The 244113-nt window shown below is 46.9% G+C and overlaps 5 protein-coding genes and 2 long non-coding RNA genes across 7 annotated transcripts; 1 reads left to right on the top strand and 6 right to left on the bottom strand.

The window, feature by feature from the left end:
- Positions 1 to 9761: 9761 nt before the first annotated feature.
- On the bottom strand, positions 9762 to 45667 carry ATG16L2 (autophagy related 16 like 2). Its single transcript, XM_063306028.1, has 18 exons — positions 45527 to 45667; positions 39488 to 39581; positions 37994 to 38108; positions 36094 to 36167; positions 34415 to 34657; positions 33035 to 33100; positions 32117 to 32215; positions 30092 to 30154; positions 27329 to 27437; positions 24654 to 24759; positions 22134 to 22204; positions 19218 to 19289; positions 17360 to 17480; positions 17147 to 17252; positions 14179 to 14328; positions 12554 to 12601; positions 11972 to 12073; positions 9762 to 11421 (listed from the first exon to the last, which is right to left on the bottom strand). The coding sequence occupies exons 1-18, from the start codon at positions 45642 to 45644 to the stop codon at positions 11334 to 11336; spliced, it is 1845 nt and encodes a 614-aa protein (XP_063162098.1). The 5' UTR covers positions 45645 to 45667; the 3' UTR covers positions 9762 to 11333.
- A 9756-nt stretch (positions 45668 to 55423) lies between these two features.
- Positions 55424 to 77021, bottom strand: LOC134498602 (disintegrin and metalloproteinase domain-containing protein 30-like). The gene is made up of 10 exons (XM_063304759.1): positions 76916 to 77021; positions 75714 to 75874; positions 73085 to 73247; positions 64369 to 64458; positions 61964 to 62156; positions 59520 to 59625; positions 58428 to 58611; positions 57559 to 57636; positions 55655 to 55766; positions 55424 to 55584 (listed from the first exon to the last, which is right to left on the bottom strand). The coding sequence occupies exons 1-10, from the start codon at positions 76919 to 76921 to the stop codon at positions 55424 to 55426; spliced, it is 1254 nt and encodes a 417-aa protein (XP_063160829.1). The 5' UTR covers positions 76922 to 77021.
- Positions 77022 to 99025: 22004 nt separating this feature from the next.
- Positions 99026 to 101713, bottom strand: LOC134499333 (uncharacterized). The gene is made up of 3 exons (XR_010068115.1): positions 101536 to 101713; positions 99814 to 99891; positions 99026 to 99137 (listed from the first exon to the last, which is right to left on the bottom strand). It is a non-coding gene; the product is annotated as an uncharacterized LOC134499333 (long non-coding RNA).
- A 15651-nt stretch (positions 101714 to 117364) lies between these two features.
- Positions 117365 to 120674, bottom strand: LOC134499334 (uncharacterized). Its single transcript, XR_010068116.1, has 3 exons — positions 120502 to 120674; positions 118865 to 118930; positions 117365 to 117428 (listed from the first exon to the last, which is right to left on the bottom strand). It is a non-coding gene; the product is annotated as an uncharacterized LOC134499334 (long non-coding RNA).
- A 1437-nt stretch (positions 120675 to 122111) lies between these two features.
- On the bottom strand, positions 122112 to 143797 carry LOC134498601 (disintegrin and metalloproteinase domain-containing protein 9-like). Its single transcript, XM_063304758.1, has 10 exons — positions 143370 to 143797; positions 142160 to 142221; positions 138422 to 138500; positions 136249 to 136325; positions 132529 to 132724; positions 130356 to 130421; positions 129189 to 129260; positions 125663 to 125835; positions 124591 to 124669; positions 122112 to 122273 (listed from the first exon to the last, which is right to left on the bottom strand). The coding sequence occupies exons 1-10, from the start codon at positions 143652 to 143654 to the stop codon at positions 122112 to 122114; spliced, it is 1251 nt and encodes a 416-aa protein (XP_063160828.1). The 5' UTR covers positions 143655 to 143797.
- Positions 143798 to 152145: 8348 nt separating this feature from the next.
- Positions 152146 to 153138, bottom strand: LOC134498599 (olfactory receptor 2AT4). Its single transcript, XM_063304757.1, has one exon. The coding sequence runs from the start codon at positions 153136 to 153138 to the stop codon at positions 152146 to 152148; it is 993 nt and encodes a 330-aa protein (XP_063160827.1).
- A 16024-nt stretch (positions 153139 to 169162) lies between these two features.
- On the top strand, positions 169163 to 236913 carry SLCO2B1 (solute carrier organic anion transporter family member 2B1). The gene is made up of 14 exons (XM_063304756.1): positions 169163 to 169263; positions 184831 to 184978; positions 188163 to 188325; positions 190894 to 191106; positions 193645 to 193743; positions 196832 to 196980; positions 203313 to 203400; positions 217888 to 218052; positions 219052 to 219244; positions 220737 to 220896; positions 221951 to 222120; positions 233591 to 233655; positions 235632 to 235752; positions 236769 to 236913. Exons 1-14 carry the CDS (start codon positions 169163 to 169165, stop codon positions 236911 to 236913), a joined length of 1980 nt encoding a protein of 659 aa, XP_063160826.1.
- Positions 236914 to 244113: the final 7200 nt, after the last annotated feature.

The following is a 244113-nucleotide window of genomic DNA, read 5'->3' as shown; positions in this document are numbered from 1 at the left end:
AGTCACTCTGTGAACTGATATCTTTAATCCCTCTGGAACACACCTGAAATTTGGCCCCAGAGTTATATTTCTCACCACCACTACCCCTTTGCACCAGGCCACACATCGCACCCAGCTAGCTGGTACTTGGTCTATTCACACAACCTACTGGACCAGAGATCAATGTGGGGCGCTTCAGCCTAGTGTGTTGGGCAGACTCAGCCTGTCTGCTCACATCATAGTTCCATGTTTGGGGGTGAACCCTTGTAGACAAAGCCATGGCTTCAATCCTGCCTCTCTTATTCACATCTCCTCCCTAATGATTTACTTATTGACACCTCAAATAAAAGGGGGTGGTGGTTTATTCACACCGACTTTAAGCATTTTACAGGTAAACCATTTGGGCATCAAAATTCAAAACATAACCTGGATCTGAATGCAGAATAAAGGGAGCGCTCAGTCTCTAAAAGAAGTTTGGAAATCTCAGACATGATAGTTGCTTAACCAGCGTTTCTTAACCTTGGCAACTTTAAGAGGTGTGGACTTCAACTCCCAGAATTCCCCAGCCAGGAATTCTGGGAGTTGAAGTCCACACCTCTTAAAGTTGTCAAGGTTGAGAAACACTGCAGTAAAGTGAGGTGGCCGGATCCAAGCAGTGGGAAACTTGAATGGTCCTTCATAGGGGGGCTAAACGTGACTCGGATCAGCCCCAACCAGTACTTGGGATTCTGGGAGTTGTAGTTTAGTGGGGCTTGGAGATCCCTACAAATTCTCTCGTCTGGCGGGGAGACGCACAGACAGGATGCTTATTCACAGCAGTGGGAGGTGTAGAGTTTTTCCCTGATTTACCTTAAGATTTGGGAGACACCAGAGCTGAGCTTGCTGAAGATATCGCAGCAAAGATCAGGAAGGCCTCCGCATCGGAATTAGCCCTAGCGGCATAACGCCCACCTTCGCACAACCTGTTTAACCTGCTGGCTGAAGGTCAGTGTTCCTGGTTTGCCTGCAGGAAGCAGCAACAGCGCTGGGCTGACCTTGCCTGGTCTCACAAAACAGAGTGCTGGGATGGGGCACCACCAGGAAATCCCACAGCTGTAGGTTAGGGAAATATTTCTTCTTTACATTGTTTTCTGGACATTCACAAAACCTTGGTCTGTATGCTCACCCAACAGCCTTGGTTTGCACAATATGATATGCCACTAAAAGGCTAATCAAAAATATTTAAAAAACAAACCAAGCATACTTGGTTGCTGAAATACAATTGCTGGGTCTTTATTTCACTTGATTAAGAGCATTGTATGAACACTGCCAAGTAATACTCTTATATAGTAACAGCACAGTAATAAAACCAAGTAATTACTAAGGATACACTAATTGGCAGCTCCCAGACAAATTTAAGCAGTTTGAATTGATGAGGGCCAGGTCTGACTAAGACTTGGATGGGAGACCACCAGGAGATCCCGAGATTGTAGGCTACATTGGGGAGAAAAACATCCCAGAAGGAGGCAAGGGCTAACCACATCCACGCTGTAGCAAAGAAAGATTCATGGATGATATCAGGAAGTCACCAGGAACTTGCCTCAAGTGAGTCTTTATCATAGAATTATCAACTAATACTTCTCAACAGATTCCAAATGAAAAATGTAAAAGCAAAACGGGGAAGTCTCTCCAGCAGCTTTGCTTTTTTTAAGTCACAGAATGTCCATCTTCCTCAACAATGACATCTCTGGGATTTGCCATCTTGTCATGCCGATTAACTTCCAACAGCATTGAGATGCCTTTCAATGGGAAGCAATATAGCACTGTTTAAAATCAATCAATCAATCAATCAATCAATCAAAATAAATGGTCCCACTTCTTTGGAAACTCATGCCATAGACCAAAGTGTCCATGAAGAGGAATGTTTAAAATTGTCACCTAAATCTTGGCCCAGAAATGCACGTTGCTGAGAACTACATCAAATCTCAGCAGAGGTAAGCAGCATTGTGTTCCGTTGTTCTGTGACCAGAATCTGAGTTTACAGGCAAAGCCACCCTGGCAGATTTCCACCTCCCCTCCAAACTGGTTTCTTCATAACATTTTCTTTCGGAATCTGTTGGGGAAAAAACACTTCGAAATTCCGTCTGTGGGCATCGACACTTTGTTGAACAAAGTTCAATGCCCATGCCAGCTTGGGCGACTGGAAGCAAACAAAACTGCTGAATCTGAAGACAGGATCTTTTACTCCCAATACGCCATTCAAGAATTGCACGCAAGACGCAATTTTAGGTGCTCCGTTCTTTTTAATTGAAACTCTAGTTTGCTCAGAGGAGAAATTATGCAGACATCTAAATCCTGAATAAAAGCAGCGTGCAAAAGATATGAATAGTAGCAAGAGAAATATGGAGTTCACTCCCAGGGGTTGTCTGCATATACATAGGACCGTTCCAGGAAACTACCATGCAGAGCAATGATGTTTTAAGGGTAGGAATTCAGGCAAAGGACAACAGTATCAATTTTCTTGGGCCATGAGGGTTCAGGGCCCGGCGCTTGAGGTGGTCTGCTAGAAGCCTTCAGACATCCAAGTCATCTGGATAATGGACAATGGCTTCGAGCTCATTCAGGTCTTCCAGAATCTCCTGCAGGTTGATCAAGCAGTCACTGTAACAATCCATCCCCATCCCCAAGACCTTCCTGGCTATTATTAACGTGTCAAAGAAGTTGGGGTTGCCCACCTTCTCTTCAACTTCTGGATGACATCCCAACCATGCCAGAAATCGATACTGGAAAGTGAGGAAGTCGTGAAGCTGCACCAGGTAATTCAGAGTCTTCTTCGGCTCCATCTCCTCTAAGCCTTGCTGGATTCTGGTCAGGCACCCCACACAGTTCTCTCCATCCCAGTTATCTCCACCCACCTCCTCCAGGAAATCTCTGAGACACCAAAGGCTACTGGAGACCTTCCTTGGAGCAAGATGAACCAACAGCCTCAAGACTGGAACCAGATTCTCCACGTCGCCATTGCTCCCTTCTGAAGCCTTCCGCTCACCAGAGAGCAGCTCGGTGGTTTTTAGCCCTCTTGCAAGGGTGGACAATTTATCAAAGAGGAAGAAGAAGCCATTGTCCTCCAAGACCTCCAGCATGGAGGGGACATTGGTGACCATGTCCACAGCAAAGGACCGATCCCATGTCTCTGTGTTGTTCTTGGCCAAGGACACTCTGAGAAGCTGAGTTGAGGGTCCCATCTCATCCATAGCCTCCCACAGTGGGGTCAAACTCTCAAAGTACTCAGCCTGCCACATCACCTTGATCGGGTCCACACAACGCAGCAACCGGAAGTTCCCTGCAGTTTCTGCTAAGCAGCGACGCAAGGGACAGTCAACGCTGTTGGGAAATCCAGCAGCTTCTTCCTATAAGGTGAGAGAGAGACATCGGTTACTCCGACTCAGAGCCCTTTCTCTTAAGCACAGGAGGGCTACCTTGGTAGGAATTCAGGGGGGCCCCTGGCTATGCCCCCTTGCCAAGCTTTCTCAGGTTCCCTGCTATCATGGCTTGTGGAACGCATTGCCACAAGACGTGGCGATGGCCACTCACTTGGAAGGCTTCAGAAAAGGTTGGGACAAATTCATGGAGGACAAGTCTGTTTAGGGCTCCACGTTGAGGCCAACATACTTCTAAACAGCAGGGGTCAACCATGGGTTAGCGTCCCACCTCCTCCCTGCGAACAAGCGTACAGAGACATCTGGCTGGTCACTGTGAGAAGCAAAACATTGGACCTTGGACACTGGCCGAATCTAACGGGACTGGTCGTACTTTCTTATGTTCTTAAACATGCCATTTGGTCAGTGATGGTCATTCCAGCATCCCAGTTCTAAAGAGATGCCTTGCAATGTGCCAGAATGCCCACCACGCACAGCTGGTGAATGTGCATAAGCCACTATAAGCACACGGGCCATCCCAGCTGGGTTACAAATACCCCAGTCTTAGGACTTCGTCTGCAGGGGGAAGCTGTTTCTTGGGCTCAACCTCCGCATGTCGGGGGAGCATGCCACAAGACACACAAAAATGGGTGGAGCTTCAAGTGCACCCTTGCGGCCATCATTTTGCCTTTTTTTGACCGTACCTGCAGACTCCCTTGCTCTGAGCTTTGCAGTTGTGTGGCTGGGGGCAGTCAGATCCCCACGCCGAAACAGCTCAGCAACCTGGCGGAGGCCACTGTGAGCCCCTTGTTTTTATTTCTGGTCCTAAAAGTGAAATGCTGCCACTTATTCACAGTGGAAATTGACCAGGCCAGACAGGGCTGTGTTCATACAGTGGACTTAACCAGGTCCACAAAAACCTGCATTCACACAGCTTGCAAGATGGTTTGACTCTGGCCTGCCGCAATATCTATCAGCCTCATTAACGTTTGCTCTCCAGGAGGTTCACAAGGAAGGTGTGGTGGGAGAGGCAACATTGCTGTGGGTGTTTGTGCACCCTCAGGAAATGGCAATCAGATAGACTGCTTCTGAAGATCGAGTGGTGGGGTGCAATTATTAAAAAGTTACTCCTGTCATCTCTATCTATCATCTATCTGTCCATCCATCCCCACCCAATTATCTATCTATCCATCCATCCATCCATACCCAATTTCTATCTATCGATCCATTCATCCATCCCCACCCAATATCTATCCATCCATCCATCCATACCCAATTTCTATCATCTTATCTATCTGTCCATTCCCACTCAATATCCATCCATCCATCCAATTTCTCTCTCTCTCTCTCCATCCCCACCCAATATGTATCTCTTCATCTCTACTCTGACCAGTCATCCAGCCATCTTTTCTTAGGTTCTCCATGGGAGTAAAGTGGGATCATTCACACAAAGAGCACTCTGATACTAGCGCGTGGCTGAATTCATGCAAGCTACTAACTCACGGGTTGACAGTCCAATGGCTGAGTCAGAACCGAACAGGCCACAATATGGTCGCTTGGTACATGCCTTGTAGGTGAGCTACGCCGTTATGTTCAGCCGTAAAACGGGTTTTCTGGGCATAAGGCATTGCAGGCACAGAACACCGGCACTTGTCAGCTGCAGCCGATGACGTCCCCTGTGGTGTACGCACACCGCATTTGGGAGCGCTTTTCCCAAACTTAGCCAGGGCAATTTGGGATCATGGACGGCGACGTCAAAAACTTCCTACGGCGCAGGATTAGAGGTGGAGGATTTCAGCTTTTTAGCCCTGCCACACTCTAAGCCAGTAATTATCACAAACACAGGAGGAAGAGAACTATGTTAGTCTATGATGGTAAAAACAAAACAACAACAAAAAAAGGACACTGGAAGCCCTTTTTCCAATTAACACATTTTATTAAAAGCCATATGTTTTTGTGAGCTGCAGCTTTAATAAAATTTTTAATAGAATTTACTTTAAATGCAGTAAACTAAAATTTAATAAAAATAGTTGGAAAAGGGGCTACTGGGGTCCTTCTGATTATTATTTTTTAAATCACAAATGTGGTTTCAGTACCAATTCAACACAGCCTTTCGGGTGACCCTTAAATAGATTAGCTCGCCTCCTTCACTCACCTGCTCCAAAGCGAGACTGAGCAGCTTTAAAAACTCCAAGAAAACAGCAAGTGGAGGCTTCCCTTGGCAGCCTTATAAAGGACCTTCTACTGCTGGGGGTGGGGGGAGGCAAGGGGGAGACCACGCCTTTCCTGGGCCTTCTCAAGCAGGACCGCGACCACTGGGGCCTGGTCCTGCAAGGACATCCGCAGAGCATCTTGGTTTCAGCCACGGCAGCCATTGCATCTCCAGCAGGGAGCAACAGCAGGCCAGATGTGGATGGAAGGGATCTTCAGGGGCTGATCCCAGTGCAGGTGACTCACCAGAGAATAAATGGGTGTTTCTGGCTTCTGTCTTGGAAGCTGAACCATTCACAACTCAGATGTGCTTTGGATGGGCAATGGCTTGGTGGCTGGGCACGCCCTTAAAGTTTGGAGGGATGGATTGGTGGTGTCAAGTGGGTAAATTCAGATGTCCCTGATTTATGTCAAGTTTTTATAGCCTGCTGCCAAAGACTTTGGATGGGTTCCAGTGCTGTAAAACTACAAACACACCCACACCATGTATGAACTCTGAACGCCTCTATCGAGAGAAGCAGAGACAGGATGGTGTCTGTCTGTCTAGCCCAGCCTTTCTCAACCTTTGACCCTGGAGGAACCCTTGAAATATTTTACAGGCCTCGGGGAACCCCTGCCCATTCAGGCTCAAAGATAGGCCAGAAGTTGCAAAATTATTTTATTCGTTTCATGGGTGGGCCTGTCTAGATGCATCAACCATGCTCTTTAACTAAAAATAAAGAATGAAACTTACCTCTTTAATAGGAAGTTGCCTGAATTTGAAATAAGTTTTTAAATAAGTCGTGCTCTCCCAGGGGACCTCTGGTGGAACCCAAGGGTGCCACACAACCCTGGTTGAGAAACCCTGGCCTAGCAAATGTATTTCTGCAATAGACTGTAGTGGCAATGCGGAAGACCATTGTTATTTCAGGACTTTAAGTGACATATTTTGATTTTCTCCTTCACTCAAAGAAACTTAAGAGTTTGTTTTGAGTTACACTAATGTTTAGCTGGCTTGTTTTTTATTTCTGTTTGAAATGTGGGGGAGAAGAGAACACCCCAAGATTGTTTTTGTTAAGCGCTAGCTTATCTGTATAGTTTCCCAGGCTCTTGGATCAAACAGGTGCTCCAGGCCCTGGGAACTATCCAGCCAAGGTCAGATCCTGCAGCCTCTGTACCGTGGAAACAGGGTCACCAGGTTTTAGGGCCAGACTTTGATAAAAACCTTAGGGTTGCCTTTTGAGCTTGGGAGCTTCTGCACAGACCTGAGCGATGGATGCTCTAGAAATTGAGCCCCCCTGGGGTGTCTCCACTGTCCTTATTAAGGGGCTCCTGACAGCCTGTGGGAGATAGGCTTCAACTTGTTCAGTATGTTATGATTTTTCTTTCTTGATATGCTGTTTATGCTTCTGTTTAATCTGTCTAAACGATGCTTCTGGCTAAACTATGTTTGCTTAACTCTGCTTAAGTTAACAATAAAGCTTAAAATCTCTTTATCCACTGGTGTGCTTGTCGTCTCTGGATCTAAAAGAACCAATTGTCTGAGCACCTGATCACTGCCTGGACACTTGGCAGAACATGGATTCAGATGGGTTCATGTTTAACCCGGATTGTTTATAGCTTAGCATGTTGCACAAACCAACCCTGCTGGCTTATGTTTCATTACGTTGTAATCTAACCCTGTAGTTCAGGAGCATCTACAGGGGGTCAAAAGGATCAAGACGACAGCCCCAGCCACAGATCCAAGCCTTGTCTCCTTCTTCATGTGCACTGTGCAGGCAAAACACTTCAACCCAGGGCTTCCAACCCGTAAATTTCCAGTCCTTTGAGTCCATACACATGTGCCATTGCAAAGCCACATCTTGTCTCCTGCTGTTCTTCTGCTGTTGCCTTGGAAGCCCCTCAAGGCTCTGATGCTGGGAAAGGTGGAAGGAAGGGGAAGAGGACAACCAGCAGCAAGGGAGGAAGGGGCTCAGTTACAGGGCCAATGGGGCCAGTCAGATCTGAAGGACCTGGTTAGGGACAGATCATCATGGAGACAATCTATGCGGTCCCTAACCATTGACAAGAACCTGATGGCACATGATCAATAAATCAGTCCAATCCATCAACCTGGTAGGGTTGTTGTTGTTGTTGTAAGGAACTTTTGAGCAATGAGTGTACATAGATCTCCTTCAGCCACAGAAGCTCTTGGGATTCCTTTGGGCCGGTCACTCCACTTCTCCCTCTGCCCAGCCTACCTTACTGGGTGGTTGTGATGGGAATAAAATGGAGAGCCCCATGGAAGACACTCTGAGGAAGGGAGGAGGGGGGGAGGGAGGAGAAAGGACGGACAGACAGATGGAAGGAAAGGTTGGTTTTCACATTCAGAGAAATCTGAGTTAATTGCCTCCAGAAGTCTGTTTCTTCTGGGACTCCACCCTTGTGCAGTTGCAGAGAACATTAAAAATCCTTCTGTACTGGCTAGCATTGCCCACTGCCACCTCTTGAAAGGTGCAGTTCTACCACAGCACCCCCTCCCAACAGTCCTACACATGCGTTCTTCTTGAGAGAAAAGACAGGAAGCCAAGGAGACTGCCCAGAAACACTTCAGGACAAGGGGCCAAACTGCTGCTTGACCCTTTTAGCGTGACGCCATTTGCTCATAGCTGTGACCCCGTGCCAGTCCCGGAGCTTTTCATCTGCACAAAGTACTTGGACACACAGCAAGCTTCTGATGCTTTTGCAAGCCTGGCTTGGCCCTCCTAAGCTTCCAAGAGCAACATCTCCTGAGCTTGGGAGCTCTCCAAGGTGCTGCAAAGCTTATTTTCCCCCCCCTTTGGTGCTCAGCCTTAACACTGGATACTTCCCAGGTAACCACAAATTCCAGCTAAGCCCCGTCCAAGGACTTCCTGCCTTGGCATGGATTCTCAGCCTAACTGGTACAGGTCAGGGCATTCTACTAGTGCTGGCATAATAAATGTGTGTGTGCATATACTGTATATTCTAGAATCAAAAGGTTGGAAGGGACCTTTATATGTAGGCACGCTGCCTACGAAGTCTGGAAGCATAAAACTGGCCTTCTTTGCAGGGTGTGGCCTGCTCTTTTGCTTGGTCACCCCGTTTATTGATTTGTTTGCAAATGCCTGTTTTCTGCCTCCACGGAAGCCTGGAGGGAAAGACACACCTTTTGGTAGCATGGCATCCAAGGTCCAGATCAAAGCTTAGCCTGTTCATGACACTCCGCCAAGTGCTAAAGTGGAGCAGCCCCCCTAGGAAAACGCACTGGAAAGGATTGTTTGCAAGTGCTCTTTGAGTTAAGAAGTGTGAAGTAATGCCTGGGCCTAGAAAAAACAATGCTGTAGTGCCAAGGGTTTGACTCATAATCAACACATATGGTGTGATGCACTCACAGACAAGAAACGTCTACCTTCACCGCCTCAGTTTATTGCTGTGATTAAATTTTCCTTCCAGGCAGATTTGCAGAAAGCTTTTTAATGCTCTCCCCCCAGATCTTACACATTTAGTGGCCTGATGAAATGGAGAAGCCTGTTAAGCACCTGCCACAATCTCTGAGCTCCGTTGTGAAGTTCACTTCCTTTTTCTAGAATTGGTTGCCTTTTTTTCCAGACCGCAGGATTGCCATGCAGTTTTGGATTCTGGTAGAGGCTCAAAATGGCATTATTTGCAAGAGGACTGAGGAGAGCAACGGGTGACTTTTGCCCCTGACTTTTTCTGTACCATCAGAGAGTTAAGCCAAGTGATAACTGCAGCTGAAATCCAGATAGAAGTTCCTTGCTTTTTCCAGAATATGCACAGAAAGGATCAACTGGTTAAAATGCAAGGATCACTGAGATTAGTTTTTTTTTATGGCAGAAAATCTTTTCTTGAGGGGGAGATGGAACAGCAACAGAACGTCTACAGGGCTTTGCAGTGCAAGAATCCCAAAGTTTGCATCTCACCATTTCTTGACTGATTGAGAGAGAGCCAGTTTGGTGCGGTAGTTAAGGCACCAGGCTAGAAACCAGGTGACCAAGAGTTCTAATCCTGCCTTAGGCATGAAGCCAGCTGGGTGACCTTGGGCCAGTCACTCTCTCTCAGCACCAGGAAGGAGGCAACGGCAAACCACTTTGGAAAAACCTTGCCAAGGAAGGTGCAGGGACTTGTCCAGGCAGTTTATGAGAATCAGACACAAACTAACAACAACAATAAAAAAGCTTGACTGCATGCAAAAGACACATCTCTCTGTAGAGGAACCCAACCTTTTATTTTCCAAGCCACAGTGTGTGTGTTTGCAATATCCTCCAAGCGATTAGAAAAGCCACCCATCAAAACTGCGGCCTGTTTCCTTACAAATGCCTGCTAGGTGCAATGCAGAAAAATGTGCTCTGGCAAATCTACTGCTGGATTCCTCGCAAGGCTGCCAGGCAGAGGTTGCCATCCCAGAATCCTTTGCAGGGCTGCCGGAAGATGACTGGACTTACTTCCATGATCTCACTTGAGGTGCGACACTCAGCTTCAAATGGAATCTTGACAGAAAGGCCTGTTGTGTGTTTTTTTTGTTCTCCTGCCTGCTGCAGCTTGGCTGATTCCCTCTGGACCAGGGTTTCTCAACCTTGGGAACTTTAAGATGGGTGGACTTCAACTCCCAGAATTCCCCACCCAGCAAGAAATGTGCAATGTGTGACAGGTCTCCCTCCTAGGTCCCACCAGGAGAGGTGGGGAGGGCATGGAGACAGCCTCCTTTGGTCTGCCCCATTTCTTATTTTGTTCTCCTCCCCAGATCACCTGGAAGGACCCAGTGAGAATGGAACAGGGGAGGGGGTGGCTGGGGCTGCAAAGGGAGGCAGGAAGAGGAGGAAGAGGAGGAGGAGTGAAGGAGAAGGAAAAGAGGAGGCGGCGGCATCCAGATGGAGTGAAAGGGGCAGTGGGCGTTCTCCATCCTCCAGTTGATTTGTGTGGAGAGCGACCAGATGGCAGCGGCCGAAAAGGGCCAATGCCAAACAAGAAAAAGACAGGGCAGTGGGGCTGAAGAGAAGCAGCCCACTCCGAAGGTGGATCTGAAGCTCTGCCTGTTCTTCTGCAAAAAAGAGGCCAGAGCTGCAACTGAACGGTCATGGTGCTCACCTCCCTGCCTCAGCTTCTTCCAGCAGCCATGATCATTCAGGACACTGCCATTATATATGGAGGTTCTACTTAGCCAGCTTTCCCCAACCTGGAATGTACCAAAGCCAGAACTGATGAAGGAATGTGAGAGCTGCTAGCAGATAAGAGACAGCAAACGACATCTCAGCCCTGGGAATGGAGGTAGTGCAAGAAAGAGACTCAAAATAACCCCGGTTGATTCTGCATGGTCTAAGAGGGGGCACAGGGAAACTCTGGCAGGCTTTCAGATTTCTGATATTATACCCTCCAACAATAAAGCAGAGTTCCAGGAGTCCTTGCAGGGTCTGATTCCTGAGCTGGCCTACCTTGCAGGGTTGCTACTAATGGATCTGACCCTTTGGAATTTACTGAACTCCCTTGGCAATACCTCTTGGCCCTCCCTTGATCCCTGCGAGATCTGCTCTGCAGACCTATTGAGAGTTGGGGGCCTAGCCCCCAAGACCTGGCTCCCCATCTTGCATCCTTCACACGCAGCGAGGAAGAAAGAACAGAGAAAGCCGGGGCTGCTTGTGCGCAAGGAAGACCAGCTTCTCAGCCCCACCAGCCTCAAATTCAGGGAGCCACGTCAAAAGGCACAAACAGGCAGGTCTCGGAAAGAGACGCGGGCACGGAGGTCATCCTTTGCTATCTCCACAGGACAAGTTTCCGGCACTGGTCCACGCTCCCGATGTGGACCCCAGAGGGACCCCAAGCCACGGCATTCACGGAAGACCTGGTGAGAGACAGAGCGGGGTCTCCGTTCACATGACGCCAGCTAGAAGCAGCCCAGCAGCCTGGCCTGTCCCCTGGGCTGCTCCCGGCTGTCCTAAACAGGGCCCGGGCAACCTCCAGCAAAGGGTGATCTCCCCATCAGGAGCAACATCCGCAAAACCAGGTGCCCCATCCGGCCAAAGACACTTCGCATCTCTCCTGCAAAGGGCAGTCCCAAATCCCCAGAAATGGCCTAAAAGTGCATTTCGGTCCGATGAGGCCCATAAAGGGCGCTGCAGGGCTAAATATCTCCATTTAAATGCTTTTGCTGACTTTAAAACCCTGGAGGAGCAGCTGACAGCCCACCAAAGTGTCTTTGACCAGACGGGGGCCTGATGCAACATCTGGTTGTGCAGATGTTGCATCAGGCCTGCAGGAGAGGACGAGGAACGAAGGACTTGCTTTTGCATGTTTTTCGACCCACCAGGAGCGAGGTCTGAGCTCCATGCCTCGGCACTGTCGTTTTACGCCGAACCCCCCCCCCCACTCCACCGGAGTGAAAAACTCCTCACCGGTGCACTCCCGCCAAGCTGATTTCCAAGTTTCCGGTTGCCATGTTCCAGAGGAAAAGGGTGCCATCCACAGATCCAACCAAGGCATAGCTCCTATCAGGGCTGGGGTAAAGAAATCACAAACAAAAATGCCATAAAGAAATGACAAAAGAGGGAAGCGCTGCTTGGAGAAACAGGGGCCTACAAAACCTGTCCTCCTGTGGTGGTTTTTTAGGTTGAAAAGCACGACAGAAATACTTTGAGACTGAACCTGTGCAACTGGCAGAAAAGAATAGGCAACCAAGACATTTCAAGGGCTGCCACGTAGCTCCCCTAACTGAACTTTTGCCTGCTCATATGTCTCTGCCAGCTTCCCCTACTCATGTGTAATTCCATTCTTTATATCGTTCCCCAATTGCAGAGCATACGCTTAGCAAAGAGACGGACGTACAAAAAGCTGCACGTAAGAGTGAAAACGGGGCCAGAAGTGATGAAAAAATGTGGCGGGAGTTAAAACAGGCACTAAAGAAACAGAACCCTTGGCCAAAAACCACAGGGAGCACTTGAGCATCACGCACCACCACTGAATTAGCAGAGACTCACCTGAACACGGCCTTGGTCCCATCGGACCCACACTTGAATCCGTCCGCCCTCCAAAAAATAAAGAAGACGATTGTGAGCCTGCCGTTCTTTGAATTCAGAAAAGGAAGGGCAAGTATGTAGTTTTCGCAAAATACTCCCCGGTCTGAGGATTTTAAAAGCTAGTTAGACCTAGAAAGGACTAAGTGCTCAAAATCCATATTGGTGCGGGTACAAGGATAAACCAAACAACCTCTTCCAAACTTGAAGGTAATCAGGATTTCTTCTCCGGCTTGGATTTTAATAATATTTTTAATAGGTAGAGAAGCACCATGAAAATGCTTTTGAGGACCTTGTGATACAGGTAGTCCTCACTTAACGACCACAATTGGGACTGGAATTTTGGTTGCTAAGAGAGGCAGTCATTAAGCGAATCCAACCTCATTTTACCTTTTTTCTGGTGGTCATTAAATGAATCACCATGGGTGTTAAGTGAGCCATGTGGTTGTTAAGCAAATCACGTGGCTCCCCATTGATTTTGCTTGCCAGAAGCCAGCTGGGAAGGTTGAAAATGGTGATCCCATGACCATGGGATTCTGTGAAGGTTGTAAATGTGAACTGGCTGCCAAGCACCCAAATTGTGATCACGTGACTGTGGGGACGCTGTGATGGTCGTAAGTGTAAGGACTGGTCGTAAGTCAGTTTTTCCAGCACCGTCATAAGTCTGAACCATCACTAAATGAATGTTTGTTAAGTGAGGACTATCTGTATTGGGAGGAAGGGAATAGAAAACTCAAAATTTCAAGGGCTGGGAACCAACTTTCCTGACTGAAGTGACCCCATCTTAGTTCCAGCCAGAGAGGAATTCTGCATTTCTGATGCCCTTCTCGTCTTCAAAGTGGACCACTGCAACTCCTGGACTTAATCCACTTCACCACTTCTCTCCTTCTAAATCAGATGCCGAGCTGCGGTGAGCTCCAGAAAAGCCACCCCAGAGAAGGACTGGGAGAGGGGAGAGAGAGAGGGTGGGGCTGGGGATCAAGAGGGGGGTCAAGCTCTCCAAAAGGGTGGGCAGGGCTTCCGTTAGCTGGGGACCTCCTGCCACCCACTGATGAAGATGGTCCCTTCCAGACCCCGCTTCTGATCCGCCCAATGAGTGTGGCTTTATGCAATGGCCTTTTCGAGATCACGGTGGGGCTTCCACAAAACACGGAGAGCCCTTCCGAGCCCCGTTCAGCAAACCCCACGCCAGAACCAGACGGAAGCCCACCCCTGCAAGGACGCAGATCCCTACAGAACTCAGATGTGCAGAAGCCAACGGGTCTCTCTGGTTACACAGACCAAGATGGTGGCCGGGCTGGTGCAACTGAAGTGCCGACTGTTCTTTATGGGCACCGCAGGCAGAGCTTCGGTGGCACTGTCGCGACCGCCATCTTAACACCCTCTGTGGACGCTCCTGCTGGAGGCACTTGGGAAAGTTACACCCAGCCTACTCACCCCTGCCAAGTACTTGGTTTAACTCCAGAGGCTGCAATTTTCCCCAACCTGGGTGGACTACAAGTCCCACAGTCCCCCACCGAGACCACCCAGTCCAGGAGCTGCGGCCAGCTTGGCACGGGCAGTCCCACCCCCCGTTCCCGGCCCCTTACCTCAACACCTGCTGGACGGCATGCATCCGCAGGTCGATGACCTTCAGGGCGTTGTCCCGAGAGCAACTGAGCAGCCGCAGCTGGTCGGGGCTGAGGCTGAGCGAGGTCACCTTGCCTTCCATGGGGATCACCTGCGTGCAGCGCCGGTCCCTGGGGACGGAGCACAGGGGCGCGTTAGCCCCGGTCCGGTGCAGCAGCTGCTTGAGCACCAAAGCTGACTGGGGCAATAAGGCTGTTTTTAAATTTGATTAAGGGGCTCATTTACATTGTGATCTAAATGTATTTTAACATTTAATTGGAACTTGTGAATTCAAATTTAAAATTCTTTTAAATCAGATGGCTCATATTTTAAGGCTAAGGCTAATGTGTATATGTTTATAGAACTGTATCTTATACTGGTCAGTGACCATAATAAAATTGAACTGAACTGAACTGGTTGGCCAGTCCAACTTTTCTGTATCTCTTCTGGACCTCAAAAGTTTTTGAGAGCCAGCACTGCAAGCAGGAGGGCTCAGTATACAGGTAGTCCTCAACTTACGACCATTCGTTTAACAACCGTTCAGAGTTATGACGGTGCTGGGAAAAATGACTTGCGGCCAGTCCTCACACTTATGACCATTACAGCGTCCCCACAGTCACATGATCAAAATTGGGGCGCTTGGCAACTGGCATGAATTTACAACTGTTGCAGCATCCTGGGGTCACATGATCGCCATTTGCAACCTTCCTAGGGGGCTTCCGGCAAACAAAGTCAATGGGGGAAGCCAGATTTGCTTAATGATTGTGGCAAAAAAGGTCATAAAATCCGGCATGACTCACTTAACGACTGCTTCACTTAGCGATGGAAGTTCCAGTCCCAATTGTTTCGTAAGTCGAGGACTACCTGTATTAGGCAGGGGGCACTGGGAAGAGAATTATTTTGAGACCTCGGAAAAGGATTATTATTATTATTATTCCCGGAATTAAGGATTGGATTCTGTCCTGCAAACACCACTATCGGTTTTGTCAGCCGTCAAAGGATAAGCAGCACTTATATGAGCACTTATACAAACGGCAGTTCTTGCCCAAGCAGTCAATCATTCCACAGTCCCTGCAGGTCTCAAATAGCCTTTTAGTGCTTTCAGCTCTGCAAAACGTCGCTGGGTGGATGATAATGAAACAGGCGCGCACGGGGACGCTCCGAGTGCAGAGGTCAAAGCTGGAAATGATGGATTGGAGCTTTTTACTCCCAATATTCTTCCAACCACGATGCAAAGCTGCCCCTGTTCCAGTTACGCAAAAGAAAGCCCATCACCCTGGGAATCCACCTACGTGGAGAACGAGATCTCGGTGAGGGTCCCTCTATTCCTGGTTTTTGCGTCTTGTCCTTCCATCCGGAGAGGACCCGCCACCCTCTTACCCCACGCGTATCACGCTTCCTCAATTTTTAACCTGCTTAACTCCTCTTTTACATGAACTGGCACGATGCATTTACAGCAGGGTTCCTCAATCTTGGCAACTCTGAGCTGTGCGGGCTTCAACTCCCAGAATTCCCCAGCCCAAGAGCCAATCAGGCATGGTAGGAGAGTTCTAGTCCCGCCTTGAGCCTGAAAGCCGGCTGGGTGCCCTTGGGCCAGTCCCTCTCTCAGCCCAAGAGCCAATCAGGCGTGGTAGGAGAGTTCTAGTCCCGCCTTAGGCACGAAAGCCGGCTGGGTGCCCTTGGGCCAGTCCCTCCCTCTCAGCCCAAGAGCCAATCAGGCGTGGTAGGAGAGTTCTAGTCCCGCCTTAGGCATGAAAGCCGGCTGGGTGCCCTTGGGCCAGTCCCTCCCTCTCAGCCCAAGAGCCAATCAGGCGTGGTAGGAGAGTTCTAGTCCCGCCTTAGGCATGAAAGCCGGCTGGGTGCCCTTGGGCCAGTCCCTCTCTCTCAGCCCAGCCCACCTTACAGGGTTGTTGTTGTGGGGAAAATAGGAGGAGGAAGGAGTATTAGGTATGTTTGCCGCTTTGAGTTATTTATAAAAATAATAAAAGGCGGGATAGAAAATAAATAAATAAAATTAATTAATTCTGCCCCATAGAAGCATCACTGGGGGTTAGAGGACCAGAGCAGCAGAAGCCCAACCTTCGCTGCCGCCCAACACCATCCAAAACCCAAGAAGGGGCTTAAAAGGTAGGTAAGAAGTTGCTCCTTCTCTTTAGAAGCTGCAGGTGGAGGACACAGTAAGTATGAAGCCTTACGAGGGAGGAGGAGGAGACCATGTGCTTTGGAGGAGGTATTTCCTTGCAAGGACAAAGTAACCTGGAAATAAAACCACACCCCACCTTTCCCCCTTTTTAGTACCTTACAGGAGTGTAGAGAGACTGAGGTACAGCATGGTCAGAAATGAGGTTTTGTGGCCTGAAGGAAGTACTAATAGTCTGCAAGGAGAGACTCAGCTAAGACGGTTCTCCTAGTCTTGTCTTCTTGTCCGGAGGGGATGGTAGGATGGATGGATGGATGGATGGTGGTGTTGCCTAGGTGCTCTGGATCAACTCCCACGATCCTCATAGAATCACCGAATCATCACCGAATCATCACAGAATTGTAAGGTTGGGAGGGACCCTGGAGGTCTTCTAGTCCAACCCCTGCCCAAGCCCAAGGCAGGAGTCCCCAAACCATCTCCGACAAACGGCTGTCCAATCTTTTCCTGAAAACCTCCAGTGATGGAGCACCCTCAGCCAATCCTTTCTAGGCAATCCTCAGAGCTAACAGAAGGCACTAAGCGGGGGAACGTTAGCTGCGAAAGTGAGGCTGGATGGAAAAAAACTGTGACCTCATTCTGGCCTATTTGTAATATCGCAGCCATCAGGAACAGAGGATCAGCTGGAGACAGCTGTTTTCTGGAGAGCTGAGATTTGATGGGGCCGGGGCCAGGCAGGCTTCTCCAGGGAGGCATCCGCAACAGCAGCGCTGTCAGCTGAACGGGCGTATGCCCGCTTCTGGAGCACTCACCTGCTGTCCCAGAAACGGATCATCTGGTCATGGTGCCCGCTGACAATGACATTGTTGCAACACACCACGTCGTTGCAGTAAGAGAGGACCTGGATGGTCCTAGAACCTGCCAGGAGGGAGAGCGGCCAGTCAGTTGGGGGCCGGGGTGCCAAAGCGCTCGGCCATGGGTGGGGGTCCATCCCGCTCCTCCCCAGAAGCATCGCCACCACTTACATGCCCCTTTGACCAAGTCCCACTCTTTCACCGTCCTGTCTTTGCTGCCCGTCACAGCCTGGTGCCACGTGGACCTGAACTTGGCAGCTGTCACTTTGTCAGTGTGCCCAGTGAGAATCGCCTAGAGGAGCAGGGAAGTTGGAGAAGTAAGAAATGGGTTGTTTCATGTCTAATTAAGAGACAAAAATACCCAGAAAGGTCCACAAACCCAGCACTCCGGGGACTTTCCAAAGCGGTCAGTCAGTCAGTCGTGCAAGAACTTCAGAACCTCAGCTCAGCAGGACAGTTGCACCCCATCTCGTGCAACTTCCCACTCCTGGAGATCCACACGGTGCTCTGCTTAACAGCCAAGACAGTGCTCTTCCGAAGAAGCGCTGATTCCCGACCTACTGTATGGAGAGGTTGCTCATGAGACTATAGTTTGCTCTGCTTTGGAGTGGTCTGGTTTTACAATTCTATGGATTTTATGTGGTTGTCAACTGTCAGGAGTCTCCATGAAGTTGACAGTACAGGGAGGGAGGGAGGAGAGAAAAGGGAGGGAGGGAGGGAGGAAGGAAGGAAGGAAGGAGGGAGGGAGGGAGGGAGGAAGGAAGGAAGGAAGGAGGGAGGGAGGGAGGGAGGAGAGAAAAGGGAGGGAGGGAGGGAGGGGAGAGAAAAGAGAGGGAGGGAGGGAGGGTGGAGAGAAGAGGGAGGGAGGGAGGGGAGAGAAAGAAGGAAGGAAGGAAGGAAGGAAGGAGGGAGGGAGGAGAGAAAAGGAAGGGAGGGAGGGAGGGTGGAGAGAGAAAGAAGGAAGGAAGGAAGGAGGGAGGAAGGAAGGAGGGAGGGAGGGAGGGAGGGAGGAGAGAAAAGGGAGGAGAGAAGAAGGAGGGATGGAGGGAGGGAGGGAGGGAGGAGAGAAGAGGGAGGGAGGGAGGGTTGAGAGCAGAGGGAGGGGAGAGAAGGAAGGAGGGAGGGAGGGAGGGAGGGAGGGAGGGGAGAGAAAAGGGTGGGAGGGAGGGAGGATCACCAGTCCCTTGATATGTCTGAAAAGCTTATCAGCCAGAGAATCATTTCAGTGGCACACTACATCAGTGAAAAATGAAAGTCTGATTTGCGTGTATACAATGCACTGAAGTGGGAGCACCCTGAATTTTTAGGAGTGCTGAACTGGAGGAAGACCGAAGGGATGGAGAAGAACCATGCTGGGCGCACCGTCCTCGGAAGATTGAACCATCTTCTCTCACGGCATGGCATGAACCAGGAGTTAACCTCCATGCCACTCAGCGGCCCAGCTTCAGAAACCAGCCCTCTGGGGCCCAGGAGGGCTGGTGCATGCCCTGCAGCGGGGAGGGGGACGGAGAGGGCCTTGAGGGAAGTATCCCACAGCCATTCCGGAAGTAGGAAGGGCATCTTTGAGCCCTGGGAAGGGAGGCGGTATTAGGAAGAGACTCAGGCTGGATCCTCCATTTTTTAAGTCTAGACTACCCAGATCACGTTTGTGGAGGGAGGGAGGAGGAGGAGATGCAGCACAATCAGACTGCCAGGATTCTGCTATTATGGCCAATAAAATCAGTAATCAGTAAAAGTGATTACACTTCCTGAGGAGTTGATTCCCTGGTTGGTCTACCTGGTGCGGCTGGCAATAGGTTAGGAGGAGGATGCGAGGGAAACCATAACCAGGCTTGCAAGATTCTGGTCATACAACCTATTTCAATCAAGCGCCGTTCTCGTCTTCTTGTGAAATCCCTTTCCTGCTTTGGACACCCTCGAAGGGCTGGCACGCAACCTCCTCCGGAACGCCCCGCCAGCCTTGAGCAAGCGGGTGCTCGTGGCTCTCCCCCAGGCCACCACCCAGAAAACCCACCCCCACTTGACTCACCTTCACTTGGCCGGCCCCAACCTTCCACAGCTGAGCAGCGTTGTTATACGTAGCGGCTAAGATGTGGCTCCCCTGGCAAGGAGAAGGTTAGGACAGAAGCATCCAAATCAGGGACGTAAGAGATGGCCCCCAGCTGCGGGGTGGGAAGCAAGTGGAGCGCTCCTTTTCCTCTTCCTTCCTCTGTCCAGTTCAAACCACTCCTCCCAAGGGCCCGGCCCTCGGACAGCCCCGGCTGTAGCGATCTCAAAACTCCAAAGGGGCACCACATTCCTCGAAGTTGCCAGATCTAGCAGGTCAACCCGATCAAATGATGCAGCCTTTCCTGTACCTCATGCCAGCCTCCACCTAACCTCACACAGGAAATGTCTGACCTAGGAAATGCCCCACTGCAAGACAACGTGGAGAAACTGGAAGCTGTAAGGTAGAGCTCCTCCGATAATGTTTGGGTCTGCAAACACCCTTGGTTTGTTCTGTTAAAAACAGCTCTTTTCCCAAAGCCTTCTCGTGAAGTCAAGGGGGAGAAGAGAAGGATGTACAGAGCTTGGTAAAAGTCTGGTCTGATTTGTTCTGGCTGGTTTTTTAATTCAACCATTTATTTATATTAGGGCCAAGTTAAGGCCAAGAGATGCACTAAGCCCAGCCCAGCCATGGTGCCCCTCGGCCCTTCATTGCTCAACTGGCAAGGCATTCAGGCTCTGTAAGTGCTGAAGGTGAAATAAGAGATTAAAAATTCAGTTTTTTCCAGGCCATCCCCAGGACAGACCCAACAACTATTTTAATATAAACCTTTAAAAAAAAATTAGTTAACACTAAATAGCAATAAGCAATACAAGCAAATTGTTTACTCGGGTAGAAAAAAATGCAAATTTTCAACACGGTTTAATGCATTTTTAAATACAATTATTAAAGAATGCAAATACAAAAATTCATTGAAAGCTATTTTTAATTACCCTCCCAAAGATTGTAAGGCAAAATAAGGGCATGACAGCACGGGGGAAAAAACTCCGGGGTGCCCCCTTCCCTTGGTGCCCGAAGCACTTGTTTTGCTTAATGGTTCATCCAGGGCTGGTTTACATTCGCAATGTCTCTCTCCTAATGTTGGGAGCCTCTGTATGTTCCTTCCCTTAGTTACCTTACCTTACCTTATTGATTAAACATATTCCTACACTGCTCCAATAAAAATGGCTCTTGGCAGCTCACACAGATGAAGATGAGCTTGGTTTTGAAAGCTGGCTATGCTGACGACACAGCTCTGATAGCCCCAAATGCAGAGGATCTGCAAGCTCTAGTAATAAAAGGCAAAGTGCGCAGTGACAAAAGGGGGCTAAAATTAAATATAAAGGAGACCAAAGTGAAACAGGTAGAACCACCAGCCTTAGAACTGGCAATGAAGATATCGAAAAACAGTTCTGTGTTTGCAAAATGTTGACTTGATGGAATTTGTGCATTTGGGTGAAGCTTTTGTAGGAATTTTGTCTGCCCTCTGCTGTGCATAAATGGGAAACCTCTTTCAAACGGTTGCTGTCCAAGTCTCCCAATCAGGATACACTGATCAAATGTTGTGCGTCTAAGTCCACTTTCGGTTATTTTAACTGCTGTAAGAGTTCATTTATCATTATTTTTTTATTTATTAGTGTGGCAGAATGCTGGAAAGCATTTGGCCTGACAGATCAGAAAAATCACACACCAGGCATTTCTATAAAAATAAATGTATTTATAGAAAGCACAAAAACGTATTTTACAAGCTGTGCATTCACACACGCACTCAGAGAGGATGGGAGGAGGCTGTGTAGAAAGAAGGAAACTGAAACTAAAACAAGTCCAGGCAAGGTTCCTCCCCCAGGCAATGCAGCTTTTAACACCCAAACTGAGGACAATTAAGTTCGACCTCTTCACCCTGCCGATACTTAAGGAAGTACCCAATTACCATGGTAACCTAGTGGCTTGGTCCAAGCAAAAACAAAGAAATGCCAACAATTAGAGCCAGTGTGGTGCCGTGGTGAAGGCACCAGGCTAGAAGCCGGGAGACAGTGAGTTCTAGTCCCGCCTTAGGCACGAAGCCACCCGGGTGACCTTGGGCCAGTCACTCTCTCAGCCCCAGGAAGGAGGCAATGGCAAACCACTCCTGAAAACCTTGCCAAGAAAACTGCAGGAACTTGTCCTGGTAGTCTCCCAGAATCAGACACGACCGAACAGATAAAAAAAAAAAAGAGTTCATTTATTATTTTTTTATTTATTACTTTTATACCCTGCTGCAATCCCACAGAACATGTAGAAGTTTAAACTACTTTAAGAAGTAGTTTAAAGGAATATATAAACTACTAAAACACCCACACTCAGTTTAAAATGATAATCCTCCTAAAAGTACACAAACAGCAACCCTCCAAAAACAAAAAAATCAGACATCAAGTTAGTTTTCACACGGTCAAGGGAAAACAACCTGGTATCAGATCTGTCTGTTACCAAAATAAAAGATAGATGGAAGTTGGACTTCCCAGCCCAAATTCAGAGGGTCATCCAGCCTGTTATATAGTTTGGATAGGAGAAAAAAAGATACAAAAAAAAGAGTCTTTTGGATTTGGGAAGGGGTGGCCGTAATAAAGTTGAATAAATAAATTGCACATGGATTCAACTTTGAATAGAACTTGCTTCTGACACTGCAGCATTTGCTGAAATTCTTTTTAAATGGCTTGTGAGTGCTTCTACAAGAAATTTGACTGATCAGAAATCCCTGGCTTCTCGTGTTTCTGTTTAGCCGGGTCTGCCAAGGAGAACCCTGTCACTGCCCTCCCCTGTCTATTTGCAGGCTATGACTGCTGTAGAATAAATACACTTCCTGAACACGCTCAGCTCCCTTCTGCGAACGTCACCTGCCAAGGCCCAGCCCAGGTCCCTACAGCCGGCCTCTGCACTCACCGTGGGGTCAAACTCAATGCCGGTGATGCTGCCACTGGCTCCGTCCAGGCTCTGCATCTTCTCTAGACGTCCTGAGAAAGCCACACAGAATGCAGGGTGAGCACGTGAGCAAAGCAAAAGCCAGGGGTGTCCACAGAGGGGGAGCCAAAATCTGCAAGAAGGCAGGCACGGCACCTCCATTGAAGCCCCGCCCTTTCGTACCTTTGGGTAAGGCTGGGCATGGAAAAGGGGCAACGAACCAAGGGCAGTGCCGAGCCTAGGGTCTTGCAGGTTTTGATCCCACCGCCCAGGGCAACCTGGCTGCAGCCCTCACAGATCTTGAAACAGAGGGAGGACGACCCCTAAACGTCTAAAGGAAGGATGCAGAGAAGTGACTGTGGGAAATTAGATCCAGCTTTGAAAGGAAAACTTCAGTGAAATGTAAATAGTGAAAAACAGGCCCTGCTCATGGCTTGCCCCAATTCACCTGTGTGACGGCTCAGGCAGCTAGAGTGTTGCTCTCAGCCTGACCTGCACGCATTCACCAATTCACGTTCTTTCAACTTATGAGCCATGAGACAGCCTAGAACAGGGATTTGCTGACTTGCTGCCTTCCAGATGAACTACAGTTCCCTGAACACTCCCACCATGCTGCTTAAGTGATGGAAGCTGTAGTCCAATGCCTCTGGAGGGCACCAGGGAGCAGTTTGATCTAGCAAAATGCAATGAGAGGGGCTTTATTTCGATAAATGGCCAGCAATGATCTTCTAACTAAACACGTCTGATTCTGATACCCTTCTAGCTAATCTGGTGTATTCTATAAATTTATATTTTCTCCTTCAGTATATAAAAAAATGATGTCTAGGTCAACTGACAAACTAAAAACTGAACAGAGAGACACACAAGAAACATGCCCAAAGTGCCTTGACGGTCTGGGATTACCTTCCTAACTTCTTTATGACCCACTGTTTTTAAACGACAGAGAGTTTTGCAAAAGCTACATAACTTCATGAGGACTAGCAGACATTCTGTTTGTTTTAATAAGAAGATTCCATATAGATTTCTAGACCAATTTGTACACAGATTGAAATTGGGGCAGAAAAAAATAACTTTAAGCCTGCTGGAACCTGGTGGCAGAAAAATAAAATTAAGGACAGGAAAATACAGACTGTGATGCTTAGCGGACTTTCCATCACCTATTTCTGCCTAGATCCTTGCACTGCAATTTCCTGAATGTTTGCAAATGTCATGCCAGTTATTATTATTATGTTAATGCTAATTGCATATCCTACCTTTCTGTTTGTATACACACGTCAGAAAGCTTACAACAATTTAAAAATGCAATGTATAAAACAGAAGAGTAAAATCATTACAACAAAAATCAAACATTAAACATGGCATTAGAAAGCTTTTTCAAAGCGATGTGTCATTGGTAATTAACACCAACATCTAATGGGGTATCAAATGCTTGCTGGAAATGTTCTCATGGTGAAGGAACTTTTTATCGTCTCTGGTGGACTTGTGGGAAAGCTAAGAAATTCTGGGATCAAATATGCGTTGTGACTCAAAAGGTTCTTAAAGTGGATATGCAGCTGAAACTAGAACTGTTTCTCTGAAGCAGCATGGGGCTTCATTTCTATACATGACGACAGCAGCAAGACTTTATATGCTCTAAGATGGAAAGGTCCAGAAATTCCCTCAATGGAAAAATGGATGGTTAAGTTAATGGAACTGGCACAAATGGCTAAACTGACAGCATTTATAAGAGAAAATACTGTAATTGTATTTATTTCTATTTGAAAACCGCTTTCGGATTATTTGCTGGTATCTGAAAAAAATGAAGCTCTGATTTTGGGTTTTGATGATTAAATGGCTTGATTTTATAGAAATAATGTTACTAAAAGTTTAATTAATGGTTAGACATTAATTTTGTACAATATGCATCTCTGTCGGTGTTGGAGAAGGTCAGAAGTCACCTTCTTTCTATGTTTTCTATCTATTTCTGCACTTTTATAGTTTTCTTGTTTCTTTAGTTCTGTATTCTATCTTTTGTATGTTAATTATACTGTGAAAAAACCAATACAGTTCTAATAAAAAAAATGAAAAGGCTGGAATCAAGGGCAAGGCATATTTCTTCAACTTACCACCATAAACTTTGGAGTTTATAAATATGACTCTCACAGACAGTTATGACTCTCTGTGACATCCTGCAAATTTGTAAATTAGTATCCCCAACTAAGAGAGCTTAATATTGCCAAAAAAAGAAAAGAAAAGAAAAAAAAAGTTTTTTCAAAATTAAGAGTGAACAGGTTTAGGGATCCAAATTTCTACCAGCATTTCTGCATCTGCCAAATCACAATTTGGCAAAGCTTAAGGAAAAGACAGTGGAGAAGAGCCAGGACTGGGGCAGAAGCCGACTGGCAGCAGCACGCCCTGCAGACGGTGGGCAGGAGCTCTCGACGTTTGGCTCGTTCAAACCGGTTCCTGTATCAGCTGAGGCTGCTCCGAAGAGGCAGGCAAGGGCTTTGGCCATCTACTTACCTCCAACCACATTCCAGAGCTTGACCAGCCTGTCCATGCCACCCGTGGCCAGCACGCCTGAATTCGGACTGAAGGCGATGGCGTTGATCTCAGAAATGTGGGCTTCCTGGAGAAGGGAGCAGGTAAGGAGGGGTTAAGGGAGGGAGGCCAGGATGAGATGGTGGACCCGACTCTGTGCTTGGATCATAGATTACTGAGCATCTTCAAAGGGAGGTGAGATGTGGGGAGGCAGGTTGCAGCGTGGAGACGTGCAAAGGCAGGCACATAAGAAGTGTTTCTGCCTCTGGCCACCCAAGCAAGGGGCTCAGTGTTGTCCTGTGTCATGACCCCATTGCAAGGCACAAAGAGCCTCACAACGTGGATCATGATCATTAAGGAAAAGGGGAAGGAGATAATTAAAACAGTGCTTAAACCAAGCACCCAAAGCACCCACACCCATGGACTCATATACAGCTGAAAAGAAGGGCTTCAGATAAGCAGCGATAAGCCGCACCTGGTGCCCTGGAGGACACACCGGAACCAAGAGGACAAGGAAAGACACCGGGAAAACGCCCACAAAGCCATCAAGGAGCCCATCAAGAGGGATTGGGGACAATGAAGGGTGGAGGAGCACGGGACCCCGCAAGAGGGTATAAACAGGGCGCCTCACCACCGCACCCCCGTTCCCATTTTTCTTTCTGTCAGCCACCATTCCAATAAAGCGGAAATCCTTAATACCTATTAAGTGAGTCCGTGCCTTATTGCGAAGCGAGACTGACCCTGACATCCTGTCACCTCTTAGCAAGCGTTGCTGCTTTTCAGTTCCAGGCCAGGAATGGCGTATCTAACATCCATGTTTTAACTCTGGATGAAGGCAATTTCCTAGCAAGTACAACCAAGACTGGGCAGACAAACAGGGAGGAATGGATCTACCCAGGCTTTGCCTGGGTATGTGGCACCGATGAAGACCACCGTAGTTGCCCCCAGCCTCCCATGTCGGGAATCACAGCTCCAAAATATCCGGATGAGGGAACGGGGCCCAGAGGCAGGGGATGTTGTTGTGAAATCTCTTCCACTTGATTTCCAAGGCCAGATATAAAATGGGGTAACTAGTGTGGGGATCCCTGCCAGGATTGTTATCCTGAGGGTAGCGGGTTTCCACAGGGACACAGAGGCCCCTTCAGCTGGGCTAAACTGGACCTTCATTATTGCCATGATGTCCATGAGGCTGACTCAACCATGTTCTCAAGATGTTCGGCAAGATATGCTTTTGGCCTGCAACTTTCGGAGAAGGGGACTGGTGATCTGGAACTGATACCAACCGGGGGGGTTGGCATTGAGGTGGTTTTGTGTCCTTCTGTTGTGATAGACTAAAATTCCATACCCTCAAAGCACAACAGATTGGAAGTCTTAGGGATGGTCTCTCAATCCTGCTTTACCCACATGGTGCCACCCAAATGACATAATTACAACTCCCAGGGTCCCCAGCCAGCATTCCAGAAGTTGCATCACAATGCATCCAGGAAAATGTGGCTTTTCTACATTTAGCAGGGAGCTGGATGTAATGATCTACAGGTAGTCCTCACTTAACGACCGTTCATTTAACAATGGTCCGAAGTTACAGCAGCCTCCGAAAAAGTGCTTTACAACCTGTACTCACACTTATGACTGTCGCAAAATGTTGCACCACCCCTGCAGTCACATGATTGCAGTTCGGGCACTTGGCAGCCGGCTTGCATTTGCAACCAGCTGCAGGGTCCTGCAGTCACATGATCGCGAGTTACAACCTTTTTTGCCGGTTTCTGGCAAAAAACGTCCATTGGGGAAGCTGGATTTGCTTAATGACCCATGATTCACTTAACAACCATTGTAAAATCAGGTCTGGTTGCGTGGGAACTCACTTAATGACCACACCACTTAACAACCAGTTTTCTGGTCCCTGTTGTGGTTGTTAAGTGAGGACTACTGTATAAGGCTTCTCCCAATTATTAGTCTGAGTTTACTCATTACCCTTATTCATGATTTGTTGAATAATCATGCTAGTCTATTGTACACCATCGTTCCTAGTTTACAAACTAAAGGATGGGGTTGACACGCTACATTAGGCCAAACCCAAGGAAATGACAAGGGCTGCTTTCACACAGTATGTTTAACCCATACCCTGCATTCACCCATTTGGGGCTGTTCACACAATACACTGAACCAGAAATGAGCCAAACCAGTTGCTTTCCGATAATGTGCTGAGCCACAAAGAAACTCACCGAGGTTAACTCTGGCCAACCCTACAATGCTAAACTGGCAAGGTCAAGGCGGTTGTCTGAACAAAGCCATGGGGCATAATAGGCAAACCTGGCCGGCACGCTGCTCCAGCATTTAGTTCGCACATTCCCAGAGATAATGATTTTTTTTTTTTATAACATACTGCAGTTAGCTCTGCAGCAGGGCCACAGTGGCCTGGCACACCATGCCTCAGTGGCCACATGAGCACATAGGGGGAAAACTGGATGATAGAATCCGATAGTAATGACATGCAAGTAATTTCTATTAACTCAGAACGGGGATTTTGCAAGTGATTCGAGCCCAGCTGCGAAGGTCTGGAATACTCTGCCATGAGCTTTGCGAGAGCAGGACATCCAAAACTGAACAAGGACAGCAGGAAGATTAACCGGCAGCCAACCGATAGATCTCGAGCTTACCTGTTCATCGGTCACCTGGGACGGGAGGGAGGCGGCCACACAGGACGGGAGGCAGCAGTACCGATCCACTGACCCACTGCTGACCGAGTTCCCACGCTTCAGCCTGAAACTTGTAGAGCAGGAGAATGATTTGGGGCACGGCTTCCCGAAATCTTAGATAAAGGGACACGGGCTGGGAACAGGATCTGCGTCTGCTTCCCACGTGCTCCAACCCCACGGCTTCCTGATTCATTGCAGTTCGGAGTTTGCCAGGACCTCTGAATCCTACTAACCATGGTTCCCGCAAACTTAGAAGTATAAACTCCCAATCCACCCAAACTGAAAATCGAGTTGAAACCCTGACTCACAGTTCAGGTTAGGAGACAACGATGGCTTTTAATGATCAGACGTCCTACTGGCAAACTGTAAGATTGTGCATTAGGAAATATCTGTAGGAGCCAGTCACAAGCAAGCAATCTAAAACCAGGCTGATCTGCTACAAAATCAAAAGACAGCCCAAAACTGTCCCTCCTGCCCAAAAGAGGTTAGATTCCACCCTGCCATACCATGCTGGTAGGAGGAAAGATGTAAGAATTCAATGCTGTTTTTGCTCTAAACAGGGCTTGCAGTTAATACATAGCAGTTGCTGAAATTCTTTCATACAGGTAGTCCTTGACTTACGACCACAATTGGGACTGGAACTTCTGTTGCTAAATGAGGCGGTTGTTAAGTGAGTCACACCAGATTTTTACGATCTTTTTGCCATGGTCGTTAAGCAAATCACCACGGTTGTTAAGTGAATCCGGCTCCCCCGTGGACTTGGCTTGTCGGAAGCCAGCCGGGAAGGTTGCAAATGGCGATCATGTGACCCTGGAACGCTGCAACTGTTGTGAGAGCCAGTTGCCAAGCACCTGAATTTTGATCATGTGACTGCAGGGAGGCTGTGACGGTCATAAGTGCGAGGACTGGTTGTAAGTCACTTTTTTCAGCGCCATTGTAACTTCGAATGGTTGCTAAATGAATGGTTGTAAATCAAGGACTACCTGTAATGGTTTAATCACTTTTCTCCAATAAATCTACTTATCAGACCTTGTGTCTTAGAAAGTCTGTTGGCGTAAGTTTCTCGTCCAGCTTGTCAAGAGAAGTTTGACTAGGTCCCTTCCCTCTGATCTTGTCACTGAGCAGGACCTTGGAAGTGCGTCCTTTTTGTAGCTGCCCCCACCCTGGGGAACACCCTCCGCCCAGAGATCTGGCAGGCCCCCTCCCTCCTCGCCTTCCAGAAGGCCTTGGAGAGTGGCTGTTCCCGCAAGCATCGGGGTAGGGGGAGGCTGGAGCTGAGCAGGGGGAGGCGCTGATGCGCGGAAGGGCCTTGCCTCGGAGCATCAGGCATTTTTACTGTGGTTGTTTTTTTACTGTTGTTACTGTTTTGCGAGCTGCCCAGGGTTGTGGTCCGTAATACGGGTGGCTATATAAGTCTCATAAACAAACAAACCAACAAACAAACCAACAAATGCAAAAACGCAGAAGACGTAGATCTCCACTGCTGGAACACCTTACTGTACACGTCCCCTCTCTACGTATTCGGTCGGGATATTAATCTGTTTCCTAACTCTCTTGATTTTTCTTGCTGCTGTCCTTCTTGCGCTCGTTTCCTCCCCTTCTTTCATCTTCTTCCATGTCCATTTTCCCCACAATCCACTTCTGACCCTCCTAAAAAATGATCTGTTCCCATCCAGAACTTCTCATCACCCTCAGATCCTTCACTGACTATCTCAGTCCTTCATCATCAACAACCCAATCAATCATGCTTTCAGATTTATAAATTCCTTTGACATCTGAACATATCAACAGACATACGTTTATACCACACACTCAAAACAAACAGCATTTTTCTAAGGAAATACCGACCAGACAGCCACCATCCTCATCCCTTCCAGGGTCTTTGAACGGCCCAATCACTTTTTCTGGATTCTCTCGTCCTGTCTGCACCCATTCACGCCACCAGACTGAATCATCTCCCCGCCGTGGATCACATTCATGCAGAACGGTGCACCGTTTCCCCCCAAACTCACCTCCGGCTCTTCCATTATAACCATTCACCGGTGTGTAAGATACAACCGTGTCGCCAACTTATGGACTCTCCTCTTTCACACCCACACGCAACCATCTAGGTAGCACCAATTCACACTTTCTAACACGCTTTTTAGTCTTTTCATTCATAATTAAACTCACTCCTTCACTTCCCTACGTGGATTCACCCCGTCCACCCTGCAAGATCAGACCGCTTCATTCACCTCTATTACACATCTTTCTCTTAGTTTCCCAGACACACAACATCTATTTTCTTTCATTTATTATTTCATGCCCTTTATCATTCACTCTGCTCATATCCCCAGATCAGGAAATCAGCCTTAATCATATCTGCACCAACATTCCCTGTAAGGACAATGGAGGTCAGGCCTGGCACATTTTGGACAGGATGCTACAAGCCCAGGTGAAGCCCACTTTTACCCCAAGCTGTTCACACCCTTCTGTGCATGCTAGAATCTCTAATGCAGAGATTACTTTGCAAACCAGCATGCTATGGTCTTCACCCCACCACCGAGGAGTCCAAGCAATGCACTGACACAAGCTCAGGATATGAAACAAAACAAAACCAGCCCCCCACCCTCTAATTTTAAAATTGCAGATTTTGAGAGCGAATTTATTTGGGAGATGTACACATGGCTCTTTTTTATTTTTCCAGCCAAGAGAAAGGACATAAAAGCTGGGCAAACAACTTACTCAAACCAGCCCTTGACAACATCCTTGCATCTGGTCGTGCTGATGGAAGTAGCAGACGCTGATCTAAAGCAGAAAGCAAACAGTATGAACGGGAATGCCCAAGATGTGCTCAAATTATCAAGGGAAGTAGAGAAGTGAGGTGTATAAACTTCATTTTCAGCAAACTAGAAGGCTACCTAGGCAAATTAGAAGAGCAACCCAGGTCAATCCAAAATAGTTCTATCTAGTCCACCCTTCTTCTCAGAATTCTGCAGACAGGCCTGCTGCTCAGCCATCCTCCTCTCCCTGTCCAGCTTCATTTGCAAACATCTCAGCCCTTGGTCATGACCACATCACGGAGCAGCCCGTCCCATACCATTAATTCTTGGTGGGGCAAAGGCCTCCACCTGCATTCATTTCACCATCTGTCCACTCGGCCCAGAGTTACGATAGAGGGGCATGGAAGTGTTCTTCCACGAGCCAGACATCTTGGAAAGCTTGGAAGGACCCAGTGCCGAGGATGTCCAACTACCTGGATCTGGAGTGGAGCAGGTGCTCTGGAGGGGCATGCTTACTCTGCCGAAGCACCTTTTCTCCTTCAAATCCAAACGGCTGTGCCTCTCCGAGGCAAATTCCAAACGGGAGGCCTGTCTACACACACTTTTGACGGTGAGGAGAAGCAAGGGGCAAGTCAATTTCCTTGAGGCCATTTGGGGTCCACAGGATGGCAAGGGAAGAAAAGGAGAACTACGGAAGGGTTAGGAGATCACAGACGTGCAGAATACTTTCTCCATGAAGTAGACCTTCATGGCGAAAGATTTAAGCAGGTATCAGCTCTTTAATTTCAGAGTAAGAATGTGAGAAATTGAGATTAACTACGGGGATAAAGGATGAAGAGCTAGACTTATCAAAACACTGGAAACAACGTCATTATTGGACCCAGGTGGTATCTACCTGCCTATCTCCTCACAAAAATGCATAATACATTCCTCTAGACCCACCTTCCTTCCTTCCTTCCTTCCTTCTGAAAGAAATCTAGGAAGTTACAGACAAATTTAGTTAGCTAAATGTCCCTCCCCCCAGGTAAATTGGTGGAAATATCACTTCTCAAAAAAATGCATCTTGCAGAAGGCCTCTATAAGACGAGGCCTTCTCATAAAGTTTAAGAACTCTTTAGGTGGGTTCTCAAGAGTGAAGTCAAATGGTGGGAGAAAGAAGAGAAGACCTCTTTTGCTTTACTCAATGCATAGCCAAATAATAGAATATGCTACCATGGGAAGTAATCCTTTTTCAAAAGACGAGATGGAGTCATGTTGGAAAAGGCTATGAGCAGCTATCAGTCGTGATGGTTTTATATTACCCATAGCAACAGGGGAATGTACCTCTTAGTACCTACTGCTGAGAAACCTGAGCAGGGCAAGGTATATAAGGTAGAAGAAAAGGAATTTTCCCAAGTAACCATAGCAAGTGCAGGATCTTGAGCCCCGCTCATGATATCGTTTGTGAGAAAGTTAACTAATATACTTTTTAAAAGTTAAGTGATTGAGGACAAGGAACTTGTTGGAACTGGAAGTCTGTAGAGAAAAGACTATCTACTGTACATTTATTGGTGACTGGGAACCTCTTATGGACTTTTTGCGTAAAAATGAAAAAAACGAACTTGTGATTTATGGTTTTGATGATTAGACAGGATAGATTATAGAGAGAAGAGTATCACGATGCAAGTTTAGAGAGAGAGGTTAAAATATAATTGCACACATAACTGCTGTGAAAAATATCGGAAGCTGCTGCTTTGTATCTTTTTTCTTTCCTTTCTATTTTTCTTTAGCTTTTTTTTCCCTTTTCTTGCACTTTTTGCTTTCTCTTTCCTTCTTTCCTTGATATCAGTTTGTATTAGTTTTTATCCTCTTTTTAAAAAGCTTTAATACACACACACTCACGCACACAGGACCTGGAAGTCTGTGTGCTCAGAAGCAGAAAATGCAACAGGCAAGGAAGGCTCCTCTCTGATTCAGGAGGCTTCACCTTCTAAAGGTAACCCCTTACCGGAAGGGCCTCTTCCACAGTTTTTCACCTCCTTTCTTCTCTTCAGGGTCATTTCTGCTGGCCAGCTTCCACTCTTCTACTTTCACTTTTTCTGATTCTCTAACAGGGGAAAACATTCGGAAAGCAGCAACAGAGGACATTTTAAAAATCATCTCACCCAAAAGATTTCTACTTAAAGCTTTGCTCAATTCTCTCCTGATCTTTGCATCGTTTTCTCATTTACAGCGAGGCAGTAACCGCCTGATGCAAAACATTATTCAGGAAGGCCTCCCAGAATGATCTCTCGTTGCCCTTCTAAGATGAAAATCAAATCCCCTTAATTTTGCATAAGCTTTCACAGATCACAGCCAATTTCATCAGAGGCCAATGCCCAACGGTCGTATCGCTTGGCTTGTTTTGCTGATAATCTGGCTACTGCCCTAAAACTCTTTTATGGGAGGTGTGGAAAATAAATATTAGAGCAATCTGTAGGGCTTGATTACAGACAGCAGATCTCATAGGAGATCAAATTCCTCAAGCACCCATAATTACAGAGAAAGGCCTCTTCGCCTTTCATCCAGGGGATCAGGAGGTCTACGGGGGGGAAAGTAAGAAGTAAAAAAGTCAAGAAGGTGGCCAGGACTGCACCACAGAAGACCTGCCCCTTTTTACAAGTGTTGACAGCGTAGCTTTTCTGACCATCTGCCCCTAAGGGTGGCTCGCAGGGGTCCCGTGTATTCCATCTCCCATCCACACCCATCCTCACAAAGTCATGGCCGAAAGCTGCCCACTATCCCTAGACCAAGGCATTCTATAGCAAGAGCCGTTGCCTGCTAATGACAGGATCCTAACCATGATGGACACCCGCAAGGTTCCTGAAGGAATGGGGTGATACAAAAGCAAGACATTTGGACCCGCTAAAAAATATGCCAAACTCACACTTTCACTCTGAGTATGGACTTGGTTGCCTCCTGCAGATCCCTGGCCAGCTGGGTTTGCTTCACCCTGCAAGGAGAGGAAGGGATCTGTCCCGTTCTCCTCACTAAGCCCTTCGGGGGCAAGCTGTAGGACAGCACAGCCCCTCGGTCAGCAGATGGTCCCAGACCCAGATCGGAGCATCTCCAGGAAACAGTCCCACCAGAAGCCAAAGGCAAGGCCACCTCAGGGTCTATGGGCAACCAGCGACCTGGTTGGGTGGGAGGCAGCTGGCCAGGCTGCCAGGAAGGGGCACAAAGATGCTTTGCTCTGCTCAAAGGGTGGCATCCATGGTGGACTCCCTGTGCCACTGAAGTGGGCACCGGGTGCCAAAAGCCGGAGCTGCCAGAGGTCCCTTCTTCCTCCACCCCATGGATGGACCCGATAGATCCCATGGCTACTCAGCCTGGCCGGAAAGCTTTCGGAGGGGGCAGGGAGCTGTCTTATAGGGCTGAATCCAAACCAGGAGCTTGTTTATTAACATCATCAAAAGAAAGACCTGCATTTATTTATTTTATTTAGCTATTATTCACATTTCTATCACCGCCCATCTCCCCCTAAAATTAATTAAACTGGTTTTTGCCTTGGCCCCACCTATATTCTGGACTTGGCCCGGCCCCTTTTTGGAACGTGCTTTTGAGTACGACACTCAAAGGTCTGTGGTCCTCCCTCCCCCCCACCACTTCCATTGTTCAGCCCCCTCCCCCACTTGCCAATGATGCCTACTGGCACTTCCCAGGTCAGGCTTCCCAACTGGCATCTCCGAACCTGCTGGGGGTTCACCCCGCACCCCCAAATCCCCAGCAAACGAAACCACGGGCTTCGTACGGAAGAGCAGACCGCTCCTGAAGAAGCTGGAAAGAGCCCGTTGGGTGCGACTCGAGGAGGGGCTTCTGCCAAGCCAGGGAGACCAAGCCAGGCACAAAGCGCTCGCTCGCCGGCTTTTGTTCTTCGGAGGCACGCTGCTCCGGCAACTGGAAGTTCCATCTGGCCCTGATGGCCGATCGATCGGGGCCTTTCCACGACCTGGCCTTGGGGCAGGAAACTTGTGGGTCAGGTAGGACTTCCCCCTGGGGAGGAGCAAGCCATTGGTCCTCCAAGGCCGTTTTCAGGGATGGCCAGCGGGAGATAGCAACTGCTAGGGTTGGAAATCTCCACAGAGGTCATCTAGTCCCACCCCTTGCCCAGAGCAGGTACCCTCCTGCCATCCCAGCTTTTTTTTTTTTTTGGAAAACCTCCAGTGATGGAGCCCCCACAATTCAGCTCCTCCTCGCAGGTCCAGCAAGGTCTCAAAATGCCCCACACGCGTCTGGCTCCAGGCGGAGTCCAGTTCGGCCCCCTCACCTCTCAATCTGGTCGTTTTGGCGCTGGGCCCAGTCCACCTTCCTCTGCAGGATGCCCTGGAGCAGCCGCTGCCCCTCCTCCAGCGCCCAGCGAAATGCCCCATCCTGCTCCCGGAAGCGCCTCTGCAGCGAGTTGTAGGCGTCCTTCTGGCTGCTGTTCCTGCAGCTCAGCTCCTCTGCCTGGTACTGCAGCTGGCAGCGCCGGCTCTCCAGGCCCAGCAGCTGGCAGCTCAGGGTGGCCAGCCTGAAGCAGAGGAAGCCAAGAATTGGGGCCCCCGACGCACTCTCCCTGCCACCAGTCGCCCCCATCGGGCAATAAAACACAACCCCAGACCACATGCCTCTGGCTTTCCCGATAAAGCGATGAGGACAATGGACAGCAGGGTTAACCCGATAGATGAAAATGGATCACAACCTGCAGGCTTAGAAAATTGGAAAAAGCTGCTCTGGAGGGACGCTCAGCCCTTACACTTCCGACACTGGGGAGATGCCAAGCTCTCCCTTCTCAAGGCTCCAGCAAGGATTCTGCATGCCCGTGTGCTTGGTTTAATGCAGTGTTTCTCAAACGTGGCAACCTTAAGAGGGGTGGACTTCAACTCCCAGAATTCCCCAGCCAGCATGGCTGGCTGGGGAATTCTGGGAGTTGAAGTCCACCCCTCTTAAAGTCGCCACGTTTGAGAAACACTGGTTTAATGGCTCCCTGATGGCTTGGCCCACCACTCAGTTTGAAAATTGGGAGGTAATTATCATATAAGGTATAAATAAATAATAACGGAGCTTGGGCATCTGGAAATGGGATGGGGGGGGTTGCACTAGGAGAGGCCCGATAGATCTAGAGCCAGAAGCATCAGAAGTCAAAAAAGTCAAGATGGCAGCCACAACCCTGTGACTGAAGCTTTCTTCCAGGAACGCACACAACATATTAAAATGGGGTGGGGCTTCAATCCCACGCCCCCCCCCACTGACTTTTCTGGCCTCCTCCTGGGGATCTCCCCCCACCGAGAGCACAGCTGAGAGTAAGGTCTCTGTGCTGGCTCTGAGATTTGACTTTTTTTGCTCCCCAAATCTAAACCCCAAGATTTGATGCCAAGCTCAGGTGGAGCACCACTCTTTGCTCTCCCACGCAACGCGCCCCCTCCAGCGGTCTCCAGAGATATTGTGCTACTGTCCCCAACTGTTTCCAGCCAGGCCAGACTGGCTTTGGCTGGGGATTATGGTGGTTGGCGTCCAGCCCTCTTGGAAAGCGCCAGGAAGTAAGTCCGCTTTGACAACAAGCCGAAAGGAGAATAAATACAGCTGCCCATTAGACAGCGTGGCAGGCAGCTCGGTTCCGATCTGGGGGCTCCCCCAGGCCCCTGCAGCAGCCCAATTCAGCCTGAGCGCCTCACTTGAAAAGCCCATTCCCACAACACACTGACCCAGGTCAGCCCAAGACTTAGCAGCTGCATTTGAGCAACGCGCCAAGCTTGGTTAGCATTAACCTTGGCCAGTTTCATTTTTCTGACTTAGTAAATAGTGCCAATTTAGTCTCCAGATGAAGCGTGCCAAGGGCCATCACATCACCCGGCCTCCAGAGCCCAGCTCTCAAACGGCCGTGCCCCGCTCCGATCTGGGGCAAGATGGCCAGGCTGCCAGCTCTGCACCGAGGAAGAGATCAGAAGTCCCACGGAGACCCTTCACCTGCTCTTTTGCTCCTCCAGGTTGGCGTCCTTAGCTCTGAGCAGCTGGTTCCACTCATATACCTTGTATGCCAACTGCAAAGCAGAGATACGAGGTCAGGTTATTTCCTGCACCAGGATAGCTGCAGCCCGACCCCCCCCCCCAAAGTCTTCAGGTTAGAAAAACTAAAAAGATCTGAAGAGCCCGATAGCATCATGGCAAACCAGCCATGGAGAGGCATTCCTCTCTCATCAACCAGTCACTGTGTAGCCAGGACCAAGTCTGAGGGTATCTTCTGAGCTGATTCATAATACCTACGAACGACCGATGGATTATCTGCCATCAAGTCACTGTAGGACAATCTGTCCCACGCCTGGTCCTTCAGGTCTTCCAACCGTGCACTCATCTCCACCATAACTGAGTCCATCCACCTTCTGCTGGCTGTCCTCTTCTCTCCCTCCTTCCACCTTTCCCAGAATTATTGATTTCTTCAGGGAGCTAGGCCTTCACGTTTATTGATTGATTATGCACAATCAAATCAATGTGGATGCTTAGGGATTGCCTACGTAATGACCTGGTCCTTCAGGTCTCCCAACGGTGCCCCCGTTGCCACTGTAACTAAGCCTCCACCCCCCACTCCCCCGCTGCTGGCCGCCCTCTTCTTCTCTTTCCCTCCACCTTTCCCACATCAGAGCCTCCTCCAGAGAGCTGGGTCTTTGCATCATGCATCCAAAGTAGGATAATTTGAGCCTGGTCATCTGTGCCTCGAGGGAGAACTCTGGTTAGACCAAACGTATGACTTGCATAAAATAGCAGGATGACGCCAGGATGTTTCTTTTTCCAGCATCCACAGCCGCAGAAGTGCTAGGTGGGACCAGGATGTGCACTGCCCAGTCATTCGGGCTTCTGTGGGTCACAGAAGCAGGAGAGCAAAGCAACAGACCACTTTCCCTCCGATTCCCCGATTTCTGGTATTGAAAGATTCCATACAGTTGCGGGCAAGTGGGGCAGCACAGACCTGGGCAGCTGGGCAGAACCAAAGAAGCAAAAACTGCAGATTCCAGGGAGGTGCCTTTAATGCTCTTGGAAAAGGCAAGCCTTCATTAACGGGTGGGGGGAGTCTCTTCGAGTGTTTTCAAATGGTTCTTCCCAGGTTTCCCCCCACCTGGGCTAAGTTGCTGTTGCGGAGATCGGCTGCCAATAAACTCACCTTCCCTGTTTTGACTGCTTATGCCTGTTTTCTAAGTCTGTGAAAGATGCACCTCCCCTGTCTATGAATGGGGCCATTTTGTCCTAGAGGAGCTGAGTTCACCCACCATCTAGCCTACTTTGAAATGGGGTTGGATGGTTGGTGGCTCAGCCCCTGTTAGCAGCCTGTGTGAACCTGGTCATCCCATGAAGCCATCAGAGGGCGTATTTGCAGGAAAGACATCCCATGTGCTACGAACACAGCAACGGTGTTAACATAGCACAGCCTTAATGTGTTGTGAGAACCCAGATAAAGATTGGCAGTCTGGAAAAAAATGCTTAATGAGAATACAAAACAGATCTTCCTGTCTCCATGAAGAAAGGCCTTCTCTCCTTCAGAAGCCCTGTGGCCATTGCAAATTCTAGTGGCTATGATGTTTTCATGCTTAATTCAGAATAACTCCTTCTGGATCTAGAGGCAATCCATTTCACTGGACAAGCCTCAAATCTAGACTTGCAGGAAGTGGAAAATTTCCTTCTAGTCTTTTTCCGCAGCAGACATAGTTACAGGATGCCAAGCAAAAGCTGAACCCCTTAGTTGCGGTTTTCCCCTTCTACAAGAAGGTCACCAAATTCCAGAATCACCTTTGCAGCCTTGTTCTAGATCTTCTTCCAGCCTTAGTCTTTGCTCACGCAAGGCTCCCCTGCCTGGAGACCCATCTCCAAAGCTTACCTCCCCAACGAGGGTGTCCAACTGCAAGCGGCTGGCTTCCTGACGACTCTGAAGGCTTGTCAACACTGCTGCTGGATCCCAAGCAGGAACACAGCTGGCAGACACATGGTTGGGGCTGCAGGCAAATTGCATTCTTATCAGAAACCAGAAACTTCCTGGAGGAAGATCTGAGCAATACTGAGACTGTCTGGATGCCAGTGTGAAGCTGCCCAGGGCTCGCGGGCATCCTGTCATGCATGGATCTGACCCAAACAGACATGCTGTTGCTTGTAGCTTATATTAGGACCCCAAGAGTGGAACTGATTGCATACATTCCCACTGAGGAGGACAGTTTCTTCTGAGCTGGTCCAAAGGAGGAGAAAGCTGGGGAGTTAAAGCAGAAAGAACCCTGGAGAGAAGGCAGGAGGAGAGGTTATGGCTGGCAAACCAAGATGGCTCTGGCCCATGTGGGCTTTTGTAGGCATTGTTGGGTTGAGGAGAGGCCAGGGATGATTCTGCAAGAGGGAGCTGGGCAGGATGCAGAGAAGAGGAGGGGGTCTTCATAGGCCAGTCCTACCCTGCACAAATGTCTCCATGGGAAGAAGGAAGGGCAGAGGTCTCACTAGGTGTGAGACAGCAACTGCCAGATCAAGAGAAAAAAAAACTAGCTACACATAAGTACTCCTTGCTTACCTCTAAGTAGGAAGGAGGGATAGAATATAGGATGAACAGTACCACATCAAGTCCGCATTCTGGACTTTACCAGGGATGGGAAGTTCTACTTATCTAGCAAAGAAGGACTTTCAGAAATGTGCGATAAGCATTTATTAGCTGACCACGTGTCACACGTTGGGCGGCCCGTTCTTGAGGAAGGGGATTTGAAAGGATGCTTTGTCTTACCTGGGTCTGAACCAGATCTGGGATACAGTAATGCGCAGAGTTCTCTACCCGCCTAGGCAGAATTTCACCGAAATCGAGGCAATGTGGTTTCATAAATGGCGAAGGAAGGAAGGAAGGAAGGAAGGAAGGAAGGGAGGAAGGAAGGAAGGAAGGAAGGAAGGAAGGAAGGAAGGAAGGAAGGAAGGAAGGAAGGAAGGAAGGAGTAAGGGGAAGGGAGGGAGGAAACAGTTATTGACTCTGCAGTCTCAGCAAAACAAAAAAGTCCACCCAGAGTCACTTAAAATGAGCAGCCATACAAAAGGAAGGAAGGAAGGAAGGAAGGAAGGAAGGAAGGAAGGGAGGAAGGAAGGAAGGAAGGAAGGAAGGAAGGAAGGAAGGAAGGAAGGAAGGAAGGAAGGAAGGAAGTAAGTCAGTCTGGCCCTGGAGAAATTGCACAGTGGACCATGAAAGGTCAGATTGATCAGCATCTGATGCAAAGCCTGGGACATAACAGGACCCACAACAGCATGGATGGCTGGGGAATTCTGGGAGTTGAAGTCCACCATCTTAAAGTGGCCACGGTTGAGAAACCCTGCCTTAAGGGCAAAAGAAAGACATGACCTGAACTTTTGTTACCTGCAAGCAGGACCCCCCATCTGGTGATCTACGGAAGGGGATTGCAGCTGCACCGTGAGCTCATCCAAGCTGGATTTTTCCAGCAGCTTGTTATCTGCAAGAAAAGAACGAACCACAGCTATGAGAATGAAGAGAAAAATAACAGCATGCTTAGAAAATATTATTCCAGGGATGGGCGTATACGGATTTTGCACTATTATATTTTCCATAGAAAACTGTCCGCTTTTACTGATGTATTGTGTAAATTAACTCCAGAAATCAAGGCAAACTGCACAAATGGAGCTGGAAGTTGAGCTGGGTTTCTCGTGCTTCCTACTGCCTTCCTTCCCAGGTCATCTCTACAGCCATTCTTCCACCTTTCAGGGTCTGCATCCCAGAAGAAATCAACATTCCCGACATTCCCAATATTCTGAGAAATCAACAGGGAAGGCGGGGGGATCTTCTGGAGCCTTTTCTGGAGCAAATACTTTTCCAGTTTACTTGAGCGCATGTAAAAAAAAAGGGGGGCGGGTCTTTCATTATGTAGTCGTGGTCGCCATCTTGACTTTTTGGACCTCCCTTTATCCCTTGTCATCGCACAACACAGGATAAAGGAAACTCAGCAGATGCATCCATGCAACACGGCAAGCTTGGTTAGGTCTGCCGGTGAGTCATGCAAACCAGGCCTACGGCTTCATTGATGTCTCATTATAAGGTGGCAGCCTAGAACATGAGTTCCTTCAGTAACCAGGTTAATTGTGTTGTGCGACATTGCTGATGCGTATCTCACCTTTCCAGCAGCCAGTTGACCTTTTATCTATTCTGTAATCATTTCCATTAAGGCGCCAGGCTAGAAACCGGGAGACCGTGTGTTCTAGTCCTGCCTTGGGCACGAAGCCAGCTGGGTGACTTTGGGCCAGTCACTTTCTCTCAGCCCTAGGAGGAAGGCAATGGCAAACCACTTCCGAAAAACCTTGCCAAGAAAACTGCAGGGACTTGTCCAGGCAGGCGCCAGGAGTCAACAATGACTTGAAGGCACCAAAAAAAAAAAGTATTTTAGTTATGGTTGATGAAGTTTAGAAAGCTATCCAAAGCACGTTCGACGTATCCAGGAAGAAAATCAGCCCACGCACATTGCTCCGTTAACAAATCAAGGGCAAGTATAATTTAATTAACAACATTCAAGAACACTGTAAGAGTTCAGCTGCCTAATGGACCGAGGATAATTACCGCTGGAAGTCACCTGCTAAGTCATGACGCTCAAGGAGGATCAGCCGATTATCTTCCACACTGCAGTGTTTTTCTAAGTACAACAAGTCAAGTCATCTTTGGGCCAACCTCAACTTCTGGTAGGCACATCCATGCTACTTTCTTGGCATTATGTGAACTGGATTAACAATGCCTTTTTAAAAAAATTATTTCCTATTTATTTTCTGACCCTGGGATTTCCTAGTTGTCTTCCAAGCAGGTAACAGAAGAGCCAACTCCTATTAGTCAGGGTGATGCTACTCCAAGACCATAACCACACTGAGTCACTGAGAGTCGGGCAGCATTAAATGAAATGAAATTAACCTGCTCGGCTCTTTCGAAAAATCCCCCAACTTCAAAGGAAATCCAAACAGTTATTATTAAATGCCATGACTGCGATCTCTGAAGTCTACCACTATTGCACATTTTAAATACACAGCACGAAAGAGATTTGCACACCCACACACACCCAAGTCCTGTCATATTGCCTGTTTGTGACTGGGATTGTACCTGGGAAAGATGAGTGAACAACACCGGGGTGTAGTAAATATAATCCCAGCATCACTCAAGATGAATCAACATTGAGCAAAATCTGGGGAGGACCATTGCTGGCTTCTGCTGGGTAGGGAGGACGCAGACTAGATTTTTGCTCTTTCAGAGGTTGAAAGAACGTGAAAAAGAAGGTTCACCATAGATTTGCTTACTTTGAGGAAGTGAATATGTTTGGAATTTTTGTATGAATACAAAGCTCAAGTTGGTTGTGAAAAGCGGAGGCAAAGCATAGGTGAGAATAAATGCAATTTCTAGCAAGTGGTTCCACACTACGCAGGAATAAAACAAGAATATGTAACGTCCTTCTGGCTGTTTAATGTATTTAAGGACAAATGTATACAGAATGCTTGTGGCGATATTTGGATGTGTGGTTGTGGTCATGGATAGGTGGATGTGTGCTTTTGAATGCAGATCACGTGTTGGTGGTAGAGAACTTGAATAATTGGTAGTGAACCTTAGATAGATGCAACTAGCAGCATGGATCCGAAAATTATATGCATCAAAGACCAGAGTGGTTCTGTTTGACAGGGAAAACGCAGTGAATGACTGCAAGTTATTCTTAAATGGTGAAAAAGGAGACCAAGAAAATGAGTTTGTCTACCTGGCCAGAATATTTATGGAAGACTGGAAAAATGACTGGATTACACGGTATGTAAATGCTGGGGAAAAATGGTAGTGAGTAATATGCAGTCTGTTTTAAGGAATGAATATATGCTGTGTAAGAATGTGCTGTTGCCCACGTTGTTTTATGGAAGTGAGCACTGGGCTTGTTAGGATCTACAGTAAAAATAAATTGAACGCAGTGGGAATGGGGCAGCTAAGAAGTAGTGTGGTGAAGTAAGAAGAGATTGAGCTGAGAATTCAGGGAGGCTGAATGGAAGTCCATCGATAACCAAAGCGTGTGACCAGCTGGATAGAAGAACACAGAGGTGGGGAAGGAAGGAGGGTAAAATTGCTGGACAAACATTTGAAGGAAGAGCGAACGGGGCCAGAGGAAGGGGAAGACAGAGAAAGTTGTGGTTGGATGGCACTGATGAGATCCTGGAGAAGACAGAAAGAACCCTGATGGCCAAAGAGCAAAGCACGAAGCAGTGTTGGGGGATGTGATGGAAGCAAGGAGGGTTTACCGAGCTAGAAAGGCCTGAAGAGCCACAGTGAAGAGCATTGGTTTAAGTCCCTCGTATTGCCAGAGAAACTGGGGAATCAAAATACAATCACCACCGCTATCTTCTACTCCGAAGTAGATCCCGTTGAATTCTGCTGGGGTCTTACACCTGGAGAAGCTGACACTGCTGACACGTCGACTAAATCAACCAAACCAGTTAAATGTCTAAGTGGGTTTGGAAGAAAAGCCAGCGGTCTCTCTCCGTTTTCAGAAGCGCGTGGAGATGTTCCGCCAGGACATCTCATGCAGAATAGCTCAGTTATTTGAAATGGAAGACCCCAAACTACGATGTGATGCCCATAAGAGAGTAACTGATGTCACGGCTGCCGTCTTCACTTTTTTGACCCCCTTGGCATGAGCCCTTCTGCGTGGAAGAGGAGACAGGAATCATCCAGCACAGCCTTCCCCAACTGGTGTAGAGACTACAGTTCCCAGAATTCCAAGCCAACCCTTCTGGAAGCCATCTTAACCCCAGCCCTTCCTCAACGCAGAATCTTCACCCGCAATTCTCACGGTCCTCCAGATCCACCACAGGACAACTTTGTATTTCCCGAGGGAGATCATTCAATCGGCCCTTAAACACAAGAAGCTTCTCACCCTTAAAACGTTAACTAGAAAACACCGGAGGCTTAAAATGCTCCTGAAAGCATCTCGTTCTTTACACAGCTCCTCGGTGTGCGTGGGCAAGAGGCGACAAACATCAAAACGGATTGCCTTGCACAGAACCTGACGGGCTGCGAGCCATCATTTTGCTCCTGTCTTCCAAGCAGACCTTTTGAACTTGACATTATTCAGCAGAAAAAGGGGATGCCTGAATAAGTTCCTCTTCTGCTTTTCGAGGTATGTGCAGTCACCCAAAAAGGGAACGCACACATCCTCTTTTCTCTTCCAGAGTGATATTGTTAACATGCCAGAGAAGACTCAGCTATTTGTTTTAGGAACGGATATTCCCTTCTTCAGCAGCACCAGAAATTACAGCTGTTAAGTTGCAGCTTCTTAAAGTGCGTAGCTACAGGCCTACCCATGAAACGAACATCATAATTTGGTAACTTCTGGCCTGTATTTGAGCCTGAATGGGCAGGGGTTCCCTGAGGCCTGAAGAATATTTCAAGGCTTCCTCCAGGGTCAAGGCTGGACTAGATGATCCTTAAGGGCTCTTCCACTATTCAATGATTCAATAACATTCCCTGGGCTTCTTACAGGAGATCACCAGAATAGTCCTGATGAAAAATGTGTGTATGGACAATTTCACAGAAGCCCTGATCCCCCAGCATACTTTGTTGGGTCAGTAAGAAGGCTGATGTCCTGCAGGACGATTGGCCCAAATCCATTGTCAAAAGAGTCAACTGGCCCAAATCAATTGTCACCCCAGAGGGATAATTTTGTGACCCGAACACCTAAGCATGCATAGGTGTTAAACCCACCCCATTCAGTCACACGTGAGAACACCTAACCCAGTTAATTGATCCATCTGGCCAACCCAGTCCTCCAAGCAAAAGAGTTGGAACGAGAGACTGGCTGGGAAAGCCGGCCTGTCCGTTTACAGACCTTGTCCTGACCACAGAGAATACAAATCTGAGTTTGTAACTGAGCTGGTTTGGTTTGCATAAAGCCCTTCAGATACAACCAATTTCACTTTAGATACAACCAGGGATAACTGAAGAAATTCAAAAGGAACGTGGAACATCCTGGGAATGGGAATCAGTGACCCTCGGGTCTCACGATTTTATTTCACTTCTTAAATTTGCACGCTAAGAGAAACAACGGTCTGGAATCAGCTCAGAAAGAGGAACCCACTCTAAATAACAGAATTTCCAACAGCAACCATCACTAACAAACACCATCAGAGTCCTCCAGATTCATCATCCCTCTGGTAGATGGTTTAGTTTGTGTCTTGAATGTTAATTCCTGGTTTTTATAAGGCGGCTTTACAGCAGGGTTTCTCAACCTCAACAACTTTAAGATGGGTGGGCTTCAGCTCCCAGAATTCCCCAGCCAGCATGCTCATCCAGACCCTCAATTCAAGACAGGCGGCTTTGCAGGCTAAGGGAAGCCTTTCCCACCATCACCTGGCCGGGCAAATGTTTCACAGCAAAAGTGGGACCATCAGTCCCAAATGCCACCCCGGATTTCAGCGGTTCAACTCCCAAGTTTGCTCCGCTCCACAACAGCCCCACCCACCACCTTTTGCCCACCTCAGTGGGGGTGCAGAGGGCAAAGGGTCCCTGCCCCAGTTCAGGCCCTGCCTCTTGGGATGTGCCGTTCTGGGACCCACCGCAGAGCCCCAAACAGTGGGGCCAAATTATGACCGGAGGGATATTCTAACCAATGCTTCTCAACCTTGGCGGCTTGAAGAGGTGTGGACTCCAACTTGCTGGCTGGGGAATTCTGGGAGTTGGAGCCCACACCTCTTCAAGCCGCTGGCCAAGGTTGAGAAACACCGTTTGCACATAGAGCAGGTGCCTGGGACACCCTGCTGTACATTTCTGCACAGAATTCGTGCCAGCATTTCTGATCCTCTGGGTCCCCCTGGGCACGAAAGACTAAGTGCCAGGAGAGCCAAGCCGTTGGGCTGGCAGTGCCCGACTGGCAGACCGGGGTCCGATGCCTGGACCAGGGCTCCCGGGCGGGGCCGCAGCGGAGGACGCAGCCCGGGGCCGTCAAAACAAGCCGCCGCCGGCAAGGGAGGCTCCCGCGGCCACCACGGCAAGCCGGCCCCGACCGCGGCGGAGGCCAGCGGGCAGCTGCTGCGGCGACGGGAGGGCGGGGGGCCCGCTGGGGCTGCCAGCGATGCCAGGCGGCACGGCGGCCGGCCGGCCGGGGGGGGGGGGTAGCCTCGGATGCCCCAAAGCCCCCCCCCGAATTAGCGGGGAGGAGAAGCAGAACGCAGAACGCGCGGAGGGCTGCAAGGCTTCGCCCAGGAGCCGGGCACCGGGCAGGTGCCGGAGGGAGCGCCGGGCGGCGCTTGCCTGGGCCGAATTGCGCCCCTTTTCACAGACACGGAGGACGGGCGGGGGGTGGGGGGCACACGGTACTGCCTGCGCTGCCCACGCGGAGCCCCCGGCGCTGCGCCCCCGCCCGCCCCCCGCACTCACAGGCCTGCACCAGGTCCAGGAAGCGCGCCTTCTGCGCCCGGTCGCGCTGCTGCAGCTGCCGGACGATGTGGCGCTTCCAGCGGCGCCGGGACAAGTCGCCGCCGCCGCTCTCGGCCATGGCGCGGGCGACGCTGCCCGGAGGTCCGGCCGGGCCCGGGGGGGGGGCGGAGTCGCGGCGGCGTCACCGCGCGGGGCGGGGCGGGGCCGGGGAATCCCAGGTCCCTCCACCTCCCCAACCCGGCGCCCGCCGGCTCCGCCCGCCCGCGGCCCTCCCCGGCCGGGGCGAGGGGGGCCGCGGGGGGCCGCTCGCTGCTCGGCCAGCCTCTGGCGCGAGCCGCGGAGGAAGCGGGGGGCGCCCGCGGCGGCCGAGCCCCGACCCCCGGCGGCCGACCGACCCCGGCCCGCGGGCGCCCCTCCCTCGGGCCCCCGCCGGCGCCCGCGCTCTCCCGAGCGGGGAGGCCTCCCGCTGCTGTGCACGCCGCCGCCAGCCGCAGGGCCCCCAGGAGCGCCGGGCTGGCGGGGCCCCCGGGGGCCTTCTGGTCCGGGCGGGCGGTTTCGACGCCGATCGAGCGGGGGGCCCCGCAGCGCCCGCCCCGTCTCCGCGCTCGGCGGCGCCCCCTTCAGCAGACCGCGCGGGCAGCCCGCGGAGCCGCCCCCGCCCCCTGCTCGGCCTGGCGGACGCCCCCCCCCCGCCCGAATTGTGCAGCTCTTCGCCTTGCAGGGAGGCTAACGCGGGGGCCGGGCGCGAGCAGCCGCGGGGTTTGAGGCCGGGGGTGCCGGGAGGAAGAAGGGGGAAAGGGGGTCCTCGGAAGCCTTTCCCCTGCTCCCTGGCCTCTGCTTTCGGGGGCTGCTTTTGCACGACGCACTTAACTCGGTTTTCCAATTAGCCCGTGCGTGAGTTTCACACGACACACCGAGCCGCAGGGGAACCCAGCGGCCCTCTTCAAGCAGCGAGCTGAGCAGCGAGGAGGAGGAAAGGAAGAAACGTGAACACGGAGCCTAGCAAGTCGTGTGAATGCTGCTGCTGCTGCTGCTGCTGCTGCGTTTTAACCGAACTGGTTCAGGGTGCCCCGTGCCCGCTGCCTGCTGTTCCTCCTAGTGGGGCCTCTGTCCCCACATCCACGTCTTTTCCCCTCCCAGCTGCGTCCACCCAGGAAAGATTTGCTGCCACAATCGTCGGCCGCTGCTTTCCCAACAGCACCTGCATCTTCTGCTAACTCTGATTTGCAAATTTTTTGAAGGATGTGCATCCTCCGAGGAGAACGGGCTGCAATTTACTGCATCTGGAGGGAAAAAAACTTGAGCGCAGTGTTTCTCAACCTCAGCGACTTTAGGTGGGAATTCCCCAGCCAGCATGGCCGGCTGGGGAATTCTGGGAGTTGGAGTCCACACTCCTTAAAGTGGCTGAGATTGAGAAACACTGGGCTAGCAGGGGCAACTTCTGCATCTCACCCCCATCTGGACGCGAGAGTCGGAAGACTTTACGGCCTGGGTTTTCTTTGGCCCGAGTCTGAGGCAGAACCAAGAGGTAAACCAGGACGATCCACGCTGGGCTATGAAAGTGGGAAAGATAAATGAGAGCAGGTTTTTTTCCCAGCCTTGCTCCCTCTGACCAGGAAATGTTTTCACTTGGGGAATAACCAGAGTGGAAGAAAAGGACCTGCAAGACTTGGCCTTGGGGGCAAGAGCTACCAAGGAGCTCAGGTTACAGTAGGGGAATCCCAGGGCAAGGTCTGGGCATATGGGAGTTTTTCCAAATCCTTGTGGAATTTCCCCTCCCGGGTCAAAAGACCCTGTCTTTCTGCCAAGAAGACACAAAGGTTCCTGGTGCCACGCCCCAGCATCTCACGTTCGTGGCCAAGGAGTCTGTTGCAAGAGCACTCACCCTGGAAGCATGCGCCACTGCGGGGGGGGGGGGAGCAATCTCTCTGGCCTGGGGCACCGGTGCACCAAACAGCAGCGTCCTTCCCTCCCTAGTCCCCACCCCGTCTTTCTCATTGCTGTGTCTTCTTTTGAGGGGCACAATCATAGTAGTCCAAAAATTCTTGTTATCGTTTGTTTAAAATCCTTAATAAAAAAAAATATGTAGATAAAGAACCACATCGGTCCAAAAATGTCGCCTGGACAGACAGAATGGCAGCCAAAGCGTCTTCTCTTCCAAGGCCATTGTGGAGAGGAAGGCTGCACCTGCTGAATTTCTGTCTGTCACTGCCTGGGACATCTACAGAGGGAGAACAAGGGCAGCCTTCCGGCCCCAGTCCTGTCTTGCGCATCTTCCTCAAGCTTCTGAGCCTGTGAGGGCAGCATTTCTGTGTTCCGTAGAGCGCCTTGCACAATTGTGCCAGCAAGGCCGGTTTTTGGGAAGGCGAAAAGGACAGCCCAGCTTCCTTGAGAGGACCCTTCCTTCCTTCCACACACCCTTCCAGATGGCTGGCTCTGCCTCGGGTGCCCACTTCCAGGCGTCTCCTACCACCCTCCCCATCCAGGAGCTGGGTGCTCCGAGTGTGAGGACAGCCTGGGTGCTCCCGGCCTCACCCATCCAAGCCTGCCCAAGGAGGGGCTCAGAAACTGTCCCCCCACAGCTGCAGAACTCTCTTGGGGATCTGCCGGATGGGATTCTGGCGCTTGACCCTCCCTGCCGTTGCAGCTCGGAGAGCGCTGGCTGGCTGGCTGGGGGCAGAGGGGCACCTTCCTTGCACCCTGCCTTCTCTGAATGGGCCCTGGTCAACTGGCCACATCAGGGATGCCCAACCATGGTTCTTTGGTTCTGGGTATGGCTCCCAGACCCCTCCAAGATGATAAAAAGAGCGTTTTAATACAAGGAAAGGGCAAGCCATTAAGCATTGGGAGAATGTTTAATTAATTAGAAGGCATCAGTTCTGTCCTTGCAGCTGCGTCTGTAAATCCACAAGCCCCCTGCAAAGCGCAGGGAGTTGAGGTCGGACAGGGCTGATCGATCTGCCCCTGCTGTGGGTCCTCACCAGTTACAGGCCGCGTGGATGCGGTGGAATACCTTTTTCTTCTGGGCCAACTGTTCCGGGCCAACTGTCAGGACCGTAGAACGGACATGGCAAATATCTGTGCTTTCTCCGACAACGGGAGAAACCGAGGCAAGAAGGGGAAAAATTCGGCCAAGGAGGAGAAGACCCAGGAGGCAGGACGCAGGCCTTTGCCCAGAATTGCTTTGGGTGGCGGTTCAGGTGGAAAAGTACCCTTTTGTGTCTTCAGGAGGACCCCCTACTGTGGAGGGTGGGCTTTTGGGGGTCCGGTTCTGCTTCCACTGCCGCCGTACGCGGGGGGGGCTCTTCTGGGCGGCCCGGTCTGGCTTCATAGCGCCGTGCCGCTTAGGAGCGGCTGCTGCTTTGCCATCGGGTGGTCTTTCGAGGGTGGAGACTGCCCTGCCGGGGCCCTTTCCAAGCGTTCTTTCCTGACGGACCCCTGGGAAAGGAGGGGGCAAGGAAGAGGCTCAGAACAACCCTGCTTGAAGAATCAAGCCTGGTCTAAGAGGGGGCACACTTGGGCAGGCTTTCAGATTTCCAGAATTATACCCGCCAACAATAAAGCAGAGGAACCCATCTGTTTCCGCATTTGGCCTACCTCAAAGGGCTGACCCTGAACAGCGTTTTGGGAGCAAATTATATCTCTCGGTGAATTTTTTTAACTGTTTACTTCTGCAGCCTCCCCGATATTCAGGAGCTTTGCGCATTATGCTCCTGCAATTGCCATAATCATTAATGTCAATTTCCTGACCGTCCTTATTAATGTGCAGATTTCTCTGATTTCATTCCTTGTTCCATTTACTTTCCCCTTTTAGGCTTTTTCACGTAAAGGTCCCCAAAGTCTTTTTAAACATAAGGATCGCTAGTTTCTTTTTTTCCCCAAACTTTCAGAAGCTTCCTATTTTTAGAGGCAACTGTTGTAAATTTTGCATTCAAGAGAATTAGCGGACTCTATTTAAAACCTATGGTCCTGCTGCTGCAAAGTCCAGTATTAAAAGGTTGCGTAAATTCTGTAGCAGATTTTTCTTAATTTAATCGTGAGTTATAGCAAGGAACTTAAGGATAAAGACTGTTACTCTCTAGGTGACTGTTTCTCAACCTTGGCCCCTTTAAGATGTGTGGACTTCAACTCCCAGAATTCCCCAGCCAGCGTGGCTGGCTGGGGAATTCTGGGAGTTGAAGTCCACACATCTTAAAGGGGCCAAGGTTGAGGAGCCCTGCTCTAGGTTAAAATGAGCTCCCCGTCTCGTTGCTCTGCCGTAACAGAAACATCGTCTGGGCAGAAACATAGAGAAAGCCTAGCCAAACTGTGCTGGATCTGGACCCCCTCAGACTCAGAGTTTCGAGTTTGGCAAGGCCAGGGAAAAATACTAACGTACGATATTTTGGGGGAAAGCATTCAAAGGTTGGAGGGACCATCGACATCTCAATGTTTCCTACCCCTTCTCTCCCAGGCCCTGCCCTCCTAATTGAGTTATATGGCTCATCCTTCCCACCCCCTCTTCGTGCCTGGGGAGCTGTTTCTGTAGGGGATGCCTTGTGACGTGGCCATCCTCTCAGCCGCAGCCCTCAGCAGGGCCAGCGGAAGATGGAAGCCACATTCAGCTGGTCTCGTTTTAAAGTGGTGGTCTCCCTTTTTCTCCGAAGCCAGTTTTTGCCCCGCTGGCTCAACAGGGCGGTGGTTGGAGCGGTCAGGGTTTGGGATTTGCCCATCCGCTACCTGCCCCTCGAGGCCTCTGCAGGCACCACCCGTCCCATCAGCGGGCATTCCCCTCTGTGGCCGCTTGGGCTCGGGCCACAGGACAGACCGGGCTCCTGGCTCCACCAAGGAAACTGACTGGCAGCAGGACAGTGGGGCAGCTGCTTCTCCACCAGCTCAGGGATCAAGGGACCCCGCTTCAGCGCAGCCATCTGGCTGTGCCCCGTGGGTCTTCTAGCCTCCCCAAGCCATGGACGGATTGACTGGTAAAGTGTATAAACTGCCTCACTCCGAAGTTTGTGCATTCTCGGCCACGTACCAATTGAGTCAACGTCTAACACAAAATAGCAATGCTATAGAAACAGTCAAACCATTAAGAATAACATCAACCAATACTTGGTGCGTTCCTTCCTCTGGAAAATGAAGGCCGTGAGGGTTGGGATGGGCAAGATGTTCCAAAGGAGGGAAGCGGTCACCCAAAACACCTCCCTCTGCGCCCCTCCGGTTAGGCCTCCCGATAGGAGGGCACCTTTATCAGGTGCTCTTCGCTCTCCCCGGTCGGGAAGGCAGGATTTACGTGGGATGGGGGGTCTCCAAGTCACCTCGCCCCAAGACCTAAAGCTCCTTGGGAACTTTGCACCACGCAGGTGGATCTTTCAGACACTTACTGTATCTGCAGTTCCTCGTCGGATTTTGTTCTGGAGCCTAGTGAACCTGGGAAGAAAGAAGGGGAGATTTAGGGAACCTTCAGGATGGATCAAGCCAGGGGTGTCTGCAAGGTATGGTTTGGAGACATCAAGATGGCGACTTGAATTGTGTGATATGCGTAACAAATAAGCAGAGCTCTGATTGCACCGTTGCGGCTCCCGTCTTGACTTTTTTGGCCATGACCCGCAGACACCCCTGGATCAAGCAGTGGGCCGAAAGGAAAATGGGTTCCAAGACACATTCCCAGCCTGCTGCCTCCAGCCGTGTTTGCCTACTTTCCAGAATGCCCAGCTGTCTTGGGCAGCTGACTGAGAATTCTGGGAATTGTACAGCGCTAAGTGTTGGTTGATAACCAGTGGGAAGAGAGCACTGCCAGACAAATGTCTCAATGTGCATTCCTGGCAGAAAAGAAAGTTGACGTATATAAACTGTGCGCCCCTCTGACCGATTGATGAATTGATCCTTTTTTTAACCTGCTGCAATCCAACACACTCTCAGCAAGCTACGGGTAGAAGAAACAAAAATGCAGAAATGCGAAAAGGAATAAAAGTCACACAACGCAGCATACCAGACAAAGAGGCATCATGGGCCCAACGCCCTCTGGAAGGACTCGGTCTTCGACATCGACCAGACAGTGGCCAAGGCAGGAGCAGATTGAACCTCCAACGGGCGGGCTTTCCAAGCGCCAGGATGCCACTGGGAATCCCCACTTCCACAGCCAGCTCCACTGACCCGCACACTTGAGGAACAACCAGCTGCTCCTCCCAGCAGGATCGAACACTTGGACCAACTTTGGTGGGGAATTACGGTCCTGTAGGCAACCTGGTGCCGAGCCATAAAGGGTTTGGTAGGCTTTCGAACAGCACCTGGAACCTGAAAGGCCACCTCTGTTTTGGGCTGATTGAGCAGTGAGGCCCGGTGCGGTGGCTGCACAGTTTAAGGTGGGATGGTTTGAAGGCAGCGAGTGGGGGGTGGGGGTCCCTGGCATCCTTCCTCTCTTACCAGCAGAGAGAGCAACTGCCAGGATCTCTCCACCATGTGGTGTGGGGCTGCTGGGGCATTCTGGGGCCTCCCGCCAGCGTCCTCTTGCAACCCGACAGCCAGCCCAACCAACAGATTTTTTTGCTCGCCACAGGACTATGAGCCCACCCACCTCCTCCTCCTGTGGACTGAGATAGCTTTTCTATGGTGGGTTGTCCAGTCTGCAGCTTTTCTCCCTGTCCCCCAGGGTCATTCCCACAGACTATTACACCCACTGACCATCTGCCTCAATTTTCTTTTTTGCTGTAGGACTTCAGGACCATCATGCCAAATGTTTTTCCTCCCTCCCTCCCTCCCTTCCTTCCTTCCCAGCTGGTGGGTCTCAGGTGTCCAGTCTCAAGGGAATCAGAGAGCAATGCCCAACAACGGATGGGCAGAGGACGTGCCCATGGGAGACTTAAGAGGCCAGCAGGAGCTGAGCAGATCCCTGCCCCTGACTGTATCACCGTGGAGGAGCTGAGAGCTGACCTTGGGGAAGGGATGAGAGAGCCATTAAGGAGAGACTTGAGAAGAGAACATGCACAGCCCTGAAACTGAAGGAAGTAGGACAAAGACACTCAAAAGAACCCCGGCTTAATTCTGCTTAGCAGAAGGTTGGACAGAGGGAAACTTTCCAGACCCTCTTCTTCTACCCTACAACAACAAAGAGCATTTCTGGAATCCCTGCTGGGCTGGTTTCTAGACTTGGACCACCTTGAAGGTCTGACAGTGATCCCCAGCCTCACCACCAAGAGCAGCAGAGGAACAACTAAAGGGGACTCTGGACTGCCTTTGCGGTGGGCTGGGGATGAGAGAAAGGTGACGCCACAAAGTCATGGCCCTTAAAAACAGTCAGCAAGGGGTCTTTGTGCCATGATTAGTAGGATGTGAGGATGAGCCCAAAGGCCATCCTAGAATGTGGGCTCTCTTCCAGCCTTGGACCTAATCGTATCTCAGGGTGGCCTGTGTGGCAGAGTGCTGGAAAGCGTTTGGCTCGAGAGATCAGAAAAAACACACACCAGGCATTTCTATAAAAATAAATGTATTTACAGAAAGCATAAAAACATAAACAGCTTCATTGTCATGAGTGCCGTTGAGCTGAAGACATCAGCGCAATGGCACACATGACAATAACAAGGAAACAGGGGAAGGGGCTCAAGATAAGTAGCCATCAACTTACAAAGACTGAAGGACAAGAGACAATGGCTAAACGGATCGCGAGGCACACCCAAGCTGTTAGCGCTAACGCAACGGAGATCGCCCAGCTGACAGCAATCACCGGAGGAATAGGGAAACCGATGATGGGCGATCCCGGAACGCCAGCGGGGCCTCGCAACCCCTCACCTACCGGCAGGACAGCGTGCTGGACAAAGGGGGGTGACGTAACCGCGAGTGAGGGGGCGCTGACCGGCGCGGGGTATTTAAACCCCGCACCGGCGCGCTCCTGTCACTCTCAGCTTTTTTCCTATACTGTATCTACACTGCGAATAAACCAGAGCCTGTTTCACGGAACCAGCGTCTGTGTATTACTCGGAGGTAGGCAGCGCATGACATTCATATATCCTGGATAGGCGCAAAATCTTTATAAGCTCATATTTACAAGCTCAGACGCACACACGCACACGCACATGCCCTCTGAGTAGGACTGGAAGGAGAGGCAGCACAAAGGAAAACTGAAACTGTAACAAGCCCAGGAAAATTCCTTTCACAAGCAAATCAGCAGCTTTTTCTTACATGGTCATTCTTTTCACACCCCAACCTGAGGATACTTAAGTTTGACCTGTTCACCCTGCCAGAGTGATTTGTTACCATAGTAACTTAGTGGCTTGCTCCTTGCAAAAACAAGGAAATACCAACAGCCTGTATGAAGACAACATCAACTTACCAAAGTGCCAGCTGTTTCCTCTTAGAGATGGCGAAAATGAACATTACGAGGAGGATCAGAATAAGCAGCAAGGATCTTGCAAGGAGGAGAACTAAAGTCCCTGGGGGATGAAAAGAAAAACTTTGTCAGACATGTGGCAACCAGGTCTTAAAATCTTGCACAGGATCTCCATGAAGATGAGCAGCAGGTGGGCCATTCTTGCTGGGGCTTTGTGTCAAAATATCCTCAGAACAGTTTTGAAGCTGAATGCCGGCAGGAACCGGCAAGCATCCGGTCAGGATGGGGAAAAGGTTTTAGGCAGTTCGGATGAGGACAGGATAAAAATAAATCCTGGGGACAGTTGTCTGTCAACAAAGCGGAAAGGCCACAGGAAGAGAGCATCTGGGCAGAGATGGAAAAGTTACTCAGATGAAGAAAAAGAAAATTAACGGATGCTTGCCCGAAAGAACTGGAGGAAGATATTAAGGATACAAACATGGATTTTAGGCTTCCATTGCTAATCACACTGAGGACAGTTCTTTGCAGGCACAGAAAAGAAGCTAGCAAAGCAGGCAACAGGAAATGAAAGAAGAACAACAAAAGAAGACCAAGGAGATTGCTGAGTCGCTGAATTAAATCTGTAACCTTTCCTTGTCAGAAAAGGAGACTGACGAGCTGGGGTGAGTATGGGTGAAATCTTTGTAATAAATAATAAATAAATTGGTTACTAGAATCAGATGGAGTCCATCCAAGAATTTTAAATACTCAAATGTGAAATTGTTGATTTTAACATCAGACCCTCCTCCAAAGGACTGGAAAATATCTAAAACACTGCCGTTTTGTAAAACGTGTGAATATTTTACTTTCCTGTGTTTCTGAGCCTCCTTTGAATGGCAGTTTTTCCGAGGGAGGAATAGAGATTGTCAAATTAGGGAGATGAAGCATGGAATATCCCCAGTCCTTAAGGGGCTGCACTGCTTCCTGGGAGGCTTCTGGGTTCAACTCAAAGGCTAGCGATTACAGGCAGTCCTCATTTAGTGACTGCCTCATTTAGCCACTGCCAGATACAACAGTGGTGAAAAAGGAACTTTGCAAGGTCTGTAAAGCAAAGGAAAGCTGAAGATCACAAGCACGGTCCTGGTTTCACTTAGTGGCCACTTTGATTAACGACTGAGTTGCCAGTCCCAATTATAGTCGTTACACAAGGACTATCTGTACTTTTAAAGCCCTATACGCCACAGCACCTGGGTCTATCTGGCATATCTGCCCATCTTGTCTGGACATCTAGAGAGGGCCTATTGAGGCCCCCCACTCCTCATACAGTTCCTGAGGTAAGGGGCAGGCAATAGGTTTTCCCAGTGAGGTCCCCCATTTTCCAGAGACACGGATGGCCTCACCTCTGCTTGCTTTTTGCAAACAGGTGAGAACCCTTCTGTGGAAAGACTTGGGGCCCTTAGCTGTTTTTAGGCCCCCTGCTTATGTGTTTCTTTTCTATTCATCTGGGTTGTGTTGTGCATTTTATCTGGCTACCACCCAGAGTCTGATAGGATTGAGGCAAAATATAAATACTGGGAAATAAATAAATGAAAGGAGCCATAAAGACGGGTTCAGGAACCCGGTGAAAAGGTGTTGTGTGAATGCACCCAAGGCATCCTCATCTTGATGTGAGCCAAAGTGGGAAGACCGACAGGCGAAGCCAGCACAGCCAGCATCTCCTTGGGGAAAAGGCCCCAAGATACCATTTGTGCAAGAGCAGACTCCACGGTGACTGGACGGGCAGGAAAGGGGTAGTGCCGAGAGTCAGATGGTTCCAGTATAATACAGAAATTAAGACCTACATCTAAAATCCGGTGGGGGTCCACTATCAACGCTTCCTCCAAATCCGATGCTCCTGCAGAAGGGAGGGGCCCATCCAGAGCTGCAGTGGCAGTTTCTGTTGCTGTTGCACACCTGAAAGGCATCAAGGACCGGGGCGGGGGTAGGGGTGAGATTAGAACACGGCACCTGGTCATTCAGCCCCTGCGAGGCCGATCTTCTCCTGACCAGCACTTGTCAGTGGTGAAGAAAGACCGTGACAAGCGGAAGGGAGACTGTGGTCTTCCAAAACTTTAATTCCGTTCGCTCTGCTGGAGGCTCCTGGTTTAGCCTTTTTCATCCAAAACTATTTTTATGTCCTTCAGAGTTATTCTACATTCTCCCTGCCTCTTCTAATCTTTTAAACCATTCCTTGCTCTCTTTGGCTACTTAATTTGTAGTGTCTCTCTCTCTCTGTATGTATGTATGTGTATGTATACACACACATACACAAACACACACACACTCACTTCTGCAACAATAATTACTGCTCTTCCACGTTCTCTTGCCCTTCCTCATTCACCGAGCATCCTTTTTCATACCTCCTATCAGATGGAGGGGGAAGAGGGAATGGCCTTGCAGGACAGGAGGAACAGCTGCTACCAAGGCAACGATCCGTCAAGTGGGGGCTTGAGCCCCTTCCAAGAAACTAACTCGAAAAAAGCATCTCGGACGGACCCTTCCCTAGTTCACACAAAGACAAAGGGAGGGAGGGAGGGGGAAGCTCATTCAGACCTGCCAGATTCTGCTCCTGCAGCTGTTACAATTAAAGTAGCCCTGACCTACGTGTCTCAGTCTGGTCCACCCTGCAGGGCTGACATCGGTGTGTCTCCTCACGTGCATTTTATGGGAAGGAAAAGCAGCCCTGCAGCGAGTTGCATTGTTTCAACAGGATCAGGACAAGCACGGGTCCCTGAACCAAAGATGATCTTTCTTGTGAGGACACACACATACACACACACCGTTTGCTGGTTTGAGAACGGAGGGCGCAAACAGGTTTACCAGATTTACGTTAACTGAAGTTTGCACGAACCTTCTGGAAAACAGTGATTCCAACAGAAGACGGCCCAGGAGGGCATCCTCTGGAAGCAGCCAGTCCTAACCGGCAGCATATGTGACACATACGTGACTGTAGTATAGTTTTCTCTTGGGGTTTTGTACTCTTGGGTGTCATCCAAGGCAAGGGGGGAAGAATAGCCATATTTTAAATGCAAAATGCACCTCTGAAGGGCGAGAAAGCACCCTGCACATTTGCATCTGGGCCCTCTTAGAAAATCCAGGGGATTCTGCCATTGCTGCAGGTATCCAGGTTTAATGCTGATGGAGCCACCCTCCCCATCCTCGGTCCTGCCAGTCCTGCATTACTTTCTCAGTGCAGATCACTTTGATCTTCCACTCCTGGTGAGTCTTGTAGACGAGCCCTTGCTTGAGCAGAGTGGCTACTGTGGGTTCGTGTTGTTATGGCAACCTGAAAGCCAACAGGTTTCTGGGGCCTTCTGACAGACAGGTGGGCCAGGGTATCTGGCTCGCCAAGGGCAGAAGGTTTGCCATCTCTGCCCCTTCCACCTGCTCTTAGGTTTCCCAAAGAGAGCTTTAGGGGACCAAAGAGTGAACATCAGCGTAAAAGGTTTGTGAGTTTGGTTCCTCTGAGAATGTCAGAGCAGGGAGGAAGAGATGACGTGTCCCTTGGGGGGCAGGTCCCGGCAGGGACTCTGAGGGTGGGGGACAGGCAGGCACGGGAGGGGCTGGAAAGCTACACGTCAGGAACAAGGATCAGGATCCAAAGAATCTGCTTATCATCGCATGGCAGGCGCCGCTAACCTGGAAGAATCAAAGCCTGTGGGTCTAACCTCAAGGTGGCAATGTCGGAGACGATCCTGCTACTCACCCCTCGGTTGTTACATCTGGCTAAATCACAATCGGAATTCAAAACCGCTCGGTCAACACACGACCTGTTTAAGCAGACCTGGAAAAAAAGGTTCAAAATCTCATTTTGCGTTTTCTTGGCAGCTGTAAAGCTGTCTCTGGCAAATATTTCTAGGAGTACAGTTATGCCTTCAGAGAGGGGCAGAGGTGAGTTTGTCGAGGGCAGGAAGGGTTCTGCCCCCCGCCCCCGGCTCCAACGGGTCTGGGGGTTTGCCAGAAGAACTTCTCCCCTTGTTCTTCCCCAGTAGCTGCTGGACCTGGGCCTGGAGGCAGATGGCACACTGCGGCTGGGAGTCACCGGTAATTTCTTTCCCAGAGCAGATGTAATCTCTTTCTTGTAAGGCATGCCCATTCAGCACCAGGTAGACCGGCAAAGCTGGCGAGAACCCTGCGGTCATAGGCATCCAGTTCAAGGACATACACTGTGCAGACGGTGCCCTCGCCTGCCCTCCATCCCCCTCATGCTCCGTCTCAGCCTCTGCTTAACAGTCAGGTGCTGACCAGAGCGACAGGCTGACCCAGAATCTGGCCCATTCGGAGTTGCAACGAATGCACGTTACGCGCTTGTTTTCACTTGCTCTTATTTTCTTTCCCCACTGCTGCTGGTTTTCAGTTCTGCAGCCCCCTGCTTCAGGCCTCTCGCAAGGGAAGGGAGGGCAAGATCTATTTTTTGGAATACAAATAAAATAAGGTGCCTCCCGCTGCGCAACGTGCGTTTCTGAACAATTCAGCTCTTACAATTGCAAGGAGCCCTGAGATTGGACATAGGCCAGCTGCTTGATGAGGTCGAATTCCGTCCTCTTTCCAAGCCCAGATTATGGGAGGCCATACCTTGCCAGCCCCACAAGATGTCCCGTCTCTCACTGCTCCGCGGTCATAGGTATCGTCGCCAAGGTGGAATTCTGTCCCCCAGCACACGGTGTTTTCTATTGGCGTCTGAATGACGCCTTGTCTGGCTTCAGCTGTGGGGATTTTGTTCACGTGCACACACTGGATCCTTCCGCAAAGGATGTCTCTGAAAGAAGGCAGACGTTTAGAGCTCTGAGGCTGGGGATGGGGAATCCAGTTTGTGGTGTCCAAGCCTTGCCCACAAACCAGCTTGCGATGGGGGTGAACTTCTGGCCCTCCTAAAGGTTCCCTCTTGCATGGTTCTCTAGCAGGGCTTCTCCGCCTCGGCCACTTTGAGATGGGTGGACTGCAACTTCATGCTGGCCGGGGAATTCTGAGAGTTGAAGGCCACCCATCTCAAAGTGGCCGAGGCAGAGAAGCCCTGTGCTATAGCAAAAGCTACCGTTCCTTAGCCGGGTCCTCCACTTAGGATCAGTTGGCTGTTCAAGGACTGGAGAAGAAAAATGGGCATATTCTGGGAAAATACCCAAGCGGGGAAAAACGGCACACACAGTACCAGACAGAGAGATGGGCACTGTTTTGGTAAATAAAGACTGAGGAGCAACACAATCCCACTCAATTCTGGGACAAAAAACTGTTATAGGGACATTCCTCTGTGGAGGAAGAGGGGCAAGAAGTCAAGGTGGCAGCCAAGAAATACGTGAAAAAGGCATGGGGGGTTGATTCTTCCTTCTTCTGTGTTCTGCGTTACACTGTACAGGTTTTTATAAAAAGCAAGTTAGATTGCTCACAAATCCACATATACCCAGTAAAAGCAGAAGAGAGGTCTTAATGGTGCCCAAAAGCAGTGCGACCGGGGGACAGAGGGACAGAGGACCATCCTTTAGGGTTTGTGAGCAATTTGAACAATTCCTTGCTTAGCTTCAGAAGGAGCAATATGAGCCAAAATGGCTGTTCTAAGCCAGCGGGGCAGCTCTCGGAGGGCTTCATTGTCTGGGGGAAGCAGCAGAGCATCAAGTTCATCATGCCGGTCCTGGAAAAAACAGCCAGGCAGCTGCCCACAGGCCCACCTACTTTTCTGGACACTTCTTGAAGCGCCCTCTTTTCATGCCGCAGTTGCCGGACCGGTCGCCCTGCACATTCACTTCCCTGAAGCATTTCAGCGGGGCAACGTCTGCGTCTGGAGAAGGGAAAGGGGCAAGAAGGAAAGTCGGACTTCTCTCTTCCCACCTGGGAGGAGACTGCTCTGCCCACTGGCTTGAGAGGGGGGGCTACGCAAATGGCCTCCTTCCAGATCCCCCCTAGTTTCAGGACATAATGCAACTAGACTGAAGACAGAACTTGGATTCAGAAGACAATTACTGTCCGTGACAGTAGACAAGGGGGGCTTTCAACAAGCAGTTGCTGAGTCCCATTGTCTTCTCCCATGAGATTTCCAGCTAACCAGACAGCCATGCCTTCCCCCAGGACCTCCTCTATCCACTGGGATTTTGTGCTGTCCTTTCCCAAAAGACATTCCCTGTTCTGTACTACCAGAATGCTTTATTCCCACTGATCCGGACAGCTCTGCAAATGTTTCTACTTGGGTAGCAGGTGTTCTTCACTGAGGTCAAACACCAAAATTACACACATCAAAGAACAACTGACACCACCGGTAAAACTAGACAGCCCACTCGGTATGAATTTTATGTAACTTAAGGAACACTTAGAGGGGGTTAGGTCGTTGATCTGCACCTAGCCAGATACTTCTGCAGACCTCCTGGGGTTCACCTCCAAAGACTGATAACCAAAGTTTTCTTCAGACACGGAGAGAGAAAGAGAGAGAACTCAGAACAGGGGACATTTCCCAATCTATCCAGATCTACCCAAGAATTCCATTCCTGCTTATCCATGCACCAAACAGCAGCAGCATTCGGGGAAATTCCTAGGAGTTCCCATGGGGAAGGTGGGTCAAAAAAATCAAGGTGGCAGCCACGACCACACAACTGAAGCCCCCCCCCCACTTTGTGCATGTGTAGCAATGAATGAAAAAAGGATGGGGCTGTGGCTGCTATCTCGATGGTCTTCACCACCCCTGTGGATACCCCTGGGAAGACCATGCTCTTTGCTCTTCAAAGTCCAACCATTTAACCACTTGTCAAAAGCTTTGCACTGATTTATCAAGGTTTCTTGAATTCCGGGAGTCGAAGTCCACACTTCTTAAAGTAGCTGAGGCTGGGAAACACTGGCCTATTTCATTTTCACTCCCCGGCTTATAGTCTTAGTTTTCAACTGATAACTCTTATATAGTGTTTTACTATTATAGCATTACATTGGTAATGCTAGCTTTTAGGGTGTTTTTTTAAAAAAAAAACATGCCCTAGGTTGCAGTGTTACTGAAATTGTTATAATTCTTATTGATGTTATTTGATGCTGGTCTTTGATATTGGGGTGTATAGAATAACCAATCCATATTAAAATCATGGGCTTGAATAGTTCTATTTTTTATCTTTGTCTTAAATCTAATAAAATTCTTATATATATATATATATATATATATATATAAAATATATAATATATTTTATATAATATAGATATAAAAAGGAAGAGTGGGATGAGTTCTTATTTCCCACATCAGCAGTTGCTACTCTCTTTTGCTAACAATCAGTACAGATACCGTCCTGTTAGAAAAGGCTCTTTCCTCCTTCAATATCCATAGTCAAACATACCTTTTTTAAAAAAATCATTTTTTAAATTAATGAAATAAAACAAAGGAAAAGTAAAGGAGAAAGAATACATATACATACATAAAATGAACTTCACACTACAGCAAATGTTGACATGACAATATGATGATTCTAAAAAGACGATGATGGTAATTCGTTAAATTTATATGCCACCCAACTCCCAGAAACTCTGGGCTGTTTATAAACTGTTTACAACATTAAAAACAGGGAAAGAAGGAAAAAACAAACAAAAGAGTAAGGGTAGAAAAAAAAAAAAACAAAGCCAGATGGGAACGAAGGAAAATAACCCACTCAATCTAAACGGGGCTTCAATCACCCTTGCCAAAGGCCTGGGCGAAGAGCCTTTGAAATACCCGTAGGGCGGGGGCTGTTCAAATCTTGGGGGAACCTCATTCCAGAAGGCAGGCGCTGCTACAGAGCAGGTGCACCCCAAAAGATGGGAGCCTTGATGGGAATGCTACCCAGGGCAGGAAAGAGGGTGCCCATCAACCAAAAGGCCAACTCGTTATTACCTCCTGCAGGTTAGTCATGCAGATGTGCCCATGGCAGCCCATGGCAGCCGAGAAGAACCTCTGAGTTTGGCTGGAGCAAGACGGGGGGGACCTCGCTATCCCAGGGGGAAGATGGCAGAAGTCCATGGCCAATCCCGGCTGGGAAACAGAAACCCCCCAGGGAGGGAACATCTACTAAACGGGCATGGAGATCTGCAATTTCTGACCTGAAATACAAACTGGCCCGTGCCTGCGAGTGGCAGAGAGTTGCCCTCTTGGGTAACCAGGAGATCAGTCTTGCCTTGGCCAAAGAGGGCCGCGCAGTGTTGCTGCAGATTGTGGCACTTCCCCCGATAACAAGCGTCGGAGGTGCCGCACAGCATCCCGTCTTGCTTATGGACGTCGGCAGGACAGTCAGCAGAGCTCCCGTTGCAGAACTCGGGAAGGTCACACTCCGTGGCAGGCTGTCGGCACAATGTTCCCCTCTTGGAAAACTGTTGGAAACAACCATTTCAAGCTTGGAGGATTCTCAGAAGGCTTAACGGCTGAACAGGAAGGCACAAGGTACACATTACAGCCTCCACATGGGAGGGTGGGTGGGGAAGCACACGTCCTTGAGGAGGGCGTGGGTGCACCGCCTTCATGAGGGGCCAGCTGGGCTGGATAACTATAGTCTGGCCTTCAAGCTTTCCTTTTGTGGAGGTTTGTTGAAAAGGTGCTGAAGTGGCAGGAAGAAGCTGATTCTCTAGACCCTTCTTGGTCAGGCTCAGGGCTGGGGATAAACAGGTACCACGTTGGTCAGTCTGGTTGATGACCTGTGGCAGGACATAGATAGGGGGAATGGAAGCCCACCGGTCCTGCTGGAATTCTCAGCAGCCTCTGAGACAATAAATCTTGGGTGTCCTAACTACCAGGAAACACACTGAGACAATGAACTGGTCTCTAATATTTATTACTAGTACTTAACAAGAATCCTAACAAACTGAAGAAGCGTGGGAAAAACCCAGACATATAACCCCCAAGGGTTAAGGCGGTCCCGATCTGTGTCTCTTTGAATGGCTGAACAGTTCCTCAGTGCTACGCATGCGCTTGACAGTCTGGGTGGGAGCCCCCTGCTCGCCATCCTTACTCATGACATCGGGATTGTCCTGGACCATCTGTACGTGGGGGCTCTCCTTCCTGAGTGGACAGTTCTGGTTTGCATTTATGGGGGAAGAGAGCACTCTAAGAAGGGGTGTCCAGGTCTCAATCCCTCCCCTCCATTTAACTTCTAGAATTTGTATGCCACATGAGTCACGTAGATGTCCACATGAAATCACCGGGAGAAGTCTCCCAACCGTTTGAGATATGGTAACCTCAAGATGGAATGAAACCCAGTTATGCATCTCTACCCCAGACTGAAGGGACTTGTGGTAGAAGTCTTGGCCAGAGCTGGAGGCTGCAAGCGCTGGACGGAGAGAGACAGGTTGAGACTCAACCCAAGGAAGATGGAGCAGCTGCTGTTTCAGAACCATCTGAGTGCAGGACAGTTCCAACATTAGCTGTGGGTGGACGCAGGCTCCCCTCAAGGTCCACAGCTTGAGGGTTCTTCTAGACCAGGGTTTCTCAACCTTGGCAACATTAAGCTGTATGGACTTTGACTCCCAGAATTCCCCAGCCAGCATGGGAGCTGAAGTTCATACAGCTTAACGTTGCCAAGGTTGAGAAACACAATTCTGGACTCACAGCTCCCACTGGAACTGCAGGTGGACACTTTTGCCAAGAGAGCCCTTGCCCAGCTTAGGCTGGTGCGCCGGTTGTGGCCATTCCTGGAACAGGAGGACCCGCGAACAGCGACTTGTGCCTTTGTCGCCTCCCAGGTGGACTCTTGGGACTCGCTTTACACGAGACCGCCCTTGAGGGCCACCTGGTAACCCCAGCCGGTGCAGAACGCAGCTTCCGTGGGCCAGCAGGAAGACTCGATATTCCTGTATGACCTCTCAGTCAGGAGAGCTGCAAGTGTGTCCAGATGCAATTTAAGGTGCCGCTTATTTATGAAAGAAATTTGTAGGTCGCCCCAACCTGTTGTGACTTGGGGTAGCTTACGAAATACAGTAATCAAAAGACAATAAAACAGAGAATGAATCGTCCAAGAAGAGTTTGGGGGAGAAATCAACAGCTGGTTGAAAGCCGATAAACCGACAGGTCCCACACGCTTGGGGCCTGGGTAATCTGGCCGACGGGTTGCTCCAAGTAGAGCTTGCCAGCCAAAGGCACGTTGGCAGAGCGGGCACGCTGAGAGGTCAGAGACAAGGAACGTGGTTCGCCCGTTCCCTCCCAGGGCGCCCTCCTGTGTAGCTACACTGAGTCAGGACCACAGCTGCGCAACTCCAAAGCGCACACAACCGCAGGCATCCGCAAGGGAGGGCACTGAAGCACAAGCATCATCCTGTGATTTGCAGGGCCGCCACTCGGGTCTGTGTCACCCGCGGCAAACATGGACTCCGCGCCCATTTTGGCGCCCCCCAGTGCAGCGCCCGGGGCATATGCCCCGGTTGCCCCCTCCCGGTTGCGGCCCTGGTGATTTGTGTGATTTGGGGGGCGATGGCTTCAAAGAGACCCCAACGGCCACCAGGTTAAAAGTTCTGTATACAAAAAGACACTTTTAAAGGCACTTACGTTTACATGAAGCCCAGAAGCTCAGTGAAAGCCCAGTGTGCATCCTACCTTACATTTCTCACAGCAAAGGCCATACAGGCAATTGGTGCCCATCTTCAATGTACAGTCCTTTTGGCAACAGCTGTTCCTTCTGCATTCCTGCAAAGAAAGGGACGGTCACGGTTGCCTCTCCTCCCGGGTGCAGCTTCTGACGTTAAAATAATACATTTGAAAGGGATCTAAAAGGCCATCTAGACCAATCACGGCTTAAATCGTGAACCAATAGCATCTTATTTATTTATTTTATTTACTTATTTTTCAAATTTGTCACCGCCCATCTCCTTCCACCAGAGGGACTCTGGGCGGTTTACAACAATAGTCAATAAAACAATCAATATGCAATAAAATTACAACATATAAAAATACAGTATCTAAAAAACAGTTACAAGTCAACAATAATTATGGATAAAAGTAGAATCCAAATGGCAGATAGTAACAAGTCCTTGTATGCGATGAGCACTCTGGGGCACTAGCCATCCCCAACCATGACGACTCCCCTCCCCACCCCAGGCCAGGTGGCAGAGCCAGGTCTTCAACTTCCTCCGAAAGGCCAGGAGCGATGGGGCCAGCCTCAGGAAGAGCTGAATCAGTTGAAGCTTCTCGATACTCCTCAAGGGTAGCCCCATGTAAAGCGCATTGCAATAGTCTATGTGGGAGATGACCAGGGCATGAGTGACTGACCAGAGGGCTTCCCGATCCAGGAAGGGGCGTAACTGGCACACAACACGAAGCTGTGCAGAGGCCCTCCTAGCCACGGCTGCCACCTGCTCTTGGAGCAGGAGTTGTGAGTCCAGGAGGACCCCCAAGTTACGCACCGGGTCTGTCTGGGGCAGTGCAACCCCATCCGGAACCAGAGATGACAAAGTCCCAGATATGGAGGAACCCTTAACCCACAGCCACTCCGACTTACCAGGGTTCAGTCGAAGCCTGTTGTTCCCCATGGAGTGTGGTGGTCTCTCATGAAGGATACACAGGCTGCAAGTTTTCTCAGGATGAGAGCTTGTGGTCTCTCATGAAGAATGTAGGAAGAATGCACAGACACAACTTCCTCGGGATGAGAGCCCCGATTCAAGCCGTAAGCTCTCTTTTATTATTCCCCCAGCTAAGCAAGTGCACTAAAACAGTAATTCCCATAGCAGAAGGCTGATTGGTCTAAATAGCAATGCATACCTCATGTAACCCCGATAGCCTCCTGGCACAGCTCAGGTTACAGCTCCTGTTGCCTTGTGAGGAAAGTTTTTGCTACAACCTTATCCACTATGGAAGTTCAAGGAAGGTTGAATGTAAATAAGCATCTCGCACAGCTGTCGTGGTTTGCCAACCAACAGCATAGCATACAATGCTCTCCACATCTCCTCCTTTTTATTTTCAGTTATAGCAAGCCATTTCCTGTTGTGATAGAGGCTGATACACAGGAGAGTAACGCTGAGGGCACACGGAAGATATGAGAGGGAAACAATAAATGCAACAGCAATTAATGCAAATAATAAAAATATTTGTATAGTGATATTAAACATATGAGTACATGATGAATAAATGCCAAGGTTAATACTGTTAGGGTTAATATACTGCCAACACAATGTGGCAAGTGTCTGAAATCTAGAGGCTAAATGAACCATGGTCACATTATCTGGGCAGCAGTGCGAATACCTGGCACAAAGATTTGGTTGTGCCAGTGGGTTACAAAGAGAGGAACTGCCACCAGAGGAAGTCCAGCGTGGCCATAGGCAGGGGCGTGCAACCAACCCCAACAGTCCATTTTCTGTAGAGTGCAAGCAAGTGATTGTAGATTGTAGTTCCCCATCCAGGCCCCCACAGGCCCCAGACACTCGGAGAGGGCGGTCACGGCGTCACTTACTTCCCCCAGGATGGAGATGTACAATTGAGTATCATCAGCATACTGATGATACCTCACCCCAAGGGGACGGATGATCTCGCCCAGTGGTTTCATGTAGATGTTAAAAAGGAGAGGGGAGAGAAGCGAGCCCTGCGGCACCCCACAAAGGAGGGGTCGAGGGCTGGATCTCTCCTCCCCTATCAACACCGACTGGGACCGGCCCTGGAGGAAGGAGGCGAACCAGTGTGAGACTACGCCGCCCACCCCCAACTCCCTGAGCCGACCCAAAAGGATACCATGATTGATGGTATCGAAAGCCGCTGAGAGGTCAAGGAGAGCCAGGATGGATGCACTGCCTCCATCCCGCTCCCACCAGAGATCATCCATCAGTGCGACTGATGCTGTTTCTGTCCCATATCTTGGCCTGAAACCTGACTGAAAGGGGTCTAGATAATCCGTTTCCTCCAGAATCCTCTGGAGTTGTAATGCCACCACTTTCTCAACCACTTTTCCCAAAAAGGGGAGGTGGGAGACTGGATGAAAATCATCCAGTACAGTAGGGTCCAGCGATGGCTTCTTGAGGAGGGGGCACGCCAGTGCCTCCTTAAAGGCAGCTGGAAACACCCCCTCCCTCAAGGATGTATTAACCATCGCCTGGACCCAACCACATGTCACTTCCCAAGCTGTTTTCACCAGCCAGGAGGGACATGGATCTAATTGGCAAGCTGATCTCCGGCATTTACTGTCCAGAGGATCCTGTCCACTTCCTCGGGTCCAACAGGATCAAACTGTTCCCAGATAACTGGGTAAGTATGATCCCTTGGTATCTCCACAGACCCTGCCTCATGCTTGGAGTCTAACGTGGAGCGGAGCAATTTTGTCTTGCAGATGCTCCGAAAACTTCTCTACACGGCCCCTTTTAGGTAAGTCCACCTTACCTAAAAGAGATTGAGTAATTTTAAACAGGGCCGTCGGGTGGCATTCTGCGGACACAATAAGAGTGGAGAAATACTGCTGTTTCGCTGCTCTTACCGCCACAAGGTAGGCCTTAATAGCGGCCCTAGCTTGTGTTTGTTCGGATTCGGTCTTTGTCTTCCTCCAGCGGTGCTCCAGGCGTCTCTTAAGCCTCTTCAGAACCCTCAACTCCTCTGTAAACCATGGGGAGCGTCGGGTTGGATGAGGCAAGAGAGTCCAAGGCCCCAGCTGCCTCCCTATTCCAGGTGGCGGCCAGTGCCTCCGTTGGACCGTGCAGCAGATCCTTGGATATAACCCCCAGCTCCTTCTGAAACCCAGCCGGGTCCACCAGTCGCCGGGGGCAGACCAATCGAATGTCTGACCATGACAAGGGGGACAGATGTAGCTCTCCCCTCAGATCACTATGCCACTGCTCCGACAAGAAAACCAAGTGTGGGGTGAGGCCACTGTCTCTAGTCGGGTCCCGAATAATCTGGGACAGGCCAGCGGCTGCCATGGTGGCCATGAACTCCCGAGCTGCCTCCGAGGCATGCCCCAGGGAGGGCAGGTTGACGTCCCCCAGAGCCATCAGCCTGGGGAGCTCCACCGCCAGCCCCGAGACGGCCTCCAGCAGCTCGGGCAGGGAGGTTGCCACGCAGCAGGGGGGCTGGTACAGCAGCAACACTCCCACTGCTCTCGGGAGCCCAGCTTGAAGAACAGGGTCTCACAGCCGGCCACCTGCGGAGCAGCGCCCCTGAAGGCCACCAGAGGCTCCTGGGTGACAACCGCCACCCCTCCTCCCCTGCCCCGGTGTTGCGGCTGGTGCATACCGTAAATCTCATATATTACTCAGCAGACTATTGACCAGGGGTGGTCAAAAAATTCAAGATGGCAATTATGACAATGGGGTCAAAGCTCTGCCTGTTTTTTTATGCGTATCATGTGTGCAAAGCACATAAAAATGGGGGGAATTTCAATTGTGCTATTGTGGCCACCATGCTGTCTTTTTGACCATATCAGACACATACCCCTGCCATTGACTTTTAATCTGGGAGTACAAAGGTCTTTGAAGGGCAGATAAATTTTGCACAGGAAACATACATAAAATACAGGTGGAGCTTCAACCTCACTGTTGTGGCCACCATCTTGACTTTTTTGACTTGAGGACATCCCTAATAAAGGACTAAAGACATTCGTAGGCTACAAGATGTGCCTGAATCCTGAACTGATCATTCCAAAAACAGCCCACTCTGCTCTTGACTCATACAAACTCAAAATCTGGATCTCTGTATGGATTGATGGGAACTGCCTCTGTGTGGCTGTGCATTTGAGATGCCCCCCGTTTTAGCATTCGGAAAATGGGTCAAGATGCCACTCTTTTGCATGGTTTTCAATTATTAAACAGCTTCAGACCCTATTTTACTCTTAATTTCAATCAATGCTTTAAACTTATTCTGTTTTTGTTTTTGTAATTTTGTTGGCCGCTCTACCCAGAGTGAAAATCAAATGAAAAAGGACAAAAATCTAATAATAAAGGAACTGGGATTCAAGCATGTGTTTGGGCCTGCCATCCTGAGTTTTTTCCCTCTCTCACAGACATCCTGGTCGCTGTTAAATGAAATTGTTGAGCAAACAGCATGAAGACAAGCACTAGGGTCCCACAGACTTACCATCAAATCTTTGGATTCCAGGTAGTCAGCAAATGAGAATTGGCTCCCTGACCATTGTATCCACTGTTTAAAAAAAAAAGTATGAAATATTTACTTTGCCTTTTTCACTGTTAATCGCTGGGAATAGTGTTTGTCTTAGCTAATTAGCTGTTTGGCTTCTAAATGCTGAAATCAAATCAGGCAACATATTGCAAAACTATAAAGACAGAACTTGAATCCAATCTTAACAGACAAAATGGTTTTAACAAGGTGTTTACATTAAAAAGAAAAGACTTCTGCAAGAGTAGCCATGATCTGGTGCTCACCAGCTGCATGAAGTCCGTTGTGAGAAAGCGTTTTGGCTGAAGTCTCCTGGGCCCTTCGTGTCAGCCGTGACTCCACGCACGGGACTAACCTGGGACCCCTGAGTCTTCTCAAGGACACGTGCAGCGGCTGAATTCATTCGTTCAGGCTAAGCCGTAACATCATGGTTGAGCTGCTTACCCTTGCAAGATGCAGAGGGACAGACACAGGAAAGCTCTCTGTAATGGTCTGTGGGAAAGACCTTGGGAGACAGGCAGAGAGAGGCTGCTGAGCGAATGGTCAGACAAGAGAGGGCCGAGCCCACAGCTGGGTAATGGATGGGGCAAGAGGCTCAGGAGGGACCCTCCCTGGTTTCTCGGGCTGTAAAGAAGAGGGCGGGACAATTGTAAGATTCTGTCAATGGAGCCTTACAATGAAGTAGAATTGGCTCATCCGGTTGTGTTTCCTGCCTGATCCACCTGGGAAGGCTGACACCTTGCAATCTTGCAAGTCTGAAAGTACAAATCTCCTGCCCTCTCCTACAGCCTGAGTGGTGTGTGTGTGTGTGTGTGTGTGGTGCCCCTTCTGAGCCTCTTGCCCCTCCCATGATGCAGCTGCAGACCACGCCCTCTCTTATCTGACCGTCCCCTAAGCAGCATCTCCCCCCCTGTCTCCCAAGGCCATTCCCACATGCCATCACACTCTCCTGTAACCCGACGGTCAGGGTTAGGGCTCACTCAGCTGCTTTAACAAGCACCAAAGTTTGCCATCGGGGTGGCTCTGCCCTGACTTCCAGCTGAGCTGGTGAGTCACGGGGTGAGTTCAACACAAAGCTGGGTGGCTAAACTCCCACCTGCCAGGCAGGAAAAGACGCCCCAATCACAGCTGTGCTGGCAGTTTAACTCTCATCCTGAAAACAAAATCAGTGCCCTGGGCCACCTTTTAAGTAGCCCATGGGACAGGCCACCAGTGCAGAGGGGCTGGGTGGCTGCGTGCTGTTGCTTGGGCTAGTTTTGGTTATGCTTATGTTACAAGTAGTCCTCGCTTAATGACCATAATTGAGACCAGAATTTCAGTTGCTAAACAAAGTGGTCATTAAGCAAGTCTGACCTGATTTTACGACCTTTTTTGCAGCAGTCATTAAGAGAATCACAGCAGGTGTTAAGAGAACCGCGTGGTTGTTAAGCAAATCATGTTGTTCCCCATTGATTTTGCTTGCCAGAAGCCAACCGGGAAGGTCAAAAATGGTGATCACATAACCCCAGGAGGCTGCAATGGTCATAAACGTGAACTGGTTGCCAAGCGCCCAGATTGTGACCATGTGATCGTGGGAACATTGCAATAGTCGTAAGTGTGAGAACCGATCGTAAATTGTTTTATTCAATGCTGTTGTGTCACTAAACGAATGGTTGTTAAGTGAGGACTACCTGTACTCTGAAAGAGCAGTAGATACAGTATATGTTAAAAAAAGAGCATCTTAGGTAGGTAGATCCTTTGGAGGGAGGGGCACAGGATGATGAAGGAGGGAGCCCGCAGAGATCACTAACTGCCCTCCTCCACCCCGTACTGAAGCGTCCTGTTTTGACGGATCACTACGATGGGCACTGGGAGCAGGGGTGGAGATACACCTTTGCCACTCCAACTCCTCCATTCCTGGTTCTTAAAAAGAACGTTTTTCTAAAGAGAGGTGGTGATCACAAGATCACTGAACACATTTTGAAAGCGGTCTAGTCACCACAGGAGTCGTGCCTGCGCTGGGAGAAGGTGGAACACGTTAACATCAGACCAGCTAGGTACGGAGTGAGACCACACGGGGCTGGGGACGGCAGGAAGGCAGCCTCACGGGGGTCTGTCCTTAAAGACTGATCCACATTTAGAGACGCCGGCTGAAGCGGCCTCAGAGTCACAGGAACCGCCAATCAGTGTTTCAAGCGGTTGAGCCTTTCATCAACGAGTGGAGTTACGTAAAGGATGTGTCCACCCAAGTGGGGCCGATACTGGAAATTACGCTCAACGGGACCTTTGGAGATCCAAAGGAATCATCCTCCGGAGAGGACAAAGCAGACTCTCCAAGACTGGCCACATTCCCGTTTTCCCAGTCAGAACGGAGTACCTTCCGGTCTCTCGCCGAGCTCCTTTCCAGGCCAGGCCGGTTTGTGTCTGTGAGCGTGAAGGATCCAAGGGGACAGCCTGGATCGGGCCCTCTCCCTTCTCTGCTCACATGGGCTGATTAACGGTTGGGGTGTCTTACAGGTGGGGCAACTGGAGATGGCAGGGGACACTTAGCTGAAGCAGCGTTTTCCCTCCCTTACCTGCTGGGTTTTATCTCTGGGTTTTTTAGGAAGGAACATGGTGAGGATTCCTTCACCTTCGATTGCCTGAGAAAAGAAGAAAAAGACATTCACTGCAGTCCTTCTTCAGCTTTTTCTTAGTTTCATAACAAAGCGTTACCTTTGGGTGTTTCTAGAATAATATTCTGCAATTGCAATCAACTTGTGGATTTCGAATAACTGTTTACTTCAAGTGCATCCTTTGTGAGCAATTATGTTCAACAGTACATGTCATGCATATATACGCACATGCACATACAGACCCACGTACACAAACAAAATAATTACAAAGGAATGTAGGAACAGGATGGACTGGATTTAGGAATAAACACCTTAAACTGGCATCCATCCACCTGTATGCCCCTTTCAGGCGTATCTGCAGGGGAAAGTGGGGGGCGGAATGTTGAAAAAGGTCAAGATGGCAGCTGCAACACTGAAGGCACTCCCTGTTTTTACCTGCAATGCATGCACAACGAACATTAAAAATGGGCAGGACTTCCTATGGTAGTCAATGCCATCTTGCCTTTTGCCACGGAGGCCCCTGGTCCCTTTCCAACATTCCTCCGGAGCTGGCTAGGCCAATGAACGGTGGTGTCTGTTTGGAAAAGGGCTCCCGTGGAATAATGTGGGCCACAAACGAAAGGAGATGAAGTTTCTTTCTCAGGCTCAGCATTGTCTACCGTTAGTGAAATATGGAAGCCTTTACCTTGGCAATAAGGTTTGTGGAGGCTACTGTCATACAGGTAGTCCTTGCTTAACGTCCACAATTGGAACCAGGATTTTGGTTGCTAAGTGAAGTGGACACTAAGCGAATCTGACCTGACTTTATGACCTTTCTTGCTGCCGTTGTTAAGCAAATCACCATGGTATTAAGCGAACCACATGGTCATTAAGTGAATCACATGGTTCCCCATTGATTTTGCTTACCAGAAGCTGGCCAGGAAGGTCGAAAATGGCGATTGTGTGACCACAGAACGCTGCAACATTCATCAATGCAGACTGGTTGCCAAGTGCCCAAATCATGATCACATGACTGTAGGGACACCCGTAGCGGTCAAAAGTGTGAGAACCAGTCGTAAGTTGTTTTTTTCAACACTGTTGTAAGTCCGAACTGTCACTAAGCAAATGGTTGTTAAGTGAGGACTACCTGTATATGGGTGGAAGAGAGGGAACAGGGCCTCTGTTTCCAAGTTTATGTTGACCGAGTCCAAGGAGCAATCTCCAGCAGAGGAGAATCTCTGGAGCTCAGGGCTGAACTGTGGAGTCCCTGGTGCTCCCTGGGCTTGGTGGTTGGCTCGCAGACGTTTCAGGCTACTAAATACAAACAGGGAGGAAACCCCGCCCTCCCTCGCACTGATGAAGTTCCCCAGTTGGGTCACGAAACGTCTGCAAGCCAGCCGCCAGGCTCGGAGAGCACAAAAACTCCGCAAGGAGTAATCTTTTAATTAACGCCCCCCCTCACCTGTCTGCTCAAAAGCACTCTCACCTACTCCCAGGGAAAAGCGAACCTGTGCAGGGTGCAACCCCTGCTTGCTAACAGTACTGTGCGCAGAACAGAAACTTCCCAGACCAGCAGCCGCTAAGATCTCGGGGCAGCCTGGCACAGAACCAGCACCGCTGACTTCCCGCGAGGGCAGACCGTCGCGACTGACCTCGTCAGAGCCGCAGTCGCATTCTTCGCGCTCATCGACCACCCCGTTTCCACACGTCTTCGGCCTGGCTGTTCTAGAGGGCAAGTTCAGCAAACATCCCTTCCCTTGCCTTACTAAGTTGTAGTAGGTCTCCCTGCTGCAGTTGCTCAGCCGCAGACACCTTCTGTAACGGAATAAACGATCCTCCAGCACAGGGCTGCTGTTTCCTTTTTATCCCACCCCCTATTTTTGCAGCATTGACCTTCTAACTGGTTCTTGTCCCCAGCTGGATTTCTGTTGAAATACTGAGTGGCCTTGGATTTCCTGCAGAGTAAAGTCAAGTCCCTGCCTCCTTTACAGAGGCACTACCTGCAGCTCAACTCAACTCCTAGTATTCATATAGGGAGCCAGTTTGGTGTAGTGGTGAAGGCACCGGACTAGAAACCGGGAGGCCCTGAGTTCTAGTCCTGCCTTGGGCACAAAGCCACTGGGTGACCTTGGGCCAGCCACTCTCTCTCAGCCCTAGGAAGCAGGCAATGGCAAACCACTTCCGAAAAACCTTGCCGAGAAAACTGCAGGGACTTATCAGGCAGTCTCCGAGAATCGGACAAGGTGGAATGGACAAAAAAAAAGAGTATTCATATGGACTGCACTGTCCCCTTGCATTCTCAGCTGGAGAGAAGGAAAAAGAGGAACTGTTTCTGCCCTCCCGTGAACTCTGGGTTCTTTAAACCTGGCACACTTCACCAATTAACATGCGAAGCAGAAACCCCTTTATTCTGTACAGGATAACGGCACTCGGAAACTGGCTTTCAAAGCAAGCGCAGAAAGGGAATTCCAAGGCATCGGATTTTAAGCAGCTACTATCAGAAAATCATTACATCCTAAGCAAATGCGATTTCATTGGCAGGCAATAATTATTACCTTTGGGGGGGCAAAACACTCTCAAAAGGTGGGCACTAATGCCCAAGTTGCTATTGCTAAGGGGAACAGGAGCTAAGCTGGTGCCTCATCTGTTGGGTTACAAGCGCTCCATTCTCCGCTTTCCACTCTAGCTGACATGCAAAGGGAAAGCAGTTCGAATCCAGTTTGCAACTTTATTATCTGCCCTGTTCCCAACCGTCAGCGAAGGTCAGATCTGGGGCCATAAAGTTTCTGCTGTCTTCTTCAAATTAACCCTAAAATCATCATTCCATCACTACCACAGACTTACCTGTTCTCAGCTGCCAGCCCTTCGAGGCTTTACAGGTAATCCTCACTTAATGACCATTCGTTTAGTGATGGTTCAGACTTACAGCAGTGCTGAAAAAGCCAACTTACAACCAGTGCTCACATTTATGACTGTTGCAGCATCCCTGTGGTCACATGATCACAATTTGGGTGCTTGGCAACAGGTTCACACTTACAACCATCATAGCATCCTGTGGTCATGTGATCACCATTTTTGACTTTCCCAGCCAGCTTCTGGCAAGCAAAATCAATGGGAAACTGCCTGATTGGCTTAACAACCACGTGGTTCACTTAATGACCACGGTGATTTGCTTAACGACTGCTGCAAAAAAGGTCATAAAATTGGGTCGGATTTGCTTAATGACCGCTTTGCTTAGCAACTGAAATTCCGGTTTCAATTGTGGTTGTTAAGCAAGGACTACCTGTATCTCAGGGCCTTTTCTCCGATACATCCACTAAACATAAACCTGAGAACTAAACAGTTGGCAAGGGGTAGATGACAGCCTCCTGTCCAACTCTCATGGCGCTTTGCATAACTTCCCAGGTCCACAATACATATCAGCACTGCTAGACAAGCAAGGGGATCTTTGTTTTAAAACAGCCCTGTGTGCTGTGTCTCATTTTATACAGAGTTTCAGTGCTGACCCTGATCAGGGCTAGACCAATTTGGCAAGGCTGCTTCTCTAGACTCTCTATGCCAGTGTTTCTCAACCCTGGTAACTTTAAGAGATCTGGACTTCAACTCCCAGAATTCCCCAGCCAGCCGTACTGGCTGGGGAATCAGACATCTTCAAGTTGCTAAGGTTGAGAAACGCTGCTTTGTGCTTTAAAGCGTGACTGTTCTGAAACTGGATGGGCAAAATTCACCTGGAATTTATTTATTTATTAAATTACATGACCCTGGGTGGCTAACAATTAAAAACAGAATGAAATGGAATGGCCGATTGCTAAACAGGACCAAAACAGGACCATCCGCGAGGGGAGGTCAGATTCTGCAAGATGGCTGCTGCGCTGTTGCGATCAAAGCCCCTCCCTTTTTCTGCATGTGCCTGCCCCCACCCCTACAAAAGAGGAGGGGCTTTGACCACAACGCCACACCCGCTATCTTGCACACCTTGATGCCCCCGTGGGCCCCCAAATATAAAACTGCTTCTTTGTAGCTCTATTTATTTTAAAAGGGTTCTGGCAGATATGCTTGGAAGTAGCTGAATTTCCATCAACACGCACAAAGGAACCAAAATTAGGCCAAATCAGAGAAAGCGAGTTTTTAAAAAACCCTGTACTGTAAAAGCAAAACCTGAATCTAGTTGCTTCTCTTAGGAAAAAAATGCGAAAAGGCAGCTGGGCTTGAAGACGAGATTGTGGTCATTGTTATACTTCTGCAAGACCTGTGGTGTCGTTAAAACAAAGTAATACTCACACTGTGTTTAGCTGTGTTACCATGATACACTTGCCCGTCTCGGTGCAACCGCAGTCGCAATGCTGGATTCTGTTTTCTGGCGCATCGTCGTGCCCGAAGCCAAACGCGTGGCCCAACTGATGAGCCATGTTCAAGGCATCCTTCACGACATTGTCCTCCGACTGCACACGGGGGGCAGCAAAGGAGTTGAGAAGTCATTAAAGCTTCGGAGCGCCTTTTGCAATTCCGTTCGAGGCTTTGTGATCCTCAGAAAAGGGCCAGTGATCAAACAACCCAACGCAAACATACTCTGACTTGAACGAACACCTTGTTTCTCAAAAGTTCAGTTTTAGGGCTGGGCCTGGATGGCAATGTTTGGATCTGAGCTGCTGACAGTCACTTGCTCCCTTCTCACCTTGTGGCTTGATTACTACAACGCGCTCTGCATGGGGCTGTCCTTGAAAAGCACCCGGAAACTTCATCTGGTCCAGAATGCAGGGGTGTGGGCAGTGATGGGCATGTCTTGATACACCCATGTAGCACCCCTGCTTGGAGAGCTCCACTGGTTGCCAGTTTGCTCCTGGGTGTGATTCAAGGTGCTGCTTATGACCTATCATGCCCCGCATGGCACAGGGCCTGGTTACTTGAGGGGCCCCCTATCTCCCATGGGATCAGCCTGGCCGGTTTGATCTGACAGAATTGGCATGCTCCGTGTTCCTTCGATCAAACAGTGCCATCCATCAGGACCCCGGGAGCATGCCTTCCCTGCTGCAGCACCTGCCCTCTGGAATGAGGTTCCCCTGAGAACCATTTGGGAAAGCTCTGAAGACCCGGCTGTTTTCCCAGGCCCTGGGCTAGGGCAGTTGGGGCCCTTTGTGGGGAGCGTGTGCATGATTTCACTGCTGCCCAGTTTTGCCATCTTTTTGCTCCTTTTCATCTTTCTGTCTTTATTGTTATATTGTTTTATTGTTTTTTTTCCCGTGTTTTCATTTTGTGAACCGTCCAGAGTCCCTGGGAGTTGGGCGGCAAACAAATTTAATAATAAATCAATAAATAAAATCATCTAAATCAGACAGAGTAGGGCAGCCAGGAAGAGACCAAATCATGGAATCTATTTTGCACAAACATCTTTTCACAACCATTTCAACAACACTCCCCGTTCCCCCCACCAGAGAATTTAAGGGGTGTATTAACAGCTCAAGAGGAAAGGGATAATCACCTACACGCATAGCAGACACCGATGCGTGATTGTAAACACAAATGTGCTCTCCCCATGCCAGTCCATCAGGAGATCCTTGATTCCTAAGATGCAACGGATGGTAACAGATGTTATAATTACATATTCATGTCAGATCAATGGCTTCAGGTCAAACAGTTGTATGTGTCTGTATAGGGCAGGGGAATCGGAATTAAAGTGGGCAAGAAGGCAGCGTGCACGCCATCACTAGGACTCATGAATAAATGGGCCAATGACAACTGCGAGAAGGGGGTACTAGATTTGAGACAGACATTTATCGGAGTTTATGGGGCAAAGGGGGCAGGTTGCAGACTTTCTCACTCCTCAGAGGGCCTCTGCTGGCTCCCCTGGTCTCACGAGCTGCAGGGCCAACCTTGCTTTTCTGTCCCAAGCCCCGCAGCCTCTCTTCCCGCCTGCATTGCCAAGGGGGTCAAAAAAGTCAAGATGGGGACCACAACCATGGGACCAAGGCCCCCTTCCTTTCTGTGACACACATTGAAAAGAGGTGGGGCTCAATCGTGCAATCGTGGCTGCCATCTTGACTTTGTGGACCCTCTTCACTGATGCCATTGCGTTGGCCAGGCGCCTGCTCAGTTGCTAGTGGCCTGGGTAGCTGAATTAGAGAAGCAAAGCCCTTTTTTCACTTTTGGGCCATCTCCACTGCGGATTAGGACAGGTCTATAGCTCCCTACTCAGGGAAACGCTAGCAAGTTGGAAGAATAGTGCTAGCAATTATAAAAAAAATGAATATAGGTTTTTTTTTTTAACTATTTCCCATCCACTGGCCAATTCAGGAGTTTGCTGAAGCTCAGTGCCGGCGGTAGAAGTGAAATGGAACCTCCATAGTCAGTAGCAGCGAATCCGCTGATATGCTGAGAGGAAAGCCGTCCCCTTTCACAGAATCCTAGAGCTGGATGGGCCACTTCGTCCACCCTCTCTAAAGGGCAGGGATCCGAATGACGACCTCTCCAATGCTTGAACTCATCAACTGAAGGAGGGCCCATCCAGCCTTGAGTTCATGGGTCCCGCTACTAAACTGCTCTCTGGATTTTTTGTTCCCAGCATTCCAATGGAATCCACTTTGGCTTGCAGAGAACAAGGCCTTCTTCCACGCGATACCCCTCAAGCAATGGAAGAGTGCAATCCCATTCCCACTCAGGGTACCTTCTTAAGGCTAAACATTCCCTGTTCCTTCAAGTTCTGCTCACAGGATTGAACTTCCACACCCTGACCACCCTTCTCCACGCCTGCTCACAGGACTGAATCATGTTAAGTTCCAAGCTGCTTTGCCCGGTATTTTTCATTGACTGTTATTTTCAGTCAACTTCTCTAATCAAGAACGTGTTGAATGTTGTTGACAATGTTTTTAGCCTCTTAGCTATCCCACCCAGTTTTTTGTCACTCATGAATTTGGTGAATATCCTCTTCATCTTTGTCCAAATCACTAGTGAAAATGCTGAAGAGTACCAGGCCAGGCCTGAAATCTGTGCCACCCTATCTGATGCTTTATTCCCTTTGATGAGTTGATGAACATTCTTTGAATACAGTTTTCAAGCCACCTAACATACATGTCATTCAGTCCTCATTTAACTGACTTGGTAATCTGAAAATCAACAGGTACCTTGTCAGATGCTTTGCTGAAGTCAAGTTATATTATGGCCACAACATTCCCACAATCTACTAAGGAAGCTGCCTTCTCTAAATGACTTGATCTTGAAAAATCCATGATGACTTCTATAATCACTGCATTGTTTTCAAGGTGCTTACAGATCAGTTGTTCAAACTATAATTTTGCAGGTACTGATCTCAGAGTGAATGGATGATTGTTCCTTAGATTCTCTAGGTTCCTCTTTTTGAAAACAGGGACAACACTTTCCCCCTTCTAATTCTCTGGTACATCACTCCAAGATTTCTTGAAGACCCACAGTTTCAAAAGGAAAAAGGAAATCTTTATGGGAACATGTGCAGACCTGTGTGCGACCTCTCTCCAAAACATTCTCCATTCTGGTGCTAATGAGATACCTTCTTTACTATTGGGTGTCAGTACGAATCACTAGAGTGCCAAAGGGAAGGTGCTACCCCAGCCCCATTATGTATTGTGTTTCTTGTCTAGCGCTGAGTAAATGTAGAAAAGGATGATAGTGCAAGGATCCTTCACAGGATCCCCGTCTCTGAGACCATCAGATCACAAGTACGTAAGGAGAATAAACGAGGCAGGAGTCTTTTTGCCCCAGTGGTTGGATCTCAGAGACAGTAAATCCTTTTGATGCCAATGATACGAACACACGTGAAGGTGATGGAGGGAGCCAGGTGATCTGAGTTATTGCTAAAACACAAGTCTGATCTTAATAACATGAAAACAAGGAAATCGGACACATCTTTTAGACCAGGGGTATATGTTATATTGATAGTCCTGGCTGTTTATTTTCACTAACTACATTGGGCTGTCTTTTGATTTTAATTCTCTGCTTGCCCCCTAGAGTCCCTGTTGTGAGGTGAGCGGCCATGTAAATAAATAAATTTAAATAGATAAATGCGTAAATGGAAAGGGCGGGCTCTTACGTGATCAGGCCAGCATGGTCAAAATGCACCCGATGCTGGAGCTCATAGGTGGCGTAATAGTAAAATTCAGTCAGTGTCTTGTGCAGGTTCTTAGCGTTAATTTTTATATGGTCCCTCTCTGTCCAGAGCTCCAGGCCTACCAAATAAACATGAAGTCCTATTTCAAAGTACATCTGAAAGCAGAAAAAGGGAGGTGGTGTGCTTTTATTTGCACTCACATTTTTTTTCAAGTGTCTTCTTTCGATAACAAAACGCTCTCTTCGGGTTTTTTGGAAGAGCTAGCGAGAGCTAGCGAGCCCCAGAGAACAGCAGTGCCTACGGATATTTCTATCGCCTGTCCAGGAGTCCCTCTGAAGCTTTCATGGATTTGAGGGATGAACCAACCCATCTGGATGAGGCTCCAAAGAAGGCAATTTGCCGTTTTCATTGCTCAAAACCCGGGTCAGGACAGGTTGGTTCATCCCATTCGTGGGAGGATAGTGAGGTGTGTCCAGTCTTACCCTAAATAATCATTGAACTCATGCCAGTGACCTATTCTTCCCATGCCAGGGTTCACTAAGTCCCAGAGCTTGCTTTGGGGATAAGGTAAGGTAAAGGTAAAGGTTCCTGTTCAGTCGTGTCCGACACTAGGGGGCGGTGCTCATCTCCCTTTCATGGCCGAAGAGCCAGCGTTGTCCAAAGACGCTTCCGCGGTCACATGGCCAGCATGACAGTCACGGAACACTGTCACCTTCCCGCCAAAGCGGTACCTATTTATCTACTCGCATTTGCGTGCTTTTGAATTGCTAGGTTGGCAAGAGCTGGGGCGAGTGCGGGAGCTCGCTCCCTCACGCAGAGCTCGGGGGAGCACCAAAAGTGGGGAGATGGGAGCAGCCTGGAAATGAAGAGGGCGGAGGTAAAGGCCAGAGCAAATGATGTCGCCACCCTAAGACTTGCCCCTCTGCACTTCAGAGGGACAGGAGGTGTTCTTGCCTGGGGTCCAGCTCACAGCCGAGACAGCTGATTCTCCTCATCTCGTTTGCCAGAGTCACGAAGAGGAAAAGCATTCGGTTATGGAAAGCCAGCTGCTCTCTGAACTTCAGCACTCCGTGTTTCAGCAGGTGCGTTAAGATGGGGGCCTCTTTGATCCTGCTGAGCCTCTTGCTGACTATCGCCTAATCTGGGGAGATGGGGCTCCCTGTTTGACAGAGGGTGCTGGCTGGGGAGTTCTGGGAGTTGAAGTCCACCCATCTTAAACTTGCCAAGATTGAGAACCCCTGCGTTAGAGAATTACCGGCTACCTTCGCAGACAGACCAGGTCTGAGCCATGGCCCTTCGGAAGAACGTGGAGGGCTGGGTCGAGACTCAGGCAGAATGGATTCTGGGCACAGGGGGCCAATCGTTCTCAAGGGTCCCGTGGAGAGACTGCCTGTCTGTGTAGCTCAGCCCAGGGCTCTTCGGCTGGGTTGGTCTGCAACAGCCTCGTTTCCATCAGTGCAACGGGCTGGGGAGGTCGATGCCAAGGCTGGACGGGGGGCGAGCGCACAGCCAAGAGCTTCAGAAGCGAAGCGGCGGCGCAAGCGGAGAAGAGAGCGAAAGGCCCGCCTGTTCCGACCCCATTTGCTTCCTTGCACTTTAGACATGAGAAAAGACTAGAAAGTCAAGGGAGGAACCCGGTGGGATGCGCAGAGGCCCGTTCTGTGCTCCCTCGTCGCTCGAGGGCACTGTTTTCCAACGTGGTCCCTTTCGGATGGGGGGACTTCAACTCCCAGAATTCCCCAGCCAGCATGGCTGACTGAGGAATTCTGGGAGTTGAAGTCCACCCATCCGAAAGGAGCCAAGGCTGGAAAACACTGCACAAGGTCTTTGGGGAAAAGATGTGGAAAGTGGGCTTTTCTCAGTGCTCTCTGATAGAATGGACCATTTAAAATACATTTGCATGGCTTTGGGACCGAAGGATCGAATGCAATCCCAGAGCCGTCTGGTATCGTTCCTTTTAAATAAGTGTCTCAAAATAAGACGTGTAAAAACATACTCACAGCGTGAACATTGGCCATCAACTGAGTCACCAGTATCACCGATGCGGTTTCATTGCGGTTCAGGGCCACAAACTGAAAGAAGGAAAAGTGAAAGTGGACCTTTCGGTACAAAGTTTAAAAACTTGTTTTGGTATCACTTTTTGTGTTTTACACAAGGTGTTGATATGATTTCTTTTGGAAGCCGATCTTAGCAAATGGTAGCAAATCTCTTCATGACGAACACATTCCTGGCAGAGGTGGGAATGATGTTAAGATTGTCCAACCCTGAAGATTCATGGAGTCCTAGGGATTCTTGAATACTCCGGTGGCAGGATCCAAGAGAGAGGGGTCAAAAAAGTCAAGATGGCTGCCATGACCATGCAATCAAAGCCCTGCCCCTCTCTTGGCATTTAGAAAATGGGCGAAGATGCTTCTCTTCTGCAAGGTTTTTAATTATTAAATGATTTTAGGACCTATCTGTTCATTTTAATAAGTGTTTCAAACTTTTAATTTTTTTAAAAAAATGTTAGTGCCCCCCCCCCCACCATCCAAAGTAGAAAGGTAGAGATGTAAATCAAATAAACCACAAATCAGTTGGAGCCTCTGTGCTTCCACTCCTGCCTGCATGGAAATACCCGGAAAGGAATATTGGGCAACGGCGTTTCTGCACCCGGCAAGCCTGCTGTGAGATACACCGATCCAAGATTGTGTGTTTACAATGCGCCACGGAAGGCTTCTTGGCGGTAGTGGTGGTGGTGGCAGGGTCATCAAGAGACCGATGACCCTCCATGTCCTTTCCTCACAACATCTGAACCGGAAGGGGTTGTGCATGTCCTAAACTGATGTCTGGATGCAGTGGGGGGGTTGGGTGAGAGCCAAAATGCTGAGTTTGAACGAAGGCGTTGTAGAAATGTTGCGGGCGGGCTTTCCTGGGCAAAGAAACTTGCCTGTTCTCATGGGGTTGCCCTCCATCAGGAAGAGCAAATTTCATCTCTCAGACATTCTCCTGGAGCTACCACAGCCACAGGGTCGCCAAGTGATCTCTCCCTGGCAGCAACTATTTAACTGAAATGTCAGTGTGCCGGTATTGTATTTCAGCATGGCAAGCTAGTCACTACAGAATGCTGGGAAAACAGTAGACTTTTATAAACGAATTACTTCATAGAGCTGATGAACGTTGGATTAACAGACGTGACTCATGTCGTTAAGCATGGGAGATATTGGGGTTCCCTCCTCATCAGCATAAAATAATTACTTGCAACACAATCTAAAATCAGATGGTAAAGCTGAGTCCATGGTAAATAACACTGAAACGTGCTATAAAGTTTGTTAAATTTTCAATTACGTTCCGCTAGGCGTAGGTATCAATAGCGAACAATATAATGTAAAATAGAAGATGGGTGACAAAGGACCAATTAAAACAGCAGTTGGAACCCAGCATTGTGGTAAATCACCTCTTTTAGACTGTGAGGATAAAACGAGTCTCCTGAAACAAGGTGCCAGGGCCGAAGGCAGCCTCTCCCGGATCAGGGAGAGGAGCTCATCTTAAAATAATCCATTCCCAAGCTAGAAATTAAGAAATTAAAACCAGGGCCTGGGCTTGGAAGCAGACTAAGAGCTCATGTGGTAAAAGGTGTTCCAGGTGCCCAATGCCAGCTGGTCAGAATAAAGTAGCTTCTTCCAAATTGTGTTTCCCAAGTGGCCTTGAAGGGCAGCTCCAGATACAGCCCGCACGTATGTGTCCTCTAGCAGGATGCCAGCTGCAGCCGGGGCTGGGGGCTCAAGAGGTGACGGGGCCTTTGCTCCACAGGAGCCACTGTCTGGGGTGCCCCTCCATCTACCCTCTGCTTTTCAGAAAGAGCACAGCACCGTTCAGGTTAGGGCAACTATTAGCTCCTGGTTCATGCCTGCGCGTTTTCATAAAAGTTACCTTGCTCTGGTCAACCACTGCATAGTATTCTAGGTACCTGACAGGGGCAGGATATCCAGAGGTAGACTCCTGGAACAGAAAATGAGATTACAATGAACAGTTCGCAGGAAAGAGGAGACTTGCTTTGATCTCTGGGACAAATTTCCAACGGCAGAGCCCTAAACACTGCTGTGCTGGCACTGCTGCTGTTCGGTGGTTTTCCTTTGCCCCTTATTGCAATATTATTTGTACATCCTCTTCACAATCTTATTATGTATCCTGCCCAGAGCCTTCGATGTGAGGCAGTTTATAAATCATATAAATAGACAGACAAACAGGTTTATGGGCTTGCAGAATGTATTGGTTAATCATGCAGTGGGTTATTGTCCTTGGCTGCCTGGAACATTTTTAAAAATTACGTGTTTTTTTTTAAAAAAACAGGAATATTTATGCAAGAAAAGAAAGGATTTTAAAGATGGGTGATGTCATGTTCACTGATTCAATGTAGTTTGTACATCGTAGCGTTTCCCATGCCATGGCGCTGACGCGCGTTTCTGTGTGGGAGGGAGCTGCTGTGAGACCTTTTACCAAGCTCTGTATGTGAAATCAGCACAATGGAATGTGTTTGGGTTGTGTTCTCTGTTCAAGGCCTTTTCCCGCAGACCATCAGAAGCCGTTAGGAGCACCTGGGATTGTGGACTTGAGAAGACTCTACGGGGGACGGGATCTCATTTGCACTGAGGGTTTTTAGTGTGAATTTGGTGCGCTTTCATCATTCTCAGCTTTCTCTGTGATCCTGCATACTGTTCTTTAATAAATCAGGTATCTTTGAATTCACGCTCATGAGTCTGATGGTGTTTTAGAATAGGCAACCATTACAGGTGATGGCTGCTGATTCCGAGTTTCCCTGGAACGAGGGGCATCTGCGGGTGGGGAGTCAAGTGATCCAGATGGTGGCTGTGGCCTTGTGACGGAAGAAGCCCCGCCCCTTTTTACATGTGTTGCGTGTGAGCCACTCCTAAAGAGGGACAGGGCACGGAGAGTGCCTTGACGCGCTTTGACCCCAACAAGCTCCCTGCCTGGACCAACATCCAGCTGTGAGATTTGGATGGCGCTGCGCTGGGGCACCCTGAAGGGGGCTGCCTGCTGGCAAAGGACATGGGGGTGAAGGCTACATTGACGGTCAAAATTTACATTGGAAAGTTGACGGCGGGAGCTTCCGAAACAGAACATGACCGCCCCACCCTGTCCTTTATGGGCTGGACAAGCTCTTCTTTTAAAGCCCCAGAGACACCAGCCACCGTCCTTCTCCTCCACTTCCTCGCTCAAAAAGACAACTTCTCATCTAGATTCTCCATGAAAGAGGCCTCCTACTTCTCTTACCAGGAGGCTCGCTTGCCCAGATGGTCAACCTATACTGTTCCTCTCTCTCTCACTTAAGAGCACTGGTGCCCCTTTTCTGCCACTGGAGGTGTCCCCTCCCTCCCTCACAGCAAGAAGATGGCCTTCCACCTCCCCAACCCCTGTAGGCTTAGGAAGGGGAGTTGCCCTCAGCCCCTGTCAACTGATGGGGTGGATTCAGCAATGGCAGCCACACCAAACCCACTCACCTCCCTGGCAGAAGGACTCAAGCTCTCATTAGCCACCATTCTCACTTGTCCGCTTGCAAAGTCGGCATCGCCCTCAACGACTCCTCGGCAAGCTTCCTTCGGCTCTGCAACTTTTCTATAAATAAGGTGTTGAAAGGTGCGAGAGCTCGCAATTGGTTCAATTTCATACCTTAAAGTCTCCATTTGCAGGTGTCCCCTGGGGGAAAAACCCAAAATGCAGACTTAGGGCCGGCCACAAGGTAAATTAATCAAGGGTGGTCAACTGATGGCCCCATTTGACCCGTTGGAAGGGAGAGCAGCAAACATGGACCACATTCCTTTCATCTAAAACGAACGGGATAGCTATTCCTGTTCCGGTGCTGTGACTTTTTTTGTTTGGGATTCAGCACGTGCTGCCTTTTGATGGACCCAGCCCCCACAGATGACCACCAGGGGCATTTGTGGAGGGGAGGGTTCAAAAAAGTCAAGATGGCAGCCGTGACCGCATGCTTGAAGCCCTGCCCCTATTTTCCTTAGGGGCACAGAATGAATGCAAAAGAGCGGTGGGGATTCAATCCCAGGTTGCGGCTGCCATCTGGACTTTTTTGACCGCCCCCCTGCAGACCCTCCTGATTATCGACCTTAGCTTCGGAGCCTTTCCAAGATTATTGAAGCATACGGTTCATCATAAGCTCCGGTATGTCAAAGGCGTAAGCAAGGCAATGCTCAGTGACTGTTAAAAGCTGCCCCTTTCCCCTGGGCCTTAATGACTCGTTTTCAAAACCATAGGGTTAAAAACTAATGTCAGATGAGGACGTCGCTGCAATGAAGGGAAACGTCGACGTAAAATGTGGCCTGAGTGCAGCTGAAGCACCAGTACTCGTGAAACGCAGGTTACGTCCATATCATTTTGTAACACCGAGGCTTTATTACCAAAGCCCGCTGCAGGTGGAGAGGATGACCTGGGAGTCCGCCACACCGTCCACGTAGCCTCTGAAATAGCAGGTGTCCTACAAGGGCCGAGAAAGACAGATGAAGCGTCTTGGGGGGGTTGCTTGAACACAGTTCATCGCACGCACCTAACGTGAATCATCTCTACCGCTCTGCAAAAACACAGTTCATATTTAGAAGAGGATCAGGTGGAGGACGCCAGGCTTTCCCTTACATTCCGTCTGCCCTTTGTTGGAATTTTCAGTTAAGACAATGTATCGCCGGTCGTCGTAGGATAACAGGGCCACGTGGTCATTATTTTCCATGCACTACACGTATGCTTTATTTCCCAGTGCATGGCTTTCTCTGCCACTGGGTCTGCCTGTAGAGCGGCACGGAGGTGGCCTTGAAGGAAATACGCAGAAGCATCTCTGAGCCCTGGGAAAGGAGATTGTGTAGGGTCCCAGTTTCCCCCAACTCCCTGGGGTGGAAGAGGGAAGGGAGGGAAGTACCAGCTGACTTGCAAGATCCTCTTATTCTTGGCAACTTTAGGAGGTGTGGACTTCAGCTCCCAGAACTCCCCAGCCAGCAATAAAGCTGAGTTCTGGTCTTTCTTGATCGAGACAACCTTGAAGGGCTGGCACTGCCCCTGCCCGCAACCAGGGCCGCAGTTACTGCCTCAGCTGGCATTTGCTGGCAGCCCCTTCTTTTTCTCTCCTCAACCAGGGTTATGGGGACAAGGACAAAAGAAGGAAAATGCCTTCCCCTTTTTTGCTGATTGAGGAACACGAGGCCTTGTGAAGCTCAGCATCTGGTAGCCAAGCTGAAAGGGCCCAGGCTCTCAAGAGCAGGCTACCAGATTACAACCCTCCAGCACAGTGTTGCTCAACCTTGGGAACTTGAAGATGGGTGGACTTCAACTCCCAGAATTCCCTAGCCAGCCGTGCAACAGCTGTGGGGTGGGTGGGTGGGGGTCACAAAAGCCCCGATGGCGGTCACAGCAGTGTGCTTGAAGTCCTGCTCCTTGGGACATGCACGCAATGTCAGCGCAGAGGCAAAAGGATCAGGGCTACGGTTGCACTGCTGGGAGCACCACCTTGACTTTTTTGACCTCCTCTGACGATGTAGACGCACATCAGGAAAGAAAATGTGGGGGCTTGTTAGGCATAAAGAAAAAAGTTAGGGTTCTACAGAGGCAGGATGAACAAAGCGACAGTGGCTAGGTCCATCCAAAATGGGGATTAGGCTTGTGGGGTGGGGGTGGTAGCTTTGAGGGAAACCAGCCCTTTGCCCCCAGCACGTGCAAAATAAAATCAAACCCTCCTGCCCCTTGGCTCCCTCACCTTTGGTTTGGTTTGGTTTGCTTTGGCTACGGTTCTGGACCGACAGATGCCCTTCCGAGGTGTGTTGGACCGCTGCAGACAGAAGGACTGGAGGACCAAGCCTTCAAAGACTAGAGAAGGGAAGGACGCAGGCCGGCCAACTTGCCCCCTGCCCCGCCCCCCAGCTCCAAGCACTTCCAGTCACAAGCGCATTTAATGCCCCACTTAATCGGGAATTGCTTTCATCCACCCTGCACGTTTGTCGTGTTCACCGTTCCAATGTTGCTGGTACATCGTAACGTTTTGCATGTCATTTCACTGATACGTGTTTCATCTGGGAAGGGCAGAGGATTCCATCTTGTGGGATTGTTATCTGTTGGCTGCTGGGTTGGAATGTGTTTGGGTTATCTCGTGTCTTCAAGGTTACTTTCCCAGGATATCAGCAGAAATGGTTACCAGCACCTGGGGGGGGGGGGGGAGTTTGCAACGGCAGGGCGAGGGGAGGGATTACATTCGCACCGAGGGTTTTTAGTTTGTATTTTGGCGCGCTTTTGCTCATTCTCAGCTTTCTCTGTATTTGCATACTATTCTTTTAATAAATCAGATATCATTAAGTACCTGCTTGTGAGTCTGAATCTATTAGGATAGGCAACCATTACAATGTTTCCAGAGGGAAAACATGGGAGGGGAGAAAAGTGGAGAAACATCTTTTTGATATACCCTCTCTACCCTGGTGCTGTTTGGGGTAGAGCAGGAGGGATTTCGCCTGAGCAGCGTTTCTCAACCTTGGCGACTTTAAGACCTGTGGACTTCAACTCCCAGAATTCCCCAGCCGGCCGGCTGGGGAATTCTGGGAGTTGAAGTCCACAGATCTTAAAGTCGCCAAGGTTGAGAAACGCTGCACTTGAGTGTCCACAAGTGATACAGGTGCACACGATAGACAGGTATCATGTAACCTGGTCCAGAGGCCCCTCCTCTTTATGTTTGCTTAAATAATAACGCTTTGAACACCATGTACATTTTAAACTCCAAGCCCAGGCTTCATGGCTAACATACGGCACGCACCTAGGGAGTCAGATGCGGGCGCCAGTGAGGCTCCTGCCATCTTCTTCCAGCAACTTTGAGGAGCGATAAAAACCTGTCCTTGTTCCTGCTATTCCAGGATAACAAGAGTTGGATAAATTGGTGTAAATTTACATGTGGGGATTCTGCCTGAATTTAATGCAGTTTCCTCCCAGGCCGGAATGACAGAAAATGGCTTAAGCATTCGTAGGTTTACCTAGCATTTTTATTTTGACGGACTCCTTTTTTGGCTACAATTTTTAATGAGAGTGTGAACGCTTTTGAGTATTGATAATAAAGATAAAGGGAAAACAGGAGTAGATTTAGATATAAGAACATCCTGGGGATTATCAGTAGGGATTGTCTTTGGAGCCCTCTGAAGGTCAAACTTTACGGAGACCCTTTCACTTTGGGATCTTAGAAAATAATACATATTCAACATTTACCTGAATGTATGGATAATCTGTAATCAGGTCTCCCTTTGCATTGTAAGAATATACAGGCATCGCTGAAGTCATAAAAGTCCTGCAAGTTTTTTTAAAAAAACGTATTGTAAAGATCATTGTGATTTGCAGCCTTTGATGCATTGCAACTATTAACTGTTAAAATATCTGTTCTAGTTAGAACTGAACCAAAGTTTTTTTTATTAGCTGTTGTTCTCTAAATAATGGGAGGGAGCTGAAAGGAAAAATAATTCTAAAGAAATTCTCCTTTTATTTAAATGGCAACTTTCTCGGACAAACTGTGCCAAACATCAGCTTTATTGAATACCTGTGGACACCATTTTCCCCCAAAGGCATGGATGAAGGGGTCAAAAAAGTTAAGCTGGTGGCTGCAGTCACATGATCAAAGCCCCTCCATGTATCATGTGACACATAAAAAGGGGCTGGGCTTAAATTACGCAGTTGCAGCCACCATCTTGCCTTTTCTGACCCCTCCTCCCAGCAGACTTGTACACCAGTACACACTGACGGTATCACATTGATGGCACCCAAAGGGTCACTTTAAACCAGTTTTTTTCAACCTATGCAACTTTAAGCCATGCAGACTTCAGCTCCCAGAATTCCTCAGCCAGCATGGGAATTCTGGGAGTTGAAGTCCACCCATCTTAAGGTGGCGAAGGTTGAAAAACACTGGCATAGATAAACATCTTTCTTCTGCCACACTTCTTGAAGAAAAAGTACCTCCAGAGACGTACAGAGCAGCCAGAGAGGAGGCCTCTTCAAATCTATTTAGCCAGTTGATAAAATACAATAATTCAAAGGGAAGCAGCCACTTACATCTGTTTCAGGTGAACCACTCTGGATCTTCCTTCTACCGCCAGGGCATATGATGCATCTATCTAAAGAGGGGAAAATATGGGAGAGGTCCTTAAAACATGGGCTCCTCCTGCCCAACACAGGGAAGCCACCTTGGAAAACACCTCTGGCATGAATTTTCCTGCAGGGGGCACACCGGGACAGCAAGAAGCAGCTTTATTGACCAGAGGCTCCCTGATTCTCATTCTTCGAGCTGCCTCTGCTGGAGCAAAACTTGGTCACAGCCAGGTTAAAGAGAATAAGGGCTTCCATTTTTGTCTCTCTCTAGCTGTCTTCTGGGCTCTCCCCCCTGTCCTTTGCAAGGGGACTGGCCAGAACCGTGTCTCCCACAAAATGCCAGGGAGCAGACAGCCAGTCTGTCTGGAAGGGCTGAGCGGTTAGCTAAGCTCCCTCTCCAGAGAAAAGAGGAAAGACTCAGTGAATCCAGGCTCTTTGGCCTCAAAGGAAGACCAATCCCTGCTCCCTTTTAATCCAGTTTAAAAAGGGGGTGCTCTGCTTTTTCTGGTCCTTGCCTGCCCTTCCGCGGAGCCTGATGGAAAACAACAGGTTACGGAAACAGGCAAAGAGAATTGGGTTTGCCGAAGCACTTAACCAGATTAAGGTTAATCCAGGTTAGTTTGGGGAGGTTTTGTATGTTAGATTCTAACAGGCTGCTTGGTTAAAACAGAGGTTAATTCAGCATCCAAGAGAAATGTGTTGTGCCAATCCATGGAGGCAAAGGAGATGGAGTACTTAGTTCTCAAAAATCTGGGCTTGAATCCTTACGGATTCATCCAAAATTTGTGGTGTTAATCAATTTACTGATGTTAAAGATGGCAGGGCAATCGACTTCACTTTTTCTTTTTTACACACTCCTCATTTTCAGAATAATGGTACAAACGGAATTGGGTGAGGGTAGGTTGGGTTTTTTTCACCTGTGACACGTACCACCCATTTCCAAGTCCTCCATTTCTGCAGGAAATCCACCTCCCCACCAGCCTTCCCTGGTGCTCCTCCAGTCAGGTAGGTGGAGAAGAAGAAAATGACCTTTTCAGTAGTGGCACTGGATCTGTAGGCAGGGACGACCCAGGAGGGGTCAAAAAAGTCAAGATGGCAAGGCGCTGCTCCTTTTTTACCTATAGCTCAGGTGAGAAATCTAAAAAAGGGTAGTGCTTCAGTCACGGTGATGAAGATGCTTTCTGTTCAATCATATCTGATTCTCAGAGATTCTATGGGCCAGCTCTCTCCACATTTTCTGACCTTGTATGGCTACTTTTAGTTGTTTTATGCTCTGGCTGGTGTCAGTGTTGATGGTGTCTAGCTACTGTGTTTCTGGGCAGTCTTGTTTCCTTTTACTGCTGACCATTCCGAGCATAACCGCCTTTTCCAGTGAGTTTGATCCATGATGTGGTCGAACTAAGGCAGAATCAATCAAAAAGCCATCTTGACTTTTTTGACCCCTCCTGCAGCTGTCCCTGTTTGCAAGCCAGGAGTTTTTACCTTTCTAAATTTCTAATTGATATGCCAGCATGTTTTCATGGCTGCCTGTTTCTATCCATCCTTGTAATATTCCTTTCTTCCTTCAATACCCATTTTCTTTTTCGTGACAAACCACTCTAAAAAAAAAAAGGAATGTTGAAAAGCATCATCGACCTCTTCGGGTCGGGAGGGAGGTTTACCTGATCGTCAGAAATGTCGCTCAAATCCATCTGCTTGGGCACAATGATCTCTGAGTAGGGGTACCTGGGAGATGCTAGGAAGCCTGCAAAGGAACACAGTGGAAAGAGGGGCCAGGTGATGTTACCTGGAATTTTAGGCGTTATTAGCTTTTTAATAAAGGTGATATTAGCAATTTAGGACAACACCCGTGCCTTCTTTTGAAGTTCAGGGAACCATGTTTTCCTGTTACCCAAAACCATTGCAGGTAAATTCCAGGTAACACTGACACATCTTGACCCTGCCCCAAATCTTCCACATGGTTTGTACAAACTGGGTTTGTACAATGCTTTAATTGCTGGTTTTACTGTATGCTGCCCAGAGTCACTTTGTGTGGTGGCTGACTGTATAAATTTGACAAATAAATAAAATAAAATAAAATAAATTCAGCTGCTTCTGCAGGCGAGGTTGCAGGTGCTTTACTTCCTCGTTTGTGTATTAGCCAACGTAACACAGTCCCTCTCTCCCCTTTCTGGTGGCTGACAGCATATGAGAGAAAACAGCCCTAGAATTACAAAATCCGTCCATAAAACAACATGGAATGAGGAAAACGAAGAAAAAAACTGAGGAAAATGAAGCTGGGAGTGGCTGTCAGAAGCGTCCGGCTGCTCTCAGAAAAAGGACCGCTTTCATCCTCCCGCAGGATGCCCTCTGGGCAAGGCCAGGGCCAACTTTAGGGGCCAAAGAGGAGAAAGTCGGTTGGGGTATCCCCAGAGCATCCTCCCCCCATGAGATCACTTGGTGGGGCAGGTTCCACATGGAGAAGATAGCCTTGAGGAAGGGGGTCCATGAGGGGGGCAAAAAAGTCAGGAGACCCCCACAGCCACACGACCAAAGCTCCATCCGGTTTTACACACGTGACACAGGTAAAAAAGGGGCTGGGCTTTGATCGCACGATCAAAGGGTACAGGCTGGCTGGCTGGCATGTCTCGCAGGGCTGGATTTGGCCCAGGGCACTCCAGCCGCTGACCTCTACTCAGCCTGGCCCGAGGACACCTGCAACAGTCACAGGTCTGCCCAGATCAGGGCTGCTAACCTTGGGCAAGGCAGGGGAAAAGACATGCTTTCTGGGGGGGGGGGCTTTGTGCAGCAGTTCAGACCCCTGGAAGCCCCCAGCCTTTACATACAGGCATGGGCCCCCAGGGGGTCCGCCTCCCTCCCTCCCTCTCTCTGTACCCACCCGGGCTGAGGAGGAGGAGGAGCAGCAGGGCCCGCGAGCACAGCACCCCCAGCCTCCACGAGGAAAAGGGGGGCTCCCCCTCCGCCATTTTGCCCAGGCCCTGCCCTCCTCTGGGCCCCAACTGCCGCCTGCCCCGAAGCCCCGCCCCCTGCAGCCCAGTCACCAAGCCCCACCTCCTCAGCTTCCAGGTTCCAATGGCCACCCAGGACCAAGCCCCACCCCCTCGGGGCCTGCCCCGCAGCTCTGCCATTGGCTCTTTAACCCGGCTGCCCCTCAATGGAAGCCCCGCCTCCTTCATGCTTTTGAGAAGTGGCCTCGGCCCCACGTCCTGCCCCTCGGAGGTCCGCCCAGCTGGATCCCTCATGCCACACCCCTTCAACTGCCATTCAAGTCCAAGCCCCACCCCATCCCAGGCTCCCACTGAGAGCTTAATGCGCTGGCATCTTTGTTTGGCAGGATGAAAGGCCCCTGGGCAGGTGCAGAGTGCTTCGCTACCCCTGCCTCCAAAGTTAAAGCTGTTCCTTGAAGTTAACTCAGTGTTTTTCAACCTTGGCAACTTTAAGATGTGTGGACTTCACTCCCAGAATTCCCCAGCCAGCCAGTCTAGATAATCCGTTTCATCCAGAAGCCTCTGGAGCTGCAGCAGCACCACTTTCTCAACCATCTTTCCCAAAAAGGGGAGGTGGGAGACTGGACAAAAATTGTCCAGTACGGTAGGGTCCAGCAATGGCTTCTTGAGGAGGGGGCATGCCAGTGCCTCCTTAAAGGCAGCTGGAAACACCCCCTCCTGCAAGGATGTATTGACCATCGCCTGGACCCAACCACGTCACCACCCGGGCTGCCTTCACCAGCCAGGAGGGTCATGGGTCTAGATGACAAGTGGTGGCATTCACAGTCTGGAGGATCCTGTCCACTTCCTCGGGCCCAACAGGATCAAACTGTTCCCAGATAAGAACACTCCCTTGGTATCTCCATGGACCATGCCTCATGCTTGGAAGCTAACTTGGAGCGGATCTGAGCGATTTTGTCCTGCAGTTGCTCAGCAAATTCCTCGGCACGGCCCTGTAGTGGTCACTGGGCCTGCCTTTCCCAAAAGGGATCGGGTAATCTTAAACAGGGCTGCCAGGCGGCATTCTGTGGATTCATTAAGAGTGGAGAAATAATGATGTTTGGCCGCTCTTACCGCCAGAAGGTAGTCCTTAGCAGCGGCTCTAACCTGTGTTTGTTCGGATTTGGTCTTTGTCTTCCTCCAGCGGCGCTCCAGGCGTCTCTTAACCCTCTTCAGAACCCTCAACTCCTCTGTAAACCATGGGGAGCGTCGGGTTGGATGAGGCAAGAGAGTCCAAGGCCCCAGCTGCCTCCCTATTCCAGGTGGCGGCCAGTGCCTCCGTTGGACCGTGCAGCAGATCCTTGGATATAACCCCCAGCTCCTTCTGAAACCCAGCCGGGTCCACCAGTCGCCAGGGGCAGACCAATCGAATGTCTGACCATGACAAGGGGGACAGATGTAGCTCTCCCCTCAGATCACTATGCCACTGCTCTGACAAGAAAACCAAGTGTGGGGTGAGGCCACTGTCTCTAGTCGGGTCCCGAATAATCTGGGACAGGCCAGCGGCTGCCATGGTGGCCATGAACTCCCGAGCTGCCTCCGAGGCATGCCCCAGGGAAGGCAGGTTGACGTTCCCCAGAGCCATCAGCCTGGGGAGCTCCACAGCCAGCCCCGAGACGGCCTCCAGCAGCTCGGGCAGGGAGGTTGCCACGCAGCGGGGGGGCTGGTACAGCAGCAACACTCCCACTGCTCTCGGGAGCCCAGCTTGAAGAACAGGGTCTCACAGCCGGCCACCTGCAGAGCAGCGCCCCTGAAAGCCACAAGGGATTCCTGGATGACAACCGCCACCCCTCCTCCCCTGCCCTGAGGTCTCGGCCGGTGCCATACTCAAAACCCAGCCGGGCATTATCTCCGAAAGAGCAACGCCTCCTTCCAGGCCCAGCCAGGTTTTGGTGATACACGCCAGGTCTGCCCCCTCCTCAGCGATCAGATCAGATATGAGGGGGGCCTTGTTGTTAACCGACATGCTGTGGAGAAGCCACTGCCGGAGTCCAGGGCCCCCAGGAGTCTGCTGCCCAGGGCCTGGGTCTGAGCGCAGAGGGCCGGAACACGGCACCGGCAACAAACACCGGGGGCGTCTTCCCCGAAGATGGCCCACCCTCCGGCTCCCGCCATAACGCCCCCGACCTGTCGCCACCTCAATCGCATGGCCCGCCCCGCAACCCCCAGAACCGACAGATCCAGTTCCCAACGCTGGGCCCCTAGAATTGCTTGTTAGGGCGTTGCCTGTAAACTCAGGCCCCCCGAGTGGCATGGAGCTGAAGACCTCTTCCCTGAATCTGGAAGGGAAAGCAACTGTAATGATTGCCTACTCCAATATACTCAGTCTCACAAGCCCGAGCTTTAAGATAACTGATTTATTAAAGGAATAGTGTGCAGGTACAGACAAAGCTGAGAATAAACCAAAAGCGCGCGAAATACAAATCAAATACTGTTGCTTCAGTCCAACTCCGCCCCGCGCCCCACCGCAGCAACCACCCCCTCCCAGATGCTACCCAGCGTCATAACTCGGCCTGGGAAAGTAACCTTGAAGAAAGACACCAACCCAAACATGCATTCCAGAGATTACAGCCTCGCAGGGCTGGAAATTTCCAACAGGGAAACACGGAGCAAGAGAGTGACATGTGAAGCGTTACGATGTATGCCGAACATTGAAACGGAGAACATGACAGCAACCTTTGCAAAGGTGGCTTCCTGCCTACCCGAAAACAGGAATCACACAGCAATTCAGGCAAAAGCAAAAGCCTTTATGAAGGGGGATCAAACCCTTTTATAGGGTGCAGAAACAAATGATACACACATTCAGTATATGTGATGCGTCCTAAAGCGAGTAATCAAACATTAAAAGACATTGCTTACATGCGAGAACTGACCAATAGAAAACACTGAATCTAGATAACGTTCCACAAGAGGCAAATTTACGTCACTCCCTTTCTCAGCCGGGTTTGCATCTTTTAAACCTTGCAAGAGTATCCACGGACGTTCAGAACACGCTCTGTTGTTTAGTGGCTGAAAAGGCAAGTTCTCACAGATCAGAAGAAAGGGCCTTGGCCCAGAAGAAAAACCTGTTTTCCTAAGGTTAGAAACGAGGCCTAGACTGCCATGTTGGAAATGCCAGTATCACCTTTCTTTAATGCCTGCTTCCCCACCTCTGCAACTCCAGGTTTACTGTCTAGCACGAAATGAAGCCCCTGCTCGTCTGAAAGCCCGCTGCCCCTGGATTAAAATGGAACCACAAGCTAAATGGTGCGTTTCCACCTGCTGCCTCCCTGGAACCCTGGGCTGCCTGCAGGAAGGATTTGCAACTCGCGAAGCAAGCGTGGCAGGTTGCACACACAGCCCCCAGCTACTTTGGACTACGCTTCCAGAATTCCCTGCCACGGTCCGTGTTAGCTGAGGCTGATGGGAGTTGAGGCCCAAAACATCAGAGCACACAAGCCTGCCTGTCTCTGACTTCCTGTGTTTGGAGCCCCACAGGGGCCTGCAGGAGATTGTGATCCGCCAGAAGGTGCAGCATCCCTCGCGGGACCCAACGTGAGGCAGCTCCCTCCAGGTGGGACCCTCAGCTCCACTTTATACTAATAAGAAGAGACCACCACCACCCTCCAAGGTGTCCACAGGATAGAGAGCATCTACTCAGCCTCAGTCCTCATTCTCTTCTTAATTTTTGCCAATTGTTAATTTATTTGTGAGAGCCAGTTTGGAGTTGTGGTTAAGGCACCAGACTAGAAACCAGAGAATTCTCATCCCGCCTTGGGCACGAAGCCAGCTGGGTGACCTTGGGCCAGCCACTTTCTCTCAGCCCTGGGAAGGAGGCAATGGCAAACCACTTCTGAAAAACCTTGCCAGGAAAACTGTAGGGGCTTGTCCAGGCAGTCTCCGAGAATTGGACACAGTTGAAAGGAAAATATATATTTGTAACCTAGATGCATCTATTATTTCTGAGATGGTGGCAGAAGCTTCAGTCCCCTTCCTCAAAACTGGTGATGTGATCCCATGCCAGGAGGGGATATAATTTTCCCTCAGAAGGAAGCATAGTTTTACAACAAGCAAACGACATGTTGGAACGGCTGAAGGAGATCCCATTTTCTGCTCAGTGTATATGAATATCAGGCAGAAACACATGAATGGGAAATGCAACCAATTGACAAAAAAGAAAAAAAAAACACTTTATTTGAAGAGTGGAGAGTCAAAACGAAGAAACAGGACGATTTACCCAAGGGCAGGAAATTACACAGAAAAACATAGGGGCCTAGCTGTGTCTATGTGGCAAAAGTTACATCTAATTTTGACTTCCCGATTTTTGTTGACATGGCACTTTTTAATTCTTGGCCTTTCACTGGCTGGAGACGGCTGGAGGATTTACCTTTCAGGGAACGGGTACTTTTGGACTGTTGGAGTCTCACAGACGTGCTGCTTCTCAAACCGGTTTTCGACCAGCGGGCCTTGGTTTTGGAGGCTTTGCCTTTCAGGGCTCTCTAGAAGAGACAAAGAAAAAAAATTGGATGACTATTACCTGCTTTCGCTACAGGAAGTGGGGAGTTGCTGGAAGACGTCTGGAAGAGAAGGGGACACCACACAGAACGTGCTTCAGGCAGAAACGATTCAGAACATTCTCCAGCATTTGTCTTCAGAAAAGAGAAGGACCAGAAACGGCAAAGAGGGGTGTGGGTGGGTGGGCGCACCATAAAGCAAGAGATTGGTCTCTTTCCATCACCTTATTAGAATTTTTTTAAATTTCCTTACCGGGTTCGCTTCTGAGCCGGGATCAAAGAAAGAGGAAGTTGCACGAAATTAAGTTCTTTATTCTTCACCCAGGAGCAAAAGCAATGGCAGCAAGCGGTTAGGGGGGCGATCGCGCAGGACCCCCCCCTGGCAGCACGTTATGGACCTCCCGTTCAACTCCTCCTTTAGAATACGGCCCCTCCCTCGGCTACCCGTCCTCCGCCTTAACCGAATTCCACGTAAGGAACTTCCTTCCTTCCCTCTACCATCACTCCATACAAGGGACTTCCTCCCATCCTCGCTAGGGCCCCTTGACCGTTATCAAACAACGCCTTTCCTCTGGCAAAGCTGTCCTTGGAATGTACGCCTCACCTGGTTTCTGTGGGCGCAGCTGCCTGCCAAGGCCGGTTAGAAAGGAAGAGTTAGAAAGCCAACACAGCTCTTCATGGAGATAAAACACGGTTTCAGGGCCATAATAAAAGCGCAAATGTTTCTAACATACGAATACTACATACAAAATATATGAAAATGAAATGTATTTGCATTTAAGTTCTATATATGTCAAATCTATTAACTTACTTTACTGGCTGACTTTCTGGGTCCTCCTTGGCAAATAGCTGCAGCCAATCTATTGCTGGAAAGCAAAAGAAGGGTGTGAACCGTCAGTTCGTGCCAAGCATCGGAGAGGTGGACTGAACTGCCATCTTCTCTTACCTCTTCTCTTTTCATTCAGCTGGACCCCTCCCACCGTGCACCCAGAGGATTACAAAAGGGGCCATTCAGCCACATCCCCCTCATAAAATACTGTACCAGGAGGACACTTTACTTACAAGAATTCCAAGTGGCGGGAGATGAAGACACCCACTGCCAGGAGAACCAGCCCAGCCAGGGTGACCAGCCCAACGATGATGATTGTAGGGACTGAGGCCCGAAGAAAGAAAGGAGGAATGGCACGATGAGCAGGGGTCACAAAAGGAAGGCAGCACTGGGTGTGTTTGCTCAAAGCCGTGTTTGGGGGCAAATGTTAGGCAGGGATGTCTGCAGGGTGTGGTGAAGCAAGTCGAGGTGGCGGCCGCTGCAGAAGCTCTCCCCGTTTGTATCACAGTGCATGTAAACAAGGGGCAGGGCTTTGACTGCGTGGCCGTGGCCTTCATCTTGACTTTTTTGACCCCCAGCCCCCTGCAGACGCCCCTGGAAAGCAAAGGGTGTGATGAGTTCAGACAACTGATACAGGAAGAATGTGACACACACATCCCTACACTATTGCCTAAGGCAGCGTTTTTCAGTGTTGGCAACTTGAAGATATGTGGACTTTGACTTCCAAAATTCCCCAGCCAATATGGGTGGACTTCAACTCCCACCCATCTTGGAAGCTCAGGAAAGGCCGGTCTGAAGCCAAGAGAAGGAGCGTGCCGTTTGACCGGTCTTTTCAGCGGTCGGCTCTAGAGCCAGGCTAAACCGACTGGGGATCCCTGGATGGTGAAGATGTTTCTGAAGACTCTTGGGGGCAATGCGCAAACACAGCAGAGGGCGGTGCGGCAAAACTCAGGCTGTCACACCCTGAAATGAACTGGGGGGGAGTGGGACAAGGACCCACCATGAAGCACAGCCAGGCAGTTCCAAAGCACCACCGGCCAAGGGCTGAACGGGATGGGAAATAACGAAGCAGGACAGAATAGCAAGAGGAGGGGGCTTACTCCGATAGGGAGGAGGGGGGCCGCTGTCAATGCTCCCCCCAAACCCTGGTTGGATGCAGAAGGGAGGGGCCCATCCGTACGAGCAATGGCAGTTCCGGTTGCTGTTGCAGATCTGGAAAACACCAAGGAGGTGTCAAGGATCGGCGAGGTTCACCTGCTGCCGGGACAAACCCAGATGCAAGAACTTCATGATCACGTCCGCATCCTAGCCAGAGACGGCTGCCAATCCAGGCTTAGGCAAGATGCAGTTGCTGCTTAAATTAGAAGGGAAGACATTCGCAGACTTTTGCTTGAGGTTAGGGCATCTAGCCCCCAAAGGCTAAGCAGAGCCCCACCTGGAGAGTCCCAAGAGGCCCCAAGGGTACGCTAAAGCAGAGAAGCCTCTGGGGGGGCGGGTGGAGAAGATCCTGAAAGTTAAGACGGCAGCCGCAATTATATGATCAAAGCTCTGCCCTCTGCATCGTCAAAGGAGAAGGGACAACTGAGTCTCATTCACACGTGACAGTCTGAATCAAATTGTGTTTGTGCTAGAAAGCAAATGGGAATCGCTTCCCCCTTCCCATTTGGGCTCAGGCATCATCATTGGCCACCTAGGTCACTGGGACCCTCAAGGGACGCATCCGATTGCCCCCACAGCAACCGCTAACCCAGAGCCAAGAAGCAGTGAATCCTCCCGTGTTGGACAATGAGAATCGCTGTGATTGCACGTTGCAGCTGCCATCTTCACTTTTTTGGCCATACCCTGCGGACACCCGCAGCCACAGATACTGCCCCAGTTTGCTACTTACTCCTCGTCTGCTACATACTGAGAGATCACAGTCATAATTCAGCACATCCACGTCAACACACGACCTATTTATGCATATCTAGAAAAGGAGAGACACACCTTCAGGAAAACCTGAATCCTAATAACTGATAGGAAACCCTTTCTGGAAAAGACTTCTAGGGTCCTTTCGGGGGCAAAACAGGCATAGGACTTTCTGTTTTCCCCAGCCTTAGCCAAACAGCCCCCTTGCCCAAATATGGCCGAAACCATTGCGCTTGGCGTTGGTTTTCGGATTGGCGCTGTCCAAGCCAAGCTCATCTGCTTGGATGTTGCCTTATTATTCATTCTCTCCATTAAGGTTTTGGTAACTGGTCTGAGATGTTTAAAAAGGGATGGACAGAAGCAACAGGCACCCACAGTGTGCATTGCCCTATTCCCAAAATAATGAAAACGCACGATCAAAATGCAGCCCATAATCTAGCTTTTTTCTCTGATCTTAGTATGGGAGGACAGCAGCTTGGGAAAGCTAGAGGGTCTTCCTTCTTCCCCTTCCCCCCCCAGCATGAGGAAGAAGGGGAGAGCTCAGAGGTGAGAGCCATCTGTCCCAGCATGGGGTTTCTTTACCTGCCCTTGGACCCGAATCCTCTCAGTGACCTTACCTTAAAGTCCTCGTGAGCTTGCATCCATCAAACGCCAGCTGGTTCCTGAGGCCATTTAATACCACCCAGAGATGCTACAGAATGAAAGCGGCGTTTTCCACTTTAATCAGGCAAGAAGCCAGGGCCATTGGATGTGTTTCGGTGAGCTTCCAGTTGATGATGCATCAAGGGGACCTCTGGACATAAGATCAGTCTGGCACCCCTCAGCTTTTCTAGGCTCATGTGGGCATGTCAGGTGGCCTCTGCCTCTGTTTTGGATGGGGAAGGTTCTTTCCAACCAATCTTTCGCCTCTGGACCAATATCCAGTTTGTAGAATTGGCTTGGTGAGGTTGGTCTCTTTCTGCAGCTTCACAGCACAATTCTCTCCATGTCTGTTACCTGCTAGCTGGGCCCTTCTGAATATGGGCTTAGTCTGTTTCTGGAATAGCGCTAAAGGGTGTGTGCAAAAAGAACCTGACCCTCAGCTGTGATTTGGCACAAATCCTTTGCATTGGGTGCCTCTCAAATGGAACCTGACTATTATCTGATATTAGCTGATGGGCTTCTTTTAGACAGGGGTTTAACATCATTCTGGAATAGTGCTATTCCGGAAGAGCAGTAAGCCCACATCTAAATATTAGCTTGTACCAAACCAGAGCAAATTTTGGCATCTGCCCAAACTTGCCTCCTCTCTGTCCCACATTAAGGAGAGTGAATGGTGGATGCTTTTCTCTAGTGGGAGAGGGCAGACAGAAACCCACCAGAATCTATCAGTTCCTGCCCAGACGTTCTAAATTTGCCAATATTATGCTTGTATGCTGTTATCCACCATAGGGATCATCTGTGGAGCAACACATTTTATGCATCTTATACTATGGTGCAGAGCATTTTAATTTGGCAGATTTTTCCCCCACCACTGCAATTATCTAAGCTTTCATGCAGCCCAGGGCTACTGCTACATCCACTTATCAACACATACACCCCAGCCAGAAAATCTCAAACACTCAGTATTTTGAGGGATCTTCTGTCTCTCTAGCAGAGTCCACCCTTCTCAAACAAGAACTCTTTAAAACTCAGAGCGGGCAAGGCGGGTGGTGGGAACTACCTTGCCAAGGCCACAGGTGGTCCCGTCGCGCACAGCTCCGAGGTCATAGATGTCCTCCCCAAGGTCAAATTCTGTCCCCCAGCACGTTGTACCCGCCACTGGAGTCTGTACTACGCCTTGTCCAGTTGTAGTGCTTGAAATTCTTCCCACGTTGACACACTGCACTCTTCCGCAAAGAACATCCCTAGACACAGGAAAAACACTGCTCTTTTGCTCCCCCATAGGTCATAAATCGGTGAGGAAAAAGGTGGCCCTGGCAGCCGCGTTACACTAAATTGTTGCTTCTCAACCGTGGCAGCTTGATGCTGGGCGGACTTCAACTGGCTGGGGAATTCTGGGAGTTGAAGTCCACACAGCTTCAAGCGGCCGAGGTTGAAGAACTGGGGGTTCCATACGTGATGGAAGGAAGTATCTGAACTTGTGGTATTGAATTCGTAGGAAGAGCAACCATTTGGATGAGGAGAGGCCAACAATGCAGAAATCGTTTGTCCCTTAACCCTGTTCGTCAGGAACTGGGAAAGGACCAGGCCGACGGTAAAGCCTCCAGGACTTTCATTTGCTGATGTGGCACGACTCAAAATGAGAAGTAACAGCTACACACATCTACTAATAATTGGGACATGGAATGTACGAAGTATGAATCAAGGAAAATTGGAAGTTGTCAAGAATGAAATGGAACGCCTAAAGATCGACATCTTAGGCATTAGTCAGCTGATGTGGACTGGCATTGGTCACTTTGAATCTGACAGTTAATATGGTATACTATGCTGGGAATGAAAAATCGAAGAGGAACGGCATGGCATTCATCATTAAGAAGAATATTTCAAGATCAATTCTAAAGTACAATGCCGCCAGCGATAGACTAATATCTATACATCCACAAGGAAGACCAGTTAATACTACTATTATTCAAATTTATGCACCAACCACGAATGCTGAAGATGAGGAAAGTGGAAACTTTTATGAAATGCTGCAATCTGAAATTGATTGAACATGCAATCAAGATGCTTTGTTAATTATTTACCTTTTAAAGAATTGATGAATTTGATTCTGTTGGGTTCAGCAATGCCGGCTACATGGAGGGAAGCAAACATTGCACTCATACGAGAAGAAGGACAGGACCCTTTTTCTGATTAGGAACTATGGGCCAATTTCATTGTTAAATGACGATTATAAAATATTTGCATTGGTGTTAGCAGAAAGGATGAAAATAATTTTACAGGAAATTATTCACCATGATCAGTGTGGATTTCTACCTAAAAGACAATTAAAAGACAACATAAGAATTGTGTTAGATATCATAGAATATTTACAATATCGTAAGGAATGTTGGATGGCCCTTATTTTTTTAGATGCAGAGAAAGTCTTTGATCATTTGAACTGGATTTTTATGTTTAAGGAAGGCTTTGGAAAGTAGGCAATTTGGAGAAACTTTTATAAAGGGAATTAAGTCAATTTATACATCCCAAAGGGCTAATATTATTGTGAATGATGAGTTGACGGAAGCATGCTAGATAGAAAAAGGAACAAGGCAAGGATGTCCTTTATCAGCTTTGTTGTTTATTTTAGCATTAGAGGTTTTTAACAGGGACACCAGTGTTAATGTTTTCTACTACAGATTAAGGTTACTATGGTAACTAATCATTTTGGCCGGGTGAAGAGGTTGAATTCAACTGTCCCCTTTTCGAATGTTAATTTTTGCACCTGGGGGAAAGAACTTGCCTGGACTTGTTTTAGTTTCTGTTTCCCTTCTGTATAGGCATGTAGCAGCTCTCACTGAGAGCCTGTAATGAATGCAGAAGCCTTTAAAGATGTTTTGCTTTCTGTAAATAAAATTATTTTTATAGAAATGCCTGGTGTGTGACTTTTCTGATCTCTCCTGGGCTAAAGGCTTTCCTAGCAATCTGCCAACAACCAGAAGGGACAAACAAATAAAAGGCTTAAAGATTAAACAAGAGGTTTTTAAGTTAAGAGCATTTGCTGATGCTCTAGTCTTGATACTGCAAGATCCTTTGGACTTTTGATGAAAAAATTGAAAGAATTTGGGTTGTTAGCAGGTTTCACAGTAAATAAACAAAAAATGAAAATGTTAATTAAAAATATGACACTGAATAATCAAGAATTGTTGATGAGAAAGACAGGTTTTAAGAGTGAAAAAGAGATTAGATATCTGGGAGTGATTTTGTCAACTAAAAATAGTGCGTTTTTTCAAAATAACTATAGTAAAATTTGGAATGAGGTTAAAAAAGACCTGATAAAATAGGAATAATTACACTTGTCGCTTATGGGGAGAATTTCTGTAATCAAGATGAATGTATTGCCTAGGATGTTGTTCCTTTTTCAGACGATACTGATTCTCTCAACAGATACAATATTTAAACAATGGCAAAAAGGTATTTCAAAGTTTATCTGGCAAGGTAAAAAACCAAGAATTAAGTATAAACCGTTACAGGATGCTAAGGAACGAGGAGGTCTGGGGTTGCCGGATTTAAAATTGTATTTTCAGGCATGTTGTTTCCTGTGGATGAGGGATTGGATAACCTTAGAGAATAGAAAATTGTTACCACTTGAAGGTCATGAGTTAAGATTTGGATGGCATGCCTACCTGTGGTATGACAAGGTTAAGGCAAATAAGGAGTTTAAAAATCATTACTTTAGGAAGGCTGTATTATGGATTTGGGATAACTACAAAGCTAGACTGTCACCTAATGTACCTCTGCAGTTATCACCCCAGGAAGCATTTGCTAGAAGAGAAAATGTGGGGGGAAACAAATTGGTTAAAATACAAAGATTTATTAAATTTTGAAGAAGGCAAACCTATGTTTAAGACAAGAGAAAAATTAGAGATAGAAGGTGTTTCACATCAGTGGTTTATTTATATGCAACTATTTGAACGCTTTAAGTTGGATAAAAAGTATTATAGATTTGTAAACGAAATAACTGGCCTTGAGACTCAACTTCATATGAATGATGAACATATTATTACCAAATTGTACAAGATGTTATTACAAATGAATTTGGAGGATGAACTAGTCAAGGAGTGTATGGTTAAATGGGCTAGAAATTTTGGGTAAGACATTATGATGGAACAATGGGAAAAATGTGGACAAAAGGTTTAAAATTTACGTTAAATTATAATTTAAAGGAAAATTTTTATAAAATGGTGTACCGCTGGTACCTAACACCTGACAAGTTATTGAAAATGTTTAAGAATGTAACGGATGTTTGCTGGAAATGTTCACAGGGAGAAGGAACATTTTACCACCTCCGGTGGACGTGTGAAAAAGCAAAGAAATCTTGGAACCAGATATGTACTGTTATTCAAAAACTTCTTAAAGTAAATATTTTTTAAAAACCCCAGAACTGTTCTTATTAGGTTTGATGGAGGAAGAACTGGAGAAACAGCATGGAAATTTGCTTCTGTATATGACTACTGCTGCAAGAATACTTTATGCTCAACGGTGGAAGGAACCACAAATACCAACAACAGAAGAACGGATAATTAAATTAAAGGGCTTGGCACAAATGGCGAAGTTAACTGCTCTAATAAGAGATAAGACTATTTCCAGATTTATAGATTCACCATAAGGAAGGCTGAGAGAAGGAAGATCGATGCTTTTGAACTGTGGTGTTAGAGGAAAATCCTGAGAGTGCCTTGGACTGCAAGAAGATCAAACCAGTCCATCCTCCAGGAAATAAAGCCAGACTGCTCACTTGAGGGAATGATATGAAAGGCAAAACTGAAATACTTTGGCCACATCATGAGAAGACAGGACACCCTGGAGAAGATGCTGATGCTGGGGAGAGTGGAGGGCAAAAGGAAGAGGGGCCGACCAAGGGCAAGGTGGATGGATGATATCCTGGAGGTGACGGACTCGTCCCTGGGGGAGCTGGGGATGTTGACGACCGACAGGAAGCTCTGGCGTGGGCTGGTCCATGAAGCCACGAAGAGTCAGAAGCGACTGAACGAATAAACCACAACAAGATTCACGGAAACATTTTTAGACCATCTGCCTGTGATGGAAAAAAATGAAGTTATGGTTATGGGTTTTACTGACTAGTGGGCTTGTTTGGATAGAAATAATGTTAATACAGATAAATTAATGGTAAGAGAATTCCGCCTGGCGGGGTCCAGGAGGCAGGCCTTCTCTGCAGTGGCGCCCACCCTGTGGAACATCCCACCCTGTGGAAGGGGTGAGATTAGCCCCTTCCCTCCTGGACTTCCGGAGGGAATCGAAGACCTGGCTCTGCCACCGGGCTTGGGGCAGGGAGGAGAATAGTCGTACTTGGGACTGGCTAGTGCCCTGAAGTGCCCCTCCTACGCAAGGACTGAATGAGACCGCAGCCATCGGGATTTTGTTATATTTGATAGTTTTTTAAATTGTTTTAGTCTATATTTTATACTGGAATTTTATTATATAGTTATTGCTTTATGTTGTAAACCGCCCAGAGTCCCTCCGTTTGGAGGAGATGGGTGGTGACAAATTTGATAAACAAATAAATAAAGGGATTAATTTATTTCAGTTATATGTATATCTGTAATTGGGATAGCCGGAAGCCATTTCTTTGTTCTTATCTTCTTTCTACTTTCACATTTATAGTTTGTGTCTTTTTTCTTTTAATCCTATCTTCTATCTTTACTGTATTTACTGTTTTGTCTTTTAACTATATTCTGATGAAAATAAATAAAGCTTTTTAAAAAAAAAATACATTCGATGCACTAAGCACTGATGACCGAAGACCAGAAGAGTTGTGGGAAGACATTAAGAACATAATATGTGAAGAAAGTGAAAGAACATTAAAAAGGCAGGAAAGAAGGAAAAGATCCAAATGCATGTCAGATGAGACTCTGGAACTTGCTCTTAAACGCCAAGTAGCTAAAGCTTATGGAGGAAAGAATGAAGTAAGAGAGCTAAATGGAAAATTTCAAAGGGCAACTCGAAAAGATAAGGAAAAATATTATGATGAAATATGCAGAAACCTAGAGGAAGAAAATCAAAGAGGAAGAACACGGTCAGCATTTCTCAAGCTGAAAGAGCTGAAGAGAAAATTCAAGCCCCGCGTTGCTATCCTTAAAGATTCTATGGGCAATACATTAAATGACGCGGGTAGTATTAAGAGAAGATGGAAGGAATATACAGAATCGCTGTATAAGAAAGAATTAGTCGATGTTCAGCTATTTCAGGAGGTAGAATATGATCAAGAACCATCGGTACTGAAGGAAGAAGTTCAAGCGGCGCTGAAGGCACTGGCGAAAAACAAGGCTCCAGGAACTGATGGATTACCAATCGAGATATTTCAACAATCAGATGCCCCAGTGGAAGCGCTTACTCTTCTGTGTCAAGAAGTTTGGAAGACAACAACCTGGCCAACTGACTGGACAAGATCCATATTCATGCCCGTTCCAAAGATAGGAGATGAAACCGAATGTGGAAATTATCAAACAATTTCATTGATTTCACATGCTAGCAAAATTTTGCTGAAAATAATTCAACGTTTGCAGCCTTACATTGATAGAGAACTACCAGACGTCCAGGCTGGATTTAGAAGAGATACCATTGCTGATGTCAGATGGATCTTGGCTGAATGTAAAGAATACCAGAAAGATGTTTACCTCTGTTTCAGTGATTATGCAAAGGCATTTGACTATGTGGACCATAACAAGTTATGGCTAATATTACGAAGAATAGAGCACTTAATTGTACTCATGTGGAACCTATACATGGATCAAGAGGCAGTCATTAGAACAGAAAACGGTGACACTGAATGGTTCAAAATTGGAAAAGGTGTGTGGCAAGGCTGTATAGGTAAAGGTAAAGGTTTCCCTTGACGTAAAATCCAGTCGTGTCCGACTCTAGGGGGCGGTGCTCATCTCCGTTTCAAAGCCTTGGAGCCGGCGTTGTCCATAGGACACTTCCGGGTCATGTGGCCAGCATGACTCACGGAACGCCGTTACCTTCCCGCCGAAGTGGTACCAATTAATCTACTCACATTTGCATGTTTTCGAACTGCTTGGTGTGCAGGAGCTGGGACGAGCAACGGGAGCTCACCCCGCCGCGCGGTTTCGAACCGCCGACCTTCCGATCGACAGCTCAGCGGTTTAACCCGCAGCGCCACCGCGTACTTTCACCCTAATTATTCAACGTGTACGCTGAACAAATAATTAGAGAAGCAGGAATGTACAAAGAAGAACGGGGTATCGGAATTGGTGGAAGACTCATTAACAACCCGCGATATGCAGATGATACAACTTTGCTTGCTGGAAATGAAGATGCCTTGAAGCATTTGCTGATGAAGATCGAAGATTGTAGAGTCAGCAATACGGACTACACCTGTAAGTGAAGAAGACGAAGATTCTCACAAATGGACCAATAAACAATGTCACAATAAATGGAGAAGAAATTGAAGTCGTCACGATTTCATTCTACTCAGATCAACGATCAATGCCAAGCAAAGTAGTAATCAAGAAATCAAACGACACATCGCTCTGGGAAAATCTGCCATCAAAGACCTATCTAAAGTTTTCAGAAGTAAAGATGTCAGTTTAAAAACAAAGGTGCGTCTGACTCATGCCATGGTCTTCTCAATTGCCACATATGCCTGTGAAAACTGGACATTAAAAAAGGAAGATAGAAGAATTGATGCATTCGAATTGTGGTGTTGGTGAAGATTTTTGAAAATACCACGGACTGCCAGAAGAACAAACAAATCAGTTTTAGAAGAAATACAACCAGAATGTTCCCTAGAGGCGAAGATGACTAGGCTTAGACTCTCATACTCTGGGCACATCGTCGGGAAAGACCGATCGCTTGAAAAGGACATCATGTTTGGTGAAGTTGAGGGCCAGCGGAAAAGAGGAAGACCTTCAATGCGATGGATTGACACAACCACCGAAACAATGGATGCAGACATTGGAACAGCCAGGCGCATGGCGCAAGACCAAACAGCATTTTGTTCAGCTATACACAGGGTCACCATGGGTCATAAATGACTTGATGGAAACTAACAACAACAACAACAAGGGACTCCGGATCCAGAATCCTGTACTCTGCCCCCATTCATCCTGATGGTGGAACCAGCTTGGTGCTTTTTCACTAGGGGATGGGCAAGGAAGGGCAGGGGTGGATTTAATTAATTAATTTCTAGGCTGCCCAGAACTTCTTATTTATTTGATTTAAATAGCTGCCCACCTCACCCATGTGACTCTAGGCAGCTTACAGTAAAATAGATAAAGCATGTAGTATAAAAAACCCAAAATACATGGCTGCCAAGCATCATAAAACCACCATCAACGCAGCCGGGAGATGGGCTCTGTCACACACCTGGAGCCCCAGGCCAGGGCACAGAACCAAGTCTTCAGGGCCTTACCGAAGGCCAGCAGGGACAAATCTTATCTAATCTCAGAGAGGATGGGATTTCAAAGGGCAGAAAGAATAGTAGTGGCTAAGGGCCTGGCCTAGAAACCAGGAGACGGAGAGTTCTAGTCCCGCCTTAGGCATGAAAACCGGCTGGGTGACTTTGAGCCAGTCATTCTCTCTCAGTCCAACCCACCTCACAGGGTTGTTGTTGTGGGGAAAAGAGGAGGAAGGAGTAATATGTATGTTTGCCACCTTCAGTCGGCCAAATTATATATTTAAAAAGGCAGGATAAAAATATAATAATAATAATAATAATAATAATAATAATAATAATATCCCATATAATACCCACAAAAAGGAATACAGGAAAGCAATAAAATACGTTGTGTGAATAGAGGAGATGCTGAGGATGTGTGGGCAAAATGGACCTTCGTGTCCTGGGCTGGCCCGGATTCTACTAACGACCCCAGCCCTTGGTGGCTGGAATAAACAGTTTTGCCGCCTGCCCGGTTTCAGACCACGACTCGATATGGGTAGCCCATCTCGGCACCACTGTGGCTGTTCCCGGCATTCTCAGCCAGCCTGGGCAGCCTCTTGTGGGCAAGGAAGCCAGCCGCCAGGGAGCCCACCTACTTCTCAGAACACTTCCGAAAAGCCGAGCCGTCCTTGCCACAGTTGCCGAAGCGGTCTCCGTGCTTGTTAATCTTCTTGAAGCAGCTCAGCGGGGCCTCTCTCGCGTCTGGAGGGAGAAGCACAAGTCGGTCGGCCTGTGTCAACCTTCCCAGGTGGGCCAGGCAGGGAGCAAGGCCAGATAAGCTAATTCCACTTTATTGTAAAGCGACATTAAATGTAATGGTACGTGGGAAGGACCTGGAGGGACGAGGGGAAGAGATGCTGCCTAGGGAACAGGCAGATAAGAGAGGGAGGAGCCCACAGCGGCTTAACGGTCAGGGAAGGAAACTCAGGAAGGATCCGCCCTAATTGATCAGGCTGTAAAAAGAGACAGCGGGAGATCTGCACTTTTAGACTTGCAAGATTCTGTTAATGGAGCCTTACAATAAAGTAGAATTAGCTCATCTGGTTGTGTTCCCTGTCTGGTTTACCTGGGAGGGCTGACATTAACAGAAGATTGCAAATCTGAAGGTACAGTTCTCCTGCCATCTCCTTTACAGCCCAAGAAAGTAGGGAGGATCCCTCCTGAGCCTTTTTCTCCACCCATGATGCAGCTGCGGGCTATGCCCTCTCTTATCTGACCATTCCCAAGGCAGCATCTCTTTGCCTGGTCTCCCAAGGTCATTCCCACCTATCATTACAGCCAGTGGCCCTTCTGCCCAGAGCCCAACAAGGGCAGCAGAAGGGGCATTGTGAGGAGAGGTGGGCTTACCCTGGCCAAAAAGCGCCTGGCAGTGTGTGCGGAGATCCAGGCAAAGTCCTAGGAAACAGTGGTTGTGGTTGTCACACAGGGTCCCATCTTGCTTGTAGACATCAATCGGACAGTCGTAGGAGGTCCCATTGCAGAATTCCGGGAGGTCGCACTCTGTAGCGGCTTCTCTACACATCGTTCCCGCTTCTGAAAACTAGCAGGGGCAATCATTCAAGTTTCTGATTTAGACCGTCCGCAAAAGGCTGCAGTTCCATCAGAAACGACCATTCTACTGGAAATGGCCTGTTACAGTAGTCATTTCTTTATCTGATGTACAGTATTTCTATCCCATCAGGTTCCCAAACGCTCTCGGCGGCTTACGGAGAATACAACAATACAGTGAAAACATCCATGGCATAGTTGCAAATCCCAACAGTCGTAACGAGAAATAACAGACAATGTTAAACTTTCTCCATTTTCCCCATTCTACTTTTCTCAGCCATGACAAGCATGCTCGTATTCTACTGGTTCGTCAACTATTTGTGTTACAAGCCCAAAATATTCTTGCAACCCAGTGTTATTCCTACAGTAACTACCACCCAGAGTCGTGTTTGAGATGGGCGGTGGAAAAATGTGCTAAATAAAATAAATAAATAACCTGTCTCCAGATCCATAATCCAAAGGTGCTTATCTTTCTCTCATTCCTTCTTAATGTCCAACTTTCACAGGGACACGTTGCCACGGGAAAAGCGACTGCTTTAATTATTCTGCTCTTCGTTATATATTGTTATCCTTCATGATCTTTGCCTCCCTTGGATTAATCTCCTCCAGCACTATCACTTCTCAGAGCCAAGAAAACAAAGTTATCTAACACTTTCATTTCACCATCAATTCCTAAGCATGCTTGCTGACGCTGTTTTCTTAGTATTCAGTATTAATTCAGATTTTTCACTTTCCATGTTTCTTCTTTCCAACCCAACAGAATATTGGAAAGAAATTATGTAAAGGGCATAGAACTGTCTGTCTGTCTGATTTGCTGTCTACCTGTCCATCAGCAGGCTTGACTGGTTGATTATATGCCATCAAGTTGGTGTTGACTCTTAGCAACCACACAGATTTTCTGTCCCCATCCTGGTTCTTCAGATCTTCCAGTTTTGCTGCTCAATCACCTTATCTTTCCTTCTACCTTCTTGAGGGAGAACAAGGTTTTCACATAATATAGGTAGCCCTTGGTTAACAACCATAGGAATGGGAACTCCGTTGCTAAGCAACACAGTTATAAAGCAAAAACTGATTGGGGACATTAAGCAAATTGCATGTGGTCATGAAGCATGACATCACATGACCGCAACATGACCTCCAGCTGGCTTCACATTGACTTTCCTTGTTGGGAGCCAGCAATGGAGGTTGCAAATAGCGATCACATGACCACATGACCCTGCGACCATCCTAATTGCACGCTGGTTGCCAAGTGCCCAAATTGCGATCATGTGACCACGGGGGTGCTGGACAGTCGCAACTTCAAGGACTGGCTGTAAGTCTCCTCCTTCAGCACCATCCTAACTTTGAATGGTCACTGAACAAGTGGTTGCTCACTGAGGACCATCTGCAGGTCCCAGATATGATAATGTGAGCCTGGTCATTTGTGCCTCAAGCGAGAACTCTGAGTTAATATGTTCTATGATGCCCTTGTTTTCTTAGCTGCCCATGGTCTTCTCAGAAGACTTCTCCAATGCCAAAGTTTAAAAATATCAAGTCTCCTTATCTTGCTTCTTCCAAGTCCAACTTTCCCTTCCACAGAATGCCCCAGGGAAAACCGTTGCTTGCACAAGGTATAGGCTCGTCATGGTATCCGAGTGTCTTTTCCAATACTTCCTAGTCCGTGGTGTATTTCTTGGCCGCTGCTTCCTTTACTGTTGATAGTCAATCCTAAAAGGAAGGAACTATCAACCACTTCAGTATCTCCACCATCATCAGTTCTACGGCTGGTTACTGTGCCTGCTGTCGTTCGTTTAGTCTTCTTTATAATTAATCTTAGTCCAATTTCTTCACCGCGCTCCTCCATTTTTATTGGTAGAGCTTCCAGATCCTTCGCATTTTCACCTATCAGACTAGTGTCATCGGCACAGTGCAAGTTAATAATATTTATTCTTCCAGCTTTAAATCCACGTTCCTCTTCTTCCCGTCCAGCCTCTCTTGATTTACAGCACATCGAGCATATAGGTTGAGAAGATAAGGAGAGCGCACACAGCCTTGTCTCACGCTTTTACTGATCTAGAGTCAGTCAGTTTCCCTGTGTTCTGTCTGGACTGTGTATAGGTTTCACACACCACACAGAGGCATAGTTATTTCACTACTCAGAAGAACATGCCTCTGTCTCTTATAGTCAAGTGCTGCTAAAGGGGTGGAAAGAAATCTAGATCAGCAGCCGTCCCTACTTTACTACTTTAGTAATGAGATCTTCCAAGTCAATGTCCCTCAACCGTGGCGACTTCAAGGTGTGTGGACTTCAACCCCCAGCACGTGCTGGCTGGGGAATCCTGGGAGTTGAAGTCCACACACCTTGAAGTCGCCACGGTCGAGAAACCCTGTTCTAAGTCCTCCTTGCTTTTACCGTAGCTTACAAAGTGGGTTTGTCTGCGTATCAGCAATTGTTAATGTTTCGGCCTCCGGCACTGATTCCAGCTGTCATATTTACTGACCCAAAGCTGCAGCTTTAAAAAGTTCGGTGGGTGTCTGCTCCCAGCACATTTTTATCTGACGACTGCTTTACTTGTGCCTCTCTGTTAACAGCGGCACTCATTGGATTCACGGCACCTGCATCCACCAACCGTGATAGACACGATCCTGTCTCTTGCTGGATTATAACTTGTTGGATGTACAGCCGACTCATTTGTCCTTTTTCGGAATCGTTCCCATTCGTTTCCTTTGTATGGCCCCGTGCTCTGCACAGCGTTATCGTCGATCCTCTGGTTTAAAGTGGCCCGTTCTGATCTCCCTTGTTTCTAAAACATACAACTTCGTGTATGCTTTGTTTCCACTTTCACAATTCTAGCTTTCCTTGGCTCAGGCTTCCCGTAATCCACATTCTGATGATGTCGTCTTGTCAGATAGGAAACCGTTCTTTCAACCCTGACATAACCAGTGGCCAGGTTTCCCAGCAGCTTTGGCTTGGCCTGTCATCCCTTTCAGATCTAACCATGGAAGCTAGTTCATTGACTCATTTGTTTTTCAAATTTAGTCACTTCCCATCTCACCCAAAGTTCCAATCTCTCCCCCAGTAACTGGAAAAGAGCCATCCAACCTTCCAACCAGCCATCCATGCACGTTCCTTTTATTTATTTATTTGTTTGTTTTCCAGATTTTTGCCACCGCCCGTCTCCTGGGAAAGAGGGACTCTGGGCGGTTTGCAATAAAATGAGTACATTAAAACAACAACCACAAATAACATCTAAAATACAAATACAATAACCAGATATACATATAAAAGTGAAAGTAAATATAAAATCCAAGTGGCCGTAAGAGATCTAATGCAGCGAGGATTGCTCTCAGGTGCCAGCTGTGTCCAAACAGTTTTCTTGGCAGCAAGGTGGAAGAGGTTTGCCATTGCCTTCTGACAGGTCTGATTCTAGGGTTCTCTCGTCTAGGTGGGCTGGTCCCCTCAGCCCTGCACAGCCCTACCTATCCTCATCCACGTTGCAAATGACCCTCCGTTTCATCCCCTCCCTCTGACTTCACCAGCAAATGCCAGGAGTTCCTGCTGTGATCCCTCTCAGTCATTAAAGCTCCTGAATTCTCTCCCCCGCCCACACACACACATTAAAGTGGGACCCCCCCGGAGGGAATCTGTCCATAGCTCTCTCTCGAACATGAGAAGTAAATGATTAAATATACACACAATAGATTAAGCCATTCCAGGTCTTTCTGGCATGTGGCCTGTTAAGCAATTACTTTACAAGTGTTGACATGGAATCGCGATTTACATTTAAACAGGTGAATGTTGTGGTCTTAATTTTCCAGTGGCATTTTTGCCCATTTTAAACTGTAACAGGACAGCGTTTTGGTCAAAAGAGAGGAAAGACATTTCTCACCCCTGAGAAGGATTCTGAGATGGCTGTTGGGCCGCGTGTCCTCAAGAAGGCTGGATGGTGTATTTCAGACATTTCAGAAGATTTCTCAACATTCAGAAATCATTCCTCTTGTTATGAACAAGTATTGGCATTATTTTTTATGTAGTTTCTTCAGAACCTTTCAACCAGAACCAGTAGCTAGTGGGGCATTTATTCATTTACAGTTCTTGTAGCCCACCCCAACCTGTATGCTTCAGGTGGCATGTAATGGAGACAATATAATAATAATTCAGGAAGGAAGGAAGGAAGGAAGGAAGGAAGGAAGGAAGGAAGGAAGGAAGGAAGGAAGGAAGGAAGGAAGGAAGGAAGGAAGGAAGGAAGGAAGGAAGGAAGGAAGGAAGGAAGGAAGGAAGGAAGGAAGGAAGGAAGGAAGGAAGGAAGGAAGGAAGGAAGGAAGGAAGGAAGGAAGGAAGGAAGGAAGGAAGGAAGGAAGGAAGGAAGGAAGGAAGGAAGGAAGGAAGGAAGGACACTTTTGATAATAACCCCACCAACATTTACGTTAGGAAAATTATGGATGCAAAGCAGGAGCTGCTGAGAGAAGAGATGGATCTGTTTTGCCTTCTCCTCCTTTCTCCACCATGTTGCATCTGCACCACCTGCAACTGGGAGGATGAAGTGGGAGGAAGGGCTTAGCTGGGTCCCCCTCATTATATTTGCTGAAGTCAAGTTGCTGTGATCTTACCTTGCACTTCTCACAGCAGAGCCCATACAGGCAGTCAATGTCTTCTTTGAATTTACAGTCCTTTAGGCAACACCCATTCTCCCTGCATTCCTGCAAAGAAAGGGAGGGCCACGTCATTCACCTGTCCTGCCCAATGTTGTCCTCCAAAATCCCATCTAGCCCAGTCCTCTGCCAATACGGAAAATTCATTGCACAGAACCATCGGTGACAGCGGCCTCAAGGTGACATTCACTACATCAGGGAGGACAGAAACGTATTCGATGAGCCACTGCGTTTGGCTAATGTTTATTATAGTTGCAAAGTTGCTCTGCATGTAAGATAATAATATCTAGCTCAGAATTCAGCTGGACAGTCAATCGGTCAAAGTGTTATACTGTTAAATTGATGGACTGGAATTGGCAACTCCAGCTTTTTAAAAAAAAATTTAAAGGAAGGTAACAACACAACAACATTGCTGCCATCAAACCTGCCAAAGTAAAGTGCTAAGACACAGAATGGGTACATTTTGAAAAAGAGGCTGGCCAGTTTGAATGGTTTTTCTGCACAGTGCAGAGGGCTGGACTAGTCAATCCATGTGGCCCTGCCCAACTCCACAATTCCATGATTTGTAACAGGAAACAGCGAGCTGAAAATAGCAAAACGTAATGTGAGCGTTGCTATCCAAGAGCCCCATAAGTGTTTTTTTACGTGCAGTCAGCATGAAATTGGGGCTTGTGTTCTAAATCACTTTAACGTGTTTTTAAGCAAGACCTGAGAAAAGTTGGCCAATACTCTTAAGTTCAGCAAAGGGGGAAGTTACATCTCAGCAGAGTACCTGACAGAGGCTTTAAAGGAATTCAAAACTTACATTGGGCCCTTTGAGTTTTGGATATTTTTCATTCATGAGTACAATTTTGATTGCGGATGTACCCTCTTCCTATTAGGAAAAAAAAAAAAGACCTATGACATGCTTATATTATCAGCTTTTTAAATATCCCTGCAACAGAGATTGTAATTATGTGTTTCATTATCTAAAAACATAGGAAAAAACTCTGCATGAACTTTCCCTGAAAACTTTTTCTGAAATGTATGTGGGAGGAAGACAAGAAGTGTACAAATTTAGGGAGAATGCAAAAGCAGGAGGACCAAAAGAACCCCAAAAGCAACTTAGGGGCCCAACAGTCCTTTCCCACTCAGGGTCCCCAGAAACTAGGGAGCCCCAACACCCTTTTTCTCCTCCATGAAATTCTCTAATTGCCTTTTAAAACTGTCCAACCTGATGATAAATCTTTACATCTGTAGGCTTAAAACAATCTGCAGCTGTGAAATAATATTTCAGTTTCCCTGTACAGCATCTTCCAACATTAATTCAAATTCTCTACTTCTCCTTATGTTGAGGGGCATCCACTGGGGGGAGGGGGAGTCAAAAAAGTCAAGATGGCAGCCACGACTCTGCAAATGAAGCCCTAACTTTTTAAGGTGTGTTGCATGCATGACACCTGTAAAAAAGGGGCGAGGCTTTGATTCCCCAGCCATGGCTGCCATCTTGACTTTCTCGACCCTCCCACCCCCTAACCCTGAAAGCACGGCTAAAAATCCCCTTGCCCGCTGAAGGCCCATCCACCTCTTTATCAGGGTTCGTGCTTTGGATGTATTTAACGAAGCCTCCAATGTTCAGCCATTCAGCTGTCCAAACTGCAGGTCTGATATTTCATGGCACAGTTCCTTTGTAGCGGTCTGGACTGGAGGCGATTAACCCCAGGTCCCAGCCTTTTAAAGCTCTGACGAGTAAGATTTATGAAGAAGAAAGTTAAAGCAGCAATGGAAGGATTCTCCTGTCAGCCTTACCAGGAAACATGACCAGATAAGCACGGAACCAAGATAAATCACTTTTCTGTTGAGTGCCCTGGCCAAATATCAGGGGATTTCTTCTGACCAGTCATGGCCCTGCCTTCCCTTGATAGGAAACCTCGTTTCTTTTCTCTGGGAATTTTGTCTATCCGTGGCTCCTGCTTCGGGTGTCTGTTCGTCACCCCTGGCTCTGCACCAGAGGACAGCTTTCTGGGTGGAAGAGTCAATGCCTCATGAGGTCCAAGGGCCAGTCCTGGGGGGCCTCTATCCCTTCACCTGCAGCATCCAGATTCATCTGCCTTTCCTGATAGTAGCAACAGCTGTGACATCTTATTAAGGCCTTGTAAATGATAATGTTTACAAACCATGTAAAGGCAGCCCTTTAAGTAGCAGAAAACATCCCAAGCAACATCCTTTGCAGCAAGGAACAATCTCATTTTCACAATATTTATTGACCAATAACTTACAGTTATGGTTTTAGGCTGTAGGTGGTCAGGAAATAAATACTGATTGTGAAATCTTTGCATCCACTGTTGAGAAGAAAAAGAGAGAATTACGAAGGCTTCGTATTCGATGAATAGCTTATCAGCAGCAGCAGCAGCAGCATCACCCCTCTGCCCATGGCTTCATTTGTAACCATACAATATTTGTTAGACTTTTTATAAACGAGTATTAGCATTTTGTACAATTGTACATTGCATGTTATTTTCAAGTTAATTTTCCCCCTCGCAAGTAGTTCATCTGTCGAGGGCAACAGATACTGTTCCGTGCAGCCCACGCCTCCCTAGAACGTCTTCCTTGTCTGAGTTACTATCGGTCGTGGGTGCCTTCGCGTTCGCTCACACACATCTGAATGTGGCCATGCCGGATACTTTATCGCTCAGACCATTCACGATGTCCTTAGCCTGGTGCATGAAATATCCATAGCGTTGGTGGTGGGGACATTTCTCAGCCGCTTCCTGGGAGCCTGCGAGTCGTTCGGATCAGTTCCGCAGTTGCAGCACAGATTAGCTACTGTGTCATGTTCCCCGTTGCAAGGCATAAGTGCATCACAACGGGGAACATGCCCATCAGGAAAAGAGGAAGGGATAACCATTATCCTTTAAACACACACATCATCCCTTAAGCACCCAAACTCCTAAAACAATCACAGGTCAATAGAAGCGCACCTCGGACAGGACATGGAAACCATTAACAGATCGGGGGAACTCCCACACATTACCCCGGGGGACGCACCTGCACCGGACGAAGGCAAAGAGACAAAGGAAACCATCGGAGATCACCCGAATCACCCATCGTCAGACCCATACCAATTCAAATCACCCATCCGGACCCGGCTTGGGGAACAATGGGGGGTGGAGGACAAGGTCCGCCACCAGGGTATAAACGGGGTACCCTGCTACCACGCCCGCATTCCCGTCTTTTTCTCCGTATGCATTCTGCTTCAATAAACCCGGAAATCCTTCGACCCTCTACGTGAGTCCGCGTCTTATTCGAAGTAAGGCTACCCTGACATACTGTCATTGCCAAACGTCTGGCCTATTTCCAAATGTTAGAGGTTGACCAAGGATCCAGCAGACCAGGCCAAACACACCCTATAACAGACAGTCAGAAGAAGTCTGCTGCAAAGTGCTTCCCACTGCTACCAGGCCGCCCCATCCGCATCAGGGTCCAAGGTGAAAAAGTAGACGAGGATTTCCTTGGACCATGAGTTGCTGAGCTGCTGCTGAGCAGAAGTATCAGGAGAGGGTTGCCCTCAGCCTATGAAGCTCACCAGAAGCCTCCTCAGCCATCCCAAGCAAGGAGAACGTTAGGCAGGCAGGAAAGGAGGTTAACTGACACTCAACCCATGATGCTATTTCCGTGCCAACACCACTGCCCAAGTGGAGTTTGCTCCTGGCATGGCAGATCTGGTGGACATAAATTCACTCCTCCCACCTCACCCAGTTTTATTGGATTCGCTTACGTGAAGTTGTCTCTCTTTTCTTCCTTGTTTCAGAAAGATGCTTTGGAGCCACATTCCTTCTATATTCTAATAAAGGAAGAAAGAGAACCAGTCTTTTGGGGGGGGGACTTGTGAAAGGTTGCTGACTTGAAGATTGTACAAAACAGAATGTGGGACATCGGAGTAGTGTCAGAGGCCTCACGTACAGTTACAAATGGCCGCAGGACAGATCAAGAATCACATCTTGCAGATACAGAGCTCACTTTCATGACCAGCCCCTTCCCCTCCCCTTCTAACAGGGAAACTTACAGTCTGAAGTCTGAGGTTCTTACAGATGGATGAGCGCTTGGAGGCTCATGCTCCCTTTTTAATCTTTTCTATCCCACGGTCGTTCTAATACATTTGTTTAAAAAAGAAACTAAAAATGAAGCTTCTCAACCTCACGAAAAAGCTTTAAAAATCCCCTTCCTTGAGCTAGAGAGCGGTTTTCTAGCTGGTCAATGAGAGGGATTAAAACCAGCAGTTCGCCTGCCATTCCCCTACTTCTCATGGAGTCATTTTGGGGCAAGAAAAATAAAAAAATAAAAAAACCAAAAACCAGTCACCGACTAGCCTTTCTATTGGAGGAATGGAAAGCCACCCCAACAGGATGGCCAAGAGGGCTTCTGGGAAAGGCAGGGGAAGATCTCAAGTCCAGGATGAGTTGAGAGCTGCAACTGATGGAAAACATCCCACCTCACAGCCTCCCCAGTATCTGCTCTAGGGCTGGAGGTGAGCCACCCACGAATCTTCTGAGCTTTTCATGCTATGGTGTGACTGAAGTTCCACCAGGTGGAACTTCAATCACACCACCATGGCTGCCACCTTGACTTTCTTGACCACATCCTGCAGACACTCCTGCCCCAGAAAAGCCCAGTTTCTGAGTTTGAAAGCAAAGCTCGTCTCCATTTAATGTACTCAGGAAGCAGGTCTCTGCTTCCCCTATTTTCTAAAGTAGGGGCAAAACTGTGCTTCCATAAATACTTATTTAAGGGGCCAGTTGCCAACCAGCTGTTCTCCTTTTGGCTTTCATTTGGCAGATTTCTGCCTTAGGACCTGAGCATCATAAAGGAAGTGAGTTATTTAGGACAAAAGCAAATGGATCCCCGTTTCTCCCCCACCCCCCAGACTGTCCCTCGGAACAATGCTGTGCTGCTGGGAAGAAAGTGGCCCGGATTACCCAGAAACCCCCCAGGGTGTGACTTACTGTGGCACAGAGGAGACCACAGAACGAAAATGGCTGATGGAAATTACTGCCAACATTCAAACTAGAGCAAAATTAAGAAGACCCTTAGAATTAAGATCTACATAAAAATTATCATATTAACCTAAAATGAATCTATTCAAGCAAGTCTTTATATCTGTCTCTCTGTCTGTCTGTCTGTCTGTCTGTCTTCCTATCTCTACCCCATATCAAGGACATGAAATTTCCTCTGTAAATTCAGCACAGCATAATTTGGACTGGGAAATTTTTGGTGCAAGCAGAAAACATCCAGTTCAAAATAGGTTATGCAAATTTAGCCTAATTTATATAAATAAATTGTCTGGATAATCTTCCAGCTGTTTTTGGAGGGCGGGGGGAGGGAATCATACCCTTGCCACACATCTTAATGTCTAACCTCTTCAATTCCACAGTCACATTCTTCATTGTCACCATCAATAACACCATTTCCACACTCCTTCATGTTAAATATGTGGGCAGGTTTGTTCAGCAAACATGTTTTTTCAGGTTTTCTGATCATATTTAAATATTCCAGCTTGCTGCAATTACTTAGTCTTGAACAGTTCCTGTAACACAATAAATGATTACCCCATGAACGGTCATTATTTATAACTTCCTTGTAGCAGCCATTTATACCTTGCCTTCTGGGTTACGAATTCTTTTTAGATAGCCTGAAACAAATATAAGGAGGTATGAAATAATTTCTTGATTTTTATATCCTTATTACTGACCAGATGAGGCTTAAACTAAGATTTGGGTCTAGGCCCGTGCACATGTGTGTTTGAAAGAGAGATGATTTCCTGTAGCTGCTGCTCAACAACCGACCTGCAGGTTCAAGAAGAGCACAGCCTTAACTTCTGAACCACAGAATACCTGTGATTTAATTATACACAGGAGCTTTGCTTGCAGAAGGCCACGGTTTTAATCTTAGCATCTCCCATCAGAGCTGAAAAGACTGCACTCTGAAACACTGAAAGTTGGCCACCGGTTGGGTAGGCAAACCTTCTCCAACCTGAAACCTCTTTGACTCTCGTAGGATGCAGTGATCTGGGTGCTGGGCTTGGCTGATCCTTCTAGTGTAGTTCCTGTAAATTAATCTCCCTTCTGCTGTAGTTATCAGACCTGCTTTAATCATCCTTGCTCAGGTCAGATTCCTGCTCCCAGGAACGATCACATGCACACCCAAAATGCTTCTACCACCAATGCTAGCTCCCCACAGAAGTGCATAGGGCAGGGTTCCTCAACCTTGGCAACTCTAAGCTGCGCGGACTTCAATTCCCAGAATTCCCCAGCCAGCTGGCTAGGGAATTCTGGGAGTTGAAGTCCGCGCAGCTTAGAGTTGCCAAGGCTGAGGAACCCTGGCATAGGGGAACCCTGTGGCCAGCTTATCTCAGGCAGCAACAGCCCCGCTGACCATGATCTTCCTGGCCGCTGTGGAAAGGCCTGGCCCCAGGGCAATGGGAGGGAGAGCCCAGGTGGGCTGCTCACCTGGAGATGTGCCTTCCCCGGCTGCAGGTGAGAACAGTCGTGGGTACAGCTGGATAAGGCTTTTGCCTGTCAGGCCAGCTCTGAGAATTGCAAATTATCTTCTGAGCCACATGGTCTAATTTGGATAACAGCCCTGGCTGGTACCCAATCCTGGCAGTTGAGGGTGACTGTTATCTGAAGGAGCAGGGATCTTAAGCGCTGGCCCGTGAACCCTGTGGCTCCTGGTATGCCAGGGCTGGAGGTGGGTGAAGAAGGGGCAGGGCCTGGGTTTTATCTACATAACAACCCTTCACCCCAAAGGAGGGGTTCTTTCCTTTAATTAACAATCAACCCCCCCCCATTCCTGTGACCCCCTCATTAAATAAAAACAGGGGGAAATATCCTAAGCCCATGGAGAAAAATAAGCTCAGATTTTAGGAGCACCAACTTGGGTTAGTAGATCTTGCTTTAGGGGAAACATGAACCCACAGAGGTCCAAGAGAGAAAAGTAGAAACTAAGAACAAGATGCCAAGTGCAACTTACGCTTCACCTGAAGTCAGCATCAAACAGCTGCCAAACACAGTGCAATTACAATCACATTTTCTGGCTAAATTCATGGGGCCATCATCGTGCGTAAAGCCAAGAGAATGACCCAGCTCATGTGCAATGGTTTCAGCATCAAATCTCGGCTTTTTATATAACTGTACACAATGAGACAATAGAAAGGGAAGACTGGGGTGAGCAAAACATTAAATAAAGGGAGTATGTCGACAAAGACCTGCTTGGATCTTGATTTGTGGCTCTACTGCAGAATGGGGGGGAGGGCAGGAAACTGACATTTGTTGTTTATTCGTTTAGTCGCTTCCGACTCTTCGTGACTTCATGGACCACCCCACGCCAGAGCTTCCTGTCAGTCGTCAACACCCCCAGCTCCCCCAGGGACGAGTCCGTCACCTCCAGAATGTCATCCATCCACCTTGCCCTTGGTCGGCCCCTCTTCCTTTTGCCTTCCACTCTCCCCAGCATCAGCATCTTCTCCAGGGTGTCCTGTCTTCTCATTATGTGGCCAAAGTATTTCAGTTTTGCCTTTCATATCATTCCCTCAAGTGAGCAGTCTGGCTTTATTTCCTGGAGGATGGACTGGTTTGATCTTCTTGCAGTCCGAGGCACTCTCAGGATTTTCCTCCAACACCACAGTTCCAAAGCATCGATCTTCCTTCTCTCAGCCTTCCTTATGGTCCGGCTCTCGCAGCCATATGTTACTACGGGGAACACCATTGCTTTAACTATGCGGACCTTTGTTGTCAGTGTGACGTCTCTGCTCTTAACTATTTTATCAAGATTTGTCATTGCGCTCTACTGCAGAGTTGGGGGGAGGGCAGGAAACTGATGTCCTCAACCCAATTTTAGAACATGTCGGAGATTTAGAAAAGATTTCCCTGTGGTCGTAAAACCTGCCAAGTGTGCTTCCAGGCATTTATTTCTGGGTAGATGCTCACTGCCCTGTCTCTATTTCTGATAAGATCACTACTAAATCTCAGGAGAAAACCTGGGAAAATACAAATTGCAATCCATACGGCAGGAGTGATACAGTGAATATGGTGCTGGGCACCAAGTGTAGAAATCTGGGCCAAGATCTTGTTAGCTTCGGATATCAATCTCTATTATTTTATATGTTGGGGGCATTTTTGCTGTTAAATGGTTCGATGTGCAAACAAACAAACCTCATTAGATTTTTATAGGCTGGACAGTTAAACCCTTTACATTTTGTTTACCAGTTTGACCAAACTGCTAGAAGTTTTCAGATTGAAACCAGTGGATTCAATTCTCCAAGACTTGTTTTGTTTTTAAGTGAAATGATATCACAGGAAATTTTGCCCCCCAAATTGCACATAATTTCTTCCTGAAGTGTTTCAGGGGAGGGACCTAATGATAACCTGGGGGGCTAATAAAAGCAGGCGGGAGATCCTAATTAGATTCAGAAAACAGCGAAGTACGTAGGAGCTCCTATGTTATTGCATTTCAGCTGAGCCGTTTTGCAGGATCTTCTTCCCTCGTATTTAATCTTTTCGAGCTGCCTTGGAGCTGGGGGTTCAAAGTGTTCCTTTTATTCTCTGACTTATTGCTGGCTGCATTTATAGAGCAAGGTACATTCAAGAAGCCCACAAGCTCAACTTCTGACACCTGTTCCGGAAGGCAAAGGCTCCGGGTGGGTTCAAGGGCCTCTGGCATACTGAAAGACCTCTGGGGCATTCAGCATGATGCCCTGCAATGTCATTTCAAGTTCCACCACGTGCACACATCCAATTTTGGACTGCATCTAGCTGGTCTAGAGGTGCTTAAATAAATCAGCCCTCTAAAAATGGATTCAGGAGGACACAGCAGATTTATGAGAGTAGCCTAGATGCATACAAAAACAGCTCTGGCTTATTATATTATAAAAGGCCTCGGAGGACAATGCTGCTGGCTTTTCCAGGGCTTCCACAATGCTTTAAGTTGTGAATAATAGAAGTGACCAGTTAAAAAGGCTTGAGCTTTTTGTAATTCTCACAGCAACCTTAGGATGCAGCTTATCCGGGCGCTTCTCTCTTTCAGCAGTGGCCAAAGACAGAGTGAGGCCTTTCCCATCGGACTGACAAGGTCTCAGCAGGGCTTGTGAGGCCGGCTTTCGGCCTGTCCCTTGGGCCACTGAATCTGCTCAAAGGGTAAAGTGATTTGAACTCTGCTACAAGGGTACAGCGACTTGAAAAAGCACGCGTTGGCACCTGTTCTTTAGAACCTGGTTGGGATGAGCACAGATGACTTTGCAATTCCTCCTTAATCTCTTGCTTGTTTGCAAATGTCTTTTCTGCCAGATAAGTGGAAGTTGCCTTTAGTTTAACTGCGGTTCAGCATCTTATCTTCTGGAGGTTTTGATGGCAAACTCAGATGCAGCCCGGCCAGCATCCCAGAGAGACCCCCCTCCAAAGTAGCAGCGACCCAAGGGGCAGAAGGGATCAGAAGCAGAGAACCACCTACGTGGATAACCGTCACGGACACGTGAGAGTAATGACAAAGTCGTTCTCCCCAGGAAAGCCCAGGACGGGTCCCTGTTCCCCTAAAACGTCAGAGAAAAACAGGATACAGGTTATATTTCATGAGGAAAACACCAATAAAGAGAGTTTGGCCGTGAGCATAGCAAAAGCAGTCTCTAGTGCAATGGCTGGCTGGGGAATTCTGGGAGTTGAAGTCCACCCATCCGAAAGTGGCCAAGGTTGCAAAGCAGTGCTCTAGTGCTACCTGCTCATGGATGATCAGTTGTTGTTTTTTTCACTCTTGATCTTCTTATACTGATTTTATGGATATTGGTGTATTTTTGCAAGAAATGAGGAATGGGACTCAGAGCACAGGATGAGATTTTTTAAAGTCAGGATTCCGGAGCATCAGTTAGAGATGCTAATCCAGGGCTTCCCAAACTGTGAGGTGTGACTCCTGTGGGGAGGTGCAGACAGAGTCCACGGGAGGCACAAAGAACCTTTTAGTCACACTGTTACAATACTGTAAATCCCCAAGTTGCATTGCATTGTTTTCATTATTTGGATTTTTAGGGCAGGGGGGTCCATTAAGAGTACACGAAAGGGAGGTGTGATGGCCCAACATTTAGAAGCCCCCGTGCTGATCAATCCTTCACTTCTGGGGCGGTGGGTCCATCAGGAGGAGGCCTTTACACTTGGGCTTTGCAGGTGGGCAGCCAAGGGGGGAGTCAGCAAAGTCCAGATGGCAGGCATGACCTTGCCACTGAAGTCTCATGTGTAAAAAAGGGGGCAGGGCCTTGACTGCACGATCGGTGCCACCATCTTGACTTTTTCGACACCCCTGTGGATGCCCCTGCAGCTGGCCGTCCCTGGAAGAAGAAAGCCAGGGCCAACCACCTCACTAACTAGGAGATGCAAGCTTCTGTATGGCTTTTCTAAACGTCATTTGCCCTTGGTGGCCAGAGACCAGATCCCCCTCGCCCGACACACTGTCGCTGCCAACCCGAACAGTCCTCCCGCATAATGCTACTTCAAGGCCGGCTGGCATTTTCACAAGGGTGGCGGGGGAGCCTTACGTCATTAAGCCAGCGTGGTCGAAACGCACGTGATACCGAAGCTGGTACCGGACATACTTATAAAAGGCATTCAAGGTCACAGAGAGGTCGTGAGAATCAATGGTCACGTAGTTTTTTTCCGTCCAGAGCTCCATGCCTACCAGATAAATGTGGAGGCCCAGCGGCAGGAATATCTGAGAACGGAAAATAGAAAATCATCAGTTGGTGGTAGAACTTTCATTTTTAATCCGTTCAATCGTGTCCAATTCTCAGAGACTGCCTAGACAAGTCCTTGCAGTTTTCTTGTAAGATTCTGGTCTAGAGGTTAAGGCCCCAGGTTAGAAACTGGGAGACTGTGAGTTCTAGTCCCGCCTGGGGCACAAAGCCAGCTGGGTGACCCTGGGCCAGTCCCTCCCTCTCAGCCCCAGGAAGGAGGCAATGGCAAACCACTTCTGAAAAACCTGAACAAGAAAACTTCAGGGACTTGTCCAGGCAGTCTCCGAGAATCAGACACAACTGAATGGGTAAAAAAAAAACCTTATTCTGGTAAGCTGTAAGACATTGCAATGGTGGCATTGCTAACCACAGGTTCTGCTGCCTTCGAAGGCGGCCCTTGGACGTTTCCGTAACGTGACCTGCCTCTGTTCCCCATCAGATTGAAAAGAGACCGCGTGACCGTCAGGAGCTTCATCCTCTGTAATCTGGTTTTACAGAACAGCGTCAAGCCGCCGATAACATTAGATTGCTTGGGGATATAAAGATACCCAGTCAGGTCAGCTGGACTGGCTGTGGCTGCTTTGTTCTGTACAGTACAGTTTACACTTCTGTACAGTACAGTTTACACTTATTGGGAACTTTCTTAAACATGGCTTTCCTTTTGATTTTGTTGATTGGATTAAACTATGGTGCTTAATTCATTATTTATTTGTTTGTTTGTTTATCCTGCCTTTGTTGTTTTTATAAATAGCTCAAGGTGGTGAACATACCTAATACTCCTTCCTCCTCCTCCTTTCCCCACAACAACAACCCTGTGTGGTGGGTTGGGCTGAGAGAGAGTTTTTTTTTTAGCCGGCTTTCGTGCCTAAGGCGGGACTAGAACTCACAGTCTCCTGGTTTCTAGCCCGTTGCCTTAACCACTAGACCAAACTGGCTCTCATTCATTAGCTGGAGTTGTAACAAGTGCAATTATTCTTCACCCATCAGGATGTGAAAATGGTCAAGGACACCCCCTTTGGCTTCTTACTTTCAATTTGACTTTGGAACCGTTTGACGATCCAAAGGTATTTCAGGCACTCAGGTGGCCAGAGTAGAACATATTTTTATGTCTTATTGACCCTTAGCAGCATTCCTTATTCAGAATTTATGACTACAACGCTTTGGTCAATTACCAGTCGCTCACTAAGTGGAAGGTCTAATATACTTGCTGTTGGATTTAAGCCAGACTCTCCCAGGGGTTTCTGCAGGGAGGGGGTCAAAAAGATGCTAGCCACAACTGTGTGATTGAAGCCCCACAGCGAGATAAAAGAGGGGGGGCTCCTGCTGACCCTCCTGCTCTCTCCACTCATTTAGAAGTGCGACCGTCCCCCATCATGCCAAGATACTACCATGCCACTGAGGAATTTTATCCTTCCAGTCATTCTTGGAGACTGGCGACGCAGGCAATGTTAACTAAAAACCCAGATGGGGGGCATAGATCGGAGGGTGTTCTTTACATTCTCCTACTGTGCAGCCGGGAGGAAGAACCCAATGGCTCCTAAGGCACCTGCGGCATTTCAAGGTGGAGGCAAGGAAGAGGCTCCTGGGCCAGCTTTTTCCAGTGGCTTTTGAGGGGCCAGGAAGGGAACGGTGGTGGCCCCTGAGTCCTTGGCCACTGTCCCTTCTGAACAATTTGTGCCGGGGTGTTAAGGCAACCAGGGAAAACTAGCAGCTTGTGAAGGCTGAAACCAAAGGCTCAAGAACTGGGACTGCTCAGGCCGCTGACGTAGAGGTATCTCAGAATTTCGGGGTCTGGCAGCGGGCAGATATTTGGCATACATCAGCTTTCTCCCTTGGCTGCAATAAAACAACTGGCCTGGCAGGATTGGGTCCTGGCAGCTTTTGCAGTAATCTAGTTCCTGGATGCAGGAATGAGTTCCTGGAAGAATAGAGATTTATAGCTATGCCTGGCCCGCATCCCCACTGCCCCTCAGTGTCCTGACCTCTTCCATGGCACTGGGCAAAATGTATCTACCCACCAGAAGCAGCAGAATGGCCTAGAACTCACCTCTAGAAGTACAAGCTGGTCAGGTTGAGGAGAGAGCTTTTGCAGAATGAAATGAGAGCCCCGTTTTGTGACTTGGGGCAGCCATGACGCTCCTAGCCAAGCCTACTACAAAAGCCAGTTATGAAATTTTTGGACATTATCAAATCAATGAACTCCCTTGGAATTTACTAGCCTGGCAGTCTGAGGAGAGGCTAAATGAAGCAAGCAATGAAGCCATCTCCATCTAATGCATGTGCAATGTGCAAAGGCTGATGAGGGACTCAGTTTGACCCGCTGAACCCGGCCAGGAACCCGAAGCTGCCCATGAAGTGAAAATCGCACTGCGAGCAGTGAAACCTCGCTAGGTCAACCACAACAGCACCTAACAAGTGTGAAGCTGAAGTGGAGAAGGAAAGAACTGGGGCTGCCCATTATAAAAAGAGTGGGCTGGATAGGAACCTGGCTGGCAGACCCCGTGTGCACATGCAACTAAAGGTAGTCCTCGCTTAACGACCATTCATTTAGCAATGGTTTGGACTTACAGCAGTGCTGGAAAAACCAGCTTACGACCAGTCCTCACGTTTACAACCATCGTAGCATCCCGCGGTCACGTGATCACCATTTTTGTCCTTTCCAGACAGCTTCCAGCAAGTAAAATCAACGGGGGAAACCACATGATTTGCCTAACAATCACATGGTTTGCTTAATGACAGCAGTGATTTGCTTAACAACCGCTGCAAAAAAGGGCGTAAAATTGGGTTGGATTTGCTTAGCAACCAAAATTCCAGTCCCAATTGTGGTCATTAAGCGAGGACTACATGTTTCTGGATTGCGATCTGTCTTCACCGCTCCCTTCTGGTGGGAGAGGATGTGTGGGTGAGAACGAAAAGTTTGTACATGCCTGCTTAAGCAAAGCCTTGCTATGCTGGGATCAGTAAAGCTAGGAGGGAACAAAGAATTACTTTGTAATTCAAGATCCCTCCTAGCCAAGATCAGAGAGATGTTCCCTGCCTAAGCCCTTAGCCACTGACCAAGGCGGCATCTACAGCCATTTCAAGGTGCCATTTCCAGGCCACCGAGCACCCCAAGCGGGAAGAGCTGGTCATGCACAGTACGCCTCAGCGGGGCAAAAGGACGACTTGGTGGGATGTTCAGAGCCAGGGGGAATGAAGAGGGAGAGGGACACGGGTGCTGGAGAAACCATCTGGGAAATTTCCCACACGCCCGCTGGCTGCCACCAGGGAAACACGGCCATTTCGCGATGGTTCCTAGTGTGGTTTTAAGGGACGCGGAAAAACTACTCACCGTGTGGACATTCAGCATCATGTGAAACAGCACCGACACCAGAAGGGTTTCATTGCTGTCATAGAGGAGGAACTAAGAGGAGAAGAAGAGAAAGGCAGCCAGCCGGCTTAACATCAACGGTTTGCACAGCACTGCTGACGCAAGCCGTTCCCCGCAGGCGTCGGGCTCTGTGGGTTACAGCTGCTTTCTGTAAAGTGGGATTACTGTTTTAACCTCGGAGGTGGTGGGCTGTACTGTGATATGGCTGCTGTTTTGATCGTGCGGGCTGCCCGGAGCCACTGCTGTGAGACGGGCGGTCGTATAAGTCGTTTAAATAAATAAATAAAATTCCCTGCACGTCAAAGCCCTTGCGTTTAGGCATGCTGTTCACAATTTAATATGCAGCAACATTTTCTTAATTAATTTTTCAAGGTGTAATTAAGACACATAAGACTGGTAGAGTACAAGTCTAAAAGGGAAACAGGAAAGGCTAAAACGGTGCAGGAATGAACGAAAAAAAAGCATATCAGACCAGCGGAAACACATTTTTTAAAAGAAATGGGAAACTGTTCTTTAATTCCCAGTAACAGCTACTGAGATTAGCTACTGAGTTTCCTTTTTTAGCTCTTTCCAACTAATAATTAAGATCAATTATTTGGGCCCAACAAGGGGCAGCCGTGGGGGAGGGTAACCACAGTTAAAGGTGGCTGCCAGAACCGTGCAATCAATGACTCACCCCTTCTTACATGTGTGATGCGTGCAACACACAGAAAAGGGGCGGGGCTTTGATCACATGGTTGCAGGTGCCATCTTAACCTTTTTGCCCCACCCTGAAGACCAGACCAAGAATCAACTTCACCGGAAGGCCAAGTCTCCTTTGGCTGAGAGTGGCTACAATAGCAAAACCTTGCAAGGGTGACTGTGCTGTGCCTCCTCCCCCTCCTTATACCCATGCGAATTAGGGAGGTGTCTGTCTGAGCCACTCCCAAATGTTATCTGGATGTTCCGGACTGATTTTTCTCCTCGTCCCTTTGGTAATGGATCTTGCCCACCTCCGTCAAGGGCCTCTGCCTTACTCTACAACTGGGCCCCAGTCTAAAAACAAGAGACTTTTGACTGGCCACATCTTGTCATGCTGAAAGCACTTTCTAGGTCTTCTGTAACTACCACGATCAATGGCAAACTTACCGCGCTTTTGTCTGCCACAGCGTAATATTCTAGATATCGGATGCCTGTGGGGTCGAGGGCATCTTGCTGGAATGAAATCAACAGGAAGCAGTTATAGAGGGCTAGCTGTTGTACTGGTGACCCTCAGGGGGGGTCCACAGGGTATGGTTTAAAAAAAAGAAGAAGAAGAAGATGGCAGCCACAATGGTGCAATTGAAGCATCACCCATTTCTTATGCACAATGTGCCACTGTGGCCACCATCTTGACTTTTTTGACCATGGCCTGCAGACTGCCCTGGACACCATGAAAATCACATTCCTCTACAAGAGACCTAAATGCCTTGGGTGCTAAAATCAGAGGAATTACAACATCCAACTATTAGCTCAGATGCATCTGTCCAATGATTTCGATTCACTGTCTCCCTTCTTTAGGAAGTGTTTCTGTATTATTATTATTATTATTAAGGTGTCCAGAGAGAGAGAGCTGACAACGGGGTCCTTCAAACTGTGTTCTGGGGAACGCAGGGGTTCTGGAATAACTTGATGGGGTTCTGTGAGAGACTAAGAGTAAAAAAACAAAAGCTCATTCAAACCCAGCCAAATTTCTATCCCTAGCCCAGCCTTTCTCAGCCTTTTGACCCTGGAGGAACCCTTGAAATATTTTCCAGGCCTCAGGGAACCCCTGCACGTTCGGGCTCAAAGATAGGCCGGAAGTTCCAAAATTATTACTTTCGTTTCATGGGTAGGCCTGTCTAGATGCATTAACTGTATTCTTAAACTAAAAATAAAGAATGAAATGTACCTCTTTCATGTGAAGTTGCCCAAATTTGAAATATTTTTTAAAATACATTGTGATCTCCCAGGGAACCCCCAGTGACCTCTCGCAGAACCCCAGGGTGCCACAGAGCCCTGGTTGAGAAACCCTGCCCTAGAGTTTTGCCTCTGGATCAGGCGTTCCTGGATTTTTTTTTCTTTTAACTAATGAGTTCTGCAGCCTCAAAAAGTTTCAAAGCCCCAGGCTTACAACATAGAAGAGAGCAGAAAAAATCCCAAGGCTCACAATGACGGGCAACAGATAAAACAAATAATAGGTCAAAGGAGCAATCTGTTAAGGACTGAAATTTCCTTCCATCTAAAAATCACCCAGCTCACGTTCTCATCCCGTTCCTCTTATCAGGGGTTTCATTCATGCTTTTGGGAGTTTAGCTGTCACTTGGAATCGCTCGTCTTTTCTCACTGAGGCCATTCACTGACTGCACCTCCGTTCTCTCCCCAAATGTACCCAATTTAGCAATAAAGAACACAGCGGCATGCTATTTATTTCCCACCAAGCAGCAAGGGATTGTTGGATTATTGTGGTCCATGGGCTTTATCGCGTTGCGAGCCGCCTCAAGCCTTGGGCAGAGGCAGCACACAAAGGATGATAATAACCAACGGTTGTAATAAATGAAGGGATACATAATCCTGGAATTTCTTCTTTTCCAAATGCAGTTTGGAACTCTGGAGTTTTCCGACCCTGGAATTTTCTTGGCACCAATAGAAAAGGGACTGCTGCCTTTCCCCTTTTTTCCTTCTCCGTCGGAAATACGTTCCTGGGACGGAGTGGAGATCTGACCTTGGATCGTGGGCGGGGAATGAGTGAGCTGCTAAGAGGGAGTTTGGATAAAAGGCAACTCAGTCCTGAGAAGGAAGAAAGGGAGGAACGCCAGTAAGCCCACCTTGGTTTTGTTTAGTGTGAAACAGAGGAAAACTTGGACAGGCTTTCAAGATTCTTTTATGCCCTTTTATTATTTCATGGCCTGGTGCTGTATTAGATGCGATGGAAGAGAACCCTGCTCCTGGGAATGGGGAAGGGATGAGCGAACCGTTAAGTGGGGAGGAGGTCCCCAAAAGAGTACTCGGTCCTGGGAAAGAAGAAAGCGTGAGAAAGAAATTCAAAACAGCCCCACTGGATGTTGTTGGGTGGAAGATGGGGCAGAGGGAAACTCTGACAGGCTTTCAAGGTTCGTTATTACGCCCTACGATGCTAAAGGACATTCCTGCCACCCCTGCCGTGCCCGTTTCTTCGCCTGGCCTACCTCAAAGGGCTCCAGTCCCTCCATATGACAGGAGTGACAGACTTAGAAACTTGGTGTCACCCTCAACATATATCAATTTTCCGTCTGGACTCAGTCAAGGTATCAGGCCAACCTACCTGCCTGGCGGAAAGATCCGGACCCGCAGCGTCCACCATTCTCACTCCTCTACTTGCCAAACCTGCCCCGTCTTCAACAGTTCCTCTGCAGGGTTCTCGTGGCTCTGGGGCCTTTCGATAAATAAAGTGTTGAAATGTGGGAGAATTTTCAACAGGCTGAATTTCGTATCTTATGTTCCCCATTTGTATATGTCCCCTGGAGGGAGAAAAAAAAAAGCCAGACTTGGGGACAACATCTGCCACTGGCCAGGATTTGGCCCTTGCAGGACTGTGACTGGCCCACCCAACGACCACAGAACCGAGATGTGGAAGAAAGAGTTTGCTCCCAATTCAAGGAGCAGCAGCAGCGTTGCACGGCGTTCCCTTCACCTGCGGCTCTGTCGCTCCTGCCCCGAATGGCCCCTGGCCTGTCGATCCCTCGGCTTCCCCCGGCAACGTTCGGGAAAGGGCAGAACAGCCACGCGGTTTCTCCAGCTACTCTACAACGGTCTGCAAATACCCTTTGGGGGAACCCAAATTCAGCCCTCAGAACTTAGGGTGGGCCAAAGCTGGGATGGCCCAGGGACCCTTTGGAGATGGAGGGTGAAAGAAAGGTTGGCGAATGGCTCATTCCCTCCAGAGAACTCCCTGCCCACAGCTTCATCTGGCCTACGGGGAGCATCTCCTGAGCACGGCCACCCCTTGGAGGTCTGGCCTGCAGCAGGTTTGGCAGGCATTAAATCAAACCTGTGACCTGATTCAGTTTCCCACCCCGTAGCTACTTTGGAGGCCTTTATGCTGTGGACTAAGCATTAGAAAAGAATTGTTTCTTAGAATACAGGTGATGTCATGAGCACTGATGGCGAGCAGGAGGGGGCCTCTATCCAGTGGGGAAAACGCAGGCGTAGTACTGAGGAGTGAAGCAGCCATTCAAAGAGACACAGATCAGGCCCGCCTTGACTTTGGGGTTTATCTGTCTGGGTTTTTCCCACGCTTCTTCAGTTTGTTAGGATTCTGTTTTATGTAGCAGTAATAAACACTAGTGAACTACTCCTCGTCTCAGCGTGATTTCTGACTGTTAGGACAGGTAGTCCTCAACTTACAACTGTTCATTTAGCAATTGTTCAAAGTTATGACAGCGCTAAAAAAAAGGAACTTATAATTATGACCGTTGCAGCATCCCTGTGGTCACGTGATCAGAATTCAGGTGCTTGGCAACCGGCTTGCACTTACGAAGGTCGCAGCGTTCCAGGGTCATGTGATTGCCATTTGTGACCTTCCCAGCCAGCTTCCGACAAGCAAAGTCAATGGGGGAAGCCTGATCTGCTTAACAACCATGTGATTCACTTAACGGCCACAGTGATTTGCTTAATGACCATGGCAAAAAGGTCATAAAAGTAGGTGTGACTCACTTAACGACCGCCTCGCTTAGCAATGGGAGTTCTGGTCCCAATTGGGGACATAAGTCAAGGACTGCCTGTTTTAAGCCGAGAGTCATATCAGCTAAAGGGACTGGAATGAAATATGTGTTTGTTATGGGAAAGAAGACTATGGACATGCTGGCTCTTGGTTCATATTTACTTTATGTCTTGTCATACTAGAATGTCACCTCAGTTGAGAGCTTCCTGTTTCTTTTAGGAAAAGGGGTCAAGCCAAGAAGCTTGTGGAACTGCTAGGAACAAGCACGATTATGACTGATTAAGCAACGTGTTCCTCCATTAACTGAACAAGAGCCAATTTCCCAGAGAGGTTCCAACAGCCGAGATACATCTGTGCTACTGCAGGCCTCGATCCACCCCACGTGTTTGGAAGGAACATTCATAAACCGGCCAACCTGGAATCCTGATGGAAAGCTAATCCGGCTACGCAGGGTTACCCTCCGCTCAGCAGCATCTGCAGAGGATTCAGAAAAGGCAAGGCGGCATCCATGGCATCCACATCCACTGTCTTGCCCAGTAGAGACTACTGCAATGCGCTCTACACGGGGCTACCCTTGAAGAGCATCCGGAAGCTTCAGCTGGTCCAGAATTTGGCTGCGTGGGCAGTTATTGGTGCCCCGAGATTGGCACATATAACACCTCTGTTGTGCGAGCTGCACTGAGTGCCAGTTTGCTTCCGGGTCCAATTCAAGGTGTTGGTTATTGCCTTTAAAGCCCTACGTGGCATGGGGACCATCTCGTCCCCATAACATCAACCCGGTCAGGCAGGGAGGGCGTGCTACGGACCCTGTCTGCAAAGGAATTCCATCTGGCGGGGTCCAGGAGGCAGGCCTTCTCTGCAGCAGCTCCCGCCCTTTGGAATATCTTGCCCCCGGAGCTGAGACCGGTCTCCTCGCTCTCGGACTTCCGGAAGAAACTGAAGACCTGGTTCTGCCGCCTTGCTTGGGAGGGGGAGAGCGATAGCTCCACCTGGGGGTGGCTGGCGCCATAGCACCCCTTAGCGATTGTGTTCCATCTCCACTTGGATTTCACATTTGTTTTTATGTATATTTTAATGGTAATTTTAGGTGGTTATGTTTTTAGTGCTATTTTATTGTAAACCGCCCAGAGTCCCCCATTGGGGGAGATGGGCGGTGATATAAATTTAACAAATAATAATAATAATAATAATAATAATAATAATAATAATAATAATTTAAAGGTGAGCCTGTTGGTGAGAAGGGCCCATTTTACTTCACTGCTGAGACCTAAAGGGGAAGCTTCCGGTTTACCAAAGTTTTCTTTTCTGCAAAAGGAAGGAATTGGCCGATGGTTCTGTGAATGCATAGCTGACCTTTAAAACAACCCACAGAGAAGCAACTTTTCTCTTGCTCTTCACAGACCCTGGACATCATGTGCACGGGTGATTCCCAAGCTACAATCTCAGATACAGGTAGTCCTGTACTACGGCCACAACTGGGACCAGAACTTGAGTCACTAAGTGAGACAGACATTAAGTGAGTCTCACTCAATTTTACGACCTTTTCTGCCACAGTCGTTAAGCAAATCATGTGGTCATTAAGGGAATCCAGCTTCCCGCATTGACTTCGCTTATTGGAAACCGGCCAGGAAGGTTGCAAATGGTGATCATGTGACCCCAGGATGCTGGAACTGTCATAAATACATGCTGGTTGCCAAGCGCCTGAATTTTGATCACATGACCACAGGGATGCTGCAAGTCACTTTTCTCAGTGCTGTTGTAACTTTGAATGGTCACTTATCAAATGGTCATAAGTTGAGGACCACCTGTAGTAGGGGAGGCATATCACTCAAGAAGGGAGGAAATACAGCAGCCCTTGGTCCTAACCCTGAAAATCACCCATGTGATAGCTGCCTCTGACATGTTGCTGCTCAACAGGGATCTGGACTGTGTACTTCTTTGGAAAAAAGCCAAAGTCATGTGCAAAGTTGAGCCAACTGACAGGCAAGGGGATGAGAGAGGGATACCCATCAAGGTCAGATGAGAAGGTGAAGCCTGTGGCAAAGCACAGCTGGAACAGCTGCATAAAACACTATGGCTTAATAGACATCTGGATAGTGCGGAAGATTTCAAAGCCAAGGAGAGTGAACGGAACAAATGATGGGCAAAGCATTGTCCCAATTAATGTGGGATGCAGGCTTCTTGCCTGAAAATTAATTTAACCTTTGCAGCTACAAAGAGGCTTTAAGAGGAAATAAAAATAAGCATGAAATCTGAACTGCCCTCAGGAGAAACGCATTTACATAAGAGATTATTAGTTCTAATAGCCAAGGCCTTTATTACCAAAGCCCACTGCAGGTAGAGAGGATGACCTGGGACCTTGGGACACCGTCCACATGGCCACTGTAATGGCAATTGTCCTGTAAGGCAGAATAACACATTTTCAGAACAAATTCAAATGAAATCAAACAGGAGAATTGGCTCAGCAGATATATTTCCAACATGAGAATCTTTCCCATCTTGCATCATTCCATCTGAAAGAATAAAAATTAATATATGCAGTGGAGAGGAAAAGTACCTTACGACTCTTGTCATATCTGACTTGGATTTCATATAATAAAAAGGCAAGAGCTGCTTTTCTGCTGGAAAAAACATTATGGAACAGCGTGCTAACGCTGGTCAGCCTGGGGGCTTTCATTCAGTATTCAGGGACGGTGAAGGTCGATGAAAAGAAATCCAGCTTTTTCATCTGAGCCCAGAAATGTGCAAGAAGTTACTGCAACTGGCAAAACACAGCATAAGGGGTGGTGTGGTCCCAATTCACTATCCAGTAGCTGTATTGTGGACAAATTGTGTGTTTTCCAGAGTGTTCTCATGTATGAACATATGATACGGCAGCCTAATTTGGAAATGAACAGGGCATGGATGACTGAAATAAGTCTTGGGTGAGTAAATGGACTGGATCTGACAATGTTACCAGAAGAATGCCATGGAGTATCTTCACCCAACTTGCATAAGTTGGTCTGGGGAAGACAAAGGGGATACATTCACCCAAAACACTGAGCTTAGGCTCAAGGTTGTTGGATTTATCAGGGATCAACTCAGCATTGTCTCATAAGCATAAGGGGGGTCGTTCTAGCAAATTGCATCTCTCTTGTGCTTGTGGGATGTCACGTGGGTCACCTGACTTCCTCTTCCTCCTTCTTCTGGGGCTTGGGGATTAACAGTCTCCATTACCTCGTGGGCAGACTTGCAAGCAGGAAGCGCTGCAGAATGCAGCTCTCCCCTTTGTCATCATCCAGCAATGATTAAGTGCTTTCTACTGTGAACCTGCCTGTATTCAGATCTACTGAATAAAAGTAAGCTATCTCTATTTTCTTCATCTAACTACAGTGTGAAGACGGAATTTATTTCTGAACACAATTAAGCTTAACGTGCAAGTTCCTCTTTTGGTTCACACTTCTACTCTGCTCTTAGCTGCTTGGAGTTCTTTTATTAACCTTTAAAAACTCCATCAAAGGTATCATGCAATCCCAGTCTTTGGGGTTAGTCTGTGGCTAACATTTTTATCATTAAGTTAAGGAAATCAAATGTTTTACTCTCATTTCCAGAATCTACGGGTCTCTGAAACTTGGGGATCGTGCCTGGGGGTGTTCCCTTAGGGGGCTCATGAGAGAGAGAGAAGGCAGAGATGACAAAACAGCAGTATGATAAAGAAGGAACAGAGGCCACAAGAAAAAAAGGGAGACGGGAGGTCCCATTTCTGGCAGATGACCCCCCCACTGCCTCATCATTGATCAAATGCATTTGTGATTAGAAGCTCAGTTGTGTAAAATCTCAAATATCCCAGCTGTTTCTGTTTCAGGACTGTTGCTGCCTTGTAAAATGACAAGGAACAAAAAACCCCTCCTGTGCTGTACATGAGTTTGTCCCTTGTTTTAGCTCTCTCCAGAGGGAGAAAGAGATTTTGACATTCTAGACCCCTTGGAAAAAAATGCCCCAGTTCCCACTGCTGTATTAATAAACCATCTCTGGTCACTTCCATCTTGCTTGTTCTCCAAGGCAGTCGGGAAGAGTTGTAAAGAAGGGAAGAGAGGGAATAAATCCTCAGTCACAGCAGGCTAGATCAGTGTTTCTCAACCTCAGCAACTTTAAGATGTGTGGACTTCAACTCCCAGAATTCCCCAGCCAGCATGCTGGCTGGGGAATTCTGGGAGTTGAAGTCCACACATCTTAAAGTTGCTGAGGTTGAGAAATTCTGGTCTAGATCAAGCTCAGGTGAGACTTGGAAAGCTTGGGAGACAAAGCATAGACATTCTTGAAGTGCCAAAAGAAAAAAAAACAAAACGGTTGCTTGGATCTGAATCCTGCCTGCTGTGACCTCCTCATGCAGAAGACATGAAGTCTTCCAAATCAGACCTGGCATTACATCCAGTCGTAAATGCAACCACTGAGTCCAATACTTGACTTATGGACCGTAAAATACACCAACAAAACTATCTACTGAATAATTTACCTGAATATATGGATATTCTGCCACCAGCTCTCCCTTCATGTTGTAAGTGTAAATAGGCATATTTTCTGTTACAAAGAACCTGAAAATGTAAAAAAGAATTAAGCAGGAATGGGTCCCTTATATACAGCATATTACATAGCAAGGCAAGCTAAGACACTGCAGAATATGGTTTTTGAAGAAAAACAGCTTAAAAAAGATCCAAAAAACAGAAATAAGCAGTAATTGCAGCTGTCCAAAGTATAGTATAAAAATATTTAAGTAGCAATTAGCAGCTGGAAAAAGAGCGGGAGCTACTAGAATGCTTTTTCTTATAATTTTTTTAATGTTTCTTTTGATTAAAAAAAAACTTTAAAAACTGTTCTATAAACATCGTATTTTCATTTCAACTTTAGCTGTAAAGTTCATTTTATGAATATATAGGTATTTTTATTTTATTTTTTTTGTTGTTTGCTTTAATTAATTAATTTTAAAAAAAATATTTTAAAAATGTAAAAAAAGTTAACATGCCAGACCCATTATACATACAATCCTTTGTGCCTACTGAATATTGAATGTATACAGGAGTGTCTGCAGGTTGAGGTCCAGATGGTCAAGATGGTGGCCAGGACGGCGTGATCAAAGTTCTGCCTTTTTGTATGCGTCGCACACACAATGCACATAAAAATGGGCAGAGTTTTGATCGTATTGTAATGGCCAACATCTTGACTTTTTGGACCATATCCTGTGGATACCTTTGAACATATATTTATAGGTGTAGGTAAAGGTAAAGGTTTCCCTTGACATTAAGTCCAGTCGTGTCCGACTCTAGGGAGCAGTGCTCATCTCCATTTCAAAGCCGAAGAGCCGGCGTTTGTCTGAAGACACTTCCGTGGTCATGACTGAACGGAACGCCGTTACCTGCCCGCCGATGCGGTACCTATTAATCTACTCACATTTGCATGTTTTCGAACTGCTAGGTTGGCAGGAGCTGGGACTAGCAACGGGAGCTCACCCCATCACGTGGATTCGAACCGCCGACCTTCCGATTGGCAAGCTCAGCAGCTCAGCGGTTTAACCCGCAGCGCCACCGTGTCCCTATATTTATAGGTGTATAATGTCAATTAATCAAAATTTTAGCCACCTTGTATGCACACCCACTCAGAATTAAGTTTCAACATTATTGTATTTGCTTTCATGGTGAGCGCAGTTTCTCAAGGTGGTTGACGAGGGAAGGCGAAAGGGACGCCCTTCCATCCTTTTCCTAATCTCTTCCTCCTTCTTTCTTGCAAGGCAGGCTACTCCTCAGCCAGAAAGACGGCTTCTGGGGTATGCCACCAGATCAAGCAGACAGGGACCGCCCAGAGGAGTTTGGCGTGGGGGAGGAGCCAATGAGGGGTCTCCCAACCACATGGGCAGTGAGGGAAGCAGTGTTGCGATCGGCAAGGTTTGTGCGATGTTGTGTTCTGGCCTGAACAAGTACCCCTGTGGCCAGTGGGAACTTGTCTCCGGACTGGGGGAAAAAGTGAAGAGACTTGAGGAGTGAGCGTTCCATTGGAATCCATCAGGGAAGATGAGTTCCTGAGCGGGACACCCGCTGAAGCTCTCCAGGAGAGGCACAGAAATGAAAAGAACAGGAAAACATCCTTCTGGCTAAGGCAAACACGTGGAGGAATGTGACCTAAAGAAGGTCAGGAGGAGCTCTCAGGGACAAATAGACTTTGTTCCGTTTTGGTGGTGTTCATCCCATAATGTCCAGGTGCAGAGATCTGGATGGCCTCCATCCTCTTAGCTTTCCACAAGGGCGTGAAGACCTGGCCGTTCCCTCAGGCATCTGGGCCAGGAAGTTGGGCAAATTCTGCTGGCTGGTCGGTTGTATCGCTCATTTCCATTGCTGTAAATTGGGGACAATTCTTTTTGACCTCGGATATTTGTTATCAGGATTGTTGGGTTTAATTGTATTGTTGTTCTGTTAACTCTTTGTATGCCACCCAGAGTCAGTGAATGAGATGGGCGGCCATATACATCTTTAAATAAATAACAAAATACAAATGTGGTTAAAGCAGATACTGGCAGTGAAGAATTCTCTTGTAAAAGCTTGGTGTGCTTCCTGCACAACTAGAGAAATGCCTTCAACCTTTGGGTCTCTACTAGGAGGATCCCTCTGGTAACAAATTTTACCATATTTATGCTTTCGACTTTCCTCCGAAGCAGTGTTTCTCAACCTTGGCAACCTTAAGATTCTGGGAGTTGAAGTCCACCCATCTTTAAGTTGCCAAGGTTGAGAAACACTGCTCCCAAGTATACCGACACACAATATTGTATTCAAGCTTCCATTATACAAATCTCTGAATTTTGTAGTGTGCAATTTCAGGTAGTGAATATTCAGCAATTAACATTTGCTGCATTTAAAGATATTTAAAGTATAGCTAAATGTACTTTTCATTAGAGTTTTTTTTTTCAAAGTCCACAGATTGTAGAATACCTTCCCCTTAGAATTAAGACTTACTCCACCCTTTCTAACATTTTGGAAGACAGACTTTTCCAAAGAGCATTTGGTTAAATAGTTTGTTATTGCCATCATTGGTTTACTTTGAACTATGTATATAGATTTAATTGTTGATACTACTATATTTGGTTTTTGTTATGATTTGTTCTAATTATTCTTCATTATAAGTGTCATTACATTTTATCCTGGTTTTGTTGTAACTTTGATAAGTTATTTGTTATTTTCAATTAATTTATATTTACCGTAGACGTTTGAACTGTTACAGTTGTTTTTGTTGACTGTTTTGTAAACCACCAGCTTTGATTTGGTAGAATGAATACCATAAAGTAAAATTAAACTAAATTTAGGATTGAAATAGGACAGCATGGAGACAGGTAAATCAGCACAGACTGGATTGAATCTCTCCATTAGTATCCAGCACAATGTCCCAAACTCTAGGGAGACACAAGTAAGATATGGATTGAATGGAGAAGAGTAGGTTTATGCCAGTTTCTCAGTCAATACTCTCAACATGGTGCTGTCTAGATACCCAGAATTCTCAGCCAGGAAAGCCATCAACTTGACTGCCTGGGATTTCTGTCCATTGCTACCTCAATAAACCTGGCAGGCAGCAAGTTGAGAATGGTCGTCTTATCTCTCCTACAGGCTTCATCTATGTCCTGATGATGCCACAGCTTTGCAGCAGCTCTAGAGAACAGGCTGAAATTGAAACCAAGGAAGAAGATGTTGCTGTTTGTGCAGATGGGACCACTAGCATCTCCAGGGATAACTCTCGAAGGGGGGGCACTCCTGCTAAAAGACCTGGTCCATGATTCGTGGCTGCTTCCTTGATTGGCAGATAGAGACCATGGCTGGGAGGCTTTCACCCGGCTTAGAGGGGGTCCACCTAATTTGTCCAGTGTAGACCTCTTCCTAGCATCTTCCCAACTCATGTAGGTGAAAGGGAAGCTGAGCTTTCAAGCAGTGTTTCTCTGTACCAGCCCCCATGTTACACAACAATCTACCCTTCATTATTGGTCTTCTGGAGGCCGTTATAGACAGAGTTGTTCTCAAGGGCCTCTGGGGAACGAATGGCCATCATTACATTTACCACTTATGGTTATTTATGGTTTTTTAAAAAATGTTTTTACTTTTTTTTTTATGTTTTATGTTGTAAACCACTGGGAGCCACTTTCGTTAAATCTGGAAGGCTATAAATACAATCAGTCTGTCAGTCAATCAGCATGACCCACTTTAAGAAAGCAGCCACTTACTGTTGTTTCAGATGGACAACTCTGTGTTGTCCTTCCACTTTAATCATGTAAGTCAAATGTTCCTAAAATTAGATGGGGAAAATACAGAACAGTTAATTAGTACTTTGATCCTTCAATTATTTCCTTTGCCGCTGGAAACAACCATTTGTGTTAACTCACAAGGTTTATCTATGGACGTTCTGGAGAACTGGCCTGTGGAATCTGAGACTGAAGTAATTTCCACGCTAAGGCTTTGTAGGGTCTTCACAGCACCAGCCAGGCATCGTTGAAGTGATAGAGTGCCAGTGCCCACTGCAGATATCTTAGCACAATTACGGTTGGATGACTACTGAAGATGCTCTAAGTCACTATGGCAGACATGACCTTAATCCAGGGCTCTACTAGTGTTGGCCTTGGACAAAAGTTCCCAGCCCCATCTATTGTGTGATTAATTTAAATTTAAAGCCACAGCAGTTTGAACTGGGGTGCCTGTGAAGAACATCCAAGTTAGCTGTTATGTTTTAATTTTGATTTATCTTTTATGTAGGGGATATAAAAGGAGGCTCTTATGAATGTTTTTATCTTATGGATTATTCGTTGCCTAAAGCCTTTGACTGTGTGGCGTATAAATGAAATAAATGAAATAAAAATGAATACAGAAGCAGGAATTTTGGCTTGGATGTGTTCCAAAGGCAGAGCATCTCCATCACCTCCTTCACCATCCTTTTGGGCTTTTAGAACTGGGAGCATGTTCTCAAGAAATCAGATGCTGTATGTCCATCCTTTGTCAGTACAGAAAGGGGCTCTGTGTGCATCTTAGAACGAATCATAGACCATGTTTTGTAAATCGCAATAGCTAAGATATTCCCAGACCCATTAGGGCAAAGCATGGTTCGTGAGGCTGGCTGTCTTTGAAAATCTCGGGGTGGTTAATGTCTTCCTTGGCTTAGCACAGTACAGGAAGACAACTGTTGTGGCTGGGCAACCGGAGGTAATGGTTAGTGTGCAAATCAGGCTGAGGGGGGCATGATTATGTGCACAGCGATAGTGGTGTTACCTGGAATTTTAGGCCTCGTTATTGGCTTTTTAATAAAGGTGGTATTCGCATTTTAGCATGGCTTCCGTGCCTTCTTCTGAAGTTCAGGGAACCAGGCTTTCCTTTCACCCAAAACCATTTCTTTCTTTTATGTGCAAACTTTTAGGCAACAGGGGCAATCAAAAGGAAAATTACTTTGCTGTCGTAAGGAGATCTCGTTTCCAGCTGCATTGGCTCTACTACTTCTGAGTAAAGGTACGTGGAAGACGTTTCAGTCAAACCTATAATGAAATATAGGGAAACGTGAGTTAATAATTGCATTATGCAAAGCACCGGCTTGCTCATTCTGATCCCCCAGGGCTGATAATGGTTCCTATGCTGAGATACAATGGAATCTGAATTTGAGCATTTACACATATGTAAGAGGCAGGTATGTGATTTACACACATGTGTGCAGTCCCCAAGGGGGTAGCCTGACATGTCAGGGTCCGCCTCCCTCCCGCCCTCTCTCTGTACCCACCCGGGCTGAGGAGGAGGAGGAGCAGCAGGGCCCGTGAGCGCAGCACCCCCAGCCTCCACGAGGAAAAGGGGGGCTCCCCCTCTGCCATTTTGCCCAGGCCCCGCCCTCCTCTGGGCCCCAACTGCCACCTGCCCCGAAGCCCCGCCCCCTGCAGCCCAGGCGCCAAGCCCCACCTCCTCAGCTTCCAGGTTCCAATGGCCACCCAGGACCGAGCCCCACCCCCTCGGGGCCCGCCCCGCAGCTCTGCCATTGGCTCTTTAACCCGGCTGCCCCTCAACGGAAGCCCCGCCTCCTCCATGCTTTTGAGAAGTGGCCTCGGCCCCACGTCCTGCCCCTCGGAGGTCCGCCCAGCTGGATCCCTCGTGCCACACCCCTTCAACTGCCATTCAAATTCAAGCCCCACCCCTTCCCAGGCTTCCCTTGAAAGTTGGATTCATCTCCCAGTGGACAGGAAAGCAGGCAGAGCTGTAGAGCCTTCTGGGTAATTTCAGTCCAGTGGTTCAGCCCCTCCTACCTCACAGGGTTGTTGTGTGGACAAAATTAGAGGAAATAGCCAGTAAGCTGCCTCGAGCTCTCAAAGGGAAGTTCAGATATAAGCGCTAATAATAAAAATAGCATAATCAGGATGATGGACATTTTTCTTTGGAAAATGAGGAGCACATCTTTTCATGGTGCAAGTTCAAATGCATGCTGAGGAACGCTGCATTCTTCAGAGAAATCAGCCAAGGCTTTGACTCTCTGCTCCAGCGACCCAAGAGGCAGCCTCGCCCCTGCCCTTGTTCATGAAAAACGCTGCTGGCTTTGCGTCGCTCCGTGGTTCCCCGACTCGGGGCCTGAAGCAAGGAAGTCGGGGAGTCGGGCTAGAGCTCCCCATGGTGGCTGCGTTGCACCCTCAGCTGCAGCCCAGGTCCTTCGTTTCCTGCCTGAGCAGTGGAGGTGCCAGACCAGGCCCAGGAAGGCCCAGGTTCAAGTCCTGCTGTAGCCAGGGATGCCCAGGGATGCCTGGGGCAGACTTTGAGCCAGCCAGGCCCCCTTACCCTTCACTTAATTCTTTACTTATAATTCTGGTGCTGTGTTTTCTATTCGGTTTGGGTTCATGGCACACCGCCCCCAGAGTCAGTTCAGAGCCAGGCAGTGACTAAACTGAATAAATTACTTTCATTACAATTTGGCCCTAATTCACAGGGTTCGTCTGTGGATAAAACCAGAGGAGGGTTTTATTTACTTACTCACATATTCTATTTGCACATTGCCAAATTTATTTACTTACTTATTCCATTTGTATATTGCCAAATCAATAGATTCATGGGGGAAGAAGCATTAAGCTCTTGGAGAAAGGTGGGACATAAATTTCACAAACATTAAATAAACTCAGGGAGCCACTAACTAGAGTGGCATAGAAATACCTTGTAATAAATAAAAATTAAACAACAACAACAACAACAGGACCAGAACCAGGAGAATAGTTTACAGGATCAGCTGGGAAAAGGCCAAAGGGCACACTGAGTTTTTACTGATTTGGCAGTAAGTACATAGAATAAGTCAGTAAATAAATAAGAAAATAAATAAGCAATCTGGTAAAATTAATTAAAATCTCCATAGCAAGGATCATTAATATCAAAATTGTAAATAGAATAATAATAATAATAATAATAATAATAAAGATAACACAACCAAATAGTACTGTAGTACTAATAGGATTAATAATAATATGGAAAAATAGATAATAACCAAAGTGCAGTAGAATAATAATAATAATAAGGAAAAAATAGATAACACACCCAAATTACAAGGTGACACTGGAACCCAGTAACTAAACGGAAATGTTTTAAAAAACAACAATTCACTACAGTAGTCACCCCATACTCTAGGGCAGCATTTCTCAGCCTTGGCAACTTTAAGATGAGTGGACTGCAACTCCCAGAATTCCCCAGCCAACATGCTGGTTGGGGGATTCTGGGAGTTGAAGTCCACCCATCTTAAAGTTGCCAAGGTTGAAGAACACTGCACTAGGAAAAAGTGGGTCATAAACCTCACCAACAGCAAATAAACAAAGGGAGTCACCGGCTGGAGTGGCACAGAGATATACCGGTGATAAATAAAAATTAGTAACCATGTTTGCCCATGGAGCTCACAAGAGCAGAGGGGCTGATCTGCCGGGAAAAGGACCAAGGGGATCCCTTTCCTGGCTGGAATAAGAGGCTGGGATGTCCCACAGGCACAGTGATTGTGCCAGGGGGGGCCAGGGAGTGCCAGGGGGTGTGGCCAGCCAGGGAGGCAAGGGGCTGTGCTCCAGGGACCAGGGGCCCTCCCCTGCTCCAGCTGGAGGCTCCACCCCCTCAGCTCCAGCCCCACCCACAGCGGTCCTGCCCCAGGCCTTCCTCTCGGCCCAGCCGTTGCCCGGGGCAACCAAGCCGCCGGCAGAGTGATGAGGGTGGGCGCCAGGCTGCTGGCAGAAGCAGGAGGGCCGCTGTAACCCCTCGACGAAGCGGGTTCAGAGTCCTCTGGGACACCAGCCCCCCAAGCTGGGGGGATATCTGGGGCGGACCCCTGACGGTGGCTGCTTCCTCCTCATCCAGGTGACCCTCCAGAAGGGGCCTGGTGAGCCATTCCCTCAGGGGAAGCCCTCAGAGCACGTGCAGAGTTCTAGCCCTTCCGAAGTGAAAGGAGCGGGCCAGGCTGTCAAAGGAAGAGAGGGCAAACCAGGGCAGGGCAGGGGGCAAAAAAGTCAAGATGGCAGCTGGGGCTGCACAAAGCCCCACCCCATCAAGCATGAGATGGGCAGCTGTGTAAATTTAATAAATAAATGAATATTTACTTAGAACGTGTCCAGTCCAGTGACCCCACGTCCCTTATGATCGAGGCCAGTCCTTTATTCCAGGAAGCTGCCCTCCAGATTTATTTAACTGTTTATTTTCTTGGTTTTGCTCCTGAATTTTCCTTGGTAAAGCAAAGTTACCAATTTTTTTAAAATCCTGATGAACCCCTTTCAGATTTGCCCCCTTTTCCGGATTGTCCTTTATTCTTTCCAAGAAAAGAGGGTCACCATAATGTACAGGGCTGCCCATCTAAGATGGCTGCCGCGAAAGCGCACCAAGGGGAATGGCAGAATTGCTCATCCACCGCGCAAAAGGTCGGCCCTCCCCTGTTCTCCAGAGTCTGGGGCTCCAGGGGGGGTCCTTGTCTCCCGGGGCGTCCGCAGGGGGTGCTAAAAAAAGTCAGGATGGCAGCCACGAGTGTGCAATCAACTCCCGTCCCATTTTTACAGGTCACGCATGTGCGGTGCGTATTGAAAAGACTCGGGGTTTCAACCGCACAGTCACGACAAGCATAACCCCCCTGCAGACCGCCCATTTGCCCCTCTTTCTGTCTTTCTAGTACAGGGTGAACCTGCACAGTGTTGAAATGTTAGCATTTGAATGGGAATTTCCCTCTCCAGCTTGGCTTCCTCAAAATAAAGGGGCATTGGTTGACTACCCATCAACGCTTTTTTTAAGTCGACCAAGACCTTATCTTTCATGTACAACTTATTCATTCATAGAGAAGTTTTAAGAATTTCGAGAAAAAGTGATTGTCATTGCGTTTTTTCAACCGCTTCTGGACTATTTGCTTGTAACTGAAAAAAATGACCTTTTGATTTGGGGTTGTGGTGATTAAATTGTTATTTTTGGTAGAAATAATGTTTATGAAGGTTTAGTTAAGAGTAAAAGATCAAAGTATTAATATTTGTATTCATATCTGTGTTGGAGAAGGTCGGAAGTCACTTCCTTTGAATTTCTTTCTGGTTATTTATGCACTTTCTTCGTTTTTCCTTTTTCTTTTAGTTCTTTCTTGAGCTTTTCTATTTTATCTGTATTTCGAAACTCTAATAAAGTCTTTATAAAAAAAATAATTGTGTTTTTTCCTTGCATTTTCTTTTTCAGGGCCAGTCTTGGTCCCTCTCATCTTAGGGAAGCGAACGCACCGAATGGGAAAATTCAAACTCTTCCTGAGATTTATGGTTAGTAGGACTCGTTCTGCCCTGCAGCAAAAGAATTAATTCCCTCAAATCCCTGAGTTGGACTCTTCCATTCATTGGTGGTCTGGAGAAGATGAAAATCCTGAGAAACGACTGAGATGATAGCAATGCTTGGAGTCCGAAAAAAAGCACATGCACACTTGTCCACTGGAAGTGCTTCACTTCGTAAACTCTAGATGTAAGTAGTGACAACTTTAGAAGCAACACAGAGCTACTGATAGGTGAGTAATCTTCATTTGTTCAGTCATTACAAGTGGTGAGTAACCTTTCTGATGCGTTGGACCCTACCTGCTTTCCACCTAAAGTGAATAAAGGAGGACAGAGAAGTCCAACGTTGGTAGATTTTGGAGTCCAGAGCTCTGAAGGTGATGCACAGGGAAGAAGGACTATTTGAGACTGGTGTGAACTTGATGGAGTAGGTGTAGACATCTTTAGGCCCTCTCTCTCAAACTTTGGATACCGATACTGACGTTTAAGTGAGATAGCAATACAGGTAGTCCTCGTTTAGCAACCGCAGTTGGGACCAGCAACTTGGTTGTCAAGCGAAGTGGTCGCTAAGTGAAACCGTTTCTGTGCTTATGATCTTACTTCAGCTTTCCTTTGCTCTGCAGACATGTGAAGGTCGTAAATGCGAGGATTGATCTCAAAATTACTTTTTCATCACCATCATAACTCCAAATGGTTGCTGTACAAGGCAGTCACTAAACGAGGACTACCTATAATGGATAAGAATGCCAACCTGGCACATATTACTAAGACCTGGCTGGGCATGGAAGGGGGAACTACCCTCTCAGAAACATGCTCAAAATCCTTTATAAAAAGTCAAATTTAAAAAAAAATGAATTTAGCAAAAGACATCTTAAAATCTTAATCTCATTTTCAGAACCTGGTTTACCATAGTAAGAATATTCAACCACTAAGGAGCTACCAAGGGACATAACCAAAGCATGTGTGTTAATAGCCAACCAACTTTTTAAAAACACATTATTTGCAAAAAATTATTTTTGATGAATAAATCTTGTTTTAAATCATGATATATATATATATATATTTCTTAAAACATGAGACCATGAATTTAGTAATATAATAAAAACCACCTTTCAAATTTCTTCTATATTATTTATATACTTTTAGTGAAATTTTTAAATAGTCAATAAAATGAACTGTTTATTTAGTCTCTAAAAAACTCTTTCTAATCCATTCAAAAACAAAGATGTTTCAAAGACAGTCAGTGCAAAGAGCATGTCAAATACTTGAATGTATTGCCATGTATAGTAAATTATATTCTTTTTGTAACTTTTCTAATGTTTTTAAAATACCATTAATAATTAGCTGATTAAGAGTAACTTTTCCATTTTCAGCTTTAAAAAAAATTGCTTGCCATTTTATAATAAGGATTATTCCAAAGCGTTAGTTTTGCATGAGAACAGAAATCATATTTTAAAGTATAACCAAATGTCTGACCAACTTCAATGTTAGAGATACAGTAGCGTTCCTACTACTTGCCAAGGCATCAGACTTTTTTTTGCTTTATTTGTTTACTAAAACCAAACAAAGAGGGGGGAAAAATGAAAGGGAAAAAGGGGAAAAAAGAAAAAAAGAAAGAAAATGTTTATACACACACACACACAGAGAGAGTTCTCTACTTACGAAGTCTCAAGTTACGAACTTTCCCCGGTACGAACAAACCCGTCTGCAGCTCCAGCACAGAAGGTCCCAGAAGGTGGGAGAAGGTGGGAAAGGGCTGGTTTACCGCATGCCGCATACTGTATGTACGCTTGGTTGGACTTACAAACAGCCTCTTGGAACATAGCCTGTTCGTAAGTAGAGGACTCTGTGTGTGTGTGTGTGTGTGTGTGTGTATATACACAGTATATGTACAGTATACACATACACACACACAGGAAGTTTTATATAACAATATCATTAAAGAATGACCATATTTCCTTGTACTTATCTATACATAATCTCCTTCAGTAAGCACCGGGTTCACCAGGCTCGAGTAACTTCAGATCTTCAGTCCATTGAGTAACTGGGGCCATACGTTCCTCTTTCCAGTGCTGAAGGACTAGTCCCTTAGCAGGAAGAACGGCACAGGGAATTCATCTCCGTTGTCCAGCTGTCCGTTTCCATGTGTACTGTATCATCAACAACATACGGACATTCAAAAATATCAAAGAGTAAAAGTCAAATTAATATAGATTTGCAATTTACAGCAATTTTATATTAATTTATGTTAATTGCCCTGGCTTCCCCTTTGTTGCCAGGCCCAATTTAAGACGCTGGTTCTTACTGAACGGCTCATTCTGTACGCCATCCCCTCGCATTTTGTGGCTCTATAAGGTTTTCAAACCTCTACGTACAAACAGTTCTGACATACGTATGTATGTATGTGTATGTGTGTGTATGGACTATTATTATTATTATTATTTAAAAACTGCAGCATAAATAACGATGGGGGGGAAATCGGACAAGCCTAGGCAAAACCAATGATTTAAGCAACCCCTAAACTGTAAAAGTATGAAACACAGCCCCCTCCATTTGCTAGTGCTGCACAGTCTGTCTTAGAACAGCAGGTCCACAGATCAGCACCAGTACCTACTACTTGCCAAGGTATCAGACTTTTTTTGCTTTATTTATTTACTGAAACCAAACAAAGAGGGGAAAAATTAAGGAAAGGAAAAAAGGGGAAAAAAGAACAATGTTTAGGTTAGGTTGGTGAGGCCACAGAAAAAGGCTTGCATTTGGAACGCTGTGCTTTGGAAGGTTCGATGGGTCCCTCGTTTTGCTACCATCATACTAAGACATTTCTGACCTGCTGCGGTCTGGTGGTTTTCATGCTTAATAATTTGGTTTTATTCTTTCGAAGATTGTCATTGCACAATTCTTAATATTTGCATTGTTTAAATTTTATTAATATATATTTTGCACACTGATCTGAGGTTCCTCTTCCCAGTCTATTAGTATTTAATACATAAAATAAATAATAATAGAATAAGAAGGGTTGTTGACGCATACAGTGTGGCAAAAACCGTATTTTGGAACTCTGTAAAAAAGAGCAGGGCCAGGACAAAAACTATAGTGTTAACTGAATTAGTGATTGAAATAAATTGCCTGTACCATTTATAAAATTAATTGATCCCTCATCAGGATATGCCAATCATTTCTCTCTTATACGCCACCCACTATCACCCAGAAGCACAACGTACATGTACACCTGTTAGAATAATTTTATTTCCTTACCGGGTTCGCCTCTGAGCCGGGATCAAAGAAACAGGAAGTTGCACGAAATTAAGTTCTTTATTCTTCACCCAGGAGCAAAAGCAATGGCAGCAAGCGGTTAGGGGGGCGATCGCGCAGGACGCCCTCCTTAGAGCAGATTATGGACCTCCCGTTCAACTCCTCCTTTGGAATACGGCCCCTCCCTCGGCTACCCGTACTCCGCCTTAACCGAATTCCACGTAAGGAACTTCCTTCCTTCCCTCTACCATCACTCCATACAAGGGACTTCCTCCCATCCTCGCTAGGGCCCCTTGACCGTTATCAAACAACGCCTTTCCTCTGGCAAAGCTGTCCTTGGAATGTACGCCTCATCTGGTTTCTGTGGGCGCAGCTGCCTGCCAAGGCCGGTTAGAAAGGAAGAGTTAGAAAGCCAACACAGCTCTTCATGGAGATAAAACACGGTTTCAGGGCCATAATAAAAGCGCAAATGTTTCTAACATACGAATACTACATACAAAATATATGAAAATGAAATGTATTTGCATTTAAGTTCTATATATGTCCAATCTTCTATTACACCCATGCACCTGACACTCCCTTCTACCAGCAAAAACAGCAGAACAACAAGATGAAAAGCAAATAGGATAGAATGTGGTGAGGGGCAGCTGAACCAGGAATAAAAGGAAGGAGAAGGTGGCAGGACAAAATTGGATGCAAATATGGCAGGAGGAAAAGGTAACTGGACAGGAAAATATGCCTTGATAAGTGTTACAGAAAGGACTAAATTTCACCAAGCCAGTAGTCCTTCCAAACCAAGAGCGATTCTTCAGCCCAGTCTTCAGAGGCTTTACACATTGCAGCAGCGATCCCTGCAATCGTTAACGCTTCCTTCTGTTTCCTTTGTCTTCAGCTCCTTCCCTTCTTATCAGTAAATGTAAGACAACTCTCCTCAATTCACAGATAATATTTGGGGGAAATTGTGACTTCTTATCAGGCAAATACAGTATATTAGGCCTAAAAATAAATCGTCAAATGTTTTGATGCTTTTTTCAACAAACCAAAAATCAAACCTATACAACAGATTACTGACTCTTTCAGAGAAGACTAATAAGTCATGGAGCCAATCTAATTAGTTACACAAAATCTAATTTAAATTAAAGGGATCCACTAATAGAAAATCAATATTAATTAGAAGACAATTTTTAAGCATCCTAAGTTACTGACTCTACTTTGCCTAAACAGATTCTCTCTTTTCGTTTTGAGAAGACTTTTGAGAATGCAAGCTGTTTCACAGCCCTCTTGATGTCCCTATTTCTTAGAGTATAAATGAGAGGATTCACCAAAGGGGTTAAAATAGCAAAAGTCACATTGTTCAACACATGGATGTCACTGGGCATATTGAATCGGTAGGAGAGATATGCCAGGGCAATGGAACAGTAGTACGTGCTGACCACAATCAGGTGGGAGAAGCAAGTTGAAAAGGTCTTCCTGCGCCCTTCTCTGGAGCTGATCTGCAAGACAGAGATCATGATGCAAATGTAGGAGGTGAGGACAAGGAAGAGTGGGAGAATGGAGACGATCATGGCAATCGTAAAGCCCAGAAAATTCTGGAAGTTGGTGTAGGAATTTTGACAAGCTGCCTGAACCACAGCCAAGTGGTCACAAAAGCAGTGGTGAACCCTGGGCGTTTTGCGAAATGCCAGCTGAGATGATTGGACCACAGCTGGGATTGGGATCAGCAGAGCAAAGACCCAAGCACTTGCAGCCAGCTGTATGTTCTTTTGCTTTGTCATTCGGACAGCATAACGCAAGGGGTTGCAGATGGCCTCGTAGCGGTCGTAAGACATAACAACCAGGAGGAAGGTTTCTGCCACTGCCAGTCCATGGAAGAAGTACATCTGCATGAAACATCCTTGGGCAGAGACAAACTTAGAATTGACTAAGAACATGGCCAGCATTTTGGGAATGGTTATGGTGGTGAGCAGAATGTCTAAAATAGAAAGATTGGTCAGAAAAAAGTACATGGGCCTGTGGAGTTTGGGATCTGTAACAACAGCCATGATGATGGTAAAATTACTAGAAAGGATTAGCAGGTAGAATACGAAGAAGACAAAAAAGAGGGGGAACTGGTGATCCTGAAGACTGGGAAAGCCGACCACCCAGAAGTACTGAACAGAACCACCCGTGAAGTTGCAAGTTTCCATTTTGTGAAATGTGCAAGGTGTCTGGAAAGCAAAAAAAGACAGAGACCACAGGAGAAGAGTGTCAGTTGTGCTACTAAAGAGCTTGGCCATAATCTCTGCAGAGTCCTCCTAAATTCTGGGCTACTTGGGTTTACTCCAATCTATCATATCCCACTTTCTTCTCCAGAATCCTGAGGCAGCTTACAACGGCTGTAGGACACATGTTGCACCTCGAAAAGTACCTGGCTACAACGGATGTTCAGGGCACACGTGTGTTCCTGCATATTAGTAAAACACACAGATTATTGGTGCAGCTGCATAGACACACAAGTTGAGGCTGTGCTTTTTTTTTAATCAGTAAAGCATAGCAGTAAAGCATAGCAGTAAAACTCAGTTCAAGCATTTTTCACTTTCAGTAATGTACATTTATATTATATGTCCACACTATCGTGTTTCCTGTAGCTACCTATGGTTGCGAAAGTTGGATCATGAAAAAACTAGACAGGAGGAAAATTGGCTCATTCATACTGTGGTGTTGGAGAAGGCTCCTGCGCAAAGGTAACACACCAGCAAGTACCGGAGCATATAAAACCAGGCATATTGCTGGTGGGCAAAATCACAAAACTCCGCCTTACTTATTTTAGCCACGTCCCGCGATCAAACTCACTGGAAAAGGCAGATATGCTCGGAATGGTCAGCAGGAAAAGGAAACGAGGCCGTCAAGAGACAGGGTAGCTAGACACCATCAACGCTGACACCGGCCAGAGCATAAAACAACTTTAAAAAGCCGTACAAGGTCAGAAAATGTGGAGAGAGCTGGCCCATAGAATCGCTGAGAATCGGACACGATAGAACGGAGAGCACCATCTTCACCTTGTATGTGGGAGAGAGAGGAATGAACTGAACAGAGTTTGGGCAGAAAGACCAATCTGGGGAAATGTGGTTCTTTTTTTCTTGCTCGTTTATTTATATTTCAATATCTATTGAAATAATGTTTAGACTGCCCTTCATTCTTATGGATCGGAGAATCAAATAGGGAAAGTATAGCAAATAAAGCATAAACAATGAAATACAATAGAATATTATAATAAATCAGTTGAATGCAGGAAACTGAACTAACAAATCAACCAAATGAAAATGCTCTAAACTGGTGCTGAAAAGCTTGTGAGTTTTTTGCTTTATCATGAAGTAATGTTACGTGGAGAAAACTCATGCCTGATGATTTAAGATGGTCACAGTCTGGTTTAGGAGAGACACTCCTTCAGATGTTTAGTTCCCACACCATGTAGAGCTTCAAAGGCAGAACCAACATCTCAAATTGAGATCAGAAGGGAATCAACAACCAGTACAGTCTCTTCAGAGCTGGGAGTAATTTGATTCTATTGGATTGTTCTTGGTAACATTCTAGCTACTGTACTTGCTGAAACTTTTGATATATATATCAAATATTACAATAATCCCACTGGGAGGTTATTAGTGCATGAATTACCTTGGCCAGGCTGTCCAGGAAAAAGCACGGAGAAAATTAGATTCACTGAGGAGGCTTCGAACCTAGGCTTTCACATCTAGCCTGCTATTTTCTCTGTCCCCTTGGATCTCATAGCTGTGCAAACATCCTCATTTCTGGGCACACATAAACATGATTTTTTTTTTTAAAAACTCAACTGGAAAATCCTCTGGCTTTGAATCTGATGACTTTCTTTTCTGTGTGCCTCAAAAAGATGTCATGTATCCTCTATATTTCAGCTTTAGTGGTTCGTGGCAAGATATCCCAGGGATTAGGGTCATGGGAGCACCGAATTTTTGTTTGTTTTAAATTAGTCTTTTATGCATTTGTTTAGCCTTTTCTCCAGCTGCAGAAAAAAAAGTTACGAGCATGCAGATAAAGTATTTACAGTATTTATATAGCTTTGTAGCTGAGAGACCCCCTAAGATGAATGCATGGGAAAAACGGTAAAAATTCCTTATCTCAACCATCTCCCCAAAACTTCTTCCTACAAGTCATTTTGTTCCAGCTTGCACATGAAAAAAGGGATATAGATAGGATGTAATTGTTATGCATGTGACATAAGCTGAAACGAAGATGGGGTATAATACTATTTGTGCAGTTAGCCTGCAACTGAGTAAGCCCTGTGAGACTGCGCCTACGTGCAAGGATATATTTCAAGATACGGATTGATTTTATTTTAACAAGGTTTCTGAGCAAGGAAACAACAAAAAAATAACTGCTCCATCTCATCTAGAGAACTGAGGAAAAAAATCATTTGCCAAGAGTGATGGGCAGAGTATAACCTGAATGTGGTATTTCTACGAAGTGACATCACTGAGAGAACTTCAACTCCCTTCCAACTCTTTATGTAGTTGAAAGGATATTTTAGATACTGCCTTGTCTATTCTGTGACAGTTTAGATTAGGGTAGGATTGGGAAATGAAGAATGTGAAAAGTAAAATAAATGGATAGGCTCAGGGTCACTGGCAAATCCCTCTGGGACCCGCAAAGTATCACCGAGATCAGGGTGAGATGGTAGGAGTTCCTTCATACAGTCACTAGAAGTCAGGTATGGTCTGATCATGCCTAACTGATGGACTGTGATTGGGAGGGCATGGGCATGTGTAAGGGGGGCAGGTTCCTCATCCCTGGTGATAATCCTCAAGTTCCCAGCTTTCATTGAAAGAAAAGCTGAGATCCAAAAGAAAATGTGCAGTCCAAGAATTTGGCGTAACTGTTATTGTGCAGTAGTATGTCTACCCAAAAACAAAAGTAGGAACTAAAACTGGAAAAAGCCTTTTAAAGTTCCTTTAAAAATTGATTGCCAGTTCATGCACAAACGTCCATCATTATTACTGACTATTATTCAAAGATTTATGAAAGGGGTAAGAACTCTCTGTTTATCAACCTTTCCTCAATTAACCTCTGAGAGCCAGCTTGGTCTAGTGGTTAAGGCAATGGGCTAGAAACCAGGAGACTCTGAGTTCTAGTCCCGCCTTAGGCACGAAAGCTGGCTGGGTGCCCTTGGGCCAGTCCCTCCCTCTCAGCCCAACTCGGTGCAATGCAGACCAGCCTCCTTGTGGTGCACCCCGGGCAACGTGACTTGTCACGGCTAAATAGTCTACACATCTGGCTGCTGGACTTCACAAGGATTTCCCAGCAAGAAAAAGCAGCATGAACACCCAACTACTATGCTATAGAATTAAAAAGAAAAAATTAACCTCTGAGTAACTTCCAAGGAAGCTCCAGATCCCAAGAATACATTCTGGAACAACTAATCATTGCTTAGTTTATCCCTTTCTTTAAATATGATAATCCCTTCCCTTAAATGTGAAAACAAACAAATCAATCAATAAAAGCACTTTAAACTAACATGCTTGTTCCATCAATCAATCATCACTTTAATGTATTTGCTAGGCTTTAATTCAGATTTACTTTATTGTATTCAAAAGGTCAAGTGGTGTTTTTCAAGTATTTGAAGAGTTATCACACAGAAGGTGGTCAAGGCTGCTCTTTCTCCATCTAGAAATGGAGATAAATTACCGGAGGGCAGAGTCCAGTTTAATATTAGAGGGGGGAAAAAGCCTTTCCAGATATTAAAAGCAGTTTGATAATAGAGTAAATTAACTTAGATAAGCGGTGAGCTCCCCTTTGCTGGATGTTTTCCTGTGGAAGCTGTACAAAAGTCTGCTGTACTGTAATCTGGATTCCTGCATGAAGCAAGGGCTGGCCTGAAACCCCCGAATGACCCCTTCCAATTCCAGGTTCCTAACTTTTCCTTTTCCTTTTCATCTTCCTTTTTTTTTTAAGAACTTTTAAGAACCCTAAAAGTAGTTAGATCAAATAAAAGGTATCAATTAGACCTGTGGGGGGAGTTATTTTATTGATTCTTTTTGGCAGGTTTTGTATATTGAATGTTCTGTAAGAATATGCACCTTTTGTGCAAGGTGTGCTTTCTAACGTCAGTCTATCTGCAGCTGGATGTTGGAAGCTATAGTTAAGCACATCTATAGAATGCCAGATTAGGGAAACTGGTTGAGCCCCATTCATCTTAAATCTGTCAAATACACTCATAAAAGGCCAGTAATTGTAGATCAATCATGCTTCAACAAATTCTATTACTTAATAGCACATGGCAATTATCTTTTGGAGTCTGGATTGGATGTATTCTTTTGATTTTTACTGTTCCTTTGTTGGCAATTGCTTTTAATTTATCATTATACAGCTAATTGGGAGATATACTACTGAAAGACACATTGTAAGTAATGTATAACATAAAAGAAGGGATGATGCTGACTAGATAAATTAGTCTCTAATTAGTTTTCTTTTGGCTATTTTGGATCTCTGTGAAAACATGCACAGTGAACAAATTATATGATTTGATGTGGTCTTTCCATCCTGTGTTATGGGGAGAAATAGAATCTCAGTTGCATATTTGGCACATTTGCTACAACTGAGGGGTTTCTTCCTGTCTCTCTCTGCTAAAAAAAAGAAGACTTTTTTATTGTATGAATATATACTTACGTGCAGATTGAAGTGGCAATATTTTTTTTCTTTCCTATCAATATCAACTTCAGCAACGTTCACACTACAAAAACGCATCCACTAAATATATTGCAACCTTTTATAAGAAAAAGAGTCTCTCGCAACCTCCCTTCACAAATTCCCAGTTGACGAAGTTCTGTTTCCTCGTCTCCTTTAAGACATCAACACCCCCTCATTTCTCTGATTGACAATCCCTGCTATTTGTCATCCTGGGCCCCACTGAGGAATAGAAGTAGTCGTAAAATATACTGCTATTTTCCCTAATTTAAAAACACAATGCCAAACACAATTTAACATTTTATATGTTAGGGTCAGGGTTATTTTAGCACCAGTGTCCTATTATTCCCAATAGCCCAGTCTCAGGCTAGCCGTAGACTCAAATAGTTAGTTAGTTAGTTAGTTAGTTAGTTAGTTAGTTAGTTAGTTAGTTAGTTATCAGATTTCTATTACCTCCCATCTCTCCCAAAAGGGGGACTCTGGGCAGTTTACAGTAAAATCAAGAATTAAAATCATATAAATTGCAATATAACAAACCAATAAATAAGGATAAAATAGATACAAAATCCAAGAGGCAAAGATCTTATTCGCTGGGGAGAGATCTACAGTGCTAGCCACCCCCAAGTAGAACTGTTGCCCCTCCCACCCCAAGCAAGGCGGCAGAACCAGGTTTTCAAGTTCTTCCGGAAGGCTGGGAGCGAAGAGGCCTGCCTCACCTCCGGGGGCAGAATGTTCCAAAGGGCGGGGGCCACTGCAGAGAAGGCCTGCCTCCTGGATCCCGCCAAGTGGAATTCCTTTACCGGAGGGATTCACAGCATGTGTCCTGATTACCAGGAAACACACTGAGGCGAGGACTTGGTCTCTAATATTTATTAGTAGTACTTAACAAGAATCCTAACAAACTGAGAAAGCGTGGAAAACCCAGCCATATAAACCCCAAAGGTTAAGGCGGTCCCGATCTGTGTCTCTTTGAATGGCTGAACAGTTCCTCAGTGCTACGCATGCGCTTGACAGTCTGGGTGAGAGCCCCCTGCTCGCCATCCTTACTCATGACATCATGCCCTCTCTGCATGACTGGGTGGGACGGATCGATGTTAAGGGGATGAGACGGTCCCTTAGGTAACTCGGTCCCATGCCATGTAGGGCTTTAAAGGTGATAACCAACACCTTGAATTGGACCCGGAAGCAAACTGGCACCCAGTGCAGCTCGCACAGCAGTGATATCACATGTGCTGATCTTGGGGTACCAATAACTGCCCGCGTGGCCGCATTCTGGACCAGTTGAAGCTTCTGGATACTCTTCAAGGGTAGCCCCATGTAAAGCGCATTGCAATAGTCTATGTGGGAGATGACCAGGGCATGAGTGACTGTCCGGAGGGCATCTTGATCCAGGAAAGGGCGTAACTGGCGCACAACATGGAGTTGTGCAAAGGCCCTCCTGGCCACGCATGCCATCTGTTCTTTGAGCAGGAGTCATGAGTCCAGAAGGACCCCCAGATTACAGACCAGGTCTGTCTGGGGCAGTGCAACCCCATCCAGAACTAAAGATGACAACTTCTCGGATACTGAGGAGCCATCAACCCACAGCCACTCCATCTTACCAGGGTTCAGCTGAAGCCTGTTGTTCCCCATCCAGGCCCCCACAGCCCCCAGGCACCAAGAGAAGGCAGCCACTGCATCACTTACCTCAGTATACAGGAATTGTAGTAGGGACAGATATCAGGAATCAGTGAGCAGACCCAGAGGTTATCCAGAACAACTGCAGGAAAGTTGCACAGCTCATCATAAAGCTGCAGGCATTTAATCCAGGCTAGAAAGAGGAAGAAGGGCAAAGAAGAGGAAGGAGCCAAGAAAGAGAGTTGGAGACAAGCGAAGTTGATTAGCTGGGAGGAACAGCCCTGCTCCTATCAGTTAATTGGGACGAATCCTGGCTCATGGCGCTCTCTGCATGTTCTGATGGCGGTGTGGAAATGGCCTAAGGAAGAAGAGTGGAGAGGTGGAAGGAACCTGGGCAATTTAGGCAAAGAGGGAAGGAAAAATAAGGGATAAAGTAGAATAGATGTCCAGAGGCCAGGAAGACACACAGGTAACAGCCCCTATTTCAAAACCTTGAAAACGTGGAAAGGTCTTAGGGCACCTACTGAGCTGAAGCAGCAGCAGCAGAGGGACCTCTAGATGAATAAAACATAATTATGAAGCCCCTGAAAAAGTACTGCCCATCAGACAAATGCAACAATCTTCTACATTTAATCTGGGATACTGGAGAAGGATGTCTCTTCTTTAAGAGAATGAAACCATCATATTAAGCTGCAATAGGATGATTGGCTCAGGCACAGCATATTGCGTGAGCCCAGCATCCATGTCTTATTCCCCCAGATATATGTTTTAAGATATTGTGCAAACCCAGCCGAAAGGTTGGCAGCTGCAGGTTGTCCGTCCCTGGCTTCCGGCATCAGCGCTCCAGCTGATTTCTGTACCATGTCTGATTCCAAGTCTGAGATCACAGACTGCTTTGAAAGTGCAATTGGGTTCATTCCTCTTGCCTTTTATTTTGAGGATTAATGGAATAAAATAACTAGGGGTAGGTCAGGATCAATAAAATTATACTTACACTCAATGCATAGTTATACTCTGGATTTCACTGTTACCAGAAGGCCATCAATTTTCACAACTTTAAAGGCATCTGGAGAAGTTTATGAAGATTAGAGCTACTAGTCCTAATAGCTGTATGATACTCACAGAATCCAAGGCAATACGAAATAGTTTATCATAGACAGCATTATTTTTAAAATAAAATCCACTATCTAGATTCACATTTCATGACAATATGGTTTGGTTGATTCTGGCTTAACATATTTTAGAAACCCAGCCAATTGTGATTAATTGGTTGTGGGTTCGTGCAGTCATCTCCTTCACCAAATTTTCCTCCAAAGCTATTAAAGCAGAGAACAACTGTACAATAAGATTTGTTAGCTGGAAAAGATGATACCAGACTCTTTATGACTTTTTAATTCCAGAAGCAAGGTCTGGTTTTTCTAACTGTGTCTCAAAATTGCCTAATGCAGTTTGTGTTAGGGATCAATGAACAGCCATTTGCTTATCCCCAAAATGCCTTGCTCGGTTTGGCCAATAAAAGCAGATGCTCAGACGCCTCTGAAAGGGGTTTCCAGTCCTCCAGATTAAAGCTCAAAGGGGGTGGTGCTACGATCTTTTCCATCTGGCCAGAAGGCCTGGTCATTGGAGGGACTGGAGAGCCAGTTTGGTCTAAGTGGTTAAGGCACTGGGCTAGAACCAGGAGTGGGAACAGCAGCGCGGGGCTTGGGACTGGGAGCGGGGCAGAACTCGGCAGGAGCGGCAAGACAAGGCTTGGCGCTGGAAACGAGGCTTGACTTGGCAGAAGCAGGGAGCGGGGCCAGAGGATCGTCAGAGGCAGGAGAAGCTGGCACTGATTCCATATCAGCTACAGTTGAGGCTTCACTTCCCGGCAAGGACTCTTCCGTAAGCTCTGGCGGCTCAAGCGATCGGTTGTCTCCGGCTGCCTGCTCCTTGCAGTGGTGCCTTTTTATCCCGTCCTTTTCGCGCCGTTTCTTCTCGGTAGCCAATCAGACTGCCTTTTGCCAGGCGCGCCTCTCTGCTCTCCTCTCCTCTCACGAGCACTCATTGGAGGATTCAAGCCATCCTCCAAATTCTGCCCAATCAGACTCTCTAAACCTTCCTGCTCTGCTGAGTCACTTCGGATTTCTATTTCCCCAAAACCTTCCTGGTAAGTTTTGTTTTCCCCTCGTGACTCAGCATAGGTTTCGCTTTCCAAGTCTGACGCAGACTCGACCCTTACAGTTGTTTAGAAGAGCTGTGAAGATCTGGCTCTTCAGCCAGGCCTTTGGCAAGGGAGAGTGAGACCCCTCGTTTCATCTTTACCTTTCCTGTTCTATTGATTTTATTGTAATTTCTTTGTTTGATTGTTGTGAGCTGCCCAGAGTCGTTGAGAGTCAGCAGCGTACAAGTTTAATCAATCAATCATCATCATCATCATCATCTCCTCACTGGCCCTATTCCTATCATACGCTAAACCAAGACAGCCACCAACCCAGTCAAAATTGCCTACCATTGGCACACAGTCACACTAACAGAATCAAAAATCATTTTCCCGTACATTTTCTCCGTATCACATTAACCTCGCACCAGGAGGAACATACGGCCAAGGCTTTCTCATATCCCCTTTCCCTATTGACCCGGTACACAGCAATAGGCATAGCTTGGCTGCTGCCATCGATCAATATTAAGGAGGCATATTCTGTATTGCCAGGTCTTGGCAGTGACTTTTCCAGCCAGCCTTTCTCTCCACTTCCTTTTCTTGGAGGTCTAGGCAGACAAAATGGGTTAAATGACTATTTTTCAGTACTTTCATGACCTGACTAATTGAATCGAGTTAAATTCTTACCTGATAGGGTCTGCTTGGAATTAAATCTTCCTGGGGAAAAACCCCTTTTTGGTGGTTTTGCAGTATACTAATCTCTTCCCATTAACCCAGTTGTGTGTGTTGTGCAAACAGGGCCATTGGTTATCAATGACATTCTCTGTGTATTTTGTAATTTAGTCCATCATCTCTTGCAAGAAAAGGTGCATTGTCATTACTGCATGAGCAACAACATTTTGAGATTCCTTTGTATTACTTGGAAGTTGTGCCTCAACATCGCAGTACTGATGGCATAGTCCATGCCTGGTCCTTAGGTACCAGATGCAGGGTAGCTGATGAATGTTTCAGAACCCTGCAATGTTCATTGTTCATTTTTTAAATAACAATTTTATTAAAAGTGTTGATTACAATAATAAAAGATGACACAAACTAAAAAAGAAAGGAAAAAAGGTGCAAAAAAGCAAATATTTTTTTTTAAAAAAAAAACCCTAAAAAAGCAACTTCCCATCTTCACCACAACAAATATAAACAATTTCACCACCCCTTCACCTGCTCTTAATTAACAAATATAAAAATCTTAATCCCATAACCCATTTCTTAACTCAAGGCAAATCCAATAAGTAATGTCTCCTCCGATCCAGGTATCAGCCAAAAGTCCAAACAGAGCCCTAAAATAACAACATTAATTCAATGTTATTTAATTATTAATATATAAAACTCAACGTTCCACATCTCAGCTCTTAACTATAGGCAAATCCACATTTAAAAGGCATAAAGTGGTCCCAATATCCTGCAAAGTTCATTGTTCATATGGGACCCCTAGAAGAACAAGTGTTTTCTAAACTCCCCACATAGCAAATGTCAGGGTTAATTGGCTTTGTTTCCAAGTAATGCACATTTTCAAGCAAACCGTCACTGCAAAAAACAATAACCTGTTGTTACGAACTATGATCACTCTCCCTGGGTATTAATTAGGGCTGCAACATTGTTGGGCAAATCCCAAGAGCCCCACGTAATTTGTGCAGTTTTTGTCTCCCAAGGTGGCCAACGGAAGTCACTGAAGAAATAAAAGTCCTTCAGAAATACTCTAGAAATAAACCAATTACAAAATGTTTACAACAATGATTGCTTTCTTAATGCAGTGGTCTCTCTCTGGGGTCAAAGCTGTAATTAAGTATTGTTCTGAACTCTAGAGACAGCGCTTAAAGTTTTTTCTCAGATTTCTGTTCTCACAACAAAATTTTCCCTTCCCTTCTTCTTACCTGAAGTCCCACAAATCTTCTCTGAAAGCTCTCCCAAACCTTTGAAACATATTTAGGGGGATGTTGAACGGGAGGGGGAAAACCATTCCGCTAACAGATGCTGTTCTGTTGATGGATAGTCACTCCTGGATACTACTTACAGATCCAGTGCCCTACATGACATCGGGCATGGTTACTTGAAGGACTGCCAGTCCCCCATAGTATCTGCCTGGACAATCTGATTTGGCACAGTTGGTGCACTCTGGGCTCTTTCAATTAAACAATGCCATCTATCAGGATCCTGAACGCGTGCCTTCTTTGTAACAGTGCCTGATCTCTGGAATGAGGTTCCCCCAAGATTTGAACAGCCCCCGCCCTACGGGTGTTTCAAAGGGCCCTGAAGACCTGGCACTTCGCCCAGGCCTTTGGCGAGGGTGATTGAAGCCCCCCTTCTTTTTCTTTGTTCCCATCTGGGTCTGTTATCCCTGCCATCTTTGTTCCTTTTTGTTTTGTGTTGTTTTCTTGTTTTTAAAATGTTTTTAACCATTTGTAAACCGCCCAGAGTTGCTGGGAGCCAGGCAGCATATACATTTAATAAATTAATTAAATTAATAAAGATGGGGGGCTCAGCCATTCAGAATTCGCTCAGGTACTCCTATTCCAAAAAACCTAAGTTTGGGAAGCTTCTAAGGAATCGGTGAACCCCAGCAGAAGACACCCACTGCTTTCAGTCCAGTAGCAGAAGCAATAGGAGAGGTCTGCTTTCCAGTCAGTCATTACAGGAAGTAAGAATTTAGATTCAGTAAAAGTGAGTCTTTGGTATGAGCCAGCAGGGCTGCTTTATGCTCTTATGGTACAGGCAATTCTGAAAAACACCTTTCTTATTTCAAGGCTTCCCCATTGAGGTAAAAGGGCAAACGTTACTGTACAATCCACTAAAGTCTAGAGAACTGCTGAATGACGGAGGGAGCGTTACACCAACAGATATCCTCCTAGTAGGACAGCATCACTACAGAGCCCATATTAGTGGGTGCCCAGAACCCTGAAAGCCAAGGACTGGTAAGCAGTGGTCTTGCCAAGGGGGATGTGCGGGGTTGAAATAACCAAACTGACTTCATAGACTTCCTCAAACCTCCTTGTTCTCACTGAGCTATTTCTCATAATGCAAGGCATTTTTAAAAAAACGGAACTTCTTATTAGCTGTAAGTAATGATCTTTATGTTTTCATATAGACTTTAAAACAGCGGTCTCCTTTCTGCGGCCCAATCAAGCCTCATAACCCTACTTTGAATCTGGAAGTCTTCCTTTGGTTTCCAGACTTTCACAGTTTTATGTCCCGTTGTCTTCTCTAAAATTGTTCAGTGGATTGACTGACTGATTGATTGATCGATTATGTGTCATCAAGTTGGTGTCAACTCCAAGTGACCACATAGATAGATTTTCTCCAGGATAATCTGTCTTCAACCTGGCCCTTCAGATTTTTCGTCAGTGCACCCGTTGCCACTATAATTGTGTCCATCCACCTTGCTGCTGGTCATATACTACATAATATTCTACAAAATAATCTTTGTAGATATAGACACATTATAACGTCTGAATATTTTTTCCAAGGCCTTTATGGCTCTCTGTCAAGTGCTAGGCTGTGGTGTATTTCTTGATGGCTGGTTGCTTTACTGTTGATGGTTGATCCTAAAAAGTAGACGCTCTCCACCTTTTTATAACCTTCACTATCAGCTCTAAGGCTGGTTGCTGTACCTGTTGTCATTCTTCGTACTTAATTGGAGACCCACTTTTTTCACTGTCCCCGATTTTCCTTAGTAGAGCTTCCAGATCCTTTGCATTTTCAGCTCCCAGAGTAGTGTCATCAGCATAGTGCAGCTATTGATGTTTCTTCCTCCAATTTTATAGCTCATCTTCTTCCAATCCAGCTTTCCTCAATATATATTCATCATATATAAAATCTTTTAGAAACTAATTTTATGACCAGGTTCACACATTAAGTTGTTACCACAGTGTGTGCACCCAGACTATAACTTTATTTATTGGTTTGCTCGTTTATCTTTATTTAACATATTTTATAGTGTTTTCCCTGCAGATGTCTCTCAAAATGGTTTATTAAATTAAAAGTGCAGTATAAATCCATATTAATTTAAATGGTAAAGGGAAAGGATAATCACCCTTTTGATGAGCCATGTACTCAATCTTCACAGGGTGAAGACTTGGGTGAAAATATACATCTTCAACAAGTACCTAAAAGAGGTGATAACAGGCTAATCACAAATTGCAGGGAGAAAGCATTTCACAGTGTAGGCATCACTACAGAGAGGACTGCCCACAAGGAACCACTGTAGCATTTGGCACATGAAACAGGATTACTGTAGTAATTAAATAAATTCTCCAAAGCCCTCTGGAGAAGCTCTGTTTTAACTGTCTTCTGGAAGGCTGCTGTGGATGGGGCCAGTCTCCCCTCCAGAAGGAGGCTGTATCCAAGCCCTGGAGTACTCCATTAAAAGCAGGACTTCCTGGCTTCCTGAAAATGGGAGACCACAAGCAGTTTCTCCCAGGTAGAAGGCCTCAGACAGGTCCACTCCAGCTGGGAAAGGCAACTTGGAGGTACAGTATCTGGACACCAAGCCTTTACCCACCCTGTCACAAGGAATATTGCTGCCCACATTGGTCTGCTCTACAGGCAGCTCCAAGATGGACTGAAGAAAGCCCCTGGGCAGACCCTCCAGGTATTTTTAGCCTTGTCTTCTTTCCTTCAAAGCTAGCTTGTAACTGAGTTTGCCTCCCCTTTCCTTAGCTGCCAGATAGATCTGTCAACTTATCAGTTAAGTTGGTCTTTGCATTTCAAGGCCACATACCTCTCAACACTAACCTCATGAATCACATTTCCTGCTGATCAGCTTTTAGCTAAGGCATCCATTGGGATGTTGGACCAGATGGGCACTGATGATCTGCTCTAGCCAGCCCCTTTCTGTGTTTCTAGATGCCTTGTTCAAACATCACCAAAGGCCACAGATATTCACTGTGCAGCAGGACAGCACTTTTAAAGCACTGCAAAGGATCGTAAAGGATATATTGTTGTAGTAGCTATACAAGTATACAAGTATTCATTTTAGGTGGAAGGCTAGAAGATAAAATGCAGTTATACTGGGAAAATAAAGTCATCTTCCCAAAATGTTGAGAACGAGTAGTATCATCTTCCAGTTTCCACTGAGCATTTTTTATTACTTCACAGAAACTTTTCAGCTGGTAATATAAATTAGAGAAGAGATGAATGAAGAAAAGTGTAATATACTGTAGGAACACTCTAATATGTTGCATGAATTATATATGTGTAACTTTAAACCTGGAGTTCATAAAAATTACATTGGACATCTTAATGGTTGAAATAGATCTCTATTCTCAGCATGTAATAAAAATTAATTCTGAGAGATGCAGGTGGAAGCTCACTGTAAGAGATTTAAGACTTGGAAGTAGAGAACAGGCAGAACTAACAAGCTATCTAAAGAGGAATTGTGGCTTCATCTCCGGGGCTTGGCCGGAACCAGTTCTCTTATGATCATGGCCTGGGAGCTGATTTTCCATGCTAGGTTCCATCCTGGAACATGCAGGGATGTGTTTTGCATTGGTCTCCAGACAGATCTCCACACCTTGACTTTTGGTTTGGGTGTGAGATATGGTTCCACAAGGTATTTAATCAGCAGAAGAGGTAACTCTGGGACAATAACAAGCAGTTTGTAACCAAGGGACAATAATGAATTGTATTAGTAGTCGTACTAATCATTCTTATGCTGTCAAGATATCTTTTCTGAAAAAACAGTAACTGAGGACTCTCACCTTAAACGTCATATGCAAGAGCATAAATGTATCAGTGATACGTATACTTGTTCTGTCCCTTTTTTCCATTGGGAAGCTGTTGAAAATGAAAAACAAACAAACAAGGGGGAAACAGAAGGCCAGAAAGGACTAGTTTCATTTCCAGAAATGACTTGTTCTAGCTAATGCTTCCCCAGTTTCTTTTCCACAGTGTCTCTTTGCAGTTCCCATCATGAATAAGATATTACTAGGAATTCTAGTTCTTCACTGCATTTTCATGTTTTTTCCTCTCTTTTTGAATTTAGGAATTATTGGTTGATGACATCTGGAAAGAAAGCAAAATTGCACACACACACTTGCTCACTTTGGTCACACCTGTGCAGCTGCGTATTCACAGGTGTGTTGCAAACTGCAGCCATGTTGGGACTGGACAGTGAGCATCACAGAGGCAGCTGCCATGAACTTGTTTTGGTGTGGTGCTTCAGACAGTCTGGTTTCAGCCAGGTACCTTGATCCTGATTAAATTTAGCCTGATTCTAACCTGGAATGAGAAAGAAAGAGCTTCTATATATAGTGGATTACTTCTGCTAATGTTACTTACATAGCAAGTAAAAAACTAAGTAGGGTGACTTGAAGCAACTTGTCAGGCCCCAGCAAAGGCTCCACTCATAAGATTCTGCAGTGGTATGCGGCAATGATGTTGGGAGACCGGAAGGAGAGCTGCAGCAGACAAGGGTCCAACAAGCTGCAGCTGAGTCTGCAGAAGGAATGGGGAGGAGGCAAAAGTTTCAGAAGGGGCCCTCCCCAGTTTCTTGGCCTGTAAAGGTGAGGGGGAGAGGAGAGATGTACTTTCAGCCTTGCAAGATTCTGTTGATGTAACCTCATAATAAAGTTAGAACAGTACTTCTGGGTGTGCTTCTTGTCTGGACTACTCACAAGGCTGACATCAATCTTGCAAGGCTGAAAGTACATCTCCCCCCTTCACCTTTACAGGCCAAGAAACTGGGGAGGGCCCCTTCTGAAACTTTTGCCTCCTCCCCATTCCTTCTGCAGTCTCAGCTGCAGCTTGTTGGACCCTTGTCTGCTGCAGCTCTCCTTCCGGTCTGAGATTAGAAGAACCATATTGGATTTGGAAGAACCATGCTGGATTCAGAACTAGAATCCATGAAAATATGTCACAGTGAATCTGTTGGCCTTTAAGTTGAGACAATAATTTAATAGTTTTTACCCATAAGTCATCATGGTGCTGAAGATGACAAATATCTGTTATTCCCTCCACCAACACCTCCTGACCAAACAGCTGTAGATAAAACTCTTGGTCTTTAGATGGCAGCATTCGTGAAAAATAAAGATATCTTGGGAGCATTCTGAGCCTGCCGTTCTCTGCAAGGTTTTTCCTTTATAACTGTATTAAAAACGTTTTTATTTCAACACTTGGCCCTTCCTTCCTTCCTTCCTTCCTTCCTTCCTTCCTTCCTTCCTTCCTTCCTTCCTTCCTTCCTTCCTTCCTTCCTTCCCAAAGCTTCCCTTTTCTCTTCTGTGGCCTTGTTAAAAACACCCTCTTATGAAGTCGTAAGCACTTCTGTGACCTTACCTGAAAACCATTTTTCCGTATTTCCTTCCTGACCCTTTGGTGAAGGCCTTGAGCTTAATTGGAGAGTGCCTGTTTTGCAAGCAAGAGCCCTGAGCTCAATTTCTAATATTCCCAAATAGGGCTTAGGAAAACACTTGTCTAAAACCTAGAGAATGATCACCAGGCTCAGTAGTGAGCAACTTTCTCAACACCAAATGTCACACAGTGGTGTGGTTGTCTTTGAGCTCCAGACCCAGCAAGTTCAAAGTCTGCAAGCACCTCAGCAATAGCAGGATAAAACTGTTCCAAATCTGCAGGTGGCGTGTACAATGTGGAGAAACTGCAGGTGATTTCAAAGTATTTTGGAACTGATTAGCACAGTTGGTGGCACAGTGAGCCTCACTATGTGTATTTTAAGCAGGTCAGGGGGAGGTGGGTAAGTAAGTATGTTTTCTCGTACGATGGGAGACAGTGAATGTGAAGAAGGCCCCTTCCATCCAAAGGCTAAAAGAATAAGTGGAAGCAAGAATGACTCCATCACTAGGACTCCCATAAACAGAAGGTGGGTGGTCAGAATGGTCTGGGGGGGGGGCAACTTGCAAGGTTTGTGTTAGGTTTATTTTCTTGCCTAAACTTATATTTAGCCCATGTCTGTAGTGCGCGCAAGCTGGTTGGTAGAAAAGGTAAGAGGTGAACAGTGGAACAGGGAGGGACCACACTCTGATGCAGAGGAGATGTAGCACGATATACAGTTGGAAGTGCTGAAACAAGAACAACTGCAGGAAATAACTCTGGCAGGAAGGACAAAGGGTAATTGGCAGAGGCAGAAGACGTTGAAGGCATTGGCTCCCCTGGATCTAAGAAATCACTCTCAGGTTTTGGCAAGCAATGTTGCATTTGAACCTCTGGCTGACTCCACCAGACAGTGAACAATAAGCAAGTGCCATTATGATGTGGGAAGAAACCACCCCCTGTCCGAAGATGAGGAAATAATGGTAGCAGTTGGTGATTCTTTAGGGTAAAGAATGGAGGCCGGGGTATGCCATCCATAAAGTGATTATGCGCAAGAACTTTCCCATAACACCAATTGTCCTGATTTATTTGTTAAACTGAAGAGAGAATAAAAATTTAACTTCAGCTTTAAAATTTGATAGGACAAAACCTGCCACTGCAGGCTTTACCCTGTTATAAGAAAAAGTCAAAAGAAAATTGGTTTTCTGTGCATCGGATGAGTTAGTTTTCCCAGTAAGGTATACTGTATGTTTAAAAAACTGGAGCAAATGCCAGGAAATAGGACCATAAAACAATTATGTAATATTTCCTGGCAGAAGGGCCTTCTGTTTCTGAGCATGACTGCTTAGAAATCCTTGGGAGGGCCACCAGGTGGTCTGCCGAACCTTCGACCGGCTGCAGTTCCCCCTTCAAGGAGCAGATCCATTTCAGGCGCCACCAAATGATTTCACTACCCTTCCAAGATATATGACTTTTGAGATCAATCTGATGGCGTTGCTTGCAAAATTACTGCAAGATTGTGATCTTTGCTTGAAAGAAACACTTTGCAGTCAAAAGCAAAAATAATTATTTCTACTGAGAGGTATTTGTCATTTCTGAAGCATGAGATTCACAAGCTTAAGGCCTATGGAAAGTTTGCTTAGAGTGATGTGGGGTTAAGTTTCTGGAAAGTGTCCGTTTATTGCCACGCCTGGAATAGTCTGACAACAACAAATGAACGACAGATTTCATAAGGAATAAGGGCCATCTTTATCCCTAGAGAATCAGGAGGAGAACGTCCAATGAGATATAGCCAACAGCTTTGCTGACATTCTTGCTCTCGGGGAGAATGAAGGGTATAATTAAATTCTCTCTAATCAGCTGGGGAAAGTTCTCTATTTACTTGTAAAAGACAGGCCGCATATACCTAGAAGATGCTGGAAATGTACGTGAGAGCTTGGATGCTAAGGGATTGTGTCAGGAACTGCGGTATGTTTAGCCCAGAGAAAAGAAGGCTGCAGGGAGATTTAACTGCCATCTTCAAGTATCAGAAGGGCTGTCATGTAGAATGGCTTGGAGTTGTTCTAGGACAAAAACAAGGGGGTTAAATTACAATGGAGCAGATTTTGGTTGGACATCTATTGATGATGTGGTAGTAGTAGCTTTCTGCACTGCTTCTGCTCAGTGCTGTAAAAGATATTTAGAAAATCTAAATTATTTTTGTGATACAGACAAGGTAGACAAGTCACTTCATCCTGAAGGGCTTTGTTTACTTTCAAAACGTTGTCACATCTAATGCAAGCTTATCAGAGTTTTTAAGCCAAATGATTTTTACTTCATGCTTTCCAGCTCTGCCACTTTTTAAATATCAAATCTCTGATTCAGATGCTCCTATTTCAGATTGAAATTTTCTACTATCTTTTTTCATTTCTGTCTGCTCCAAGTCAGTTATTTAAAATGCCTGTACATTGTGGGAATGAGTTTTAAAGTGGGGAGAAGCTGAAAACAGACCAAACCAGAGAAGAAGCTCAGTCTGATTTTCTTTTTCTGGTGGATCCAGGCTACACTTGGCTGCCCTGCTGCAGACTGGCAGGCTGCTGTCCTCAAACGAGGGGTGGGAAACGTTTGGCTCCTCCGTCTTCTCAATTTTGGATCCTTGATAAATCAACTGCAAGATGCCACTGTCCATATTTTAGGCAGAAGTTTCTTTTCTGTTTACCAATTAGACAACAGAGCAGGCAAAAGATAAGGAGATTACTCTGCAGCTCAGAAGCGAAGGCATAAATTCAGCATGTCACCGTGTCAATAGAATTCCTAGATAAGAATCTTTATTGCATACAGTACTAGAATGAAGATACTTAAAACAGCTATTGCCTCTGTCAGCATGAAAATGCAGTCCCTTATATCCACTGTGGTTTAATTCCAGGGCTTCTTTTCTGCACCGTTTGAATGGGAGTGAGGGTTTGGACGCATTCTCGGAGAGTAAGACGAGAACTAATGGGATGAAACTTCAAGGATGTAGATACAGATTCAACATTATGAAGAACTTCTTGACAGCAAGAACTGTCAATCAGTGGCAGAGGTTAACCACACGGAGTGGTTTTCTTCCCTTCATTACCAGAATATCCAGTCTGCCTTCCAGACTGTAGTTTGGATATTCTTGTACTAACTGTTATTAGGATTTTTTTATTGTATTGCAAATATTCCAGTTGATGCTGAGTTATGAAGCAACATAAATCTCTGAAGTTCCCTGGAGACTGAGCACAAACCGCAAACTTTCTGCCTGCTGGGAATAAACCCTGGTGTGTCCTTTATCAGTGGTGAGAATCCCCGAAGCATTTCTCTTCTTTTTCATGCGATTTACACTTCCTTCTGAATTTTCTGGGACTGACTCCAGGCTCAGTCATGTCTTCTGCTTGGAAAAGGGTTAACATCAAAACCTTGTGCATGGGAAATGCTTAAACTAAAACTATCTGTGGAGGTCTAGATAGACATTAATTCTTCAGATGGGGGATTATGGGAGTTGAAATCTAACAACAAATGGCTGCTCTGGGAAATTCAGTGTGTGTGTGTGTGTGTATCAATCAATCAATCAATCAATCACACTGATTGGATGCTTGTGACAATTCAGGAGTTATCCTAAAGACACTTGTGGATGGATGGATGGATGGATGGATGGATGGATGGATGGATGGATGGATGGATGGATAGATAGATAGATAGATAGATAGATAGATAGATAGATAGATAGATAGATAGATAGATTTATGTGCAAAATACATTTTGGCCAACAAAAAATATGCAGTGAGCTGGAAAATGGGAGAAGACTGGTTCTGTGTGAAAAAAGGACAGTGCAAAATCCCTTTTTTCTCCTCAGACTGGAGATTAGCGAACTCCCAGCTGCACATCACTTGCTAGAAGACAGTGAAGTAATTTATAACTTGTTAATTTGTTTGCTGATACTGAACATATCTCCTTCTAGCATATCTTGGATGATTTATTGAGACTATTGTATATTTTCTCCTGTCTATGGTTGTTTTCCAAACTTTGGGACCAGTACGAAGATGTTCAGGGCTTGGGTTTCTCTGATGAAGGAGAAGGAGAAACTTTTGTTGGGTCAAGAGAAGCTTCTACCTGATGAGTCCATTGCTTTCACTTTTTTATCTGACTCCTTATCTGAGATAGTCCAGCTGTTTTCATTATAAACACTTGTCTGCTTTACAATGCAGCAAAACCCTATAGCAAATTAGGATGACACTCGGTAATTTTGCTTGCCAACAGATAAAAGTTTCTTGCCTTCCATGTAGGGAGTTCCAGAAAATAAAACCGTTTGGTCATGCCAGATGGATCTCTGCAAATTCGATATCCTGTAAAACTGCTGCTCCTGAGTGAAACCACTGGTCTAACCCAGTACTGTCCCCTCTAAGCCCCTCCCAAGTGTCAGGCAGGGACTTTTCCTTTGCAGTATTTAAACTGCTAGCCTTCACAACATCCCTGCTGAAAAGGAACCTGGTTTTTAAAAAAATCAATACCTTTCCTATTTTGCAGGATGAGAAATAAACTTAAGAGAACGTGTCTCGCTCTAGGTCACACCTTTGGCAGAGGTAGGGCTGATCTTAGATTTCCAGACATCAGTCCCGCTTAACTGTCCATTCAGGCAGGCCTTTCAGCTTTAGGACTTAATCTTTAAGAATGACAATTCCCCAGTTACACTTTGGCCATGTTATTAGAAATGGCTGTCCTGCTTCAGATCACTAACACCGAACATCTAATTTCCAGAAGTAGCATACAATCTTTAGCCAGTTTCTTGGGTGCAAGTAGATATCATGTGGAAAAGCCAAGAAATGCTTTTCCATCTCTAACATTTTAATTATTGATATAAATTATAGCTTTGGGTAGAGATCAGAGAACAACATAGCTCTTTCCCCTTTGCCTTTCTGTAAATTAAAATTTATGTATTTTATTTTATTTATTAATCAAATTTATCACCACCCATCACCCCCTGAGCAGGGACTCTGGGCAGTTTACAGTAAAACACAGTTAAAACAATGCAATATAAAGCTATACAATAAATATAGTACATAATAAAATATAAATATGATGGAGACCAGATGGCTAAAAGTTCTCTATAAACCTGCAGGTAAAACAGGGCCATTCTAGGGAGCTAGCCCAGGCCTGCAACTAGGGTCTGTGTCACCCAGGGCAAACATGGATTCCGTGCCCATTTTGGCACCCCCTCAGCACTCATTTTGGTGCCCCCCCCAGCATGGCACCCAGGGCATATGCTCCGCTCGCCCCCCCTAGTTGCGGCCCTGAGCTAGCCATCCCCAGCAGTGACTATTCTCCCTCCCGCCCCAGGCGTGGTGACAAAACCAGGTCTTTAACTGTTTGTGGAAGTCCAGGAGCGAAGGGGTCTGTCTCACCTCTGGGGGGAGAATGTTCCAAAGGGCAGGAGCTACTGTGGAGAAGGCACGCTTCCATGACCCCGCAAGTTGGAACTCTTCAACAGAAGGGGTCCGCAGCACGCCCTCTCTGCACGACCGGGTGGGACGGGTTGATGTGATGGGGATGAGGCGGTCCCTCAGGTAGCCTGGCCCCATGCCATGTAGGGCTTTAAAGGTGATGACCAACACCTTGAATTGGACCTGGAGGCAAACTGGCACCCAGTGCAGCTCACGCAGCAGTGGTGTGAGCCACGAAACACACTGATTAATTTCTCCCAAGCCATGTTCAAATATATTAGGATTCATAAAAGCCCATGAGATGAGAAATGAATGTTAGCAGGTTTCTGCTACTTCTCTGACTTAGAGCAAAATCTGAGTGGGAAAGAATTCCTTTTTGTTCCCCTATTCCTCTCCTTGACAGTCCCCGTTATTTCCAAAAGCCCTTCCTGCCACCGATCTCACACCTTCAGAATGCATTCTCCTGCTGCCTTTCCCCTGCCCCCTGCTTATGGCAACATGGAAGCCTAAGGAGGACAGAGAATAAAGATTGTTCCCTTGCTGCTTCCTCTGCTGTTTTAGAGGCCCATCCAGCAGCTCACACAAGGAATAGCCGCTTCCAAGCTCCCCGGGTTCTGGAAACCAGACAAGGGAAGTAAACTGCTGGCACGCTCCTCCCGCTGCACACCTATGAGCAAAGGGAAGAGAAAATGCATTGCCAAAGTAGTTTGATGCGCATGGGCATCAGGGGTGTCTGGCAGGTCAAAAAAGTCAGGATGGTAGCTGCAGTCTCTTATTTACATGCATTGTACATAAAAAGTAGTGGGGTTTTAATTACACATTTGCAGCGGCCATCTCGACTTTTTAACACACACGCACACACTCCAGAGGGTATTCTGGTACTGGAAAATCTGGTTAATTTCTAGGGGAGTATGAGGAGAGCTTCAGACAGGCCCTGGCTGAAGTTTTTCCATCAAGAAAGGAGCAGGAAAAATCAAGTAACTCTAACTAATAGTTTTGCTCCAATTCTCTCTCCCTGTTGTGGCTGCTCTTATTTTTTCACAACACCAGATGCTAACTATGAACTGTTGTATTGTCTGTAGCATAGCCACCTTGAGATCAGGATCTGGTGCCTGGACTGTAGCAGGTCAGACTTCCCAGTTGTGGAAGACTCCCAGGACAGCCTTTCTGTTGTACCTAGAGCAGTCTTCTCTCCACAAATATTAGCCTGTAATGAGGCCAGAGGCCAGTGCTGTTCTTAGGTCTGCTTGTTTACTGTACTGTAGAGGGAATGATTCTGAACAAAGGAACGTTCTGCCATCTGCAGACTCAAGTCGTGCAGGCTTGCTTGTCAAAATAACCTTGAGGAAATAACTGGAATTCAAACTCAGGTGAAATTTTGAGAGAAGCTCAAAGGATATTTGGGTGCAGCTCAATGTAGCTGTTATTCCTGAAATTCGAAGAACACTGCATGCCCTCATGAATTTGTATGATGGCCTCCGAAAAATGTATGCCACCAATCACCTCCAGCGAAGGCCAAACAGTTTACATGATGGCTTAGAACATTCAGCAAAACCTCCAACGCTGATTTTCCTAAACTTAGGTGATGGTGAATGAGCTCTGTAAGCAAAGGAGGACTGTATTTTTCCCCCCTGGCTTTCTCTTGCTTTCTCTTCAAACAGCAGTACAGTCAACATTTCCTTCTGCTTTAATGTTCCCCAGAAAAAGGAGAGCATGCCCAATTTAAACCTGATACTCATTTTATTTTGGAATGGTCTTGAAAATACCTATTTTATAGTCTTATAACAAGTCCCTGGTTTCTTTCCTGGAAGATTTCTTCCGGCTTGGAAGCAGGAATAAAAATATTAACCTGGCTCAAAATTTCTGTCCCTTGCCTTGAGTTTATATATAGTACTGTACATCCTGAATATCAAAAGATATATGAGTGCTAATATGCTTGAGCACACAAACGTAAGTCAGGGTTTACTTAAAATACATTTGGTTCCTAAAGAAGAAACTCTGTGGAATCAAACTGAACGTACTTTTGCTCAGTTCAGTCCAATGTTGACAGGGGGGCTTCCCTCTGATTTGTATAGAAGGGTTTATAAACGTACAGTAAAACCTCAATTCAACAGATTAATTTGGGGAGGGGTGCCTGTTACTCCAGAAAGTCCATTAAATCCAAAAATCTATTTATGTCATTTGCATAATGACATCATCGCACCAATTATATAAATTGCCATGGATACCATAAAATTAAGGTAAAATTAATTGGTCTGCTTCATCCAGACTAATTTGGAAGCAGTGAGCTTGTCTATTATTTCAAGAGGATATCCAGGTTGAAATTTAGTCCGTTGCATCTGAAGTCCACTAAATGGGTGTCCGTTAAATCAAGGTTGTTTTGTTTATCTCTCTGTCCCATTCTGTCACCCTTTAAAAATCCCATATTTAACCTCTTCAGATGAGAGATTAGTTACATTTAAAATGAGGTCAGGATAGTGATGCTTATTCCCCTATAGCAATCTTTGAAATAGAAAAGGGCTTCTTACAGGAAAATAAAGAAAGCCTTTAAATAGAAGTTACAGCAAGAAATAGGAAGAAAAAACTAAATTTGGGTGGCCTAAATGCCATTGGGACTTCCAGATAGTTCTCCAACTATCAGCTAGGAGGATCTCAAACAAGACAAGAGGATTTAGAGAAGAGGTGGAAACGTGTTCTGGACCAGGCACAGATTCATCCGTGGGGGCCAGGCTCCCCCAAACAGCGGGTAGGCTCAGGATAAAATCTAAATGTTACTTTGTTTTATTTACATTGAATTGAAATTGAATAAAGCTACCCTCCAGATAGGTATTTAACAATTTCCCCTTTTCGTCCCGTTAAAAATTACAATTTGGAGGTCTTTCAGGGCCGTGCCCAAAGCTTCTAGAGGCTCAGGATGAAAGAGAGACATCACTGACAACCCTAATTTGTCTAATCTCTGTGGCCACAGCCCAGCCTGTTCTGTTTGCCAAAGTAGGACAGCATTTTAAAGAAATCATTCATTCACTAGATGTTTTCCTAGTTTTTCTCTATAGCTCAAACCAGAGAACCCCCCCAAATCCTGCAAGTTCTTATGTATATTTGTTTGGGAGTAAGCAGTGACTCTTACTTCAGACACAACATGCATAGGCTTGAACTGTCAACTTGAAGTCTTCCTTCAGCCATGGAAAGAAGACTTTAGGCCAGTCATTTTCTCAATCCACCTCACAGAGATACTCTGGTGTTGATAAAAGAACTCTGGGGATCCCCAAGTGAACCACCTTGGGCTCTTGGAGATAAGGCAGCAGGTAAATCTAATCAATCAACCCCCAGTCGCTTGGTCGTCTCAGCCACGAAGCCTGAAATGTGCTGGGAAGGGATGCGCCCTAAACTGTTTTTCTACTGCATATCTGTTAATATGCAAAATTAAGCAAATAGTGATCAAAGTGGGTTTATTCTGTAAAATGACACATATCAGGACTATTTTTCATAATTCCTCTGGAGACCCACCTTCTCTTTTATATTTAGGGCAGAGTAAGAACAGGAAAAAAATGTGCATGCATATAGGAGCATCTATGTATAATAGAAGAGCATTTACCGCACCCTATTAATATTAAATAATGTGGAGAGGACATCTGCTAGTGGCATGAATTAATGATGGTGCTAACAGGCTAACAAATTATTTCGCAGAAACTATACAATATTTCTACCGCAAACAATGCTGAATGCCTGGGCTATCATTCATCCAGATGTCACTGAAATCAGTTGGCAGAGCAAATAGCAGAGATTAAATTGGCAGATTCTGAAAACTGCACTAGAGCTCCTGCGGCAGCCCAGCTGAGAAGGGGAAGAGGCTGCTTCTGGGAGAAACTGGACCTCCAGACCTGGCTGGGCACGTTTGGAAAGTATGGTCTTTGGACCCGTGAGGCCACGGTCCGAAGGGCCACAGCCTCTGCCCTTCCGAAGCACAGCCCCGTTCTAGACCGATGGGTTCTTCCTGTACTGACTCCTTAGTCTGACACAGAAACATACCTGTCCCTAATATTTTTAAATGATTGGGTACCATAAATTTTCTAAACCTGAAAAGAGAAGCAAACAACGGCAGTGAGTTCTGTGCGTGAATTAGGAATGTCCTCAAGAGCCTCTGGTGGGGATTCATCCAATCTGATTCGTGAAAGGAGGGTCCTTGTGAATGTTTGTGACGTCTATTTTATTTGGCCTATTTTGGTCAGTATCTACTGAAAACTTCCCACATCTCTGAAGAAGATATAAACAGTAGTCCAATTCGTAAAAAGAATAATAAAATTATGACAAGCCTCTGCTTGAAAATATCCAGGGAAAAGACCATCACCTCTCTCCATAATTGGTCACACTACTGAATTGCTTTTCCAACATTTTGTCAGAATGAGTTTTCTTGTAACTTAAATCCATTATGCCACGTCCTACACTGTGAAGAATTGAAAACAAGTCCTGACTTCCTTCTGGGTGAGATCATATCCCCGTAGTCTCCTGCTTGTTGGAAAATTCCTGTGGGTGATTTCCAGTTTAGTTTGCACCAGCATATTCCCAGTCAATACCTCTGCCCCGATCAGAGCAGCCACCCGATTGCTCTGTTCCGTTAGCAAAAATAGAGCTCGATGTCTGTTTATTTATTAAACATCAGCAACATCCAAAACAGTGAGCTGTCAAAAGCAAGGCAAAAGCCAGGCAAAAACAGGGGGAGAGGGAGATAAAGAAGGGGCAAGAAAGAATTATAAGGGCAGGGAGTTTAAGATTAACAATCAATATTATCTATATATCAAAAGGTGCAGAAATTTCCAGAGCTACTGGAAACAACCTTGTAGGTAATTGGCATGGACAGTCGCTGTGAAATTTAATTCTGTTACTTTCAGACCATTTATTCAACCTAACAACATCATTATGAGTTTTATTTCTGTCTTCTGGGATATATTCACTGTTATTAGCTGTCCCATCTAATTTTGTTTTCCTTCCAGCTTTAATAAGCATTTCCTCCATTTCTGCATCCAAATTATTAATAAAAGCATTAAAGACTACAGGGCTGAGGACAGTATCTTTGGACACCCACTCCGTTTATGAGTTCCATTGAGAATGATTTTCTCTTCGATTAATGATTTTTGAGCCTGCTATATATCCATCTCATTGTTGTGCCATCCAACCTACATTTAACTAGCTTGCTAATCAGAATGTGATACTTGTCAAAGCGTCGCTGAAACCAGGACACATCTACCATAGGTCCAAAATGTATTAAGGAAGTTACCTCTCAAAAATGTGGTTAAGCTGACAAGGCTTACTCCTGGCAAATGGATGCTGACTTCTGATCATTATAACATTTTCAGGGAGTTGCTGACGCACTGATCTCTATCATCCTCCCTAAAACCTTCTAAGATCTGATCGACCTCTTAGAATGTAGATAGATACGCAAAGCATCATCAAATGCTTCTGACGTTTACATCACTGTAATCTGTGTAGATGAGCACGTGTCTGGGCCTATGATTCGTTTTTATTTTTGTGTTGCTCTGCAGTCTGAATAAATGCATTTTAAACTGGAAATGTGACTACAAATTGGAATTTAACATCGTTACAATTTTGTCCATAATCTGTCATTGACTGTTAATGGTTGTTGCAGTCTGAGGCTCAATAAATAATGGAAAGTTTGCAGGTTTTAGTTATATATGGCAGTCACTTTGCATGGCTTAGTTGTAAGTTCTTTATTTCTCTCATGAAGAAATACAGGAGACTGTATTTCAGACTTCAGAAGTCTGGTAGCACCTTCTCCAACTAACACGTTTTATTAAAAAGGCATAAACTTTCATGACCTCACTTCATTAGATGCATCTTTTTTGCCCCCATAGACTAACAGTGTGGTGGCTGGGGAATTCTGGGAGTGAAGTCCACACATCTTAAAGTTGCTAAGGTTGAGGAAAACTGCAGGGCACTTCTTCTAGTCCCAAATGGACAGGCCTTTATGGAATATAACCAACACAATGAACTGTGCCCAGAAATGAACTTCTACCCTCCTTTTCCTCTATTATAGTTGAATAGTTTTCAGGCCTTTGCTACTGGAAAGATATGACTGTAGCGTGAAGTGGTACTTAGAGAGAAACTACAGCCATTGCTTCTCAAGATGACTCCTACAAGCTCTGAGATTTATGTCCCATTCTGGAGGGAAAGCCAAAGATTACAGCCAAGACGAATTTGCAGCACTATGTGGAACATGCTCCATCTGAGCATTGAAAAGTAATTTATGTGCAGACAACGCAGGACAATTAAGCTTCGCTGTGAACATCCTCCTCCTCTTTAATTAGCTTCATGGGAGCAATTTGTTGATGTTTGCACAGAGTTTAATTACAATAACAGGTTAGAGTTTGCCTGGAGTTTTAACACTGTGGGGCAATCCTCGGGAAACTCTCTCAAACAGTTTCTGTGTGCACAGATTCGTACAGTATTCATAAGGCATTTTTTAAAAAAATCTGTTCAATCGTGTCCCATTCTGGGAGACGGCCTGGGCAAGTCCCTGCAGTTTTCTCAGCCAGGTTTTTCGGAAGTGGTTTGCCCTTGCCTGCTTTCTGGGGCTGAGAGAGAGTGACTGGCCCAAGGTCATTCAGCTGGCTTTGTGCCCCAGGCAGGACTAGAACTCACAATCTTTGTAATTTTTTTTCTTGTTACAAAAAATAAAAACAGCTGAATGAGCTAATACACCAAATTGCTTCATTTTTCAGTGCACCAAAGTTCTAGTCTAAAAGAACTCCACGTTCAGCCTTATAGTTTATAAAATCTGTCTGTCAGATCCCCCCGATCAAAGGTTTCACAGAAACCCTCATCGGAGTATCTCCCATCATTTCCTTCTCCAAGGAATGGACTCCGTGTCGCCAGATGGGAGGGGGTGTGAAGTTGGAGTGTGAAGTGGTTTGTTATGGCTATGGAGCACATCAAGGACGCGGGGTTGAGATACGCCAGGAACACCATCTGGATGGGAGGGGGGGTGACACGGTTTCGTGGGAAAGGGGACTAACTAAGGGGATGTAGTTTTAAGTTAGGTTTGAGCGGGAAATCTTTATTTGCAGCTTGCCTTCTGTACCGTTCATTACGCTTCATTAAAACAGTTAAAGGAGTCCCAGCCTCCTGACTGTGACTGTGTGAATGCTCGAATGAGCAGGTGCTGACACTGTCCCACAAACATATTTAAATGTTGCCACTTCTCACTGCAATCTCTTTGTCCTCCGTCTGTAATCTACAAATGATGCCTTTGTCGAAAGAACGTCCAAGGCTACCCACTGAGGTTACTAGCCTCTTCAGTCTACGCATGGAGAAAGGAAGACTGACTGAAGTATTTTCCTAATGGCTTAATACGTGGGAATGCTTCAGCGCCAGCAAACGTCTCTACAAAGGGCTGCAGAATTTAACAGTCTCTCCTGCTAGAAAGCTTTTCATCCACTGGGAAGAAATTAAGTCTCTTGGGGCTTTGTAGCAAAATTTGCCCAAGAATAATGATAACAGCAGCTGCAAGTCACCATTTTATATTATTGTTATCCCCTGGTCAATCTTCCATAGATTTTACAGCCTGCGGAGTGCTTTTCATTTTTTTACTCTGAGGGATTAGCGTAACACAGTCTCTAAAGCCAATCACATGTCAGAGGGGAGGCTCAGAGATTAGGGATAAAGGCCATGCTTTGCATACCAAAAGTCTGAGAGGGTTCAGTCTCCCGGCAAGAACCTTGGACAGCATATCCTGGAGGACCACGACTGAGACGCTGGAGAACCCGAGCAGACTCTTCTGGGCAAGCCCAATATAAGCGCCCCTTGAGGAAGGAGATCCCCAATGTCTTGTGTGGTTTCTAACATGGGCAATACCGCACACTGGAACTTCACTTGGAGGGGCTGGTCCTAGAGTCAACATACTGGTGGAGCCAACAGCAGAGTCCCCATGAAGCATTGGCTCCGCTGGTCACGCTGTAGTAGCGTGGTACATATTTCTTTGCTGAGCTTGTTGCAGTGGGAATGTGGGAACAGGTCCTCCGGAGGAGCCATGCCATGCCTAACTGATGCTGCTGCGCACAAGGCAGAAGGTTGCTAGCAGCTCCCAGAGATTCCTAATGAGGCTGCAACAGCAGCAAGACAATGCAACCATCCATATGCCAGTGCCTCCCTGGGTGGTGGTGAGCAGGCCATGAAGCCAGGCAGCTCCGAAACTGCTGGGCCAGAGACTTGGGTCGCCATGAGCAAAAGTGACTTTGTACTAGAGTGGGCAAAGAACGTATCTTTCTCCTTGAATTCCTTGAAGAAAAGATGGGGTACTTGTGAAATAGGAATCTTAAACATGAATCCATCCTGTGGGCTGACTCAGTTTGAGAAGTCGGCTCTGGACATTTATGTGGCTGCAAGAAATAGCTTGGGAAGAAGTGAACTGATAAGCCGAGGTCTTTCCATTCCAGCCCCCTCCACTGTGGTCATCTCCTGTGATGGAGAAGCCTGGAAGAGCCACAACTCATTATACAAAAGTTGATGAAAACTATTTACCAGTGTCAGCTGATATCAGACAGCTTGCGCTCTTGGATTTACGCCTTTTGTTCCTTTTTCTTCTCTAGAGCTGTAGAAACAAACAGTTTAATTCAGTTCTGCTTGTCTTGACAGGATCAAGCTTGACAACATAAATGTGATCCAAATTGTATTAGCCTCTCAATTCCTCCGTCCTCAGGAGAAAATAGAATTACAGGGGTGAGGAGGGGAATGAAGCGTAATGTGTCAAATAGGCCTCTTTCAACAGTAGCGTTCACGCTCAGGACAAAATCTGCCTAGGAATACAAAGGCATGCCTTCTGAACTTCAACGTTCTTCAGATTATGGCTGTAGGAAGAGCTTTAGGAAGGCTGTCAAGACCTATCTGTTCCAGGTAGAGCAGAAGGAGGGGGCGCTATGATTGAAGATGGAGCTTTGAGCGTGGGACTTTTGTTTTCCCTGGTCTTACATTTTGATTCTGATATTTTCAGGGTATTTTTTTTTCTTTCTCTGTGGATGTTATTTTACAGTGAGATCGTTAGTCACCCAGAGCCTCTGGATGGGGCTGCATAGAAATGAAATAGTAGAAAAAGAAATGGGTGCAAGGCAGAAGGAAGAGAATGATTTGGTAGGTTTTATAAGTTTGTGGGCTTGATGGTTAGGGTGGGGTGGGGGTGTTCTGGAGAAGCCAGTCTGTAAAAACCACCCGAACAATCGCCTCCATTTGGAATAATGGAAAGTTGGCGACAATTACCCATTGCCCAGCAGTTGTTCACATCTCCCCATTGGACTAAACCAACTGGAAACTGCTGTGCATTGAACAGCCTGATTTCTCTTCTGCAGAGATACAGAGCAGATGTGAGAAAATGCCAGATGAAAGCAAAGGTCCATTTGGAAGATTTTTCTGTTCAAATCCATTTCACTCTGTCAAAGTAAGTACTCTGGGGACTTGCTAAATGAACCCCATTGCTCCAAAGAGGAAATGCAATTTCACTTTGAATATATGACTTTCAGCAAGAGTCCCTACTTTTGCCCCACATACATGTCTATATATTTAAAGCAACCCACATTTTACAGACATGCAAGGAGATTAAAAATATATAGAAAAAAAGAAGTTAACAAAAACCTGTGAGAACTCATTTGAGAAGGATTATTTCCTTGATGCCTTTTAGAGTTTGGCTTTTCCCATGCAGTTTTTCACATTTCTCTGGGCTAAATACACTGGGTTTATCATTTATTGGTTGGAAGTAAGAACGTTGTTTTGGAGTGCTTTACTTTTTTTTTTAATGGGCCAACTCTGAGATGGATTTAACTTCTTCAAGTCCTTTTAGGGAAAAAATTTTAAGAGACAGTTTCCCTGTGAAGAATTGTAAAGATGAGGATTGTCCTTGAGCGTAGCTACAAAGGGTCTTTCCCCACGGACCTCTTGCTCCCTGAGGCTAAAGGAGTCCCTTCTCTCATGGTCTTCTGGACAGTTATTCCAGAAGGCCTTTAGGGAGCTGGGTATTATGTTGCCTTGGGGAGATATGGCTTGATCTGTTGTATTCGCTGTGTCTTTCGGATGTATTGCAGTGATTGATGGTTTATAGGTATTATTGCAATATCGATTTATTATGTGTATTGCATGTCATTGTACCCTGCTTAGAGGCTATTGTGATTGAGGGCGTGAAGAAGTTTTACAAACAGATGAACTCCTTTTGCTCCATGCCTTGTCTGACCCTCAGTGGCACTGCAGCTGCTGCAGCTGGAAAAATTCTGGCAACCGTCACTGCTTCCTTCTTTCCCCCTTGGCCTGACACTCCAGAGGCACCCCATATACCAGAGGAGCCAGTCCTCCTCTGGATTCCTGATCTGCCCAGCCTCTGTTCTCTGCTGGTTTTTAGGAAAGCTCCATGTGGAGATCGGAGTGCCACAATGGTCTATTTTTAATCTGACATAGACTCGTTCCGGACTTCCAACTTTACAGTGCAGAGAGAAGACATTTAAATAAAAGGTAGGTGAAGACTGGTGAAGATGAATAGGTGAATGAGGAAGCAGAGTTAATTTTTCCCTGCCTACTAATATTCTCCTGCAAATCATCTTCTTGTTTTGACTATGAAACTGTCTAATAGCAGGGTCCAAGACAGGGCAGGCTCCGACGCCATTCTGACTCTTACTCATTTATTCCCTGCAGTTCTTCGTGTTCTGCCAAGGGTTCCTGCAGCTCACGCAACTGATGACATCTGGCTACATGAAAAGTTCCATTTCAACCATTGAGAAGCGTTTTGGTCTGCCCAGCCAGACTTCTGGCTTGCTGGCCTCTTTCCATGAGGTACCGTCTTCGGCCCCTGCATCTTGTTTTCTCCAGCTTGCCATTACTGCACTACCACTACAGCTATCATTACTACTAGTGAAGAGCTACTACCGCTATTAATCTACAGTACATAAATACCAACTTATCATCTATAGTGCATTTTATCATGTTCTTTTATGTTCTGGACTCCTAGTAAAACACATGGAAAAGAATAACCCCTGGTTTTCTAGTACCTTATAAAAAGTTCCGATTTTCAATGAAATTATTTTCTGACATTCTCCCCTTTCTCAATTCAACAATATTAGTGAGTTTTACCATATGTACCTTATTTCATAATTTCTAGACCTATTCTTCAATGAGGAATGGACTAGCATCTACCATTTTAAACAAATAATATTGTTTATTAGCTTACCATCTTTTTCCTCTGACAGGAATATATTGTTAATTTAAAAAAACAGAAATGCCCCTGGACCTCAATCATAGCCTCTTTGTATGTTGATATTTCTTACAATAAATAAGGGAAATAGTGTATTTATTTATTCAGAACATTTCTGTGAGCATCCAACTCAAACAGCATTGTTGGGTGGCATATAAAATCATTAAGCAAAAATACAAAAGAGAAATAATATATACCACGCAAGCTAAAACAATTAAATGGCAATCAGGACTAAAATATATGATATCTCACTAATTGGGAACCTTACCCATCCTAACCCAAACACCCAGGGAAAGAACTGGTTCTCAACTGCCTTTGTAAAGTCCTGCAGAGTCAGAACCAATGGTATAATTGGGAGGGGGACAGAAATCATTCCAAAGGGCAGGGCCTCCTATTGGAGGTCCCAGCAAATCAGCATGCCTCATTAGCATGTGGATGAGTTCATTCTAGGATGCAATTCTCTATGTGTGTGTGCGTTTGTGAAGCTGTTGTCCCTCCCACATTCCTCAGTCCTACCTCCTTCCACCATCTGAGAAGGGAGCATGCTGCTGGAGCTCCTTCCATCTGGGGCCAGGCATGGGCCTGGAGTCAGGAGTTTCCCCCTTTCTGCATGCAGCCTTCAGCAGCAATAAGCGCTGAGGGTCAATTCAGTTTAGGGAAAGAAAGAAGAACAAGAATCATCTTCCTGAATGGATGTAACTGGACCAAACAAATGACTGGACCTTTTTTTTTGCTTACTTTTGAACCTACTTTGTCTAAGTGTGCAATTCTTTATGCTTGGGTGGGCTAAGTGTGTAAGATCAATAACCTATATTTCTCTAACGTGCTCATTAATGGTCTTTTAGATAATATTCTTTTCTGTGCACGTCTTTACACTGTATTAAGCTCTGCTCCATTCAGTGGTCCTAGCTGTCCACTAATGGCTTCACCTCCTAGGTCCCCCAAGGTGATATTTTTTCTGAGAAGGATATAGGGACTGCGTATAGGGAGCCAGTGCAGCTCATGGGGTAGAGGTTTTACATGGATGTAATGAGGAATACCCCTGACTACCCACACTGCTGCATTCTGGACCAATTGCTGCTTCCAGATGGTCTTCAAGAGCAGCCCCATGTAGACCACATTGCAATAATCCAATTGAGAGGTGACTAAGATGTGAATGACCATGAACAGATCCCCCTCATCCAGGAATGGGTGCAACTGGCACACAAAATGAAGTTGTGCAAAGGCTCCCTTGGTCACAGCTGCTACCTGCTTTTCAAACCGGAGTTGTGAGTCCAAGAGGACTCCCAAATTGTGCGCTGAATCTGAGCCAGGTGGTGCAACCCCATCCAGACTCAAAGATGAAATCTAGTTCCAGGACCCATGGGGCCCCAAACCCACAGTCACTCAGCATTGGTAGGGTTGAGCTAAGCCTATTCTTCCCCATCCAGACCCCCACAGCCTCTACACACTGGAACAGAACCTTAACAGCATCACTTCAGCTGCAGCTGAGGGCAAAGATTGAGTTTCACCACCATACTGATATTATTATCCCCCAGCAGCTTCACGTAGATGTTAAGAAGGAGAGGGAAGGGGGAAAGCCCTGAGGCCCCTCACAGGATTTGACTGTTCCCCCCCCCCCCATCACCAACTGGAACTGGCCTTAGAGGAAGGAGGAGAACCACTGCAAAACATTGCCTCCTGCTCCTAATCCCCTAAGCCAGTCCAAAAGGATACCATGATCAATAGTATCAAAGGCCACCAAGAGATTAAGGAGTGCCAGGCACTACCCTCATCCCAAGCCTGCCAGAGTCCAACTAAAGCTCCTCAGTATATATCCTAGTCTGAGACATGATTGAAGGGAGTCCAGATACTCTGCTTCCTCAATGACCTGTTGGAGCTGTAGGCTGACCACCTTCTCAACAACCTTCCCCAACAAGGACAAGTTGGCAACTGGATAAAAATTGTCCAGATCTGTGGATCCAGCAATGGTTTCTTGAGGAGGGCATGAATCATCTCCTCTTTCAGAGCCAGTAGGACTACCTCATCCCTCAAGGAAGCATTCACCACCGCACGGATCCACTCACACACCTCCTCCCCGGAGGCCCTGACCAACCAGGAGGGCATGGATCTAAAACACAGGTTGCTGCACTCACAATGCCAAGGATCCTGTCCATTTCCTCAGGACCAACAGGATCAAACTCCTCCCAGATAACATCAAGGGAACGGGCCTCAGTCAACGCCATAGGAGTGAATCCAAGCAAATGTATCCACCAGATGCTGGGAATAATCTTCCCAGCAACCCTGTGGATATTCCCCTTGCCCCTTTTTATATAGCTTTTACTGTAATAAAAAGCAGTTCACTGTTGCTTTACAAATCTTCAATAAAGTAGTTTGGGGTTTTTAATGAAAGGATTCCCAGTTCTATTTTTTATCTCATAATAAGAAATTATTTTTTCTACAGTATTCATATACTGATATATTGTCCCCCACTCCAGGTATATGCCATGTAAACTGGAACATGATATGCACATATTTATGAATCTTGTTCTACAGTACCTACTAATTAAAATAATATAGAATAAGAGTAATTGGATATTGGGTGAAAAAAAAACTTTTTCTAAGGGGTGATAATAATGCCAACCAATGCTTTTTAGTATAAACTGCTTATTGATATTTTTTAAAAAGTGACCACAATTGCATTTTGATCTGACTTGCTATCTTTCATATAGATGTAGTTTCTTCAGCATTTTTAAAGGTCTCCCCAACTTTCCTCTCACCCCCCAGGTTGGAAACACAATGCTAATCATCTTTGTGAGTTATTTTGGGAGTCAACTTCACAGGCCCCGTATCATTGGCTGTGGTGCCATCCTCGTTTCCCTGGCAGGGTTGGTCATTTCTCTTCCTCATTTCGTTTCAGGACCTTATGATTACGATTACTCCATGTCTGGTAAGGACATTCTATAAATGCTCTTCATGGGCCTTTTTTTCAGATTCCAAATTTGGAACTGCAGGAACATCCATTGATTTCTAGCTCTTCAACATTATAAATGACTAAGCCAATAACCTGTTTATCTTACTGTAAAGAATCGGACACGATTGAATGGATTAAAAAAATATTTAAAAGCCCTGTTATATAATTAGGTCATTGATTAATTATATTTATTATATAAGAAATTATATAATAAATATAATATAATGTATAATATGATAATATATTTCTAATTCTTTGTCTTCTTGTTTTTAAGCCACTCAGAATGATTGGAAATGGAGTGGAATAAAAACCAAAGTAAGAAATAAAAAAATAAAAACCCCTAAGCTTTTGTACTTGTGAGGTAGAAAAAAGTACGGTTTAGGGCAGCATGCAATCATCAACATTCCTTCTGTAGATCCCAAATCTGCCCGGAATAGGTGGTGCCAAAAATCTCAGCCTTTAAAAAAAAAATTTTTTTACATTTTTTAAGCTTTGGAGAGGTTTAAGGGGCAAAGTAGGTTTTAAGTCCCCTATTTCACCCCTTAAAACCTTGTTCTCCCACCCCCTAAGTTTCTGATCCCACTCACATCGGGAGTGTGATCTTCAGCACTCCATGTGAAGCCTGCTGTGGGCCCCAAAATGTTGCAAGTTTTGCTCTCTTCCTATAAAGGTTTTTCCCACCCTGAGAGCTGTAGTAAATAGGATACAAGCTGATTAGTGGATGCTCCCCACCAAATTCCCCTTTTCCCTGCAGTCACCTTGAGCCACAACTCACCCATTCTTGAACAAACTTGGAGGCCAGCTGCTTGTGGGCAGAATATTGAAATATCAGAGGCTGGGAAAAAAGGCCTATGCTGCTAACAAGAACAGTCATTGCAGTATAGGATGGATCAGGGATCTGAAGTAGCTTGCGGCATCTCCATCACAGGGGCATCCACAGGGAGGGAGGGGCAATAAAAAAAGTCAAGGTCACCTCTGTGACAGTGTGCAAAAAAGCTTATGTGGTTGTAGCTGTCATCTTGGTTTTTTAGAAACCACCACCCCCCGCCACTTCAAAGGACCACAACCCCGCAGGCAGGTGCTAAAAAGGGCAACCTACTGGCAAAACAGAATTAAGAAGAATTATACAAATCAAAAAGCAATTCAGGAAAAAACTAAAATAAAATTGGGAGCATGTACAGGTGTGATCTTATGGAGAAATGCAACAATTTTAAACATTTATATTTAATATGGATACAATATATTTTGTACTGGTGGGTTAACTTCTGTTGGATTTGTTTTAGGGCACCAATAAAACAATTAAATAATTTTCTTGTGATGTTTGCACACATTAAGACCTAAATGTATTCATTCCCACTGATCTCCTAATTATCTGATAGGATTGTACTATCAGACATTTTTAAATGGTTATTTAAGACTGTTTTAATTGTTTGTTTTATTGTATGCTGCCCAGAGTCACATTCGTGAGATGGACGGCTATATAAATTAGATAGATAGATAGATAGATAGATAGATAGATAGATAGATAGATAGATAGACAGACAGACAGACAGACAGACAGACAGACAGACAGACAGACAGACAGACAGACAGAGCGAGCGAGCGAGCTCAGAACAAAAATGAGTGAAGTAGCAGGATCGGAAAGGTTGCTAGATCCTATAATAATTATTTTAAGTAACTGGAAGGAGCACAGATAACAAGCACCAAATTAACTTCCTATTTTGTAAAGGCAGCAAAGAGTTTCAGTAGTTCAGCAGTTGGGGAAGGAGAGCTCGTTTGGTCTACTGTTGAAGGTGCTGGACAAGACATAAGAAAACTTGAATTCAAGTCCCTCCTTAGGCACAAAGCTGAACAGGTGACTTTGGGCTAGTCGCTCTCTCTCAGCCCTAGGAAGGCGGCAATGGCAAACCACTTCCAGACAAGGGTGCCAAAAAGCTGCAGGGACCCATAATTACCAAGAGTCAAGGCTGACTCAAAGGCACAAAAAACCCCAGAACATCTCCAAAAACATGTTGTGATCTGATTGGAATGAATCAGCACTCTTTGAATTACAAAAAGTAAACAATCAATTCAGAATAACCAATGTATTTTAAGAAATGTGTAATATTTATTATCTATTTATTGTTTTCCTCTGTTAAGGTAGTGGTATATGAAATCCCCAATTCTTCAAATATAATTTTTATATTTGTAGATGTACATTTCATCATTTTAGTGCCTATTTTTATTCTTTGTACTTTCACATGTATTGATTCTTTCACAGTAATGGTGTTCTCTTAGTATCAGAAGGGCTGACCTCTGAGGATAGGGTGGTATTACATTCCCTTGGCTAAGGCCCTGTGTTGGAAGAACGTGCTCCAAGGGACATCCTGAGACCAGCAGAGGTGGGCTGGAGACAGTAGTCCCCAGCCCTTGAGGGGAGCTTGCTATGGGGCATTTGTCCTTTCACTCAGTTTGCTGTGCCCAATTCCAAACTGGGGCACAAAGAATTCATCCGGCCCTCAGAGACACAGGCATGGAACATGGTCTTTTGCCTTCCCTTCACAGGTTCCTTAGGGAACACGTCAGATATCTGTCTCCCCCACCGGGAAACCCCCATTACAGAGGTCTGCACAGACAACCAGAGGGAAAGCAAAGTGGTCCTGATGCTGCTCTTCTTCGGACAGACCTTGCTGGGAATTGGGGGGGTGCCCATCCAGCCCTTTGGCATCTCCTACATAGATGACTTTTCCAGTGCATCCAACTCGCCTCTCTATATAGGTAAGTTACTAGAAACAACAACTCATGCAACCCACCAGAATGTAGTGATTCAGCAGTTGCAGTGAGACTGGGGAAATGTAGGATCAAGTCCCCATTTCACCAGGCCAGTCTTCCTTGCAGGGTGGTGGTATATGAATAAATTATGCTGACTGAGCTCCCAGAGAAAGGCAGGATATAAGCATAATAAATAAATAATAATTCAGGTAATGGCTACTGGGCAGCTTTCCTCTCTGGTGTCCAGAAGACTTGGACCAAATCCTATAATCTCTGGCCAGCCCAGATACCAGAAGAACACCTACACTGTGGGGAGAAGATTGATAGTGATTCAGCCAATGAGAATCACCAGCCCAATTTCAAGTCCAGAGGCTTGAACTGGTCTATCAAGTTCAAGATACACTGCAGCCTGGAGTTTGAAAGTACAGTGGAGATGGGAATCTATGCTGAAGTAAAAGCACTTTCCTCCTGACCTTCAGTTATCACTCTGAGACTTCTGTGAGAACTCAGATATGAAACAGCTGCCCAGCAGAGAAGACCATTATTCTCCATTTCCCCACATCCCCTTGCCTTAACAAGAGTGGCCCAGTCACTGAAGGACCCTGAAAAGATTATCTTAGAAAACCATCCATGTTTCCTTTTTTGTTTTGCTAGCAAGCTTTGGAGGACCCTCCATTGCATCTTAATACTGTCTGTACCTGGTATCTGATTTGTATGCTTAACTCTGAAAGTTTTGCACCCAACAGTATAACTTTGTGCAGACATAAGTCTAAGACAGACAGGTTTCCCACCCTGCCTTTTTCCCCACTAATCCACCTGCCTGGTGAAGAGTTCTTGAAATGCGAAAGCTTGCAACTATTTCGTTAAATTTCAGTTGTCTAACAAAAGTATTACCTCTGTGAATTTTTAAAACAAAGCAGCCATTTGAAAACTAAACCTTAGAAGGAGAAACTGAGCAAGTTGGTTTTTTATAGCCATCAGAAAAAAAAGATGGAGGAATATGACAACCAAAGGGGCATTAGAAGGAAGTCATGGCCTGTTCTCTCTTATCTCAGAGAGCAGGACACAAAACAAAACAATGGATTTAAGCTTCAAGGAGGCAGATTCTTCTTGTAACTTAAAAAAAAGACACAAGAAGGAGAGAAACTGTAGGGTAAACTTGTAACCATAAGAGGAATGTGGCAATGGACCAGTAAACGTGTTCAGTTAGAGATTGGATGACCATCTATTAATCCTCTACAGAGCAGTGGTTGGACCTGGTGGCATCTTCCAGTTCTAAGATTCCATGATTCATATTCCCCGGAAGATCATAACGGAGGCGTCCAATAAGAAAAAGGACATCTGATCTTATTACCAGCATTTACTTATAACACAGAAACAGGGAACACTGTACCCGCAGGAACAACAGAAATCTTAACTAGGCTTTGCTATCGAACGAACAGTCCTGTAGCCAGACAAATCGTCCTTCCCCATCGCCATCACCCGCCAACATGTGCTCAGTCTAATTGCCTCTGCCAGCACCACCTGTGGCTGGCTGCTTGCTTTTGCCTTTGTGGGTCAGGTCCTCGACCATTTTTCTCGTCTTTCCATCTTCCTTCTGTTGGGCTAGGTCTCCAAAGAGCTTCCCAGCTTCTCCTCACAGGTAAAACTTCCAGTTCTTCACTCCATCTTGATTCAGCTGCCAGTTGCCACTCTGATATTCATTGCCTTACCTTCTCTTCTTTACCTCTTGCACCCAAGTAGTCTTTCGGGTTAGAAGGGAGAACTTCCCACTTCAAACGGCTTCAAGTGTCCTTCCTTTCTTCTTTCATTTTCTCCCTTGCCTCATCCAAAGTTGAGAAGCATTTTCTGAACTGGCTCTCTCTCTGTCCCCTCCCAGCCTAGCTCCCTTCTCTCCCCTTCCCATTGCCTGACCTTTAGGGATGGGGATGGTTAAACTACAGTTTGGAGCCAGCAGGTCTCATAGCCAGGAAGACCTTGCAATCTCTTTCCAAAAACTGCTCCTCTATTTATCTACCATATCTCTAAGAATCCTGCATCCTGTATGTAACTTGACAACTCTAACCTTTCCTGCCTTGCAACCAGTTTTGTGCAGTCCTGGGTTGCATATCCTAATGCAGGTTTCCCAGGTTCAACTGAGTGGCATGTCAGCTGGGTCAAGAAAGGCATAACAGGCAGGCTCCAATAGGGGGCAGAACTGCTGTCAGAACCGTTCAATGGTCAGAAATGTGTCCTGCAGTAAAGGCACAACAACATCATTATGTGGTCAAGCTCTAATTGTAGGGACAGTGCACCTTCTCTTTGGAAAGCTTAAAATGTAGTAGCAGGTCACCAGTGATCTTGGTTTACATTGGTTCATTTATTATACTAGGATCATGTAGACAGACTGATACAAATTCACCAAAATCAATAACAATGAATGGAGGCATTCTAGAAAGGGGCTGTTGAGTGAATCATTGTTCCCATTTCACAGAGGCAGTCCTTGAGTTACACTTAGCAACCTTCCCACTAAAAGCAGAAATCCTGTTTTTCTCTTGTACACAGGATTCCTTTTTGCTGCAACTACACTTGGTCCCGCAATAGCATTCATCCTGGGATCGGTTACACTACGCTTTTATGTCGATATTGACAAAGTTTCTGCAAGTGAGTTAAACCTTCTATGTGAGCATATTTCTGAGAAAATAAATGCCATATATCTATAACCTTTTATGATGGTGGTGGTGGTGGTGGTGTTACTGCTGGTGGGCATACAGAAAGCATGTACCAGCATTGAAGACGTCCCTCTGCCTCTCCTAGGCAACTTAGGGTTGAAGAGTTGTAGAAAGAAAGGTACAGAGATAGACAAGAAAGTGGAACTGTGAAACCGCAAGGGTCAAAACTGGATTCAGAGCAGCTGGGCTCTGGGAGAGACAAGCAGCCTGAGTGCACATCATTATGTTGCGGTGATCTCTCAGTTGGTGGGATGTATGCAGCAGTATGTTGGCTTGCAAGGGGTCTCTAGAGTAGAGATCACCATAGCTTGCATGTGCTTGGGAGAAAACTGGGTTTTAGTTGTGTTTGGCACACCTGACCCAAACCTTACTATGTGGCACTGATGCAATTAAGGTGGCAAGCTCACCCACGCATTCACTATCTGACTAAAAAGCATTACATGAAAGCTGTGATGGATCAAGGTGTGACAGGATCCATCTGATCTGACCTGGAAGACTGAAACTTGGGATGGAAGTAGAACAAACGGTAAAGAGCAGGAGCTGAGAAAGGAAAGGAAAGGAAAGAAAGGGTGGGAAATAATAGGTTGTTTGTCTGCGAAACTAAGAGAGACAGGGAGGATGTCATAGATCTGAATGTGTGTCTTGCAGAGTGGAGTTGTTCAGCACAGTCAGGGAAGTGAGAGGGTAGGTTTAAAAAGGTTAAAAGTTGTCTCAGGGTGTAGCGACTGGTGTCAGCTGGGTTGTTGTGGATGTTTATGAAAGTCGAAGTCCATACGCTGCTGTTAGTTGGGGTTAAAGTAGGGTTAGGGCTAGTCCCCTTCTGCAGATGCCCGTTATTTGAGTCATGGGCTGCTTTGTGCAAATAAGGAGTAGAATGCTGGTCGCTGCATGAGATGAGAGTAAGAAGTGATAGAAGGAAAGCATGCATGAGAACAAACGGAACGGTTGGTTAATGGTTCAACACTGAGCAGGGGGCAAGGCAAGGATAGGTGGTATCCATTGGGCTGTTTAATGAGTGCATAAATAAATAGATAAGGAAAATGTGTGATTATGTTGAAGTGTTTCTTCATTTATGAAGGGCTGCCTCAGTTACCACAGCAACTCTAGCTGGCCTACCTTAGTTACAAATTAACAGCAGCAAAAGGGTTAGAAATAGGTTGGAGATGTGAAGGTGACCTCTCGGTTTGCATGCACATGATGCCACTTTAACTGGCTGAGAACTGAAATGATTTGCGGAGAGCGCGAGATAGATTGCGTGACGTGACGAGGACCGGGTGTCCGGAACTTAAAGTGTCAAAGACCAAAGTAATATGGCACCGTGGCTGTGCTTGGCAGGGAGAAAGCGGAGCAAATGGGTGCAAGTTATACTTGCACAAAGGATGAAAAACTAGAGCAAGCAGGTGAATTTGTTGTGCCTTTGTAGGATATTCACTGAAGATGGGAAATTGGATGGAAAAATGTTGTGCAAATCATGGGAGAAAGACAGTGGACAGCATGTAATATGTTAGAAGGCATGTATGTTTGTTCAAAGAAGTAAAAATGGCTGGCAATAAGAGTATGCTTCTGCTCAACTTGTCCTACAGGGGCAAGAGTTGGTTATGTCAGAAAAAAGATGCCATGGGATGCCATCAACCCACGAATTGAGAAAGATGTGGACTGACTAAATTTGGAAAACAATATTGGGCACCAACTGAATATTTATAGCAGGAGTGAACAATCTGTAACCTGTGGGCATATCTGGGCAAACCGTGCTCATTTGTGGCACCCAGCCCTCCAAGACTGCACCACCAAAATTTGGCTATAGACCACATCTTTGTGATGCAAATTTAATTTGCTTTTTCCTGGGTTTGGTTAATATTAATCACGGGAATGGGAGCAGTTTTGAAGATCTCCTGTTCCTGTCATCATCTTTATATTCACCTCCAGAGGACAACAAATGGCCCAAAAAGCCATGATGACCCAGAGACTTCTGTTGTTGGAGAACGCATCTGCCGCTCAGTGACTAGTGGGAGACACTTCAGCACCTGTTTTGCAGGTGCTCCACAAGTTGTCAGTAGGTTTTGGAGTTCGCTTTGAAGAGCTGTTAAGAACTGTTTTTCCCCCCCTTTAAAGCCCAATGCGCTGGCTCCCGATGCCCCTCACGGCCATCTGCTGCAGAACATACCTGCCCCTCAGGCGCATTCTCTGTTTGGGTCCTCATCCTGTGAGAGATGGGAGCTCAGGGGCAGACGATCTCTGTGGCTGCCCATAATGATGGAATCACCCTGAGGCACGAATGGCCTCCACCTGGTGAGCTGCAGAAAGGTAGCAAAGCAGTTTTGTTTTGCTGGCTACTTGGAATTTAAGCAATGCTTTGGGGAATTCCCTTTTTCTTGGTTTCTGATAACTTGCTTCACTGGTTTGGTTCCTACTGATTGTGGTCTTGTTTTAACTAGAACTTCTTAGTGGCATTATAACTGAATTAACTGTGTTGCTTTTCCTGTATGGCTCATCATGTGGGAACCACCAAGAGTTCTGTGATGGGGCCATATGTACACTTTTGCAATAACTGCATAGTGAGGATGGAAGGTGGGGGTCCAACATGCTGGGAGAGGACCACACTGTGGATAGCTGGATCTAGGCATTAACAGTTTGCTATTGTTTGTACTTTCCTAGCAGGCGGGTCCAGGGGGGCAAAAAGTAAAGATGGCAGCTACAACCATGCAATCCAAGCCACAATGCACCTTGCATAGTTATGGCCACCACCTTGACTTTTTTGACCCCTCCTAGCAATGGATAGATCGGCTGTTCCCAATATGGCATCCTCCAGACGGCCCCGCAGGGGGGGATAATTGGAGTTGCAGTCCAACTCATCTGGATGGCCTCTTGTTGAAAAGGACTGGGGAAATCATGAGTTCTGCCACCGTTATCAAAACATCTGGGAAACCAAGGCAGCCCTTCCGATCTCCATCTCGGTTCCAGCACAGTTTAATCAGTGATTTTGTGTGGCTTAGTTTCTCTCTCCTTTGGCTATGTTTCAGTGGAAATTCACATCACCAACAAGGATCCACGATGGGTTGGTGCCTGGTGGCTTGGTTTCATTTTTGCAGCCAGCATGGTGGCCATTGCCTCAGTTCCTTATTTCTTCTTCCCAAGAGAAATGCCAAAAGAGGTAAGAATCTGTCAGAGAGTGGCTAAATGTGCAAGACCCAGCCAAAGCATTACTGTCGTTTTTGTCGCAGGAACCTACCACACACCAGTTGGGGTAGCTAATTGCAGCCTCACTAAATGATGTGGCTCCTCCACAGTTGGAAAATAAAATATCAGACATGGCAAGAGGTCCTCCGAGGCCATCTTGGAAGTCCTAATTGAAGAACACTCACTCAGATCCTTGGTCTTCCATAAAATAAACCAAAATAGCGTTGGTTTAATCCCTGTCTGAGTTGAGCCAACCGCACAGATCTTGTGGAGATTTATTTTTTAAGGAAGGACACAATACAGACATGACACAGGGGTGTCAAAAAGACTTTCTTTCTCTCCTCTTGATCCTGGGGTAACATGCCAATTGTGGCAGAGCATGTGAAGGAAGTGCTGAGTCCAGGGGTGTCATAAAAATCAAGATAGCAACCAGCACCACATGGGGAAAGCCATGCCTCTCTTTAAGTGTGTTGCATCCACAACACACACAGAAACAGACAGGCTTTGCTTGTGCTGCGGTGACTACCATCTTGCCTTTTTTGACCCCCTCCTTCCGGATACTCCCATATTGAGTTCTGGAGCAACTTCCCTTATTGAAGCAGGCATTTTGCCTAAGTGGTGAGTGACAGCAAAAGTCAGAGTAACGTCCAAGTGATTTCCTCATGGGTGAAGGGTGTTTAGAACAGTGTTTCTCAACTTTGGCAGCTTGAAGATGTGTGGACTTCAACTCCCAGAATTCCCCAGCCAGAATGCATGCTGGCTAGGGAGTTCTGGTAGTTGAAGTCCACACATCTTCAAGCTGCCAAGGTTGAGAAACACTGGTTTAGAACAGGAAAGTCAAGGGACAAGCCAAAAGAAGCATGTTACTACAGAAGCATCAGGCGGAAAACAAAACTCATCTTATGGCCAAGGGGTGCAGTGAAGTCTGGAGATACATCATAGCCAGGCTGAACCTGACCCAAAGGGATGCTAATCTGCAGTGACCAGGAAAGAGGGGACTGCAAAACCAACCAGGAAAGGCATAATCAGACCCCACTGGGGGGGTGTGGATTGCTTGCCCAGACAAACAGTTCTCCATAGGAAGAAAACAACCAGGGGAGAAGTAGAGAGAAAGCCAGCACAGCACACTCATGGAAGAGGATTGTGCATGGAAACATGCGTGCAGTCCCATCCATTTCTGGCGCTGACCGTGTTCCCAGAAACGTGCAGCAAGCTGAGGGAAACAGCTACAATTCATGCTGGTGCACAGTGGCAATTGCCCAGGTGAGGAACAAGGTAAGATGTTCCTCTGGCGTCAGCAAACCATAAATCCAGAAGAAAAGAAGAAGAGAGACAGTGGAGTGAAGAGAGAAGAAATGGGGTTGATGGGCTAATCGTCCTCCTGATCCGGAGGCAGCCCTAGAAAAGGGTAGGCTGGCCAGAAACAAAAGAAATTATCTGCTTCCTGATTTGCATCCAACAGATTCACAGGCAGTCTTCTCAAAAGCTCTGATCAGCATTTGCATTTGCACCAAAGAAGGGAGCGCTTGTTCCCTTAGCTCTGCAGAAGGGTTTCTGGCAGTTTGCTACAAGCAGCTTGAAGTTGCCGTGTTTGGACTTAATTGCTCTTTTCCCAGCAAGACATAAAGCTGAGACCCCAGTTGTGCTTGATCGTGATCAATCCTCTGGCATGCTCTGTCACAGTAGCAGTGATCATTGGGTGTCCTGGCTGCTTTCCAAGCAGCATAATTGCTTTCTTCCTCCCTACGCTCCTCATGCACTGGCCACAGAACCTTTAGCCAAAGATTTACCTGATGAAGACAGCCCAGAAACAGCCTTGCCACTAGGAAACATCGTTACGGAAGTCTGTTTCACAAGTGGAGCAAATATCTTATTACGATAGTCACTATATTTTGGAGGATGATTATTGACCCATGGTCTAGCTTTGTATCACTGAATGTCCCCTTCGGCATCATGCTGAAAAAACTCCCATTTTTCTTCATGAAGGCTGTTCGGTTAGTGTCCGTACATAATTCTTCAGTCTCTTCCTTTGTAGCCTCTCTCCACTGGCAAACTTGGCTAGATTCCTTCATATTTGGCCACCTGGAGGTTTCTGGCCATGTGCTGTAAAAACAAACAAACAAACTATTGCGCCTTAATGAGCTCTTCCCTTCAGGCTCAGTTCCTCCATTGCTTGGATTCAAACGTCCTGAGAGAGCTCCTGCAGGACTTCTTTCTGTGCCATAATTCATGTGGTGCCATTCATGTGACCTTGGATAGTGATCAGTTCTGCAGAGAGATGGCAGCCCTGCTCAGAACTTTCTTGATAATCCTGCACCCATAGCCATATACCTTGTCATCTGTCTGCAGAACAACCTTTCTCCCATTCCGCTTGGAGGCACCTGGGATTGTTGTCTTCGGCTCAAATCCCTCTTCCCTCAAGTACCTCCCCATGTTATTTATTCTGTACTCACCTCCACTGTCTGAATGCAGAATCCTTAATACATGACACGACCACTTAGCCTTTAACAAGCATTTTACCTTTATCACTGATCAAAGAAGTGAAGGCGTAGCCACAAAAGTCATCAGAACGTCTCTGTCCCCTCTAAGAGTTTTGGTTCTCATGGGTCTATAGATAGTACCGTGAATCATTTCATCTTCATTTTACACGGAAGAATAAAGAGTCTGGTTCCTCTTGCCTTTGCACAGCATGCATATATATATATATATATATATAGCATGAATCTGTCTTCAGGCGTCTTGCTAAATCCCCTTTTTCAAACTGAGTTATCCTACTCTCAGCTGGAATTTCTATGATTTAATCTTCTATGCCACAAATTCAAACATTTCTTACGTTGGTATTGTTTTGTGGTTTTAACCTTTCCATCCACACAGTCCACTACAAATTGAGAATCCCCCTTCCTAAATGTTCTCCGTTGTTGTGAGAAAATAATGTCCGTTAAACTTTACTCCATAGCATCTTTCAGTGACGTCTTTTATTATCGTGACACTAGGGTCTAGGACCAGAGCGTGAATGTAGCTTTAATAATCAGATTAATCATTGCCCCTCTTTTCAGGTTGTAGTGCAGTCATGCCATTCATTCATTCATTCATTCGTGTCCAGGAAAGACTTCTCTTCCATCTGCTAGGTGAATGAGAGTTTTGCAGCCCATGTCCAGTTCAGGGAATCTCCCCTTCCTTTAACGGAAGTATTGGCCACACCAGAGGAAATGCAGATTCTGTCATGATGCTTTTCAGAGTTAGTTCTAAAGATTGCCTCCAACTTGATCAAAGTTTTGGCCTGCCACTTTTCCTGCCGCTGTCCCTCGATGAGTCATCCCCTCTGGGATTGTGGCTTACTTAGGTCTTTCCACACTGGCCACCAGTCCCTCTTCTCTAAAGGTATCTAATTTCCATAGGCTTGGGACTGGTACAGGTGTAATATCTTCCATATCTCTTCTTGATTATAGTTCCCTCCATTCTCTTCTGGCTTCTTCTCAGCACCTCTGGATATACTAAAACCTCCTTTTGTCATGAATTGAATGATAACGTTTATCATGAATTGCATCTTCCTTTATTTTTAGAGCATTCACAACAATTTCAAAACATTATGGGAGTCTATTTAATATTAATCCAATAAGGCTGCTTCTGGTAGAGCCCTTCCTTGAACTTCCCGCTGGCTCGATATCTCTAGCTCCCCATTACGATGCATACTGTAGATAAGCTCTTGCCTTTTTTCAGCCTCTTATTATAAAGCCTCATAATAAGTTGCTCTTCAGAAATGGCACACTTTTTTCTCCTATGGTTCTTTCAGCTTTCCCACATCGCTTTTGCATTTCTTTTATTCTTTCAATGAACCAAACTTGGATTGTTTATTCCTAGGCAAATCCTTCCTCTTGAGTATCCATTGGCTCTGTCTGCCTGTATTTAGCCCATTAAGAATAAGAGACGCTTGCTGACGACAAGTGATGTTTGTTAAGGATGTTCCGTCTTCTGATGGAAAGCCTGCATCTCTGAGTTTTCTGTTCTCATGGAGAAGGAAGGGAGGGAGGGAGGGAGGGAGGGAGGGAGGAAGGAAGGAAGGAAGGAAGGAAGGAAGGAAGGAAGGAAGGAAGGAAGGAAGGAAGGAAGGAAGGAAGGAGATTGAAGGGAAGAGCCTAAGAGAATTAGTCTTGTCTTCCCCGTGCAGAGAAAAAAAGAACAAAGAATTCCTTGTTTGCTATCTCTACTGCTAATGCTTCAAATCGTTATCAGGATAAAGGATACAATGAGCCACTGCTTCTGGATGAACTTTGCACACATACACCGTATAATGTCTAAAGAAAAGCTCTTTTTGCAGTAGGTAATTTGGACAGAGGAAGAGATAAGAAGGACAAATGCTTAACCCAATGAATGCTTTGCTGAAACAGACTTGCATGTAGGCATTTACATTGACCACCAGGAGGCCCACGTTATTGATTTCATCCACATTGGAAATCATCGGGCGTGAATAGCCAAATACTCTTCTATGGGGTTCAAACCCTCTGCTGGGAACTGAACTCACAGGACTTCACACTTAGCTGACCATATACTGTATGAGCTATTCTGAATAGCTGTAGTAGGGTATATATAGGATATATAGAGGCTATCAGAATTATTCAGCTCTGAGAACTTATGGGAAGGTGGACTGCATATAGACATGTTTACCTTGCCTGATCATGGAGATACATAACCAGCAGGGGTAGAAATAATTGCAGCAGAAACAGCTTGAGTGGGAGGAGCAGTAGGCTCAATGCTCTGCCACCAAACTGCCCCCAGTCTTTCCCTTTTGGCGCTGCTCACCCTAGCCCAGGGATGGGCAACTGGAGCCCGACTCGTACGTGGCCCCACACATGGTCCAACTATAATGGTGGCAGAGCTTCCTATCATTCTGAAATTGGTGGAACACAAAAAATGTACTGTAGACACTACCTTCAACTTCATAAAGCAGAAACAAAACCCACATTCCCCTGAAAACTGAGGAAGAACTGAGGAAATCCTGATTCCTCACATCCGCCGGCCCAGGCCCACTTTCTGTGCGTCGTTGCCGCCTCTATAGCAGCCCTCGGCCCTCCAAAAGGTGGTCCATCCCTGCTCCAGACGCAGTGAGGGTTCCTCTCGATATTTGGAACTCCTGTGGCCAGTGGTCATTCAGGCCTGAACTGATCAGGTGGTCGCTCAAAACTGGTGGGGACAGCTGCCATTGAAATGTTGTCTTACATCAAGTATCACGCCGGTTCGTGATGCACGCTTTGCTCCTGTTGTCCTTCAAATGCATTGATGCTACTAGCCAGGTTTGCAACGAAACGGTCATGAAGTTTTAGATCCAGTCTAATTTAAAGTCTCAGAGAAGGCAGACTGGATGTTAACCTCCTCCCCTACTTGGAAGACACTTCAGTGGAGGGGAGGTTCCCTTTCTGCCAAGGACAGAGTCTGCTGAAAATTTTTTGATATCCTGCTAAGTCCTTTACTGAAAAGTATTGGTGGAACCATCCGCTGTAACAAATCCTGCAACACCCCCCACCCCAACCAACTTCTTTATCCCCCAGATTAAAAAGGTGGGAAGAGAACTGAGGCAGCCCTGAGGAAGTTACGGAATAATCAAATCCTTTTAAAATCTGGACATATAACTGTGTTTGTTATCACAAAAGCATCCAAGATGCTTAAGAATTGACATATTTATTATGGCATGCACACGATGGGCTAGAGTCTGTTTTATCAGATACAAGGCGCTTTTTGTATCCAATGCACTTAACCAGATCAGTTAAAGACCTGGTGGCTGCATTCACCCAATCTGCTAAGCTTGGCTAGCGTTAATCTTGGTTAAGTTTAAGTGGCTTAGCAGGTTGTGTGAACCCAGCTGTTTGGGTGGATATATGATTCAGTGGACCGAGCAACACCCACAAATGGATTAATTTAGTAGCCAGGTTGATCGTGTTGTATATAAGCTGCCATGAAATATAAACCTGAGATAGGAGTGAACCTGTGAGTGGGTTGGGCTCAGCTGAATAACACAACCATCCCTTAGGAATTATTAGAACCTGCCAAGTTAACTACCAAATTAAAACTAATTGCGAGTTCAGTGGGTGGCATAACCATATAGGAACAGCAGGAGGGCTGTATGTCAAAAGGGGGAAATGGTAGGCTGCAATATTGCGTGCAGAAACCGAGGTCCATGCACCGGACATAGCGCCGCTGAGTACTTCTAGGTTTGGGGATGTGATTTACCAGTAAAGCCAAGCCTGGCGTTTAGAACTCTTGCCTTGGAATAGGTGTCCCAGGAGTGGCAGTGCTTTTCACCTTGCCTGTTCCTAGGATTCACGAAAGAGCATTGCAGATATGACTAAGGAAGAAGTAAAGGAGGAGCTTAAAAATAAACCCCAGGATGACATCACTCTGTTCCAGTTCATCAAAAGTAAGTCTGCGCACCCTGCGGATCGAGAACCCCGCCTGCAACTTTTCATCAGGCACCGATCTGGAGGAGTAACGAAGTCCTCATTCGCCCTGGGGGTGAAGCCGTGACCTGCCCCGTGGACTGCTGGGGAAGGGCAGAGGTGCCATAACCTGCAGCTGTACAGCCCTGTCAGGACACTCTTAGGCTGACTTAGAGGTCTCTTGCCAGTCTCAGTACTTCAGAGTGTTTGATGTTTTGCCCAGCAAAATGCCCTTTTCCTTCATGAATTAGGCCAAAGATCCCGGATGTCCCTGCTTTGAGCTTGCCAGGTGTTGCTTCCATCAAATGGCTGTGCACTTCCAGTCTGCCACCGTGCTTCCTGAAGGGCAAGAAACCATAGTTAGTGTGCATGTTGGTCAAGGGCCTGGATTCAGACTGAGGAGAGCCGGGTTCAAGTCCACCCTCAGTCATGGATGCTCCCTGGAGGACCTTCAGCCAGAACTTCTCTTCAGCCCTACTTGCTCCCAGGGCTGGGGGAAATTTGGGGGTGGGGGGGCTGGAGGAGGGAACAATTTGCTAGCTGTATGAGCAGCTGGCAAACTTTTATCTCCCTTTTATTTCAAACATAATCTGAGACAGGCCTTTTGTTGTTTTTTGTATCCATCTCCAATATACAGTAAGCTTTACATCGCTACAGTTCCAGGTTTCTACTTGTACCCTTCCTTTCCATCAGCTACATTTTTCACCAAGCTTTCTTGTGAAGCCACATCGGCGTCTTCTATACTGAGTTTTTTCCTCATTGCAATTGTTTGCAATTTTGCTTTAAGGATCTCCTTTTCTTAGGAACTCCCACTCAACTTTCCCTTTATTTCTCCTGCCATAGAATCTTACTAATTGTTGTTGTTTATTCGTTTAGTCGCTTCCGACTCTTCGTGACTTCATGGACCAGCCCACACCAGAGCTTCCTGTCGGTCAACACCCCCAGCTTCCCCAGGGATGAGTCCGTCACCTCTAGAATATCATCCATCCACCTTGCCCTTGGTCGGCCCCTCTTCCTTTTGCCCTCCACTCTCCCCAGCATCAGCATCTCTCCAGGGTGTCCTGTCTTCTCATTACGTGGCCAAAGTATTTCAGTTTTGCCTTTCATATCGTTCCCTCAAGCGAGCAGTCTGGCTTTATTTCCTGGAGGATGGACTGGTTTGATCTTCTTGCAGTCCAAGGCACTCTCAGGATTTTCCTCCAACACCACAGTTCCAAAGCATCGATCTTCCTTCGCTCAGCCTTCCTTATGGTCCAGCTCTCGCAGCCATATGTTACTACGGGGAACACCATTGCTTTAATTATGTGGACCTTTGTTGTCAGTGTGATGTCTCTGCTCTTAACTATTTTATCGAGATTGGTCATTGCTCTTCTCCCAAGGATTAAGCGTCTTCTGATTTCCTGACTGCAGTCAGCATCTGCAGTAATCTTCGCACCTAGAAATACAAAGTCTTTCACTGCTTCTACGTTTTCTCCCTCTATTTGCCAGCTATCAATCAAGCTGGTTGCCATAATCTTTTTAGGTTTTTTTCAGGTTTAGCTGCAAGCCAGCTTTTGCACTTTCTTCTTTCACCTTCATCATAAGGCTCCTCAGTTCCTCTTTGCTTTCAGCCATCAAAGTGGTATCATCTGCATATCTGAGATCGTTAATGTTTCCTCCAGCGATTTTAACTCCAGCCTTGGATTCCTCAAGCCCAGCATGTCGCATGATGTGTTCTGCGTACAAGTTGAATAGGTAGGGTGAGAGGATACAGCCCTGCCATACTCCTTTCCCAATCTTAAACCAGTCCGTTGTTCCGTGGTCTGTTCTTACTGTTGCTACTTGGTCGTTATACAGATTCCTCAGGAGGCAGACAAGATGACTTGGTATCCCCATACCACTAAGAACTTGCCACAATTTGTTATGGTCCACACAGTCAAAGGCTTTAGAATAGTCAATAAAACAGAAATAGATATTTTTCTGAAACTCCCTGGCTTTTTCCATTATCCAGCGGATATTGGCAATTTGGTCCCTAGTTCCTCTGCCTTTTCTAAACCCAGCTTGTACATCTGGCAATTCTCGCTCCATGAATTGCTGAAGTCTACCTTGTAGGATCTTGAGTATTACCTTACTGGCATGTGAGATGAGTGCCACTGTTCGATAGTTTGAACATTCTTTAGTGTTTCCCTTTTTTGGTATGGGGATATAAGTTGATTTTTTCCAATCTGATGGCCATTCTTGTGTTTTCCAAATTTGCTGGCATATAGCATGCATCACCTTGACAGCATCATCTTGCAAGATTTTGAACAGTTCAGCTGGGATGCCGTCGACTCCTGCTGCCTTGTTATTAGCAATGCTTCTTAAGGCCCATTCAACCTCACTCTTCAGGATGTCTGGCTCTAGCTCACTGACCACACCGTCAAAGCTATCCCCGATATTGTTATCCTTCCTATACAGGTCTTCTGTATATTCTTGCCACCTTTTCTTGATCTCTTCTTCTTCTGTTAGGTCCTTGCCATCTTTGTTTTTGATCATACCCATTTTGGCCTGGAATTTACCTCCGATGTTTCTAATTTTCTGGAAGAGGTCTCTTGTCCTTCCTATTCTATTGTCTTCTTCCACTTCCACACATTGCTTGTTTAAAAATAATTCCTTATCTCTTCAGGCTAACCTCTGGAATTTTGCATTTAATTGGGCATATCTCCCCCTATCACTGTTGCCTTTTGCTTTCCTTCTTTCTTGGGCTACTTCTAGTGTCTCAGCAGACAGCCATTTTGCCTTCTTGGTTTTCTCTTTCTTTGGGATGTATTTTGTTGCCGCCTCCTGAACAATGTTGTGAACTTCTGTCCATAGTTCTTCCGGGACCCTATCTACTAAGTCCAGTCCCTTAAATCTATTCTTCACCTCCACTGCATATTCCTTAGGAATATTAGTGAGCTCATATCTAGCTGATCTGTGGGTCTTCCCTAATCTCTTGAGTCTGATCCTAAATTGTGCAAGAAGAAGTTCGTGATCTGAACTACAGTCAGCTCCAGGTCTTGTTTTTACTGACTGTATAGATGTCTGCCACCTTTGGCTGCAAAGGATGTAGTCCATCTGATTTCGGTGTTGTCCATCTGGGGAAGTCCATGTATAAAGCCGTCTCTTAGGTTGTTGGAATAGAGTGTTCGTTATGCAGAGTGAGTTGTCTTGGCAAAATTCTATCAGCCTATGTCCTGCTTCGTTTTGTTCTCCCAGGCCATGCTTACCTGTAATTCCAGGTGTCATTTGACTGCCCACCTTAGCATTCCAGTCTCCTGTGATGAAAATAACATCTCTTTTAAGTGTGTTGTCCAGTAGGTGCTGCAGATCCTCATAGAACTGCTCTACTTCAGCTTCTTCAGCATCTGTGGTTGGGGCGTATATTTGGATCACTGTGATGTTAGATGGCTTGCCCTGAATTCGAATTGAGATCATTCTATTGTTTTTTGGATGGTATCCAAGCACTGCTTTAGCCACTTGACTATTAATTATGAAGGCTACTCCATTTCTTCTGTGGTCCTCTTGTCCGCAGTAGTAGATCTGGTGGTCATTTGATGTGAAGTGGCCCATTCCAGTCCATTTCAGTTCACTGACGCCCAGAATGTCTATCTTGAATCTTGACATCTCCCCAAGAACCACATCCAATTTGCCCTGGCTCATAGATCTTACATTCCAGGTTCCAATGGTGTGTTGATCCTTAGAACATCGGATTCGCCGTTCACCACCAGCACCGTCGGCCGCTAGCCGTCCTTTCGGCTTTGAGCTAGCTGCGTCATCACGTCTGGGGCTAGTTGAACTCATCCTCTGTTCCTCCCAGTAGCATTTTGACCATCTTCCGACCTGGGGGTCTCATCTTCCGATGGTATACCGACATATCTCTGGTTGTACTGATCCATTGAGTTTTCACGGCAAGAATACTGGGGTGGGTTGCCATGACCTTCCCCAGGGATCGCATTTAGTCTGACCTCTCTGTCATGACCTTCCCGTCTTGGGTGGCCCTTCATGGTTTAGCTCATGGCATCATTGAGGTGCTCAAGCTCCAGCACCACAACAAGGTAACGATCCTTTGCTGAAGATCTTACCAATTAGTAAGTTTTATTTTTATTTTATTTTTCTCAAGCTCATAGGCTGCTTCATTCACAAATCAACTCTAACATCCCCAATTACAGTGAACAGCTTTAAACAACAGACCCCAAGTAACAATTCTCCCACTACCCAGTGCCATCATCCCCATCATCTTGTTGCAGCATTTCTCAACCTTGGCATCTTTAAGACATGTGGACTTCAACTCCCAGAATGGCTGGCTAGGGAATTCTGGGAGTTGACGGCCACATGTCTTAAAATTGCCAAGTGTTGAGAAACACTGTCCTATTCGAACAGCCAGATCTTAATGGGCCTTAAAACCTAGATTGGTCTCCATTGCTCCAATGAAGGAGCAGCAACAGAAAAGGCCAGGTCCTGCAGCCCCTGATGGTGACCCTCCGTCAGGGCAGGAACCCCCAGGAAGCCTCCCCTTCTACCACTTACTGGATGTGCAGATACCTCTGAGAGCAGATGGTATAACCCTAAAGCTAGCCCAGGCCCCAAGCCAGGCAGGGCTGGAAAGGTGACAACAAGCATCATGAACTGAGCCTGGAATTATATGTCTAGTTTGCCCTGTTCAAATGTGGATTTCAATAAGGCAAGGTACCCAAAAAACTTTGCATGGGTAGCAAGGAAGCAGCATTGTTTAAAAGCTTAAAACAAATAGAGATATGCATATTTGCATATGCTATTACAGTAGACTCTCAGTTAACCGGAACTCAAGCAACCGGCAAAAAAAAGTCTGTCTCTCTCTGCTGCCATCTGGTGGGTATTAGGGTTTAATAGTAACTCTCAAGCAACCAGAAACTACATTTATCTGACATCTACCAATCCCCATGGGTGCCAGTTAACTGAGAGTCTACTGTACTGCAAAGTTCCTTTCTTTGTCTTTTTTTCATTTGCTTTTGTTTCTCTTCTTGATTTATTTTCCTTAACTCTGTTACTTTTTGACTTGAAGTTTTGTTTCTTTGGTTCAAAAAAGGCAGAATAGATAAAATCCTTTGAAATATAAAGAAAGAACACTGGGTTCCTTGCCCGCAAAGATTTCGCAGAACATAATTTGAACACTGGTATCTACTTTAATCAATAGATTAAACCTTAACCTCCAATTTTTCTGCTGCTTTTAGACACATTAGATGCAGTTCCTAGCTGACCAAGGATACGTATCTTCTTTATTCATTTCTCTCCTATTTCCATCTTGAATTATACATGAATCCCTGTATATGAATCCCATGTTCATTAATGCTTTTGGCACATTAATTCTACCACACGAAATTAATTATTGAATCTTCCATATTTCAAAGATACAGATTTTTAAACAGAAGAAAGGGGGCAGGATAAATTGTCCTAACAAAAATGAATGGGGAAAATTTTATGAGATGAACTTTAGGAGACCTTTTATATGTATTAGAGCATGGTTTCCAGGACATTTTGAAGATGGTTCTGTTGCCATGAGGCAGAAACCTATGGTATTTATTGACCTCAGTCCTTCCAAATGTGAAAAGGAGACAGTATGCCTCTTTTTCATTAACAGACTACCTTGGAGTGTTTATTACAAATACAGCTTGCTCCAAAATTAGAAACTTGGATTCCCTCCCTCCCTACTCTCTGGATATGGATTTAGGAATAACTCTGCTTCATCCATCCACAGTCAGCATTTTATTTTTCCTAATGGCCCAAAGGTGTCTTGGCAGTGCTGCCAAGCAGGAGATGGAAATATTCCTTTCTCCTATTGATGTTCCAACCTGGAGATAACATTGAATCTTCAAGTGTAATTGATTGATTATGTGCCATCAAGTCGTGTCAGTTCTTAGTGAACACATAGATATACCTTCTCCATGACTATCTATCCCCAACCTGGTCCTTTAGGTCTTCCAACAGTGCCCCCATTGCCACTGTGACTGAGTCCCTCCACCTTGCTGCTGGTCATCCTCTTCTTCTTTTTCCTTCCACCTTTCCCAACATCAGAACCTTCTCCAGAGAGTTGGGTCTTCTCATTGACTGACTAATTATATGCCATCAAGTCGGAGTTGACTCTTAAGGACCACATAGATGGATTTTCTTCATGATGATCTGACCCCAACCTGACCTTTCAGGTCTTCCAACAGTGCCCCTACTACCACTGTAAATGAATCCACCCACCTTTCTGCTGGTCGTTGTCTTCTCTTTCCTTCCACCTTTCCCAGCATCAGAGCCTTCTCCAGAGATATAGGACTTCTCATGATGTGTCTGAAGCAAGATATTTGAGCCTGGTCATTCAAGCACAATAGCCCTTGTTAAACCTGTCCTCCATGAATCTATTCAATCCCCTTTTAAAGCCATCCAAATTAGTGGCCATCACCATATCCTGAAGCAATGAATTCCACAGGTATTCCACAGTTAAAGCCTGGCATCTTGTCTCAACACAGCCACTCAGGCTTTAACTATCATGGTTAAGTGTTTTGTGTGAATACTGCCTCTCCCAGGAAGGCTATCCCACATACTAATGTACATCCCATTTCAGAGCAAGAGAAATATGCAACATCACCAGCATTTATCCAGATTCAGTTTCCTTGGAAGGAGGAGCTCATCAGAGACTGACCGTGTTAGTGGGATATGAGGTTTATTGACACACATGCACAGGATTAGTGTAAGACAAGGGGTTCCCTGTGTTAACACTAGCACTCACTGCCTGAGTGCTTCCCATCAGTGTTTTAGGGAATGCTTAATACCACAGGGTTTACTGCAGAGAGAAAAACTCTATTTTTCTCCTTTTCCACTCTCAGCTGAAACTGACTTTCAGTTATGACTTTCTGTCTCTTGAGGGAGAGAAAGACAAGTAATTACACATTTCAGCTTCTCTTGCTAACACCTCCCCAGAGTGTTTCTAGCCATCAACATCCTTCCAGGCCATTAAAACAGAACCACAGCAATCAGCTGCCCCTATAAGTGGTGTTGCCTCAACTTAGCTGCACTAATAGCTGTAATTATGGGAGTCTTTCTCAGGAATTACAGAAAAGAAAGAGATCTTTGAAAGAGAATACACCAATCTCATTTCAGTATACATTCTGTTTCATCTATTGTTTTGATTAGGAGAACCATAGAAAAGAATTTACTGTAATTGTCCTTCATATATTCTATAGGAATATATAAGGATCATCTCATTCTCTTCCTTAAGGATCATCCCCAAATGATGGATGTGTCAGGAATTCTGCCATACCTTGATGTGCCCTTGATTTGTGAACAAACAACTGGTCTACATAAGAGATATGAACAGATAAGGCTTTGGGACACAATTAAATTTACTTCATTCAAGTACATTGCATACATGGATGCCTGTAAAACCTGAAAGTTAATTTTCTGAATGTTCCAAACAGAAAAAAAGAAAAGTAGATTTGTTTTGCCCTTTTCTCCCAGTGCTGCGTGAATTGAGGCAGGGAAGGCAACCAGAACACATCAACGATTTTCGTATACTCGCCCAGGACCTTACATGGAATGATGATGCATTATTAGATCAATTCCAACAGGGCCTGTTGGTGGAAATCTTGGATGAACTCATGCATCATGACTGCCCTTCTTCACTTTCTGCCCTCATGCAGTTATGTCTAAAAATTGACACATGCCTCCAGCAGAGGAAAGCTTTTTGACATGCTGGAGTAGGTCTACCAGTGGACCCTCGTCAATCCTGTGCCGCTGCCTCAGATGAGCCGATGCAATTAGGGGGAGCTAGGTCCAAATTGACCTCCCCAGAAAAAGATTGGCAACGATGCAAGGGGCTGTGTCTGTACTTTGATGGGTCCAGCCATTTGGCCAGAAATTGTCCTGCTAAACAGAAGGTGCGGTCTCTGTCAGGAAAGGAGCCCCTCCCAACTTAGAGGGGCAGTTAGGTTGGGCTAAGACTGCTTCAGATAAGATTCAGCTGCCCCAACTTCCTTCTTCTAGGCATCTGGTCGTAGAAGTGTCATTGACTCTACCTCAGGCTTCGAATATTCCAGCTCATGCCATGGTTGATTCTGGAGCCACCATGAATTTCATGGACCTTGAAGCTAGGCAATGGGGGATACCCTAGAAACCTGTTCATCCTCCTTTGCTTGTAGAAACGATAGATGGTCGCTTGCTGAATTCCGGTCTCGTTTCCAATGCAACCACAGGTCTAGTCATGCACATTGGAGATCATTCTGAAGAGACTGAATTCCTCCTTGCTGCTACTGCCCAGTTCCCTATTGTGTTGGGAATGGCTGAAGGCTCACGAGCCCCACATATAGTGGTCTACAACTGCCATCTCCTTCCCTAGTCTTCGATGTGCTTCTCATCTTTCCAGTACCTTGGCATCTATACAGTCCCCAAATCCCTTGATTATGCCCCAACTGCAATATTTTGCAGATATTTTTGATGAGGAGCTGGATCAGTTGCCGCCTCATCAGCCATATAATTGTGCCATTGACCTGATTGAAGGAGCCAAGCTCCCTATGGGGAGGATCTATTCTTTGTCAGAGCCTGAAAGGGCTGCCCTGAGAGAGTTCCTAGATACCAATTTGAAAAAGGGGTTCATTCAGCCCTCCACCTCTCCCTTAGCTGCTCTGGTTGTCTTTGTCAAAAAGAAGTCTGGTGAGCTGCATCTCTGTTGCGACTATCATCATTTGAATGAAATCATGGTCAAGAATCAGTATCTGCTGCCCTTAATCTCAGAGCTATTGGAAAAAATTAAGGGAGCACAAGTTTTCCCTAAGCTGGATTTACGTGGGGCTTACAACCTCATTCAAATAAAAAAGAGTGACAAGTGAAAGACTCATTTTGCATCCAGTATGGGAATTAGAAACATTGGAGGTAAATTCCAGGCCAAAATGGGTATGATCAAAAACAAAGATGGCAAGGACCTAACAGAAGAAGAAGAGATCAAGAAAAGGTGGCAAGAATATACAGAAAACCTGTATAGGAAGGATAACAATATCGGGGATAGCTTTGACAGTGTGGTCGGTGAGCTAGAGCCAGACATCCTGAAGAGTGAGGTTGAGTGGGCCTTAAGAAGCATTGCTAATAACAAGGCAACAGGAGACGACGGCATCCCAGCTGAACTGTTCAAAATCTTGCAAGATGATGCTGTCAAGGTAATGCATGCTATATGCCAGCAAATTTGGAAAACACAAGAATGGCCATCAGACTGGAAAAAATCAACTTATATTCCCATACCAAAAAAGGGAAACACTAAAGAATGTTCAAACTATCGAACAGTGGCACTCATTTCACATGCCAGTAAGGTAATGCTCAAGATCCTGCAAGGTAGACTTCAGCAGTTCATGGAGCGAGAATTGCCAGACGTACAAGCTGGGTTTAGAAAAGGCAGAGGAACTAGAGACCAAATTGCCAATATCCGCTGGATAATGGAAAAAGCCAGGGAGTTTCAGAAAAACATCTATTTCTGTTTTATTGACTATTCTAAAGCCTTTGACTGTGTGGACCATAACAAATTGTGGCAAGTTCTTAGTGGTATGGGGATACCAAGTCATCTTGTATGCCTCCTGAAGAATCTGTATAACAACCAAGTAGCAACAGTAAGAACAGACCACGGAACAACAGACTGGTTTAAGATTGGGAAAGGAGTACGGCAGGGCTGTATACTCTCACCCTACCTATTCAACTTGTATGCAGAACACATCATGCGACAAGCTGGCCTTGAGGAATCCAAGGCTGGAGTTAAAATCTCTGGAAGAAACATTAACAATCTCAGATATGCAGATGATACCACTTTGATGGCTGAAAGTGAAGAGGAACTGAGGAGCCTTATGATGAAGGTGAAAGAAGAAAGTGCAAAAGCTGGTTTGCAGCTAAACCTCAAAAAAACCAAGATTATGGCAACCAGCTTGATTGATAACTGGCAAATAGAGGGAGAAAATGTAGAAGCAGTGAAAGACTTTGTATTCCTAGGTGCAAAGATTACTGCAGATGCTGACTGCAGTCAGGAAATCAGAAGACGCTTAATCCTTGGAAGAAGAGCAATGACAAATCTCGATAAAATAGTTAAGAGCAGAGACATCACACTGACAACAAAGGCCCGCATAGTTAAAGCAATGGTGTTCCCTGTAGTAACATATGGCTGCGAGAGCTGGACCATAAGGAAGGCTGAGCGAAGGAAGATCGATGCTTTTGAACTGTGGTGTTGGAGGAAAATTCTGAGAGTGCCTTGGACTGCAAGAAGATCCAACCAGTCCATCCTCCAGGAAATAAAGCCAGACTGCTCACTTGAGGGAATGATATTAAAGGCAAAACTGAAATACTTTGGCCACATCATGAGAAGACAGGACACCCTGGAGAAGATGCTGATGCTAGGGAGAGTGGAAGGCAAAAGGAAGAGGGGCCGACCAAGGGCAAGATGGATGGATGATATTCTAGAGGTGACGGACTCGTCCCTGGGGGAGCTGGGGGTGTTGACGACCGACAGGAAGCTCTGGCGTGGGCTGGTCCATGAAGTCACGAAGAGTCGGAAGCGACTAAACGAATAAACAACAATGGGAATTATGAATATATGGTTATGTCCTTCAGACTGTTGAATGCTCCTGGTGTGTTTATGCAGTTCATGAATGAGGTGTTTTGGGACTTATTGGATCATAATTTGATCATTTATCTTGATGACATTTTGATATTCTCCTCATCCCTATCAGAACATTATCAGCATGTACGTGCAGTTTTACTGTGGCTCCAGGCGAATCGTTTATATGCCAAGTTGAAGAAATGCCAGTTTGCCAAAGATACCATAGATTTCTTAGGTCACCAAATCTCTCATGCCAGGTTGGCAATGGAACCTGATTGTCCTGACTTAAGCAAAAGACCATGCTGAAACGAAGAGATTGTCTCTAGTGTTTATTAACTGCTATAGTAGACAGAAAATCCTACCAAACTGAAGGAGCGTGGGAAACCCAGACAGGTATACCCCAAAATTCAAGGCGGGTCTGCTCTCTTTGAAGGATAGTTCAAAGCCTCTAAACTATGCATGCATTTTCCCCCCTGGATAGGGGCCCTCTCCTGCTCACCATCCGCACTCATAACACCGATAAAGTTGAGGCTTTGCAATCCTGGCAAACTCCTCGCAAGGCTAAGGATGTTCTGCAGTTGTTAGGGTTTGCAAACTACTACAGAACTTTTATTCCTCAGTTTGCCAAGCTTATGGCTTCACTTTCAAACCTACTAAGAAAAAGATCCCAATTTCATTGGGGTGAAGTTGAAGAACAAGCCTTTCAACAACTCAAGACTGCCTTCTTGACTCAACCAATTCTTAGGCATCCTGATCCAGATAATCCATTTGTAGAAATGGATGCTTCCAAGGTGGCAATCAGAGCCAACCTTTTGCAAGAAGATACCCAGGCTGGCATGTTGTGCCCATGTGCCTATTATTCAAGGAAATTGTTGCAGGTGGAAAGATCCTATACTATTTGGGAGAAAGAATTGTTAGCCATTAAGGTCACATTTGAAGTATGGCAACATCGTTTAGAAGGAGGTTGCCACGTAGTAGAGGTGAGAACCTATCACCGAAACTTGGAGCACCTGAAAACGGCTCAGAACCTGAACCAGCACCAGATTCATTGGTCTCTATTCTTTTCATGTTTTAACTTCAAGGTCACGTACATTCCTCGTGGGCAGAACCAGAGAGTGGACGCCTTATCTAGAAAGCCTGAGTATGAGAGGGGAGCCTCTCCCCTGTCTCCTCATCTGGTAATTCTGTTAGAGAAATTCACTGCAACTCAAGAAGGTGGGGATTTGCTCCTACAACTACAGAAACAGCAACAGAAAGACCACTTTGTGAAGGAACAAAGAGTAGAATTATCCAAACTTCCAGCTGATCAAGCAGCATTATGGACTTGTGCTATGCTTCGGAGGTCGATACTATGTTCCCCCTGGGGAAGTTCGTGAAAGAATACTTTGTTGTACCAGCCGCAGGCCATTTTGGATTTTTCAAGTCCTTGAACCTCTTATCTCGAGAACTTTGGTGGCCTCACATGTTATACAATGTAAAGCAGTATGTGCTTTCTTGTCCCAAATGTCGAAGAGCAAAGAATCAGACGGGCAAACCTTCCGGTCTTCTGATGCCACTCCCAATGCCAGAGCAACCTTGGGAGGTGGTATCAATGGATTTTATAACTGATCTTCCCAGTTCCCAGGGTGCCACAGCTATCCTTGTCGTCATAGATACTCTAAGATGGTTCACTTTATCTCCTGCCCAGGCCTACCCCCAGCTCAGGAAACTGCACAATTGTACATACAGAATATTTTCTGCCTACATGGACTGGATAAGCAAATTATAACAGATCAGGGCACGCAATTTATGGCCAAATTTTGGAAGGCGCTTCTTCACAATCTGAAGGTCCAAGGGAATCTTTCATCATCACATCACCCCCAATCAGATGGGAAGACCAAAAATGTCAATGCCATCTTAGAGCAATGCTTAAGATGCTACATTAACCATCAGCAGGACAATTGGGTCGAGCTCTTGGCTCTTGCCAAATTCATTTATAATAACTCAGTACATTCTTCGACAAAGACTACACCATTCATGGCCATGTATGGTTTCCATCCTCATTTGTTTCCACTAGAGTCACCACAGTCATCGGTCCCTGCCTCAGATCACTTCCTCAAAGAGCTCCAATCTTGCCACCAAGTATTGCGAAATCAGTTGGAACAAACCAAGGACAGTTACAAAAGATTTGCCGATCAGCATCAAAAAGAGGGAAGCCAATTGGCAGTTGGAAATTATGTCTGGCTATCAACTCGAAATCTACCTTCAGCATGTCCATCAAAGAAATTGGATCACCGTTTCCTATTGAAGCAATTGTCAATCCTGTGGCTTTTCGCCTCACTTTACCTAGACACATGACGATACACCCAGTTTTTCATCGGTCCTTGCTGGTTCGTGCAGCTGCTTGGAGTCCACTGCGAAGATCCAAGTCACTTCCGCTGCCTGTATATATTAATGGGGAACCAGAGTATGAAGTCTCACGAATTCTCAATTCTTGATGTAGATGGGATCAACTCCAATACCTTGTGGAATGGAAAGGGTACTGCCCCAAGGAAAATTCATGGGAATTGGCTTCCAACATGCACACCCCAAGAAAGGTAGCTCAGTTTCATTCACACTACCCCCTGAAACCAGGCCCCAACTCTGTGAGGGAGGGGGATCCTGAGGGGGAGGTTAGTGTCGGAGTCAAGCCTGCCTCTGAATCAGAAAGCAAAACCCTTTCCAAGTCGGAGGAGGAAACAGTAACTTACCAGGCTGAAACCGGGAAATCGAAACTCCAGGAGGAGGCAGCAGCGCAGGAAGTGTCCAAGGCACTGATTGGACAGGATTTGGAGGAGGAATTGAATCCACCAATCAGTGCGCACCAATGACGGGTTGAAAAGTGAGTGAAAGAGAAGGCGGCCCAATTGGCTACAGGAGGGTCCAGGTGCACCAAGATCAGGATAAAAGGCAGCTGCCCGGAGAGCAAGCTGCCAGAGATAACCAATCCCCTCAGCCTTCAGCGACCACGGAAGAGTCCTTACCTGCATCAGAGACAGCATCTGTTACCAAAGAGGAATCAGCGTCTGTGCTCCGCACCGAAGAGGACTTGGAATCTGCTTCTGCTGCCATTGAGGATCCATTGCTCACTAAGCCGAGCAGTCTCAGTCTTGCTTCCCACCTGGGAACTTTGCATCCTTCCAAGCAGCATTTTTGCGCCCTGAAATTCCAGTGCAGTCATGAGTCTTTGTTCTGGCCCCACAGCACCACTCGTACTCAGCCGTGTTCAGACGTTTCACACGTGCCTTGCTCAGGATCTGGTTCTCAACCTGGTCTCCAGTCCAGAGAACCCAGCCTAGTCCAGGGCTTCCAGCCAAGTCCAGTCTTGCTTCTAGTTCCCAGCCTTGCACCAAGTCACCAGTTCAGAGAATCCAGCCCAGTTTGGGGCTTCCAGTTGAGTCCAGTCTTGTCTCCAGTTTCCAGTTCCAAGATTCCCGTTGGGCCCAGATCCCCGCGTCCAATCCAGCTGTGTTCCGGTTTCCAGTGCAGCGTGGGCTTAGCCTCACCAATGTGCCAATCTTCCGGTCTCCCAGTGGGAGTTTGCTCTGCTGTTTATTTTGATCCAGTGGACTGACTGATTCAGTTCTTACCTTCAAAGACTTAATTGCTGTAAATAGTTATTTCATAAAGAGAGAATCTATCTATCTATCTATCTATCTATCTATCTATCTATCTATCTATCTCCGCTTGTGTCATAGTCTGAACAGGACAGGATCTTTTGGTAAGCTTTCCTTCCAACACACACACACAAACACACACACACACAAACACACATCTATTTGGTACCTGTAGTTACTCTTTTTGCAATAAAGAACCTTTATCATCTCCTGCTCCTCTATTTTCCTCTGGTTTGTTGCAGTGTTTCCACTGGCTTTGCTGAGAAATCTCAAGAATCCAGTCTTTGTCGTGGTCATCTTGGCTATGATTAACCTTTCAGCCATGATTGCAGGCTTATCAACTTTCCTGGCCAAATTCCTGGAGCAGCAGTTTTATCTCACAGCATCTGTGGCCAACATGATCCTAGGTAGGTGCCGCTTTCTTCTTGGCGAATCCCACGAATGAGACTCAAGTGCGACGGCCCTGCTGATATCCAAGCGGCTGTGCCAGATGTCTGTGGGATTCCATTTGGGATGTTAAAAAAGGCCTGTGCTGTGGAAGTAAAGCCCCCCCTAAAAGAAGAGCGGATCCCGCCCCCACTAAAGAATGCATAGCAGCATCTCTGCCAAGGTTTTGCCCAGAGAGGAGTCCTGTGCCCCATCCCCATTCTGGAACATGGGCTCTCGAGGTGTGAGAGCTTAGCACTCTGGGTTAAGTTAGAGAGATGGGGGGCCATCTGTCAAGGGGTGGGTCTGAGGGAAGCCTTGTGCTCCCTAGAGGCCAATTTTTGTTGCTGACCAAAGAAGCAAACCAGCTCGTCCCTCTCTGTGCATAAGCCCAGTTACAGCTACAAGGCAGCACTGCTAGGGAAAAGCCTCCGTGGGCATTCTCCGTGAGGAACATGAGAGTGGCCGGGTTGGGTGAGACCAAAGAGCCAGGTCACGTATCCCTGTCCTAGCTGTGTGCTGTGATGGAACGGGAGGGCGGCCTTGGAGGTCAGAGGGAAGAGACGCTGCCTGGGGAACAAGCGGACAAAGGGGGAGGGCGTCCACGACGGGGGGGGGGGCGGTCTAAAGAAGAAGCTTAGGAAAGGCCTGCCCTGACCAAGCGATAAAGAGGGAGGGTGGGGAATTTGTACTTCCAGACTTGCAAGATTCGGTCAATGTAGCCTTCCAATAAAGTAGAGTTAGCTCATCTGGGTGTGTTTCCTATCCAGTCTGCCTGGGAGGGCTGACATGTGCAGCCTGACTAGAGAAGTCACTTGCAAGATGAATCTTTTGCATGGTTTTCTGGAGAAGCCATAGTGGCCCAGTCTGTATGCAGCCCTAAGCCACCAGGGTGGAGCCATGGCAACTCAAAAGCAAACAAGCCACTCCACAGCCTGGCACCGACCGACTCAGTTTCCGCTCTCTCCTCCCACCCACAGGAGCTGTCAACATCCCAGGGGCCATGGTGGGAATCATCCTTGGGGGCGCCATCATGAAGAACTGCCAGCTCTCTCTCAGGCAGGCCACCATGATGTGCATCACCAGCATGGGCTTCTGCATCACCTTCGGGGTGCCCCTTCTCTTCCTGGGCTGCCCCACACAGGAGGTTGCAGGGCTCGACTACTCCGGAAGGTACCCACACTCAGGACGGGCCTCAGATCATTATTGTGACATGGCAGGCGAAACTGCAGGCGAGCCTGCTCCCTTCTCTCCCAACACAACCTCAGTACATTGAATCTGTTGGACTGGGCAGCTAGAATAAATTTAAATAAACAAACAAGCACACTGCTTCTACTCAGGCTGACCCTGGAGCATCCAGGCTCTCTCCCTGCTCGCTGTCATGAGTGCCGTTGAGCTGAAGACATCAGCACAACGGCACACATGACAATAACGAGGAAGCTGAGTCTAGCAGCATCTTACTTTTCTCCCAAGCTTCGGCCTCCAGCCTCAACCGCATCTTTTCCCCACTCCGTCCTCCATCCTTCTCCTTTCCTAAGTGCATTCAGCAGCATTAACTGCTATGAGCCCCTTTCTAGTGCCAGGGTGCTTTATAAAAATCACTCTGTATGATCATCAGTCCTCTCATAGAGGCAGCAGGAAAGAAAAAATGGAGGCATCAACCAGAGCAGAAAAAGTCTGGTTTCCATGACCCAACCCTGGAATCAATTCATTGGTCAATGGCTACTTGACCAGTCAGCCCCTTCTGAGAAGCAGGCAGGCCCTGCTCGTCAGTCCGCAAGCTGCCTTTCAGAGAGTAGATTCAGAAAAAGCCACAAGTCCTTCACATGGGACCAGCTGCTTCCTGGGTTGGCCTGTCTCTGGATTCAGGGGGCCTCCAAGATACCACAGCTGATGTGGTAGCCAAGACAAGTGGTGGGTAAACTGCTCCACACAGGCCCGGCTACAAAGACACAGGGGGATAGTGAGCCAGCTGAATGCTTCATCAATCCAGCAGAAAACCACTGAATTGCTTACATGCACCAGGTTGTTGGGGCTGCATTAAAGCAGACAAATAAATTCTCCTTCAAGTCAGGCTTCAGGGGCACATACGTGGAGTTTTTGTGGCAATTGTCAGGAAGTCATCTGCCATCGCCTGCTTCCAGGGTGATTTTGACTTCCCAGTCTAGTTTGCCACCCTGAGATTTCTGGTGGTCTCCTGTCCAAACCCAAGCCAGGTCTGACCCTGCTTAGTTTGCCCAACAACAGCCAAGGTGAGCCTGGTGCTGTCACCAACCTGGACGGCCATGAATGTAAAGAGTGGCAAGTCCATGGGTGGCAGGTGCCCTTTTAGAATCTATACTTAATTGTAAGCCATTTTTTCTTTAAAAACTGGGAAGCAGCATAAAAATGTTTACAGTAAATAGAAGTCTCTTTCTCTGACAGGGATACTTTGGGGAGCCATGTCTGCCTTGATAGAAATATGCTCCAGATGGAAAGATTGACTTGAAAACAAACACTCCTTTGCCTGCAACCGTATGCAGATTAAGCCAGCTACAGCTGACACAATCAATAAGTGAAGGTTTTTTAAGATAACGAGAGTTCCTAATAAGGTCAGCACATTGCCGAGTGCTTGTGCTCAGAAGTTTGGTTCTGCCTGGGTAACAAGTTCTTTTTCCTGTCATAGTTCTGGACCTTGGCAGCTAATTACCGACTGCAACCGGAAGTGCAACTGTTCTGCCTCCTTTTTTAACCCTGTATGTGGGCAAGATAATGTGGAATACATCTCCCCTTGCTTTGCCGGATGCACAAAAGTAAACATCAACACTAAAACAAACAGAGTTGTGGTGCGTAGAAATTATCTTTCTTCTTCCGAAAAGCTGGCGGGGTGGGCTGAAGAGCCATGAGGGGAGAAGGCCTGTCCCTACATTGCCCTTTAGTGAAGCAGCTTCCCCAAGACCCTGGGACTGCCCATGTCACTGGACCGTGTGTGTGCGCGTGCAACGTTGGCAAGGCTGCTTTAAGAAAACCTGGCCAGTTCCCGGCCATTCAGGATCCTCCTTATCTCTCATGCAATGCTGATCGAAGCTACCCGTAAAAGGTTTATGTACCGTGATGTTTGAATAGGTGTTCATAGGTTGGTCATCTCCAAACTTTTTTTTACTTCAACTTCCATTATCCCTAAACAGTACAGCCTTGAAATGATATCCCAGAATACATGTAGTCCTCGCTTAACAACCATTCATTTAATGGTGGTCCAGACTTATGACAGTGCTGAAAAAACTGATTTACGATCAGCCCTCACACTTATGACTGTTACAGCATCCCTGCAGTCACATGGTCATGATTTGGGCTCTTGGCAACCAGTTTGCATTTATGACCATCACAGTGTCCCATGGTCACATGATTGCCATTTTTGACCTTCCTGATTGGCTTCTGGCAAGCAAAATCAATGGAGAAGCATGTGATTTGCTTAACAACCACCGCAAAAAACGGTCATAAAATCGGGTCAGATTCACTTAATGACCGCTTCACTAGCAACTGAAATTCCAGTCCCAACTGTGGTCATTAAGCAAGGACTACCTGTAATGGGAACTGTAGTCCAACACATTTAGCAGGACCTGGGTTGGGGAAAGGCTGTCTCCATCAATTACGTTAAACCGGAGGCTTGTAACCCCCATGCCTTGGAACTTGGTTTTATCCATGGAACCATGCTGATATCTGACCACAAAACCTCTTTACTCCTTTTAGCCTTTTTGGCTCAGTGGATGCTTTTGGGGATATGTGACAGTTTTCAAGATTGGGAGATGGTGGTCGTGGGAAGGAGGAGCTATGTTGACATTGCCACACACGCACTCAGACACCCTTGCTTCTTCCCTGACTTTCTCTCTCTCCCCTCAGAATTATACTGGATGCAACTGCATCATCGTCAATGGCGCCATCGGGTACGCTGAGCCTGGCAATTGTGGTGCTTCGTGTTCCCACTTCCTGATGCCGTTCGTTATGTTTGCTGCAATAGCTGGATTCTTGGCCAGCCTCTCACACACTCCATCCTTTGTGCTTATTCTCAGGTAGCTGAAGATGCTAAGCAACTGGTCATGGGGTCGTCTGCACGGTAGTCTCGTTCTCTGAGGAACTGAGATAGGCAGCATGGTGGGCAAAAGTCCCCAAAGGGCCACCCACTTCTTTACAGACTGCCCTGAGGAGCTCATGGTTTAATGGCTGGCAATGGCGGGAGGCAGGAAGTTGAGACAACACCCCACATACCTGGGCTCCATTTCAGCAATGAGGTGTCCCCCAAAGTTTTGATCTGGAGAAAGAAAGCAAGAACGGAGTTCTGAGCTCCAAACCACAAGAGAAAAAAGTAGCATTTCAAAAGAGTAGCAACCTTCTATATACCGGTTGTCTTACACCGGTTTTGCATTCCAGCTCCCCAGTCGCAGCCCCTGGACCCAGTCAGCAGACCGTTGGAGGCCCCGGTTTCCAGCTGCTGCTTTCAAATGCCAGGTCCTTCTGTAATAAGGCCTCCCTCATCCGTGATCTGGCAGAGGGCTGACCTGGCATGTGTTACCAGGACCTGGCTGGGCCTGGAACTGGGGTGGCCCTTTCAGAGAGATGCCCAGCTGGGTTCCAGGTATGGCAGAGACTCTGGGGCAGGAGTGGAGGTGTGGCGATTGTCATCCAGGAGTCCCATGCAGCTTGCAGGGATGCTGTACCACAGGTCACTGGATGTGAGACCCTGTCCATTAAGTTGGGCTCTAGAGATCAGTTGGGATAGCTGCTGTCGTACCAGCCTCCCTGCTGCACAGCAACCCCCTGTCTGAGTTCCTTGGCTCCATTTCTGGGTTGTTGTTGGCATTGGCAGTGGAGTTCCCTAGACTTATGGTCTTGGAATACTTCAGTCTGCCTTCTCTGGGAGTGGGGTCTGAGATGGCTTGGGAATTCATGGCCGTGATGACAGCCATGGGCCTATCCCAGATCGTCCAGAGCCTGACATGGGACGGTGGCCATACACCGGATCTGGTGTTCCTGTCAGAGCAGTGGCTGTGTGATCTGCAATTGGGGGAGCGCTCAGCATCTCCCTTATCATGGTCAGATCATGCTCGGACTACCATGGGATTCTGTAGCACCACTGTCCACCGCAGGGAGGCTGGACCCACTAGATTGGTCCATCTCCGGTGACTGATGGACCCAGAGGGGTTTCAGAGGGAGCTGGGGATTGTTCCTGCTGGTCTGCTGTAAGGTTGATCCAAAGCCTTGGTCGCAGCTTGGAATAGGAGGGTGGCTGAACTTTTGGATTGGATCACGTCCGTGCAACCTCTGCCCTCATGTGGATCTCATCACTACCCGTGGTTCACAGAGGAGCTGAGGGAGATGAAAAGAGAGAAGAGATGTCTAGAGCATTGCTGCTGCTAAATGGAGGATGGACAAATGCAGGCTAGAGCTGCTATTAAGACCTACATTGTGGCGGTAAGGGTGGCGAAGCATCAGTGCTTTGCTGCCCTTATTGCGTTTATGGACTGCCATCCCACGGCCTTGTTTAGGGTGACACGTGCCCTCTTGGGTAGAGGGGGCTTGGAGAACCTCTTGCAGGGACATGCGGAAGAATTTGTTCAGCATCTCTTGGACAAAGTGACTTGAATTCATTCAGAATTGAACTCCAGCCTTGCTGCAGGTCTGGGGAAGATGCCTGGGGAGGAGTCTTGCCCAGTTACCTGGGACTGGTTTGAACCTGTTGGGCCTGAGGAAGCAGACAGGGTCCTTAGGACTGTGAGCTCAGCTTGTTAAAGCAGCCCAGGAGATGTCATTTGAGTGGGTTTTAGTGGTGGTGAACTCTTCCTTGAGTGAGAGTGTTGTCCCTTCACCTCTTAAAGAGGCCTTGGTTCACCCCCTCCTCAGGAAGCCATCACTGGACCCCACAATACTGGACAATTTTCGTCCAGTATCTGACCTCCCCTTTTGGGAGAAGGCAATTGAAAAGGTGGTTGCACAGAAGCTTCAGAGGACCCTGGATGAAGCAGATTATCTGGATCCCTTTCAGTAAAGATTCAGACCTGGGTATGGGATGGAAACGGCTTTGGTCATGCTTTTAGATGAACTCTGGTGACAGCGGGATGGGGGTTGCGCATCCATCCTTACCCTACTTGATGTCAGGCTCTGCCTGCTACCCAATAAAATACAGACACTAATTTGGGAGAAATCAGGTTCTGGTTTTATTTAAGTATAGTGCATGCCTAGTGAAAAGCTGAGAGTGGAGGGAGCGCGCCGGTACGGGATTTAAATAGCCCGCGCCAGTCAGCGCTCCCCCCTCGTTGGGTTGTGTAAGCCCCAAGACCCGAATGTTCCATTGCCGGTGGGTGAGGGGTCGCGGGGCCCCTGCTGTTGCCCCGGGCGTTTGCTTAATCCTCTTCCTCCGGCCGGTGATGACTTTGAGCCGGGCGATGATCTTCCGTGCTTCTTTGACAGCTCCAGGCGTGCCTCGTGCTCAGGCGTTGTCAGTTTCCCCCTTTGTTACAGTGTATCTTTCTGAATGGCTTTTCCGGCTGGAGTCGTTACCTTGTTGCCGGTGTCTGTTGCTTGCCTTTGTCTTTGCTTACATATCTTTTTAATCCTTTGCCCCTGTTTCCTTGTATTGTTGTGTGTGCCATTGTGCTGACACAATCAGCGCAACGGTGCTCATGACATACTGCTCCCCTTCCGAATGGTTAACCCGCGGGTTTGTCGGGGTAAGCAGTGTGGAATGCGCGCGTTAGGTCCGGTGCCTTGACGTGTCGGGCAGCAACCCATTCTGGGTGGGGGAAGTGTTTCCACTTCACCAGGTAGTGTAGAGTGCCCTGCTGCCTGCGTGAGTCAAGTACTTCTGTCACTTCGAAATGTTGCTGGCCATCTATCATCACCGGGGGTGGTGGGGGCGTGCTAGGGTGCCACCGGGAGGGACTTGCCAGCTTTAGCAGGCTACAGTGGAATACCGGGTGAAGTCTCTTTAAATTGTGTGGCAGGTCCAGGTGTACTGTGACCAGGTTAACTATTTGTGTTACCCGGAACGGCCCAATGTACTTGGGGCCCAGTTTCTTAGAGGGTTGGGGTGATTTTATGAATTTGGTAGAGAGATAGACCATATCTCCTACCTGGAATGTTGGTTGCTGGCGCCGGTGCTTGTCTGCCTGCTCATTGTAGGCTGTCTGCACTTTTTTCAGTGCTTCTGTGATTACTGGCCATGAGTCTGCTATCTTCTGTCCCCAGTCGCTTGCGCCCATTGGGGGGGCCGGGGGTTGCGGCAGCTCTGGGATGGGGATGAATTCGCGGCCTGACACCACCTCAAATGGGGTTTTCCCCGTGCTCGTGTGAATGGCGTTATTGTAGGCGACCTCCGCAAATGGAAGTAGATCGACCCAGTCGTCCTGGTGGTAATTGATGTACAAGTGGAGGAATTGTTCTAGCGTGGCATTGAGGATCTCCATGGCTCCATCCGTCTGGGGATGCCAGGCCGTGGATAGCGCTTGTTGGGTCCCAATCAGTTTTAAAAAGGCCCGCCAGAACTTCGAGGTGAATTGTGTGCCCCTGTCAGTCACCAAGCGTGTGGGACATCCGTGTAACCTGTACACGTGTACGAGGAAGAGTTTTGCCAGCTGTTGGGCGGTCGGGATCGCTGCACAGGGGATGAAATGCACCTGTTTGGAGAAGTAATCTTTCACCACCCAAATGGTTGTTTTCTTTTGGCTGGGTGGTAGATCGACTATAAAATCCATGGAGATCTCCTCCCATGGCCGGGAGGGCTCCGCCACCGCTTGCAGCAGTCCCTGGGGTTTTCCCGGTGGCCGTTTGGCCATTGCGCACACTGGGCAAGATGCCACGTACTCCTTGATGTCCTTTCTCAAAGAGGGCCACCAGAACTGCCTCCGAGTTAGGTGCAGGGTTTTTAGAAATCCGAAGTGTCCAGCCTGCTTGCTGTCGTGCGATCTGCTGAGGATCGCCCGTCGCTGTGATTCGGGGACGTATAGTCTGCCTTCTCCCCATGCTAGGTCTTGCTCCATTGTAACTTTGTCGGGGTTGGCTAGGAGCCAGGGGTCGGATTTCAGGGCGGCGATAAGGTCTGCCCGTATCCCCCCGGTAGTTGCGGTCGGCGCCGTCTAGGACCGGGTTGGCTTGCAGTCGGTTGAGTCGCGGGGTTGGGCTGTCTTCATGCGCTGCACTGGGTGGTTGCTGCCATCCCCAGCTGGGAGGCGGATAGTACCATTCCTACCATATCAGGGATGGACTCTTTGTCTTGGGGCAGTCGGGAGAGTGCGTCGGCCAGGAAGTTCTTCTTGCCTGGTATGAACTTCAATTGGAAGTTAAACTGGCTGAAGAACTGAGCCCATCTGACCTGTTTCGGGCTGAGACGTCTGGGCATCCGGAGTGCCTCGAGGTTGCGGTGGTCTGTCCAGACCTCAAACGGGTGGGTGGTCCCTTCCAGCAGGTGCTGCCACGTCTCCAGTGCTGTTTTTACCGCAAACGCCTCCTTCTCCCATACGTGCCAGCGCCTCTCCGTCTCCGAGAATTTTTTTGACAGGTAGGCGCATGGCTTAAGGATTCCTGCGGGGTCCTTTTGAAGCAGTATGGCACCCAGGGAGAAGTCAGACGCGTCAGTTTGAACTACAAACGGCTGTTCTGGGTCCGGGTGTGCAAGGATTGGCTCCGTTGTGAACAGCGCTTTCAGCTTGTCAAATGCTGCTTGACATGCGGGAGTCCAATTAAGCACGGCCCCCGGGTTCTTGACTCTGCGTGTTTCCCCAACTCCTTTGGTTTTGAGTAGATCTGTTAGGGGGAAGGCTATCTCCGTGAACCCCCTGGCAAAGGACCTGTAGAAATTTGCGAATCCCAGGAAGCTTTGAAGTTGGCGCCTATTGCGTGGGCGTTCCCAATTCAAAACTGCCTGGACTTTCGCGGGGTCCATTTCCACGCCTTTGCCGGAAATTCGGTACCCTAGGTAGTCCAAGCGCGATTTGTGGAACTCGCACTTGGACAGTTTGGCATAGAGTTTAGCCCCCCTTAATTTGTCCAGTACTTGTCTGACCAGCCGTTCGTGTTCTTCCTGTGTCCTCGTGTAAATGAGGACATCGTCTATGTACACTAGTACCCCTTTAAATAGGTGTTCATGTAGCACCTCGTTGATGAGTTGCATGAACACCCCCGGGGCCCCCACTAACCCGAATGGCAGTACCTTGTATTGAAAGGCGCCGAGGGGACAGTTGAAGGCTGTTTTCCACTCATCCCCCACCTTGATTCGGATCCTATAGTATGCCTTGCGGAGGTCGAGTTTGGAGAACACGCGGCCCATTGACAGGTGGGCGAGCATGTCCTTTACGAGGGGCAGTGGGTATTTATTGGAGGAGGATGCGGCATTGAGTCCCCGGTAATCGGTACAGAGCCATAAGGTGCCATCCTTTTTTTCTCGGAAAAGGATGGGCGCTCTGACGGGCGAATTCACTGGCTCTATAAAACCCCTGGCAAGGTTTTTGTCGATGAACTCCCGGAGGGTTGCCAGCTTCTTCTGGGTCATGGAGTAGATCTTTGGTTTGGGTAGGGGGACGTCTGGTAGTAGTTCAATTTTGCAGTCCGTCTTGCAGTGGGGGGGTAGTTGATCCGCCTCCTCCTCTCTGAAGATGTCTGTGAAGTCAGCATATTGGTCTGGTAGTCCTTCTGGGGTTGGGTTATTGTCTTGGGTGACTCCCTCAGCCCTCCCTACTTTCAGGGTGGGTATCTTCTCCGGTGCTGGAGCTTGGTATGTGCCATCGCTGAATTGGATGGTCCGTTTCCTCCAGTCGATGCGTGGGTTGTTGCTTGCTAGCCACGGTATGCCCAGCACTATGATGGGTTTCCCGATTTGGGTCACCACAAAGGATATTTGTTCTTTGTGGGTGCCCATTGTTAGGGTGACAGTCTTGGTCTGTTGTGTGGCTGGTTTTCCCCCCCACTGTTGAGCCGTCCAGTTGATGGAACACCAGCGGTTTGGGGAGGGGGAGGCAAGGCAGCTTGAGCTTCGCAACAATGTTAGGATGAATCAGGTTTCTAGAGCACCCAGAGTCCACTAACGCCTCGGCTGCGGTGGCTCTGGGGCCGTAGGTGAGTCTGATTTTCCCTGTCAAGATGGAGTTGTCATTGTTCTCTCTGTGTGCGTTGCGCCCCTTTTTCACCACCTGTTCCGTGACGTGACGTAGAGCAGGCGGGGAGCATTTCCCACCGGCTGTGCCGGGGCGTTGCTGTTGTCCCCAGTGAGGTAGGCGTCTGTGTCCTCGTCTGGGGCTGCTAAGGCTCCTGTCAGTCGCCGGGGGGGGAGGTTGCTGGTTTGAGCGCCGTTTTCAGTGCGGGTCAGGGTGTGCGGTCCAGTGCTCTGTTTGCAAAGCAGTCTGCCGCCTTGTGCCCCATTTTCCCGCACTTTGCGCATGGTCCGCGGGCGAACCTCTGCTGTTGGTCCGCGTGTCCAGTTGGACCCATGTGTGTGAGGGGTCCTCTTGGGTAGGGCGGGGATTTGTCGTCTCCAGTCGACAGCAGGAACGTGCGGTGTGCGTGTTCCGCTTTGCCAGCGAGGCAAATCCATTCATGAAGTGAGGTTGGGTCGTCCCGGTAAAGTGCCCATTGAAGCACTTCTCGGTTGAGTCCCCTTTTGAACATTTCAGTGAGGGTGGCCTCTGACCACTCGGTGATTTTGCCCACGAGGGCTTTGAATTCCAGGGCGTAATCGGCTACAGTTCTTTTGCCCTGTCTCAGTGCTTGCAGTGTGCACTTCGCCCTCTCCTTCGCCATTGGGTCTTTGAAATAGTGTTTCAAGTCGGCGAGGAAAGTATGGAAGTTTGCTAGGGCTGTGGACTTGGACTCGTATAGCTGGACGTACCAGTCCGCCGCCCTGTCTTGCAGTTTGATGGCTACCGCCAAGATTTTTTCAGCTTCTGAATCAAAGTAATGTCCGTGGTGGGCCATGTATTCTCTGGTGTTGGTGACGAAGAAGGACAGCTTTGTGGGATTCCCGTCGAAGGTAACTGAAAAGTCCCTTGGGAACCTCGCGTGCTGTGGGTCGCCCTTCCATGTGCTTTGGCTCATGGGCTCTGCCAGCGTGGGTGCACTTGCTGCTGCGACTTGCATGTGGGCGTGCCCTCTCCTGTTCGGGGTCTGGTTTGGGGTGGGTACCTGCATTGGCATTGTCTTGTAGGGTCTGTTGGTTATCAGGAACTGTAACATGGCTCCTAGGTCCTGTAGTTGGGCTTCCATGGCTGTGAGCCTGGCTTGCGTGTCCCTGTCAGCTGGCTGCGATGTTGTTGGGAATGGTCCGGTCGGTGTTTCGGGGTAGGTGAGCTCCAAATTCGGGTAGGGTGGCTCCATCCAGTGTTCTACCCCGTCGGCCCAGTCACTGAGTGATTGGTCCGCGACTTCGTCCTCCGCTGCGCTTCTTGTGGCTGGGCTGAAGCTCCAGGACCGGAACTGGGGTGCGGTGTGGGCCGGGAGGGTGCCCGTGGCTCTGGTGGAGTGCATCGTCTCCAGCCATTGCGGGGTCGCCTCTGCCTCTTGCTGGGTCCGAGACTGGAGAGTGGGGTGGGCGAGGAGGGTGTCCGTGGCTCCGGTGGGGTATGTCGCCCCCGGCCGTCATTGGGTCGCCTCCGCCACTTGTTGACCATCTCGTCCGTCTTGGGTGCAGTTTGCCGGCTCCATCATTGCTCCCGGTTCTGCTTCTCGCCGTCTGGTTCCTCCCGTGGCTTGTCTCCGTCCGGTGGGGCTTGGCGAGGTTGGTTTCTGTGACTCTCAGCTTTCTGTCAGGCTCTGCCTGCTACCCAATAAAATACAGACACTAATTTGGGAGAAATCAGGTTCTGGTTTTATTTAAGTATAGTGCACGCCTAGTGAAAAGCTGAGAGTGGAGGGAGCGCGCCGGTACGGGATTTAAATAGCCCGCGCCGGTCAGCGCTCCCCCCTCCTTGGGTTGTGTAAGCCCCAAGACCCGAATGTTCCATTGCCGGTGGGTGAGGGGTCGCGGGGCCCCTGCTGTTGCCCCGGGCGTTTGCTTAATCCTCTTCCTCCGGCCGGTGATGACTTTGAGCCGGGCGATGATCTTCCGTGCTTCTTTGACAGCTCCAGGCGTGCCTCATGCTCAGGTGTTGTCAGTTTCACCCTTTGTTACAATGTATCTTTTTGAATGGCTTTTCTGGCTGGAGTCGTTACCTTGTTGCCGGTGTCTGTTGCTTGCCTTTGTCTTTGCTTACATATCTTTTTAATCCTTTGCCCCTGTTTCCTTGTATTGTTGTGTGTGCCGTTGTGCTGACACAATCAGCGCAACGGTGCTCATGACACTTGACCTCTCTGTGGCTTTCAATACCATCAACTATGGTATCCTTCTGGTTTGGCTCCAGGGATTATGGGTGGGCAGCACTGTGTTGTGCTGGTCCACCTTCTTTCTTCTGGGTGGTGATTGGGAAGGAGAGATCCCACCCCCGGCCCCTACTATGTGGGGTGCCGCAGGGTTTGATGCTCTCTCTGCTCCTATTCAACATCTACATGAAACCGCTGGTGGATAATCCGTCGCCATGGGGTGAGGTATCATCAGTATGCTGATGATACCCAATTATACAACTCTGCCCCAGGCAAATTAAGTGATACTATGGATGTCTTATCCTGGTGTCTGGAAGCTGTGAGGGTCTGGGTGGGAAACAACAAGCTTCGGCTGAACCCTGGCAAGGCTTAGTGGCTTTGGGGCCTGTTGGTTCCAGGACTATGCTATCTTTGGTGCTAGATGGGGTTACACGGCCCCAAACAGACCCTGTGTGCAATCTGGTGGTCCTCCTGGATTCATGACTCCTGCTTGAAAAGCAGGTGACAGTCATGGCTGGAAGGGCCTTTGCACAGCTTTGTATTATGCACCTGTTATGCCCATGCCTGGATTGGGGGGCTCTGATCACAGTTACTCGTGCCCTAGTCACCTCCTGATTGGATTACTGTAATGCGCTCTCCATGGGGCTGCCCTTGAAGAGTATCCGGAAACTTCAGCTGGTGCAAAATGCAGCAGCACAGGCAGGTATGTATGCCCCTAGAATGGCACATGTCATACCTCTGCTCTGTGAGCAGTGTTGGTTGCCATTCTGCTTCCAGGTCCAATTCAAGGTGCTGTTTTTGACCTTTAAAACCCTCCACAGTATGGGGCCAGGTTATCTGAGGGATCGCCTCTCCCCAATTTCATCTGCTTGTTCCATCAGATCTGGCAAGAGAGGCATGCTGAGGGTCCCGTCTCCCAGGGAAGTACACCTGGTGGGCCTGAGAAGGCAGGCCTTCTCTGCCATGGCACCCGCCTTATGGAACATCCTCCAGCCCCCCCAAAGTGAGGTCAGCTCCCTCCCACCTTATTTTCCAGAATGCCCACAAGACCTGGCTGTGTCATCAGGCCTGGGGGCCTCAGGGAACCAGCGAGATCTTGAGGTGGTTCCAATGCTGATTGAATCTGTTATGTGTGGGGGGGGTTTTAAACTTTTTTTTAATAAGAATTTTATTAGGTTTAGAACAAAGATAAAAACTACAGAAATGCAAAAAAACTTTTAAAAGAAAAGGAAAAAACTAAAAAAGTGAGAAAAGACAAGAAGAAAAAAGATTTTTTAAATATTACCTGAAGAGGTGACTTCCGACTTTTAACAGCAAGAATATACAACTTCCCGTAATCAATCCCTTACTCTGTATTAATCTAAAATCACATTATTTCTATAAATCATTCCATTAGCACATTATAAAGATCACTAAATACAATTGCTCCATCCCCTTATATTAAAAAAAAATGTATAAACCACCTAAGCAACTTCCCCCCCAAAAAACAACTTATTTAATTACTTCCTTCCTACCACTATTCTATACCTTTCTGTCTACTATAATAAAGATCAAACTAAAAAAGCATATAAATTAATAATACTACAGTTATTACAAGCTTAATCATATTAAACCTAAAACCAAATATGATTTACCTTATTAATCTCAATCCAAATCATTAAAGAGGAATAACATCAAACAAGCCTTAAAAACAATCCAAATAAATATTCTCAAACCCTTACCCCACTTCAAAGTAAAGCAAAGCCTTCACATACTTCCACAGAACACACAGGGCATTTTTCACAAAGAGATCAAACAGCCCAACTGCCCCCCTTAAATACTCCAACTTCTCAGCAGAAAGCCTCCCATAGATCACAACTCCTTCCTTTCCATCACATTCCGTCAGAAAAATAATTTCGCTTACGGTTTGCAATTTGATCTGTCTTCTTCAAGTCAACCATCCAGTCATCATCTGGCATTTCAAGAGAAGCCTCAATCTCGCTGTTAGTACAAACATGTGTTATCGTTGTTAAGGTCTTCAATTCCTTCCACAACATCCACAGCCAGACGACACATCTCAGAGCTGCTGTCTTCTACAATGTCCCAAATATCTTGCATAATAACTTGACAAGAGTCAGAAAGAATCTGTCTGAGGTCTCGATAGAACTCTGAGAAAGCCTGCTTGAAGTCTTTCATGTCTCACGCAGTAGGTTATGGCACCCCCTAGGTACTTGACCAGCGAAAGTAGGAGATAATGGAAAGTTTCCTGAATGTGTTTACATAAGTCAAAGGCTGATAACAAGCAGTTCCCCAGGGAAAAATAGCAGCAGAAAACTGAAGGTTCAAAACAGCAGATTCAGCGTGTAGGAAAATATTAAAATCTTCAAATTCAGTGCAGAAATAATAACAGGGAGACAAACATTTACTTTCAATCCTCCTCAATATTGGATGGAAACAAGCCAAAACTTTAAAAAACAATTGTTTTAAAAATTAATCCGAGAAATAACGATAAGCACCAAGAGAGCCTGCTTCTCCTTGCCATAAAAAGCCTCTCTTAGGGTACATAAACTTTAAAAGATAAACATTGGGTGGTTTAGAAATGGGGCAGCCGGTCTTACTGTCCCTTTAAGGCTACAGCGCGGCTTGGAAATGGTGGTATCCCAGTCTCCCGGCGGCTCTTGCCCGATTAGCGCGAAGGCTGTTTAAGATCCTCAGGCAGCAAGTCGCCATTCTGGAGAACAAATGGGGTGATTCCAAGCGTTTTCTTGTCCATGAAAACGCTCCTGGGCTTCAGGGAAAACCCATCTGAGCCCAGAAAAACCGCCGGGTTGTCAGTTCTGTCCATGGAGCCTGTGGACACAGATGTCCAGTCCCCCACGTCCCCCACTTGAAGTTGGTTTTTAAAAACTTTTAAAATATGGCAGTGTTTAATGTGTTTACTGCTTTATACCTTTTTTGCTGTGCACTGCCCAGAGTCACTTGTGAGATGGGTGGCCATATAAATTCGATAAGCAAACAAGCAATCAAATCTTCTCTTCGAAAGATCCAAGGATTTCTAACTGTTCTGAGTCCTACACTGCGCATATGCAGGCAAGCCACAGCGCAGCGTACAAAACTGAAGGTGACCACCAAATTCACACAGCCTGCCCAGTCCCCAGAGGGCCCCGGGATTCTCTGCATGTGCATATTTGTTCCCACAAATCCCTTTGTTTGGGGTTTTAGGAACGTCAGGCCCGAAGACAAGTCATTTGCCATTGGGATACAGTTTCTGCTCTTAAGAGTTTTGGGTAAGTCGAAACGGCAAGCGGGGTTGTGTTGGGCACTGTATACTAGCTTTGGGAGTAGGGGCTGAATTTAGCAATATAAGAAGCACATTTGTAGCTCTTCAGGTTAAGTCAAAAGAATGTATGAACTCTAAAAAATCTGACCAGTGCTGGGTTCATGTTCTCGCCCTGCCTCCTCCCAGTGCCTCAGAAGTTGCTGGGGAAAGTGCAACTCTCTGCTGCCCTAATCCGCAAAAGAGGTCCTGTGCCAGGCTCCACGAGGCTGATCAGAACAGCAGAGCACATCTGCCAACCCTCCCAAGTTGGTTTTCCTCCCTCCCTCCCTCCCTCCCTCCCTCCCCTTTTGTAATATCTACATGGAAGGTGCTTTTCAGATTACAGACACAGCAAAGGCCCAGGACCCCCTGCGGGGTGGGAAAGCTGGAACCACTAAACTCCCAGGCTCCCAAGCTGAGCTTAGCCAGCCGCCAGCAGCTTCAGCACTTCGGTCAGTTCAGGGGGGTGGGGGTGGCTTGAGCCGGGGCTGGGAGGGCCAAGGACCAGAGGCAGCAGAAAGTGTGTTTCCGTGACAGACGGTGCAGGAAATATACATGGGGTTGGGATCCAGACCGCAATGTTTCAGAGGCTCAGGCGATTCCTGCAAAATCAAGCCTCTGGCCAGCGTAGGAAATGTACTCTGGCCCAAGCTTTAACAACGAGCCCATCTAGATCTAGCATTCCAATAACACAGTCCTGCCTGTGTTACCTGGGAATAGCTCCACTGTCTTCAGTGGAGCATATTCCCAGCTAACTCCATACTTAGAGTCAGGCAGGAGGAAGAAATGATAAATGGAAAAAGAAAGCAAAGATTTTAAAAATAGTATAGGGGTTGGCAGACAAATGTGTGGCACCCACATTTATTAGTGCGCCTTTGAACCAATGCACACTTGTAGAAAAACACTTTGCAAATATGGTTGTGGACTAGTAAACCTCCAGTAAGCCATAATGCATATACACATGCAACACAAAGTATATACTGGAGAACTGTCCAAAACCAATGCAATGATTATCATTATTTTTATTATTATTACATCATGCGTTTCTTATAATTCAGAGGAAGAAATACTGAGATTGATATTGGAGATCTATTAAAAAAAAATACCCAAAGTAAATTCCCTGATCTTTTACATCTGCATTTTTTCAGCTGTAAGCTCTGGAGAATGAATGCAGACCGACCACACCACAGAGAACAGCTTTTGTGCTGTGAAATGAGAGCGTTCACTATGGTGGGTTTCTTTAGTTCCCCTTAATTCCTCAGATGTGAGGTGTTCGTCTCACTTGGCCCATTCATTGGGGTCTAATCAGCCCCGGGGTGCCTTTAATAAAACTTTTAGTTAAACTGCTTGCATGGGAAAGTTTTCACATCACAACCAAACAATCAGCTCCTTTATTGAATAGGGTACCAGCAATAATAGGTTAGGGCAGGGTTTCTCAACCCCGGCAACTTTAAGATGGGTGGACTTCAACTCCCAGAATTCTCCAGCCAGCCATGCACTGAAGTCCATCCATCTTAGGGTTAGGGTTAGGGTTAGGGCTTCAACTGCTGGCTGGGGAATTCTGGGAGTTGAAGTCCACCCATCTTAAAGTTGTCAGGGTTGAGAAACACTGGGTTAGGGGAACATTTCTCCCCCACCCCCTCTGAAATGTGTAGGAAATGTTGCTCTCACCTTAATTCCAGTTGTGCATAACAATGAACAATTTTATCTAGCATGTCCCAGGACTGGAATATTAGTCAGTGGGCATTTCTACTGTTATGCCTTTTAATGCCACTGGCCTCTTGCCAGTCTCAGGGCAGGCATTCATCTGTAACCTCCTCTCCCAAGCAAGTAGAAGGCTGTTTGGGAAGGGTTGAGGCCAGGCAACCCCCCGGTTGTGGGGCTGTCTGAGCAATTCGCGGGAGGCTGGTCTTCCACAGTGTGTGTGCTCTGCTTGCTTCCCAGCCTGGCTGCCAGCCCCAGTGATCTACGGCAGCGCCATCGACACAACATGCCTCCTGTGGAAAATTAAGTGTCAGAGCAGAACAGGCTGCCGATACTACAACCACACAAGGTTCCGGAGATGGTAAGCCCTCCTCCTCCGTCCAGTTCCGGCCTTCTTTCCTGGTCTTACTAACTGGACATCAGTTGGCCCTGGAGGCGCACAGGACCGTGGGGAAATGCAGCACGCAAAGAACCCGTGTTTGGGGCTTAAGGCGGGAGTGGGAAACCCAAGGACTGCTTGTGCCCCCCAGACTGATTTTTCTGGCCTTCTGGGGCCGCCAAGATCGTTGAAATTCGGCAGCAAAATTTCACCACGATTTTTAAAAATCTTTTGAACAACGGAGGGCTAATCCCCACCTGTTCAAAGGATTCCAAAAAAAGTCACAGCAGCCAGATTTAATTCACCTGTATTCAAACCAAGTTGACGGTTCCAGCCTGGCACTGTGTCGCTGTGCCTCCTCCAGTCCCCACAGACCATGGGCGATGTCCAAAAACTTCCCCTTCACTGGCAGAAGGGGGCAAAGACAGGGACCCCTTCGGGAGAGCAGAAGAGCCTCCCTGGAACCAGTCAGAGGTGGCTCAGCCTTCTCTCGTTGTTCCCACTCCTAGAGCTCTGCTTGAAGGTTTTGGGGTCCAAGACAGCCATTAGACAAGTATATTTGGGGGCGTTGTCTGTCTGATTTGTCAGAAGATTTAGATAAATAAGCCAATTTCAGATCTGCTGTTAAATACCTTGAACCTGGAACTTTAAAATACACATTTTCAGAATGTCACAACACAGTCCTTAATATACAGATAATCAGTTTGGAGACAATTTACAAAAACACCCTCAATCGCTGGAGAAAAATATGCCCAAAATTTGATTTTCCAAAGGAAAAATTGGTTAGGGCATGCAATTATGAACAGGGATGACAAATACCTTGTGCTTTTTTCTGTTAAAATCCTAAAAAGCAGGGAGAAACAAAATTTGCGCTTATTACAACAAGACTCTGGGGCTCTTATTATCTGCCACAGATCCAGCGACGCTTCGGGCCTGAGAGAGGGAGGCGGTGGGGCAGCCCTTTCAGCTGCACTCACTCTCTGTGTTTTGATCACCAGGTTTGTTGGCATTCAACTTTTCTTTGAGACGTGTTGCTTTCTGTCCTTCTGCATTTTGTACTTCCTCCTCGCTCAAAAGGAGAAAGAAGACCGCCCAGAGGAAGACAGCCGGGCCACTTCGCCGGCGTCTGTCAAGGAATCTTAATCTTCATCTGGGTGTCAGCAGCCTCCGCTTCTGCGCTGCCAAATGTGTGGAACCGGCCCAGCTGGGGGCGCCTGGGTTCCAGCCGGAGGGAATCAGGATGAAACTGAGGACTTCCCCGTGCTGCGTTCCGTTCTGGACCTCTCCTGCGTTTCTTCTTCTCAAGTCCTTGTGACTGGATGTTCATAGCCCCGTTGCCTTTGGGTGAAAAGCAAAATAGAAATAAATGTGTAATCTTACTGTCAAGTGAGCAGCATCCCACACCTATGGTAGCTACTGAATACACCCATGCATGAAGAGGCTTAAATCTCCTTCCCCAAAGAGGTCAGAGTCCATTCTGGGGGTCACAGAGAAACTCCGGAATTAGGGGAAGAGCCCCTGCTGAGAACACGCCCTCCAACAGCACCCTCTTCTTGTCCTCTGCCATGGGGGCGAGAGGGGCTGATGGGAAGGGAGGAGTCCTCCAGGCCTTGGAAGGTGGCAGGAAACCCAGGCTGGTGCTGTGGCCAGGGGGCTGCCTGGCAATGCTCTGCTCAAGCCTAAAAGCACCAGCCTTTTTGCCAGGTGGGTTCCTTGGTTAGGCTCCAAGTTATAGCAAGTACCCTCCAGGGACACAGATGTGCCACTCAGCCTCTAGGCCAGTGTTTCCCAACCTTGGCAACTTTAGGCTGTGTAGACTTCAGTGCATGGCTGGCTGGGGAATTCTGGGAGCTGAAGTCCACACAGCTTAAAGTTGCCAGGGTTGGGAAATCCTGCTCTAGGCTGTGTTTGAGCCCCATGGGCCAACACTCCCTCTTTCCAAGCCTCCTGATTTTGAGTCTGTTCTCCTGTTCAGCTTGCCCCTGGCCATCCCATCTAATTCTCCTGAAGCCTGATGGAACGTCAACCAACACGCATGCAGAAGCAGGATTGTATGTGTTTGGGGGGTGAACAGGAGTGGCTTTGGCTACCTATCAGCCAGGGGATAACCTCCATCATAACCCTCAAAGTGGGAGCAACCTGCCAAGTGGTTCTTAATATTCCTGTTTTGCACAGTGAGGCCCAAGGTGATGACGCCGAGATCCCAGATGGTAGCACTTCTCCCCAACATTCTTGTTGTTTGCTATTAGAGCCAGCTCTCTGAAATCCTGCCCCTGAGAACAAGGGGGTTTTAAATGACACTTTAATGCAGTGTTTTTCAACCTCAGCAACTTCAAGATGGGTGGACTTCAACTCCCAAAATCCAAATATTTCCCCAGCTTTTGGGACGCCAAATTATCCAGCCACCTTCTCTAAGTGGGACAAATACACAGCTTGCTTCCATCCTTGGTTTCTTCCATGCACTTGTCTCTTTATGTTCCCACATTAGCAACACATGAGGTGATCAGCTTTCTGGCAATCCCAAATTATTGTAGGATGCTTAGCCAAAGAGATATGCCCGAGACAGAGAATTGGATGTTAAAATAGCAAATATAATTCCGTGTAAGCAGCCATAAATAACGCTTCAACATGCACCACAACACCTTTAGACAAACCTGGGATTTGGTCTGCATCTAAATAGTGGCCCTGAACAAGGGCATTGTGGGAGGGAAAAGATAAGAGCAATCAAAATCAAGGATTGGAGAGGTGCCCCTGTGACAAAATTCTACAATATCTGGATTCCTTAGCTTGGAAAGGAGTGGGGCTAAAGGGTGAGAAAGAAGCAGGTAGAAAGCCAAGAAGAAAAACAATGGTTCTCGGCAGAAGCTGAATCAGAGGAGATTCAGGACAGATTTCATCACACAATGCACAATAAGCTGGGACTAGAAGATACAGTGATGGCTGCCTACCAGCTAGAACGGTTTTGAAAGTGGATTAGAGGAATGAATGGAGGAGGGGGAAGTTATCAATGGCTTCTAGTCACAGAGGTGCCAGGGGCAGGTTAGCACTCAATAGTGAATGGAAAAGCACAACCACACTCGGGTCCTGCTTCTCAATGACCTGGAGAAGGCTTCTGTAGAGTAGCCGTGTTCTTAAGTTCAACGTTAAGGAATCTCAGTGTGAAATGGGGGGCTCTTCTGCTGTGGTATGCCAAAAGACACGCAATGCGCTTATAATTCGGCCAAAGGTCTTTTTCTGCAGTAGTTTCCCAGTGCACATTAATACAAAATATGAAGGAACTAAACTATTTCGACAATCATGTGTGCTTAATAATTCTGGTATTCATTTAGAATTTCTTCAAAGCCCTATTTGGGCCTTCACCTTCCTCGTGATTACAGCTGCACAAGAGGGTAAACAACGGCATCCCATCAGCCTGGACCTGATGCTCTCTCTTCATTAAATGGTTTAGAACAGTGTTTCCCAATCTTGGCAACATTAAGATGGGTGGCCTTCAACTTCAGAATTCCCCAGCCAGCATGCTGGCTGGGGAATTCTGGGAGTTGAAGTCCACCCATCTTAAAGTTGCCAAGGTTGGGAAATGATGGTTTGGAATGATGCCCAACTGAGCGCCTGCATGTAGTGCTTCTTGCATCAGATCTCTGTAGAACTGCCACCACATCAAAGCTATGGAATTGAACTGAAGTCTAGTAAAACTGGGGAAGATGGAGAGAATTTGGGACAATTACCTTTTGGATACGTCCTTTTAACTTCTGCTGTTGGAGGTTTTATGCTTCTTTATACAAGCTGATTTCTGCAAAGAAATAGACAAGGAAGAAAGATTAAATGCGTGAACCATTTATATCACTGCTGCCTACAAGCATGCTCTGTCCTTTGGGGCCAGATCAACAGAGATTGCTCAGCAGATGGGAGCAGGCTTACTCCTTATCTTCTACAAGGTGAGAGAGAAAGAGGCTGATCTGAGCTGTGGTGTGGTGTTTGTAGCGATCACAGGAATAATCACCTTCCTTGGGTCAGAATTCTTATGTAAACATTAACAAGAACTCCGCTGAGGTGTCCTTTCGATGATAGTTAAAAAAAAAAAGAGAGAACTACGTAATCTGCAAACACTTCTACTTCTTGTGATACCAAAAGGACAGATCTTGGTACTCTTCCATCGTTTATCTGTTTACAGTAAATTGCCAGTGCATTCCTACCTGGGAGCCTTACTAATTAAAATTCCCCTTCTCCGGTTCATAAGTCAGCACATTAATTGATCAATGCATCAGTTAAACCTAACAACTATATTTTGCAGCCATACAAAGCAGCTCTAGGCCTGTCTTTGGAAACGGAAGCTTTGTGGAGCTCAGCAGGAGAATCAGCATTTCAGATAAATGGAAATAGGTCCATTCCGGCTCAACTCTGACTAAAAAACAGGAGAATGGAGTAAATGCCAAAGTTCACACAACATTCAGTTTGGTTATTGTAGTATCCCATTTTATGGGTTCACACAAACCACTGAATCATGAACTAACAAGACGGGCTGGACTTTCACAAGAACTAAAAAAACTAACCAAGGTTTAAGCCACTCATCATGGTTCAGCTTAACCAAGCATATGCTTGATGAACATGAGCTGAACCGCTTAGTTTTATTGTGCAAATACAGCCAGTGAGTCAAACAACCCATAATTTACACACTGAATTTGGGGAACTTTTACCATAATGGTTCCTGAAGGTTCTGGCCCTCCTTGCTCTCCCCTCCAGTCTCAAAACTGAGCCAAACCATTAAAAGCAAATTCAATTGTCCTGAAACTGAGATTCGTGCTGGTCTTTGAAGCAACAGGCCCAGCACGGAGCAGACGAGTCACCAGGTGAACAAAGCCTCCATTAAGCTGCAGCTGGGCGAAAGCTTATTCTAAAAATTTAGGCTCTTCAGCAGCAGCCTTGTCACCTGCCCCAGCCTTCCCTAACTCAGTTGGGTCCTTCCAGATGTACTAAGCTTATAACCCCCACAGAACTCCATGCTGGAAATGGCTGGGGGTTCTTGGAAATGGAGCACAAATGCATCTGATCGGCACCAGGCTGGGAAAGGGTGACAAACGCTGCTTTACGTGTGCGCGCCTTCAAGACCGCCTTGGCTCCCGGCGAGTGCCTGGACAAGTCCCTGCAGTTTTCTGGGCTGCATTTTCAGAAGTGGCTTACCACCCCCTGCTCCCTGGGCTGAGAGGGAGGGACTGGCCCAAGGCCACCCTGCTGGCTTTGTGGCCAAGACTGGACCAGAACTCACCATCTTCCACTTTCTAGCCTGGTGCCTTTAATCAGGAGACTAAACATGCTTACCCAGGAGAAAATCCCATTAAACACAATGGCGCCTTTCCCCAAATGTAAGTCCACACTATCACTCAAGGTCTCAAATGGAACAGGCATGCCAATTTCTTGCCGTTGAGAAGGTGCCGCAAGAGAAACACCACACAACCAATACTCATGCACCCACAGCACCATCCCCACATACGGGCAGCCCTGATCTGGCCTGGGCACCCCATCCCTGCATCCCTCAGTGCCCTGTGCTTCCGAGGGTCTTCCGAAGATGAGCAGGCCAACTTGGGGGTCGGCTCAAAGGGAACGCTGGCAAGGCAACCTAGCACATTTCCTAGGAGGCTGGAGGACAGTTGCATACAACTATTACTATTATTATTATTATTGAAGTTAATTATCTGGTAGCACTGTATGCATTTTCTTCCATCAATCAGCTTGATATAAAATAAAACAGAGTCCCAAGCTGCCCTTGAGTCTCACCAAAAGCAGCCTCTTTTGGACTCAGGCAAAACACCCCAGACGCCACTTAGAGTCCACGAATGAGTCAGCGCTTAAATTGGTTTAACGAAAAGAAGTAAATAGATGTGGCTTGGGGGAAAGATGAAGCAACCAACCGATGCTTGCCCCAGGGTCATCCAGGGGTCAGGAAGGACTCCAGAAAGTCAAGATGACAAATGCAGCCACATCATCGCAGCCCCGACCCTGTTCACAGCGTGAACACCCTCAGGCAATTCTGAGGCTCCGCTGCAGGTAATTCTGCACCAATGGCCTGCTCAAGGTTTGGGGGCCTGGCACCACTGCAGAGCCCTGGATGGGAGAGACAGAGTGCTCCTGTGTGATGCTGAAGTTTTGCTCATCCGAAGATTTAATCTGATTAGATTAAATCAATTAACGATGGAATCAGTTTCTGGCCCAGGACAGAAAATTCTGTTGCAAAGTAGCCATGCAGTTGGCACTGGAGTAACGCTGGTTGAGGGTTAAATGCAGCTGCAGAGCCTTCTCTGGGGGTTTTGGGGCAGGAACCCCTTTCCATTTCTCTTGGAAGCAAAGAGGGCACAACCCTGGAACAAGACCACAGGTAAGCATTTATTCAGACCTGGTGGTATTTGTGCCTTAATCTTTCCTGGCAGAGCAAAGCTCAATCCGAAGAGGAGCGGGATGGTTACAGAAAGCAGAGGGAGATTCCTAATCGACAAAGCTCAGAGGACAATACTTTTGAGCAGGCACCAGAGAAGCAGAGCCCAGACCCGCCTGTCCTCCTGGCAACGGCATCTAGACTTCAGGCTGGGTGAGTTTCAGGCTGCAGCTTTGAACTGGGCCTGACGCCTCTTCACTTGAAGCCACCAAACCAGAAATGACCTCAAGAGAACTAGGAGAATGTTTGCAAGAGACAACACTGATGCTCAAGAGAGGAGATTTGGCTGGGCCCGGAAGGAGCCCACAACAGCAGCCAAAGCTCACTCATGCTCAGTTTCTCCTGACTTTGGGGGTTATGCCAAATGACACCTAATTTAGTCAACTTTTCCACAGCCGCTCAGTTTTGCAACCTTCCTGCATCTTCCTGAGTTCCTTCGAAGACTGGTGGGATTAAAATGTAACTTTCAAAGGTATTATATGACATTATTTCAGCCCTCTGCCCCCTAGATCAGTGTTTTTCAAACTTGGCAACTTTAAGATGGGTGGGCTTCAACTGCCGGAATTCCCCAGCCAGCAGTCGAAGCCCACCCATCTTAAAGTTGCCAAGTTTGAGAAACACTGCCCTAGATTGTTGGGAAAACATAGAAGAATTGCTCCCCTTCCGAATTTTTTCCTAAATATTTCCCCCTTCTCTTGCAGATCCTGGGATTCCCGGGTGTCTGCTGATGCATGCTTTGCAGATGTAGGAGATACATCAGGAAGGGTGACACAGGAGAGGTCAAAACAGTCAAGATGGTGCTTGTGACCATGCATTTGAAGCCCTGCATTCTTTTTACATGTGATGCATTCACAGCCACCCCGCTGACTCCTTTGCCAATGCTCCTGTTAACAGGAATCGGGAAACGTGGAACGCAGCTGCTCCGAATGAGATGGGAAGAGAGATGCCAACAGTGACCGTTTTTATCTCTTTCGCTCTCGTGTTCATTCTAACAAAATTAACAGCAGGTACTGTCCTGGCTTGTATCTGGCTTGTATGAGCTTCCCAATGCCTGGCAAGCAGACCTATGTGATCAAGAAACAGGAGGAGGTGTCTCTTCCTGTCAGGCGATGGCCAAGGGGACTGTATTCGATTAAAACTGGGGACTGACTGCAGATGATCAGATTAAATCAATTAACGATGGAATCGGTTTCTGGCCCAGGTTAGAAAGTTCTGTTGCAAAGTCGCCATGCAGTTGGCACTGGAGTAACGCTTCGCTGCAGCCTTCAGTGGGAGGCTTAATTCCCACGCAGAGGCTCCTTCAGGTCCAGCCTGCGTCGCATGATGGCAAGGCAATAAACAGCACACCTTAAAACACTTCCTTACCAGAGACAGGATGGCGCCTGAAGGAACTTTCTACTCCATTGGGCTCCCACCTAATACACATCCCCTCATTTGCCAATTCTGTCCTATTTTCCCTGCATCGCAATGACAGATACCGAGGAATAAAGCTTTGCATGGAAATTCACCACTAAATGGATGTATTTTGAACGGCAGCACTCTCCAAGGCAAGCCCTAAAAGTATTTTACTCCCGACTAGGGGTCAACATCCCAAAAGTGCCTCTGGAGCGTCAGCTACCTCAGTGGGCTGCTGTCTGAGAGGGGAAATTCTTCCAAGCAGGGGTGTCCAAGGGGGGTCAAAAAAGTCAAGATGGCACCCACAACTGTGCTGAGCAGGAAACTATGGCTTCACCTGTCCTCCCATCTTTGCTCAGAGAGGGGCCCCCCCAGGGGGACATCAGTTTTACACCAAAAGCTGCCATTTGGAAGAGGATGAGGATTTATTCCAAATTGCTCCTCAAGGTTACATGGGAACCCACAGTGGAAACTTTACTGGGAGGGATGCAAACCTGAAATAAGGAGGAACTTCCGGACTG

Source organism: Candoia aspera, chromosome 5, assembly GCF_035149785.1.
Source record: "Candoia aspera isolate rCanAsp1 chromosome 5, rCanAsp1.hap2, whole genome shotgun sequence".
NCBI classification, from domain to species: Eukaryota; Metazoa; Chordata; class Lepidosauria; order Squamata; family Boidae; genus Candoia; species Candoia aspera.
This window is presented reverse-complemented; position numbering and strand designations above follow the sequence as displayed.

Coding starts and splice junctions, on each gene's coding strand:
- ATG16L2 (XM_063306028.1), bottom strand. CDS start 45,644: ATGGCCGAGAGCGGCGGCGGCGACTTGTCCCGGCGCCGCTGGAAGCGC. Junction 19,290..22,133: donor GCATTGAGTTTGACCCCACG/GTGAGTGCAGAG, acceptor TCTCCTTGCCAG/GGGAGCCACATCTTAGCCGC. Junction 12,602..14,178: donor GCCGTCCAGCAGGTGTTGAG/GTAAGGGGCCGG, acceptor TATTTTTTGGAG/GGCGGACGGATTCAAGTGTG.
- LOC134498602 (XM_063304759.1), bottom strand. Junction 62,157..64,368: donor TTTGCTGTGAGAAATGTAAG/GTAGGATGCACA, acceptor TGTTTCCAACAG/TTTTCCAAGAGGGGAACATT. Junction 59,626..61,963: donor CGCGGCCCTCTTTGGCCAAG/GCAAGACTGATC, acceptor TCCCTTCTCCAG/ACGCAGACGTTGCCCCGCTG.
- LOC134498601 (XM_063304758.1), bottom strand. CDS start 143,654: ATGTCAGGCTACCCCCTTGGGGACTGCACACATGTGTGTAAATCACAT. Junction 142,222..143,369: donor GATCTCCTTACGACAGCAAA/GTAATTTTCCTT, acceptor ATCTAATTTTAG/GAACATTTGACTTACATGAT. Junction 130,422..132,528: donor CGGATCTTTCCGCCAGGCAG/GTAGGTTGGCCT, acceptor ATTTCATTCCAG/CAAGATGCCCTCGACCCCAC.
- LOC134498599 (XM_063304757.1), bottom strand. CDS start 153,138: ATGGAAACTTGCAACTTCACGGGTGGTTCTGTTCAGTACTTCTGGGTG.
- SLCO2B1 (XM_063304756.1), top strand. CDS start 169,163: ATGGGAGACAGTGAATGTGAAGAAGGCCCCTTCCATCCAAAGGCTAAA. Junction 169,264..184,830: donor AGGACTCCCATAAACAGAAG/GTGGGTGGTCAG, acceptor CTTACTCATTTA/TTCCCTGCAGTTCTTCGTGT. Junction 188,326..190,893: donor TTACGATTACTCCATGTCTG/GTAAGGACATTC, acceptor TTCCCTTCACAG/GTTCCTTAGGGAACACGTCA.